This window comes from Loxodonta africana, chromosome 11, assembly GCF_030014295.1.
Source record: "Loxodonta africana isolate mLoxAfr1 chromosome 11, mLoxAfr1.hap2, whole genome shotgun sequence".
NCBI lineage: Eukaryota > Metazoa > Chordata > Mammalia > Proboscidea > Elephantidae > Loxodonta > Loxodonta africana.
In genome coordinates, this window is record NC_087352.1 from 28983241 (window position 1) to 29216507 (window position 233267).

General features: G+C 43.8%; 6 protein-coding genes and 1 pseudogene across 10 annotated transcripts; 2 read left to right on the forward strand and 5 right to left on the reverse strand.

Annotated features, from left to right (window-relative positions):
• The first annotated feature begins 9639 nt into the window (after positions 1-9639).
• Positions 9640-92809, forward strand: PARD6G (par-6 family cell polarity regulator gamma). The gene is made up of 3 exons (XM_064294359.1): positions 9640-9825; positions 36211-36433; positions 81820-92809. The coding sequence occupies exons 1-3, from the start codon at positions 9754-9756 to the stop codon at positions 82674-82676; spliced, it is 1152 nt and encodes a 383-aa protein (XP_064150429.1). The 5' UTR covers positions 9640-9753; the 3' UTR covers positions 82677-92809.
• Positions 56007-126596, reverse strand: ADNP2 (ADNP homeobox 2). 3 transcript variants are annotated; one of them, XM_064294358.1, is made up of 6 exons: positions 126471-126596; positions 109410-109531; positions 97827-97916; positions 80058-93115; positions 79791-79840; positions 56007-57086 (listed from the first exon to the last, which is right to left on the reverse strand). In XM_064294358.1, the coding sequence occupies exons 2-4, from the start codon at positions 109515-109517 to the stop codon at positions 89840-89842; spliced, it is 3474 nt and encodes a 1157-aa protein (XP_064150428.1). In that variant the 5' UTR covers positions 109518-109531; positions 126471-126596; the 3' UTR covers positions 56007-57086; positions 79791-79840; positions 80058-89839. The 3 variants fall into 3 exon arrangements, with proteins under 3 accessions (XP_064150428.1, XP_010584976.2, XP_010584977.1); XM_010586674.3 differs by lacking the exon at positions 126471-126596 and adding an exon at positions 93497-93584 and having other exon boundaries at positions 109410-109524; XM_010586675.3 differs by lacking the exons at positions 97827-97916; positions 109410-109531; positions 126471-126596 and having other exon boundaries at positions 80058-92807; positions 92887-92994.
• Positions 126597-145099: 18503 nt separating this feature from the next.
• Positions 145100-145218, reverse strand: LOC111749654 (5S ribosomal RNA; annotated as a pseudogene).
• Positions 145219-157366: 12148 nt separating this feature from the next.
• Positions 157367-174114, reverse strand: RBFA (ribosome binding factor A). 2 transcript variants are annotated; one of them, XM_003406683.4, is made up of 7 exons: positions 173930-174114; positions 170967-171009; positions 170152-170328; positions 169262-169374; positions 168527-168611; positions 165406-165479; positions 157367-163899 (listed from the first exon to the last, which is right to left on the reverse strand). In XM_003406683.4, the coding sequence occupies exons 1-7, from the start codon at positions 174097-174099 to the stop codon at positions 163518-163520; spliced, it is 1044 nt and encodes a 347-aa protein (XP_003406731.1). In that variant the 5' UTR covers positions 174100-174114; the 3' UTR covers positions 157367-163517. The 2 variants fall into 2 exon arrangements, with proteins under 2 accessions (XP_003406731.1, XP_023399477.1); XM_023543709.2 differs by having other exon boundaries at positions 170152-170331.
• Positions 174115-175761: 1647 nt separating this feature from the next.
• LOC100654487 (probable 2-ketogluconate reductase) lies at positions 175762-197130 on the reverse strand. The gene is made up of 5 exons (XM_010586676.3): positions 192038-197130; positions 190813-190984; positions 187084-187262; positions 186102-186198; positions 175762-177298 (listed from the first exon to the last, which is right to left on the reverse strand). The coding sequence occupies exons 1-5, from the start codon at positions 192417-192419 to the stop codon at positions 177142-177144; spliced, it is 987 nt and encodes a 328-aa protein (XP_010584978.2). The 5' UTR covers positions 192420-197130; the 3' UTR covers positions 175762-177141.
• Positions 197069-213600, forward strand: TXNL4A (thioredoxin like 4A). 2 transcript variants are annotated; one of them, XM_003406238.4, is made up of 4 exons: positions 197069-197181; positions 197518-197729; positions 211192-211295; positions 212921-213600. In XM_003406238.4, exons 2-4 carry the CDS (start codon positions 197577-197579, stop codon positions 213090-213092), a joined length of 429 nt encoding a protein of 142 aa, XP_003406286.1. In that variant the 5' UTR covers positions 197069-197181; positions 197518-197576; the 3' UTR covers positions 213093-213600. The 2 variants fall into 2 exon arrangements, with proteins under 2 accessions (XP_003406286.1, XP_023399479.1); XM_023543711.2 differs by lacking the exons at positions 197069-197181; positions 197518-197729 and adding exons at positions 200186-200313; positions 200733-200802.
• A 3744-nt stretch (positions 213601-217344) lies between these two features.
• Positions 217345-222093, reverse strand: HSBP1L1 (heat shock factor binding protein 1 like 1). Its single transcript, XM_010587086.3, has 4 exons — positions 222046-222093; positions 221861-221998; positions 220380-220446; positions 217345-217558 (listed from the first exon to the last, which is right to left on the reverse strand). The coding sequence occupies exons 1-4, from the start codon at positions 222091-222093 to the stop codon at positions 217446-217448; spliced, it is 366 nt and encodes a 121-aa protein (XP_010585388.2). The 3' UTR covers positions 217345-217445.
• Positions 222094-233267: the final 11174 nt, after the last annotated feature.

A 233267-nucleotide genomic window follows, 5' to 3' on the forward strand; every position in this document is an offset into this window, starting at 1 on the left:
GAAGCCTGGTCTCACAGGGCAAAAGTTTAAGATAATAACAGAGCTAAACTTTAGAGCCAATAGCTAGCTTGTTTCTTTGGATTTATGTGTAACTAACACTCTTAGATCCCCACGCGTCTCAGTTTGTCATACTGTGGGGGCTCACGTGTAGCTGTGATGCTGGAAGCTATGCCACCGATATTCAAATACCAGCAGGGCCACCCATGGTGGACAGGTTTCAGCTGACCTTCCAGACTAAGGTAGACTAGGAAGAAGGACTTGGTGGTCTACTTCTGAAAAGAATTAGCCAGTGAAAACCTTATGAATAGCAGCAGAACATTGTCTGGTATAGTGCCAGAAGACAAGCCCCTCAGGTTGGAAGGCACTTAAAAGACGACTACAGAAGGGCTGCCTCCTTAAAGTAGAGTCAACCTTAATGATGTGGATGGAGTAAAACTTTCAAGACCTTCATTTGCTGATGTGGTACAACTCAAAATGAGAAAAAACAGCTGCAAATATCCATTAGTAATTAGAATGTGGGGAACGAATGAAGTATGAATCTAGAAAAATTGGAAATCACCAAAAATGAAATGGAATGCATAAACATCGATATCCTAGGCATTAGTGAGCTGAAATGGACTGGTATTGGCCATTTTGAATCAGACAATCATAAAGTTTACTATGCTGGGAATGACAAATTGAAGAGGAATGACCTTGAATTCCTTGTCAAAAAGAACATTTCAAGATCTATCCTGAAGTGCAACACTGTCAGTGATAGGACAATATCCATACTCCTACAAGGAAGAGCAGTTATTACGACTATTATTCAAATTTACACACCAACCACGAACGCCACAGATGAAGAAATTGAAGATTTTTATCAACTTCTGCAGCCTGAAATTGACCGAATATGCAATCAGGAATCATTGATAATTACTGGTGATTGGAATGCGAAAGTTGGAAACAAAGAAGACTCGGTAGTGGAAAATACAGCCGTGGTGATAGAAATGATGCTGGAGATCACACGATAGACTTTTGCAAGACCAACAACTTCTTCATTGCAAATACCTTTTTTCACCAACATAAACAGCGACTGTACACATGAACCTCACTAGATGGAATACACAGGAATCAAATCGACTACATCTGTGGAGAGAGACGATGGAAAAGCTCAATATCACCAGTCAGAACAAGGCCAGAGGCCAACTGTGGAACAGACCATCAATTGCTCATATGCAAATTGAAGTTGAAACTGAAGAAAATTAGAATAAGTCCACAAGAGCCAGAGTACGACCTTGAGTATATCCCACCTGAATTTACAAACCATCTCAAGAATAGATTTGATGCATTGAACACTGATGACCAAAGACCAGACGAGTTGTGCAATGACATCAAGTACATCATACATGAAGAAAACAAGAGGTCATTAAAAAGACAGGAAAGAAAGAAAATACCAAAATGGATGTCAGAAGAGACTCTGAAACTTGCTCTCGAACATCGAGCACTAAAGCAAAAGGAAGAAATGATGAAGTAAAAGAAGCAAACAGAAGATTTCAAAGGGCAGCTTGAGAAGACAAAGTATTATAATGACATGTGCAAAGAGCTGCAGATAGAAAACCAAAAGGGAAGAATGTGCTCTGCATTTCTCAAGCTGAAAGAAATGAAGGGAGAATTTCAAGCTGTGAGTTGCAATATTGAAGCATTCTATAGGGAAAATATTAAATGATGAAGAAAGCATCAAAAGAAGATGGAAGGAATACAGAGTCACTATATCAAAAAGAATTGGTCAATGTTCAACCATTTCAGGAGGTAGCATATGATCAGGAATTGATGGTAATGAAGGAATAAGTCCAACCTGCACTGAAGGCATTGGCGAAAAACTAGGCTCCAGGAATTGACGGAATACCAATTGAGATGTTTCAACAAATGGATGCAGCACTGGAAGTGCTCACTCATCTATGCCAAGAAATTTGGAAGACAGAAGAGATCCATATTTATGCCTATTCCCAAGAAAGGTGATCCAACTGAATGTGGAAATTATCGAATGATCTCATTAGTATCACACTCAAGTAAAATTTTGGTGAAGATCATTCAAAAGTGGCTGTAGCAGTATATCGACAGGGAACTGCCAGAAATTCAAGCTGGATTCAGAAGAGGATGTGGAACCAGGGATATTATTGCTGATGTCAGATGGACACTGACTGAAATCAGAGAATACCAGAAAGATGTTTTTCTGTGGTTTATTGACTATGCAAAGACATTTGACGGTGTGGATCATAATAAATTATGGATAACATTGCGAAGAATGGGAATTCCAGAACACTTAATTGTGCTCATGAGAAACTTCTACATAGATCAAGACGCAGCTGTTTGAACAGAACAAGGGAATACTGTGTGGTTTAGTCAGGAAAGGTGTGTGTCAGAGTTGTATCCTTTCACTGTACCTATTCAATCTGTATGCTGAGCAAATAATCCGAGAAGCTGGACTGTATGAAGGAGAACGGGGCATCAGGATTGGAGGAAGACTCATTAACAACCTGCATTATGCAGATGACACAACTTTGTTTTTGGAAACTGAAGAGGACCTGAAGCACTCACTGATGAAGATCAATGACCACAGCCTTCAGTATGGATTACTCTTCAAAATAAAGAAAACAAAAACCCTCATAACTAAACCAATAAGCAACATCATGATAAATGGAGAAAAGATTGAAGTTATAAGGATTTCATTTTATTTGGGTCCACAATCAACACACATAGAAGCAATAGTCAAGAAATAAAACGATGCATTGCATTGGGCAAATCTACTGCAAAAGACCTCTTTAAAGTGTTGAAGAGCAAGGATGTCGCCTTGAAGACTAAGGTGCGCCTGGCCGAAGACATGGTGTTGTCAGTCACCTCACATGCACGTGAAAGCTGGACGATGAATAAGGAAAAACGAAGAATTGACAGCTTTAAATTGTGGTGTTGATGAAGAATAGTGAATACACCGCGGACTGCCAAAAGAACAAACAAATTTGTGTTGGAAGAAGTACGACCAGAATGCTCTTTTGAAGCAAGGCTGATGAGAGTACGTTTCACATACTTTGGACATGTTATCAGGAGGGATCAGTCCCTGGAGGAGGATATCGTGTTTGGTAAAGTAGAGGGCCAGCAAAAAAGAAGACCCTCGACAAGATGGATTGACACAGTGGTAAAACAATGAGCTCAAGCATAACAACAATTGTGAGGATGGCACAGGACCGGCCATTGTTTTGTTCTGTTGTACATAGGGTCACTATGAGTCGGAACAAACTCCACGGCACCTAACAACAACACTCTTAGAATAGACCCTACATTCCAGACAAACAGGGGCCTAGCCATCTGGGAACCTGTGTCAGCAAGCGCTGACCCCTGCAGACCTGTGTCATTTGTCTTCTTAGCAAAACACACTTCTGAGGTAGAAAGGACTTCAAGGACCATTTTGACGAATATCTGGAAGACTGATCAAAAACACCTCCTGGGCTTCCCTGACTTTCTTTTTTCTGCGGACCTATAAAAACCCTGATACTGCCTCATCTCTTTGAACACTCAATCTCATGCTGTGTGTTGCCCAATTCACAAATTGTATGATTGATTAATAAATCTCTAACATTGTTTTAACTTTGCTTCCATTCTAAGAAATTATTCTTCAACAGCAAATAACCAAAAAAGGTGCATGTTTACTTCCACGGGAAGGTACAAAAGCAGCTCAGGTCATCAAAGTACCTGTGAGCTGCACATACCTGGTCCTGCTCCTTGACTTGACCCAAGCAGTTGCCTCTGAGATGGTCAGGCAAAGAGAAGAAACACTTTTTTCTGCCCAAGAACTTACTATTCTTTGAGAGTTAAATATCTTACCTAACAGAAGCAGAGCCAAGCTGGAAGCAGAGGGCCATGGATACCCAAGTGCCAAAAACCTATAGGGCCAACTCCTGGTCCCAAGGCTCCAAGTGAAACATCATAAGCATCTATATTATTTTTACTGTGTGTTAGGCAATGTGACGAGTGCAATGTGACAAGTGCTCTTTGTAACCACATTTCTCTCCTAGAGTCCTCACAAAAAGCCTATTTTAGGGAGGAAGACATTGAGGGTGTAAATATTATCTAGATCCCAGCTGGGTAGGAGTAGAGCATTGATATCTTCCTGCACTGTCCAGATCCACATGTTTTTAGCTGTCATACCACACTGCCTCCTAATTCTATCTGGTTCTGGCTGGGTCCTTTATTCATGCACCCCTGATATAAACCCTACATCACAGCCTCTCTGTTTGCTCCTAGTTGTGCACATGGATGGTGCCCACCAGGGTGCTAGAAGCCCCTGCCCCATGTGTCTGGTGACGCTGGGGTTCTTTCTACTTTCTTTGCTCTAAGTTTCTTTGTTCCTTCCTCAAACAACCATCCTTTGCTCCCCACCGAAGGAGGAGCTGGTGGAGGGAAGGTGAAGCTCAAATATTATAATAGCAGCAAACACACAGGTGCTTCCTGGTGTCAGGGGCTATTCTAAGCGCTCATACACTTGCACTCATTTAACCCTCATAACAGTCTTGTGAGGCTATTATTATTCTTATTACCTCCATTTTACAGATGAGGAAACCAAGGCAGAGAGGACGAGTAATGTGTCCAAACTCACACTCGAGTGATCAGAACCAGAGGGTCTGGTGCTCCTGACCAGCAAACTCCGACCATACCTGGCCCATTCCACCAAGACGTTTTGGTTCCAGCAGTCTCTGACATTTGGCTGTGTCCCTGGCCCAGGTTCTGTCGTTGTTGTTGTTAGGTGCTGTCAAGTCGATTCTGACTCATAGCGACCCTATGTACAAAAGAATGAAACACTGTCTGGTCCTGAGCCACTCTCACAATCGTTGCTATGTTTGAGTCCATTGTTGCAGCCACTGGGTCAATCCATCTCATTGAGGGTCTTCCTCTTTTTTGCCGACTCTATCCTTTACCAAGGATGATGTAGCAGAAAGTCTCACCATCCTCATTTCTAAGGAGGATTCTGGCTGTACTTCTTCCAAGATAGATTTGTTTATTCTTTTGGCAGTCCATGGTATATTCAGTATTCTTTGCCAACACCACAATTCAAAGGCATTGATTCTTCTTCTGTCCTCCTTATTCATTATCCAACTTTCCCATGCATATAAGGCAACTGAAAATACCATGGCTTGGGTCAGGTGCACTTTAGTCCTCAAGGTGACATCTTTGCTTTTTAAGACTTTAAAGAGGTCTTTTGCAGGAGATTTGCCCAATGCAATACATTCTAGGATCAGGTTCTAGGATTCCCATAATAAATCCCCTTACAACCCAAATGGCTCTAACTAACCTACTTGGGCAAGTGCAAAGTTAGAAAACAGTCCATGAGACAATCCTCACCTCTGACACCACCTGTACATTGAAGGTCCCCAAGCCCACAGCCATCTGTGGTCTCTGTCTCCCTTGCTGGGAGAAAGGACAGTACTTGTTGACATTTTGCGCCTCGGAGGGAGCAAAATGAACATGTTAACTTTATCTGAAAAATTACTTCTAAAGCCTCTTCTAATGTAACCGGCTATGAGCCTATGACAAACTGAAGATAAAATGGGAGCATGTTGGGGAGAGGAAGCAGTAGCGGCCAAGCTGGAGAATGGGGAGAGGGTACAACTTGAAAAAGGAGATGACAGCAAGTAGGCTGGAAAAAGGAAGAACATGTAGACCTCCCCTAAGCCCCCTCCTTCACTTCAAGCACAGACTTTGACCTAGCTCTGTTGATGACCAAGCTCAAAGAGATATCAGTACTCTGCTTTTAAAACATAAAAAGTCTTGTGCACCCTGGGCAAAGCCCAAGTGCCAACTAATATCTATAGAAGGGAAGAAAAAGAATAGATTATTTCTTCTATTTATCCTTTTACTCTGAATGTGCATCTGTTCATTTTTGTGTGTTGCTAGGTGTTAGCATTTGAAAATGTTGGCTAAGCTTGCTCTCTGATTTGAAAGTCAAGAAAGTGTCATTTATTTTTGACCCAAACTAGATTGTTTATTTGACGTTTAAACAGAAGACCATTCCTGTGATGGTTAAGATTCTGTGTCAACTTGGCTGGGCCATGATTCTCAGTGTTTTTATGTGATCACTTCCATGATGGGATGTGCTGTGAGTAGCCAATCAGTTGAAAGGGAGTTTCCTTGGGTGTGTGGTCTGCATTCAAATATAAGCAGATGTTCTGGCTCTTTTGCTTGCTCTGGATCCTACAGCTGGCTCCTGTTCATCAGACCTCCTGTTCTTGGGACTTGAGCTAGCAGCTTACCTGCTGAACTTGGGATTTCTCAATCTTCACAGCCTGTGAGCAAGAGCCCTGCTTTCTGACCTGCTGATCTTGGGTTCGCCAGCCCCTGCAGCTGCGTGAATCAGGAGAAGCCTCTATCCTGATCCACAGGCTTGGGACATTCCAGCCTCTACAACCACAAGCAGTTTCTTTGATATAAATCTCTCTCTCTCTCCATATATATATTTATACACTTTACTGGTTTTGTTTCTCTAGAGAACCCAGCCTAAGACAATTCCTAACTGTACTTCGTCCCCATTGCTCAATATTAAAACTTGTTCATGTTTACAAATGAACATGTCTAGTACACAGTAAGAAGTAGTGGTCAAAAACAGGGGGTTCAGGATATAGAAAAGGCTATGTTTAAATCCTGGTTCTGTAGCTTGTTAGCTGTGTGACCTTAAGTGAATTATTTACTATCTCGAAGCTTCAAATTTTCCTTTGGTAAAATGGGGATGATAATTGTAGTATAATTGTAGTATTGTTGCAAAATATGTAGAACACTCATATGGATTAAGTTGTGTCACCCAAAAAGATGATATTAAAGTCCTAACCCCTGATACTTGCGAATGTGATTTTGTTTAGGAATAGGGTCTTTGAAGATGTTACCAGTTAAGTTAGCATGAGGTCATACTGAAATAGGGTGGACTCTAATGCAACCCGAATGGTGTCCTAGGAAAGAGAAGAGACACAGAGGCAGGATGGCCATGTGAACACACAGGCAGAGATGGAGTTATGCAGCAGCTGCAAGCCAAGGAATGCCTGGAGCTACTAGGAAGAAAGGATCTTTCCCTAGAGCCTTGAGAAAGAACATGGCCCTGTCGACACCCTGAATTTACCTTCTATTTTCTCTGCTTTGAGCTGCTGAGATTCAACTGTGTGTGGAAGACACTTGGCATCAGCCCCTTCCCAGCACATGCCCATGTGCAAAGGTGGATTGCTTAAAGGTCATTTTGGACATTTGGAGAATGTATTGACCCTATTGCTTGGCGATGTGGAATCTGTTGCTGACTGGGCTCTTTCTCCAAAGGTTTCCTCCCATTCCTAAACCCTTGAGCTTGCTGGTCCACCCCTCCCCAACCTAGAATGCTGCTCATCCCTCCTCTCAATCCCTTGTCCCTCTCTCTTTAAAATATCTGACTCCTGACCATCTCCTCCTACTCATGACAAAACAATGTTGTTCACACTAACTGGTAGCTGGCAGCCAGCAATAAATCTATGATTTTCTTTAAGACCAAAGACCCACATTCAGTTTAGGAAATTTCCCTTTGAAAGACAAGTCAGTTTGTTCTGTTTCAGCTGCTAAGTGTGTATCTCTTGGCACTTGTTGTGTGCTTACTTACTTCTTCATGTGGGCCTTATTTCAGAACTCTGTCTGGTCCCCTGGCCAGTCTCTTATTTTCTTTTAAGGGCAGGGATTGTAACTCTGTGACTTTGTAATCATAGTCGCTGGCATGTAATAGGGTAATTATTAGTGAAATGAAACGAAAATTAAATTTTGGAGACTGCATTTTGGCAATCTGCATTAAAAGCTTTAGAACTGTGTGTACTCTATGGCCTAGAAATTCCATTTTTTGCAATCAAGTCTAAAGATACAATCACAAATAAGTGTATTCAAGAAAAAAAGTACTATATAAGAGAAAAACATTGGAAACATCTTAAATATCCCATAATAAGTCATAATTAAAAATTATGCTTATATTTATCTGTGTAACTTTAAAAAAATAATGTTTTCTAAGAATTTTTAATGAAATTTTCCCTAACATTAGGTGAAAAAAGCAAGTTGTAAAACTGGATAAACACAATGATCACAATTTTGTAAATTATATAAATATGCATGTAGGAAAATCAACTGAAATAAAATGTATCAAAAGGTTAGGTGTGTTACAGAGAACCCGTGAGGGAGCAGGAGAGCAGTGGGATGCAGACCTCAAATTTTCGTAAGAAGACCAGACTTAATGGTCTGACTGAGATTAGAAGCACCCCGGCGGTCATGGTCCCCAGACCTTCTGTTAACCCAAGACAGGAACCACTCCCAAAGCCAACTCTTCAGAAAGGGATTAGACTGGACAATGGGATAGCAAATGATACTGGTGAAGAATGAGCTTCTTGGACCAAGTAGACACATGAGACTATGTTGGCATCTCCTGTCTGGAGCAGAGATGAGAGGGCGGGGGGGGGGTGGTGGTCAGAAGCTGGCCAAATGGACAGGAAAATAGAGAGTGGAGGGAAGGAGTGTGCTGTCTCATTAGGGGGAGAGCAGTTAGGAGTGTTTAGCAAGGCGTATATAAATTTTTGTATGAGAGACTGACTTAATTTGTAAACTTTCACTTAAAGCACAATAAAAATAAGGTTAGGTGCATTGATTGTTGAATGGTGTGATTCTGAGTGATTTTAACAGTTTTCTTTCATTTCTTTATATTCTCCAGATTTCTTTTACAATGAACTTATACTAAATGTATAACTTATAATAGTATATATAACTTTAAAATTATAATTTATTTTATACATTATAATTAATAATAAAAAAAACTGTTACGTCTTCTTAGTTCATCATAAAGTCCTGAAGGACAGGGACTGTATCTTTGGTTTTGTAGACAGCCCCTTTTCCAGGGGCTTCTGATTAATAAGCACCCCAACGAAGTTGCTAACAACCGGTGCCATCTTTCTCCTAAAATGTTCTTTTCTTCTAAGGGCTGCCTTTGGAAAAAAAAAAAAAACTTCTCATCAGGCCTAGAGTGCTCTGACTCTTCCTTATCTCGTTTAATTTGACCTGTGCTTGGCTGTTCCTTAGGAGTTTGCCTCCCTGCAGACCCCCCTCGAAGACTACCTACAATTGGGCAACTGGTATATACAGGTGAATACCAGTGTAATCAAGCCTCCTGTGGTTTTCATTAGCATTACTCTCTTAAATAATTACCGGAGACAATGCCAGAAACCAGTCCCCTTCCCAGGCTGTCTGTGGAGGCCAAACAGAACCTTGGCTGGGCGAGCCGGGGCACGAAGGAAGCGAGGCGGCCCGGGCGGGTCGGTGAGAGCACGGTTGGAGGATGACTAGGTTTCCTTTCCCGCCCGCGGAGAGCCCCTGACGAGGGCCGCCAAGCGGCATCTTCGGGGCGGGGCCGCGGAGGACGGGGCGTGGGGCGTGGCCTCTGGTGGGCGGGACAAGGGCGGGGCCTCGGGGCGCGGGGAGGTGGGGCAGTGCGCGCCGGCGTCCCCGTTCCTCCCGCGCGCGTTCTCCGGTGTCCCGGAGGCGCGCGGCCAGCCCCGCTCGGCCCCGCCACACAGGGAGTCCGCGGGGCGCGAGGCAGTCGGACCCGGACAGCGGCCGGGGCGCACGGCGAGGAAGCGGAGTCGTGGGGTACAGGCGTGGCGGGTAGGGTCGCGGCTCCCAGAGCCCTTCTGCAGACCCTGCGGAGCGAGGGCGACGACGAGGCAGCCCGGGGCCGAAACCATGAACCGGAGTTTCCACAAGTCTCAGACCCTGCGCTTCTACGACTGCAGCGCCGTGGAAGTCAAAAGCAAGGTTAGCGCGGAGGGGTCTGCCCGGCCGGGGGCTTTGCACCCCCTTCAAATGAATGGGGAGGACGCGGAGGGGCCTGACAAAGTGGGAGGGAGAGGCGCCGGCAACAACTTTCCGAGCTCGTGCACTGCCCGCCCCTCGGCGCGGGGCCGCGGGATGCACAGGGGTCTGGCTGTTTGCGGGCCCCGCAGACAAAGCCGGCGCCCAGGATGGTCAGCTCGGAGCCGGCGCGGCCGGAGGGCCGAGGGCCAGCGGGAGCAGCTTGCGCGGGGCCGGAGCGCTCTGCCAAAACTGCTCTTTTGTTCAGCCAGCTGAGGGGCGACCCGGGCGCTCTGCACGTTCGTAGGGAGGGCGGCGTTTCCTGGGCGAACCGGGGCCGTGGGCTGCTCGGCGTCGGGCTTCTTAGAAAGGGCCCTGGCCGCGTCGCCTCCTTCGCGTTGCGGAGGAGACTCCTTACCAGCGATGAGGCCGGCCGCGAGCGTCCTGAGTGGGACCCCCGGACTAGACTCCAGTTCCAGCACCGAGTCCGGACTGAATACCCCCGCCCCACCCTCCAGTTCCCCGGTGTCCTGGACCCTCTGATTCCCAAGTCTCCCGGGCCCTCTGGTCCCCCTGGCGCGCCCCCTGGCTCCCGAGTTCGGCCCCTAACTCACCACCTGGCTCCCAAACCCCGGGTCTGGCTCCAGGCACCCCCTGGACTGGACCCCTCAGGCCCCCAGCCCAGCCCTCCAGTCCCGCGTTTACCCCGGCCGGTCCCCAGGCCCTGCACCTCCAGACGCCCGCGCCCGGCCCGAGCGTGCCCGAACCTGCGGGTGATCGGGTGTGTGTGGGGACGATTGTCTGATAGGATCAGGCGAATGTGCCCTTTGCGGGGGCGGCTCCCCTACCGCGCCTTCGCCGCAGAGGAAGGTCTCAGTCGTGGACCCGCAGGCCAAGGAGCAGCCTCAGCCTTTAGGGTCCGGAGGAGGGGGTGCTCGGCCTTGGAATGATTGCTGCCCAAGAGGAGCTCTCTTGCACCCTTTTCTGCACCACCTTCCTTCTCTGTAAAGGGGTGGGCCGCGGAAGGTGGGCTCGAGACCTCGCTCCGCGCCCACCTGGGGCCCAGCCTCTGGGGAGATGTGTGTGGAACCCGGGAGGCGAGTCCAGCGGTACCCCTCCCCTGGCTGCCCAGACCCACCGAGGGGTCTCTAGGGGCAGAACAGGCGGGGCTGTTTTTCGACCCCTTACTTTCTCATTAGGAGACCCTGCCCTTCCCCCACGCTAACTCTAACTCTGGCCACATTCCCTCTTCTGCCCAGGAGTGCCCACCGAAATCAAATGTCCTCTTTGGGTTATGTAAGGGGGAGGAAACTGCGAGCATGAGTGGGAGGCAAAAATAACCGTCCAGTTTCCTTAATTTGGTCAAATGTAACTTTCTAGAGATGCACCGTCCAGCACAATAGCCACGCGTGGTATCTACTTTTTTAAAAGTTTTTATTTTGATATAATTGTAGATTGACAAGAAGTTTTAAGAAATAATAAGGATCCCCTAATGGTAACACCGCGCACAGCTACCGCGCAGCATCGGACCCAAGAAGTTGGTGTGGATGCACTCCCCTGACCTCGTTCTTCTCACCAGCTGGATGCACACATATGTGTGAGAGTGAATGTGTATGGTGTGTGTGACTGTGTGATAGTGTATATGTGTGAATGTGTGTGTGAGTATAAGCATGTGAGTGTGTATATGAGTATGTGTGACAGTGTGAGTGTGTGGTGTGTGTGAGTGTGTGCTTGTGTGTGTGCAAAGTGTGAATGCATGGAAATTGTGTGATTAAGTGCCTGTGGTATATGTGAGTATGTATATATGTAAGAATGTGTGTGAGAGCATGTGAGCGTATGTATGAGTGTGTTCCACAGTGTGTGAGCGTGTGGTATGTGAGAGTGTGTATATGTGTAAGCATGGATGAGTGTGTCGTGTGAGGGTATGTGTGTGAGAGCATGTGTGTGTATGAGTAGAACAGTGTGAGGGAGCATTGTGATTGTGTGTATAAGTGTATGTATGTGAGAGAATATGTATGTGGGAGTGTGTGTCCGTGTGTGTGGTGTGAGAGTGTGTGTGACTGTGGGGCTCTGAGTGTGTGTGTATTTAGTCCTATGCAGTATTTTTTATCATATGTGTAGTCTTGTGTGACTACCAGTGCGGTCTTTTTACAGTGGCTTCTTAATTTCATTAAAATTAAAAACTCAGTCCCTGTGTAGCACTGGCCACAGACAGCATGGCTGAAGAGGACCAGAGGCACAAATCAGGCCTGGATCCCCTGGGGGAAGTCCGCCTGGGAGAGGGTTAGGGCTGCTGCCTTTGCTCCAGGCAGCGAGGAGCCTGCCTCAGGCCACTGTGTCTCGGGGAGCAGCTGCCTGACTCCCTCTGCTCTGCCCAGGTGAGGGCACTCTGCAAGGCCCACATGGCCTGGGCCTGTGGCCAGCTGGCTCGCTGGACACTGCCCCCCGCCCCCCCAGCAGGCTTTCAGATGATGGCCGGAACTTATTGTTTGTTCAGAGAGGCCCAGGCTCTTCCCTCTGGACACCCTCCCACAGACCGACTTTGTAGTTGGTAGTCGTTAGCACAAGAGATGTTTGAACCTATTTTGAAGAATAATAAGAAAAATTGCTTGCACCAGGCTTGGGCATTGGCGCAGCTCAGCAGGAGCCTGTTTCTACTCCATGCATTTGTGTCAAAATAGAGCAAAACTTGATGGAAAACCTGTCTTTACTCAGCCTCCTGCAGCACCATACAACTTGGGCTTTTACATGGGGAGAATGGTGGTGAGGAGCTGGGCCCAGGCAGGGCCCGCCCTGCTCTCTTCTCGAACTTCCGGGCTCTTCCGAGTCTCAGTTGTTTAGTCTGTAAAACAGCGCTATACCTGTTCTGCGTGCCTCCCAGAGCCAAACAAGCTGATGAATGTGAAGACGTTCCCCACGTTGTAAGAGAGTTAAGAGCTGTGGGTCAGGATCCTGTGATGTTTCGGGGTGTTGGGTCTGCAGACCTCCTCCAACCCTCTCAGAATTCTTGACATTGGCCATACCCTACAGCTGGTCAGCTCCCAATGGCCTGGGGACAGGGTCCAGGTGTGCAGCAGGGGCGGGGCATGAACTTGACTTGGTGACTCCCTCCCCTTCCCCAGAGACCTCAGCTTTTGCACCAGTAGTTCTCTGTGCCCCAGGCCAGCTGTTTGTACTTTTGGTTGTGGTAATTAGGCCGAATTTTGCCACTTACCTTTGGCTTGTGCCTCTCTTCACAGAAGACCTGAAGGTGGGAAGGGAGGCAGATACAAAGACATCTGGGTGGGGCGGGGGGGAGGGAGACACATTTCAGACCAGGGAGATAGAGAGCGACACGATGCCCTTAGGAATTGAGTAGTGCCTTTAACTGCATCTGTATTTGTCAGCCCCACTGGCATCTGCGCATCCTGCAAGACTGAAGGGAAGCATTCATCTCATCTGCGTGCGATGCTCTGTGCGATGGTTGCTGTGTCTCCACCCCACCCACTCACCCTGGCTGGAGGCCCCTGTATTACCTGTCTGAGTTATATATTCCCAGGCTCCTTCCAACTCAGACATTGATTACCAGCTACTCATGTTCTCCATCCCTGAGCTAATGGCTGAAGCCCATGTTTTTTCTGACCTGCGTGCCTCTGGTTTTGTTGCTTCCCCGTCTGCTTTGTCTAAAAATCTACCCTACTTTGATGACCTCTTAAAGTGCTGCCTCTTCTACAGAGATTCCTGATTCCACCACCAGTGCCCCCCCCCTTCATCTGACCCTTTCTCATATTTCTGTATCTCTTGTGGCACAGGATAGAACTCTGGCTTAGACGTTATTTTTCCTAAGCAACTATTATATAACTATACACTGTAAGCCCTTTTTAAGGAAGGGATGGTGTTTACACCTCATAAGTCTACAGTAGCCACTGTATTTGGGAGAGAACAACTCCATTGAAGTTTTTAATCCAGTTTTTGCTTCTTTGTTTAAATAACATTGGGGGCTTTTTTGGATTATATAAAGCGCGTTGTTGCTGTAGAAAATTTAGAACCTATAGCCAAGCACAGAGAGGAGTAAAAGCCATTGGTTAATGGTCCCATCCAAGGTGAACCACTGTTTGCATGTTGCTCAATGTCCTTCTGGTATTTTTTGTACCCATGTGTACATACATACATTTTCGTCTTCTAGCATTAACATTTCTAGCATTTCGTCTTCTACTCTGTCCTATAGGGTCGCTATGAGTCGGAATGGACTTGACGGGAGTGGGGTTTCTTTTTAGCATTAGGATAATATTTTATAGGCACAGTATTTTGTAGACTGCCACCCCTCCAGTTTAAGAATGTTTTGCACATGTTTCTCATGTCATTAATATTTTTAGAAATGTTTTTTAAATGACTACATCTTACGTCTACACCATAATTTAACTGATATCCTGTTTGAGTTATTTCCATTTTTTGCTGTAATAAACAATGCTGCGAATAACATCTTTATAGTTAAATCTTTATGTAAAAATGATATATACAACATATGTAATATAGACTACATGTATAAAGTATATGAAGTTTAAATCAGTACAGAACTCTGATTATTTCTTCAGAATATAATCCTTGAAGTGAAATTACTGGGTAAAAGGGTACGCACTTTTTTTTTTAAATAATTTTTGTTGTGCTTTAAGTGAAAGTTTACAAATCAAGTCAGTCTCTCACACAAAAACCCATATACACCTTGCTACACACTCCAATTACTCTCCCCCTAATGAGACAGCCTGCTCTCTCCCTCCACTCTTTCTTTTCATGTCCATTTCGCCAGCTTCTAACCCCCTCCACCCTCTCATCTCGCCTCCAGGCAGGAGATGCCAACATAGTCTCAAGTGTCCACCTGATCCAAGAAGCTCACTCCTCACCAGAATCCCTCTCCAACCCACTGTGCAGTCCAATCCATCTCTGAAGTGTTGGCTTTGGGAATGGTTCCTGTCCTGGGCCAACAGAAGGTCTGGGGGCCATGACCACCAGGTTCCTTCTAGTCTCAGTCAGACCATTAAGTCTGGTCTTTTTACAAGAATTTGGGGTCTGCATCCCACTGCTCTCCTGCTCCCTCAGGGGTTCTCTGTTGTGTTCCCCGTCAGGGCAGTCATCAGTTGTAGCCGGGCACCATCTAGTTCTTCTAGTCTCAGGATGATGTAGTCTCTGGTTCACATGGCCCTTTCTGTCTCTTGAGCTCGTAATTGCCTTGTGTCCTCTGTGTTCTTCATTCTCCTTTGATCCAGGTGGGTTGAGACCAATTGATGCATCTTAGATGGCTGCTTGCTAGCGTTTAAGACCTCAGACACCACTCTTCAGAGAGGGAAGCAGAATGTTTTCTTAATAGATTTTATTATGCCAGTTGACTTAGATGTCCCCTGAAACCATGGTCCCCAGCACCCAGCCCCTGCTACACTGGCCTTTGAAGCATTCAGTTTATTCAGGAAACTTCGTTGCTTTTGGTTTAGTCCAGTTGTGCTGACCTCCCCTGTATTGTGGGTATGCACATTTTTAAGGCTTCGAATACACATTGGTAAATTTTCTCAAGAAAGACTCTTGTACTATTTTACCTTCTCAGTTTCACATCTACCCATCCATCCATTGCTGTCTCTGTCCCCACCTTCCAGCCCGAGCACTGGGTATTCTCTCATTCCTTGCCAATTTAATAAGTGAATTGGTATCGCAGTCTTATAATTTGCATTTCTTGAATTGCTATTGAATGGAAATTTTTCATATTTGTTGGCTATTTATATATCTTTTTTAATTGTCTGTTTGTGTCTTGCATCCCCTTTCTGTATTAGCTAGTGTGTTCTTTATTGATTTATGGGAACTGCTTGTCCACAAAGGTTTTGCCACTCAATCCAGATGGTGTCGAGGGGAGCTCTGGGCTCAGGAGTGGCCTTGTGTCCCAGGGAGCGGCCTGGCCCCCAGGCATTAAGCCAGGGCTCCCAGAGGTGGGTGTAGGAGGAGCCGTGCCACCAGCTGGGCTCTGTGCCTGCATGTAGCATCTATGTCAGCATGTTTCTTCTGGTCCCCGAGATCTTATCTTTGGCTGAGATGATTGGTGGCCAGACCTGGCACTGTAGATGCATACCCTTCCACCTGGGGTGACGTGAGATAGCTGGGGAAATGGAGCCTGAGCCGGGCAGGCTTCTCCTGTTGGGTGCTTGCCTCCCGTGGCCCGTTGGGAGCTGCCTAGACAGGTGTGACTCACCTGCGTGTGTCAGCTCCACCCTTTTCAGATCCGGTTTTGTTGTATCTGTGGATGGCTGTGTTTAAACAGGTCCGACGACTTGGTTCAGGAGACTCTTATCAGGGACCCAAGTGGGGAGCATCAGTTTGGTGGGTGCTGATGGCATTGATGCCTCCCTAGACCACTGCCCAACTACTGGCTCGGCCTCAGCCTTTCCAGGAGGCACCCTGGCTAGGACCCCTGCATTCAGCTGGAGGGTCATCGTTCTCCCAAGTTCAGCTGAAGGGAAGGAGTGTCTGGGATTGGAGGATGCAGTCGTTCATGAAGTGCCAACATTTACAACTCCCGTCCTTTCCGGTAGAAGGACCTGCTAGCCTTTGAGAGTTAAGTAGGGTGGAGCACCTGGAGAGGCAGAGCAGGAGCCTCCCAAGCAGCCACCTCATGGGCTCAAAGGCTGCTGACGTGTTACATCCACATGCTCACCAGTTCCCCACTTCCTCTCATGAACCTGGGGAGTGGCAGGTGTTACGTTTCCTTGAGCACGCTGGGGATGTGACCGCGGTTGGGGCCTGCTCTGGGCTATTAAGGTTTATTTAGCCACCCCCTGGGCCAGACACTGCTCTCAGTGCATCACAGCTGCAAATGGCAGCTCATGACTGTCAACCCTGAAAATGGGTTCTGCTGTCACCCCATTCTACAGAGAGAAAACTGAGTCACAGGGGCTAACTAGCCTGCCCAGGGTCATAAAGCTCACACGAGTCTCCAAAGTCAGAGGCTGCTGGAGGAGAAGGCTCCTGGCTCATCGTAGTAGCCTACAAACTTCAGACTTGAGGTTGGATGCAGATGAAGGCATGCCCACCTCACCTTCCGTAGAGTAACAGGTCTCCATGGTCTGTCTGGATTCAGACCTTGTACGAAACAGCTGGAATGGTGAGGTCATATGCTTTCTGAGGAAGAAATTCTATCTTCTTGTATCACTATAGGATATTCTGGCTGCATGGCCTGAAGGGAAGTCCTCTATTCAGTGACTGTTGTTAAAAGTCTGGTTGCATCTATCCAGTTATTCATTTACTGAGCAACTACTTTATTCCAGGTGGTGCTCATGCTGGGCACACCAGGGTGACCAAGACAGGGAGCATCCTGGCCTTAGAATCTGTTGAAGGTTCAGTTGAATAAACAGCAATTTTGGGGGAAGTTTTTTGTGTGAAGGAGGGGGTTCTTCATCCTGAGATCAAAGGTGTCACAAAATCAACAACTTCACATCCCCTTGGGGCCAGAGGTTTACAAGTGTTAGCCTGCCCCGCCTTGGCCAGACCAGCTATCACACTCAGGCTCCCATAATTGCTCCTGTCTGCTCTCTGGCATCAGCAGCCTGCTTGGGCTGGTTGAAAACAAGTCAGAGGATCTTCCGATCCAGCTGGGTCTCCACTGCTTTCAGAAGAGCTGGCCTCCTGTCTCCATCCTCCATGTGTGCTCAGAGGGCGTAGCCACTGGAAGACCAACTTAGAAAGCTGCTCGAAGGGAAAACTTAGCATCTGGGATGTGAAGGCCGGTGCTTTGCAGGTAGGAGATGCCCAATAGATGTTGGCTTAGTTGAGCTCAGATGAGGATCAACTAGAATTCCCAGGCAATTGCTAGTTTAGAAATGGTCCGTTGGGTACTTTAGAAGGGGAACAGCTTTTCGAAGGTGACAGTTGGCTTGCTCCCCATGCAACTCTGAGAGAGGTCAGCAGTCTTGCCACTTCCCTGCCTGTGAAGGTCACCAAACACATTGATGTTAGTGCCTGCGGGGGGGAAGGGTGGGGAGGGAGAAATAAGCTAAACCAAACAGAGAAACTCTGAACATTAAAAGGAAATTGGTTTGACTCAGCAACAAAAAGACAAACAACCCAATTAAAAAATAGACAAAAGGACTTGAATAGACATTTCTCCAAAGAGCATATACAAATGACCATTAAGCACATGAAAAGGTGCTCAGCATCATTAGTCAACAGATAGATAAATGCCGTCAAGTCGACCCCATCTCATAGTGACCTTTTGTACAACAGAATTAAACATTGTCCAGTCCTGCGTCATCCTCATAATCACCGGCATATTCAAGTCCATTGTTGCAGCTATTGTGCCGGTCCATCTCACTGAGGGTCTCCCTCGCCCTCAGTGGCTCTCTACTTCACCAAATATGATGTCCTCTTCTAGCAATTGATCCATCCTGATGATGGGTCCAAAGCAAGTGAGTTGGACAGTATCCTGTTATGATCCATAAGGTTTTCATTGGCTAACTTTTGGAAGTACATCACCAGGCCTTTCGTCCTAGTCTGTTTTAGTCTGGAAGTTCTGCTGAAAGCTGTTCACCATGAATGAACCTGCTAGTATTTGAAATACTGGTGGCATAGCTTCCAGCATCACATCAATCCCATGGACAAACTTCCAGCATCACATAAAGCCACCACAGTATGACAAACTGATAGGTGGATCATGGCCCATGGCATTAGTCATTAAAAAAAAAAAAAAAATTTTTTTTTTTTTTGTCATTAGGAAGGTACAAATCAAAACCACTTTTTAAAAAGAATTTTTGTTGTACTTTAAGTGAAAGTTTACAAATCAAGTCAGTCTCTCACACAAAAACTCATATACACCTTGGCACATACTCCCAATTGCTCTCCTCCTAATGAGACAGCCTGCTCTCTCCCTCCATTCTCTCTTTTCATGTCCATTTCGCCAGCTTCTAGCCCCTCTACCCTCTCATCTCCCCTCCAGGCAGGAGATGCCAACATAGTCTCAAGTGTCCACCTGATCCAAGAAGCTCACTCCTCACCAGCATCCCTCTCCAACCCATTGTCCAGTCCAAGCCCTGCCTGAAGAGTTGACTGTGGCAATGGTTCCTGTCCTGGGCCAACAGAAGGTCTGGGGGCCATGACCACCGGGGTCCTTCTGGTCTCAGTCAGACCATTAAGTCTGGTCTTTTTACAAGAATTTGGGGTCTGCATCCCACTGCTCTCCTGCTCCCTCAGGGGTTCTCTGTTGTGTTCCCTGTCAGGGCAGTCATCAGTTGTAGCCAGGCACCATCTAGTTCTTCTGGTCTCAGGCTGATCTAGTCTCTGGTTTATGTGGCCCTTTCTGTCTCTTGGGCTCGTAATCGCCTTGTGTCCTTTGTGTTCTTCATTCTCCTTTGATCCAGGTGGGTTGAGACCAATTGATGCATCTTAGGTGGCCACTTGCTAGCATTCAAAACCACTTTGAACCATGTCTTACCCACTAGGATGACTGTTATCAGAAAACAGAAAATAACAAGTGCTGGTGAAGATGTGGAGAAATTGAAAGCCTTTTGCATTGCTGGTGAGAACATAAAATGGTGCAGCCTCTGTGGGAAACAGCATGGTAGTCCCTTAAAAACTTGAATATAGAATTACCATATGACCTGGCAATTCCACTTCTAGATATACATCCAAAAGAATTGAAAGCAGATACTTGTGCACTAGTGTTCATTGCAGCACTGTTCACAGTAGACAGAAGATGGAAACAACCCAAGTGTCGGTCAACAGATGGATGGGTAAACAAAATGTGGTATATCCACACAATGGAATGTTACTCAGCCATAAAGAGAAATGAAGTCCTGATACATGCTATGGCATGGATGAACCTTGAAAACATGCTGAGAAAAAGAAACCTGTTATGGATTGAATTGTGTCCCCCCAAAATATGTGTTGTAAATCCTAACATCTATGCCTGTGGTTATAATCCCATTTGGGAATGGGTTATCTTTGTTATGTTAATGAGGTAGGATTAGTATAGGGCGTATCTTGCATCAGTCTCTTTTGAGATATAAAAGGGATTAAATGCAAGCTAGAAGCAGAGATGGGGTAAGATAGGTGCCTAGACACATGGAGATCTCCAAGGAACCAGGGAACAGAAGTTAAAGGCATGAGGAACTTCCCCCAGAGCCAACAGAGAGAGCGAGCCTTCCCCTAGAGCTGGTGCCCTGAATTTTGAGCTCTAGCCTCCTGAACTGTGAGAAAATAAATTTCTGTTAAAGCCATCCACTCGTGGCATTTCTGTTATGGTAACACTAGAGAACTAAGACAAAGCCAGACACAAAAGGACAAATATTGTATGATCCCACTTATATGAGACATCTAGAGTAGACAAATGCTTAGAGACAAAGGTTCAGTAGTAGTTACCAGGGGCTGGGGGAGGGTGAAGGGAAGTTATTGCTTAAGGGGTACTGAGTTTCTATTTGGGGTGATGAAAAACATTTGGAAATGGATAGTGGTGATGGTTGTACAACTTGGTGAATTGCCAGACTGTTTTCCAAACTGGCTACGCTATTTAACATCTAGTATTTATACAGTTCATTCACTCAGTATTTTTTCAAGTGCCCACTATGCGTCAAGCTCAGTGAGGGATAAAATGGGGACCGTGTTTTATCTTTTACAACTGTGAAGCTCAGCACAGGAAAATAACTGGTTCAATGAATAAATTCCTAATTGATGGTTTGGTGAAGGGAGGTCCAATAAAGAGAATTATGTGGGTCATTGGACACATGCCACCCAAAATAACACATCTGTAAAAGCGTCGTAGTACTTTCTTAAAACGGTGGTGACTCGGTGGTTCTTGGGTTGCTCTGCCGTGACAGTGATGCGCTCCTCTTTTGGGAGTCAGTTTGGTGAAGGAAAGCGTGTGGGGTGGGGAACTAGTGGGTCGTGGCTTCCCAGGCCCTCAGGACTGCCCGCCTATCTGACATGTGGGATTGGCTGTGTGGTTATTGGTGGAGATCCCCATGTGCTTCCCCCATCAGTAAGAGTGGCTTATTGTGCCCCCTCTGGGGTGAGTAATTGTTTTTCTAGAGCTGGGACTGAATGTGTAATGGTGTGAACCGGGACAGGCAAGGGTAGCTGCGGACACTGAGCATGCCGCAGATAGGAGCCTACTACAAGTGCTGAATGGGTGTTCGTCATCTGTTAGTGCGTGATGTTTGAGTGCTGGCTGTATGTTGGGTTGGTTCTGTGTTCCCTAAGGCAATCCAGTTCCTGCTCGTGTGGGGCTTGTAGCCAGGTGAGCTCTGGGGTTGGGAGGTATCTTAGACATGATTTGCTGCTAAGCAGATTTGGACACATGAGGACTCTTTGCTAACACTTGAGTGGCCAGTGGGTCAATAGTGGGTAGGCTCCCGTGGCCTGTCCTGAGCCCTCATGCCCCAGGGGCAGCTTGGAAGCCCGGGTACCAAGAGTCAGAGCCTTCGACCCCACAGGAACTTCACACACTGTGAGCCACGGTTAGGGGTGTCTATGAGTCAGAGATGCCCTCCTAGAACTGTGAGCACCCAGCAAAATATAGCAATTGAGTGAAGAAAGTATGGGCACACCGGTGGGGGCAGAGGGAACATACATGCAGTTTCCACACAGTACCTTCGTGTGTGTAAAATGTCTTCTGAGGGTACGTAAGACTGGAGGTCACGGATTGTTGGTGCGGGGTCACTGGGATCTGGGAGGCAGGGATGAAAGAAGTCTTTTCACTGAACACTGTTTGAACTTTGAGCTCTGTGGTCACAATCCTGTTCAAACTATGAAGAAAAACACACCAAACAGTGATAGTGTGATCCAGTTTTTAAGAAAATCACATGTGTTAGAAAAACCTGGAGACAATGATTTTCCTCTGTATGTGTGATATGCAGAGTGATCCCTGGAGCTGGCTCCACATAGAATCACACTGGTTGCCCTTGGAGCTGGCCTGCTTGCATACGACTCAGCCACACACAGGTCACAGCAGACACCCTTGGGGTCACACCAGACTCCAGGTCTCTGTTTTCCTTCTGATTTCTTTTCTGTTTTCTGTCCGGAGTGAGATTTGATGGTCTCTGCTGTTTTCCCTAAGGTGAACATGTCCCCAGCATATGTGGTCAGCTTCCCAGCACCCCATGCCCCATGTGCAGGAGTGGTAAGAACACCTTTTAAAGACAGCAGAGTGTTTTGAGGAAATGACGAAGAACTGTGGAGACTCAGAGTTAGAAAGCTTTACCCTTGGAGTTTGATTCCCCTTTTTGTGAGCAACTGGGACAGGGGTGGTCCTGAGTCAGACATGCTATGACAGAGACCATGCTCAAGTGATCTTCCCTCTCTGAGGGTTAACTTCCTTCTTCTATTGCTGTTGTTAGTTGCTGTCTTGTCAATTCCAACTCATGGTGACCCCATGTGTGTCAGAGTAGAGCTGTATAGGGTTTTCAAGGCTGTGACTTTTCAGAAGCAGATCTCCACGCCTTCTTCTGACGTGGCTCTGAGTGGGTTTGAACCACCAACCTTTTGGCTAGTAGTCAAGTGCCTAACCGTTTGTGCCACTCAGGGACTCCCTTTTTTTCCTCTATAAAGATTAAAAACAATGTGTTAAAAGTCAACGCCATGTGAGCCCTCAGTTCCCACCGCTTTTCTCTGGGTGGTGAGACAGTGAGGGCTGCCCCTTCCTTTCGGGTCAAAAGATGGCATTGTGGAGGCCCAAGGGGTGAAGAAAACACTTCCATTTTCATCCCGTCCCTCTGAGCCTTTATGAAAGGCGCAGACCGTGACTCTCATACCACAGAAGTCTGGTGGCTGTTTTCCCACATAGATGGTCCCTTTGTGGGGCACTAAGGTTGCACTTCCGTCAGCAGACGCAAGCTGTTTCAAGTTCTTAGGTAACTAGTAGCTGAGCGAGTTTAAGGTGAAACCTTGGGACCATCTTTTGAGTTGTAAGAAGAATGAACTTTCTAGGGACTTGGAGTGGCAGCCGCTCAGTGTAGTGGATGGAGGACTTGACCAGCGTCAGGGAGGGGGTTTATTCCAGACTGGTGCAAAGTAGCTATGGTCGAGGCAAAGCCCTGAGCCTTTCTGTGCCTCATCAGACATGAGGTCCCAGAAAGGCATCCCTGAAATCAACGTGCGCTGAGGTGGTTGACCCAGACTAGAGGTGCCCATCAAACGTGGGCCCAATGTGTGGGTGAGGAGAAAGCCTCACGCATTGAGAGGTTTGGCCTGACCTTACTGAGTCAGGACTCGGATGTCTTAGGCAACTAGAAGGACTTCGGATTTCTTCTTTTACACAGACTCAGGGATGTAGACCTGCAGACCCATTCACGCCCTGAATTAAGTGTGTTTCTACATAGAATGGGTTTGTTTACATGTACAGGTAAGCTTAGATAAAACTCGTTGCCATCAAGTCGATTCCGACTCACAGTGACCCCATAGGACAGAGTAGAACAGCCGGGTAGTGTTTCCGAGGAGCAGCTGGTGGATTCGAACTGCTGACCTTTTGGTTAGCAGCCGAGCTCTTAACCACAGCACCACCAGGGCCCTGAGCTTAGATAGGCTTCCTTATGTATTGAGAAAATTAAAGTTTTACATTTCTATGATTTTTTTAACCTGGAAAATAAGAAATAATCATGGTAATGGTAAAGGTGAAGAATTGTCCTTGGGGCATGTTTTGGGGAGCGATGCTGAATGATGAAAATAGATTTATATTGCCAGAGCCCTGTTGACTCCTAAACTGCCACTCATACTTTTATTTTCTGGTTTGGAGAAAAGGAACTGGGTGCTGCAGGTGTTGGATTTCTCCAGTGTGGGGCCAGGGTGGCGTAGGAGTGCAAGGGAATACATGTTCCACCCTGCTCAGAGGGCCTGCCCTCTGTCCACCTCACCAGTCAGCTCGCCAGACCCCTCGGAACTGGAAAAGCTTGCCCTGCCAGCTGGGCTGGTCCAAATCTCACATCCTGCGTTCTCGGCAAGGCCTAGCAATAATGGGATGCCAACCTCCCTGAGTCCTTAACTCTCATCTTCTAAATCGATTGTGGCTGATAGCAGGGGACTGGAGCCCTTTGGTCCCTTTGGATTTCCTGTTTGCAGCAAAAGCAGACCCTACACAGGTCTACCCAAGGCCAGCCTCCAGGACTTTCCACAGTTCCAAACTCAGCTTCTAATCAGCCTTCAGTTGACAGTTTAAACAAATTTCCCCTTTGAGGTTAGCTCTTTTTAAAATAACATCACTATTAAGCTAAAATTCACTCTTTTAAGGCACAAAAATTGATGGTTTTTAGTATATTAAAGAGTTGGGCAACCATCACCACTATCTAATTTTAGAACATCTTCTTCACCCTCAAAAGAAACCTTGTGCTTATTAGCTATCATTCTCGATTTCTTTCTCTCCTTAGTCCATGACACCCACTAATTCACTTTCTGTCTCTATAGATTTGCCTATTCTGGACATTTTATGTAAATAGAATCAGAGAATATTTGGTCTTTTGTGTCTTCTTTTACGTAACGTTTTCAAGATTCATCCATGTTGTGGCATGTATCAGTACTTAATTCCTTTTTTGACCCAATAGTATTTCATTGAATGGTAGACCACAGTTTGTTTATCTGTTCGTCAGTTGGTGAACATCTGGCTATTGTGAAAAATGCTGCTATGAACATTTGTATACAAGTTTTTTGTGGACAGATGTTTTCATTTCTCTTGGATATATACCTAGGAGTAAAATTGTCGGATCTTATGATATTTGAGGGTCGGCAGTTCGAATCCTCCAGGTGCTCCTTGGAAACTCTATGGGGCAGTTCCACTCTGTCCTATAGGGTCTCCATGAGTCGGAATCAACTCAACAGCACTGGGTTTGGTTTTTTTGGTTTATGATATATGATATTTGAAGGAACTGCCAAACTGTTTTCCAAAGTGGCTGTACCATTTTAAAATCCCACCAAAAATGTATGATCGTTCTGATTTCTCCATATTCTCACCGATACTTGTTAGTGTCTACCTTTTTCTTACAGTCATCCTAGTGGGTTTGAAGTGGTAACTCATTGTGGTTTTGATTTGCATTTCTCTAATGACTAATGAGGAAACGCTGGTAGTGTAGTTGTTAAGTGCTATGGCTGCTAACCAAAAGGTCAGCAGTTCGAATCCACCAGGCACTCCTTGGAAGCTCAATGGGGCAGGCCTACTCTGTCCTATAGGGTCGCTGTGAGTTGGAATTGACTCGATGGCACCAGGTTTGGTTTGGTTTTGGTAATGACTAATGATGTTGAGTATCTTTCCATGTGCTTGTTGGCCATTTGAATGTTGTCTTTGGAGAAATGTCTTTTCAAATCTTTGCTCATTTTTAACTGGGGTATTGTTTTTATTGATGAGTTTTAATAGTTCTTTATACATTCTGGATGCAAGTCCCTTATTAGATAAATACTTTGCAAATATTTTTCCCATTCTATAGTTTGTCTTTCAACTTTTTTTCTTTTTTTTTTTAAATTGCACTTTAGATAAAGGTTTACAGAGCAAATTAGTTTCTCATTAAATGTTTAATACACATGTTGTTTTATAACATTGGTTGCCAACCCCATGACATTCAACACTCCCCCCTTCTTGACCTTGGGTTCCCCATTACCAGCTTTCCTGTCCCCTCCTGCCTTTTCATCGTTGCCCCTGAGCTGGTGTGCCCATTTAGTCTCGTTTTGTTTTATGGGCCTGTCTAATCTTTGGCTACAGGGTGTACAGGTGACTCCTGTACTGAGTTAAAAGGGTGTCCAGAGGCCATACTCTCAGGGTTTCTCCAGTCTCTGTCAGACCAGTAAGTCTGGTCTTTTTTTATGAGTTAGAATTTTGTTCTATATTTTTCTCCAACTGTGTCGGGGACCCTCTGTTATGATCCCTGTCAGAGCAGTCGGTGGTGGTAGCCAGGTACCATCTAGTTTTGCTGATCTCAGTCTGGTGGAGGCTGTGGTAGCTGTGGTCCATTAGTCCTTTGGACTAATCTTTCCCCTGTGTCTTTGGTTTTCTTCATTCTCCCTTGCTCCAGATGGCGTAGGACCAGTGGAGTATCTTAGATTGCCGCTTACAAGCTTTTAAGATCCCAGACTCTACTTACTAAAGTAGGATGTAGACTATATTCTTTATAAACTATGTTATGCCAATTGAGCTAGACGTCTCCCAAGACCATGCTCCCAGTCCTCAGCCCAGTAACTTGGTCCCTCAGAGAGTTTGGATGTGTCTGTGAAACTTCCATGACCTTGCCTTGGTCAAGTTGTGCTGACTTCCCCAGTATTGTGTACTGTCTAACCCTTCACCAAAGTTACCATTTATCTATTGTGTCTTTCCACTTTTTTGATGCTGTCCTTTGTAGCACAAAAGTTTTTAATTTGATGAAGGCCAACTTATCTATTTTTTTTTTCTTTTATTGCTTATGCTTTTGACATCATCTAAGAAATCATTACCTAACCCCAGTAGTGAAAATTTAATTCTGTGTTTTCTTCTAAGAGTTCTAAATTTTATAATTTTACCTCTTACATTTAGGTCCAATTATGGTTCAATTTTAGCTCTTATATTTAGGTCTAATTATGATCTAAGTTAATTTTTGTTTAGGACTCTAAACTTCATAATTTTGCATACGGATGTCCATTTATCCCAGACCATATGTTGAAAAAATCGCTCCTTCCTGTATTGAATTGTCTTGGCAGTCTTGTCAAAAATCAATTGATCACAAGTGTAGGGATTTACTTCTTGACTCTCATTCTATCTAATTGATCTATGTGCCTATCTTTATGCTAGGACTACCATGTAAATTTTGAAATCGTAACGTGTGAGCCATCCAAATGTGTTCCTCTTTTCAAGTTTGTTTTGACTATTTCTGGATCCCTTGAATTTCCATATAAATTTTAGGATCAGCTTGCCAATTACTACAAAAAAGGCCTCCAGGGTTTTGAAAGGCATTGTGTTGAACCAGTAGATCAATTGGGAGGAGCATTGCACTCTTAGCAACATTATGTCTTCCAATTCATGAATATGTGGTATCCATTTATGTAGATCTTTTTTTTTCAACGATGTTCTTTAGTTTTCAATGTAGTATTGTACTTTTCTTGAATTTAATTCTCAGTATTTTATTCTTTTCAACACTGTTGCAAATGGAGTAGTTTTCTTAATTTCCTTTTCCGGTTTTTCATTGCTAGCGTATAGAAGGAAACCCTGGTGGCGCAGTGGTTAAGTGCTACAGCTGCTAACCAAAGGATCAGCAGTTCGAATCCACCAGGTGCTCCTTAGAAACTCTATGGGGCAGTTCTACTCTGTCCTATAGGGTCGCTATGAGTCGGAATTGACTCGACGGCAACGGGTTTGGCTATTTTTAGTGTATAGAAATAAAATTTATCTTTGTATATTGACTTTGTATCTTGCAATCTTGCTGAACTCTTTTGTTAGTTCTAATAAGTATTTTGTGGATTCCTTAGGATTTTCTGTATACAAAACCATATATGCAAATGACCCCACCCATCTGTCAGTTTGTCATACTGTGTTGGCTCGAGTGTTGCTGGAAGCTATGCCACTGTTATTTCAAATACCAACAGGGTCACCCACTATGGACAGGTTTTATCACAGCTTCCAGACTAAGACAGGCTTAGAAGAAGGACCTGGTGGTCTTCTTCTGAAAAAATTAGCCAGTGAAAATTTCATGAACAAGCAGCGGGACATTGTCTGGTATAGAGCCAGATGATGAGCCCCTCAGGTTGGAAGGAACTTAAAATATGACTGGGGAAGATCTGCCTCCTCAAAGGAGAGTCGACCTTAATGATGTGGATGGAGTATAGTTTGAGGACCTTCTGAGGTGGCACGACTCAAAATGAAAAGAAACGACTGCAAACATCCATTAATAACTGGAACATGGAATGTATGGAATACGAATCTAGAAAAATTGGAAGTCATCAAAAATGAAATGGGCTGCATAAAGATCGATATCCTAGGCATTAGTGAGTTGAAATAAACTGGGATTGGCCATTTTGAATCAGACAACTATATGGTCTACTATGCTGGGAATGGCAAGTTGAAGAGGAATAGCATTGCATTCATCATCAAAAAGAACATTTCAAGATCTATTCTGAAGTACAGTGCTATCAGTGACAGGATAATATCCATATGCCTACAAGGAAGACCAGTTACTATGACTATTCAAATACGTACATTAACTTCTAATGCCAAAGATGAAGAAATTGAAGATTTTTTACCAACTTCTGCAGTCTCAAAACATGCAATCAAGATGGTGATTAGAATGCAAAAGTTGGAAATAAAGAAGAAGAATCGGTAGTTGGAAAATATGGCCTTGATGATAGAAATGATGCTGGAGATTGCATGACAGAATTTTGCAAGACCAAGAACTTACTCATTGCAAAAAAAGTTTTTTCAACAACATAAACAACAATTATACACATGGACCTTGCCAGATGGAATACACAGGAATCAAATTTTCTACATCTGTGGAAAGAGTTGATGGAAAAGCTCAATATCATCAGTCAGAACAAGGCCAGGGGCTGACTGCAGACAATCAATTGCTTAAATGCAAGTTCAAGTTGAATCTGAAGACAATTAGAACAAATCCATGAGAATCAAAATACCGCCTTGAGTATATCCCATCTGAACTTAGAGATCATGTCAAGAATAGATTTGGTGCACTGAACACTAACAACCAAAGACCAAACGAGTTGTAGAATGACATCAAGGACATCATATATGAAGAAAGCAAGAGGTCATTAAAAAGACAGGAAAGAAAGAAAAGACCAAAATGGATGTCAGAAGATACTCTGAAACTTGCCCTTGAACATCGAGTAGCTAAAGCAAAAGGAAGAAGTAATGAAGTAAAAGAGCTGACCAGATTTCAAAGGGTGGCTCAAGAAGACAAAGTATTATGATGACATGTGCAAAGACTCAGTTAGAAACCCAAAAGGGAAGAACACGCCTGGAGTTTCTCAAGCTGAAAGAACCGAAGAAAAAATTCAAGCCTCGAATTGCAGTATTCAAGGATTCTACAGGGAAAACATTGAACAACTCAGGAAGCATCAAAAGAAGGTGGAAGGAATACACAGAGTCACTATACCAAAAAGAACTGATTAACGTTCAGCCATTTCAGCAGGAAGCATATGATCAGGAACCGATGGTACAGAAGGAAAAAGTCCAAGCTGCAATGAAGGCATTGGCAAAAAACAAGGCTCCAGGAATTGACGGAATACCAACTGAGATGTTTCAGCCATAGGATGCAGCGCTGGAGGTGCTCACTCGTCTTTGTCAAGAAATTTGGAAGACAGCTTCCTTACCGACCGACTGGAAGAGATCCGTATTTGTGCCCGTTACAAAGAAAGGTGATGCAACAGAATGTGGAAATTATCAAACAATATCATTAATATCACACACAAGTAAAATTTTGCTAAAGGTCATTCAAAAATGGTTGAAGCAGTACATAGACAGAGAACTGCCAGAAATTCAAGCTGTATTCAGAAGAGGATGTGGAACAAGGGATATCATTGCTGATGTCAGATGGATCTTGGCTGAAAGCAGAGAATACCAGAAGGATGTTTACCTGTGTTTTATTGACTGTGCAAAGGCATTCGACTCTGTGTATCTTCACAAATTATAGATAACACTACAAAGAATGAGAGTCCCAGAACACTAAATTATACTTATGAGGAACCTGTACATAGATCAACAGGCAGTCATTCATACAGAACAAGGGGATACTGTGTGGTTAAAGTCAGGAAAGGTGTGCATCAGGGTTGTATCCTTTCACTGTACTTACTTAATCTATGTGCTGAGTAAATAATCTGAGAAGCTGGACTGTATGAAGAAGAACACGGCATCAGAATTGGAGGGAGGCTTATTAACAACCTGCCATATGCAGATGACACAACCTTGCTTGCAGGAAATGAAGAGGACTTGAAGCACTTACTGATGAAGATCAAAGACTACAACCTTCAGTATGGATTGCACCTCAACATAAAACAAAAATGCTCACAACTGGATTAATAAGCAACATCATGATAAATGGAGTCACTCAATGGAGAAAAGATTGACGTTGTCAAGGATTTCACTTTACTTGGATCCACAGTCAACGCCCATGTGAGCAGTGGTCAGGAAATTAAATGACATGTTGCATTGGGCAAATCTGCTGCAAAAGACCTCTTTGAAGTGTTAAAAAGCAAAGGTGTCTCTTTTAGAACTAAGGTGTGCCTGACCCAAGCCATGGTATTTTCAGTTGCCTAATTTGCTTGCAAAAGCTGAACAATGAATAAGGAAGACCGAAGAAGAATTGATGCCTTTGAATTATGGTGTTGGTGAAGAATATTGAATATACTATGGACTACCAAGAAGAATGAACAAATCTGTCTTGGAAGAAGTACAGCCAGAATGCTCCTTAGAAACAAGGATGGTGAGACTTTGTCTTACATACTTTGGACATGTTGTCAGGAGGGACCAGGCCCTGGAGAAGGACGTTATGCTTGGTAAAGTAGAGGGTCAGTGAAAAAGAGGAAGACCCTCAATGAGATGGTTTGACACAGTGGGTGCAACAGTGGGCTCAAGAAAGCAACGATTGTGAGGATGGCAGCATTTCATTCTGTGGTACATTGGGTCACTATGAGTCAGCACCTACCGTGAGGCACCTAACAACAACAACGTTTTATGCAAATGGACCTATTTTAACTTTCCTTTTTCTAATTTGGGTGTCTTTTATTTTCCTACCTAACTTCCCTGGCTAAAACCTCTAGTACAGGGTTAAACAGAAGATGTGAGAGTGGACATTCTTGTCTTGTTCTGATCTTAAAAAAAAAAAATAGGGGGTCTTTAATCATTAAATGTGACATTAGTGTGTTTTTCATAGATGTCCTCTAAAAGCGTGTGTAAATTTCCTTCTATGCCTAGTTTGAATATTTTGTCATTAAAGGGTGTTGGATTTTGTCAAACGTTCTCTCTGTGTCTGTTGAGATGATCCTGTGGCTTTTGTCCTTTCTTCAGTTAACAGGTATATTATATTGATTGTAAAGTGGAGGGTCATCGAAAAGGAGGAAAGCCCTCAGTGAGATGGATTGATACCGTAGCTGCAACAATGGGCTCAAGAATAACAACGATTCTGAGGATGGTGCAGGATGGGGCTGTGTTTCCTTCCGTTGTACTTAGGGTTGCTAAGAGTCAGAATCAACTTGACAGCACCTAACAACATTATATTGGTTGATTTTTGGTGGTGAAAGCAACCTTGCATTCCTGCAATAAATCTCAATGGTCATGGTGTACCGTCCTTTTTATGTGTTGCTGCATATGGTTTGCTAGCATTCTTGACAGTGTCTGCATATCTATGAGGGATATTGGTCTGTAGTTTTCTTTTCCTTTGATGTCTTTTTCCGGTTATCAGGTACCCTTTTGATATCAGGGTAATACTATAATACTGGGCTCATAGAATGAACTGGAAAGTGTTTCCGCCTCTTCTATTTTTGGAAGAGTTTATGAAGGATTGGTAGACGTGAACATTTGGTAGAATTCAGTGAAACCATGTGGGCCTGGCCTTTTCTTTGGTGGAAAGTTTTTTTTTAAATTACTCAGTCAATGTCTTAACTTGTTATGGGTCTATTCAGATATTCCATTTCTTAATAATCTTACTTAGTTATCTAGTGCTGCTGTAATAGAAATATCACAAGTGAGTGGCTTTAACAAACAAATTTATTTTCTTATAGTTTAGAACTCTGGAAGTCTGAATTTAGGGTGCCGGCTCTAGGGGAAGGCAGTCTCTCTCTGTCTACTCTGGGAGAAAGTCCTTGTCTCTTTTCAGCTTCTATTCTTAGGTTCTTTGGTAATCATATATGGCTTGTATCTTCCCCTCCATTTGTGCTTGCTTGCTTATTTTTTTGCTTAATCTGCTCTTTTATATCTCAAAAGAGATTCATTTAAGACACACGCCACACTAATACTTCTTCATTAACGTAACAAAGAAAACCCGTTCCCAAATGGGATTATAACTGCAGGTATAAGTGTCAGGATTTATAACACATGTTTCTGGGGGACACAATTCAATCCATAACACTTAATTAAAAAAAAAAAAAAACTTAATTCTTTCCCTGTATTTACCAGTTTTCAAAATAATGAGTTGGTTCCCTAGCATCCTCCAGAAGGTGACAAATTTTTTTTTTTTTAACAATATAAACAGATGACTTCATTAAAAATGGATGTGTTCCAATCCATAACAGTTATCATCCTCATTGATGGTCAAACACACAAATGATCCCATCTTAGGCTGGTGGGGCATTATTCAAGCTTGCTCCCAAGCCCTTCTGTTATAACCCCAGTAGCTTTTAATGATTCCTTGTTTTCTAGAAGGATAAAATTCACAGGCTCGTGCACATCTCTTGCCCCATACCTAGAATAAGCCTTTTTGCCAAGGAGCTCTGGATCCTTTTATGGGAAATGCTAGAGACCTCAAGTGAGTATGAAGAGTGGAAAGGTGAGCTTTTTGATGCAGCATTCTGTTGGCTTGTCTTTTTATGACCTAGACTCGATGGCACGGGGTGTAGTCACAGCAAAGTAAGCATTTCTTAAAACTTTTTTTTTTTTTTAGCAAGTATTGAGCTTCATTTGAGGCTGATAACTGGTTTGGAGTGAGGAGATGACTTCCCACAACAGGACAGCTCCCTCTTAGGTAGTTTGCCACATGAGTGTATGAATGAATGATATGCAGCAGATGTAAAAGCCGTCATTCCTGCCTTAAGCCCTGCTGTATGAACATATAGACACATGAAAGTATTAAGAGACAGTGAAAATATTAGGGGAATGGTGAGTCTGTTTGTTGACCTTTTGTGGTTATTTAGGTACTTTCATGGTGATCCCTATACCCTAATGCAGTGGTCTTCAAACATCGCCTACCGCTAAAAGAATTTTGAAAAACTAACACTAGAGGGGATAATGTATTTTTAAGTTGGCATTTAAAATTTAAAAAATAAATATAAGTAGTTGCAAAGGATATAATTGCCAGCAGGTTGTAAATATTTCATTTAAAAATAAAACTTATCATATGATCTTTTAAATATAGCCAATGAAATCTAAATGCTCTAGTGATTTCATCCTACTAGTATCCATTTTAAAATAGGATGAGCAAGCTCTTTTTTAACTATCAGGAATTTTACATGGTTCATTTTTCTCTTTGATCTCTTGTTTCCATTACTTCCCTGAGAGACTTTTATCCTAATAATTTATGTTTGCTTACTGATTTATGCTTGATGTCCCTGTCTTTCTTCTCTGCAAAAAAAAAAAAAATGTATATAAATTGTAGTAAAATTTTTTTTCTTGTGGCCATATTTTTTAAAAATATTTTTAGATTGAGTCATTACGTTATTAAATCACAGTTGATCAGAACGGTTACAAAATTTGATAATTATTAGCCATCCAAAGTAAACATTTAAAAAATCCTTAATAAGAATTGTGAATTGCTAAAATGAGACAAGGCTAAGGTCAGTTCTTTGGCTCCTTTTCATTGTTATGGCCTTCACCTCTGGGAAAGCTTGTTCACCTGGATGAGAAGGTGGGAACAGAAGAGCATGCCAACACTGGGTGCTTGATTCTTTGAACACTCGCCAATTCGTGTGCCAAAAAAAGTAGTCTTATTCTTAAGAATCTATTACCTCACAACTCAGTTATGACCTCTTTCAGTTTTGCAGAAAGCAAAGAATTGGAAATTACCTAACTTGCAAGTCATTTACTTTTTCCACTTTTGAAAAGTATGCCAAAACAAGGGCTTTACCAAAAATTATATGTCCATGAATTACACCCGCTAATTCTTTCGCCTTGTTTAATCTGGTATGCAAGGAGCTCTGGTGGCACAGTGGCTAAGTGCTCGGCTGCTGACTGAGGTTGGCAGTTCAAATCCACCAGCTGCTTCTGTAAAGATTACAGCCTAGGAAACCATATGGGGCAGTTTTACTTGTCAGATGGGGTCATTGTGAGTCAGAATTGACCTGACAGCAGTCAACAACAGTCTGGTATACTGGGAAAATAAAAATATTAATTTCGTACCCCATGCCAATACATTTTTTTAAATAAGACACTTTTGTCATATCACATTTTAAATCTCATTTTGCCTAAATGTTGAAGCTCGTTCAGTGCGTGAAGCATGTTTGTCATATAGCTGAATTAGCAAAGCCAGTCTCGTCGCCAAACACAAATCAGACTCTTCCTGTCAGGAAAAAAGTCTGAATTCATTTTCTAATTAACATATTAAAACATTCTAAGGTAAATTATTAAAAGTACCGAGAAATAAATTGAGACGCATCTTAGGTTAGTTACCAAATGCAGTTACAATTCGAATGCTATAGGGCTGACATGTGTATTACTGCACGCAGCTTCTCTTGAGTTAAGTTGTAGTTGTTGTAACAGTGCCAAGCAAGGAGAGTGAGGGAGGCCTGGAGGTCCTGGGGGGAATGTGAGCACATGTTCTGAACTTGTACCCAGATTGGGGGAATATTTAAGTAAGAATTCTGTACAAAAGTCCAAAATACTCTTGTCAGTTTCTTTAGAAATTATGATTAAATTCTTCTTGTGTATTCAGTGAGAAGAAAGGTATATACTGCTGAAGACACATTGGCTTGGAAGCTAGCATATATTGGATAGAAGAGATGGAAATGACCGGGCTTGGCTGTTACTGAGTAAACACTTCATGATCTGAGTGTGTAGCCGAATGTGAAGGAATCATGGAGAACTCCTGCTGTGGTGTCTGAGAAGTTCAAGAGGCCCAGGCTGGCCCTGTGTTTTCAAGAATCTGACCTGTTCCCCAGCTGCATCCTGGGGATGAATATTGAGAAGAAAATGGCTCATCTTTAAACATGGGTGTGGCGGGGGGGAGGTTAGGGGCTGTCAGAGTCTGCTCTGCTGTGCTAGCCTAGGCCCCATCACAGGGGACGGGGGTTGAGAGTGGGGACAGACACCCTCCTATCCTCACCCAACACAACTGTGTAGGGAAAGTCAGTTCCTGGCAGGCCTTAGATGTTTTGATTAGTCATTAAAGGTGGCTTTCCCCAAGGCAGTATTTTGAATCGTCCCATTGTTTGTGCCTCGGAGATCTTTACTCCTTGGGGCCATGTGGGGTGGTGGAGATAGGTTTCCCGTGGTCTGTGGAGAATGTGTTTTCGAAAGGGAGGCAGAGAAGCAGAGCGGTGCTCAGACACATCTTTAGCAAGGAGGATCTCTGGAAGTTGATTCTCTTAAAACCAGTGTGGTCCTAGACTGATAGCCTCAGCTTCCTGGGACTTGTTCAAAATGCAAACACCTGATTTGCTTGCACTGGGTGACCTGGTGCAGCCCAGGTTCAAGACCCATGCAGAACCACATGCTTGAGTTGACAGGTCTAGATGCTATAAACATTAGACATTTAGTTTTGTGTGTTTTGGGGGCAGTACAGTTAGTGTCGGTTGTACAAAGCGTGAGTGCTGCCGCAGTCACAGGCCCCTTTCACTGGGTGAGGAGAAGCCCGAGCCAGCAGCCTGCACGCAGGGGTGGCTCTTCAGACTCTCTTCTTCGGGTGGGGGAGGCACTCAGACCCCCTTCTTCAAATGGGAATGGTGTTCAGACCTCCTTCAGGTGGGGGCGGTGCTCAGACCCCCTTCTTCAGGTGGCCTGTAGTTCTGCAGGTGTCTGAGCAGCCAGTGCTGCGGGAGGTTTGGATCCAGCGTTTCCCGAAGACTGACCACCTGGCCACAGTTCCTAGGGTCATTTGCTTTTTCAGCGAGTGCCAATCCAGCACGCAATAATTGCGACCTCCCAGTGCCCGCCGGTCACATCTCGTCTATTCCTGAGGCTCGTTTTACCAGCTTCCTTGTCTTTCCATTTTGCTTCTACTTCTGATTCTTTCAAAATGAAAATCAAATCAAGACACCTCCTTGCTTTAGATGAGAACTCTTACAGGACTCCCCTTAGCCCCTAGGAAAAGCCCAGAAGTTTTATCTGCCTTGCTTCCTCTCTAGCCTTTGAGTCACCTGGGCCCTCCCTGGGCTTGTGTCTGGACCCTGGTCACCCCTTCCTCCTTCAGACTTGTCCCTGCTGGCTCCTTCAGGCTTCAGGGCTGCTGCCTCAAGGAGGGCGCCTGTGAAGCCCTGAGTTCCTGTCTCCTAGCGCTCGCCATATTTGCAATTAATTTTGAAATTTCTCTTTTCCCTCTTGACCTGGGCTCTAAACACCACCCCCCACCCCTTGCACCTATCAGCCCATCGAACTTCAGAGCCCTTCTATCTGCCTGAGGGTGAGCACGTCCCCTCCCCTTCCCTTGGTCACACACACACACACACACACACACACGTGCCGTGTGGGCACTGCTGAAGCGCCCCCCTCCCTGCTGTCTGTTCACCCCGTCTCTTCCATTGCAGTTTGGGGCCGAATTCCGGAGGTTCTCCCTGGACCGCCACAGGCCGGGCAGGTTCGAGGACTTCTACCAGCTGGTGGTGCACACCCACCGGCTCACCAGCACTGACGTGACCATCGGCTATGCGGACGTGCACGGAGATCTGCTGCCCATCAACAATGATGACAACTTCTGCAAGGCCGTGTCCAGCGCCTGCCCCCTGCTCCGTGTCTTCGTCCAGAAGCGAGGTACCCCGCGGCGGCGGACGCAGAGCCGAGGGCCTCTGCACTTTAGCGTGGTGGGAAATGCATACAGAAGTTAAAATTTGTTTGGCCAGCATTCATTTATGAGAAATGCTGAGTGTAAACTGCATTTTCCACCTTAAATAGTGTTGACTTCTGACTTTTAGACCCTGAGGAAAAAATAACGTTGATACTTTCAGCATTTTAACTGGAAGCAAACGCATTGAGTAAGGAAAAGGCATTAGTCAGTAATCTAAGAATGCAACTAACTTAAGGTTGGTAGCGTGTCTTTCCACTGTCTTTTTAGGACTGGAAAAAAATGTTAGCTTTAAATTATAACGTTGGTCAATTTTTAGCTCCCAAGGCCTGGCTTTGCTGTCAGTAATAATGGTATCATTTTTTGTGAAAGTAAATGACTCACAGGTTGGTGGTTAAGAGGTGGGGAGGGGTCCTGGTGTTGGCTCACCTCACACAACTGTGTTTTAGAGGGTTTTTTTTCCTCCTCTCCAAGCTGGGGCGACCCTTAACATTTCAACATAATATACTGAAGGAAAGAACCATCTGCAGGTGAGGCCTTGATGTTTGGACCTGTGCCACAATTACAATTGACTTTGAAAGTCGTCTGCTTCTTCCCTGTGAAAGCTAGATCCCCATAGGGAGGAAGAGGAGGTACTCAGGGTCCCTGGAGGAGTTCAGGAGCCTTTGTGGAGGCTGAGACAAGTGGCTGCGGTGTGCTCTGGGAAGAGAGTCAGGGTGGGGCTTCAGGGATGGGACTGCCAGGCTGGGTGGGAGAGTCAGGCCCTCAGGCAAGTGACGTCACCTCTTGCACCTGGGCACTAGTGGTGGATGGCCATCAAGTTACTCTGAGGACCAAATGTCTTCATAAGTATGGAATGTGCAGAGTATGTCTGGCATGTGCCCTCTACAGTGCTGGGATGGTCACTGGGGGGCTGGTGGAGGTGATGGTCACGGTGGGGCTGGTGGAGGGGATGGTCACAGTGGGGCTGGTGGAGGTGATGGTCACTGGGGGGCTGGTGGAGGGGATGGTCACTGGGGGACTAGTAGAGGTGATTGTCACTGGGGTGCTGGAGGCGATGGTCACTGGGGTATACTGGTGTCAGTATGGTCACTAGGGGGCTAGCAGTGATGATCACTGGTGTGCTGGCAGAGGCAATGGTCACTGGGGTACTGGCATCAGGATAGTCACTAGGGGGATAGAGGCGATGGTCATTTGGAGGAGGTGGCTGAGTGCAGAGGGGCTGCTGGTGCCACCTGAGCCCCAACCCTGTCTGCCAGCATTGGGGTGGTCATTGGGGTGCTGGAGAGGAGGTGGGCACGCTCTGCCCTCACCCAGCTTCTCCCTGTGCATTGCCCTATGGACTCATCCAGGCCTCGCTGATGTGCTGCCCATCCTATCCAGATCAAAGTTTCACAAAGGCCGGGGCAGTTCCTGGGCATATCCCAGCTCTGCTAAAGGGTAAGCTGGGACACAGGAGTAGGCTGTAAACCCCAAGTGCACTCAGGGGTTGTATCATTTTGTAGACAGCTAGTCTCCTACACCGTGGGACCCGCAGAGGCCCTTTGCACCTTGAGGAGGCTGCTGAGCAGGCTTGGCTGAGGTGAGGACAGGAAACGACTGTGGGCTCACAGAAGGGACCACGCTGCCTTTCCATGCAGTGCCCGTGGCTTCGCCGGTTCTCGCTGTTGGGGTCCTGCATCCTGTTTCTTGTTGATGTTTCTCCTCCCCTGCCCTCAGGGTGACAGCTGGCTGGCTTACAGTCCTGGACCCCCTGTCCCCACAACTCGCCGTCTTTCTCCTGTTGCTGAGGCTGGGAGCTCAGGGAAGCCAGAGCCATGTCAGGATTGAGCAGGACAGCGTCCTAAAGGCCACGAGCCCTTGCACATCACAAGTGCTCCACGTGGCCCCCCAGCCTTTCATGGGGGATTGGAGCTTCTTCCCCCATCCATGAAGGCCCTCTGGTTGTAAAGATGGCATCAAAGGGGGAAACAAGGGGATGCTTGTGTTTCTTTGATTGGTCCAAGAAAGCAATAGCCATCCTAGCACCCTTAGAACCCTGTGTTCTATCTTCAAGGCAGACGGACTTGCTAATCGGTGTGAGTGGTGCGTGTTGTTATGAAGCACATGGACGCTGTGTCATCTTCTTTGCCACAGGCGGCCAGGCAGAGCTGAGGGCCCCACACAGGAGTGACACTCACAACCCCACACTCCTCTTACCACACCGGGGGCTTTGAGATTCTAGTCAGGGTCAGGCCATTTCCATGATTTTTCCTACAACCACACCCACTGTGTCATTGACTTAAATAAATCAAACTCATCGCTGTCTAGTCAATTCCAACTCATGGCAGCCCCTTAATAGCTTTCTGTAAATTGATGTATCTCTTGTTTAACTTTATTTTAAAACTTGTTGTCACAAATGAAAAGTCAGTATTCTTCTAATACATGTTGAAATATACCCTTAGCTATGTTTTAAAAATTAATCTGTTTTCACAACAAAATAAATAAAAAATTTAAAGAATGAATCTATTTTCCACTTAAAATAATTTCTTCCCCCAAACCAAAGACATCACAATAAAATTGCAGACCAACACTGGTTGTGAATATAGATGTAAAAACCCCTCAACAAGGACACTAACATATGGAAAACATGTCCACACAAACACTTGTACACCAGTGTTTATAGCAGCACTAATCGCAATAGCCAAAAAGTGGAAATAACCTGAGAGTCCGTTACCGGCTGAATGTGTAAACACAACGTGATATATCCATACGATGGAGTATTATTCCGTGGTCAAGAGAAATGAAGCTCTGAGGTACGCTACAATATGGATGAATTTTGGAAATATGCTGAGCAAAATACGTCAGTCACAAAAGGACAAATATTGTAGGGTTTCAGTTCTATGAAATGTCCAGAACAGGCGGATCCACAGACACAGGAAGGAGATCAGAGGTTGTTAGGGGCTGGGGGAGGTGCAGGTTTCTTTTCAGGGTGGTGGAAACCTTCTGGAATTAGATAGTGGAGATGGTTGTGCAATGCTGCGAATGGATTAACAACCATTGAATTGTGCACATTAAATGGGTGAACTTTAGTATGTCAATTTTATCTCAATAAATATGTTAAAAAATCAAAAGTACTCAAGGCTGGCTCCTAGCCAGCGGCTGGGCAGGATTCAAATGGGACTCCTCCCATCGGCATCAGCCCGTGATAAGGTTGCCAGGTTCGCCTCATCTGTACTTCATATTCAGCCATCCTTAACACATGTGAATACTTTGGCTTTTTAATTAATATATTTGTTCACAATTTTTAAAAATTGTCTCTTCCTCCAGTAATAGAAGCTTTCAGTACATCTCTGAGTGGTGCCTGGTATCCTGAGGGTCTTGGCATCAGGACTAGGCCTGTGGGTCATGAAGTAGGGGAGAAGCCTGGCATCTCATTACTGCCTCCTGAAGTGTGCCCTTCACATCCCCGGGAGGGTTGGCAGGCTCTTCTCCTTTGTTGCTAGACAAAAGCACAGACAGTACTGCTGTAGCTGGTATCTATGACCATCACCACTCAGCATTTGCTCCTGTGTTTCATGGCTACTGGGCCAGGCCTTGCCCGTCTTTGAAAAACCAGCAAATTGCAAAGCACCTGCCACTTCGCTGCAGTTGAGCGAGTGAGTGAGCTGCAAATGTTTCAGTGTGTCCCAACTTAGGTTTGTGTAAGAAGCTAAAATCCAGCTTTAATGCACTATTACACGCAATCAACAGTCTGCTGATGGGAGCCACTCCTCGGACTGTGGGGCAGGTGCTGTGGGGTAGGTGCTGTGGGGTTCCCCTGGCCCCCAGGGGCTGTAGTGCATCTGGTGATGGGCCATTTGTTTAGTACAGAGATTTCGGGAAGCTGACCTGGTCCTGGTCCTTCCCGAAGTCAGGTTCCTGCTTCACTTCCCTTTGACTTGGGTGTTTGTGCTTGGGTTTGGGCTCTGAGTTTGCACCATAAAGTACCTACAGCTAAGAACTCAGCTTCTGAGCTGGTGTTAGTGATGATCACCACTTATTTACTTATTCACTTGACATAGTTTATTGGTTTCACTCAACCCGGCTACTCTCTAGAGGGTCCTCGTGTGGATAGTCAGCTATAGGGCCGCTTTATTGAGCATCTGCTGAGGGCTGGGGACACTGAGGCCAGTGATGGTGCTGCCTTTGGGGACCTACAGCCCTGGGTGCATCTTGACCAGGTAACAGGTGCTGTGTGAGGGCTGAGGGCTGGGAGGCCGGGCTGCTTTCAGAAGGGGCCTGAGGCTCTCTGTGGGAGTGATGCGGGGTGGGGTGTCAGGGACTAATTGGGGGCATGAGCAGATGGGAAAGTGGTGAGCTGTCATGGAGGAAGCAAAAGGTGGGGGCTCGTTAGCTTAGAAGCGCCAGGTTGAACTGCTCGTTTGGAGCAAAAGTGGGAGGTGGGCCAAGGAGCCGAAAGCCCCTGAGAGCTGCCTTGCTGGGCCAACAATGGCGCTCACTGATGCTGGAGGGAGAGGCCGCAGGGCAGTGTGGAGGCTGAGATGGCCAAGCAGATGGGACATCCCAACACTGGGATAGAATCTGGCAAAGGGGTCATCTCCTGGAAACAGTCCTGGAATTGCTTTAAGTTGAGACGTTTATAGCATGTTTATGAAGTGACTGGCTAGCACATCATTTGAGCAGGTGAGAAACCATTAACAGGTATTGATCTTACATGTGTTCCCTAAAGCATTTTGCATTTGAGGCATCTTTGCTGGAAAAATCACCAGGTTATTTACAATCATTAAGTCTTTCCCTCTGAGCCATGGCTTCCTTAAATCTACCTCTCAGTCGTGGTCTTGGGGCTACCAAGCTCAGGAAGCTGTTTACATTCATGTTACCAGCAATTTTGAATCCAATAAAATGTTCTTCTGTTTGAAGGAAACTTCAGGAGAGAAGGAAGCTGCACTGGGAGAGGGCAGTGGCTACCCTGTGATTAGTGGGGCCTTGGCTGTTGGAGGGATACTCCCCGCACCGCTTCCTGCGTGACTAGGTCTGTGGCCTTTCTGTTCTTAAAGGGACTGCTAGTCACAGAGGCCAGCTGCCTTCTTCCCAGGGCAGTCGGTGCCAGTGGAGCCCAGCGAGCTCATTGGATGCCCACCCTTCTGCCTGTGATCAGGGGAGAGCCATGGGGTCATTCCAGACATGCCTGAGAGTGGAGGAAAAGCTGTTTTAGAAAGGTCGTCCCTGAAGCCCTTAATAAAGTGACCTCACGCTAGTCACCCAGGCCCTCAGACGTGCAGCTCCGCAGATGTGTGCTTATCTGTCTGATTTCTGCTCTTTTCTCCTTTAGGGCCCAAGCTCTACCCCGCCTTCAAGCAATGCAGACTCCATATTCTGCCTCCCCCTCCCACTGGACAGCCTGAGGGCCCACGGCTGGGCCCAGCAGGCCTCCTGCCTTTTCCCTACTTTCTGCCTGTGTTTGCCTGCTGCCAACACTCTTATTTGAGAGCAGGATACAGACTGGCCAGCTCCTGCCAGATGGTCCAGCCCATCGAGGTTGTCGACCCTCAGTCCTGCTGATTCTTCTCATCACGTTTTCCTTAAAGGGCGGCGAGGCTCTGGCCTCCTCACCCCAGCATTTCTGATTTTACTGTCTGTTTCCCTGTGTGCACTGTGCCCCAGCTCAGCGACACCTTTCTCTTCCTCTTTTTCCTTTAGCCTCCATTACTTCCTAAAATTCACCTCTCTGGTACAATCTTTAGGAATCCCTGCTGGTGCCAATGGTTAATGTGCTCAGCTGCTAATAGAAAGGTTGGTAGTTCAAGTCTGCCCACAGGCACCTTGAAAGAAAGGCCTGGCAGTCTACTTCCAAAAAATCAGCCATCAAATACCCCATGGAGAGCAGTTCAACTCTGACACACATGGGGTCACCATGAGTAGGGGTTAACTAGACAGCAACCGGTGGTTATCACCTTTACTTCAGGAACCCTCAGAAGTCATTCCTAGTGTGGTGCCTGAGGTGAGAGTCAGGGAAGACCTGCTAAATATGGGGAGTCTGGGTATCGCCCCAACCTGCAAAGCCAGTGTTTGGGGGTCCTATGGTCAAGGTGCAGCTTCTGCCATCACTCATACGCACCCTGGAGTTTGTGGAGTTTGCCCTGAAACACAGGAGTTCCTCTCTTCTCTCAAAAACAAGCACATATTTAGTATTTTACTGTTAACCAAGGATTTTTCAAATTTCCTTCTGATCTCACAGCAAAGCAAGTTGTGTAGTTGTTACTATTACTCTCATTTTGTACATGATGAAAACAAAGCTTGAAACCAAAGCTGTTTGAAATGGTTTGCAGCTCTCTGGGTTTGTTTGGCACCTTTAGATAGATGGCGCAGAGAAAGATGTCCAAGCATCTCCCTCCCAGACTTATCAGAGGTCAGAACCAAGCAACCAACTTGAGGATCGAGAATCCGTTAGTCTCCAGTATCCCCTTAGGACCTTGTCATTGTTCCCTGGGCAGGCAAATCCTTATTTAGAAATGCAGTCCGGTGAACTTTCATGGCACGTTAGTGTGAAACAGTGTAGTGTAGAAGTGATTTACCTGTACTGATCTGGTACTAATTCAGAGAGATAAAAATTTCCACAGTGAACGTTTTCTTTTCCAAAACAGATATGGGTTTCCTCTTGCAAGGCAGTTACTTTTCCTGTTTTTGCCCTGCATCTCTGTAATGTTCATCCTCTCCTGTGGGAAAATGACTCACGTGGAGTCATAACAAAATGCACGGGCATCACCCGGCATGTCCCATCCACACGGAGGCTCCGCACCCTGAACCATTTGTAGCTCTTAACAAACTCAGACAGAAAATTAAGTTTGAGAATTGCAGTTGGATTTGGAGTTCTTTGCTCCTAAGTTATTTTTGTGTGTTTCTGGTGAGTTGCAGTCAAACATTCCAAAAAGTAGCTCTGTCCCCTATATGTATAAATTCCTATAAAATAGCTATGGGCTATGTTTATGGCTGGTATGTCTACGGTCTTGTTAAAACTTTTGTATCAGAGGTGAGGAGTTACACTTTTTTCAAAAAGCAGACACCTAAGAAGTAACAGGAGCCCTGGTGGCGCAGCGGTTAAAAGCGGCTGCTAACTAAAAGGTCAGCAGTTCGAATCTACCAGCTGTTCCTTAGAAACCCTATTGGGCAGTTCTACCCTGTTCTATGGCAATGCTATGACTCAGAGTCGACTTGCCAGCAGCAGCGCCCTCCAGACATTCTCTGTCCACCTTTCAAACAGGCCTTAGGTCCTACTCCCACAGCTCCCTCCCCTCAGCTAAGTTTCCCACTGATGGGTGCTGGGGACACAGGGATGAGGTAGACATGGGAAGTGGGAATCTGGGATTGGTGGAGTGTAGTGGTCTATCTCTTCCTTCTTTCCTGCAAGCTTGTCTTTGGCTTTCCAAGACTAAGGAACATCTTAGGGACTTTGAAATGTGCAGTCTAAACACAACTCCATCTTCAGCATGTCTTGATGACCAGCCCCACGAAGGCTGGGGCCCCCAGGGACCTGCTCTCCCACCCTCGGCCTGGGCTTCCGCGGCGGGGGTGGGTACTCTGTGAGGGCTGACGGGTGGTTGAAGCCCACCTCGGGCCCCCAAACAGCAGCTAAAATTTAAGGCCCCTCAAGCTTGAGCCTGAGGCCATAGGTCCTTCCAGTCTACCCCACCCAGAACTTTAGGGGAAAGGCTGGATTCAAAGACTACTCCCCGCAAAAACCAGAGAGCAGGTAGAAGAGCCCCTGGGAGCTCAGGGAGGGAACCCCCTGCAGCTTGTCACCCTGGGCAGAAAACCCATGTTCACTTGAACGTCCCAAGAAGCAGGCAGGCCATCAGCAGTCATGCTGCTGTCACTAGGCATGTTTTGAGTAGTGATTGCTTTCCATCTTCCCACATCTCAGCCCGGGGAGGGAAAAAAAGAAAGATAAACTCCAGCAAGTTCCTGAAAGCATTGTAAAGTTTGCAGCAAATATAAGACCGTGGTGTTGGCCTTGGGAGGGCCTCTCGAAGGCCTGGGGTGCATGGGCCAGCAAAGAGGAGGGTGCTCTCATTTGAAAGCTTGTTTTGGAAAGATGTGTTGGAGGACGGGAAATGCTTTCCGCAGTGAGGCTAGGCCAAGACAACCACTTTGCTATCCAAGCCCAACGGTTTTATGGAAGGAGTTTCTGCCGTGCTCAGAAGTGAGCCCGCAGGTGCAGGGAGCCGCCTCTGCTGCTGAACGCTAGGAAGGCGTCCTTCCTTCTATCCCAACAGCCATGCCAGGCCAGGCGTTCTTAAGGTGGCTAGATAAAAAAATTTATTTAATTCTGGGTCGGCCAAAGTGCCTGTCGTGGACTTATAACCCCCTACCAAGGGAAGTCCCTTCTGTGCAGCTGGTCTGGATAGGGAGGTGGACTGGGTCGCAGGAAGGGGCCTTGTGCGTGTGATGCCTGTGTTTTTCACTCCCCCCTAAGTGCTGGTCTCTTTCTTTTCTTTTATGTTTAAAAAAATCATATTAAAATGAATAAAAAAGAAGCAGAATTTGAGCTGCCTTTAGAAAACCTTTACTCTAGAATATTTTTGCTTCCCATTTTAGTTCTAGCATGTTAATAAGGGACTTCAGTCGTATTCCCATGCGTCTGATAGACTTGTGCTCTGTAGAGTTTCTGTTTGTCAAATGGAAGAGGAAATTCTGTTTCTGTCTCTCACTCTCTCTCTGTCTCTACCTAGGGTCAGGGGAAGGAGTTATTGGGCCGTGCAGATGGTTAAAGCACTTGGCTACTGACCGAAAGGTTGGAGGTTTAAGTCCACCTAGAGGTTCCTTGGAAAAAAGGCCTGGAGATCTAATTCCGAAAAATCCGCCCTTGAAAACCCAATGGAACACAGTTCTATTCTGACACACACAGGGTCACCATGAGTCTGAGTCGACTTAATGGCAATTGTTTTTTTTTTTTGAGGGTGGGGAAGGGGTAAAGGGGATGACAGCTGGTGGATACAGGGTTTCTTTTCGAGGTGATGGGAAAGTTCTGGAATTAGGTGGGGTGACTGATGGTTGCACCACTCTGTGACTACAGTAAAGACCACTGGATTATGCACTCGCTGGTACATGAATTGTACCTCAACCCAGCTGTTGAGAACGTCTTCTTTCAGCGGTGTTTCATTTGGCTTTGAGCTGCTGTTGGTCATTTTAAGCTGACTGTTCTCTTGGTGCTTCACCTCTTCCTCTTTAGAGGGGTCTCAGCGAATGGGAGGTGAGAGAAGAGCTCAGGGGCTGAGGGATCCGGGGGACTTGCAGGGGTGCGTCCTCTGGGGTCTGTGAGGGCTGAGGCCACCCCAGCTCTGTGAGCCCCCTCGTGCTGCTCGTGGGGTGCTACCGCAGCACCTGAAGACAACCAGGTTGGTGGCCTTCTCGGTAAATACAGAGGAGAGGGAACAACCCTATAGGACAGAGTAGAACTGCCCCATAGAGTTTCCAAGGAGCACCCGGTGGATTTGAACTGCCAACCTTTTGGTTAGCAGCCATAGCACTTAACCACCGCACCACCAGGGTTTCCTTTTTGTTTTTTTTTGTTTTGTTTTGTTTTTATCATACGCTGGTCTTATGGAACTTGCTTCTGTTGTTCTTGTTTGTGTTTGTTGCATTTGACCTAGCTCACAGAAGAGGGTCAGGCTGAGTGTCAGGGAGAGTCCAGAGCTCTGGGTCAGACCGGTGGCTGTCTGACAAGGCCCTTGTCACACAGCTCCTCCAGGGGCTCCTGTGATCTGGTTTGGATGTGTTGGCAAAGCCGGACTGCTAGGCGCCAGCCACAGGAGCCACTGGAGGAGGCTGCTCTGAATGCAGGCGTTTTCTGCCAACAGTTATTTTCGGTGGTTTCAATTACAGCTGTCCTGTCTGGAAACCACTGTCGTGTCCATAAGTACAGGTTGGGTTCAGCCCTGGCTGCAGCGTATCTTGAGAGGCTCGACACGTGGACAGCCCCTTGGCCCCTCGGCCCTCCCTTCGCCTATGAGTCAGGGAGGTGTCTGGTGGCTGGAAGATGCATACTGGTGACAGGAGCCAGGCACTAAGGATGCCTCAAGGGGATGGGGCCCACTGATGCTGGCGTTGCTTGTACCCACAGAGGTGATGGGCCTGAGCTTCGTTCATCCCATACCCTCCACTCAGCAACTGGTTGTGGTCAGCCCTCCGGTCCCGGCAAAGCCCCCTCACTGGCCTCCCTGTCTGTCGCCATGTCCTAGTCGCCTTGTAGGCACATGGCAGCAAGGATGCAAATGCCCCAACAGCCCCTTCCTTTCATAGCCAGAACCCAGATCCACCTGCCTCTCCTAGAGCTCTTGGGACTGAAGCTCAGGGTCCTGCCTTGCCCTGCATTTTAGCTGGAAACCAGGAGTTCCTACTTCCTTCCTCTGGCAAACCTTTGAGAAGCAGAGGAGGGCTCAGGGCTCTACTGTCCAGTATGTGGCCTGAGGTGGGCTCACAACCACCAGGGTTCACTGGGGCTTCAGGGAGAGGAGCACCCAGGACTGCTGCTGCCATTCATTATTGGCAGCAGTTTTGCTATAAGGTCCCATCATCCCAGAGTCACCGGGGGGTGGGGTGAGGAGAGCACAGACCAGGGCTGGATGGGTGTCGTCACCTGGGACAGGCAGTGTGGTTGGAACGGACAGCAGCAGATGAATTGCTCGTCCCCTGAGCCACTGGTCATATGGACAGTGTTCTTGCTGGAAGAAACACCAGGCCCAGAACCCACATCCGCCCCACCAGAATTTTAGGACCAGAATTTTAGGGTCAGCAGTTCAATTTCTGTGAAGACGCCAGTTGAGATTTTGGTAGGAGTTGTGTATGTAGATCTTCTTTAATTTCTTTCAACAATGTTCCTTAGTTTTCTCTGCACAAGTCTTGTGTTTCTTAAGTCTTTTCTGAAGTATTCTTTTTGATGTTATTGTAAAAGGCATTGTTTTCTTTTTTGGCTTGTTCATTGCTAGTGTACAGAATACTTAATTTTTGTAGACTGGTCTTATATTCTGCCAACTTGCTGGACTTTTTTATTAATCTTAATCGTTTTTTGTGGATTCCTTAGGATATTTCATAAACAAGATCATGTCATCTGCAAACATAGTTTTACTTCTTCCTTTCCAACCTGGGTGCCTTTTATTTATTTTTCTTGCCTAATTGCCCTGGCTAGAACCTCTGGTACAATGTTGAGTAGAGGTGGTGAGAGCGGACATCCTTGTCTTATTCCTGGTCTTAGGAGGAAAGCATCCAGTCTTTCATCATTGAGTCTGATGTTAGCTGTGGATTTTCCACAGATGCCCTTTATATCAGGTTGAAGACCCAGTATTTCTTTTTCACATCAGGATTGTGAGTTGTTAATTTCATCTTGCTTGAGGAATTTAAAAGAACAAGTAAAATAGAGCTACTTGACCAGTAACGCTGTTATAAAAGGAAAGTCGATGAGCACAAGAGTTAGAGCACTTTTCGCAGTGTCAACAGTCATCTGCACACGTGACGTTGGAATTATAATTCTGGGTTGTGTCCGGACATGTGGTTTCATTGTGTGCCGTGAGCTCTAAACACAGACGAGGGGATCTCAGTTGATTTCCTCATTTAGGGAATTTAAACTTCATACCACAGTTTACTTAGAGTATTTTATTTTATTGTATTTTCTGTTCTTTTTTGTTTACAAGTTGCATACAAAATCATTAAGGCTGGTTTTGATACAAAAAGATGATTATGACTGCTTCTGCCAAACTTTGCTTCCGTGGTCTGGAGAGCAGTGGGGTGTGAGAGCCCGAGGAATGTCTGTAGAAGCAAACGATGGTCTGTCCCCGCCCAGTGGCGAAGTGTTGTTATTCATACCACAGAGACCAGGACAGCTGATGGAAAGGACTCCTAACCAGAAGGCATTTGAAGAAGAAAAAGTCCATGTATGGCACTGGTGCCTGGGGCTTGCTGTACCGAAGCAGTGAACGCTGATTTATTCTAGGCAGTAGGGGGTAGCCAGGGTCCAGGTGACCTGCCCATCTCGACTGGTGTATACCGAACTGAGTTCGCCCTTATGAAGCCTTCTGCCTTGAACCTACAGGGTAGTGTGAGTTGTCTGGCTATAAAGGAAGAAGAATGATGCTGGTAGGTTTTTACTTTTTAGAAGAGCCTTTGGGAAGATGGGTGCATTTTCCCGGCCTGCCTGAATGTGGCTTTTTTCCCTTTGCTCATTCTTGGTTAGTCTCTTTCGTCTTTCTCTCTGCCATCCTTTCCACTTCTTCCACAGCATCCTTGCAGATGCCGGAATGCAGTCAGGTGGTCCTACAGCAGAAAGTACGAGAACACTGCTCACATCCTCCTGCTCACAAATGGCTTTGTTTTTAAATGTCTGGTTCTTCCCCTCCAAACTGGCATGTGGAGCAGACGCCATGGAAGGGAGAAGGCAGGTGGGGAGGAGGGATCTGCCTGCAGCTTTTTTGGCACAAGTAGCGTCACTCAGAGGCAAGAGGGTCTGGTTTTGCTGAAGCTGATACTTTGACTAACAGAGCTAAAAAAATAGAACTGTAAAATCAGATTAGAAACATCTCCAGAAACATTTGTGCTGCCCCAGATAATAAGCTGTCATTTTCTAAGGAATAATCCAAACCAGATAGCCCAGGGAATGTGCTGTGTGAGTGTGTGTGTGTCTGTGTGTCTCTGTGTGGACGCTGATACCATGCGGTTCTGCGTGATTGAAGCAGGCATCGTGTATACTGTTCTTTCATTCTGTGAAAGCTATTTTCACACACTTCTGTGTATCTTCTCAGGACACAGTCAAAAATATTGCCTTAAAGTGTGAATTAATGTCTTGTGGGCATTTCTGATGTTATTGAAAATGAATTCAGAGCTGAGGTGTCAAAATTGGGGGAGATGGGCTCCTCAGCCCTTCACGAGGCCGGGTGGCGTGTTTGTGTCAGTCGGCGGAATCGCGTCCTAGGATTGGTTCCGAGCCCCGGGTTAGAAATGGAGCCTCTCACTGTGAAGGGGAGAACCAGGCCTGGAGGGGACTGGTGTGGGGCCGTCTGCATCTGTACCTGCTGTGCGTTGAGCTTTTACCTCCTCCACTTGCCCGCCCAGAGGTCACTGAGAGAGCGGGAGAGAGGCTGCCTGGACCTCAGTGGCCTCCAGTGCAGCCCCAGAGCTGGGTTCCATGCCCACACAGACCTCCGAGCACAGCTCAGTGCCTCCCATGCCCCCTGCATTCAGTTCCATGCCCCCATGCCCCCCAGAACGCAGTTCAGTGCCCTTACACGGACCCTTTCACCCCTTTTACCCCTCACCTCTGTGTGTTGGTGTCCGAGTGTGTCTGTGTGAGTGTGTATACAAGAATATATGTGAATGTATGTGTGTGGCCAAATATATGTTTGTGTGTACATGAGTGTGTGTGTGAATGTTTCTGTGTGTGTGTCTGTGACTGAGGGTGTCTGAATGTATGTGTCAGAGTGTCTGTGTGTGTACACACTGTGTGTGAATGTGTGTCTGAGTGTATGTGTCCAAGTGTGAGTATGTGTGAGTGCATGTATGTGTCTGTGTGTGTGTATCTGTGTGTTTCCTGTTTGTTGCTCAGGACTAGCGGAAGGTTGTTTAGATAACTAGCACTTTGCCTGTGGCCTGTGCCCGGTGTCTGTCACACTGCACTGCTCCAGCACCCGAGGGCATCTCCCCATCAGTCACATGGACGGCTGGCCATGGCCACTCCTCACTGCCATGTGAGAATGTGGTGTGCAGAGACAGGCCAGCCAGGTCTGCTCTCTTGGAGGGGTGCAGGCAGCTTCCCACTTTCCCTGCCCATCCCACATGGAAACGCTTGTCCCCACTCCCTTGTCCCACCCCAACCCCATCACCCGCTGCCGAGGTCAAGAGTGGGTGTGAGACTCCAGATCAGGTGTCTGTTTTGCTCTGTGTTTGTTTTAATTTTGAGGGGAGTAGGAGGCATGCATCCTAAATTGTCACTTACTGAGGAGTAAGGCTGCAGTTGAAATAAGATAATGCTGATTTTGAAAAACGCTTGTATACTATCAGTTTAGAATTAAAACCTGGGCTGCACCACCCCTTTCTCAGAGGTTGGATGCTTCCAGGCAGACACTTAAGGGTAAGCGTGATTTAAACAACACAGATGCACAAGTGTTGAAACTAGTCATGTTTCTGCTCTCCTTTCTGTTTCTAACCTGCCCCTGTAGCCATTATTCCCTCCTCTTTAACACACTTTTCTATGTTGCTAAAACTTCCCTGGTAAAAGGTAATTTCCATCCATTTCAAGAAGGGTCACTTGCCCACCCACGCCTCTGTTGCCCCTTCCTCCTTGCCTCCCTATGGCCTCTTCAACCTCAGTACATGCAGCCCCCCCTCACCCACCTCCCGCCCTTCCCCAGTGTGCTGCCTTCTGGCCTGAGGGATGGGGTGCAGGGGTGGGCCCAGAGGACATGTGGGGCGGTGGAGTTGAGACGCTGCTGCAGGGGCTTCCAGCCTCATAACATACGTGAACTTGTTATTATTGTATGCCGTCAAGTCAATTCCAACTCGTAGCGACCCCGTGTGACACAGTAGACCTGCCCTGTAGGGTTTCCTGGTCTATAATCTTTACGGAAGCTCAATGCCAAGTCTTTCTCCTGTGGAGCCGCTGGGTGGGTTTGAACCACCGGGCGTTTAATGGTTGTGCCGCCGGGCTTACAACACAGTAAGTAACTCTCCTTCTAGGAACAGACGGCACTGAATTCAGCAGTGCATCTCGGGGAGTGTTCGTTGCAGTGTTGTCCGTAATGGTGGACATAGCCACAGCCCGGTGCCCACCCGCCGGGGCTGAGTGAGCAAACAGAGGTAGGTCCCACGGCAGAGAAAGGTACGGCAAGTGCGCGTGGTGCACTGCGTGAAAGGAGCAGGTTGCAAAACAGTATGTGTGGTGTGTCCCCAAACAGACAGTTACTAAAGTGTCATTCTGTGTCTTATCTGTACTTAATATGCTTCCAGTTGCACCAGAGAGTCTGGGGAGTGTGCACTGAACTCTGAGGGGCAGGATTATAGGACATCTACCTTGTTTTGTTTCTTCCACCAGCCCCATCTGCCTACTGCCCCACCCCAGCACTGGTGCCCCTGGCCAGACGTCGGTCAAATGGATGAGCAAGCGACAAACGAGCACAGGAGTGAGATGCCAGTGAGGCACCCTCATCCGAAAATTCTTACTTTGGCAAAGGAGCCTTTTCAAGGGTCACCTGGAGCTTGTGGACAGTGGCGTGTGGCCTGTGGGCCTCAGTTTCCTCATCTGTCAGAGGAAGGGGATGCCTGCCAGCTGCTGGCCTGTGTCAGTCAGCCTTAGTTCCCAGGCCTGGGAGGGATGGCAGGCTTGGAGAGTGGAACTGGAAAAGCCCTGAGAGCACCCTGGCCTGGGCTTGGAGAGGAGGGGTGAAAGGTGACAGGGCAGAGGGATGAGGTGTCAGGTACCAGGCTGGTATTTTACGGTCACTGTTGCAGTTGATTCTCAGGAGCCCTGTGAGAAAGGTGGTACTGCCCCCATTTTATAGACAATGAATCTGAGGGCTCGGAGTATAAGTGACTCACCAGGGACAACAGCTTTGGAATTACTGAACCAGGACTCGAAACCTGGCTTTCCTGACTTGGGAGACTGTGTTTCCACCACACCGTGGAACCACAAGCAGAGTGTTTGGGCATCACTGGCCTACGTTTGACCCCAGGAGCTGAGCCTCTGAGAGAGCTTCTGGCCCAGCTCTCAGAGGGGCACAGTGAAGTGCCCAGCTTTTTCACCATTTGAGGAGGTCCTGACCAACTCACCTCCAGACATAGGTACGGCTTCCTTTAGGCAATGAGAGGTATTTATTTTTACTTCGAGGTGTTTTCAGGAAAGATCCATGGTTCGAAGGAACTTTCTTTTAACAGAAAAATTGACATCGGTTTGTGCTTTGTCTGCCCTTTCCTGGTGCGTGCCCCAGTATCAGCCCATTTCCAAGCAGGCTCCTTGTTTCTGTGGGTTTGGAGTCTTACTGGCAGCCCCTGCCCCCACCCCCAGTCAGTTCTGTGTCTTTCCTTCTTCTCCATGATAGGCTCTCAGCTGCCCAGAGCAGCGCTTTCCTAGTGTGCATGGTACTCATGTGAAGTTGGGGAAACTGGGGGCTGAAATGTGATGGTACTTAATCTCTTCAATTAGGACTTTCTGCATGGGGTACCCAGTTTGCTCATTTCTACATCACCCTGGTTCCAGGCAACCTCTCTTCACGCCTGGTGTTCAGGGCTGGCCCACTTCTCCAGGGCAGACAGAGAAGTGCTCATAACCTAGGCCCCCAGCACTGAGTAATGTTTTGTGTTGCTGTTGTTTTTTAGACTGGGGCAACAGCTACCGTTGTTTGCAACTTTACGTAGAAATACACAGGGACGTGACCTTGGATTAGGCAGTGGTTTCTTAAATATGACACCAAACACACAAGCAACCAACAAAAAAATAGACAAATTGGACTTCATTAAAATTAACTTCTGTGCTTCCAAGGGCACCATCCAGAAAGTGAAAAGACGTACCATGGAATGGGAGATATTTGCAAATCATATCTCTGATAAGGGACTTGTATCTAGAATATATAAAGAACTCTTACAACTCAATAATAAAAAGACAACTCACTTAAAAAACAAGCAAATGATTTGAATACATAATTCTCCAAAGAAGATAAACAAATGGGCAATGAACACATGAAAATATGCCCAACATCATTATCCATCAGGGAAATGCAAATCAAAACCACTATGAGATACCACTTCCCATTCTCTAGGATGGCTGTTATAAGAAACTCAGAAAATAAGTGTTGGCAAGAATGTGTTGCAATTGGAACCCTCATCCGTTGCTGGTAGGAATATAAAATTGTGCAACCACTGTGGAAAACTGTTTGTCAGTTCCTCAGAAATTTAAGTATAGAACTACCATTAAAAAAAAAAACCCAGTGCCATCGAGTCAATGCCATATGATCCAGCAATTCCACTCCTAGATATGTACCCCAAAATAATTGAAAAGATATGTCCTCACAGAAACGTGTACATGAGTGTTTACAGCAGCGTTACTCACAATAGCCAAAAGATGGGAACAGCTCAAATGTCCAGCAACAGACGATGGAGAAACAAGATGTGATGTATCAATACCACGAACCATTATTTGGCGATAAAAAGGAATGACATTTTGATACATGCCAGGATACGGGTGGACCTTGAAAACATCGTGCTGAGTAAAAGAAGCCAGACACAAATGACCACATACTGTCTGATTCAATTTATATGTAATGTCCAAACAGGCACATGCAAGGAGACAAACAGGGTTAGGGTTAGGAGTACAGGGTTTCTTTTTGGGGTGATGGAAATGTTCTGGAATTAGGTGGTGGTCATGGTTGCGTGGAGCCCTGGTGGAGCAATGGTTAAGAGCTTGGCTGCTCACCAAAAGGTCAGCAGTTTGAATCCACCAGCTGCACCTTGAAAACCCTATGAGGCAGTTCTGCTCTGTCCTGTAGGGTCATTATGAGTTGGAATTGACTCCATGGCAGTGGGTTTGGTTTTTGGTGATGGTTACACAACATTGTAAATATACTAAAAACTACTGAATTATGCACTTTAAAACGGTGAATTTTATGTTATTTGAATTGTATCAATAAAAATGGCAAAGACATGCACAGGGAGCGAGGGTCTCAGTGCTCTGACCTGCCCCGTTCGTCCCGTAGGTACAGGGCTGGACCATCTGTGTCTGCTTGTGTTCCCTGTGTCCTGGAGATTTTCTCGGGGAGGGTAGAGAGACCTACTAGAAAGGTGATGCTTTCAGGCCACGTCTACCTACTCCTGTCAAGTTCAGCACCCCGGGACAGCCCACCCACCAGAGGGCTCAGGAGGGGCAACAGCAAGAGGGGGCCAAGTTGGAGGAGGCTGTGGGCCTTGCAATAGTTCTTGTTCCTGAGACTATTCTAGTCTGTTGGAAGAAGATAAACCAAAATGTTGACGGTGGTAGCTTAGGTTTGTTTGTTCAATTTTTTCCTCCATTTTTTTAATACAGTGAATATGATGACTTGGCCTATGTTGTTTTTAATAAAAAAAAAAAAAAAAATAGAGGGGGTATAATAGAGAACTGGACCCAAAACAAGATGTTTTTTAAATGCTTCCAGTGAAAATTAAAAGTCTCTTCTGCTAATTCCTTTCCAGTCCTCCCCACCCCCATCAGGATTGGGACTGTTTCCTTGCCCTTGACCTTCAGTGTGGGGGGGCGGGGACCGGAAGGGAATTAGGAGAGTTTAAATTCTGCTAATTCCTTTCCAGTCCCCCCCCAGCGCGCCCCCGACCCCCATCAGGATTGGGACTGTTTCCTTGTCCTTGACCTTCTGTGGAGGTGGGGGTGGGGGTGGGGGTAAGGGGCTGGCTGGAGCACGTGTATGGTGAGCTTCGCTTCATTTGTCTCACTGTCGCCTTCTGGGTCCTAACTCAGGTTAGGAGTTACCCGCCCAAGGCTTCCTTTTTTTCCCCACAGTAGTGGAAATAAAATGTTTTTTAAAAGTTACTCCTTAGATGAAAACAAGTACTTTGTGTTTTTTCTTTTGTCAAAAGAAAACTCATGGTTAAGCACAACCTCAGTTCCCAGCCTCTCTGAAAGCTCACTTTAAAGAGAGTTTATTTTGAAGGAATGTGTTTTAAAGTGAAATGAGGAACGGGGTCAAGGACTAGTGATCTTACTAATGAGTTTGTCTCCAAAAATAAATTCTTGAGAAAGCACATGTGTTGTTGGCTCTTCCTTTCCATCCTGCCTTTCTTTAGACAGCTGAGTCAGAGCCACTTCTCTCTCCTTTCAACCTCTGCAGGTCGGGATGAGCACACTTGTGTCCTTCCTACTTTCACATTTGTGTATGTTACACATATATAATCTATATATTACATTAGAGTTTACATACATCTATATGTAATAATACAACTATAGTATGTACAGTCATATTTAGTATGGTATTTATAAACACCGAGCCCACAAATCCCCCCCGCAGCCTCCCGCACAGAGCCGTCCTTTACCTGAATTGTTGCCCCTTTGCATCTAGACCAGAAACCTGTGTTTCAGGAATGAGAGACACAGTTATATAAAATGCATACTGGACAGTGTTCAAAATCCAGTGTGAGATGGGTAGCAAGTAAATTATTACAACTCAATTAAAAAACGAGGCTTCAGGAATTGAGAGAATGCCAACTGAGATGTTTCAGCAAACAGAGGCAGCGCTGGAAATGCTCACTCGTCTATGCCAAGAAAACTGGAAGACAGCTACCTGGCCAACCGACTGGAAGAGATCCATATTTGTGCCTATTCCATAGAAAGGTGATCTAACGGAATGCGGAAGTTATCGAACAACATCATTAATATCACACACAAGTAGAATTTTCTTGAGGACCATTCAAAAGCAGTTGCAGCAGTACATCGACAGGAAACTGCCAGAAATTCAAGCTGGATTCAGAAGAGGACTTGGAAGGAGGGAAATCACTGCTGATGTCAGATGGATCTTGGCTGAAAGCAGAGAATACCAAAAAGATGTTTACCTGTGTTTTAATGACTATGCAAAGACATTTGGCTGTGTGCATCATAACAAATTATGGATAACATTGTGAAGAATGGGAATTCCAGAACACTTAGTTGTGCTCGTGAGGAACCTGTACATAGATCAAAAGACAATTGCTCAAACAGAACAAGGGGATACTTTGTTGTTTAAAGTCAGGAAAGGTGTATGTCATGGTTGTATCCTTTCACCATACTTACTTAGTCTGTCTGCTGAGCAAATAATCCGAGAAGCTGGACTATATGAAGAAGAATGGGCATCAGGATTGGAGGAAGACTCATTAGCAACCTAAAGCATACAGATGACATAACCTTGCTTGCAGAAAATGAAGAGGACTTGAAGCACTTACTGATGAAGATCGAAGACACAGCCTTCGGTATGGATTACGGAACAACATAAAGAAAACAAAAATGCTCACAACTGGACCAGTAAGCAACATCATGAAAAATGGAGAAAAGATTGAACTTGTCAAGGATTTCATTTTACTTGGATCCACAATCAATACCTGTGGAAGCAACAGTCAAGAAATCAAACGATGCATTGCATTGGGCAAATCTGCTGCAAAAGACCTCTTTGAAGTGTTAAGAAGTAAAGATGCCACCTTGAAGACTAAGGTGCACCTCACTCAAGCCATGGTGTTTTCAGTCACTTCATATGCATATGAAAGCTGGACAGTGAATAAGGAAGACCGAAGAAGAATTGATGCCTTTAAATTGTGGTGTTGGTGAAGAATATTGAATATACCATTGACTGCCGGAAGAATGAAGAAATCTGTCTGGGAAGAAATATAGCCAGAATGCTCTTTAGAAGCAACGATGATGAGACTTTGTCTCACATACTTTGGACATGTTATCAGGAGGCATCAGTCCCTGGAGAAGGACATCATGTAGAGGCTCAACAAAAAAAGAGGAAGAACCTTGATGAGATGGGTTGGTACAGTGGTTGTAGCAGTGGGCTCCAGCATAACAAAGATCGTGAGGATGATGCAGGACCAGGCAATGTTTCATTCAGTTGTACATAGTGTTGCTGTGAGTTGGAACCAACTTGATGGCACCTAACAATAAAGAACAAACATTTTTAATATAAAATTTACAAAAAAGAAGAGTGGATTCAGGAATTCCATCATTTTCACTTGCTCTCAGGCAAGCCTTCTGCCACCCCCAGAGGGTGTCACCCTGAGCTAGAAGTGGGGCAGACACAGTGATCAACAGCGAGAGTCTGCTGCAGCTGTGAGACCCCATGGTTCCCCCCAAGAAGCAGATCCTGGTCCAGGCATGGCCTGGCCGAAAGGTGCGTGCCCTTCCCACGGCCTGCCCACCCACTAAGGTCAGGAGGAAGTCATAATGAAGACAAGTCGTTTTTGGCAACTGTCAGGACATCCAAGGGATGTTCTAAAGCGCGTTATGAGAGAACCGGCCTAGAGTCCTGGGCTCAGCCCAGAGTTTATGAATTGAAGTTTCCCCAAACAGTGGCCGTCCCAGGACCTGTCCTTACTGCCCCCACCCCCCTGAAGTGCATGCCCTGCCCTGTTCTCTCTTGCTTGGTGTTCCTCTTTCCCTAGGTCTGAGTCTGGGATCTTTCCAGCAGCTCCCTGGCAAGCCTATGAGCAGACTATGCAGGGACCCTACCCCTCCCCTCTGGAAGGTGGCCTCCAGAGGCCTGGGATCTGCCTCCTGATTCCTCTTTTTTGAAGATCAAGGGCCTGATGCCCCTCCCTGGCTAAGTCTGAAGGGTCCCTCTTTCCATCCTGCCCATTTCCAGCCTACTTGCTGTTTTCTGGCAGGGAATCAGTGCCCACATTACTTCTGTGTTCCTTCCATGAATTCAGCACATACAAGATGCTCAGGTAACTGTCCTCGGCACCCAAGAACTCGAGACAGTGGGAGGTGGGTGAGTTGGCACCAGGTGTATCTTGCTGGTCATAGCCGAGTTCCTCAGAAATATTCTGCTCAGGCCTGAGCTAGCAAGTTCACACTCACATGGACGGCCAGGCTGCCTTAAACTGAGCCGGAGGAGGAGAGCCGGTCTTGGAGGGGTCAGGAGCACAGGTGTCTCTTGTGCCCCCAGTGGGTTCTGCGATGCCTCCTAATCGGCAAAAGAACTTTAACTTTCCCAGGACACATGTTGAATGTCCCTCTCACAGGTGGTGGAGGGGCTGATGCCGGTGTTGGGAGTCGATGGAGCGCCCTGGCAAACACCCCACGTGTCCTGCCATGTCCGGTGCAACGTCGCACCCCACGCAGCCACAGTCCAGCCCCTTCCCAGAAAGTCAGCTGGAGAGGGCAAGGGGGATATGCCACGCAGGCCTGAGGTCGCGCCCTCCCAGTTCTGGGTGAAGCTCTGCCCTGTGGCGCTGTGTCCGCAGGTGCAGGACTGGGTTGCGACCGGTCAGAGCGGGCTGTGGGAGAGGTTTCATGTGGAGGGGGCCTGGCTGGTGCTACCAAACATGAATCCCTAATTGTCTGAGCTTGTCACAGCCAAGAGACCCCAACAGACTTGGCACTGCGGCTTATCCTGTGTTTTCTGCCACATTTGGTCAGTTCTGAAAAGTGCTCTTTACAACCTCCCTTTTGACCCTGAAGCCCTCCTGATGGGGCCTCGGGCCACGGGGCAGACACAAGGGCCCCGACCCTTCTCGGAGCACATGGTGCCCAACATCTCGAGGCTCCGGCTTTTTGTCCCAGTCATGGAGAAGGGCCTTGTCTTGGTCAGACCCCGAGAGCCCTGAGTGCGCCCGTTGTTACTGGTAGTGGAGAGGGGATTCACACACGTCCCCCGCTGCCACCCCTGGAGAAGTGGCCCCTAGTGGGATTAGGGCTGCTCTACTGTAACACGGGGGCACGGTGACGCAGGGTGGGGGGCGATGATGCAGGGGAGGGGGGCACTGTGACACGTAGAGGGGCATTGTAACTTGGAGATGTTAGAACTTTCATTAATGTGGTTTGAGCTCTTACGGACTAGAGAGTCAGGGATAAAGCAAGGTCTTAAGCTTTCCACACTGAGTTTGGCGGGAAAGATAAAACTGCCGGTGAGTCTTTGTATTTCTTCTTAAAATGTGACAAATATTGTTTTCAACATGGGAGGGGGGTGACCTAAAAACACGTTCACGGTTCCGGTCTTTAAGAATAAAATTGTGTTCTGACTTGTTTTTTAATCAACTGGTGTAATTCTTCTGGAATATTTTTTGTCTGTGTCTGCATGTTTGTTTAATTATGGGAGGGAAGGTATTTGGTCTTAACTATTCTTGGACAAGCTGAGACTGGAAGAGGTGCTTTAACTTGACTGTGTTGATAGGGAGTTAAAGTCCCCTGTGTGGCTGTTTCTGGCCTTCCTGTATCTGTCATTCTGACTTCAGTGCAGGGAATGAGAGATATCTTCTCTCTTATCTTCCTTCCTTTTTTTTGGTTGAGGGGGGGCGGCTATTAAGCCAATAGCCATTTTGCTTTGCTTGCAAGCTCTTAAGGCCAAATGCCCCACTGACCCCACTGTTTGGCCCTGGGATTTTCCCAGATGGTCAAAGTCGTGGACCCATCTTCTGGTCCTAGAATCATTTGGCTGGTTAGTAAGTTCTCACTACTTCTCTTCAGAACACTTTGAAATTTGCTATTAAGTCCTCAGAAGCCCTGGTTGAACTGGTTAAGTGCTTGGAGACAGCTGCGAACTGAAAGTTCAGAGGTTTGAACCCATCAGTTGCACCTCGGGAGAAAGATGTGCCAGTCTGCTTCCGATGGGAAACCTATGTAAAGATTACAGCCTTAGAAACCCTCTGGGGCAGTTCTACGCTGTCCTTTAGGGTCACTATGAGTACGAACTGACTCCATGGCAATGGGTTTGGTTTTTAGACTTAGTCCTTCCCATGATCCTGGAAGGGAAAGAGGCCTTTTCTCTCACTTTACATAAAGAGGCTGGTTTAGAAAGAGGGACATGGTAAGCCAGAGTCAGAGAGCATGGATTTTGGAGGCAGGGTACAGGGGTCAAGGATGGGGTAGGCAGGAGAAGAAGGGGTAGGGCTTCTGAGGAGGGATTGATGAGGTATAGGCCTAACAGTTGATTCTCCCAGGAGAGCAGCTGATGAGGGGTCGGATGCTGCAGCCTGGTGCCCTCAAGTGGGAAGAGAAATTCTCGATCACAGAGAGGTTCCCGGACTGAGCCGTCTAGGGAACCTGGAGCGAGCGGGCGTGGGGCCCCAGCACAGTGCAGTACCCAGTCCCCCTTGGCACCTGTATCCCTGTGGCTGGCATCGTTGGAGCTGTTAGGCACAACAGGCGAGGAGGGACCCGGGTGCCCAGCGTCTGGGCAGGGGAAGGCAAGCGGGATCTCCCAGGCTGGCAGTCCTCCTGCGCCCCCCACCTCAAGTAGGCTTTGAGCCACCTGGGCCATGACCAGACCCGAGACTGGCTGTGCTAGTCACAGGCACCGCATTCCTGGTTGAGACATGGCTCCTGAGGCCGCTAAGTAGGGGACAAATGGTGCGGCGGTACACTGAGCACTCGGTCTGGCGTGGGTGGGACTCCTGACACTTGCTGTGAGTTGGAGCGCCTGCTGGCATGTGTTGGGTGAGAGTGGGCCGTGGTCACGTCCCCAAGCTCAGTGCCATCGCTGGTCCAGGTGCCCCTCCCTCATTGAGCAATCGGTGTGACCCCGCCCAGCTAGACCGCAGAGCTGAGGGAGTGAAGTACAGTGGGGCCTGCAGAGAGGGGAGAAGATAGGGGGCAGGGCATCTCAGGAGGGAAGGGGCATACAGCGTGGAGGCTGGGCTCAGTCCTCAAAAGTGGCCTAACCTTCGACCCTGGATTCCTCCTGTCTGTCCCCACCAAGATGTGTGAGCAAGCACCCCGGGTTGTCACCTCACAACTGGAGAGGGGAAGGATCTGTGTCCTCTGGGGTCCAGCTTTGCTCAGAATAATGTTTCTGGAATGTTCTGGGAGGCTTTGCTCAGGCTGAATGACGAGAGGGGGCGCCTATCCTCTGTCTCCCGTGTGGCCCAAGCCCTGTGCCTGGCATCTCCGGTCTCCCTGCCAGTCAAACCTGCTTCTGAGAGCTCGGGTAATACTGATGGCAGGTGGCACAGTCTGAGGGTGACTTTGCCAGCAGACTTTAAGTTGAAGGACTTTCTAGTAGGGAGAGAATTTAGGCTGGGTGGATGAGACAATTCAGTGTGGGAAATCTAGACTATCAGTAAAAAGGAAATAGGGTTTCAAGGAAGGGAAAGAAAGTAGGGGTCCAGGGGAGGACTTCGTGTTTCCAGAGGTGCTAAGCAGGGCGGGCTGTGGGCTCTGGAACAACGGTCCCCAGAGGAGATGGCTTAGCCAGGCTGGCAGTGTGTCGGGGGATGCATCTGTGGTTCTGCATACCCTCCTTTTGGGGCACGATGGGCCACCGAGTCTCAGAACAGGCCAGCATCTGAGCCCCTCCAGCGGGCCAGGACCACAGAGTGTTCTGGGGGCTCCTCTGAGTCTGAGCTGCTCTCTTGAAGTGTCTCAGCCTCTCGGAGCATCTAACCCGACGCCTGGAGCACTTAGACTAAGTCACTCTTGATCTGCTGCTGACACAGAGGGCAGAGCGCTGGCATTCTGACCGCTCAGCACCTCTGCTGTTGAGGACCCCAGAAAGCCTTTCTTAGGTCAGAACCCACTCAGTTCCTGCCAGTCCAGTCACGTGTGAGCATCTGCTGTGTACCTGGTACCAAGCTCGGCCTGGGACTCAAAGGTGAGCCAAGATCTCGGGTAGTTTCTTGTCCAAGTCAAGATGGGTTCTGTGATCAGAGCCCAAAGCCCCAGCCCTTTCTGTGTGTGTGGGGCAGAAACAAGGGGGTGTCCAGGAAAGTCTGACAAAGAAAGGGCATCTCCTAAGATTGGGGGGTTGGTGCTCTGGGCAGAGAAGCAGCACACGAGGGCAGAGGCCAGAGGGCTGAGACCCGAGGAGGTCTTATTCAGACTGGATCTCTATCCTGAGGGCTGAGTGAAGGGTTCTAAGCGGGGTCTCCGGTGTGGGAGAAGGAGGCAGTGGATCTGGGGGCTGCAAGCTCTGTGGCTGGTGACTGATTCAGGCAGGATGAGAGGGCGGCGTCTGGCTCCCCAGAGCAGCATGCTGTTTTTATCTCCCCTCCCGTAGACCCCCTTCCTCCCTGATTTCCCACGACTGCCAGTTATTAAAAAGGGAAAATACTTTTCCGGTTGTACCAGCTGCATGTATTGAAACACTGATATTGGGATTTTCAGTTTCTTGGCACTGCCAAGACTGGCGGATTCTTCTCCAAAGACTGCACTGCCCGTCACCCGTGGGGGCTGGAATGCCACCCTTCGTAGCACCCCCACACACCCTGAGATCCCTGTGGCACTTCCACTGGAATTTCTGCCTCCCACGCCAGATGCAGGCTCCCTGAAGCAGAAGTTTTGTTTGTTTGGTCACTACTGTGGGCGGATCTGTGGAATGAGCGAGTGACTGGCCTGGGGTCACACCTCACATGCTTGCCAAGCCCACAGTGCGCGCTCTCCCCTTCCACCCCTCCATGCCCAAGACACTGAACGTGCTGACACCCACGCCTGCACCTAGGTCTTGAGCGCCTGGGCGAGCTGACTGGGCTGACCCCATCCGGGCTGAGAAGGGCAGCCCATGAGGGAACCTACAATTAGTTAGGAGCAATATTTCTTCTTGCTGGCTCTGTTATGTTTTAACCATTAAAGAACATGTTCCGACATCCTAAGGGAATAGTTCGTTCTGTGTATGCACCATATCCACCACTCATCTGTCGGTTTGTCCTGCTGTGCTGGCTTGCATGTTACTGCGATGCTGGAAGCTATACCACCGGTATTTCAAATACCAGCAGGATCATTCATGGTGGACAGTGGAGCTTCCAGACTAGGACAGACTAGGAAGAAGGACCTGGCAATCTACTTCTAAAAGAATGGACCAGTGAAAACCTTATCAATAGCAGTGAAACGTTGTCTGATACAGTGTCAGATAAGCCACTCAGGTTGGAAGGCACTCAGAATGGGACAGAGTTACCTGCTCAAAGTAAAGTCAACCTTAATGACGTGGATGGGGTCACGCTCTTATGACCTTCATTTGCTGATGTGGCACAACTCCAAATGAGAAGAAACAGCTGCAAGCATCCATTAATAATTGGAATGTGGGATGTACAAAGTGTGTATGATACAGCCTTCACTATGGATTATACCTCAACAGAAAGAAAACAAAAATCCTCACAACTGGACCAATAAGCAACATCATGATATATGGGAAAAGATTAATGTTGTCAAGGATTTCATTTTACTTGGATCCACGATCCACGCCCATGGAAGCAGCAGTTAGGAAATCAAACGGCACGTTGCGTTGGGCAAATCTGCTGCAAGAGACTTCTTTAAAGTGTTAAAAGCAAAGATGTCACTTTGAGGACCAAGATGTACCTGACCCAAGCCATAGTATTTTCAATCGGCTCATATGCATGCGAAAGCGGAGTAATGAATAAGGAAGATCAAAGAAAGAATTGATGCCTTTGAATTAAGGTGTTATAGAAAAATATTGAATATACTGTGAACTGCCAGAAGAACGAGCAAGTCTCTCTTGGAAGAAATACAGCCAGAGTGCTCCTTGGAAGCGAGGATGGAGAGACTTCGTCTCACATACTTTGGACGTGTTATTAGGAGGGACCAGTCCTTGGAGAAGAACATGATGCTTGGTAAAGTAGAGGCTCAGTGAAAAAAAAAAAAAAGGAAGACCCTCGACGAGATGGATTGACACAGTGGCTGCAACAATGGGCTCAAGCGTAACAATGATTGTGAGGATGGCAAAAAGACCAGCGCTTTGTGTTGTTGTACATAGGGTCACTATGAGTCCGAATCGACTCAACGGCACCTAACAACAATATATACCTATTCTTACACCAGTACCACATGTTTTGATTACTGTAGCTCTGTGTTTTGAAATTGGGAAGTATGAGTCCTTCTCCTTTGTTCTTCTTTTTCGAGATTGTTTTGTCACTTTAGGGCCCCTTGCAGTTCCATGTAAATTTGAAGATCAACCTTTCCACTTTGGCCAAAAAAAAAAAAAAAGGCAGTTGGAATTTTGATAGGGATTGCACTGAATCTGTAGATGCTGTCTCTGCTCTAATCTTTATTGTTTCTTTCCTTCTGCTAGCTTTGGGTTTAGTTTACTCTCCTTTTTATAGTTCCTCAAAGTGTAAAGTTGGGCTGTTGTTTTGAGATCTTTCTTCTTTTTTAATATGGGTTTTACAGCTATAAATTTCCCTCCAAGTACTACTTTGCTATATCCAATAAATTTTGGTATGTTTTTGTTTTCATTCCTTTCAAAGCATTTTCTAATTTCCCTCGTGATTGCTTCTGTAACACATTGGTTATTTAGCAGTGTATTTCTACAGATTTGTGAATTTCCGAAATTTCCTTCTGTGATTGATTTCTAGTTTTATTTCATCGTATTTGTACAAGATGCTTTGTATGATTTCAACCTGTTTAAATGTATTACTACTTGTTTTGTGACTTATCATATTTTCTGTCCTGGAGGATGATCCATGTGCATTGGGGAAGAATGTGTATCCTGCTGTTGTTGGGTGTAGTGTTCTACATATATCTGTCAGGTCTAGTTCATTTACAGTATTGTTCAAATTCTCTGTTTCCTTCTTGATCCATTTAGATGTTCTGTCCATTACTGAAAGTGTTGTATTGAAGTCTCCAACAATTATTGTAGAGCTGTCTATTTCTCGTTACAATTCTGTCAATATTTGTTTCATGTATTTTGGGGCTCTGTTGTTAGGTCTATTTATAATTATTATATCTTCTTGATGAATCGATCCTTTTATCATTATATAATGTCCTTCTTTGTCTGCTCTAAGTTTTGACTTAAAGTATATTTTGTCTGATATTAATATAGCCACCGTTGCTCTTTTGACTACTGTTTGCATGGAATTTTTTTTTCTTTCCCATCCTTTCACCTTCAACCTACCAGTATCTTTGGATCCAAAGTGTCTTTTGTAAACGGGATACAGTTGGATCGTGTTTTCTTACCCATTCTGCCAATCTCCAACTTTTGATTGGCGAGTTCAATCTATTCACATTTAAAGCAATTACTGATAAGGAAGAACTTAAGTCTGCCATTTTGAAATTTGTTTTCTGTGTGCCCAGGTCTCCGCTGGTGTTTCAGAGACTGCCTCCGTGGGACAGAAGGATGCATTAATTGGAGAGCACCTTTTCCATTTCTTGCCCCCTCCCTCCTCTATCTTGGGGCACTTCAGTACTCCTGATGATGGCAGTTTCCACCACAGACTGGGACGGTTAGGAGCTTGTTCTGGTTGGTTCTCGGGGACAAAGGATATGAGGAATGCAGTGTTAGGTGGCATGCTTCTAAGTCAGTACATGTTTGAGACACAGTGGTGAGTAGATTGGGTCACTGCCTTAAGCAGGTTTTATTTTTATCATAATGTTCTTGTCATCACCACCAGCTGCTGTCGAGTTAATTCCGATTCACGGCAACCCCATGTGTGCCAGAGTAGAATTGTACTCCACAGAGTTCTCAGTGGATGATCTTTTAGATCAATAGGCCTTTCTTCCAAGGTGCCTCTGGGTGGACTTGAACCTCCAACTTCTTGGTTAGCAGCCAAATGCATTAACCATTTGTACCACCCATATTTTTTTTGTATCAATGCCATATTAAATACATTTTAATTTATTTTTATTGTGCTTTAGATGAAGGTTTTACAGAGCAAATTAGTTTCTCATTAGACAATTAATACACATTTTTTTTGTGACGTTGGTTGCCACACCCACGACATGTCAACACTCTCCCTTTCACGACATTGAGTTCCCCATTATCAGCTTTCTTGTACCCTCCTGCCTTCTCATCCTTGTCCCTGGATTGGTGTGCCCATTTAGTCTTGTTTTGTTTTATGGGCCTGTCTAATCTTTGGCTGAACGGTGAACCACAAGAGTGATTTCAATACTGAGCTAAAAGGGTATCCAGGGCTCCTAAAAATCGAACACTTATGCTTGTCCAAAGACTTCACCAAAAGAGTAAAAAGACTACCTACAGACTGGGAACAAGTTTTTAGCTATGACATTTCTGATCAGCGCCTGATCTCTAAAATCTACACGATACTGCAAAAACTCAACTGCAAAAAGACAAATAACGCAATTAAAAAATGGGCAAAAGATATGCATAGACACTTCACTAAAGAAGACATTCAGGTAGCTAACAGATATATGAGGAAATGTTCACGATCATTAGCCATTAGAGAAATGCAGATCAAAACTACAATGAGATTTCATCTCACTCCAGCAAGGCTGGCATTAATCCAAAAAACACAAAATAATAAATGTTGGAGAGGCTGTGGAGAGATTGGAACACTTCTACACTGCTGTTGGGAATGTCAAATGGTACAGCCACTTTGGAGATCGATTTGGCACTTCCTTAAAAAGTTAGAAATAGAGGTGGAGCCAAGCTGGCGGACTAGGCAGACGCTACCTCAGATCCCTCTTACAACAAAGACACGGAAAAACAAGTGAATCGATCACATACATAACAATCTACGAACCCTGAACAACAAACACAGATTTAGAGACGGAGAACGAACTAATACGGGGAAGCAGCGATTGTTTCCAGAGCCTGGAGCCAGCGTACCAGTCAGGTACGGCACAAGCACAGAGAGCTGCTCCACCCCCCTGAACTAACCCCGGGAGGGGGACCAGCCGGTTCCACGGGCGGCGTGGGACGCAGCCGGTAGGAGAAGTCCCCGGGAGGCAGTGACTGGTCTTGGAGCAGAAAGAGCAGCGTCCGAACCGGGGAACCGTCCCGTAGGGATTTGGACTGGACGCAGGTGGCTTCATTAACATCTGAATAGCCTGAGCCAGAGGGAGAACTCTGATAGGGATCTGACTGCATTTTTTTTTTTAGCGGATTTTCTGGAAAAACTAGTTTCCCAGTGATGGCTCGGAGACAACAATCCATATCAAACCACTTAAAGAAGCAGACCGTGACAGCTTCTCCAACCCCCCAAACAAAAGAATCAAAATCTTTCCCAAATGAAGATACAATCTTGGAATTATCAGATACAGAATATAAAAAACTAATTTACAGAATGCTTAATGATATCACAAATGAAATTAGGATAACTGCAGAAAAAGCCAAGGAACACACTGATAAAACTGTTGAAGAACTCAAAAAGATTATTCAAGAACATACTGGAAAAATTAATAAGTTGCAAGAATCCATAGAGAGACAACATGTAGAAATCCAAAAGATTAACAATAAAATAACAGACAACGCACTAGGAAGTCAGAGGGGCAGACTCGAGCAATTAGAATGCAGACTGGGACATCTGGAGGACCAGGGAATCAACACCAACATAGCTGAAAAAAAATCAGATGAAAGAATTAAAAAAAATGAAGAAACCCTAAGAATTATGTGGGACTCTATCAAGAAGGATAACCTGCGGGTGATTGGAGTCCCAGAACAGGGAGGGGGGACAGAAAACACAGAGAAAATAGTTGAAGAACTCCTGACAGAAAACTTCCCTGACATCATGAAAGACGAAAGGATATCTATCCATGATGCTCATCGAACCCCATTTAAGATTGATACAAAAAGAAAAACACCAAGACATATTATCATCAAACTCACCAAAACCAAAGATAAAGAGAAAATTTTAAAAGCAGCCAGGGAGAAAAGAAAGGTTTCCTTCAAGGGAGAATCAATAAGAATATGTTCTGACTACTCAGCAGAAACCATGCAGGCAAGAAGGGAATGGGACGACATATACAGAACACTGAAGGAGAAAAACTGCCAGCCAAGGATCATATATCCAGCAAAACTCTCTCTGAAATATGAAGGCGAAATTAAGATATTTACAAAGACAAGTTTAGAGAATTTGCAAAAGCCAAACCAAAGCTACAAGAAATACTAAAGGATATTGTTTGGTCAGAGAACCAATAATATCAAATATCAGCACAACACAAGGTCACAAAACAGAACGTCCTGATATCAACTCAAATAGGGAAATCACAAAAACAAACAATTAAGATTAATTAAAAAAAAAAATACACATAACAGGGAATCATGGAAGTCAATAGGTAAAAGATCACAATTATCAAAAAGAGGGACTAAATACAGGAGGCATTGAACTGCCATATGGAGAGTGATACAAGGCGATATAGAACAATACAAGTTAGGTTTTTACTTAGAAAAATAGGGGTAAATAATAAGGTAACCACAAAAAGGTATAACAACTCTATAACTCAAGATAAAAACCAAGAAAAACGTAACGACTCAACTAACATAAAGTCAAGCACTATGAAAATGAGGATCTCACAATTTACTAAGAAAAACGCCTCAGCACAAAAAAGTATGTGGAAAAATGAAATTGTCAACAACACACATAAAAAGGCATCAAAATGACAGCACTAAAAACTTATTTATCTATAATTACCCTGAATGTAAATGGACTAAATGCACCAATAAAGAGACAGAGTCACAGACTGGATAAAGAAACACGATCCATCTATATGCTGCCTACAAGAGACACACCTTAGACTTAGAGACACAAACAAACTAAAACTCAAAGGATGGAAAAAATTATATCAACCAAACAATAAGCAAAAAAGGAGTAGCAATATTAATTTCTGACAAAATAGACTTTAGACTTAAATCCACCACAAAGGATAAAGAAGGACACTATATAATGATAAAAGGGACAATTGATCAGGAAGACATAACCATATTAAATATTTATGCACCCAATGACAGGGCTGCAAGATACATAAATCAAATTTTAACACAATTGAAAAGCGAGATAGATACCTCCACAATTATAGTAGGAGACTTCAACACACCACTTTCGGAGAAGGACAGGACATCCAGTAAGAAGCCTAACAGAGACACGGAAGATCTAATTACAACAATCAACCAACTTGACCTCATTGACTTATACAGAACTCTCCACCCAACTGCTGCAAAATATACTTTTTTTTCTAGTGCACATGGAACATTCTCTAGAATAGACCACATATTAGGTCATAAAACAAACCTTTGCAGAGTCCAAAACATCGAAATATTACAAAGCATCTTCTCAGACCACAAGGCAATAAAACTAGAGATCAATAACAGAAAAACTAGGGAAAAGAAATCAAATACTTGGAAAATGAACAATACCCTCCTGAAAAAAGACTGGGTTATAGAAGACATCAAGGAGGGAATAAGGAAATTCATAGAAAGCAACGAGAATGAAAATACTTCCTATCAAAACCTCTGGGACACAGCAAAAGCAGTGCTCAGAGGCCAATTTATATCAATAAATGCACACATACGAAAAGAAGAAAGAGCCAAAATCAGAGAACTGTCCCTACAACTTGAACAAATAGAAACTGAGCAACAAAAGAATCCATCAGGCAGCAGAAGAAAACAAATAATAAAAATTAGAGCTGAACTAAATGAATTAGAGAACAGAAAAACAATTGAAAGAATTAACAAAGCCAAAAGCTGGTTCTTTGAAAAAATTAACAAAATTGATAAACCATTGGCTAGACTGACTAAAGAAATACAGGAAAGGAAACAAATAACCCGAATAAGAAATGAGAAGGACCACATCACAACAGAACCAAATGAAATTAAAAGAATCATTTCAGATTATTATGAAAAATTGTACTCTAACAAATTTGAAAACCTAGAAGAAATGGATGAATTCCTGGAAAAACACTACCTACCTAAACTAACACATTCAGAAGTAGAACAACTAAATAGACCCATAACAAAAAAAGAGATTGAAACGGTAATCAAAAAACTCCCAACAAAAAAAAGCCCTGGCCCGGATGGCTTCACTGTAGAGTTCTACCAAACTTTCAGAGAAGAGTTAACACCACTACTACTAAAGGTATTCCAAAGCATAGAAAATGACGGAATACTACCCAACTCATTCTATGAAGCTACCATCTCCCTGATACCAAAACCAGGTAAAGACATTACAAAAAAAGAAAATTACACACCTATATCCCTCATGAACATAGATGCAAAAATCCTCAACAAAATTCTAGCCAGTAGAATCCAACAACACATCAAAAAAATAATTCACCCTGATCAAGTGGGATTTATACCAGGTATGCAAGGCTGGTTTAATATCAGAAAAACCATTAATGTAATCCATCACATAAATAAAAGAAAAGACAAAAACCACATGATCTTATCAATTGATGCAGAAAAGGCATTTGACAAAGTCCAACACCCATTCATGATAAAAACTCTTACCAAAATAGGAATTGAAGGAAAATTCCTCAACATAATAAAGGGCATCTATGCAAAGCCAACAGCCAATATCACTCTAAATGGAGAGAACCTGAAAGCATTTCCCTTGAGAACGGGAACCAGACAAGGATGCCCTTTATCACCGCTCTTATTCAACATCGTGTTGGAAGTCTTCGCCAGAGCAATTAGGCTAGACAAAGAAATAAAAGGTATCCGGATTGGCAACGAAGAAGTAAAGTTATCACTATTTGCAGATGACATGATTATATACACAGAAAACCCTAAGGAATCCTCCAGAAAACTACTGAAACTAATAGAAGAGTTTGGCAGAGTCTCAGGTTATAAAATAAACATACAAAAATCACTTGGATTCCTCTACATCAACAAAAAGAACACCGAAGAGGAAATAACCAAATCAGTACCATTCACAGTAGCCCCCAAGAAGATAAGATACTTAGGAATAAATCTTACCAAGGATGTAAAAGACCTATACAAAGAAAACTACAAAGCTCTACTACAAGAAATTCAAAAGGACATGCTTAAGTGGAAAAACATACCCTGCTCATGGATAGGAAGACCTAACATAGTAAAAATGTCTATTCTACCAAAAGCCATCTATACATTTAACGCACTTCCGATCCAAATTCCAATGTCATATTTTAAGGGGATAGAGAAACAAATCACCAATTTCATATGGAAGGGAAAAAAGCCCCGGATAAGCAAAGCACTACTGAAAAAGAAGAAGAAAGTGGGAGGCCTCACCTTACCTGACTTCAGAACCTATTATACAGCCACAGTAGTCAAAACAGCCTGGTACTGGTACAACAACAGACACATAGACCAATGGAACAGAATTGAGAACCCAGACATAGATCCATCCACGTATGAGCAGCTGATATTTGACAAAGGACCAGTGTCAATTAACTGGGGAAAAGATAGCCTTTTTAACAAATGGTGCTGGCATAACTGGATATCCATTTGCAAAAAAATGAAACAGGACCCATACCTCACACCATGCACAAAAACTAACTCCAAGTGGATCAAAGACCTAAACATAAAGACTAAAACGATAAAGATCATGGAAGAAAAAATTGGGACAACCCTAGGAGCCCTAATACAAGGCATAAACAGAATACAAAACATTACCAAAAATGATGAAGAGAAACCCGATAACTGGGAGCTCCTAAAAATCAAACACCTATGCTCCTCTAAAGACTTCTCCAAAAGAGTAAAAAGACCACCTACAGATTGGGAAAGAATTTTCAGCTATGACATCTCTGACCAGCGCCTGATCTCTAAAATCTACATGATTCTGTCAAAACTCAACCACAAAAAGACAAACAACCCAATCAAGAACTGGGCAAAGGATATGAACACACATTTCACTAAAGAAGATATTCAGGCAGCCAACAGATACATGAGAAAATGCTCTCGATCATTAGCCATTAGAGAAATGCAAATTAAAACTACGATGAGATTCCATCTCACTCCAGCAAGGCTGGCATTAATCCAAAAAACACAAAATAATAAATGTTGGAGAGGCTGCGGAGAGATTGGAACTCTCATACACTGCTGGTGGGAATGTAAAATGGTACAACCACTTTGGAAATCTATCTGGCGTTATCTTAAACAGTTAGAAATAGAACTACCATACAACCCAGAAATCCCACTCCTAGGAATATACCCTAGAGATACAAGAGCCTTCATACAAACAGATATATGCACACCCATGTTTATTGCAGCTCTGTTTACAATAGCAAAAAGTTGGAAGCAACCAAGGTGTCCGTCAACGGAGGAATGGGTAAATAAATTGTGGTATATTCACACAATGGAATACTACGCATCGATAAAGAACAGTGACGAATCTCTGAAACATTTCATAACATGGAGGAACCTGGAAGGCATTATGCTGAGTGAAATTAGTCAGAGGCAAAAGGACAAATATTGTATAAGACCACTATTATAAGATCTTGAGAAATAGTAAACCTGAGAAGAACACATACTTTTGTGGTTACGAGGGGGGGAGGGAGGGAGGGTGGGAGAGGGTTTTTTATTGATTAATCAGTAGATAAGAACTGCTTTAGGTGAAGGGAAAGACAACACTCAATACATGGAAGGTCAGCTCAATTGGACTGGACCAAAAGCAAAGAAGTTTCCGGGATAAAATGAATGCTTCAAAGGTCAGTGGAGCAAGCGCGGGGGTCTGGGGAACATGGTTTGCGGGGACTTCTAAGTCAATTGGCAAAATAATTCTATTATGAAATCATTCTGCATCCCACTTTCAAATGTGGCGTCTGGGGTCTTAAATGCTAACAAGCGGCCATCTAAGATGCAGCAATTGGTCTCAACCCACCTGGAGCAAAGGAAAATGAAGAACACCAAGGACACACGACAACTAAGAGCCCAAGAGACAGAAAGGGCCACATGAACCAGAGACCTACATCATCCTGAGACCAGAAGAACTAGTTGGTGCCCGGCCACAATCGATGACTGCCCTGACAGGAAGCACAGCAGAGGACCCCTGAGGGAGCAGGAGATCAGTGGGATACAGACCCGAAATTCTCATAAAAAGACCAAACTTAAGGGTCTGACTGAGACTGGAGGAATCCCGGTGGCCATGCTCCCCAGACCTTCTGTTGACACAGGACAGGAACCATCCCCGAAGACAACTCATCAGAAATGAAAGGGACTGGTCAGCGGGTGGGAGAGAGACGCTGATGAAGAGTGAGCTAATTATATCAGGTGGACACTTGAGATTGTGTTGGCAACTCTTGTCTGGAGGGGGGATGGGAGGATAGAGAGAGAGGGAAGCAGGCAAAATTGTCAAGAAAGGAGAGACTGAAAGGGCTGACTCAAGAGGGGGAGAGCAAGTGGGAGTAGGGAGTGAGATGTATGTAAACTTACATGTGACAGACTGATTGGATTTGTAAACGTTCACTTGAAGCTTAATAAAAGTTATTAAAAAAAAAAAAAAGAGTAAGAGGAAAGAAAAATTAGGCATCTAAGGCATCGCTTGAGATGCAGACCAAGGGAAAAAAAATGAAAAGTAATAACACCTAAAAAAAAAAAAAAAAAAAAAAAACTTAGAAATAGAACTACCGTACGATCCAGCAATCGCACTCCTTGGAATACATTCTAGAGAAATAAGAGCCTTTACGCAAACAGATATATGGACACCCATGTTTACTGCAGCACTGTTTACAATACCAAAAACATGGAAGCAACCAAGGTGCCCATCAATGGATGAATGGATAAATAAATTATGGCATATTCACACAATGGAATACTATGCATCAATACAGAACGGTGAGGAATCTGTGAAACATTTCATAACATGGAGAAACCTGGAAGGCACTATGCTGAGTGAAATTAGTCAGTTGCAAAAGGACAAATATTGTATAAGACCACTATTATAAGAACTTGAGAAATAGTTTAAACTGAGAAGAAAACATTCTTTTGTGGTTATGAGGGGGGAAGGGAGGGGAGGTGGGCGAGGGGTATTCACTAATTAGATAGTAGATAAGAACTACTTTAGGTGAAGGGAAAGACAGCACACAATACAGGAGAGGTCAGCACAATTGGACTACACCAAAAGCAAAGAAGTTTCCTGAATAGACTGAATGCTTTGAAGGCCAGCGTAGCAGGGGTGGGGGCCTGGGGACCATGGTTTCAGGGGACATCTAAGTCAACTGGCATAATAAAATCTATTAACAAAACATTCTGCTTCCTACTTTGAAGAGTGGCGTCTGGGGTCTTAAACGCTAGCAAGCAGCCATCTAAGATGCATCAATTGGTCTCAACCTACCTGGATTAAAGGAGAATGAAGAACACCAAGGACACAAGGTGATTACAAGCCCAAGAGATAGAAAGGTCCACATGAACCAGCGACTACATCATTCTGAGACCAGAAGAACTAGATGGTGCCCGGCTACAACCGATGACTGCCCTGACAGGGAACACAACAGAGAACCCCTGTGGGAGCAGGAGAGCAGTGGGATGCAGACCCCAAATTCTCATAAGGCCAGACTTAATGGTCTGACTGAGACTGGAAGGACCCCGGTGGTCATGGCCACCAGACCTTCTGTTGGCCCAGGACAGGAACCATTCCCGAAGCCAACTCTTCAGATATGGAATGGAATGGACTGGACAATGGGTTGGAGAGGGATGCTGGGGAGGAGTGAGCTTCTTGGATCAGGTGGACACTTGAGACTATGTTGACATCTCCTGCCTGGAGGGGAGATGAGAGGGTGGAGGGGGTTAGAAGCTGGCGAAAAGGACACGAAAAGAGAGAGTGGAGGGAGAGAGCAGGCTGTCTCAGTAGGGGAAGAGTAATTGGGAGTGTGTAGCAAGGTGTATATGGGTTTTTGTGTGAGAGACTGACTTGATTTGTAAACTTTCACTTAAAGCACAATAAAAATTACTTAAAAAAAAAAAAGGGGTATCCAGGGACTCTACTCTCGGGGTTTCTGCAGACTCTCAGACCAGTAAGTCTGGTGTTTTTTTGTGAATTAGAATTTTGTTCTACACTTTTCTCCAGCTGTGTCCAGGACCCTCTATTATGATCTGTGTCAGAGCAGTCAGTGGTGGTAGTCGGGCACCATATAGTTGTGCTGGACTCAGTCTGATGGAGGCTGTAGTAGTTGTGGTCCATTAGTCCTTTGGATACCCATTGCCTGTGTCTTTGGTTTTCTTCATTCTCCCTTGCACCAGGATGGGACCAGTGGAGTATCTTAGATTGCCACTGAAAAGCTTTTAAGAACCCAGACACTACTCACCAAAGTAGGATGTAGAACATTTTCCTTATAAACTACATTATGCCAATTGAGCTAGAGGTCCCCAAGACCATGGTCCCCAGCCCTCCGTCCAGTAATTCAGTTCCTCGGGGAGTTTGGATGTGTGTATGAAGCTTCCATGACCTTGCCTTGGTCAAGTCCAAAGTATTGTATACTGTCTTATCCTTCACCAAAGTTACCACTTACCTATTGTTTATTAGTGTTTTTCCCTCCCCACCCCTCCTCTCCCTCATAACCATCAAAGATTGATCCTTTTTGTGTGTAAACCTTTTCATGAGTTTTCATAATAGTGGTCTCATACAATATTTGTTCTTTTGTGATTGACTGATTTCACTCAGCATAATGCCCTCCAGATTCATCCATGCTGTGAGATGCTTCCCAGATTCATCATTGTTCTTTTTCATTGCATAGTATCCATTGTGTGTATGTACCGTAGTTTATCCATTCATCTGTTGATGGGCATGTAGGTTGTTTCCATCTTTTTGCTATTGTGAATAATGCTGCAACAAACATGGGTGTGCATACGTCTATTGTGTGATGGCTCTTAATTCTCTAGGATATAATCCTAGGAGTGGGATTGCTGGATCTTATGGTATTTCTGGCTTTTTAAGGAAGCACCATATCGTTTTCCAAAATGGCTATACCATTTTGCAATCCCACCAGCAGTGCATAAGAGTTCCAATCTCCCCACAGCCTCTCCAACATGTGTTATTTTCTGTTTTTTTGATTCATGCCAGTAGTGTTGGGGTAAGATGGTATCTCATTGTAGTTTTGATTTGTATTTCTCTAATGGCTAGTGACTGAGAGCATTTCCTGGTGTGTCTGTTAGCTGCCTGAATGTCTTCTTTGGTGAAGTGTCCATATCCTTTGCCCATTTTTCAATTGGATTATTTGTCTTTTTGTTGTGGAGGTGTTAGATTTTCCTCTAGATTTTAGAGATTAGACTTTGGTTGGATTTATCATAGCCGAGTCTTTTTTCCCAGTCTGTAGGTTCTCTTTTTATTCTTTTGGTGAAGTCTTTTGATGAGCATAACTGTTTAATTTTTAGAAGATCCCAGTTATCTACCTTATCTTCTGGTATTTGTGTATTGTTAGTTATGGTTTGTATCCTGTTTATGCCATGTGTTAGGGCCTCTAGCGTTGATCCTATTTTTTCTTCTGTGATTTTTATATTTTTTGGTTTTATATTTAGGTCTTTGATTCATTTTGAATTAGTTTTTGTATATAGTGTGAGGTATGGGTCCTGTTTCATTTTTTTGTAGATGGACATCCAGTTTTGCCAGCACCATTTGTTAAAAAGACAGCCTTTTCCCTATTTAATGGACTTTGGGCCTTTGTCAAAGATCAGGTGACCGTAAGTGAATGGATTTACATCTGGGTTCTCAGTTCTGTTCCATTGGTCAATGCGTCTGTCACTGTACCAGTACCAGGCTGTTTTGACTACCATACCTGTATAGTAGGTTCTAATGTCAGGTAGTGTGAGTCCTCCTATTTTAATCTTCAATAGTGCTGTACTTATCCGGGGACTCTTCCCTTTCTATATAAAGTTAATGATTAGTTTTTCTACCTTGTTAAAGAATGCTACTGGTATTTGGACCAGGATTGCACTGTATTGGTAGATTGCTTTGGGAAGAATTGACATTTTCAAAATGTTTAGTCTACATGAGCATGGTACATCCATGAGCATGGTATGTTCTCCCATTTATGTAGGTCTCTTTTGGTTTCTTGCAGGAGTGTTTTGTAGTTTTCTTTTTATATGTTTTTTACATCCCTGATTAGATTTATTCCTAATTATTTTAATTTTTTTTAGGGGATATTATAAATGGTATTGCTTTCCTGATTTCCTTTTTGTAGTTCTCTTTATTGGTGTATAGGAATCCAACTGATTTGTGTATGTTTATTTTGTATTCTTCTACTCTGCTGAATCTTTCTATTAATTCCAATAGTTTTCTTGTGGAGCCTTTTGGGTTCTCTTTGTATAGTATCATAAACCAAAACAAAACCCGTTGCTGTTGAGTCAATTCTGACTCAGTATAGTATCATATCATCTGCAAACAGGGACACTTTCACTTTTTCCTTACCAATTTGGATGCCCTTTATTTCTTTTTCTTGCCTTATTGCTGTAGCTAGGATTTCCAGCACAATGTTAAATAGGAGTGGTGATAAAGGGCATCCTTGTCTTGTTCCTGTTCTCAAGGGGAATATTTTCATCCTTTTTCCATTAAGAATGATGTCGGCTGTTGGTTTTGTATATAAAAAAAAAAAACCCAGATGTCCTTTATTATGTTGAAAAATTTCCCTTCTATTCCTATTTTATTGAGTTTTTATCAGGAATGGATGTTGGGCACCACTCATGTTTTTGACAGAACATTCCTGTCACAGCTGCCTGCAAAGAAAACAATAGTCTGCTTATCTGCAGTTAGAATCAAAATATTTTTAACCTTTTCATGAGGGATTCTTAGATGACTACATAATTTCTCACCATATTGATGACTGTGGTGAAATTCTTTCCCAGAGGATCAGTGTTAGCCAATATGAATTCATTAAATGCTTCCAGTTGTTTCCACAGTAGTGACCCTGGCCACAAGACACCCCACCCTCCCTGCAGGCCCCATCACAGGCATCCTGAGCAGTAGAGCTCCCAGTTTGCTTAGAAATAGTTTGTCCATGTGGGCAGGTGGAGCAGCAGGTCTCAGGATAATATGGTCTGAAATCGCTCCGGGTTTTCTCTGCCCGACGTAGTGGGTGCGGCCCTTTGATGACGAGGCCAAGGGTATCAAGGTGTTTCCCACAGCGACACAGCTTCAAATTCATGCCAGAGTCAGCCCGGCTTTCCTGCCAAGAGGAAGCACAGTCTCAGCCACTGGAAGGGTGGGCGCTGGCCTGGAGACCTCCATGATTTCATCAGTCACTCCAGATGGCCCCAGGGGAGCTGGCCTCTCTGGACTTTCCACTTGTGACACGCAGCTATGCTGGGAGATGGAGCCTTTTTGCATGTCTGGTCCTCATCTGGATGGCTGATGGAAAATGAAAAAGGACCTTTCCCCCAAAGTGGCAATCGTCACTTGGCCTCTTCCTGGACCACATTTGGTCTGTGTGTCCTCAGGGCTCCCCCCATCCTCATGGCCCTTGTCCTCACAGCTTCCCCCATCCTCCTGGCTCTCCCCATTCTTATAGCACCCCCACCGTCCTCACAGCCACTCGTCCTCATGCACCCATCCACATGGCCCCCTGTTCTCACATGCCACCCTGTCAACTTCACATCCCCCCCACATCGTTTCCTCCCTACACACTCATACCACCCCACCCCACCCACCCTCATGGCTCCCTTCCTCATGTGGCAGGCGATTGCCCTCGTCCTTCTACCTTCACGTCTTCCTCCCCAGGGCTTCGAATGGGTTCTTCCCGGTTCATTCACAGACAATGAAGCAAAACTGGAACAGATCTGAATTTTTAAAACATAGGTGAACCAGAATGATAACCAGAATGGGAAAAATTACAGGTCGAAGCCCTGCTAGAAAATCTCCCTTTTAGAAAACAAGGGCAGTGTGTGCGTTGCATAGCAACCAGATCTCTTGACTGGCAGAGTTGGAAACAACAGTGACCCACTCAAAGATGGTGACTGACACTTTGCAGCTTTGAACGTGTGTCACTCTCCACAGTCCTGCCAACAATTCAGTCTCTTCTATCAGGCTCCTGAAAGGGCTCGTCATGCCTCTTCTGAGTCTCCCATTCCAGGGCTTCAACTCGTAGTTTTTCTTGTTCTGGTTATCGTTCTCATTCACCCAAATTTTTTTTTTAATTTGGATCTGTTCCTATTTTGCTTTGTCAGCCATGACTGAACTGGTTTGAACCAGTTTGAAGCCTTCTTCCTCCCTTTGTTCAAGTCCTGTCAGAAAGTTCTTCTGTCAAGGACAACGGCACACAGGCCATGAGAGGCAGATTCTGTGAATTCACAGCCCTACTCTTGGGTAACAAGGCTTTGTGAGAGGGTGGAAGAGCTTTAACCCATTTCAGGCACAGATGTGCTAATATTCATGTAACATTAGGAGAGTATTTTGTAAGAAAATATTTCTTAGAATCATCGTTAGTATAGAAATTTTTAATCATCACAGTTTTATAGGGACAGACTTTTATTTCTCGCCCTGTTGAAAGACAAGTGGGAAAAAAAATTTTATTTGAATTTAGCAAAAATATGAACCAGGATATAGAGAGAGGGTGGGCGGGTATTTGCCTTAACATGTAACTACCTTAACTGTTTTCTTTGTGGGAAATGTAAAATTTTAAATATTGCCTTACAAAGAAGCTGTGACAGTTTTTGTTATTATAAAAAGCTATCTTAGAAACCAGAGTTGGAATATTCGGAATGGGGCATTTGAACACTTTTTTTTAAGACACTTGGGAATTTTTGTCTGAAAAAGTCACATGCTGGGATTCATAGTTGAGAGGAGGTGCAGAGGCTTTCTCCATGTTATGCCCTGGTCTGCTACCTTACTGGGTTGCAACCTGTAAAGCATGATCGTAAAGGATTGTCTAAATTCATGAGGGATAAAAATCAGGATCAGCACAAAGCCAGCTCCTATGAGGCAGAGGTCAGATATATCGCTGCCTTCCCACGTCTCCATAATTTCTGACACCAGCTGCTCGCCCATGATACTCTCTACTTCTCTGCAGGGTTCCATAATTCATTGCAACAACCACAAAGAACAGACTATACTCACAGTTATGCAGTTTATTAAGGAACAAACTGTAACTTGAGATCAGGATCAACCTGGAAATGACAGGAAAAACTTGGGATGAATGTCAGAAGCACACAGCCCTCCAGTGATCAGCAGGCATGGCTTCTCTGCTAAGCAGCTGTTTTCTCTCCCAGATCGCTCCCTTCTCTGCTGTGCAGCCCTCTCCACCTTCGGCTTCTTGCCATTGGCCTCTCTGCCACTAACTGGCCCAGCTCATAGCCAATATAGCAGCTTACTCAGATCTCTTACCTGTGTTCTGCCATAAGGGTTCTATGCAGTCAGGCTTCTCCATCATCAGCCTCTCCACTGCTAACTGGCCCAGCTCACAGCCAGTGTAGCAGCTTCAGGACCATCCAGCTCCCACATGGCTCTGTTTCTCTGCAAGCCCTGCTCTCTGCCAGCATCTTTCTCTCAACCAGGAGGCCTCTGAAAATCTCTGCATTTCAGCCATTTATATAGCTCAGTCCTTATAAGGCAGGGTCTCCCTCACCAGACCAGAGTTCAACCAATCCTCAGTTACCTATGAGATGTCAATCAACTGCAGTCTTAATTACCAAGCAAAAGCATCAAACTATCAAGTTGTTTACATCTTACCCAGGAAATGTCAATCAACCTAGGAAATTCCCTTGGCAAAAGTAACAAACCCTCTGGGGTAGAAAACAACCTCAGAGCCTCCCCACCCAAGTTGTTTCTCCAAAGAACTGGGGCAAAGGTAACTCTTCAGGGGTTAGGGGAAAAAAACATCCGAGCTGTTTTTCCAATGAGCCAAGGTAAAAGGACACATAAAGGAACTCATTTCACCACATGTCCTTAGCAAGCAGAGGGCATACTGGGGAGGGGAGGTACATGAGCCACTCCAAGCAGGCACCCTGGTTGGGAGGCAAGTTGTTTTTGTGTCCTCACACCTTCATTATGTTGCACTGGGGTGTGGGCACTGGGTATCCCTTCCCCGTCCTGAGCGTCTGGGCTTTCCTCACTGAACCCACCCAGTGCCTGGTTCAGATAACACACCTAAACCTGAAGGTTGGCGGTGGTACTACAGGAGAAAAGGCCTGGGAATCTGTTTTCATTAACATTACAGCCAGAAAAACCCTGTGGAGCAGCTCTATTCTGTGACACATGGGGTTGCCATGAGTTGGAATCAGCTCAACAGCAACCAACAACAACCAGACATCAGCAGGAATGACTCACATTTCCATATGGAGTACTGAGAAACATCTTACCCTTACACTGAGTTACTAGTTAGCAAACACTTTACAATTCATGGTGCTTGCAGATAGGAGGAAACGAAGAAATTAGGAAAGGACTCTTGTCATTTGTGATCAACCTAGAAGAGAACCATGTCTCTTATTTGGAAGAAATATCTAGGGAAATTGCTTTTAAGAAATCAATTGTGTAAAATCTTGAGACACCCTCTGATCCAGCCTTCTGCATTCTCTTTGGGTCTCTGAGTCTGTGCTCCAGCTCCTGAGTCACATGCCACCATCAGTCGGCTATTAATCTCTTTATTGCAGTCTCTTATTCCTGCTTCTTAAGCTTTAATTAAGGAACCCTGGTGGCATTAGTGGCTAAATGCTCAGCTGCTACCTGAAAGGTTGGCCCTTCAAACCCACCCAGCAGTTCTGTGGGAGAAGGACCTGGCGATCTGCTTCCATAAAGATTACAGCCTAGAAAACCCTATGCAGATACCGAGATAGCTCATTAAGTTACTCCTATGTGTTTACACAGAATTCTGTCATACAATGTGGGTGAGAGGCTATTTGAGACTTTCCAGGAAAAGTGAGGCACAACGAAATGGGTCGATAGTTCCCCTTCTAAGTGTTTGTGTGTGACTGTGCAAGAGTCACTTGAAACACGATTTGGCTTTGGCTTCTAATTGCTGCAGCTTCCTGCTAGGGCTCCTGGTGGCTCAAGAGCTGGGGTAGGGGCTGGCAGTAGCTGGCCTTCCTTCCTGCCCCATCACTGCCTGCTTGTGACTGCGCCGCTAACTGTTGTCTCTTTGCTCTTGCAGAGGAGGCGGACGGTTGCAACTTCGGGGCAGGCGCCCTGTCCAGAAAGAGGCGGGTGCTGGCGGCCCTGCGGGAGGAGGGCCTGCGCCGCCGCGCGCCCCCAGCCATTGGCCTGCCGCGAGACTTCCGGCCTGTCTCTTCCATTATCGATGTGGACATCCTGCCCGAGACACACCGCAGGGTGAGGCTGTACAGGCACGGCTGCGAGAAGCCACTGGGATTCTACATTCGGGACGGCACCAGCGTACGAGTGACCGCCCAGGGCCTGGAGAAGGTCCCGGGTATCTTCATCTCCCGTATGGTGCCCGGCGGCCTGGCAGAGAGCACTGGGCTGCTGGCTGTCAACGACGAGGTGCTCGAGGTGAACGGTATCGAGGTGGCGGGGAAGACGCTGGACCAGGCCACGGACATGATGATCGCCAACAGCCACAACCTCATCATCACGGTCAAGCCCGCCAACCAGAGGAACAACGTGGTGCGCAGCAGCCGCACATCCGGCAGCTCCGGCCAGTCCACGGACAGCACAGCCAGCCCTTACAGCCTGCCGCCCGCGCACGTGCTGCAGAACTTCCACCCGGACGAGATGGAGAGTGACGAGGAGGCCGACATAGTCATCGAGGGCGCTCTGGTGCCCCAGCCCGCGCCCCGGACGCAGCTGGCACCTCCGGGCAGCCTCACACGCATCAATGGCGCCAGCCTCGCGTACCGGCTGAACAGAGACCTCACTCTCAGTGGCTCAGGGCGTGAGGGCAATGGCAGCATCCACAGACTGCTCAGCTCCCTCAAAGCAGATCCCCGCCACAGTCTAGCCCTTCCCCCGGGAGGTGTCGAGGAGCACGGGCCAGCTGTCACCCTCTAGCAGCTCCTGGGTGTGCCTTGCGCATCCCCTGCAGGCCATCCGTGCAGAGCTTTGCTGAGACACCGGCTGGGGAAAGTGCTGTAACAGGAGGCGGCGAGAACTGACACACGGTGATGAGATGAGTACAATTTCCACAGGGAAATATTTTTTTAATTTTTATTCCAATTGTAAAATAAGAAAAATTGTATACTTCTACCTGCTCCTTTTTTGTTTCTGAGTTTGTTTATCCTCTTCTCCCACAAATGTATTCTCTATTTCAACTTGCTGGCTAGAAAATAAAAATACTCTATTTTTATAGGATTTCTCCACAGAACTTAAAAGGTGTTATATTGAGGTCTGCGTGCAGTTCCTGGCTCCTTTGTAAATTGATAGAAAGGATCTGACCATGTGCAGAAAATATTTCCTTTAGTTCATTAAAAGTGAAGCTTTATAATTACTTCCTTCAAATGGCCAAATTATTATTTATTTTTTTGACTGCATCCTGTAAAAGTATCCTGGGATGCTGGCAGACTTCCTGGGGCTATGCTCCACAGAGGCGGCCTGGCAGGAAGGTGATGGGACTGACATGTAAAAGCGAACACATCAGAACTTGTGATAGATGTGGCCATTAAAGATGAAACAAGCCGTCGCATCATTTTAGTTGCTTTTCAAATGCTCCGATAGGTGCCGGGCTTTGCACATCACAGAAACGGTGGTTCCATGTCTCTGGGCCGTGTGGGGGCTTCCTCAGAGAGGGGCTGCCTTCAGCCTTCTAGGGATGCAAAGTTGGGAGCACCCAGCTTTCCTGGATTGGAGCTTGGTAAATTACATTTGTGGTCAAAACCAGCACTCACCAAGTGGTGATGAACCAATTCTCTGCATGTTCTTGCAGTGGCAGAGGCCTGAGGGCTGCGGTTCTGGGTGTGGGTTGTCCTGCATCTAACACAGCCACAGCTCTAATCATCATCAGTCCCATCAAGACATGCCATTTCCTTTGGAGCACAGAGGGTGAGGGTGGGTTTCTCTTGTTTCTAACAACAATCTCATGGACTTTCGTTGATTTTTAACACAGATTAAGTTTATTATTATCACTTTCCTTTGATCCTCTAGTCATTTACGTATTTAGTAACTTTCAAGGATTGTGGTGGTTATATGCCGTCAAGTTGATTCTGACTCAGCGACCCTATAAGACAGAGTAGAACCGCCCCAGAAGGTTTCCAAGACTCTTATCTTTATGGGAACCGATTGCCAGTTCTTTGTCCCGTGGAGCAGCTGGGTGGGTTTGAACTGGTAACCTTTCGATTAGCAGCCCAGTATCTTAACCATTGTGCCATGAGGCCTCCTTTTTAAAGGCTTACCTGTGTTTAATCCAGTGAAATTTTATATGAACTGTATTTTCTGTTCGGATACAATGTCAGGGAGAAAAATTTTACATTTGTACTTTGAGTACTAAACTTTGACCAAATAAAGGTTTCATACACACGGTGAAGGCACTCCCAGGTGGCCACACTGCCCTGTGGCCAAGTTGTCAAGAGCTCTCATAACAGACAGAAAACTGTCACAAAGTTTTTATTTTTCCTGAATTTATTAACAATTTTTTTCTCTCGAAAGCATCCATTGGGCAGAAATAGCTTTTATTGGGTAGTGGTGGTTCCTGCATCTTGGTTTGGTTGGTTGGTTGGTTGCTCCTCCAACATGCAGGGGGATTACGATGCTAAGGTGGGGGCCTCGGGTCTTCAGAGGATGAGGATCCAGAGTCCCCAAACTTTGGGGCGCTAGCGAGATGTAATAGCGTCGTCTGACAGCAACACATGCTTTTTACTAAGACGAGTATTATTAAAGCCCAACTAAATGCTGTTACTACCACAAATGAAATGTCCTTAGTTACTGCTGGTTATTGGACATCTTGTTGAATAACCACGTCTGCTGCCAAGAAGGAGTGTTATACTTACCATTTTAAGTTGTTACGTAAATGTGAGTAATTTTTTAAAGGAAAGAAAAGAGGCTTACTGATAACCTGTGCATTCCTGTTTGCGATTCTGGGAGTTACAAGCAGCTTGGGTATGTTTCTCTACCCTGATGTGTACTGTGCCGTTTTCTTAACAACAAAACAAAACATACTGTGTACTACAAAGTATTAAAGTTTTCCTGGTTTTATATATCAAAGAATAAAAACTTCTTGCTTCTGAGTTAACAAAGTACATTGCTACATTTTAGTGATAAACTAAACTCATCACTTCAACCATGTGCCATTTTTCACTTCATCCTCACAGGGTCCCTATGAGGCAAGGACTTGTGTCCACAGTTTACAAAGGAAAAAACAGGTGGGTGGCAGAATGGGAAATAGCTTACTTTTAGGTAAATGGTAAATAATTTAACATTATAAATTTTCCATATTATGAATTGTAAACTGTAGGAAATTAACTCCAGAGAAAATGATTTATTCCAACTAATTCTGAAATTATATTTGAAAGTATGACCTCACGATCTTAAATTTGTACACAGCGAACATGTCTATATGGTTGCCCAAATTTGGTTTGTAATTTAAATACTAGCAAAATTTTTATTGGAAAAGCCTCCCTTCTGAAAAGGACTATATATTTTCTTTTTAGTTTAAAAATAGACAGTCACTTTGCTCCTATCACTTCATGAGCGGGATAAAGGTGGCTTGGGGAGCACCTCCTTTAGAAGACTGGGAAAAACTAACCTTTGCTACAACTTACCAGCATTACGTATATTATGAGAATGGCTGCTGTTATTTCTGATCTCTCTTCTTTTTCCAGCCTGACAACACAGTGGGCATAAAGGCCGCTTTCAGATACAAAAGGCTTTGATTTTATTTTTATCTCTTACACGGTGGTCCTCCCAGACCGCAGGCCCGAATAAGCACACAACGTGCGTCATTACCATGGATATTTGAGGCTGATGATGTGGGTAAACTCGTTGTAGCTGTACAGTATGAAAAGTCTGATGTAACCTAGACCTCAACATTCATCGGCTTCTAAGTCACACATTCAGCTTTTTATTCAGGTGGTCACAAATCAAGAAACTCCTGAATTTAGAACCCAAGAGAACAGGCAACCGACTTTTAGTATCTGTCAAGTACTGGGTACTGCCATAAGTAATTGGTATGTTCTTATGGCACATTCACTGAAATGAAAATAGCTTCTCTACATAGCATCTGTATTGCCAAAATCATCTTTTTAACTTATAATGTTAAAGACCAAGTAGTAATTAGGGCAAATTATCAAAAACTAGAATAATCCTAAAGCTGAGATTTGATACCTGCATAATCAAAACCAAACCAGTTGCTGTCAATTCTGAGTCCTGGTGACCCCATGCTTGTCAGAGTAGAGCTGTGCTCCACAGGGTTCTCAATGGCTATTTTTGGGAAGTAGATTGCCAGGCCTTTCTTCCAAGGTGCCTCTGGGTGGGTGCCCACCTCCAACCTTTCAATTAGCAGCCGAGCAAGTTAACTGCTCATACCACTCAAGTCACTTCATCTGCATAACAGAGAATCTAAATTCTAGAAAGCACAAGTTAACAGGTGTGTGCTACAAACTAAAGCTTTTAAATTAGGAATGTATAGTGCTTATTTACTTTCATTGCAAATGAAAAAGAAATTGGTCGGAGAAAATTGAAATTATAATCAGATAAAAATGAAATTAGGCTTAACAGTTTTTAAAGCTAAGCAAATGAAACTTTCTGGCAGTAGCTCATGGATGGAATTTTTCTTAGTGATAAAAGTTAAGGACTTAGTAAAATGGGAGACATCGTTAAGTGCTGAACAACAAAACCCTGTGTGTTTCTTTAGTGGTTTTTTCTCACTAATGCAACCAGGAATTCCTCACTAGTAAAATGATAATGTGATTATCATTCAGTGAATTTATTACAAGCATTTAGAATGGTATCGGCACATGGTAAGTACTCTTCTAGCCAACGTTACCTTGTTATGGTTGATGTTCATCGAACCAAAACCAAACCAAACCCGCTGCCATCAATTCCAATTCATAGTGACACTATAGGAGAGAGAACGGCCCCATACAGTTTCCAAGGAGCAGCTGGTGGATTCTAACTGCCAATCTTTTGGTCAGCAGCCATAGGTCTTAACCACTGCGCCACCAGGGCTCCGATGTTCATCAGGATGCCCTATATATCTTGATACCTAGAGAGCACTGTACAAGTCTAGAGGTGGCATTAAGTGACACATCACCTTAAGCAAGTAAATTAACTGACCTCTGAGGGTGACCAGCTTGTCCATTTCCTCAGGACTTTCCCAGTTTTAGCACTCAAAGTCCCGAATAGACCAGGATGGTTGGTCACAACTGGAGCCCGTTTCTTCATCCCATAAAATGTAGCTAAAATGATGCCTACAATGAGGTTTACACTGGATAATACATGTAGAGAGGCAATATCTCATATCACCCAGGAGCACACAGCCAGGTCACCACATCCTTAGCGCAGCTGTTCCACTTTCCTACTCTAACTTAGGGGAGTTATTGACTTTCTATTCCTCAGTTTCCCTCTGTGTAAAATGGGATACTACCACTTGCTCTGCATAACTGTAGTGAGGATTAAATGTTAAAATGCATACCGTGCTTGAAACAGTGCATTGAACAACAGTAAGCACTAAGTATGATGGATTCTGATTATTATTAAAACAGCCCACTTCTGCTTTGGCAAGCAGCTGATACATGTTTATTACTTAATAGGAAGACCTGCTAAAAAGAAACTTTGTCCCCCAGTAAAAACTAGGTTAGAGTTTGAGAGCTGGGGTTGTTCTGGGTTTTTTTCCCTTTCTCAATTACTGAGAGTAAATGGTCACTAATTGTCGCCTTGCTTAGTGAACTCTAAGAAATACAGGACTGTACCATAATCCTCAGACTAAGAAGGATTTTAAAAAGGATAACAGAATTCAGAGACACTAGTGTGCCATATTTAAGTTGTTTTTATAATAATTTTAAGTTGCTCCTACATAGGGAGATTAAAGAGATTTTTAAGTATACAGCTTTTTGTAACAATCATATAAGAACTGTCTCCTGGATTTCTATCCATCTTTTCAATGACAGTCCAAAGAAGTCTTCACCACTGAACTACCAATCAGTAGTTTTTCATTTTCAAGCAATAAATTTACTTACTTACAACAGCTCCCACGCGCTTTTTTAAACTCAGCTGTTACCAAATTTTGATCTGTAAAGCCTAAAACCTTGTTTCGTAACCAGCATAGAAGACTCAGCATCAAAGTTGCCCTGCAGCTAAAAAGCACTAGAAATCAGAATCCTGTATTACAGTGGTTCCATCCGGGTGATTCTACCCCCTGGGAACACCATTAATGGCTGAAGACATTTCTGTTTGTCATAACTGGGGGTGCTACTGACATCTAGTGGGGAAAGCCAAGGGTGCTGCTCAACATCCTCCAATGCATAGGGGAGTCGTTGTCCCCCACAACAAAGCATCATCTGGCCCAAACTGTGAACAGTAGGAGGCAGGCACACAGTGAGGTGGCCTTGTTGGCGCTGCCCAGCCTGGCCCCTCCACATTGCACTGAGGACAGCCAAGAAGAAAGCGAATCTCACAGCACCAATATCCTCCTCCTCCCATACTTCCGGGAGACCACTACAGAAACTTCATGGACCTCTCGCCACACTTATCTTGGTCCTTTCTTTGGGCTTATCTTCACAATGGCAAATAAAGTATTTCAGAAAATGAAGGTGGTATCTCTTTCCATGTTCAGGTTACTCCTATATAGTCATAGTAATGTTTTAACCATTACAAGAATTTAAACAGTTCTATTTGTGGTGGTGTAACAAGTTTTAATTCAAAATAGACACTCTGAAAACAATAGGTTAAAAATAAAGTTCAACAAGCTCTCGTTCTGAATTTATAACAGGACGCCGACCGTCACAGAGGAGTTTCACAATCGCCTTAGAAATGCACAGTATAGCCGTACATGCAAATGTATATGTTTTACAATTCACACAGAACATTACTGTATTTCCCAGAGGCTCAGTCAATACTCAGACTATTTCTGCCTAGAGATCCGCTAGCAGGCTCCTCTGCTGATATTGCCATACTGAAGGCTGAGCTGGCTGGTCTCCATTACTGGCTCTGGTGCTTTAAGTAATTTTATATTTTGTGAAGGAAACTAGGTTTACCCATCCAAAGAATACAGTGGAGACCCCACCAGTTCATCGTCCCATTAACCTGGACAACCTGATACTGGAAAGCCCTAGTACTCCATTTACTTCTATGAAACTTCATCAAAAAATTGATATACCAACCATGGAATTATTACCTCTTGGCCTACTCACTTCAGGTTGTCCCCTGAAAACCTACGTTTAAATTTCAATTGGTAACCACACTCAGGGGTAAAAATTTTATTCCTGAGTAACATGGTCCTTCTCTTTTACTAGTTTACGAGCAGTTAGATTTTTTTTTTTAATGTTTATTCTAAAGGCACTAAAGATTTACTGTCTTACCTTTGAATGGAGAAATTATCACGATATCAAAAAGAGGAAAAATGTCTACACTGAAAAGTATTTCTGCATCTACAGAATTACTTTATTTGTAAAATAACTCTTTTGATATATGCACTATATACCAGACTCCAGGTTCAGGTATTTTAACAAATGAAAACATTTGGTTTTCTATGAGTTATAGTAAAACCAGCTGAAAGGGAAAATCAAAGTGATAATCTAATAAGCAGATACTTTACAGAGAAGAAAGCATACAGCGTAGTGCGTCCTGAAGGAGCAGGCACCCATCTGAGCACCCACCACCACCTGCGGCATGGGGACCCCTCGGGGAGAACAATGCCTTAATTTGCAATTAACCAACGTTCTGAAATGGGCAAAATCTCCTTGAGCAAAGAAACAAATAGCATTTTGGATTTCAGTTTTTATCAGATACTGACACTACGGGGAAAATGAGGCGTGCATGAAATATCAAAGATTCAATTTACATGACAGGGAAAGAACTAAAAAACAAAGTTACAAAATCAAACCACAGGAAACAATAAATGTGAAAAACCTATTCTTTACCTAGTAGTCTTTCTGAGCACCTGAAACAAGCTAAAGAGCAGCATAAAGACCACTGAATTCATTAGTTCAACACACTAGTCTGGAAAATAACATTTTTAAATTTCAATTGAAAAAACTGCTAATTACCTAGTTTAGATTTATTTTTTACAAGTTCTGCGGTTGATACTCAAAGTTCAATTTGTGTTTTACATTTTTAAGTTCAGACATATCAAAGCCTAAAAGTACAGAAGGTTTGTGATTTTTTATTGCTTTCATGCAAATGTATCTTCTTTTTCCAAAAAATGAAGCCACATCAATTTTCCACACCCACAACAGTGACGACAGCAGTTCTATTTCCTTTTTACTGGGATATGGTCTCTTATGGAAATAATCCCTCAGAAACTGTTTCTGCGCCTCGTAAGAACGGTCCTCATACTTTCTGGGGTTCAATGCTAAGATCTGAAGCGCGTCGTCATTAATAAGCAGTCCATCTGTCCTGCCCTCATTCTTCTGTCTCTTGAAAGGCATAGCACTCGCTGCCTTCTCTGGCGCGGGTGCGGGGTCGGCATCAATGACGAGGGGCTGCTCTTCCCCGGCCCTCGGGTCATCTACCCCAGCGTGGCTGTCGGGCAGCTTCCTCTTCACAGAGAAGCTGGACTCGTGGATCACCTCCCCATTGACCAGGAGCAGCCCGCTGTTGTCGATGAAGCTGGGCTGCAGCTGCAAGTCTGAGCTGCTGTCCTTCGGAGCGCTCCGGCACCGCAGCAGGTGGATGGCGATGGCCGCCAGGGTCATGTTTCCGGTGTAGACCCCACAGCAGTGGATGCACTTGAATGCTGGCGACTTCAAGACCGTGTGCACAGTTGGTGTGATGTGGTGCCTCTCCTTCAGGTGCACCTCGTATGCCTCCGTGGTCACAAAGGTGCCAAAGCAGAAAGGGCAGGTTAGCACCTCCCGGCCAGGGTTGCTGGTGGTGCCCTCCGTCTGGGGCCGTACCTTAATGTACACGGGTACAAGCGCCTTGGAGTGTATCCCCGCCAGCACTGCCAAGTAGACTTCCCGCTCACCTAGCTCGTCCTTCGGCAAGAGGGTAATGAAGTCAATGTGAGGAAAGAGCAGGCTGCCGCTGGCGTCGACATCCAGCTGGAAGCCTCTGTTGCTGTAATCCACAGACAGCCTCTTCTTCTCCAGGTGTGTGGCCTTGCAGTGATCCGAGAGGCCCCTGAGGTCATGGAACGTGGAGGGGCAGAACAGGCACCCCAGGCCATGTGTCAGCAAGTGGCGGATGAGCTCATCCTCTGGGATGAGGCATTTGCAGGACAGACATCGGACAGTCTTCTCCTTCATCCACTTCAGGAATGGTGCGCAGGCCGCGAGTTTCTCTGGCTTGAGCCGCTTGACAGTGACGGGCTTGGCCTCACTATGCTTGTGTGCCACCTCCACATGCACCTGGTACACGTTGGAGGGAAAAAGCTCATTACAGACAGGGCAGGTCTTCCACTGCTTGGCCTGCTTGAGGGCCTGGCTCGCCTCAGACATGGACGGCGAGGCCTGAACAAACATGCTCTGAGGGGTGCTCACCACCATGGGTGGTGGTGGCAGGCCAGCTGCCCCAGGCTGCAACAGCTGGAGTGGCATCTGGGGTGGGGCAGCGGCCGCGACACCCCCTGGTGGCATCGGGAGTGTGACCGAGACTGGAGCCAGTGTGTATGTGGGGATGCCGTTCACCTCCTTCCCAGTGGGGATGAGCTGCCTGAGGATGGAGCCTGAGGTGAGGAAGGTGGTATTCGGTGCAGTACCAGGCCTGACAGGCTGGCTCATGGGCAGGAGGCTGGTACTAACAGACTGGCCGCCAAACTGCAGGACACCAGGCCTCACAGGCTGGCCCACCGGAAGAACGCCTGATACAACAGGCTGGCTGAGTTGCAGGACGCTGGGACCCACACTCTGGCCCACAGGCAGTACCCCTGATGAGACCCCCTGGGTCGGAGGAAGCAGCCCCGATGGGACCACCTGGCCTGCAGGGAGCGTCCCAGATGTGGCCTTATGGCCTGTGGGGAGGACCTTCAATGGAACAGTCTGGCCAGGGGGGAGCACCCGGGATGGGACCGTCAGCCCAGCAGGAAGCACCCCTGACGGGGCCGTCTGGCCAATGGGGAGCACACCCGATTGGACCATTTGGCCAGTAGGAAGGACTCCTGAAGAAGCCGTCTGTCCTGGAGGAACAACCCCTGCAGGAGCCACCTGGCCTGCAGAGAGTACAGCTGGAGGGACTGTCCGCCCCACAGAGAGCACCCCTGGTGAGACAGCCTGGAGAACCCCAGGGGCAACTGCGTGCCTTACAGGAAGGACTCCAGGCCCAGTGGGCCTGTTCCCCGAGAGAGCTCCAGGCCCAGGAGGTCTGTTCAGGGGCCTCACGGGCTGACTGAGGGGTAGAATCCCTGGGCGAATAGTCTGGTTCATGGGGAGAACACCGGTCCCAGCAGAGTTGGCTACGGGCCCAACAGGTGGGCTCAGGGGCAGGACAGCAGGACTCACGGGATGGCTGAGCCGGACGCCATGAGACATGAAGACGGGCTGCGGGACTGGCGTCTGCAGAGCCAGGCCATTCTGACCCACTGGCAGCGGGCTGGAGACGAGCGCCACCTGGGACTGGGCGATGGCAGGGGGGGACTGGGGGGTGAGTCCTCCAGACGTGCCCGAGGCCACGGAGACAGGCTGAACTAGGGTTTGACTTTGGCTACTCTGCGGCAAAGCAAGGTGGAAGCAAGGAGGGGTGGCTGGAACGCCGGCAGCGCTGTTGTTAGGCGGGACCGCCAAATTTGCAGCTGGTTTTGGAGCAATGTGCATTTGCTTCAAAAGTCCAGCTTTCTTAATATGTTCTGAAATCACAGATCTAAGCTTATTCTCCAAGTCTCTGTGTATATCTGATGTCAAAATGTGATACATTAAAGCATCCTGGCTGCTGGCATTGGCACTGCATTTTTTACAGTAATACTTGTCTGGTGGTGGCGTCTTCTCAGCAGGAAGAGGGTTGCTGGCCTTCGACTGCTCGCCTACCTCCTCGGTCCGCAGGCCAAAGTAGCCATTAATTAGGTGGTGGAAATGGGCAACCAGCACATGCTTCTTCATGCTGTAGTACAGAGTGTTTGAAAAGTTACATTTCAAACATGTAAAACTTATAACATCATTCCTAGATGTTTTCGCCTCACCTAAAATATTCACTGTGTAGTTCTGGACTTTCCGAGCAGGTGTGTGAAACATCCTCAAGTGCTTCCCCACGACTTTGGGTTGAGACACAAATACACAGTTTGGGCAAGGGACCACCAGCTCTTGGTCAAGTTCATCTTCGTGGTAACGATGTAAATGGTTTCTGAATGAAGTAAGCACCTTTGTCGAGTATTTACAGAGGCTACAGCAGTATGGTTTTGTTCGGTATCTCTGTTAAAAGAAAGAAAGTCTTCAGCATAGTTTAATAAAACTATCAGAGGCCACATCTTTTCTATTCCATGAGTATGATTCCCTTTTATTTTAATTTGCTAGATAATTTAACACTATCAGTCCTCAAGGAATAACGTTCTTTCTAAGCCAGAGGTCAGCAAGCTTCTTCTGTAAAGGGCCAAACAAGCAAACAACAAAAAAGGGCCAAAGAGTAAATATTTTAGGCTTGTGGGCCATACGATAGTCTTTGTTGCAAATACTGGCTGTGTTCAGTAAAACTTTGCTTTCCGAACACCAAAAGTTAAATTTCGTATAATTTTCACAGGTCACAAAATAGTTTTAATTTTTTTTCAAGCCTTTAAAAATGTAAAACCTACTTACTCTTAGCTCACGGGTCACACGATAACAGGAGGCAGGCTGGATTTGGCCCACGGGATGTAGTTTGCTGACCCCTGTTCTCAGCTGTCCACTAAAACCACAAGTCTCATTACTTAGTCAATTAAAATAAACTCAGTTAATTCTCTGCAAAAGACAAGTTACTTTCTTAGTTCCAATGCTGTTTCAACTCTAAATTCTAAAACTTTTTGCTATAGCCATCATTATCTTTCCATTCCCCCCACTTCCGGTGCTCAGCATGTGGGAGGTGCCCAGTAAATGATGTGATAAGTAGCAGAGAAAGAGCTAATGTGCTGAACCAAGCTTACACTGTGAATGATCCTAAGGTAAATGTAAAACCACAAAATACAGCACTAACATTTTTTAGTCAAATTTGGAGGAATTCCGTAATCCTGGGGCATAACAACAGACATTTGTAGCACAGCTAGCCAAATCTGGAGTGCAATTGTTCTAAAATACATTAAAACCTGGTGGTTTGTGAGACAGCCAAACAGTCAAACATGGATATTTTAAGAGAATATTGAAGTCTTTCATCTCATTGTACAGTCTGAAAATTTTAGAGCTGGTGAACCACAAAATCCCTGGCCCTGCCCTAGTTGTACGAACGAGGAAGCTAAGACCCGGACAGATTAACTGCGTCTTCCGAGGCCCCTCAGTCAGTGTGTATGGTGCCACAGGGGCGCAGATCTTTCTACTCTGCCACCCTGCTCCTCACTATCACGGTGACCAAGACCTCATCTCCATCCTTTCCCAGACCTGTTCTCTCTTGACACTCGCACTGTTACATACACACACAGTCCCACTTTTCAAGATTCTGGAATCCTCTTTCTCCTTTCATGCAGTGCTTCCTCTTGGGTGACAGGTCGCAAAAATTATTCATGTTCAGCATCATGTTACCATCTTCTTAGCAACTGGCAAAATCCCAGGTTCTGGTATTTCTACTATGATCTATAATAAACCAGGTATATCCATTGTATATCCAACCCTAGACTACAACCTCAGACAACAGACTTCAAAAGAAAAAAAAAAACAAAACCACCATATTTTACTGATTCCAGGGTACACTTTTTTCATATTTTAACATTTCTGAAATCTGGATGCACTTTACAATTGATGGTGATATGGTGTATGTAACAAAGTTTAAAGGAAGCATTGTTTTAGTTTTTTGAGTGGTTCATTAAATAGTGTGCATTTTATACTTAATGATATACAGTATTGTACTCAAATGTAAAGTTAGCTGCCGTCAAGTCGGCCCCAGATTCCTGGCAACCCATGCACATTGGACCAAAACACTTCCTGGTCCTGCACCATCCCTATGATCAGTTGTAGACTGGACTATTGTGATCCATAGGGTTTTCACTGGCTGATTTCCAGCGGTATGTTGCCAGGCCTTTCTTCCTAGTCTCAGTCTGGAAGCTCCACTGAAACCTGTTCAGCATCGAAGCAACATGCAAGCCTCCTGCACATAAGGTGTATTAGCTGGGAATCAAACCCAGGTCTCCTGTGTGGAAGGTGAGAATCCTACCACTGAACCACCAATGCCCTCTCAATGAAAACCGCATTCAGTGGAAGAGTAGACACAACTTCCTAACAACTGCACATTAACATCTGTTAGTGCTGAACAAATCTTCAGGTTAGGCCTTTGCCTAAGGCCCTATTTCTTAAACAGAACAAAAACATTACCTATAAATAAAAAATGATAAACTGGATTTTATTAGAGTAAAAAGACTTCTGCTTTTTAAAAAACATTTAAAAAAAATCAAAGAAGTCATGGGCTAAAAAAAAGAGTATTTGCAAAGCACATATAAAGGGCATATATCCAGAATAGGTATATCCAGAATATGAAGACCCCCATGTAGCACAAATGGTTTGCATGAACCCATCCAGCAGTGCTGTGCAAGAAAGGCCTGGTGATTTGCTTCTGTAAAGATTACAGCCAATAAAACCCTATGGAGCAGTTCTATTCTGTAACACATGTGGTCACTGAGTCCCAACTGACTTGAGAGCAATGGGTTTTTTTTTTTTTAATCCAGAACATCCATAGTGAGTATATTCAAATTTGAATTATAAGAAAACAAATGACCCAATTTAAAAAATGGAAAAAGATTTGAACTTTATCAAAAAAATACCTGATGCCAAATAAACACAACGAAAGACACTAAATATCATTAGTCACTAGGGAAATAAAAACTAAAACCAAGTGAGATACCACCACACATCTATCAGAAAGGGAAACAAATACATACAACAAACCGACAATACCAAATGCTGGCAAGGATGTAGAGCAACTGGAACTCACACTGCTGCTGAGAAAGCCAAACTGCTCGAGAAAGCCAATCAGTGTGGCAGTTTCTAATAAGGATAAATATATTCTTACTTACCCTACAGCCCAGCGATCCCACTCCTAGGTATTTACCCAAGACAAGCGAAAACTTATATTCATACACATGCCTGTATGTAAAAGTTCTCAGATAATGACCAACCAGAAATAATTTGTGTGTGAGACATTTAGGTCATTGGGAACAGAGGAAGAAAAGCAGTTAAAAAAAGCAGAGAAGCAGATTCACAAGTACTGTGTGCTGCTGGAAATACTGTATCCAAAATAGTTCATCTCTCCATGAAGCCTAAATGTTGCTTCCTCAAAATTCCCATAATAATAAAGCTCCATCACCTGAGGTAACATTAGCATGTCTCTCTCTGTCCTCAAAACCTGAGAAGCTCTAACATGTTACTTATTTCTCTAAGCCCTTAAGGACCTGATTACAGTGCCCACCATATAATACAGCAAGATTATGCCCAGCTCTGCTTTGCTTCCCTAAAATGTTTTTCTTCATAAACTGTATTTCCCTAGAAAGATCAGCACACAGATTTAAATTCTCCAAAGAGAAAAGGGTCAAAATAGGAAGACTACCTTTGGAACGAAGAGAAATAAGACACTAAATTATGAACTCAAACAAGCTCTCACTGCAAACACACGTGCTCAAAACCACAGGAAAAACAAAACAAGTATAAGACGTGGGGTTTTATTGTTTGTTTTTAAATGGAACTTTTCTAAAAGCATGGAAAAGTAATTTGTATATATAAAGGAAAACTAGCAGACGACATAGTCTCTACCACTCCAGGCAAGTGTTCTTTCTTTTCTTTTTTCTGAATATGGTATCTGTTCGATACATTCGATTCTCTATTTCATATTAGTATTTAACATTTCATGCCTAGGCCCTATTTACCCAGATTAAAACACAGACTCCTTAAGGAAAAGAAGCCTAACTTTCACTTCTTTGTATCTGGCACTGAACTTTTACCTGTTTTGCAGCAGGAATTAAAAAAAAAAAGTTTCTTGATGAAAAGCACATAATTACATATTATACTGCATGTAACATTATAGGATCTTTTAATAATTTAGAAAACAAAAATCAATGAGGCCTAAAAAATGACTCAGAAAGTAAAGGTCTTAAGAGCCAGGCGTGTTTCAACAGCCTTGAGCTGTCTGAGCAAGAGAATAACAAAATCAAAGTGATTTCATGAAAATGGTCTGATGGTCAAAGAGGGTACGAAACACGCCTCATTCCAAGTTTGAAGAGGTGGACCCAAGACAGAGGCAGAGGAGTGGGAATCAAGAAAGAATGGGTTGATACTAGAAATACTTTTAAAGAAATATTTGACAAAACAATGATTGACTGGTTATAGCAAAATAAATAAAAATTCCAAATTCCCAAGCAGGCATGACTTGGAAAAGGGTGACACAACTGACAGAGGCAAGAAAGGAGCTGATTTGGACAAACAGAAATCTGGGGGAAACAGGTAAGTCAAGTTTGGGATATAATGAGTTTGATACTGACAAAGGTGCTAATGGTTGGCTGGTGGGAAAGGTTTCCTTAAAAGGAGAACTCAGCAGTACATCACATGTATTAGTTTGAACTTACTCAGGTTAAGGTCCCAAATCATTAAAAATTTTTTCAATTCAAAGATCCACATTTTTATTTTAGTTTCAGAAACCAGGATGTACCGTCAATCATTTTGTACATTTAATGTAGTGGAATTTCTTTTCACTCAAAACAGTTATCAAATCAAAGGTCCTTCTTACATCAGTGGCATCTTATAATCAAGAACATGTAATAGTGTCACGGTGTATCAGTTTATCAACTCTATATGCAGAGAACCCTCAAAGCAAAATACTGTTTTTCCACTTTCCTGAACATTACACTATAGCTCTTCCCTACCCATTCATCACCAACCCCATTACGTGTGATGTTCCTCAGAACTTAATTTCTATGTGTAACCCTAATTTTGAGAAACACGAAGGTCAAATACATACCACTTTCTTTCCAGAAGGTTCCCAGAGAGCAACATCTCCCCATGATGTGTTATAAAAGTACTTCTCTCCTGGATCAAAGGCTTTAAGGTCCTTTAAAAAAAGAGAGAGAGGGATCGTCATGCAAATCTAGAAGATAAGGAAAGGTTTAATTATAACCTGGTTACATCGCCTGGGAAACCCTGGTGGCGTAGTGGTTAAGAGCTACAGCTGCTAACCAAAAGGTTGGCAGTTCGAATCTGCCAGGTGCTCCTTGGAAACTCTGGGGCAGTTCTACTCTGTCCTATAAGATTGTTAGGAATCGGAATCAACTCGACAGCACTAGGTTTGGTTTTTACTGGGTTTACATCACTTGGAGACTCAAAAATCTACATGGGAAACGTGAAATGAAAAATTCAAGGCCGTCATCAAATTTTGAGAGTACCCGTTAAGTGAGTGCATTGGTAGCTGAGTGGCAGAATTCATGCCTTCCATGCAGGACACCAGGGTTTAATTCCTGGCCAATGCACCTTATACACAGCCACCACACGTCTGTCGCTGGAGGCTAGTGTGCTGCTATGATGCTGAACAGGTTTCAACAGAACTTCCAGACTAAGAAAGACTAGGAAGAAAGGCCTGGTGATCAACTTCTGAAAATCAGTCAATGAAAATCCTATGGACCACAATGGTTCAATCCACAACTGATCATGGGAATCACACAGGACCAGGCAGCATTTTGTTCCACTGTGCACAGGGTGGCCATAAGGTGAGGGACAACTTGAAGGCAGCTAACAAGAACCCATTAGTATAAGAACTAAGAAAAAGGTTGAAATAATCCGGGTTAAGTTATAAGAAATAAACAGATAAGACTTCCGAAAAAATGGTTTTTAGCACAACACAAATAATTATCTATACGTGCATGTCAGCAAAGCCTAGATGTAGATAAAGGTCCTAAAGTCATACAGTTTCATGAGTACGTAATGAAACAAAACAGTACTTCAAAATAAGAGAATGTTTATTCTGAACATACTTTTTAAAAATTATACCTTGACACTTTTTAAAAATCCATGTCTTAGAGAATGAAAGAAAAGTATATTTTTGTATTACTCTTTAAATATCTTTCATGACAGTCATTTATACAAAGATACAGAACATGTAGAGGGCTTCTTCTCAGATGGATAAGTCATCCAGAATACATAAAACTCCTACAACTCAAGAACTAAAAAACAAACAACCCAATTTAAAAATCAGCAAAGGATGTAACAGACCTTCTCCAAAAATAAACAAATTACCAATAAACACCTGAAAAGATGCTCAACATCATTAGTCATTAGGGAAATGCTAATTAAAATCTCAATGAGTTACTACTCCAAACCCACTGTTGTTGTTACTAGGTGCCACTGAGTTGGTTCCAACTCATAACAACCCTATGTACAACAGAATGAAACACTGCCCGGTCCCGCGCCATCCTCATAGTCCTCATAATGGGTGCTATCCTTGAGCCCATCATTACAGCTGCTCTGTCAGTCCATCTCGTTGAGGGTCTTCCTCTTTTTTGCTGATCCTCTACTTCACCATGGACTGTTCTCTCCTGATAACATGTCCAAAGTATATGAGATGAAATTTCGCCATCCTTGCTTCCAGGAAGCATTCTGGCTGTACTTCCAAGGCAGGTTTTTTCATTTCTTCTGGCAGTCCGTGGTATAGTCAATGGAAGAGATCCGTATTTGTGCCTATTCTAAAGAAAGGTGATCTAACAGAGCGCAGAAATTATCAAACAATATCATTAATATCACACACAAGTAAAATTTTGCTGAAGATAAGTAAAAAATGATTGTAGCAGTACATCAACAGGTAACTGCCAGAAATTCAAGCTGGTATCAGAGGATGTTGAATAAGGGATGTCAGATGGGTCATGGCTGAAAGCAGAGAATACCAGAAAGAGGTTTACCTGTGTTTTATTGACTATGCAAAGGCATTCGACTGTGTGGATCATAACAAATTATGAATAACACTGTGAAAAATGGGAATCCAGAACACTTAATTGTGCTTATGTGGAACCTATACATACACCAAGACGCAGTTGTTCAAACCAAACAAGGGAATACTGCCTGGTTTAAAATCAGGAAAGGTGTGCATCAGGGTTGTATGCTTTCAACATATTTATTCAATCTATATGCTGAGCAAATAGTCTGAGAAGCTGGACTGTATGAAGAAGAAACTCAGCATCAGGAATGGAGGAAGACTCATTAACAACCTGTAATATGCAGACGACACAACCTTGCTTGCTGAAAGCAGAGGACTTGAAGCACTTACTGTTGAAGACAAAAGACTACGGCCTTCAGTATGGATTACACCTCAACATAAAGAAGACAAAACTCACAACTAGACTAATAAGCAACATCATGATAAACCGAGAAGAGACTGAAGTTGCCAAGGATTTCATTTTACTTGGATCCACAATTAACACCTATGGAAGCAGCAGTCAAGAAACCAAACAATGTATTGCACTGGGCAAACCTGCCACAAAAGACCTCTTTAAAGAGATGTCACTTTGAGGACTAAGATGTGCCTGACTCAAGTCACGGTATTTTCAATTGCCTCATATGCATGTGAAAGCTGGACAATGAATAAGGAAGACCAGAGAAGAATTCATGCTTTCAAACCCACTAGGATGGCTATTATCAGAAAAATAGAAAATAGCAAGCGGTGGCCAAGATGTGAAGAAATTGGAACCTTCCTGCATTGCTGGTGGGTCCTGCGGAGGCGCACCGCCGGGGAATTTTTTTTCAAAGTCCTGCTCTGGGGGTCCCCAGCTGCCCCCGGCCCACCCCGGCCCGGCCACGGACCCGCGCGCGGTGCCTGAACTGTCGGAGGGGCCCCGCTGCCCAATTAATGGTGCAGCCACTACACAGAACAGTTTGGTGTTTCTTCAAAAAAGTTAAACACAGAACCACATGATCCAGCAATTCCACTCCTAGGTATATACCCGAAATAACTGAAATCAATGAAAAGACATGTTCACAACAGCATTATTCACAACAGCCAAAAGGTAGAAACAACCCTGTGTCGTCAACACATAAATGGATAAATGGAATGTGGTATTATCCATACAATTAACTTATTATTCAGCTATAAAAAGAAATGAAGTTCTGATACATCCTATGATATGAATGAACCTTGAAAACATTATGCTGAGTGAATTAAGTCAGTCACAAAAGGAGGAATATTGGATGATACCACTTATATGAAATATCCAGAACAGGCAAATGCACAGAGACCAAATCTTATTAGTGGTTACCAGGGGCTGGGGGGGTTCTAGCTGAAAGGATGCAGAGCTTCTGTTTGGTATGATAAAAACTTTTGGAAACACATAGTGGTGATAGTTTTGCAACACAGCAAATGTAATTAATGTCACTGAATTGTACACTTAAAACTGGTTAAAATGGCAAACTTTTTATTTATTTTTTACCACAATAAAAAATTTTCGAAAAGTCCCCAAGAGATTCTAGTGCATAGCAGGGTTTAGATCCACTTTTAGAAAAGCAGATAAGGTTGGTGGAAGAGTCTATCTTCCCTAAGCTTTACTTTTCTCCACTAGGCTTCTGACAAGAGCTGTACAGCTACTCTCTGAGGCCCCAGCTTTTGCTACAAGAGTGGAGTTATATATGCTTTGGAAATCAGATGAGGAAACAGGAGCGACATGACATTCCATGCTGGCAACAGGGTAGTTAAGCCATCGGGCAGGTGTTCCCTTGGTTCTTGTTTCCAATGCTGGCTCCCCAGTTTGCTTGGCTTCTGCAAGTCCCTAATGTCCTTCCAGTAAGTTCTCTTTTGCTTAAGTTGGTCAGACTTGATTTCTGTTGCTTCAAACCAAGGTACTTTTACTATGGAGCATTAGGAAAAAACACACTTGACATGGTAAGACGGTTCTTAATATGCCATTCAGTGAATGGGGGGAAGAAAAGCTACTACAATAGCTTATATGGGGTTTGATCACATCCTTCTAAGAAAAAAAAAATGGAAACATATCCCATTAAAAAATTCAGAAAGATACAGAACCATGTTAACAGCAGATATTTTGGTACAGTGGTTTAGAAGTCTTATCTTCTTCTTTAGGTTTCTATGTATATTTCCTAATTTTTCTACAATGAACTTTTATCCTGCTTGGATTTTTAAAAATCACAAACTATTAGGCTCAACTGCAAATTATAAAAATTAGAATTTCCACCAAAAGAATTAGTAACAACCCAATAGTTAATCTAACTAACTGAACAGTTTTAAGCCATTCAATCTCTTCTTTGTGAGGCAGGTACATATCTCCGTCAGCATAGCCTTGTAATGAAAAAGTAAACCATCCTGAACAAATTCAGATGAGTAAACACATTCTTACGCTAACTACAAAGCAAAAGGTCATAAAGGTCATGAGCAATGTTCAGATCTACTCAAGGTCACAGAAAAAGAACTAAAGGATGAGAAATTTTATTTTTGTTACTGATATTTTAACTAAAAACAAAACAAAACCAATTCCACAACTGCACGGAAGTCACATTAAAGGAGACTAAAGAGCTATGACGAATATGATACCTGATCCTACGCTGGATCTATTACCGACAGGAGAAAAAATGCTGTACATAAATGACATTATTGAATCAACTGACAAAAATGGAATATGATCAGTAAATTAGATAAAAGAATTTCTTACCAATGTTAAACTTACTTAATATGCCAACATACTGCTGTAATTTAAGAGATTATCCTTATTCTTAGAATTTTGTATATAGGTGCTAAGGGTCAGGAGGTATGCCACTAACTCTCAAATGGCTCAGGGGAAAAATTACACACACAGAGCAAGCACAAGCAAAAGAGTGAGCAAATGTTAAAGCAAATGAGACGGAACTATAAAAAATAATAAATATAGTTAAGGGTACTGAGGATTCTTGTATTATTCTTAATTCTTGTAACTTTTTATCAGTGTGATCATTAAGGTTGTGTGTCAACTTGGCTGGGCCGTGATTCTCAGGGGTTAGCAGTTATGATTTAGTTCGGCAGTCGTATGATGATGTGATCACTTCAGTGATGAAATTTAATATAATGTGATCACCTCCATGATGGGATCTGCTGTGAGCAGCCAATCAGCTGAAAGGGAGTTTCCTTGGCCATGTGGCCAGCACTGAATATAAGTGGACCCTTTGGCAAGGCTCTCCAGCTTTTGCTCACTCTAGATCCTGCAGCTGGCTCCTGTTTGTCTGACCTCCGGTTCTTGGGACTTGGGCTAGCAGTTTACCTGCCATCTTGCCCGCCAATCCTGGCAACTGTTGATCTTAGAAGCCTGTAAGCAAGAGCCCTGTTGTCTGACCTGCCAATCATGAATTCACCAGCCCCCAAGACTATGTAAATCAAAAGAGAAGCTTCCAGCCTGAGCAACTGATTTGGGACATTCCAGCCTCTACAACTGCGTGAGCCATTTCCTTGATATAAAATCTCTTTTATAGATATTTATATGCTTTACTGATTTTGCTTCTCTAGAGAACCCAGCCTAAGACACTCATTTTAAATGATTATTTCCAAATAGAACTTTTTAAAAAAAAAAATTGAATTTACTCAGTCTGGATTGATTGGGGTTAATCAACTGAGTCTTTGTTCTAAATTCTATGTTCCTGGAGTACCCTAACTCTTTCCACTGAAGGATCCTACCCTTCTTAAAAAAACAAAAATAAAAAAACAGTTCCAATGTCATCTCCTCCATAAAGACTACACTAGCCTCCCCAGCTAGAAGTGATCTTTCTGCTTATTTCACTATTACTGTTCCCAGTTTGTCGTCCAGCTCCAGCTAGATTGTAATCTCCATAATGGGGGTGAGTATCCTGACTTAATTCTCTATATCCCTTCATTGTAATGATGAGAACACCAAGGCCTAAAGGCTCACTGATCTGCCCATAGTCATCAGCTAACGGCCAGGATTAAAATAAAAAACTCCTGTTTTACCCTCTAACGATCAAAGAACATATCCAGTTTGTCTACTGAAGGATACCACTATGTCTCAACACTCATCTTTTGATCACCTACCATATGCAAGGCACCATTCCAGGAGCTTCCTGTGTATTATCATTTGACATTTCTCAGACTATACACGTACGCTTGTGTTCTTGGGTACTCATTTTTATATTCCCTGTAAATATTATTTAAATTAATATACTCATTTATTATTAATGAACAACATGTCTACCCTGAATATACTTGGCAAATATTCCATTCTCAATCTTCTCTCCAAATAATTATCCTGTTCTTTTCCCACGTGTAAAACATGACTTACACGCAAAACTGCAAAGGTTCTCTTATTTCAAGACTGTTCTTGAGTAATGAGGACTACCCAAGAGCTGCCATCTCAGCATCTCTCCTTTCCTTATACTTCCAGGTGTAGCTACAGTCACACTCTGCTATTAAAGTATTTCTCCTGCTTATGTATAACCAAACACCTCAATGGATTTGGTTCCTTGGTTTGAAGGTTTAGGGTCATGGCTTCACAGGACATCCAACTTAATTGGGCATAATAACATGTTTAGTGCTTCTGTTCTAGCTCCTAGTTTGTTGCATAGTGCCTGGGGTCTTAAAAGCTTGCAAATGGCCATCTGAGCACAACAATTAGTCTTTACTCACCTGGAGCAACAGAGGAAGAAGGAGAGCTAGGAATAGGTGGATATGGAATGTGTGGCTAACTGCCTCCATGAACGACTGCATCCTTTGCCACGAGAAAAGAAGAACTGGATGGTGTCCAGCTACCATTACTGCACATTTGATCAAAGATTCCGCAGAGGAATCCCGATCAAAAGGGGGGAAATGCAGAACAGAATTTCAAATTCTCATAGAATCCAGACTTTCTGGAGCCATGGAGACTGGATGAAACCCTCAAACTACTGCCCTGAGATAATCTTTTAAACCTTAAACCAACAATATTCCCTGAAGTCTTCTTAAAACTAAACAACAGTTTAGTTTAACTAGTAAAAAAGGTCTGCCTTGGCATTACATCTTTTAAGAGCTATCTATATGGGGTCAAACTGACAAGAGCAACGCGAAAAATTAGAAACCTTTGGAGGCAGTGAGTTTAAGTTAACTTGGGAGTAACAACTAAGAAAAGAAGGGTGAGAGTGGCTGCACAACTCAAAAAATGTGATCAATATCACTAAATTGTACATGTAGAAACTGTTGAATTAGTGTATGTTTGCTGTGTATATACTCTCAACAACAAAATAAAATTTAGGAAAAAAAATTATTTCTTCACTTGGATTTTGCTTTCTTTTATTCATTCACTCACTTAAAAGTTATCTTTAAGCAACTATGTGCCTGACACTATTCTGATCTGTTATACCCATTACAATCGAGTTGATTCCAACTCATAGCAACCCTATAAGACAGAGTAGAACTACCTCATAGGGTTTCCAAGGAGCAGCTCGTGGATTTGAACTGCCCACCTTTTAGTTAGCAGCCAACCTCTTAACCACAGTGCCACAAGGGCTCCCTTCTGATCTGTTCATAAAAAAAGTAGTTAAAAAAAACAATGAGGTCCTTGCCTCATTGGAGTCTTACACTCAAGTGGAGTGATAAATAATAAAGAAATAATTAGGTAGCAGAAGTGCTTTGGAGAAAAATGGAGACGAGTAAGAGAATAAGGGGTGTAGTGGAGAGGGCATCATCTTAGAGTGAAAATTTCCTTGAGAAGGTCATGTCTGAGTAGAGACCTCTCTGGAGCCCTTTGGAAGTCCATAATATGCGTCTACTTGAGAAAAAGGGATATGTTAATGACCATCGTGCTAATTATTAGTCTTTCACTATCAGAATGTCTTTTCAATAAATGAAAATCTCACTGAAAGCCTGGGATTTTAAAATTAAGAAACTCAACTCTTCCTAGGCTAGTAATATTTTGAATCAAATTCTTTATAAGTTTAAAAAGTCCAAAGAACACATTTTCACTATTTCTGTAGTTGTAAGATATGCACAGAATTATTTCGGAATCGATTCAAAGGCAGCGGGTTTATAAGGACACACAGCAAACCTCATTTGACATTTTTATTTTTAGACTATATATGCGAACCATATATTTTCAATGTTATAAAAAAAAAGATAAAATTATACGAAAATACAACTTATCAATAAAGTGTATGGCTGTGATTTTAGTTTTTAAATTTTTCTAAGACTGCACACAAAGAAATTCAAAATCAGAATAAAACACCTGGCACAACTGTTCTCTATTCACCTGGAGCAACACAGGAAGAAGAGTCAGGAACAGGAGGAAGATATAGAATGTGTGGCTAATTAACTCCATGAACAACTACCTCCTTTGTCATAAGACCAGAAGAACTGGATGGTGCCCAGCTACCATTACTGAACATTTTGATAATAGATTCCATAGCAGAATATTGATCAAAATGGGGAGAACAGAGAACAGAGAACAAAATTTCAAATTCTCATGGAATCCAGGCTTTCTGGAGCCACAGAGGCTAGATGAACCCCCAAAACTATTGACCTGACATAATCTTTAAACCTTAAACCAAAAATATCCCCGAAGTCTTCTTAAAACCAAACAATACTTTAGCTTAACTAGTATATTAGTTATCTATTGCTGCTATAACAGATAAATCACAAGTGGGTGGTTTTAACAAACAAATTTAATCTCTCACAATTTAGGAGGCTCTAAGTCCAAATTCAGGGCATCGGCTCTAAGGGAAGGCTTTCTTCCACTGCCAGCTCTGGGGGAAAGTTCTTGTCTCCTTTCGACATCTGCAGGCTCAGCGTTCCTTGGAGAACTCCATGTGTCCTGGCGTCAATCTTCTCCTGGGTCAAGGAGCTTCTCAGCACAGGGACCCCAGGTCCAAAGTACACACTCCGCTCCCTGTCTCTTCTTCGTTGGTGGCAGGAGGTCTCTCTCCTCTCTGCTCACTTCTCTCTTTTGTATCTCAAAAAGAGACTGACCCAAGATACAACCTAATCCTACAGATTGTGTCCTCCCTCATTAACATAACTGCTTCTAAATCCTGCCTCATTAACATCAGAGAGGTTAGAATTTACACCACACAGGAAAATTACATCAGATCACAAAATGGAGGATAACCACACAATACTGGGAATCAGGGCCTAGCCAAGTTGACACACATTTTTGGGCGGACACAATTCAATCCGTAACAATTAGTAAACATTGTCTGCCTTGAGCATTGTGCTCTTTTAAGATCTGTAAAAGGTCATTAAAATGACAGAAAAGAAAGAAAAGACCAAAATGGACGTCAGAAGCAATTCTGAAACCTGCTCTTGAACATAGAGTAGCTAAAGCAAATGAAAGAAATGATCACGTAAAAGAGATGAACAGAAGATTTCAAAGCGCAGGTCAAGAGAACAAAGTAAAATATACTGAAATGTGCAAAGACATGAAGTTAAAAAAATCAAAAGGGAAGAACATGCTCATCATATGCCAAGCTGATCTGAAAGAACTGAAGAAAAAATTCAAGTCTCAAGTTGCAATACTGAAAGAGTCTATGAGCAAAATATTGAACAATATAAGAAGCATCAAAAAAAGATGAAAAGAATACAGAATCACTGTACCAAAGAGAACTGGTGGGCGTTCAGGAAGTAGCATATGATCAGGAACCAATGGTACTGAAGAAAGAAGCCCAAGCTACAATGAAGACACTGGTGAAAAACAAGGCTCTAGGAATTGATGGAATACCAACTGAGATGGTCCAACAAACGGATGCAGCGGTGGGGGTCCTCACTTATCTATGCCAAGAAATCTGGAAGACAGCTACCTGGCCAACCGACTGGAAGAGATCCATATTTATACCCATTCCAAAGAAAGGTGATCCAACAGAATGTGGAAATCATCAAACAGTATCATTAATATCACACACATGTAAAATTTTGATGATGATAATTCAAAAACGGTTGCAGCAGTACATCGACAGGGAACTGCCAGAAATTCAAGCCAGATTCAGAAGAGAACATGGAACGAAGGATATTATTCCTGATGTCAGATGGATCTTGGCTGAAAGCAGAGGATACCAGAAAGATGTTAACCTGTGTTTTACTGACTATGCAAAGGCACTCGACTGTGTGGATCATGACAAATTACTGATAACATTGCAAAGAATGGTAATTCCAGAACACTTAATTGTGCTCACGTAGAACCTACACGTAGACCAACAGGCAGTTGTTCAAACAGAACAAGGGGATGATGAGTGGTTTAAAATCAGAAAAAGTGTGCATGAGGGTTGTATCCTTTCAACATACTTAATCTGTATACCAAGCAAGTAATCTGAGAAGCCAGGCTATATGAAGAGCGCAGCAACAGGACTAGAGTAAGACTCGTTAACAACCTGCCATACACAGATGGTACAACCTTGCCTGCTGAAAGCAAAGAGGACTTGAAGCACTTACTGATGAAGATCAAAGACTACAGCCTTCAGTATGGATTACACCTCAACCTAAAGAAAACAAAAATCTTCACAACTGGGCCAGTAAGCAACATCATGATAAATGGAGAAAAGAATGAAGCTGTCAAGGATTTCATTGACTTGAATCCACAATCAACGCCCATGGAAGCAGAAGTCAAGAAATCAAATGTTGCATTGCATTGGGCAAATCTGCTGCAAAAGAACTCTTTAAAGTGTTAAAAAGCAAAGATGTCACTTGAGGACTTAAGGTATGACTGACCCAAGTCATGTTATTTTCAATTGCCTCATATGAATGCAAAAGCTGGACAACGAATAAGGAAGACCAAAGGATTGATGCCTTTAAATATGGTATTGGCGAAGAATAATGAATATACCACAGACTGCCAGAAGGATGAACAAATCTGTCTTGGAAGTACAGTCAGAAGGCTCATCAGAAGCAAGGATGGAGAGACTTTGTCTCACATACTTTGGACATGTTATCAGGAGGGACCAATCCCTGGAGAAGGACATCCTTCTGGGTAAATAAAGGGTCAGTAAAAAAGAGGAAGACCCTCAAGGAGATGGACTGACACAGTGGCTGCAACAATGGGCTCAAACATAACAATGATTGTGAGGACAGTGCAAGACTGGGTATGTTTTGTTCTGTTGTACACAGGGTCGCTATGAGTCAGAATCAACTCAACGGCGCTTAACAACAGCAATAATATGGGATCAAACTGACAATAGCAACTCAAAAGATTAGGTGAGAAACCTATGGAGCAGTGAGTTTATGTTAACAGAGGATACCATGTATGCATTCCCATGTACGGATTACTCTAACAACACTGAAAAATTAAGTTAGGGTCTTGTTTTACTAAAACAGTAATTCTACATAGTCTCCTCAAACTTCAAAAACCAGTATTTTTTTTATAACAATGATCATGATCATAAATCCTCTCCCAAAAGTAATTTTAAACTCTTGAACAGCTTAAAATAGCTTACATCACAAAGACATAAATGAGAACAAATTATATTTTCACACGACCATTTGAAGTACTAGCGATTTCCATCTTAAGGAATCTTACTCATTCTTCTAAAACTTCCTGTTCAAATCTCACCTCCACAAGGTCTACCCTAGACTCTCCAGTTACTGTTTTCTTTTAATCTGTTACTTGTGTCCTCTTACCTTCAGTAACTCCTTGCAGCTGTCGAGCCCGATATCCAAAAGAATGCCTTTTACCTTTTTCCGCACCTTCCTGATGTTGTCAAGATTTTCCACAGGAATCTGAAACATTTTTGCAACTTTCCCTAAAAGGGAAGAAAACAAAACTGTAATAAGTATACACAAAAATATGTATTACTAACAGGGTTGGTAAAACATTGAAAATAGAGTATAATGTTTAACAAATGGTGCTGGGACAACTGGATATCCACATGCAAAGGAATGAAGTTGGACTCCTTCCTTATACTATACACAAACATTACCTCTAAATGAATCATGCATCTAACTGTAAGAGATTAAACTTCATAAATCTTAGATGAAAACAGGAGCAAATCTTTAAGGCCTTGGGTTAGGCAAAATCTTCTTAAATATGACACCAAAAGCATAAGAGAAAAAAGAAAAAATAGACAAACTGGACTTCATCAAAATTAAAAACTTTTGTAAACATACAACTACCTTATTACTCAATAATTCCAGTCCTAGGTATATACTCAAGAAGACATGAAAGCAGGGACTCGAACTGATAGGTACACCAACGTTCACTGCAGCAGTATTTACAATAGCCAAAAGGTGAAAACAACTCAAGTGTTCATAAACAGATGAACAGATAAACGAAATGTGGTACATACATCCAATGTAGTACTACCCACTGCCAAATTGACTCATAGCGACCCCGTATGGTTTCCAAGGCTGTAAATCTCTACAGAAGCAGAATGCCACATCTTTCTTCTGTGGAGCCACTGGTGGTTTCGAACCTATGACCTTTCAGTTAGCAGTCAACTGCTTTAACCACTGTGCCACCAGGGCTCCTTAATGGAGTATTATTCAGCCATAAAGAGAAATGAAATTATGATACATGCTATGACATAATTGAACCTTGAAAACATTATGCTGAGTGAAATAAGTCAGACAGAAAAGGACAAATATTGTACAATTTCATTTACACGAAATATCCAAAATAGGCAAATCTATAGACAGAAAATAGATGAATAGTTGCATAGGACTGGGAAGGTTTGGAAGGGTATTGGGAGTGAATGCTAACAGATGCTGGCTTTCTTTTAGTGGTGATGAAAGTGTTCTGAAATTGACTGTGGTGACGACGGTACAACTCTGTGAATACACTAAAATTCAGTCAATTGTATACTTTAAAAGGGTGTATTATATGATATTTGAGTTATATCTCAATAAAACTTATTTTTAAAAAACAGAATAGAGTATAAGTGTGATCTACCTAACTAACGCATGTGATTGCTAAGGGTGTTTCAGTCAATTTGACTGACTAGGTAGGGACCACTCTCAGTTCCCAACACCAGATGTTTAAGGTATGAACAGACCAATGGCAGTACAGATAGCAAAGATAGATGTGGATATTTAATAGGCAAAATTGGCACATTTTGAATAAGGAAAAGGAAGATTCAAAGTTAACCCTAGTTTCCAGGGTGAGTAATTAGGTATGTTATTACAATACCAAGTAAGAAAGGAACACAGAAGGGAGAACAGATTTGGGAGTAGGTGGGGCAATAAATTCAGTACGGAACATAGTGAGTGTGAAGTATTTATGAGCATCCAGTAGGAGATATTCAGAAAACCACTGGATATAAAAGTCACACCCTCTTCTCTTTCCAAGAAACCCTTCTGGCCCACTCTACACATTCTCTTCATAACGATTTAGTTTAGGTCCTCTTCTCTGTGCTGCCAATAGCACCTATTACAGTTATTATATTCCAGGTACTTGCCTCCCAAAGGCCTATAAACTGCTTAAGAACAGGGGCCGTGACTTACTCAATCTTGTATTCCTCATCCCCAGCACCTAGTATGTGTACATTCAGTGTGAATACTGAATTACAGTAAAAGGGGTGGCAGAATATATTAAACGGAATTCAAATTTTCAAGGAACAAGTTCTGAGTAATAAGAGAATAAAAACTGTAGACATGACAACAGTACTGAGATCACTCTAATAAACTGACAAGCAAACCATGAGGCTAGAAAGAATAACTCATCCTTCATTTGGCCATTGAAGTCACCCAAGATAATGGCAAGGGGTCCCTGGGTGGCACAAACAGTTAAGTGCTCGACTACTAGCCAAAAGATTGGTGGTTTGAACCCACCCAGAGGTGCCTCAGAAGACAGGCCTGGTGATCTGCTTCCAAAAGGTCACTGCCTGGAAAACGCTATGATGCAGTTCTACTCTGCACATGGGGTCACTATGAGTCAGAATTGACTTGATGTCAACTAATAAGATAATGGCAGGAGCTGATGAGAAGGAAAAGTGACCACTGAAAGGCTTTGCTCCTAAACCAGAAAGTTAGTTGAATCCAGATTACCCCTACCCTCTCCAGGGCACAGGTTCTCAAAAAAATTATAGCACCAGACTAGGAGCAGCACCGGCAGCACAGGAGAACTTGTGAGAAATGTAAATCATCAGGTTCCACCTCAGACTTAAAGAATCGGAAGCCCTAGGCATGGGGCCCAGCAATCAGTGTTTTCCCAGTGATCCTGATGCACACTGAAGTCTGCGAACCGTCGCTTCAGATGATTTATGTTCTAAATTCTTCTAAAGCAAACACCCACAATTTCCCTAGCTTTACCTCCTTTCCTCCATTCTTGTGGTTCTCAAACTTTAGGGCGTGTCGAATCACTCAGAGGACTTATTTAAACACAGATAGTGCCCCCACCCTTTCTGATTCAGGAAGTGTGGGCTTGGTCCTGGGGTTGGCCCCAGAATTTGCATTTCCAACAAATTCCCAGGTGATGCTGAGTATCTGTTGCAAAAGGACCCATTGTTATCTTCAGGGTTATCTCCTCCACATGTGTCCTCGACCCCTGGTCTGCACAGCTCCCCTAAATTCTGCTTCACCACATTCTGTGTCCCAAAGACAACTTCACACACTCCTCTCTACAGCTTCTTCCTGCACGCTGCCAAGAAGCTCAGATCTCACCTCGCCTTGCTCCTGTGTTCCCTTCCAGCTACCATTCTACTCTACTGCCTTTCTCATCCAAATCTTCTCCCTCCTAAGACTGCACTCCAAGGAGAGGGACTGCCACAACCTTAGGATTGAGCCCAGTGCCTGACATGCAGTAAAACCCACTGCCGTAAGTCAATTCCGACTCATACTGACTCTATAGTAAGTACTCAGTAAATACCAGATGAATTAACAATGAATGAGGTCATACCTGTCCTGAGTCTGAATAGCTTTCTGCTTTATTTCCCTCCACTCACTAAGAAACAGCAGTGCTCAGGCAATTATCTATCCTAGTGGAGATCAGCCTGCTGAGGGACAAACATACAAATAAAATGAATTATAAATTTGCATTTTCAAAGGGGGAAAGCGAAACATGCAACGGGAGACTATAACAGAGGCAGCTTCTTTGGACTTGGGATCAAGGGAAGTCTTTTCAGAGAAAGTGATATTTAAATTGAATTTCCCTGTAGGGTTACAATCAGTACATCACCTAAATAAAAAATTACTATGGTAAATAGCTTTTCTATATACAATTAGAAATCATAATGAAAAAAGTTTTTTCCATTTTTAATTGTTTTCATTGAATTGTTTGGGTGTGACATGGGCAGAACCAACCACGAAACAAATTTCCGTGTTACCGTGTTCCAGAGTTGCAGTTCATACTTTGGCTCCAGTATATAATAGGAGCCCTGGGGGTTCAGTGGTTAAGAACTTGGCTGCTAACCAAAAGGTTGGCAGTTCAAATCCACCAGCTGCTCCTTGGAAACCTATGAGGCAGTTCTACTCTGTCCTATAGGGTTGCTATGAGTCAGAATCAACTTGACGGCAACAGGTTTGGTTTTGGGGCTGCAGGCAAGAAAGGATAACAACTGCGAAAGGACAGGTTTTTGGGGGGGTGCAGGTGATGGAAATATTCTGAGATTGTGGTGATAGATGCACAACTCTGTAAATTTATTTAAAACCTTTGAATTGTGGACTTGTAAAAAAAAGATTATGGAAGGAAAACCTAAGTACCTCTTGAAAGAGACGGGCTGAAGGTGACTAAAGAGATCTAAATGCAATGTGCAATTCTAAACTAGATCCTCTTACTATAAATGCCATTACTGGAACAACTTGTGAAACTATAATATGATGGGTGGATTAGATGGTAATAACGTATTTATTCATTTTCTGATTGTGATGGCTGTGTTGTGCATATGTAGAAGGTTCCTGTTTGTAGGAAATACACAACATTTGGGGTAACATGGCATTTTGGCAATTTATTCTCAAGTAGGAAAAAAGCCTTCTTTGCAAGGCACTAGCAACTTTTTTTTAAGCCCGTAACAGATTCAAGATTCAAAAAAAAAATTTTTAAGCTAAAAAAGAAAAATCTAGTCAAATTAAAACGGCCAAAGATTTTGGTTACTTAACTCCATTACTAATTAAAGCTGCAGGTAAAATAAAGTCACTTTTTTAGTATCAAAACGAAACTTTTAAAGACTGATAGCGTCCAGTGGTAGTGAGGGTAAGGAGCAAAAACGTAATTTCTACACATTTGGAGGGCAATTTGGCAGCATCTCCCAAGATTTTAAATGGCAATTTCTGTGATTCGGCAATTCCACTTTACACCCCTCCTTTGCATCCCCCCGCTTGCCCCACTTCCCAATTCCACCTCCCACATGGGCAGGCGGCTTAGTGACCCTCCTAGGACTTCCCATAGTAACCAGTTCATATTTCTTTTATTGCACTCACCTAACTATGTTGCAATTATCTGTTTATACATCTATTTCCCCATTAGACTGAACTTCTTCAGGACAAGAATCATGTTATCTTTGTATCTCTGGGGCCTATCAGAGAGCATCTGTAAAAAAAAAATCAAACCTGTTGCCGATGACTCAATTCCAACTCATAGCAACCCTACAGGACAGAGCAAAATGGCCCTATAGGGTTTCCAAGGAGTGGCTGGTGGATTTGAACTGTCGACCTTTTGGTTAGCAGTCTGAGCTCTTAACCACTGTGCCACTAGGGTTCCATCAAAGAGCACAGTACATACCAAATGCTCATTAAATGAATAAATGGTACAATATTAAATAAAACAAGTATCATAAGACATACAGAAAGTCCTATGGAGTTCAAAAGAGGGGACAGCTATGAAGGATTGGAGTTGGAGCCCGAGACATTCCAGGTGAGTAGATCACATCAAAAAACGTGGTATGTTGCTGGGACACTGGTTCTCCACAAGCAAAAGAATGAAATTAGATTCATACCTCACAACATATACCAAAATTAACTCAAAGACCTAAATGTAACAAAACTCTTGGAAGAAAACCTAGGGGTAAAGCTTCAGAACTTAAGTTTTGACAATGGATTCTTAGATATGCCACTAAAAACATGAGCAACAAAAGACAAAATAGATAAATTTGACTTCATTAAAACTGAAATCATCTGTGCAAAAGACTTTATCAAGAAAGTGAAGAGACAACTTATGAAATGAAAATATTCGGTAACTATATATCTGATAATGATTTAATATCTAAAATATATAAAGAACCCCTACAGCTCAACAACTAAATGACAAACAATCCAATCAAAAACTAGGCAAAGAACTTGGACAGACATTTCTCTCAAAAGATATACAAATGACTGACAAGCACATGAAAAGACAGAAGCTCAACATCAATGGGAAAATGCAAATCAAAACCACAATGAGTTACCTCTTCATCCCCACTAGGATGGCTATGATAAAAAAAGGTACGGCTGCTGTGGAAAAGTTCGGCAAGTCCTCAAAAAGTTAAACATAGAACTACCATAAAAAATATGACCCAGTAATCCCAATACTAGGTATCCAATGCCCAAAAGAACTGAAAGCAGGAATGCAAACTAAAACTCATACACCAGTGTTCAGAGCAGCACTACAGCATAACTCAGAGATATCCTGAGTTCAGATCCAGACCACCGCAATAAAGCAAATACTGCAATAAAGTGAGTCACACAAATTTTTTGGTTTTCCAGTGCACATAAAAGTTATGTTTACACTGTACTGTAGTCTATTAGGAGCCCTGGTGGAGCAGTGGTTAAGAGCTCAGGCGGCTAACCAAAAGGCTGGCAGTTAGAATTCACCAGCTGCTCCTTGGAAGCACTATGGGGTAGTTCTACTGTGCCACACAGGATCGTTATGAGCTTGGTTTGGTAGTCTATTAAGTGTGCAATAGCATTATGTCTATAAAAAAAAAGGTACATACTTTAATTAAAAAACACTTTATTGCTAAAAAAATGCTAAGTGTCATCTGAGCCTTCAGTGAGTCATAATCTTTTTGTTGGTGGAGATTCTTGCCTTGATGTTGGTAGCTGCTGATCAGGGTGGTGGTGCTGAACGTTGGGGTAGCCATGGCAATTTCTTAAAAAAGACAGCAATGAGGAGCCCTAATACATGGCATGAACAGTATACAAAACATTACTAACAATGCAGAAGAGAAACCAGGTAACTGGGAGCTCTTAAAAATCAAACACCTATGCTCATCCAAAGACCTCACCAAAAGAGTAAAAAGATTACCTACAGTCTGGGAAAAAGTTTTTAGCTAGGACATTTCCAATCAGCGTCTGATCTTTAAAATCTACATGATACTGCAAAAACTCAACTACAAAAAGACAAATAACCCAATTAAAAAATGGGCAAAGGATATGAACAAACACTTCACTAAAGACATTCAGGTGGCTAACAGACACATGAGGAGATGCTCACAATCATTAGCCGTTAGAGAAATGCAAATCAAAACTACGATGAGATTCCATCTCACTCCAGCGAGGCTGGCATTAATCCAAAAAACCCAAAATAATAAATGTTGGAGAGACTGTGGAGAGATTGGAACTCTTATACACTGCTGGTGGGAATTTCCAAAGTGGCTGTACCATTTTACATTCCCACCAGTACCAATAAAATGGTACTGGTGGGAATGTAAAATGGTACAGACACTTTGGAAATCAATTTGGTGCTTCCTTAAAAAACTAGAAATAGAACTACCAATCAATCCAGCAATCCCACTCCTTGGAATATATCCTAGAGAAATAAGAGCCTTTACACGAACAGATATATGCACACCCATGTTTACTGCAGCACTGTTTACAACAGCAAAAAGTTGGAAGCAACCAAGGTGCCCATCAACGGATGAATGGATAAATAAATTAGGGTATATTCACACAATGGAATACTACGCATCCATAAAAAACAATGATGAATCTGTGAAATATTTCATAACATGGAGGAATCTGGAAAGCATTATGCTGAGTGAAATTATTCAGCTGCAGAAGGACAAATATCGTATAAGACCACCATTATAAGAACTCGAGAAATAGTTTAAACAGAGAAGAAAATATTCTTTGATGGTTACGAGAGGTGGGAGGGATGGAGGGAGGGAGGGAGAGAGGTTTTCACTAATTAGATAGTAGATAAGAACTATTTTAGGTGAAGGGAAAGACAACACACAATACAGGAGAGGTCATCAGCACAACTGGGCTAAACCAAAAGCAAAGAAGTTTCCTGAATAAACCGAATGCATTGAAGACCAGCATAGCAGGGGTGGGGGTTTGGGGACCACGGTTTCAGGGGACATCTAAGTCAACTGGTATAATAAAATCTATTAACAAAACATTCTGCATCCCACTTTGGAGAGTGGCGTCCGGGGTCTTAAATGCCAGCAAGCAGCCATCTAAAATGCATCAATTGGTCTCAACCCATCAGGAGCAAAAGAGAATGAAGAACTCCAAAGACACAGGGTAATTATGAGCCCAAGAGACAGAAAGGGACACATAAACCAGAGACTACATCAGCCTGAGAACAGAAGAACTAGATGGTGTCCGGTTACAACTAATGACTGCCCTGACAGGGAACACAACAAGGAACCCCTGAGGGAGCAGGGGAGCAGTGGGATGCAGACCCCAAGTTCTCGTAAAAAGACCAGACTTAATGGTCTGAGACTAGAATGACCCCCAGAGGTCATGGTCCCCAGGCCTTCTGTTAGCCCAAGACAGGAAACATTTCTAAAGCTAACTCTTCAGACAGGGATTGGACTAGACTATGGCACAGACAATGATATTGGTGAAGAATGAGCTTCTCAGATCAAGTAGACATATGAGACTATGTTGGCAACTCCTGTCTGAAGGGGAGATGAGAGGGTAGAGGGTCAGAAGCTGGCCGAATGGACACAAAAAGAAATAGAGGAGGGAAGGAGTGTGCTGTCTCATTAGGCGCAGAGAATTAGGAGTATATAGCAAGGTGTTTATAAATTTTTGTATGAGTCCAACTTGATTTGTAAACTTTCACTTAAAGCACAAAAAAATTAAAAAAAAAAAAAAGACAGCAATGTAGTTTGCTGCATCAATTGATTCTTCCTTTCACAATAGAATTCTCTGCAGCACACAATGATAATTAATAGCATTTTTCCCACAGTACAACTTTCAAAATTGGAGTCGACCCTCTCTAGCCCTGCTGCTGCTTTATCAACTAAGTTTATGTAATATTCTAAATCCTTTGTTGTCATTTCAACAGTGTTCACAGCATCTTCACCAGGAGTAGATTCTATCTCAAGAAACTACTTTCTTTGCTCATCCATTAGAAGCAACTCCTCATCTGTTAAAGTTTTATCATGAGATTTTAGCAATTCAGTCACACCTTCAGGCTCCACTTCTAATTCTAGTTCTCTTGCTACTTCCACCACATCTGCAGTTACTTCCTCCACTGAAGTCTTGAACCCCTCAAAGTCATCCATGAGGACTGAAAGCAGCTTCTTCCAAACTCACGTTAATGTTGCTATTTTGATCTCCTCCCATTAATCACAAATGTTCTTAAGGGCATCCAGAACGGTGAAACCCTTCCTGAAGGTTTTCAATTTATTTTGCCCAGGTCCACCAGAGGAATCACTATATATGGCAACTATAGCCTTACGAAATATATTTCTCAAATAATAAGACTTGAAAGTTGAAATTACTCCTTTAACTGTGGATTGCCATAGATGTGTTAAAAAAAAAAAAACCAAACCTATTGCAGTTGAGTCAATTCCGACTCATAGTGACCCTACAGGACAGAGTAGAACTGCCTCATAGGGTTTCCAAGGAGAGGCTGGTAAGTTTGAACTGCTGACCTTCTGGTTAGCAACCAAGCTCTTAACCACTGTGCCACTGGCATGAAAACAACATTAATCTCCTTGTACATCTCCATCAGAGCTCCTGGGTGACAAGGTGCATTGCCAGTGAGCAGTACTATTTTAAAAGGAATCTTCTTTTTCTGAGCAGTAGGTCTCAACAGTGGGCTTAAAATATTCAGTAAACCATGTTATAAACAGATGTACTGCTATCCAGGCTTTGTTGTTCCATTTATAGAGCACAAGCAGAGTAGATTTACCGTTAATTCTCCAAGACCCCAGGATTTTCAGAGTGGGAAATGAACACTGGTTTCAACTTAAAGTCACCAGCTGCCACTAGTCCCTAACGAGAGAGTCAGCCTGCCCTCTGAAGCTCTGAACCCAGGCATTGACTTCCCCTCTCTAGCGATGGAAGTCCTACATGGCATCTCCCTCCAATATAAGGCTGTTCTGCCCACACCCAAAATTGTTAAGTGTAGCTATGTACCAGTTACCTTAGCCAGACCTTCTGGGTAACTTGCTGCAGCGTCTCCATCAGCACCTGCTACTTCACCTTGCAGTTTTTCTTTAAACCTCGTGAACCAAACCCTGGAAGCTTCAAACTTTTCTTCTTCAGCTTCCTCACCTCTCTCAGCTTTTACAGAATTGACGAGAGTTTGGGCCTTGCTTTGGATTAGGCTTTGCATTAGGCTTTGGATTAAGGGAATGTTACGGCTGCTATGATCTTCTATCCAGACACTAAAACTTTCTCCATATCAGCAATAAGGCTGTTCTGCTTTCTTATCATTTGTTGTTCACTGGAGTAGCACTTCTAATTTCCTTCAAGAACTTTTCCTTTGCATTCACAATTTGGCTAACTGTTTGGCACAAGAGGCCTACCTTTTGGCCCATCTCAGCTTTCGACATGCCTTCCTCACTAAACTTAATCATTTCTAGCTTTTGATTTAAAGTGAGAGACAAGCGACTCTTCCATTAAAAGGTTATTAACTGGCCTAATTTCAATAATGTCATGTCTCAGGGAATAGGAGGCCCAAGGAGAGGGAGAGAGACGAGGGAAGGGCTGGGTCAGTGGAGCAGTTAGAACAGACACAACATTTACCGACTCCGTTTGCCGTGTTCTATGGGTGCAGTTCGTGGCAACCCAAAACAATTACAATAGTAACATCAAAGATCACTGATCACAGATGACCATAACAGATATAATAATAACGAAACAGTTTGAAATATTGAGTGAATTTCCAAAATGTGACACAAAGACACGAAGTGAGCATGTACTGTTGGAAAAACGGTGCCGATAGACTTTCTCAATGCAGGGTTGCCACAAACCTTCAATTTGTTAAAAAAAAAAAAAAAAAAAAAACAATACCTGTGAAGAGCAGTAGTAAAGCAGAGCACAATAAAATGAGGCATGCCAAAAAAAAAAAACAACCTAAATGTCTGTCGACAGATGAATGGATGAACAAAGTGTGGTATATCCATACAATGAAATATTACATAGCCAAAAAAGAAAGTTCTGATACATGCTACAACATGGATGAACCTTGAAAACATTAGACTGGGTGAAATAAGTCAGTCACAAAAGAATATTGTATGATCCCACTTGCATGAAATTTATAGAATAGGGAGATGTATAGAGATCAAAGTTTTCAGTGGTTACCAGGGGTGATAGGGAGAGGAAAACGGGGAGTCACTCCCTAGGGGGCACTAAGTTTTTGTTAATAATGGCAAAAATTAAAAACAGATAGTTATGATTGCACAACATGATGAATGTAATCAATGTCACTGACTTGTACATAGTACGGTCTGTTGAGTTGGCAAATATTTTGTTATATATGTTTTTACCACAATTTTTTTTTTCTTTTTGGTTTTTTAAATGATTGAGGTACAGAAAAGTCTGGTAACATGTTTGTAAAAGGTAAGTTGCCTAGATATGGAAATAGTAAGAGATAAAACCAAAAAGATAAAGTGGAAGGAGGGAGAGGTGGGGACAGAAAGGGTTAACATGCAAGCAGGAGCAATCTGTCAGTGGGTAATAATAAAAAGAGAAGCCCTGGTAGCGCAGTGGTCAGCTGCTAACCAAAAGATCAGTGGTTGGAACCCACCCGCTGGTCTGCAATAGAAAGATGTGGCATTCTGCTTCCGTAAAGACTTATAGCCTTGGAAACCCTATGGGGACAGTTCTACTGTGTCCTATAGGGTTGCTATGGGTCGGAATCGACTCGTCAGCAATGGACAAAACTTTTGAGAAGCTGATTTGGAGTGGGTCAGTTTCCTTTCAAACAAGTTGCTGCCATTTGATTATCTGTGTGAAGAGTGTATCTCCGGCTCATCAAAGGGAGATTTAAGGATCATCAGCATTGAAGAACAAGGGATATAAAAACCGTAAGAAATAAAATAAATTAAAAAAAAAAACCAAAATGCACTGAAGTGGATTCTAAAACAAAACTTTACAGTCTAATGGAAGTGCTGTCAAGAATCTCATGGTGGCTTTCTAAAAACTAAGCACAAGGTCACTTGCAAGCCCAGACTGGTTCCTTTGGCTAGAACAAGGCTTAACCAAAATTTCTGTTAGATGCTTTTCACTCACTTGATCAGACTTGCTTTCATTAAGGAGGAACATCTCCTCCTTAATGTTCCACTATCCTCTCTATGCTTTGAGGTTCTTCTTTCCTCAAAGCTACCTACTGAATAGGATTGTCCAAGGAAAAGACCATCATTCACGTGTATCTTAAACAAGGAATCTAAATTTATTGCTTGCAAAGAATAGTCTCACCATACAGAGCAAGAGCTGGTATTATTATAGCATGAAAATACAGGGACTGGTGGGACTTTCAGAAGCAGGAGCATTTAAGGATTGGCTGACCTTCATCAACATGGTTACTGGAGGCTGTTGTGGACTGGCTGACTCTCAAAAAGGGGGTACTGAAATGAGGCTGTCAGTGACTAGAAAATTTCAGTGGGTTCTGTGGTACTCCAGGCTGAGGACTAAGGCCAAGGAACTGTCAGTCTTTTTTCTCTTTCTTGAATGGGAGGACCTTTTTATTCTCAAATGTGAGCACACCTGTTCCCTCATTACTATGATTGTGATCCCCCCAAAAATGTACACAGATCCCTTAAAAAAGTCCACCCCCCCCCCCTTTTTTTTTTTTTAGCTATCTGCTTATGGCTTTAGAGAAACAAGATGAGGATAACAAAAAATAAAACACAGGTAAATTACAGAAATCCCATAACCTTAAAACAGTTCTCTCAAGATCCCCAGTCTACTGTTGCCAATCACTTTGGGGAAGAGAAGTAGGAAGGCTTTTACCATAATTTACCCATTCTAAAAGACACAGTATTTCCATACAAAATGCCCAGTGGACTAATCCGACTCATAGCTACTCTATAGCACAGAGCAGAACTGTCCCCAGAGTTTCCAAGGCTGTAATCTTTACAGAAGCAGACTGCCACCTTTCTCCCACAGAGTGGCTGGTGGGTTTGAACCACTGACCTTTTGGTTAGCAGCTGAGCACTTAACCACTGGACTACCAGGGATCTTCACTGGGAAATAAGTGGTCCTCCAATATTTTCATATTTATAGATCTTCTACAAATACTGTTCTCCATATATTCTTGTTATTGTTGTTAGGTGCTGTCAAGTCGGTTGCAACTCATAGATTGATTCAATCCACTGTCATGGATTGAACTGTGTCCCCAAAAACATATGTCAACTTGATTAGGCCATCATTCCCAGTACTGTGTGGTTGTCCTCCATTATGTGATTTTTCTATGTGTTGTAAATCATAATCTCTGCCTGTGGTTAAAGAGGATTAGGGTGGGATGTAACACCCTTGCTCAGATCACATCTCTGATCCAATGTAAAGGGAGTTTCCCTGGGGTGTGCCCTGCACCACCTTTTATCTTACAAGATGTAAAAGGAAAAGGAAGTAAGCGGCGGGGACTCCATACCACCAAGAAAGCAGCATCAGGAGCAGAACGCTCATCCTTTGGACCTAGGGTTCCTGAGTGGAGAAGCACCTAGCCCAGGGGAAGATTGGTGACAAGAACCTTCCCGCAGCGTCAACAGAGAAAGCCTTCCCCTGGAGCTGATGCCCTAAATTTGGACTTCTAGCCTACTAGACTGTGAGAAAATAAATTTCTCTGTTAAAGCCATCCACTATATTTCTGTTATAGCAGCACTAGATGACTAAGACAGTGACCCTATGACCCTATGTACAAGAGAACAAAACATTCCCCAGTCCTGTGCCATCCTTATAATCATTGTTATGTTTGAGCCCATCGTTGCAGCCACAGTGTCACACCATCTCGTTGAGGGTCTTCCTCTTTTCTGCTGAGCCTCTACTTTAACAAGCATGATGTCTTTCTCCAGGGACTGATCCCTCCTGATAGCGTGTCCAAAGTATGTGAGATGTAGTATGTCTCACATACTTCTTCCAAGACAGATTTGTTCGTTCCGGTTGGTCTTCTCCCAAGGCAGATTTGTTCATTCTTTTGGCAGTCCATGGTATATTCAATATCATTCACCAACACAATTCAAAGGTGTCAATTCTCCTTTTGTCTTCCTTATTCATCGTCCAGCTTTTGCATGCAGGTAAGGCGACTGAAAACCCCATGGCTTAGGTCAGGCACACTTTAGTCCTTAAAGTGACATCTTTGCTTTTCAACACTTTAAAGAGGTCTTTTGTAGGAGATGTGCCCAGTGCAACGCATCTTTTGATGTATTCTTAGTGCCCAGTGAAATCTATATTTTTCCCATTAGGAAAAGCAAGCTAATGCACCCAACACTGCTTTCATACCACACACTAACCCATCAACCTCAGTCCAAGATTAAACCTTTAATCTTAAGGTTTGTTGTAAACACAGGACTACTACAAAATTCCACTGATGTCCATGAGAAAATATTCTTTTTCAGAGGATTACTTAAAGGGTTGTGTCATGGACTGAATTATGTCCCCCCAAAATTGTGCATATCAATTCGGCTGGGCCATGATTCCCAGTATTGTATGGCTGTTCTCCATTTTGTGATTGTAATTTTATGTTAAAGAGGATTAGGGTGGGATTAGAACACCCTTACTAAGGTCACATCCCTGATCCAATGTAGAGGGAGTTTCCCTGAGGTGTGGTCTGCACCGCCTTTTACCTTCTAAGAGACAAAAGGAAAGAGAAGTAAGCAAAGAGTGAGGGACCTCATACCACCAAGAAAGCAGCACCAGGAGCAGAATGCATCCTTTGGACCCGGGGTCCCCACACCTGAGAAGCTCCTCAACCTACGGAAGATTGAGGACAAGGACCTTCCTCCAGAGCCAACAGAGAGAAAGCCTTCCACTGCAGCTCATGCCCTGAATCTGGACTTCTAGCCTACTTTACTGTGACGAAATAAACTTCTCTTTGTTAAAGCCATCCACTTGTGGTATTTCTATTACAGCAGCACTAGATGACTAAAGCAGGTTGCTTTTGTTGTTTTTGAGTATCGTGACCATTTCAAAATATTCTATTATGGAAAAAGTAAACTCCAAAAAATAAAGTCATTCGGGTAGTAAAAATATTTTTTAAGCCACAGAACTTTCTTTTTGAGTCCTGTGAAACCTAAATTCTAAAAGGATTTCACCCAAGAAGCAGCACAGCAAAATGGTTATCAGCAAGGATTCTGGTGTTATACTGCCTGGGTTCAAATGAGTTCCACCATGTGTTAGCTGTGTAATCTTGGGCAAGTTACTTAGTCTGGGCCTCAGGAAGAGTACCTGTCACCATCAAGTTGATTCTGACTCACAGCAACCCTACAGGGCTGAGTAGAACTGCCCCATAGGGTTTCCAAGGAGCAGCTGGTGAATTTGAACTGCTGACCTTCTGGTCTGCAGCCTGAGCTTTTAACCACTGTGCCACCAGGGATCCTTATGATCTACCTTATAAGACAGTTATAAGGATGAATGAGTTAATACACATTAAGCATGCAGAACATAGACACTATGAGTTTGCTATTAACTGCAAAAATCTAAATGAAATGTCCCAACTATTAGAATACAAGAGTTTTTCTTTTTTCTTTAAGTTACTTAAAGAACACATAACACATGTGCTATACATGAAAGCAGGAATCAGCTTTGGGTTCAAATCACAAGTAGATCTCTCCCTAGTCACGTGACCTTCAACAGGTCAATATTTCAGTTTCCTCACACAACACCGTGCCTTGACTAAGAGGTCTGTGATAGTCAGAGGGTGGAAAACAGGGCAGGATGCTAGGATGCTAGGGATTTAGTCCTCAAAGTGACTGCAATCTTAAATTCACCAGCAGCACACTGCAAATGAGTTCAAATTAAAAAGGTATCTCAAACATCCCAGAATCTCTTCAGCTAAAAATCTTGCCATAATATTTAATTCCACCCTCATCCCCCATAACCAATCAATTCCTATCAGACACGGCCTAAATCGAGACCGCAAACTCTTAACATTTCTCAACTATATAAATGCAATGACGACCTCTTGTTGTCATTCTTGTCCATCCTCCAAAATGGCACTGGTTCTCTTTCCCTTTCTAAGACCATTGGCTCGATGCTGTCTTCAGAACAGGGTCAACTATTCCCAAAATATAAAAGTGGATTCATAATATGGCCAGCTCTCCAGTAATATCTCTAAGTAGGTTACACACACACTGCTTGACCTCCAACCAAAGATGAACACGCACTTTTCACAAATCCCGTTTTTATTCCTCTCTCCCACAAATGCTCCCCACACCTTCAACTCCTACCCAGGCTCCAAGCTGTAATTACTTGATAAAACCTGTGTGTACCCTCTAACATTCTTAATTGTTCAATCTTCAGTGATACCCATATAGCACTTCAAAAATATTTGCTACAAAAACAAACAAACAAAAAAACTCGTTGAGGTCTGATGGATTCCGACTCATAGCGACCCTACAGGACAGACTAGAATTGCCCCATAGGGTTTCCAAGGAGCACCTGGTGGACTCGAACTGCTGACCTTCTGGTTAGCAGCCAAGCACTTAGCCACTGTGCCACCAGGGCTCCAAATATTTGCTATACCCGTAGCCATCGAATCGACTTCGACCCATAGCGACAGTATAAGACAGAGTAGAACTGCCCCATTCGGTTTCCAAGGAGTGCCTGGTGGACTCGAACTGCCAACCTTTTGGTTAGCAGCCCTAGCTATTACCACTCCGCCACTAGGGTTTCCACAGCACTTGTTAACGTGCATCGCAATTTATCTGCTTTACCAGTCAGCTTCCGTCCCCAGACGCCCCCACCCCCAAGACAGACTATCCATTCCTCCAGGCTTCAGGGCCAGTGATTATCCATTCTATTCAGTTATGAGTTCTAATAGCGTTCAGGCAAGCCTCCTGCTCAAATAAAAAGAAAATACTTAAAACATCTAATGATTTATCATTCTGAAACTATGCAATATCTGAACTGACAGTTACTGTTTCTGACGTTCCAAAGCCAACAAACTGTTCATAGAAACTTTGTAAACAGAACCTATCTCAAGTCGACCAGCAATAGTAGATGAGAAGTAAAATGGTAACGTCAACACCTGCATCTCAATCACCTATCCACGTCAGAAGCTGGATGGCGAGGACAGGAATGTGCTATCGGCTGTTCCTGACGCAGAACTCTCCTTCTGGGGGCAGACTGCTGGGGGACCCGACTCCGGCCCACCTCTGCCGCCCCCGGCCCCCTGAGCGGTTCCCCCTCGAGCGGCTCCGGGACACCGGCCACCCGGCCGCAGGTGCTGCCCCGGAGCCCCGAACGCGTCGCCGCCCCGCAGCGCGCACGCCGGGGGCCGGGGGCAAGTGACGCGGCGGGGGGACCGGGCGCGAGCCGCGGAGAACGCCCCAGGACCCGGGCGGGGAACGGGCCGGGCGTGGCCGCGCGCGGGAAGACGCCTCAGAAACTTTCCGCGTGAGAGCCTGGCCTCAGACGCTGCAACTGCCTTACCTCGCTGGCGCGAGCCTCCTTGTCCCGCCGCTCCACCGGTGCCGCCCGCGCCGCCCGATCCGCGACCCCCACCTCAGCGCGAGCCCCTCCCTGGCGGCGACCCCATCCCTCCTCCCAGCAGCCAGAAAGAGAAAATGGCGCTCGATCTGCCTCCGGAAGTGACGTGAGCCCTCATTTGCATGCCGGAGCAGCCAGCCAATGGGAGTAGAGTTTGCATTGGGACCCCTGGGCACATGCACACATAAACCTTGGGCCCCTGGTCAAAACTGGCCTGGAGGGCCTTAAGAGGGAATGGGAGGAGCCCTTCTGGGCCCCGCCCCTGGACCACCCCCAGCGCAAGGGCACTTTCCTGCAGCATCTGTTCCAACTCTCGTGAGAGTTTGAGTTGATGATGACATCATTGAGGGGGTGGGTAGATGGTGTCTTCAATCATGTGACCCATCACGTGGACTAGCCAGAGCTTTGACTTATTTGCATGGAATGGGGTGGAGCCAGTGGTAGCAGCAGGCATGGTAGCCCCGCCCACTTTTGAGAGCCAATAGGAGAAAGGCTGTGGAGCGAGCCTTCCTGCCATTGGAAGGCAGACCTTCTGATGTCAGAACTTTGACAACGTGCCCAGGACTGACTTTAGGGTGAGCTGGCCAGGTGGGTATCCTGACCTCATAATTCTCATGTCACACCTTTTCTTGAAAATTCTGTTTTTTTAAGCTAGGTGTTTTGTAGGGAGAGGGTTAACGGCATACATTCCTACAAACTCTTAAGTGACCCAAAAGTTCGGTTCTGCCAGATTTTTTTTTAATGCCAAGCAATAATAATGTATTTCTCAAAATGAGTGAAAAGATGGAGTAGGAGCTCTCAGAATGGTTTGGCCCTTCATCGTCGCGTGCTTGGACGTGAAGCTATGCAGACAGAAGCAAGGCGTGAAGACAGCACCTGCCCTCAGGTGGCTTACAGTTCCTGGGAGGTGAGGGTGCGCACAACGCCTGTCTTCAAAATGCTCTGCAGTCAGCCTTTCATTGGGTCCTCATTCCATTCATGGTCCTTGATGACTATCCCAGGCCGTTCCCACTTTATTGACGCTCCTAGGCAATGCATACCCTCCCTAATTTTCCTTTTCAGCAGAAGACCGTTGTCTTCATCAAGAAAAGCCAAGATCTTCTCCCCACATGCGTGAGGTCCTCTCCATACCTCATCCCACTTATCACATTTCTTAAACAGTCACTGTATCCTCTCCATCTCCCTTCCACTCCTCACCCCACCTCCAATTCTGCAGAAACTCTGTGGTCTCGGGTGACCCAAGAACAGATTTTAGTCCTTATCTTTCATTTGTAACCAGTGACCACCCTTTCCTGAATCTCTCCACTCCTTGAACCCCCCCCCCAACACACACATGTTCTTTAATCTCCTTCAACCTCCGTACTTGTTCTCTCTCCTACATCATCAGTTTCTCTTCCTCAGTCCACTCCCTAAATGCTGATGCTCTCCGGGAATTCCGTCCACTTTCACTCATTTATCCAACAAATGTCTATTACCCACCTCCTGTTGACCAGGCACTGTACTAGCTACAGGAAGTCCAGTGTTTTTTACTATTATATATTTTCTCTGTTGTTAATCTCTACAGCTTATTCTAATCCCATTATTTCAATAGCTGATGGATTCCAAATCAATCTCTCACCTCTTTCCTAAATTTTGGTCTTGTTTTTCTGGTTGCCAGTTGGACAGCTCCACCTGAGTGTCCCACAGATAGCTTATATTCAAAACATTCAAAACTGAGCTCATCGACTCCCCCCCCCATAGTCTCTCCTATAATGAGCTATACACTTTCCTATCCTCCGTTTTTCCCATCTCTAATTCTCTAATTTTGCAAGCTAAATATTTCTCAAATCTGTTCCCTAATCTTCAGCCCTACTACCAGTGTTCACATTCAGGTCCTCTTCATCTCTTGCCAGTAATATTGCCCCAGCCTCCTAACTTCTCTTCACTCTGGAGCATTCTCCAATCAGCCATTTTAGTGTTGCATCTAAAAGCAAATCTGACCATGTCATCCTCTTCTTAAGACCCTTCAACCGTCTGAAACTCCCTCTAGTATCAAGCCCAATCTGTCAGCATGGCACACAAGGCTCTCCAATATTGCAAAGCCCCCAGCCCCATCTCCTGCTTCCTACAAACACCATACAGGGTATGTTCATGGAATTTTTTCCCTCCTCACTACCTGAACTCATTTCTGCTCTACCACCATTTAACGTTGAGCTCTGCTGGCCTCTCTCCCAGGAAGAGCTCCCTGACCAACACACACACACAAACATGACAAGGTATGGAATGTACTTCTCCTGGGTATTCCCAGAACATTCTATGTGTGTCTCTATCACTGCACTCACCATATTGTTTTATCTTTATCTGCTAATATGTTAGAAGCCCTGGTGGTGCAGTGGTTAAGAATTCAACTGCTAACCAAAAGGTCAGCAGTTCAAATCCATAGTATACCAGCTGCTCCCTGGAAACCCTATGGGGCAGTTCTACTCTGTCCTATAGGGTCACTATGAGTCATAATCAACTCAATGGCAACAAGTTTGTTTTGGTTTGCTAATATGTCTCTCTCAGTGAATGCCTTACCAACAGAGACCCTTTCTGATTCATTGTTGTATTCCTGATGCCTAGGGTTTCTAAAAATAAATTCTTATTTTGAATAAATAGAAATAATAAAATATAAATGTAATAAAATTTTAATAAATGTTGAAAGAATGGGTTTTTTATCCAATAGCTCATGAAAAATTTTGAACATACAGAAAAGTTGAAAAATTGTACAGTGAATACCATCAAGTAGATCTTATGATTAACATTTAGTTTTATTTGGTTTATCACATACCATTCCAATTACTCATCTCTCAATACATCTTTATTTTTTTTATGCATTCAAAGAAAATTGCAGACATCAGTACACTTTATTCCTAACTATACTTCAGCATGATTATCTAATGAATGGAGTTTAGAACTACCATTAACAGCTTTAATATTGAAAGAACAATCCCTCCCCCAAAGAAGGAATGAGCAAGATGACCTAGTGGGGATCATCAAGACTATTTTCAAAGACTCAGAAAGTATGGCAGGATTGTCATCAAATCATTCAGAAACAAGTTAGACCTAGGGGTCATCTAACATGCATGTCACAATAAGTTTATTCTGCCTGTTCCCAAGTATAGAGCAAAAGTGTGCCACTGCTTGGTGGCAGTAAGAGTGCAGATGCTTTGATTTTAATTGTTCAGTTGGTTTTTAAAGTGGAGATGTCTTATGCTGAACCTTCCCTACTGGCTCATCTGGTTCCCCATAACGAGGGGCACCATCTGGAAGGTGATTGCCCAGAAGGAAGAACAAAATCCAGGTGACTATAGAACCACAGACGCCCTATAGTGGCCCCAGAGGGGACACTGTCAGCCTGCAGAGAAAACAGGGGAGGCCCTCTGGGCACTTGTTGAGATAAAAGTTCCTCTATATGTTTAAAAATAAAAAGTTTTTTTTAAAGCAGAACCCAGCATCAGGGCTCAGACAGAGGCAGGCAGGTGGGCTGGATTTCAGTGCCCATTTCCCACCTCAGCTGGTTCCCAGAAAAGTGAGCACACTATACAATTATAACTCCACAGCCCAGACTGGCCGACACACAGAGAAATGGTACACGTGGTCCCTATAATAAAGTAAGTTATTAAGTTTAATCTAAAACATGAAATTTCTCTAGAAAAGGGAGATCATTATTGTTTGTGCACAAGTTGTAATCTTGGCTTTCTTTCCTTTGTTCTACATATATTTTGTGTGTGTCCACTAGGTGCCAGGGATACAATGATGAACAGAAAGCAAAAGCAGACTCAATCCCTGCTTTTTCAGAGTTTAGAGTCTAGTAAGGGAGAAAGTCATTGGTGAAATAACTATACCAATAAAAGTATAATTATAAGCTGAGGTAACTGCTCCTGAGCAAGGTAAGTCTATATACACCTATGACATGGGAACCTGATCTAGGCTAGCAGTCCAAAAGAAGTGACCCCAGCGTGGGATCAGAAGAATAAGCAAGCATTATGGACCAAAGCAGTGAGCAATGGAGAGGCGAGATCATTCCAGTCGGAGAGAATAGCACCTACAAAGCCCTGGACCTGGAAAGAGGACAGTATAGTCAGATGCTAAAAGAAACCCATATGACTGAAATGCAAATAAGAAAAGTGTTCAGGGGTGGGGAGGTCTGAGGACCAGATCAGGAAACCATTTGGGTCTTCTCAAGATCAATGAGGAGCCACTGAGATCTTGTCAGAGGGTTGATAGGATCAGACTTGCATTTGAAAAGCACAGCCCAGGCTGTTGTTTGAAGGAAGGAATGGTGACTAGGGAAAGGGGGGGAAAAAAAAAAAACAAGCCTGTTGCCTTCCAGTATATTCCGACTCATCATGACCCTACAGAACAGGGTAGAACTGCCCCATAGAATTTCCAAGGAGCGCCTGGTGGATTTAAACTGCAGACCTTTTGGTTAGCAGCCAAAGGACTAAGAGCTAGGAGAAGGCTCAAGCAGTCCAGGTGGAAGATGATAGTAGTTCGGAACTGAGATTAGGGTAGTAGCAGTGAAGAAAAGAAGTGGATCACTTAAAGACACATTTAGAAGGTGAAATGGACAAGACTTGGTTTGGACATGGCTGACTGAGGTGTCAAGGTCAATAGTGTAAATGATGGAGGGGGGAAACACTGGAAAGAGGATGACTCTCATGCCTGGAGATCACCAGCTTGGTCTTGACCATACTGAGTATGGCCATTGAGACTTCTGCGTATTAATGTTGAATAGATCGTTAGAAATACAGGTCTCGATCAAAGAAGACAGTCTGGGACAGAAAGATAAACTTCAAAGTCACCATAACGTGGATAAGTGCAGTCATGAATGTGGATAAGAATGCACATGGAGAGAGAATACAGGTAGACTGAACACAAAGGGTTGCACTAGATGGAGGTTGCTTCTTAAGGTTGCTCCCACTATGTGATTATATTACTTTTATATCACAGTAAAGTTAAAATACAAATCATTTTGTAGACAACCACCTTCTAAGTCTTTGCCCATACTTGCAAAATTATGACAAATAAGATAAAGGAAACTTGTAAATGATACATTTAAATGGTGCTGTTATATAATTGCCAAAACATTAGATCCCATACTGATAGAAAATAATTCTAGAAATAATTTCTTCAGAAGAAAATTTTCAGATATGTTGATTAAAATAATCTAAATTAAGGTTTGGAAAACTACTGCAAGGAGTGTCGGGTTAAAGCTTGGTGTTGTATATGACCACAGTACAATTTATTTTACAATTTAATGGCAAACAAACCAAATAATAAGTGGACTAATAATTAGTGGAACCATAATCAGTGGAACACTGGTATACTATGGGAACAATAAACCAAAATACTAAACCTGTTGCCATTGAGTCGATGAACAATCGAAGGAACAATTAACTCAGGCAGACACCGGAGAAGGGCTTCCCAGGGGAAGTGATATCTAGAGGATATCTAGGGATAGCAAAATGTATCCAGGCAAAGAAAGGGAGAGAAAAGTACTCCAGGAAAAGAGATGGTCTGTCCCAAGGCCAGAAGGAAAAAGGGAACAAGGCATATTGTAGAAACTAAAGGAAAGTCAATACAGTTACCAGTGAGAGGGAGAGGAGATTGTAAAACCAATCAGTGACAGATCTTGCCCAGTTTCACAGAGTAAATTTATTCCAAGGGCAATGAGGAGCCGCTGAGGGGCTTAAAGCAAGGGGATGATCTAAGTAAGTATATGCTTTGGAAAGGTCACTCCTGCTTCCATTTTTAGTAACTGTTTAAGATAATTTCACAACCCATACAAATCCCAGTCTGTCATGTGGAAATAAATGAAGATCACCAAAATGAGAACAAAGTTGTTGTTGTTGTTAGGTGCCATCGAGTTAGTTCATAGCAACCCTATGTACAACAGAATGAAACACTGCCCGGTCCTGCGCCATTCTCACAATTGTTCTTATGCTTGAGCCCGTTGTTGCAGCCACTATATCAATCCAATTCATTGAAGGTTGTTATGGATTGAATTGTGTCCCCCCAAAATTTATGTCAACCTTGCTAGACCATGACTCCCAGTATTGTGTCATCTGATGTGATTTTCCTATGTGTTGTAAATCCCATGTTAATGAGACAGGGTTGGAGGCAGTTATATTAGTGAAGCAGGACTCAATCTACAAGATCAGGTTGTGTCTTAAGTCAATCTCTTTTAGATATAAGAGAGAGAAACAAGCAGAGAGACAGGGAGACCTCATACCACCAAGAGATAGTGCCCAGAGTGGAGTGTGTCCTTTGGACCCAGATTCCCTGCACTAAGAAGCTCCAGCCAGGGGAAGATTGATAAAGAAAAAGATCTTCCTCCAGAACCGATAGAGACAGAAAGCCTGCCCCTGGAGCTGACGCCCTGAATTCGGACTTTTAGCAGACTAGACCACGAGAGAATAAACTTCTGTTTGTTGAAGCATTCCACTTGTGGTATTTATTGTAGCACTACAGGATAACTAAGACAAGGGACTTCCTCTCTTTCCGATGACCCTCTACCAAACGTAATGTCCTTCTCCAGGAACCTGTCCCTCCTGATAACATGTCCAAAGTATGTGAGATGACGTCTTCCCATCCTTGCTTCTAAGGAGCATTCTGGCTGTACTTCTTCCAAGACAGATTGGTTCCTGCTTCTGGTAGTCCATGGTATATTCAGTATTCTTTGCCAACACCGTAATTCAAAGGCATCAATTCTTCTTCAGTCTTCTTTATTCATTGTCCAACTTTCACATGCATATGAGGCAACTGGAAAACACCATGACTTGGGTCAGGCGCATCTTAGTCCTTAAAGTGACATCTTTGCTTTTTTAACACTTTAAAGAGGTCTTTTGCAGCAGATTTGCCCAGTGCAATGTATCCTTTGCTTTCTTGACTGCTCTTTCCATGGGCATTGATTGTTGATGCAAGTAATATGAAATCTTTGACAAAGTCAATATTTTCTCCATTTATCATGATGTTGCTTATTGGTCTAGTTGTGAGGATTTTTGTTTTATGTTGAGGTGTAATCCATACTGAAGGCTATAGTCTTTGATCTTCATCAGTAAGTGCTTCAAAAGTCCTCTTCACTTTCAGCAAGCAAGGTTGTTTCATCTGCATATCGCAGGTTGTTAATGAGTCTTCCCCCAATCCTGATGCCACATTCAGCAATATTTTACTTGAATGTGATATTAATAATATTGTTCAATAATTTTCATATTCAGTTGGATCACCTTTCTTTGGAATGTGTACAAATAAGGATCTTTTCTAGTTAGTTGGCCAGGTAGCAGTTTCCAAATTTCTTGGCATAGATGAGTGAGCCCTTCCAGCATTGCATCTGTCTCTTGAAACATCTCAATGGGTATTCCATCAGTTCTTGGAACCTTGTTTTTTGCCATTGCCTTTCAGTGCAGCCTGGATTTCTTCCTGCAGTACTGCCAGTTCTTGATCATATGGTACCTCCTGAAATGGCGGAATGTCAACCACTTCTTTTCGGTAAATGTGACTCTGTGTATTCCTTCTATCTTCTTTTGATGCATCCCGCATTGTTCAAAATTTTTCCCATAGAATCCTTCAATATTGCAACTCAAGGTTTGAATTTTTTCTTCAGCTCCTTCAGCTTGAAAAATACCAAGTGTATTTCAGTTTTCTAACTCCACATCTTTGCACATTTCATTATAATACTTTACTTTGTATTCTTGAGCCACCCTTTGAAATCATCTGTTTAGCTCTTTTATTTCATCGTTTCTTCCTTTCGCTTCAGTTACTCTACATTCAAGAGCAAGTTTCAGTCTCTTCTGACATCCATTTTGGTCTTCTCTTTCTTTTCTATCTTTTTAATGACCTTTTGCTTGGAGTCCTGGTGGCGAACTGGTTAAGGGCTCAGCTGCTAACCAAGAAGTCAGCAGTTCGAACCCACCAGCCACTGCTTGGAAACCCTATGGGGCAGTTCTACTCTGCTTATAGAGTCTCTATGAGTCAGAATCGGCTCGACGGCAATAGGTTTTGCTCTCTTTTTTTTTTGAAGTCCTTGATGTCATCCCACAACTCATCCGGAGCTTTGGTCATTAGCGTTCAATGCATCAAATCTATTCTGGTTTTCCTTCCCTGGTGTTAGGGGGATCCTCTCTTTCCTGCCTCTGGGATGGCTCATTTCTGACCAGTCCTCTTGGTATGCCACAATTACCTTATTTGCACAGTCCCACTCAATCACTTGGGTAGGAGCTACAAGACGATGGCAAGAAAGTCCACACGAAAATGATCAATCATACCACAGGCCACCCCCTGGCTTTTCTAGCCGTGGTTCTTTCATACTTGGAGGATAACTTCACCCTCCCAATCATTTCACCAGTCCAAAACAGTCATTAACAATTAGTCCTGCAGTAGGACAAGAGTTCTCAGGGCAAGGTTACTCAGGTACCAGCCACTTCAGTCTGCTGCAGATGTCCATCTGATCTAGTCAGGTTCTCCAAGTCATCTTGGCTTCACTCTTTCTGGTGTCTGATAAAATTTAACTGAGAGAAAATTATTCCCTTGCTCTGAGCCTCACCAGGTATCAGCATAGCAAAACCTTTAAGGGACTTTAGGTTCAGCCCCTGTACTTGAGTCCAGCAGTGCCTCCCCCTTAGTCCATTCATTACAGCTTCTACAGTTTTTAGAATCACAATTAACCCTGTTAACAATCAACACTCACAACTGAGTCACATAATCCCATCAGCATCCCCCCACCCTCTCTTCCCCAGATGCACCAGGAAAAGAGGAATATATTTGGTGGGGATTCCCCTTATCCTCCTCGTTTAATGTAAGCACACTCATGAAAGTGTGTAAGCCAGCCACTTGATGCCTTCTTCTCCCACCCATTTTAGATAGCCAATGTTTAAATTGCCCGTCTCTGTCAAACCAGTATACTGAGGAGACAAGCATGTTCCTTGGTCTTGAAGAATCTTCTGTTCCAGTTGGAATTTTGAGCATCTGCATCCATTAGCAAAGTTCAGTTCACAGCAAGCCATCAAATCTGTAGCAATCTACACAAGTTCACGGTGTCAAACATCTTTCTTTCTCTCCATTCTGGTTCTGGTCAGCTCATCCCTAGCCATCCAAGCTGGGTCACAATGGGCCTTAGACTTGAGAGTTCACACACACCTCCTAGCACTTCAGACAGCCCCTTCACACTCCCTCATCCCTAGCCCCCTCAGGCTAGGTCAGTGGGTTCCACCCATAAACACATGAGTCCACACAATTTCCTTTGCTTCTGACCAGCCAGCCCTTCCTCTTACTCTCTCATCCCTAGCACTTATGGGCTAGGTCAATGGGTGCCAATGGAACGTGACCAAACTCTGCCAGTCTCTTCATTGATGCACTTTCTCCACTTCCGCTCATTGAGTGGTCCCAGGTGGTCACTACAAGGGAGCATACCAAGCTGCCCACTCAATGGTTACCTTTAACTTCCAGCCGAGGGGGCTTCTGCATAGATGGACACTGACTTTTCCTGCCTGGATGCATCCAAGAGGAAACTGCTTAATCAAAATTCAAAAAGCAAAATGGTCACTGTGATGGTTAAGATTTTGTGTCAGCTTGGCTGGGCCATGATTCTCAGTGTTTTGGCAGTCACATAATGTTGTTATCATTTCCCTGTTGAGATTTGATAAGTGATCATTCCCATGATGGGATCTGCTCATTGGTACCTGTGGGGGTGGGGCCCATGGCAGCTCACTGACCCCTCAGTCTTCATCTCTCTGCCTTCTGCCACCTGGCTTTTTCTGCTCGTCTTGCTGGGGCTTGCGCTTGTTCTAGATACTGCAGCTGGCTTCTGTTCATCTGACCTCCAGTTCTTGGGACTTGAGCTAACAGCTTGCCTGCCAATCTTGTGATTTGTCAATCTTCACAGCCTGCTACAGCCCTGCTCTCCCGCCTGCCGATCTTGGGTTTGCCAGCCCCTGTGGCTACGTGAATCAGGAGAATCCTCTTTCCTGTCCTACAGACTTGGGATGTTACAGCCTCCAAAGCCGGTGTGAGCCATTTCCTTGATATAAAACTCTTTTTCTCTATCTATATACAAAAAAAAAAAAATTTTTTTTTTTTATATACATACAAATGCTTTACTGGTTTTGCTTCTCTAGAGAACTCAGCCTAAGACAGTCATTTTTTTTTCTCTGCAAGTCCTTCCTTCAAATGCAAATCTTCTGTTCTCTCAGCAGATCTAAGTAGTTCTGCATGTCTTTTCAAATGCAAACTTGAAGTTCTTTTTTACCTAAGCCCTCTGTCTATACACAGGCTACTGGCTTGAAACAAAAAGCCTGTGTTTTTCCTGGGCAAATCCTAGTTCTCCTTTTAGTGTATCTAATTAAGTATTGGCTGAAGGCAGAGTTACATGTTCTCTGTAATCTGTAATACCCAATATTGATTTCTACCATACAGGGAACTGCCAGAAATTCAAGCTGGATTCAGAAGAGAATGTGGAACGAGGGATATCATTGCTGATGTCGGATGGATTGTGGACTACCAGAAGGTGTTTACCTGTGTTTTATTGACTACACAAAGGCATTCAACTGTGTGGATCATAACAAATTATGGATAACACTGTGAAGAATGGAAATTCCAGAACATTTAATTGTGCTCATGAGGAACATGTACATAGGCCAAGAGGCATTTGTTCAAATATAATAAGGGGATACTGCATGGCTTAAAATCAGGAAAGGTGTGCATCTGGGTTGTGGCCTTTCACTATACTTATTCAATCTGTCTACTGAGCAAATACTCTGAGAAGCTAGACTGTATGAAGAAGAATGTGGCATCAGGATTGCAGGAAGACTCACTAACAACCTGCGCTATGCAGGTGATGCATTTTTGCTTTCTGAAAGTGAAGTGGACTCGAAGGACTTACTAATGAAGATTAAATGCTACAACCTTCAGTATGGGTTACAACTCAACATAAAAAAAAAAAAAGAAAACAAAAATCATTACAAATGAACCAATAAGTAATATCATGATAAATGAAGAAAACATTGAAGTTGTCAAGAATTTCATTTCACTTGGATCAACAATCAATGCCCATGCAAGCAGCAATCAAAAAATCAAATGAAATATTATATGAGACCACTATGATAAGAACTCAAGAAAAGATTTAAACACAGAAGAAAACATTCTTTGATGGTTATGAGGGTGGGGAGGGAAGGAGGGGGTATTCACTAATTAGATAGTAGACAAGAATTATTTTAGGTGAAGGGAAGGACAACACACAATACAGAGGAAGTCAACAAAACTGGACTAAACCAAAAGCTAAGAAGTTTCCTGAATATAACCAAACACTTTGAGGGACAGAGTAGCAGGGGTTGGGGTCTGGGGATCATGGTTTCAGGGGACATCTAGGTCAATTGGCATAACAAAGTGTATTAAGAAAATGTTCTGCATCTCACTTTGGTGAGTGGCATTCTGGGGTCTTAAAAGCTAGTGAGCAACCATCTAAGATGCATCAAATGGTCTCAACCCACCTGGAGCAAAGGAGAATGAAAAACACCAAAGACACAGGAAAATATGACCCCAAGAAACGGAAGGGTCACATAAGCCAGAGATTCCATCAGCCTGAGATTGGAAGAACTAGATGGTACCTGGCTACCACCAACGACTGCCCTGACAGGGAACACAACAGAGAATCCCCGACAGAGCAGGAGAAAAGTGGGATGTAGACCTCAAATTCTAGTAAAAAGACCAGACTCAATGGTCTGACTGAGACTGGAGGGACCTCAGAGGTCATGGTTCCTTGACTCTCTGTTAGCCCAAAACTAAAATCACTCCTGAAGCCAACTCTTCGGACAAAGATTAGACTGGACTGTAAGACATAAAATGGTACTGGTGAGAAATGTGCTTCTTAGCTCAAGTAGACACACGAGACCATGTGGGGAGCTCCTGTCTGGAGGTGAGATGAGAAGGCAGAGGGTGACAGGAGCTGGTTGAATGAACACGGGAAATACAAGATGGAGAGTAGGAGTGTGCTGTCACATTGTAGGGAGAGCAACTAGGGTCACATAATAACGTATGTATACATTTTTGTATGAGAAACTGACTTGAATTGTAAACTTTCATTTAAAGCACAATAAAAATAAAATAAAATGGCGTATTGCATTGGACAAATCTGCTGCAAAAGACCTCTTTAAAGTGTTAAGAAGCAAAGATGTTACTTTTGAGAACTAATGTGCGCCTGACCCAAGCCATGGTGTTTTCCAATCACTTCATATATATGCAAAAGCTGGACAGTAAATTAGGAAGTCCAAAGAAGAATTGATGCCTTTGAATTATGGTGTTGTTAAAGAATATTGAACATACCATGGACTACCAAAAGAATGAACAAATTTGTATTGGAAGAAGTACAGCGAGAATGCTCCTTAGAAGCAAGGATGGCAGGACTTCATCTTACATACTTTGGACATGTTATCAGGAGGAACCAGTCTGTGGAGAAGGACGTCATCCTTAGTAAAGTAGAGGGTCAGTGAAAAAGAGGAAGATCCTCAACGAGATGGATTGACACAGTGGCTGCAACAATGGGCATAAGTATAACAATGATTGTGAGGATCAGGAAGAATCAAGCAGTGTTTTGTTCTGTTGTACATAGGGTTGCTATGAGTCAGAACCAACTCAACTTGACAGCACCTCACAAAAATCATACACTTGGATCCGTTTTACAACACTAGGTAGAAGAAACATTCAATATCCATAGTACGTTCAAATAAACACATAACCCTTTTTAAAACTTTCCAGCTTCATCTTCTCCACCCCTTGACTATCTTCCCATTCATATGCACGTGGCCTTGGGCCTCTGGTTGAGTGGAACCAGTAGAAGCTGGCCCCTACCAATCATTCTGCTTATCTGGACCGGATTTTGCCCCAGGTTTTTTTTTACTCTAGATGCAGCATAAAGTTCTTTTCAGCCATTACAGGTAACAACAACCAAAGTAACCATCTAAGAATCAAACGGTTCACTTCCTACTCTTTCATTCTTTCTCTTGCAAAGTCCTGTGCTTTCATGAGTCTGAAGCCATTGCGAAGAATCCCGCTTCTGACATCAACTATAAATATGGTGTGGGGGTGGTGTCTGAACTCCTCTAACTCCACAAGAGGGAAGGAGAATCAAGATCAACAACCCAAGGCTCATTCCTATGAGGCAGAGGTCAAACATGCCTCCTCTTTTGGCCATCTTTACCAATTCTGACACCAACATCTCTCCCACGGCACTATTTCTGTGCTGTTTGATAATTCACTGCAATGGCCATACAGAACTCACAGACAATACTCACAATTACGGGGTTTATTAGGGAAGTAACAGGTTACAATTCAGGCTCAGGAACACTCAGAATACAATTCTTCCATCAGGACAGCTTCTTTCCAGCCATGCCGCAGGCACACCTCTCTCTGGCCCTTGGCCTTTCCCAACCTCACTTAAGTGTTACAAAGCTCTTTTAGCTCTGCTGATAAGTGCCCAGAGACACCCCACTCCTCCAGTTAAGCCTTGGCCCAAAGGCATTCAGCTTTCTCACTCCGTGGGTTGGGAAGCCCACTGCACCATCTCCTGCCCATCTCCACTGCTGGTCTCTCCTGCCACTGTTTCTGCGCCACCGCTTCAGTGTTATAGCTCTCTTTCTCTCTCAGTCTCCTGGTTCCAGAAGCTTCTCAGCACAGGGGTCTCAGGCCCAAAGGACACACTCTGCTCTTGGGTCTTCCTCCCTGGTTGTAGTGGAATCCTTTCTTTCCTGCCTCTGGGATGGCTCATTTCAAGCTCAAAGAGATGGCAAAACTGACAAATTCCCAAGGTTACAATTACCTTATCTTCACAGTTCTACCCAATCACTTGGCTGGAAGTTACGAGACCATGGTAAGGAGAAAGGCCACACAAAAGCGATCCATCCCACCGCACGTACTTAAGGATGCATTTGTTGGGAGCAGGCTGTTGATCCTAGGATGTGATTAAATGCTGGATCTTTTGGGATGGAATATTCTGGCAAGAGGAAGAAAACATTTTAAATATTTGAGTTTTAATTAAGTGAATGTGTATTTAACTTAAGAATATACCTAAAGCTGAACACGAATGTCACGATCTACTTTTTATCCCTAAAATGGAACTTTTTTACATTATAAAAGCAACCCATTTGTTGAAATAGTCTATATTTAAGAATGTTAGGTAACACTTGGAAACCCCTCTACCCCACAAACCCAAACCCAACCCACTACCGTTGAGTCCATTCCAACTCATAGCAATCCCATAGTGTTTCCAAGGCTGTAAATCTCTACAGAAGAGGTTGCCACATCTTTCTTCCATGGAGCAGCTGGTGGTTTCGAACCGCCGACCTTTCAATTAACAGTTGACCCTCAATAATTTTGTCCTCCAGAGGTAGCCCAATGGTAATTTTCTAGATCTCCTTCCAGACTTCTAATGCATGTCTAGTAAGTAGGTGGTGACACTTGGGCTTGTGTGAGCAGGTCTCTGCTAGCCCTGAACAGGAATTAACTCCTTTGGTCTTCATAACAACCCTATGGAGATAGCTCTGCCATCATCCCCAATTCACAGAGGATATGCCTCTAAACATCCATATTTTATTTGTAAGTAGATCCTGATCTGCTTTAGATGAAAGGCTATTTAAATTGTGCAATAGAAGGAAATAAACAAGCTGTTCTATTTCTATTACAGGAAATCTAGGCTTTTAATTCCCAGATCTTAGACTACATAAATGCAAAATAGACTTAAAAAAAAAAATCATAAGATTAACATAAAAAGAAAAATATTTCCTATCATAAGATGATTGTGTAAAAAATTATTTTTCAAAAGTCTTGACCTTCAGAATTTCAGCCAGAGCAAAGCCAAAGGCACCCTGTGTTTCCACTAACCACCAGGCCTGCGGACAGTACCTGCAGGAAAGGCCCACAGAGACTGCTCGCATGGGGTGACTGGGCCCCTCGAGGTACACAGACAGGCCCTGGACACAGCCTTCACCACCACCACTCCCCCTGTCCTTCCAAGCTGTCCTTGTGCCCTGGCCCCATCCTCCGCCCACTCTGCACCTGCCATCTATGCCCTGTATTGGAAGCCTCCCTTGTCTGTGCCTGCTCTCCTTGGAAGAGAAACACCCTTGCACATTCAGACCAGGCAATCTACCCCCGTAATGATTAGTGCCTAGGAAACCCTATGGGGCAGTTTTGCTTTGTCACATGGTGTTACTATGAGTCAGAATTGACTCAATAGCACATAACCACCACCACCACTCCAGGGAGGTAGAAAGGTGTACCAACAAGGAAAACCAAGCCCGTTGCCATCAATTCGGTTCTGACTCTTGGTCACTTCATGTGCTATAGAATAGAACTGGGCTTCATGAGGTTTTCTTGGCTGTAATCTTCACGAAAGCAGATCACCAGGCCTTTCTTCCGCAGTGCTCCTGGTGGGTACAAACTGCCAATCTTTAGGTTTGTTGTTGACCACAAACCGTTTGAATCACCTAGGGACTTCACTGACAGGGAAGGTGCCCCGAAAGTCTTGGTGGGCCCCAGCACTGCGGGCACACTGACTGGCCACCCTTCACCCACAGGAGGAGGCTCAAAGCAGCCTGACAATGCCCACATGCACCACCCACGAGAAGCATCCTGGGCCCTGCCCCAACCAGAGGGATGACATCCTTCTACCTCTCAAGCTATAGGCCTCCATCAATAAATCCCGCTGTTCTGCCTACAAGATATACCCACAGCCTGACCCAGCTCACCATCTTCACCTCCCTACCTCCCCAACAGGTCCCCCGTCTGCCACCTCCTGACCCCACCAGTTACCCTGCTTGCCCCCCTCTGACCACTTCTCCACGGAGAAGCCAAAGTACATCCACAACGTCCCCACACCCTGCTACCACTCTGCACACAGCCACATATCTACCTCCCTTGCAATGCCACAGGTCCTCTGAGTCTATCCCTGCCAACCTCACTCTGCGGTAGCCACGCGGATTCTAGATGTTTCTTGAACATGCCAGGCCCAATCCTACCTCCAGCCTTTGCAAGTACTACTTCCTGTGCTTGGAACACTTGGACGTGCTCACTACTGCCGCTGTTCCAGCTGCCCATGCACTATCTGCACCTCATAGCCCTCGCCACGTCCCCCACCCCACTTTGTCTCCTCCTTCCCACACCTGGCACTGATTCCCACCTATTGTCCTCCTTTATGGAATGCCAGCTCCACGAGGTAGGGATTGTCCTCCTGAGCCCCAGAGCAGAGGTGGCACACGCAGGGGCTGGGTAGAACCTGGATGGGCTGTGCACAGGGGCTTAGCCACTCTGCAGGCAGGGACCACACAGACAAGCCTGTGAGTTGTGAGTCTCAGACCCCCGTTTTAACAGGCAGAGCTCTCCCTTGCGACACCACAGGGCTGTTATAAGGATCAAGTGGGAGGTGCTTAGAGGGATGCACGAATCACACACACCCAGCACACGCCATCCCCCTCCGGCTGTGCACCCAAGTACCATCAGCTTCCCCAAGATGGCCTCCTTCCCCTGGAGCTATTCTTCCCAGGGGAGGTGTAACACATCCTTCTTGGGCAGGAAAGGACACGAGGAAACAACTACTTAGTTTCCAGCAAGCTCCACAGCTACAGAAGAGCTGAGGGGGAGGACAGGAACTCTGAATGGGGCTCCGGGCACGAGTACAACCTCACAAGAAAGAAGGGCTGTGGGGTGACAGTCCCAACAACAGCTGAGTCGTGAGCCCCAGATGGAATCAGGGTGAAATCACTGCCCTTCAAAGCACAGGCATAGAGAATCCGAGCATCTGTGCCTCTCCAGCCCCCACAGGGCCTTCCTGGTGCCTCTGTGTTCTGCCTCCTCAGGTCTCTCTCTCTCTCTCACACACACACACACACACCCCTCCCTCAGGGAAATGGATCTACCTTGCTTTTTCCCAGAGGTTCTTGCAGGGGGTGCTTTGGGGTCTGGAACCCTGACTATGTGCCTGTGCACATGGGCGTGTGTGCAGTGTGCACACATGTATGTGTGTGTGCACGCGTGTTTGCACTCATGGAGTGTGCATACGTGAGTTGTCTTTGGAGAAGCAACCTGGGGCCTTGCAGAATCTTTCAGACTGTCAGAGGGGTTTGTGGCCACAGAAAGGGTCAGAATGGCTATTGAACAGAAGCTGGCACTTGGCCATCACATTCTAGAACCCTGTCCAGTGGCAACTCCACCCCTTGCATGTCCATGAATCACACACGCCCAGTAAGTCAAGGGAAGGGGTCTAATCTCTTCCAGGATCAGAATTTCTAACCCTCTGCTTCCTCCTCCTGCTCCCTTCAGCACCACAGTTACTTCCCCACAAGGCTGATGTCACCTCTCCAATCATTAGCTATGTGCTCCCTCTGGCTGCGGTGCTCCCCTCTCGCCTCTTCTATCAAGGCCCCAGGGGATCTGTGTACACATTAGTGTGTGAGAAGCTGCCATGGGCAGCCGGTGCCATCTTGGCCTCTACCTGCACAACCCCACGATATCACTAACAGCACTGCCCACTTCTAAAGCCTTGGTGTCAAAGGTCACCCTCTCCAACCACCTCGCTCCCTCCGGAACCCAGGCTGCCACTTTCCTTCCACTGGGACCTCCAGGGCCTTCCCCTGCCCACCCTGCCCCTCACCGCTATTTCCTGAGTCAGTGTCCTCGTGCCCACCCATCTCTCCTGTGACCACCTCCTGAGTTTGTTCTTGGAGATGAAGAGAGGCCTAACTTAGGGACAGGATTAGGAAGCTCTGCCCATGAAGCCAGGATTGACTTTCCAAGTATCCCTGCTTAAAATCCACAACAACATCCAGTGACTTTGAGGAAAAATCCAAACCGAGTCCTCAGTGTGGGGTGCAAGGCCCACCCCACCTTGTGGTTTCCTCTCTCCTGTTCTTCCTTCACCTCAGCACAATTCCTACTCTGCCACACAGCCTTTCTTACACTGACAGCTCCTATGAGATCACCCTTTGCTTGGCTGATTCCATTTTGGTACACCATAATGGTGGCATTTCATTGGGGAAAGGAGGAGTTATTCAATAAATGGAGTTGAGACAACTGAGCAGCCCTGGGGGAAGGGAGTTGGCCTAACTCACGGTTGGCGCCAAAATAAATTCCAGAGCAGATGAAACGTTTAAACATGAAAATTGGAACTAGAAAAATACTAGGAAGTAAATACGAGAGTCAACCCCAACTCACGGCGATCCCATGCGTGTCGGAGGAGGCTGTGCTCCACAGGGTTTTCAGTGGCTGAGTTTTTGGAAGTAGATCTCCAGGCCTTTCTTTCGTCTGAGGTGCCTCTGGGTGGATTTGAACATCCAACCTTTCTGTTAGCAGCTGAGCACATAACCATTTGCACCTCCCAGGGCCTCCTTTTCCTCTCTAACCAAAAGAAAAAACCTATTGCCATCAAGTTGATTCTGACTCATAGCGACCCTATAGGAAAAATAGAACTGCCCTCACAGGGTTCCCAAGGAGCTACTGGTGGATTCGAACTGCTGACATTTTGGTTAGCAGCCAAGCTCTTAATCACTGTGCTACCAAGGCTCCAAAGCCTACAGCACCTGGTATTCCCAGGCAGTCTCCCATCCAAGTAGTAACCAGAATCGACCCCGCTTTGCTTCCAAGATCAGATGAAATTGGGTGTGTTCGGGGTGGTATGCACATACATTTTCCTCTCTAGGATGCACAGACTATTTTCATTACACAATTAAGCCTATCTAGGGTTGTTAACACACCTGAGTGTCAACCCGCCCTCCCCAGTTATGACCTCAGAGACAGCAGATGAAGTTGCACCCAGCTGTTCCATCTGATTCACTCACATCTTCGATAATGGGAACTAGTGCATTGAGGGAAGAGGGTCTTTGAAGGCACTTTAGGAGCTGGCCGTAGTCCTGCAGCTGCATTATTGGGGTGGAGGGCAGTTTCTACATCCTCTTTATGGGGAAGAGGGTCCTGGGCTAAGGCAAAGTCTTCAATTGAAGGGAAAGGTAGTTCTTCCAGTTGGTTAAAAATTCTCGAGGAACCCTGCAAAGTGTAAGATGAAAAAATACTATTTGGCACTTTCTGCCCACCATGTCTGACCTTGTGTTTCCTACACTTGCTGTAGATAAACCCAAGACCAGGAAGACTTCAGAGCTGTGGAGAAGAAAAGCTTCATTTGGGGGATGCTCAGAAAAACCTACACGCAGGTGTCTCTGCAAAACATTAGATGCTGTTATGGACCCTGCAGAAGAAGATGGAGAAAGGAGAGAGAAACTAGTGGAGAATAATAAAGTTGCTAAATCTAAGGTCATGGTTCTCAAACTTCAGAGCACACCAGAGTCATCTGCAGGGCTGGGCCCACAGAGAACGTCCAGCTCAGCAGGTGTGAACAGTTCTCACACTTCCCCAGGTGCTGCTGGTTTTGCCGTTTGGAGACCACACTTTGAAAACCTCTGGTTGGATGGGATCTTTTTTTAAAAAAAAGAATAAAGAAATATGATAAGGCAAGCAAAGTAGAACTCTTAAGAGGGAGGTGATACCATAGTATTACCCAGACCTGGCTAGATTAGGGAGTTTTTAGAAGAACAGATTTGGGAGAAACAATTCAAGTTGGGAACTGTTTCCCTTCCTGTTTTTCATTTAACCAGGACACAGTTTCTTAAGTACTAAGGACCAGTAAATGTTAATAATAAACTTCCTGAACAAAGTAACAGGGGTCGCAAAACTCTAGCTAATGCCACGTCAGAGTTCTGGGACGACTAAGAATCCCAACAAAAGGAATAGATTGCTGGGGTGGGGGCGGGGCACAAATTTGCTTTCCTTAATCTTGTTTTCAGTACACAGGAGGCGTTTATCCAATGCATTTACCACCATGACTGGGTACAGGACACTGACATGTTAGAATTTTAAAAATCAAGTTTACCAGCATTATCCTTTAAAGGAAGTTGTTAATTAGCATACCCTTGCATCATACTTATTTCATTAGACATCTCAAATTCTGTGTTCATGAGACATGAATGCCCAGTATAGACAAGGGAATCCTATTCCCTCATCCCCTCAGAAGAATACAAAATTCAAACATACACAGATAGACAACCAATACTTATAATTTGCCCAAACTAAAAAATAAAGGGCAGGTGCCATTTAAAAAGTGTGAAGTTATCCCGCTTATAAGTATCCATCCAGTGACGTGATCAAGTTCATCACATCTACAAAAACCCAAATCAAATTTGTGATTTTTGCTGATCAATAGTGACAGAGAACACGTGAAGCACATTGTAGTTGGTACCCACATAGAGCACGCTCAACTATGCCCTGTCAGCGTTAAAGTGACAATAATAAAGATGAAAAAACTTGTCCCAATTTGCTCCCATATTGGGCTCTCAGCCATGTTTCGTTCAAGGTGTCTCAAGAAAGCAAAGACTGTTTTAAAGACTCTATGCCAATGACACAATAGGTACAGTGGCCAAGACTTCTAGAAGATGCAGGCAGATTTTAAAACAAAAAGAGAGGGAGAATTTCCCTTTTCTGCAGCACGTTAGGGAGGTGCTGCACAGTGGGTGATTGATTTTCCATGAGACCAGTTGTATATCGATTCACTTCCTGCTCTCCAAGGCCCTCAAAGCCAGAATAGCCATCCTCTACAGATGAAGACACACATACCAAGCCTATACGTAATCAACAGGAAGGTGACGTGAGCAAGAGAGGGCTGCAGAGAACAGATTCTTTAACTCTCTACTAATATTAAGCATTCAGCAGATAGATGGGAAATTAATATGAAAAGAATGGAAGTAAAAGTTCTGGAACACAGTTGACACTCTGATCTTTTTAAAGAATCAGAAATAGTGACATGAATAAAGCTCAGGCTCTGAAGCTGCTTCTTCGAAGCCAGTCTGGAAACCAGGAATGATAAGCTCAAATACCTGTGGCTCACCTGGCTTAAGGTAAAACCCACATAGCTCAGGATCCCTTAACTCTAAGTTGCGAACAGCCTAGGAAACCCGAAGCTCCTACTCAGTTGATGGCAGGACCTCACTTATGGAGAGCCCTGTGTCATCACTGTGTTCACGTATGTGGTCCTGCAGGGACAGAAGCCTGTCTGGTTACAGGTGGGCCCAGGTCTTGTGGGGGCATTATATAACATCCACATCTATACACATCACTTTTCTAAAGTTCAAACATTCTGAATGCCAAAACGCCCTGGTTCCCACGGCTTCAGATAAGGAAGTGTGGACCTATGTCCACATCTATAGGAGCACAGTCAGCCAGTAGAAGTCTACGGAAATAGCAGTGAGATCCATATAATCAATATTTCCTTCTTGTCCTAACAATCTCTATGAGTCAGAATTAGCTGAAGGGCAACGGGTTTGGTTTTTTGGTTGTAACAATCACACCAACGTGAAAGAAATCTCAGAGGTGCCTCATAATACGTTCCTGAGCACTCATGAGGAACCCATGATCCAGGTGCTGGCTCATACATAATAATAAACTGCTCTTGCTATTTAAACGATAATGCCATTTACTGCAAGGGTAGAGTTGGGCAAATGTTGTGTCAAAGGTCAAGACACTTCCTATAAAACAAATGTGGGTGATATGTGAGCCTGTCTCTTAATGCTGAGTCAAGCAAAAAAGCCAAATCCATTGCTTATCAACCCAGTCCGCTCACAGCGACCCTACAGGACAGAGTAGAACTGCCCCAAAGGGTTTCCAAGGCTGTAATCATTATAAAGGAGACAGCCACATCTTTCTCCCTCAGAGTGGTTGGTGGGTTGGAAACAACAACCTTTCAGTTTGCAGCCAATGCTTTAACCACTGAACCACCAGGGCTCCTTTAATGTCAAGTACCCAACTGTAAATTCTCCTGGTGCCTCTTAAACAGTGTGGGAGGGCTTAGAAGATGGAAAACGTTTTGTTTTCAAAGTTACTACCATTCTAGTGGACCTTTGCCTCCCCTGCAGCCCCACAGGAGGAGTGCACACATAGGGCAGTGTAGGGGTTGGAGAGAGGGTAGTGGTGGGAAGAACAGACAGGTCAGTGGCAAGAACAGGCACAGAGAGCGTCCCGCCACAGACAGATCACTTCTGCAACGTGATGAAGCCTGCCAAGCCCCCCACCCATGTAGCCCGGGCAGTGAGAACGTTGGACGCCCGGACACCCAGCCAGGGCGTACATCTACACAAAGAAGTGAGCAGGGAGCTCTCGGGAGGGAAGCACAGCTCACCTCTCTCTCTCCCACCTGGAAGTACTCCCCACGGGGACAGAACCGCACGGGCTCGGAGCTGCACACCGAGGACCTGCGACCGAGCCCACCGCTGTCTGGCCTGGGCGGCACAGAGTTGGACGGAAATACACCTGCGGCCCTGGGGACCGACACATCTGCGTTCTGTCCAAGGCTCAGGTGCGTGCTGATCCCGCGAGGTCCCCACCCTCTTGAGGAGATCGCTCCTGCCACACTCGGGCCGAAGGCCCTGGAGGGGGACGTTCGGCAGCTCGCCGCCGGGGCTCACTTTGAGACCTTGGGGCTGCGCGGGGGTGCCGGACTCGGGTCTCCGCAGCGGGCGCAGCTCCAAGGACCAAAGGGCCGGGGCGGGGGGGTCAGGCCCGCTGTGCGCAAGAGGGCTGTCACCTGCGCACTGCCCCTCCCCCCACACTCCATGTGCACACTCCGGATGCCCCCCAGAGCAGCCAGTTTATGTGCCTCGGTCTCCCCTCTCGGCCCATCCCGGAGCTCTGCTCAGGCCCCAGCTTCGAGAGCCCGGTTCGGGAGTGGTCCCCCCTCCCTCCTGGGTTCCACAGGGGGACTGGAAGGCTCCGCCTCCCGAGAGCCGTACCTGTCCGAGCCCAAAGCCAGGGTGGCCTCTGCAACTTGGGAACGAGTGGCACGCAATCCAGAAATCTCGTCCAGGCCGCTGTGTGCAGAGGAAACGTCTTGAGCTGTTGCCGCTCCTGGGTCAAGTTGGCTACCCTCGCCCAGGGCCCTTCACCTGCGGCCCGAGATGGATCTGGGGCTTGTGGCCCGGAGAGGGCAATGAGGCCGGCGGCAGGTGCGCAGCCCGGTTGCAGGTGCGCAGCCCAAGGCTCTGTGCGGGGCCAGAAGACGTGGGACTCGGGGCGGGGCCCTGGGCGGGGCTCACAGGCCGTGCAGTACCGGAGGCGACCCACCCTCCCCGGACTGTCCCCTTCCCCTTCTGGTAACCTGCCGGCTGTGGCATCTTCAAGCCTTGCTCTCCTGCTTGAGCCCCGGGCTTCACATTTAGCGTGATGAGGTTGGAGAGGAAGGTTTGCCGGGTCTAGTGAATGAGAGAAGGGATGTGTGCTGGCCTGGGTGGCCTGGGGTTAAGTGAACATGTCCAGTTAATTCATTTGCAAGTATCTCCCAGTTGTTTTGAGCCAGTGAAGAAACTTTCTGTTTAGCCGTAGATGATGGGTCGAGAACAACAGTCTTCCCAGATAAGAGTGGAGAGTGGGACAACCACAGGGATACCGCCATTCCAGAATTCCAGGCCCCTCCGCCTACTGTGCAGAATGGCCTCTAGGCTGTGAGTGTCCTCTGACCTGGTATGTAGTCCCCAGTCACTGCTCAAGATGGAGAGGAAAAACCACTACATGTTCTCCCATAGGCTTTCAAAATAGGATCCCAAGTAAGGTTGATGGAAATAACACAGCAAGTAGTCTTCTCCTGGCTTGTGAATGCCAACAGTTAAAAGGGGAGAGGAGGGAACAGAAGCTACCACAATCGCCTGCTTACAAACATCTGTCATGCCTGACACTGCTTGTCCTTAGTACTCTGATCAGATTACAGAGTGACTAAAAGGGGACCCACACTGCACTGGGTGGGAGGAGTGCCTGACCAGGCACATCTGTAATCATTAAAGTTGTGTCAGCTTTGCTGGGCCATGACTTTCAGTGGTTTGACAGTTATGATGTTGGCAGTCATATGATGATGTGATCACTTCCATGATGAGATTTGGTATAATGTGATCACCTCCATGATGGGATCTACAGTCAGTAGCTAGTCAGTTGAAAGGGCATTTCCCTGGGGGTGTGGCCTGCATCCAATATAGGTGGACTTTCTGGCAAGGCTCACTGACTTTTTGCTCACTCTGAATCCTCCAGCTGGTTCCTGTTTGTCTGACCTCCGGTTCTTGGGACTAGAGCCAGAAGCTTACCTGCCATCTTGTCTGCCGATCTTGGGATTTGTCAGTCTTTGCAGCCTGCGAGCAAGAACCCTGCTGTCTAACCTGCCAATCTTGGGTTTACAAGCCCCTGAGACTACATGAATCAAGAGAAACCTCCAGCCTGACCCATGGACTTGGGATGTAGCAGCCTCTACAATCACATGAGTCATTTCCTTGATATAAATCTCTCTTATACACGCTTTACTTGTTTTGCTTCTCTGGAGAAACCAGCCTAAGACAATACCCAAAACACCCACTGGTCCCAAGTCTTCAAAGCAAGGAGCCTTCTCTCAGCTTTCCCCCCAAATCCCCACAAATGATCAATCCCAGTATTCAGTTAAAAGTGTAAATTGTGCTTGTGAGGAAATGCCTGGCATTCATCTTTGCTGAAGCTGAGTAATATCGGTATCCCATGGGTGTCAAGGAGGTCCTCAGGAACCAAGGGGCACCTCCTCTTCTTTGATTGCAGCATCTCATCACCTGCTGGGAAGAGGCCTCATGGGGGAGGGTCTGGTCACCTTTCACCTTTGAGTGGAGTCTGAAGGGGGAGGGAGCTGTGTGAGCCCCACCCACAAACATAAAATGAAGTCTGCAATGCAATGCATTGCTTTTGTGTGGCCTTTCTTGCTATGGTTTGTAACTGCGAAAATAGGGTAATTGTGGCCCACCAAGGGTCAGTTTTGCTATCCCACTGGGCTTGAAATGAGCCATCCCAGAGGCAGGAGAAGATTCCACCATCACTAAGGAAGGAGAGTCAAGAATGTAGCGTGTCCTTTGGATCCCTGCACTGAGAAGCTCATGGAACCAGGAGACCAAGAAAGAGAAAGAGAGAGAGAGCTGTAACATGGAAGACGGCTAGAAGTGGTGGTAGAGAAACAGCAGCAAGAAAGGCTAGCAGCAGGAGACAATGTGGTGGGATCCCCCATCTACGGAGCTAGAAAGCTGAGTGTCTTCAGGCAGGAGGCTTGCGGGAGGAGTAGGGTGTCTCTGGGCACTTGGTGGGGCTAGGTTTGCTGACCCACTGAGCTAGAGCTGAGTGCCCTTGGGCCAAGGATTATTGGTGGAGTGGGTGCCTCGGGGCACTTATTGGCAAAGCTAAAATAGCTTTGTAACATTTGCCAAGCAGGGCAGAGGCCAAGGGGCCAGAGAAACCCTAGTGGCACAGTGGTTAAATGCTATGGCTGCTAACCAAAGGGTTGGCAGTTCAAATCTGCCAGGTGCTTCTTGGAAACTATGGGGTAGTTCCACTCTGCCCTATAGGGTCACTAAGAGTTGGAATTGACTGAATGGCACTAGGTTTGGTTTTTTGGTTTGGGCACTTGGTGGGGCTAGGTTTGCTGACCCACTGAGCTAGAGCTGAGTGCCCTCGGGCCAAGGATTATTGGCGGAGTGGGGTGCCTCGGGGCACTTATTGGCAAAGCTAAAATAGCTTTGTAACATTTGCCGAGCAGGGCAGAGGCCAAGCGGCCAGAGAAAGGCATGCCTGTGGGCACAGCTGGAAAGAGGCTGTCCTGATGGAAGAACCATACCCTGAGTGTTCCTGAAACTGAATTAACCTGTTACTTCCCTAATAAACCTCATAATCTTAATTATTGTCTGTGAGTTCTACATGGCCATTGTAATGAATTATCAAACCCAGCAGAGAAATACAGAGTGTAGGGAGAGATGGTTGGTGTCAGAAATGGTAAAGATGGCGGAGAGAGGAGGCATACCTGACCTCCCTCTCATAGGAATCAGCCTTGGGCTGTTGATCTTGATTCTCCTTCCGCTTTGTGAAGTTAGAGGTCAGATGCTGCCCCTAAGTCATTTTTACAAATGAAATGAAATATGAAGATGAAATGGGCTTTCATCACCACGTCTGTAAGGAAAGTGGAAACTAAATCAGCTCCCAAGACTGTTACCGATGTATACTTTTCCTTAATTCCTTGCAAGTAAAAGTATTGCTTTTCCTTCCGTACCGATGAGTGGTAAAACTCTTAAAATGAAAGGTCTGTGGGGAGAACTAGGGATGCACTACTCCCTACAATAGTCTGGACAGTACTGGGCCATGGAGGTTGGGGAAAGGCTCATGGAGAAATCACACTTATGGTCTTAAAAGGAAGATGCCACTTTCATAGGCTGTGAGGAAGTGTGTTTGAGGTACAGAGAAAGGAGGAACAAAGTCACGGAAGTGAGAACGAGCAGTTTCTGTTTAAAGAGCAGTTGGGTTCTCCTGGGCCATATGGCGTGAGTGGGAAGTATTGGCAGCTGAGACTGAAGTGGATCTCAGAGGCACTATGGCCACCATATTTTAGGCTTAGTTGGGTCATAGCTATGTCTTATCAACAAATTACAAAGCAACTATGGAACCCAGAAGTTTGGGCAAACATTCTCCCTCTGGAGGCCTAGAGCTCAGGAGTTCATTGTGTGGCTGGAGCAGGCAGGGATTGAGCCCCTGAAACTTGTTGAGAAGAGAGCAAAAGTCCACCTCCATACATGGACACATCCTTCATCTGCTCTGACGTGTCACTGGAGAGACTTGGTCTCTTAAGTTTTTGAAGTCTTAATCAGCTTCTGTGGAGTTGATTCCAATGGGCTTTCCGTCTGGGAGGACCGGCGTATGCAAAGACAACCACCTCAGGGACAGGACAGGAGGGAGTTCTGGGGGGGGATGGGCAATGGAAGAGCCCGCCCCCAGCCAAATTGTCAGGCACAAGTGACACCATTCATCAGGTGGAAGCCCAGGAAGCAGGGCTCCTGGTGGAGAAGGAGGGAAGCTGACTGGGCACAGGTAGTAGGTGTACAGGCCAGCTCCTCTCCAGAAGGGGAAATGCAGGTAAACGTCAAAGTCAAGGAACCATCGAACAGGCAGCTGCTGATTCCACAGAAGACACACCTGAAGGCAAACACAGATGCAGGCCTGCCTTCCAGCCTCTGCCCTCCGGTGTCTAGGGCTGGGGGCTCTATTTGGTCATCCCTCCGTAGCCAGGGGTCCTGAGTCCGTCTTCTCCTGGTTCCTTCCCCACCCCTCCACCCTGGGCCTCACGCCTTCTAGTAGAACAGCCACATGGGTCCCTGACTCCTTCAGGGTGAAACCCATCTGCTCAACTAAGACAGGGCCACCAGACCCTCCCGGGAATAAGCCTTCTGCTGCCAAAGTCTAGTTTAAAACGTGGGTCCACAAAGTGAATGTCACATTCCAGGTACAGAGGGACCATGACTTTGTGACTGGCCACCACCATCACTGCACCCAAGACAACGTTAGCATTTCAGAGGCCATCCTACCACTGGCTTGCGTTACAATCACACACAGTTAAAATCTTTAGGCCTTTTTTTTTTTTTCACTTTCAAAAATTTATACACAAATTGTTTTGTGACATTGGTTGCAATCCTGCAATATGTCAGCCCTCTCCCCCTTTCCCTTTCCACCTTGGGTTCTCCACATCCATTTGATCTGTTTTCCTGTCCTTCCTGCCTTCTCATCTTTGCTTTTGGGCAGGTGTTGCCCATTTGGTTTTATATACTTGATTGAATTAAGAAGCACGTTCCTCACATGTGTTGTTGTTTGTTTTATAGGCCTGTTTAATCTTTGACTGAAAAGTGGACTTCAGGAGGGCTTCAGTTCTGAGTTAGCAGGGTGTCTGGAGGCCATGGTATCAGGGGTTCCACCAGGCCTTTTTTACAGGAGCCTCTACCAAGCCAGCCCTCCTCAACCCTTTGTTTTTTTTTATCAGTATTTAAAATTCCAAACCCAGGAATCTAATGGTATACTGTTAAACTCCACCTGGCTGACTTGAATTCTTCATTTCAACCTGCTAGGAGGCGATTTTGATTTTTGACCTTGTCATCTACTATGCATCATTCTTTCCAATGTTACATTTTATATAATTTTGATTTGCTTCAATGAAGTATAGGGCAAATTCTTGAATAGTACATCTTCCGGAACAGATGGGTCCTACACTCCTCAACAGGCTAGCAATCAATATAGGCAAGTGAGGTAGGCTTTACTCCACCCTACAAAATAGATGCATTCTTCGTGTTTCATCCAGTGTTTTGTTTTCTCTGTTCCTTTTCATGTCGAAGGTATAATTGAGCCTTAAAACGTGCAGAGCACCACATTCCAGTTGCTAATTAGAATACTACTAATGTTATTTCACCCACATAAAATTGGTCCAGGAAGTAAGTGTTGTAATACCTTCTTTCACCACTTGTCTTAAAGTGCTTGGCAGGAAACAGAAACCAATCAGTATGACCAAATTTTCTGCTCCTGTCAGACAGAATTCCATGTCAGCAGAGTTTGAGTGTTTATCCATGAAACACGCTATTGAGGATACATTTCAGGATCCCTCTTTTGACACTTAAATTAATATTCTTCCTTCTACTGCTAGTCCAAATATCAACTCCGTTGCAACTACTCAGATTTGCTATTGTAGCACAAAAGCAGCCATAGCCAATATGTAAATGAATTTACATAACAACGTTCTAATAGGAGCCCCTGGGTGCTGCAAATGGTTAATGTACTTGGCTTCTAACAGAAAGTTTGGATGGTTGAGTCCACCCAGAGGCACCTCAGAAGAAATGCTTGGTGATCTACCTCCAAAAAATCAGCTACTGAAAACCCTGTGCAGCATAGTTCTACTCTGACACACGTGGGATCGCCATGAGTTGGAATCAATGGCAACTGGTTTTGGTTTTTGTGTTCCAATAAAACTTTACACAAACAGGTGGCCAGCCCAAGAGCTGTAGCTTGCTTGACTCTAGGCTAGATCCCTGAGGGATAAGAAGAAGAAAACTACGAACCTGTGTTGTTTTAAGTCAGTGAGATTTGGGTGTTGATTGTTATTGCATCATCACTTAGTCTATCCTGACTGACATAGTAATAACCTATATCCCTCCTGTCATGGATCGAATTGTGTCCCCCAAAAATATGTGCCAACTTGGTTAGGCCATGATTCCCAGTATTGTGTGGTTGTCCTTCATGTTGTGATTTTCCTATATGTTATAAATCATAATCTCTGCCTATGGTTATAGAGGATTAGGGTGGGATGTAACACCCTTGGTCAGGTCACATCCCTGATCCAATGTAAAGTGAGTTTCCCTGGGGTGTGGCCTGCACCACCTTTTATCTTACAAGAGATAAAACGAAAGAAAAGCAAGCAGGGGTGGGGGTGGGGTACACCGCATACCACCAAAAAAGCATTACTGGGAGCAGAGCACGTCCTTTGGACTCAGGGTCTCTGTGCAGAGAAGCTCCAAGTTTAGGGAAAGATTGATGAGAAGGCCAACTGAGAAAGGCTTCCCCTGAAGCTGACACCCTGAACTTGGACTTGTAGCCTACTTTACCGTGAAGAAATAAACTTCTTTTTGTTAAAGCCACCCATTTGTGGTATTTCAGTTATGGCGGCACTAGGTGACTAAGACACCCCCCTTTTTATTACCCACCTAAATATTTCACTCATAGTATAATAAAGGTATATCCATACCTCTATGCATGTTATACATTTCTGGGCCTAATTCCTGGCCCCTTTTCTTCACCCCCTATTTATGCTAGCATTTGGGGTTTTATCTACCTTACAAATTACTGTAAATCCTTCCTGGAACGATATGGAGTATGATAAAATTTCCTGGGTCTTGGGGAAAAAAAATCTTGTTTTTGCCATGTGACAAGTTACACAGAGCTTACTTGAGTATGAATGAAAGGGAAGCAGCCCACAGCCCCACATCTTGACAAAATGGGAGGCGGATTGGCCCGTCTGCACTGCTCTGTTTATCGGCATAGCAACCCCAGAGCCTAATCACCACTCTCCCATTCCTCTATGCTTTACATCTGAATGCTTTCAGCAGTGTGTGAACCCTGGAGTGAATGATGAGTACCCATGTTGCTTAGTGCTGCCAGCTCCTCAGCTCCTCCTTGTTCTGGGTAGTTCATTTTTGGAAGGGAGAGGAGCCATGTCGCCCTGGCAGTGTTAAGTAACCTGTATTTCTACAAGAAATGCATCATGCCACAAGGCTATGGCAGGCAGGATCCCAGGGACACTCCAAGGATTATCATGCAGAGTGGCACCTGCAGAGCCTGGGGGCCCATGACACACCCCTTCACTCGGAGGCCACAGCAGAGCTCTCTGGCTGCCTGTGTCACATCCTCTCGGACTATACCAGTTCTACAGGGGCCCATCAGCACTACAGAGGGTAGAGCTTTCTCCCGTTTAGGGACTCCAGATCTGTCATCAGAAGTAATTCCTTTCTTCCCTGATTCAGCCCACACAGCCCCAGGGTTCATTCCACATAGATCCCACAAAATTTGGCTTGACTCCCAACGGCACAAGCTGGGCCCTCTGGGCCACAGTTGTAGACATGCAGCAGTGTTGGGATTGGCCAGGTGGAGTCAGGGGCTGTTGGGCTTTGGAGGGGCATGTTAGCCTCAGGCGTAGTGGGGAGATGGTTCTCCATGGGAAGGATGAACAGGGTTGGGCAGGCAGAGAGTGTGCTCCCTACTGCATGAGTTCTGCGTCTAGGAAACAGCCTCCCTCAGCCTCGTCTCTAAATATAGCACAGAGATTTTTAGTAAGTCGATGATTCTCTAACATTTGTAAGATGTGGAAATCACTCCTCAAAAATGCTTATGTGGGAATCAGGAAAACAGAAAATAACGGATGTTGGAGAGGCTGTGGGGAGATTGGAACTCTTACGCACTGCTACTGGGAATGCAAAATGGTACAACCATTTTGGAAAACGATATGGTGCTTCCTTAAAAGGCTAGAAATAGAAATACCATATGATCCAGCAATCCTGCTCCTAGGAATATATCCTAGAGAAATAACAGCTGTCACATGAATAGACACATGCACACCCATGTTCACTGCAGCATTGTTCATGATAGCAAAAGTTTGGAAACAACCTAAGTGTCCATCAACAGATGAATATATACACAAATTATGGTACATACACACCATGGAATACTATACAACGATAAAGAACAATGATGAATCTGTGAAGCTACTCACAATATGGATGAATCTGGAGGGTATTATGCTGAGTGAAATAAGCCAATCACAACAGGACAAATATTGTATGAGAGCACTATTATAAAAACTCATGATAAGGTTTACACACAAAAAGAAACAATCTTTGATGGTTACAAGGGAGGGATGAGGTGGGAGGGAAAAACACTAAATAGACAATAGATAGGTGGTAACTTTGGTGAAGGGTAAGACAGTACACAGTACTGGGGAACCCAGCACAACTTGTCCAAGGCAAGGTCATGGAAGCTCCATAGACACCTCCAAATTCCATGAGGGACCACATTACTTGGCTGAGGAATCTGGCGGCCATGGTCTCAGGGGAACATCTAGCTCAATTGGCATAACATAGTTTATAAAGAAATTGTTCTACGTTCTACTTTGGTGAGTAGCATCTGGGGTCTTAAAAGCTTGTGAGTGGCCATCTAAGATACTCCGCGGGTCTCACCCCATCTGGAGCAAGCAAGAATGAAGAAAACCAAAGACACAAGGGAAAGATTAATCAAAAGGACTAATGGAACACAGCTATTGCGGCCTCGACCAGACAGAGTCCAACACATCCAAATGGTGCCTGGCTACCACCACCAACTGCTTTGACAGGGATCACAATAGAGGATCCTGGACAGAGCTGGGGAAAAACGTAGGACAAAAGTCAAACTTACAGAAAAAAAAAAAAACAGATTTACTGGTCTGAGACTGGAGAAACCCCAAAAGTAGGGCCCCTCAACACTCATACAGCTCAGTAGTGAAGTCACTCCTGAGGTTCACCCTTCAGCCAAAGATTAGACAGGCGCATAAAACAAAACAAGACTGAATGGGCACACCAGCCCTGAAGAAAGGATGAGAAGGCAGGAGAGGACAGGAAAGATGGTAACGGAGAATGCAAGGTAGAAAAGGGGAGAGTGTTGACATGTGGGGCTGGTAACCAATGACACAAAACAGTATATGTATTGTTTAATGAGAAATTAATTTGCTCTGTAAACCTTCATCTGAAGTACAATAATTATTAAAAAAAAAAAAAAAAGACAAAAAAATTGCTTATGTGGGTGCCTAGCATAAGGGCAGGAGGAAACCTGTTCTGTGTTGGGAGGGTCTGTAGCCTGAGCACCAGGTTGCTCTGAGGAACCTGCTCCCGCCAACTGACCAATCAGCATCCTGTGGTCAGCACACACCTCGCCACTGACAGAGAGGTCAGCGCCAGTTTAGGTTGATCTCCCAGCCTATCATTTCATGTTCTGGGTAATAACTATGGCCATAGGGCGGCCATGTAGAGATGTGGCCGTGAGGCAGTGGTCCCTTCATTTCCAGGTCTCTCCCTCCTGCACCTGTAACAGATACAATAACTTCTGACATTCACAGAGCACTCACTACACACTTGGCACAACAGTAAACGCCAAACGCATGCTAAGCACTGCAGCTACCAGAGCAGCAGCGCACTGTGAAACGTTTACAGCCAGAGAAGGAAGACACCTAAAACTTGTCATTGAACGGACTAGCACTTAAAAATAAGTTTAAAGTCCTCTCCAGGAATAAGAACAAACAGCATTCTATAAAAGAAAAGCTTATTTCGGGAATACTGTTTGCAGGAAATACAGGGGATGGAAGAACACATTATACAACACTAAAAAACAAAAAAACAAACCTGTTGCCATCAAATTGATTCTGACGCATAGCAACCCAATAAGACAGAGTAGAAATGCCGCATAGGATTTTCAAAGAGCAGCTGGTGGATTCGAACTGCTGACCTTTTAGTTAACAGCCATTGCTCTTAACCACTGTGCCACCAGGACTTTATACAATACTAAGGGGATGCAAAACTCAGACTGTGGGAAACTCTACAGGGCTTCATTTCAACAATAAAAATTATTTAAAAAAATAAAATAAAGGGGAGAACTCAAAGACTAAACGGATTTGAGAGAGTCACCAACGAATTGTGATGTGGGCCTTATTGGATTCAGATTGAGACTGGTCAGTTGGGGGATGCAACACTCTCTGGATATAATAGTGGTGCTGTGGTTCTGCTTTAAAACTAACCGTCCCTGTCTTCTACTAGAGATACCACATACATACTGAAATACATACAGTCAAAATGATACAACACCTGGGACTTGTTTGAAAATAACGGGTGTAAGGGGCAGTTACGGATTAAACCAGATTAGCCATAAATTGTCCTCTGTTGAAAGTAGGTGATGGGTATGCAGGGAATCATTGTTATTCTCCATACTTTCGTATGTTTACCTGTTTGGAGGAAGACTCATTAGCAACCTGCATTATGCAGATGACACAACCTTCCTTGCTGAAAGTGAAGAGGACTTGAAGAACTTACTGATGAAAATCAGGCTATAGCCTTCAGTATGGATTACACTTCAATATAAAGAAAACAAAAATCGTTACAACTGGACCAATAAGCAACTTTATGATAAACAGAGGAAAAATTGAAGTTGTCAAGGATTTCATCTTACTTGGATCCACAATCAATGCCCATGGAAGCAGCAGTCAAGAAACCAAAAGATGCATTGCATTGGCCAAATCTGCTGCAAGACCTCTTTAGAGTGTTGAAGAGCAAAGATGTCACTTTGAGGACTAAGGTGTGCCTGACCCAAGCCATGGTGTTTTAAATAGCCTCATATGCATGCAAAAGCTGGACAATAAATATGGAAGATCAAAGAATTGATGTTTTTGAACTACGGTGTTGGTGAAGAATATTGAATATACCACGGACTCCCAAAAGAACGAACAAATCTGTCTTGGAAGAAGTACAGCCAGAATGCTCCTTAAAAGCAAGGATGGTGAGATTATGTCTCACATACTTTGGACATGTTATCAGGAGGCATCAGTCCCTGGAGATGGACATCATGCTTGGCAAAGAAGAGGGCCAGTGAAAAAGAGGAAGACCCTCAATGAAATGCACTGACACAGGAGCTGCAACAACAGCCTCAAGCGTAATGACGATTATGAGGATGGCACAGGGCCAGGCTGTGTTTTGTTCTGTTGTACATAAGGTCACTATGAGTCAGAGCCAACTCAATGGCACCTGTCTTAGCCATCTAGTGCTGCTATAACAGAAATACCACAAATGGATGGCTTTAACAAACAGAAGTTTATTCTCTCACAGTCTAGTAGGCTGAAGTCCAAATTCAGGGTGTCAGGCTATAGTGGAAGGCTTTTTCCATCTGCTCTGGAGGAAGGTCTTTGTCTTCAATCTTCCCCTGGACTAGGAGCATCTCTGTGCAAGAACCCCAGGTCCAAAGGATGCACTCTGCTACCAGCACTGCTTTCTTGGTGGTATGAGGTCTCCGTCTCTCTGCTTGCTTCTGTCTTTTATGTATCAAAAGACACAATCCAATCCTGTAGATTGAGTCCTGTCTCATTAACATAACTGCCTCCTATTCCACTCCATTAACATCATAGAGGTAGGATTTACAACACACAGGAAAATTACATTAGATGATAAAATGGTGAACAATCACACAATACTGGGAATCATGGCCTAGCTGAAGAAACACTAATTTTGGGGCACACTATTCAATCTACGACAGCACCTAACAAGCTATACATTGTCAACTGTTGAAGGTGGGTGATGGGTATGCTGGGGATCACTGTTTTCTCCAGATTGGAAGAGATCTGTATTTACGCCTATTCCCAAGAAAGGTGATCCAACTGAATGAGGAAATCATCAAACAATATCACATTCAAGTAAAATTCTACTGAAGATCACTCAAAAGTGGCTGCAGCAGTGTATCAACAGGGAACTGCGATTGAAAATATGCCTTTTGTCAGGTGCGTCTTAGTCTCCAAGGTGGTATCTTTGCTTTTAACACTTTTAAGAGGTCTTTTGCAGCAGATTGGCCCAAATGCAAGAGGTTGTTTGATTTCTTGACTGCTGCTTCCACGGATGCTGGTTGTGGACCCAAGTAAAATGAAATCCTTGATAACGTCAATCTTTTCTCAGATTATCATGACATTGCTTATTGGTCCAGTTGTGAGGATTTTTGTTGTATTTATGTTGAGGTGCAATTCATACCGAAGACTATAGTCTTTGATCTTCATCAGTAAGTGCTTCAAGTCCTCTTGGTTTCACTAAGCAAGGTTGTGTGTCATTTGCCTATCACAGGTTGTTAGTCTAGTAGTCAGGCGCTTAACTGTTCCCACCACTGAGGGACTCCATACCAGTCCAAAACCCAAACCCACTGCCATGGAGTCGACTCCGACTCATAGCGACCCTGTAAGACAGAGTAGAACTGCCCCATAGTTTCCAAGGATCGCCTGGCGGATTTGAACTGCCGACCTCTTCATTAGCAGCTGTAGCACTTAATCACTATGCCACCAGGGTTTCCACAATACCAGTAAAAAAAAAACCAACCAAACCCAGTGCCATCGAGTTGATTCCGACTCATAGAGACCCTATAGGACAGAGTAGATCTGCCCCATAGAGTTTCCAAGGAGCGCCTGGCGGATTCGAACTGCCGACCTTTTGGTCAGCAACCATAGCACTTAACCACTACGCCACCAGAGTTTCTACAATACTAGTAGCTGACACTAATTGAGCCATTAGTGTCTCAAACGCTCTTGTAAGAGCTTTAAAAATTATGTGTTCTTTCAACACCCCTGTGAGGTAAGGGCTGTTGCTGTTCCCATTTTACTGATGAAGATACCAAGTCCAGTGAGTTGGTAATTTGTCATAGTGACAGCCAAAGCCAGGACCTGAAACCACTGCAATCATCTGCTCTGGAATGGATGACTGCAGGTCCTGTCCAAAGTAAGGGAGCCCAGCCTGCTGTGGTCTCAGACCCCTGTTGATCTACCGCCACAGGGCCTGCTAGTTATGTGAAATTTCTTTAGAGCTTCCACCTGCCTGTGCCACCTATCGGTAATGACACCTCAGGCTGGACATGAGTTGCAGGGGGTACAAGGGTACAGCAGTTTGGTCTGCTCCTCAGATGACCTGTGGGGGTGGCCTACTCCTGGGACTAGAGGGGTCTGCTTCTCAGACAGGTGACCTGTGGCGGGGGGGGTCTGCTCCTCAGATGACCTGGAGCGGGGGGTCTGCACCTCAGACAGGCATCCTGTTGTGGAGGATCTGCTCATCAAACAGATGACCTATGTGTGTGCCTCAGGGAGGCAACTTGTGTGTAGGGGGATCTGTTCCTTGGACAGATGACCAGATGGGGTAGTCTGCTTTTTGGACAGACAAATGGCTGGAGGGTCTATTCCACACAGGTAACTTGCCTGGAGGGGGGAGTCTGCTTCTTGGATGACCTGTGCGGAGGGGATCTGCTCCTCACAGACAACCTGCTGGGGTTGGTGGGGTCTGCTCCCAGGACAGATGACTTGCTGGCAGCTTGGCCCCAAGCCCAGACCCACATGTATCCCAGGTCCTGCCCCATGGCCCCCTCTGTGGGGATCCAGGTAAGTGACCTTTATTAGTTTGAATCTTTGTAATAAGATGGCTGTTTCTAAAAAAAAAAATGTTTCAATTGAGTCTGAGTATTGGAGAAGAAACAGTAACTCTAAGTCTTCTGTCTCTAGGACATGACACTTAAATACAGGGAAAAGCTACAGCACATTTAATTAGCAGAACGGCAGACAACTCCCCGAGAGCACTGCTTTTATAAAGTGCCTCACTTGTGCTTCACGTCCGTTGAAGAGGTGGTACAGTGCTTTCTACCTGCAACATCAACATCTGCTTTTTCATTTGTTGTCGAAGCTGAGGTCGTATGCCATAAACACAGCGTGTGCACGGACCCCAGGGGCTGCTGGCGTGCATCAGGCTGACGTGGGAGCCTGAGAGCAGGGCCGACCTCACAGACTCACTCCCCTGACCCCTGCTTGCAATTGCCTGTCTCCACCTCCAGTCCTCCACACTCTGGGGTGCCCTCCTCGAGCCACACATGATCTTCATCATCGTCCAAACTGTCCTCACTCTCTCCACCCAACAGGAAACTCTTGGGGGAGATGTCGTGGACAGGGGGCTTTGCTTTCTTCTTCCTCCTCTTTGTCTGCCTCACCAGCTCGGCCAGCTGCTCCCGCACTTGTTCCGACCGCCCCAGGCTCGCACATCCAAGCCCCTTCTCCTTCCTTCTCTTGTACTCCATGATTTGCTTGTTGAGTGCTTCGTGATCAATCCCAAACAGATGTGGGTACGCAGCCAGCCCTGCAGCACCAGACAGGGGTGGCTGGTCCGGGGGCTCCCTGTGAGGGAGAGAGGAGACATCACACCACACAGAACAAAGACACCCACGTCCCCAGACAAGTCTATCTGGGGTAAACGGAGGACAGGAACAAAGGAGAAAGTAGGTTGTTTCCACTTTTTGGCTATTATGAATAATGCTGCTATGAACATTTGTGTGTATGTTTTTGTGGACATGTATTTTCAATTCTCTTGGGTATACACCTAAGAGTGAAATTGCTGGGTCATATGGAAACTCTGTGTTTTACTTTTTGAGGAACTGCAGACTGTTTTCCATAGCCGTGGCACCATTTTACATTTCCACCAGCATGAATGAGGGTGGGATGCTGTGTTTTGTCCCCTTTGCACTTGGCCCAGGGCCAGCACCTGTGGATGTTGCAGCCTGACGTTATTTACACAGGGACTCAGGGAGGCTGGCTAGTGAGCTCCACAGCCAGGGTGCCCAGGTGGTCTGAACATGAACCCACCTGTACCCCTGTTTCCTGGAGCCCTACTCAGGGCTGTGCTCTTCAAAGCAGGGCTTCGAACTGGCTCAAACTGTTCAGTCATGGCCTACAAAGGGAAACCAGAATGACCTGAATTTTTAAAAATTTGGGTGATCCAGAACCATAACTGGAATGGGTTGGAGTCCTAGAATGGAAGTCTCAGAAGAACTGTAGCGAGCCCTTTGAGGAGCTTGTTGCATGAGATTGTTGCCAGAACTAAGAGTGACACACATTCAAAGTTGTGAAGTTGGCTGCCATTTTTGAATGGGTGCACCACTGTTTCTGATTCTGCACAAAATCCTATGGGCAAGAGATTTGGTTGCTATGCAACATGTATTCTGCCCTTGTTTTCTAAGAGGGAGATTAAACTTCTAGAAGGGCTTCAACCTTTAAATTTTCCCATTCTGGTTATGGTTCTGGTTAACCCAAATTTTAAAATTCATGTCTATTCTGATGTTGCTTCCTCAGCCATGACTGAACCGGGAAGAACTGGTTTCAAGTGCTGCTTCAAAGTGTTGCTTAACATGGGGCTACTTACGATTCAAGAACCTTGATATAACCCAAACATCAAAGTATAGGAATGGTTCAGTAGACTAGGACAGGCTATACTATTTTACAACCAGTAAAAAACCAGTAAAATGACGTTTATTAAGAATATTTAAGAATATGGAAAAGCACTCACCAGTTTAACTAGTTTGTTGTTTAAATAAAAACCCAATTAAACTCTTTCCAAAAAATTAAAAAGACCAAAGAAAATGCACTGAAATGTAAGAATGGTCACATTTGGAGGTAGAACTGCATCTTTTCCCATGTCTTAGATTTTATAATTTTTTAATAATTGTTCAGTAAGCATTTTATTATAATAATAATAAAGACGTTGACACGTCACAGACTGAAATGATGAAATTGTCTAGTTTTCCCTCTCTAATATGGTTCTTTTGGATTGCATCTTTAAATGTATAAATAAAACCAACATATTAAAAATATATTTTGAAAGTAAGAGAAAAGCACAGGGCAAATCACCTGACGTCATTTTGTATCAAGTCTTCTTTTCCATCTGGGGGTCCAAAATCAGCAATTGCCAGTAACTGATCAACCTGAAAAGGAGTAAGTTAAGACTGAAATAGAAGCCAGATTTCTCCACAGCCCTCACTTACAGTGGGGTTCCAGGTCAATCCCGCATTGTCCTCTCTGAATTGGCTCAACTGCAGATCTTCCCTCTACCTGCCCCTTCCCAGATACCGGGACGGGCTCAACCAGCCTATGCCTTCAAACACCTTACTGTTATTTGAGTACGTTACGTTTTCTCTGATGATAAACTGAAGCTTTTTAAAAACTGCATTTAAAACTTGTAAATGTAACCAAATTTATGAAGAAAGCAGTGGAATGTTAGCTGAATTGAACAGCATTTACTGGCTGGGTCTTTGGTTGAATATTAAGCTGTGCCTTTGGGGTGTGAGACCCACGAGGCAAAGAACCACTGGGGAGAAGTTGGCGCAAGAGTTCCCAGAGCACTCACAAGAAGGGACACATTCCAGCTCCAACCAGCCAGAGGGGCAACATCTGAGTAGGAAGGCTAGACCAGCCCTAGAAGAAAGGGTATTCTTGATGCATTCTAAACAAACTTAAAAACAAGACTCAAAAGGATCAAGCTGTCCTGCAAGTCACTTAACAGCCCACCAAAACAAAGCTCAACTCTCTAAAGGAAGACCACAAAATACCATCATGCAGCAATGTAAATTCACCATGTCCAGCAGCCAATAAAAAAATACAAACATAAAAAGGAGCAGGACCAAGAGAAAAATAAGTCAACAGAAGCAGACTCAGAGACTGAACTGACAATATTACCAAACAAGGATAAACTGAACTTCTCCAAAACTAAAAATGTGGAGAAAATACTTACAATACATGTATCGAACTTGTATCCAGAATATACAATGAATGTTTACAATAAAACCTAATAAAAAGTGGGCAAAAGTTTTGAACAGACCATTCACAAAAGGGGCAGTAGGCAACAGGAACATGAAAAGCTATCATTAGTCATAAAAAAAAAATATGTAAATTTAAACCACGAGAATGGCTTACATTAAAAGAACTGTAATACCAAGTGTTGCCGAACGTATGGAGCAACAGGAACTCCCATACATTACTGGTGGGAATGTAAAATGGTAAAACCACTGTGGACAACAGTTTGGCAGTTTCTTAAAAGTTAAACATATACTTACCTTTTTTTTAATTGACTTAAAAGAAATATAAGCACACTACACAGCACTACCACATACAAGGATAACTAAGTAACAATTTGACCTCAAAGGATCATCTGCCAAAATTAATGATTTTTCCCTCTCTGGTCAAGACTTTATTCATTTCTTACAATTAGTGAGACAAATTTCTGGACAGTAAGACAGAGACCACCCAAACGGACCTGACCTTCCCTCTTCTCTCCCTTTGCCTCCAATCAACAGCCAAACTTTGGGGCACACATGGGGAACCACTGCAGAGTGGGAAACGACCCGCCCCCTTGATTGCCCAGCAGAAATTAGGCAGACCGGAGGCAACATCCAGTCACTACTCCCGCCTGTCATCCACGACATCAAAGTCCCCAACATAAATATTAAGCAGCACCATCTCTGAACAAAGGGCCTCATACAAAAAACTTTTAAGCACTGCACCTATCTTCCCTTGTTCTAATATCTTTTTCTGAAAAATCACTGCAAAGCCTTCTAGTGCCTGGCCATTTACTATTCTCCCTCTCCGAGAGAAGGGGAGAAGTCATGACCAGGTGAGGTCAAGAGCTCCAGAGGTTTTCCAGAGCAGGTCGGGGGAGGGGGTCCCCCACTCAACCAAGTATGCAGAGGTAAACTCCTTGCTAAGTATCCTCAGAGCACTCTTTCATGACCTATAGTCAACTTGATTCTTTAAAGTGGAGACTGTAACTTCACCCTTTTGTTTCTTTTCCTAGCTAGGGCAATCACTTACTATCAAGGTCATTTATATGTTTTCAGTGTTATTGAATAACGAATAACAAAAGACAAAAATGTCATATTAGATTTTTTTCTTTGGTGGATCCAAATACTAAGGCCAATATTAGTTACCTAACTGTAATATTGTAAATGCTATTTACTGTTTTTTCGTAAACTTTTTTAAGCTATGTTGCTGTTAGCTGCTATCGAGTCAACCCTGACTCTGGTGATCTCACGTACAAAGAAATTGGACCATTGTGATCCATAGGGTTTTCACTGGCTCATTTTTGGAAGTCGATTACCAGGCCTTTCTTCCTAGTGTGTCTTAGTCTGTAAGTTAGTCTGTAAGTTATGCTGAAACCTGTTCAGCACCATAGCAACACACAAGCCTCCACTGATAGACAGGTGGTGGCTATGCCTGTGGTGCATTGGCCAGGACTAGAACTTGGGTCTCCCACATGGAAGGTGAGAATTCTACCACTGAGCCAACACCGCGCCCCTTTTTAAGTGCTTTGTTGTTGTTGTTAGGTACCCTCAAGTAGGCTCCGACTCACAGTGACCTTGTGTATAACAGAATGAAACACTGCCTGGTCCTGTGCCATCCTCACAATGTTTGAGCCCATTGTTGCAGCCACTGTGTCAATCCATCTCATTGAAAGTCTCCCTCTTTTTTGCTTTCAAAGTGTAACATACCTTAATAAATACCACATAACCACCACCTAGATCAAAAAAAGTATATACTTACAGGTTTTTAATTTTTATAATTAACCTATATCTAAAGCAAGGAAACAATTACAAGTACAGAGCCAAAGATCTTATAAGCCTTAGCCTTATAAAGTAACGGCATACTGCCCAGAGCCAAAGGCAGGGGATGAGGGTGGAAGTAGGAAGGAGAGACCTCGGCCACCTCATGCTTATAAGCCAAGAAATACAGACTGCATTTACTAGTCGGAGGACAGTGAGATGCGTAAAAAAATAAAAACCAGAAAAAGTGGCTACCTCTGGAGAACAAGACCGGGTACGGGGCAGGGAGCACAGAAGAGCTTCACTTTTCAGCTATACGCTTTTTTTTTTTTTTTTAAGCTATGGGCGTTATTTTTTGAGTATTTAGAAATTAGCTTTTTTGTTTTACTCATGTGAGAGTTTGGATTATAAAAAAAGTAACTATTTACAAGCCTCACCTCGGCCAGAGCCGCATCCTGTCTGTCCTGAACAAACACGATGGGTGGCACATTCCGCAGGGTCTGGTGGGACATCAGAAGATGCCTGAGGAGAGAGCGCAGACTCACTCAGATGCAACACGGCACCCAGTGGAGTGAGGGAACGGTGCTAAAAATAAAAATACATGAGGATCTCACTAAGAACCAAGGTTTGCATGGCACATTGTTCCAAGATGAAAATGTTAGCCCAGAAAAGTCTTTGTTAGCCGTTTTCCTCACCGTGCAAATGTCAGCACAAAGAAGAAGAGCAAATAAAGTCTCCACATTACTATGAAAATAGTTTTTAACCTCATGAACTCCCCAAAAGGACCTTGAGGAAGCTTAGGGGTCCAGGACCAACAGCTTGAGAACCAATGACCTAGATTACGGCTTATAGGAAAATGTAAATTATACTCTGAAATTCCAGAAAAAAACCAAAAACCCACCACTGTCGAGTCGATTCTGACTCATAGTGGCCCTTTAGGACAGAGTAGAACTGCCCCATAGAGTTTCCAAGGAGTGCCTGGAGGATTCGAACTGCCAGCCTCTTGATCACTATGCCACCAGGGTTTCCGAAATTTCAGAAAAGCATTTCAAATTTTTCCTTAGGAGCAAAAATAAAGAGAAATTAAGAACGACTACCTACGAGGGAAACATAGCTGGGAGCCTAAAGGGGCAATCAAAAGCAAATACATTTAGGAAGTAAAATGCTCTCACCTCATATAGCCAGCGCTCTTCTGTAGGATGGCATGGGTGTGCTCATTCTGTTCAGCAGAGAGAGATGCCCTCCAATATACACGGCAGGCTGAGAAGTCTGAAGTCAAAGACACCTGAGTCCCACCCACCCCAGCAGCAAGTGACTGTTTTGTTCATACAGGTTTTCCAGACAGATAATTACCAGGAGGCAGAGGATAGCCCCTCAGCTTTGGGCACATCCATCACCACTGGAGCCAGTAGCTACCACCTCCTCCTGCAGTGACATCACCACAGGCATTGGAACTTTGTCTTCCCTCCTCTCTGGGTCCTGCCAGCCAGCTGATTAAGCCCAGCTTCAAGCCCCAGGGTACTCTGTTCAGGGCCATATGCCCTGAGATGCTCACCAAAAATGCCTGGCCTGCCATTTATTGTCCTTACATGATACCAAGATACAGACAAACAGGTGGAACTACTCCTCTTATCCTTAGATCGCCTTCTAATGTCGCACGTCATCATACTCACTGAGTGTGTGACAGTGCTGTCTGGTCTGTGTGCAGTGAATCATCTACTTTGGCACCAGAACATGTGGAGCCTCCACCTGCCTTTAGTACTCAAATGGCCAGACTTCTTATCACTGCTGTCCCAAAACTAAAGGCCTGGTGGTGTAGTGGTTAAGTGCCACAGCTGCTAACCAAAAGACTGGCAGTTTGAATTCACCAGGCGCTCCTTGAAAACTCTATGGGGCAGTTCTACTCTGTCCTATAGGGTTGCTATGAGTTGGAATCAACTCGATGGCAATGGTTTTGGTTTGGGCTTTGAGAATGACATGGTGTCTGTTTTTAAACTGTGAGGTAAGTGCCACCCCTTCTGTCACCAATACACCTCTCATGGGCTTTGGATCCTCAACCTACCTTGGAGAGCTCCACGTTCAGGTCGTAGACCTCCTGGCTCACTTCAGAAGTGCTTAGCAAATCCCTCAGGGCTTTGTAGAGAAGGCCATTCAGGGCCCTTAGGCGCACGTGGTCTTCCTTCCTGGTTTTCTTTGAGATATTCTTCGTTAGTAACTCCAACTTGGATGGTTTGTAAGTCTTCTTTAAGAAAAAGAACACGCAAAGGTAACATGACAAGTGTACATTAATCCTCTACTAGTTTTTAAAAAAAGGGGGGCTTAGGAAGGACTTGAACAACTGGATAAATATAATAAACAAAAATTACTCTCAGCCATCTCAGCTTTCACTAAGAAAGTCTATTTTATACACCAGCATCCTTCTAGATCTTATTTAGTATCCTTCCAATATTAAAAGTAATGCCATATTTTTTTATATTGAGATATAACTTACATACCAAAAAATTCATCTTTTTAAAGTGTACAATTCAGTGGTTTTTCATATACATATGTAATTATTTTTTAAGGTAGTAACTGCAAAACTTCTAACAAGAGCTACTTATTGTATAAAAATTTACAGGAGTTTCATATATGTATTAACTAAAAACTGAATGCCCATGACTGTATTAGAATGTGATACCAGATATGATATTTGGGAAAACTTTAGGGTCAGTAAATTTTTTTTTTAAGTCAAAATTCCACGTTACCAATGGCAACCAGTCCCATCCATACCGATAGTTTCCTTCTCTAAATACAGAAACAGAAAAAACTTTGCCAACTTTTAAAACCTAACTCTCGTCAAGATTATGAAGTGGTTTGTCACTGCTACTTTATACTTACCAGGTGAGATCCCAAGGAAGGGCCTTCGTACCAAAACTTTTTTCTACAGAGCAAAAATAAAAATTATGTTGCATATGGACTACAAATTAAAAAAAAGTTATATAAGCTGACTCAAGAGGTTATAATACCACAACTTTGTTTCTAAAGAGCTAAACTTGGACATAGAAATTATGTTGCTGGGGATCTACAAGATTTAGATATCTAACAACATGGGTCGTAGGCAGAAAATGGTTTTAATCTAACCTAAGTTCTACCTAAAGTCTACTTCTAGGCCCAAACGTAGAGATAGAGGATCTTAAAAATATACCTAGTGAACTGCACATAAGCACTATATTCTGGTTGATAAAGTGGTTTCCCACGGATGTACAGATTAACAACCCTGACACTGCTATACATGGATACTGCAATGGGACGAGTAAGCATATGGTTGACTGGAGCCAGGTTTCTCTCTGGTGTACCGAACACCGACTCATAGCGACCCTGCAGGACAGAGTACAACTGCCCCATAGAGTTTCCAAGGAGTGCCTGGAGGATTCAAACTGCCGATCCTTTGGTTAGCAGCCATAGCACTTAAACACTAAGCCACCAGGGTTTCCCTCTCTGGCGTAGCAGGAGTTTATAGACAAGCAAGGGTAGGTGGCTAGAATGATCCATGTAGCAACAGATTAGAGTTGGAGACATCAGTACAAACTCACTTAGCTTAATACAGATACAGATGATTACACATAGAAGTATTTATAGACATACGTACATACAGTGTTAGTATGAACAAATTTTTTTCTGTCAGCTAAGAGGGCCTAAAAGAAAGACACCCCAGTAGCCATGGCACACACGTAGCACACCGAACTTTGTTCCTAACACCATTCTCCAATACGAGAGGAGAAGCATTCGGTGGAGAAATGGCTGATTCCATGGCTGAGAAAGGAGGATCTCATAGTGCAAAAAAGTTTTATTTTAAAGAAAACAAAACCAACAAAAACAAAAAAAACATTGATGGGGTTATGTTGAAGGAGCACAGAAGCCAGCTGAAAGAGCTCCCAATGGCCAAAGCTGGTACAATTTGGGCAACGAAATAAAGTAGTATTGGACTACAACCCATGTGTCTACAGTGATATAAATGGTTGAATAAATTAATAAGTGAGGGAAAGGAAACAGAACTCCCATGCAGAAGAATTCCAAATAATTTACATGGATGTTCCACCCTCAAGGAGGGGGAGCATTACACCCTACTCCTTAAGCGTGGGCCAGGCATAGTGATTTCCTTCCAAAGAGTACAATATGGAAAAGGGGAAAGAAACAGAAGAGAAACCTGACAAACCCTACTTCAGCCACATGGCCAAGGCTAACGTCAACAGTGATAAAAGTCATGTTGGTAACATGTACCCTTAATACGATGCGGTGAAAGTGTCACTTTACCTCATTGGTCTTCCTTCCAAAACCCATATCCCCTTGTTTCATCGTGAGAAAAACAACAAATTCTAGTAGAGAAACTCCTACAATAGACTTGGCCAGTATTCCTTAAAACTGTCCAAACCCGAAAACCCATTGCCAATTGAGACAGTTTTGACTCATGGTGACCCCACGGGACAGAGTAGAACTGCTCCACAGGGTTTTCTTGGCTATCTTTATGAAAGCAGATTGCCAGGCCTTTCTTCTGCAGACTGTGTCACCCAGAGACCTTCCAAAACTGTCAAGGTCGTCAAAAATAAGGAAAGTCTGAGAAACCGTCACAGCCAAGAGCAGTCTAGAGAGACATGACGACTAAATAATGTGGTATCCTGAATGGAATCCTAGAACCAGGAAATGGTCAGTAGATAAAAAATTATGGAAATCTAAATAAACCATGAACTTTAGTTAATAACGTATGGATACTGGTTCATTAATTGTAATGAATATATCATACTAATATACGAAGTTAATAGGAGGAACTGGGTGTGGGGTATATGGGAACACTGTACTATCACTGCAATTTTTCTGTAAATCTATAACTATTTTAAAAAATACGAATCCTATTAAAAAAACAACAAAACAAAAAACACATATATCTACCATTGTAAAATTACAACTGCTGTGGAAATAAATTGTGATGGTTAATATTATGTGTCAACCTGGCTAGGCTATGACTCTCAGTAGTTTGGCACAAACTATGCAATCAGGTTCCATGATGTGATCTGCCATTCAGTTGAAAGGGAAGTTTCCTTGGGGGGTGTGGCCTGCCTCCAGGATATAAACAGATGTTCTGGCAAAGCTCAAAATGGACTCCAGAAAATGGGTTTTTGATTTGGCAAAGCTCATGCTCTATTTCTCCACCCTGCACTCTTCTCCCTGCCTAACCTCTGGTTCTTGGCAACATAAGGCTGCAAAAGTCTCTGGCCTCCAGCCTCCTGACCTGCAGATTTTGGATTCAGCAACCTCCTGCACCAGCAGAGGCCTCCAGCCTGCCACCTGACCTACATATTTTGAGTTCCTCAGCTCCTGCAACCACATGAGCCAGCAGAGGTCTTTAGCCTGCTACCTGACCAAAGGATTTGGGACTTGCCAGCTGCCACAATTGCGCCTACCATTCCCTCTAAGTAAATTTTTCTCTATAGCTGCTTCACTGGTTTTGCTCCTCCAGAGAGGCCAGACATTTGGTACCGAGTGGTTCTTAAGGAACAAAATGTTAAGGGTGACTTTTCTGAATTGCTTCTCAGCTCTGGTTTGACTTAAAAGGCACTAACGACCCTACTTCCAGTAGTAAAGAGGGCACTGTTAATCCATGGGGTGATGCAGCCATAGAAATACATCCCAAGCCCATGGGGAGGACACCTGCCCTTGGGCACCATATTTCCACCCCCTCCCCCGCGCCGTGAATCTCCCACCATGTGGATACCGCCCCCCCCATATCCCTCCTCCGCCCCCTACGTACCCTCCCCCCTGCACGCATCCCTCCCCCTCCTTGATTTCAGATCCCTGGCCATTACTTGGTTTTTGAGGCGAATTTCTTGAGCAGGTTCTTGCTGCCACAGGAGACCGGGGAGCCCTGCAGGCCTCGGGGGCGGCCCGGAAGGAGGCTGCACCCCGCGCCCCGGCCACCCAGCAGCACGCCGAGCCCCGCGCGGGGGCCCCACAGGCCGCGGGCCGGGGCCCACATGACAGGCGGGCGAGGTCGAGCGCCAAGCGGTGACGCCGGGCTTCCGCGGAAATGCGCGTCAGGACTCGGGGGGTGGGGCTACCGGCGAGCGGGTCTTCCGGTGGGTGGGACGACGGGGAGCGGGCGGGACGTGAGCGAGGGACTGAGGGCTAGAGGCGGGGCTACAGGTGGGCGGGACGCGTGGGTGAAACTATGGCGACTGCCAGACGTGTGTGGGCAGAGCGCCGCATGGGCGGGGCTGGAGCGTAAGGCGGTGCAGGGCCAGAGGTCGTGTGGGAGAGCCAACGAATGAGCGAGTCAGGGGGCGGGGAGAGTCGCCGAGTGGAGAGGGCGAGTAAACGGTACGGGGGCAGAGCCTGGCGTTGCTAGACGGGGCGGGGCAGGAGGATGTGTGGGCGGGGCGCCGCGCGCGCGGGACGAGGGAGGGGCGGGGCCAGGCGCCAGGTTTCTCCGACGACGGACGGGGCGGGGCGGGGCGGGGCGGGGCGGGGCCGGGCGCCCGGCAGCATTTCTCCGACTGGCCCAGGAGGCTCGGTTGGGGTCGGCTCACCGCGTGGGAAACGCAGGAACCACCAGGCTTCTGTGGGAAGTACAGAGCTAGGGAATACCGTTGATTTAAAGCCGTAAAACTAATACGGAGGAGTGTATTGTAATTCTTCCTGTCACAAAGTAGCAAAGCCGGGAATTAAGACTTTTGTGGGGCCTCGTTCTTCACTGGGGGGAGGGGGTAAATGTAATGATGGGGTATCCTGGAATAGAGCCTCGTCCTGCATTCTACAAAGCGTTGTGTCTTTCTTCCTGTTTCCACTACCAGTTCCTCTACTCATGCCAGGATATTTTTTTCCTGTAAAATTTCCTCACCCAGTGTATCTGGAGAAAGAGATGCCGAGTTCAAAACCTGTCCAGAAAGGAGGTATTCTAATCATCACCACACCTAACAATTCCTGCAGACAGACTGCCAGGAACTCTCTTCCCTTCTTTATTTTCCCTGCACTTAGCACCAGATGACAGTGATACTGTTACTTTTTGTCTGGCTCTCGTGCACTAGAGTGTAAGGACCCTGAGAACACGGACTGGACTTTGTTTCCTAAGGTAGCTCTTGCAGGTCTTGACACACAGAAGGTTCTCAATTGTTTGTTGAATGATTGAAATGAGTGAATAATGAATAGAGTATCGGGGAAACGATTGTCCTCCTGAAGTCACTGAGCCAACACTCTTATTTGATATTTAAACAAGTAAAATTTATTGAAGGAATGAATCATAGGAGAGCATGGGTTCAGTTTGGCTCTAACGGTATGCTCTGCCTTATAGGCAAAATAGATACTTAACGAGTCAGTACAGATAACAATTTCACATCAAAGCCATGACAGGAAAGGAGGTGAGATTTACAAGGATGGCAATTAACTGTGAAACTTTCTTTACATTAGTTTCTAGACTAACACAAGTCTCTCATACTTGATACAGTTTACCTAAAGCAATATATCTAAAATGAAAACTATAAACAATTTCGACGTGGAAGTTTACTGATACATTTGCAGCTGAGCCAACTTAATTGGAATCTTTGGATCAGAACTATTAAACCAAGAAGAACCAAAGCCATTGCCATAGAGTCGATTCCAACTCATAGCGACCCTATAGGTTAAAAAAAAAAAGTTAGGAAAGTGTAAATAAACTCTGCTTATTTAGCTGAGAGAAAAGAGATAATGCCTAGGCGCTTGCTGGAGAACTTAAAGGTAGTTAAGACAACATATATATATATATATATATATATATATATAAAACCCAGTGCCCTCTAATAATTTAACAACTCAGTGCAGTGTTTTCTAAGGCCAGTTGTGGGAACACTCCTAAGATGCACAACTGAGCTTTGTTTTTCAAACAGCAAACTTTAACAGAAGCCTAATGGTTATCAGGGTTGTAGAAGTAAAACCCTCAGTTTAATTTCTAAATGGAGTGCTTAATTTTAGTTCTGAAATCTCCCCAGACCTACTGGCACCTCAAAATTCAAAGTTCCTCACACGCTATGTAACTCAAGAAGCTATCAGAATTTAACAGGATGGAAGGCAAAACAGTTCAATGGGAAATCCGCAGACCTTGGGGCACAAAGCCCTGGGTTTTAATCTAAATTCAGCTATTTGTAGGCTGTGAGACTTCAGACAAGTAGTAACTTCTCTGGGTTCTGTTTCCTCATCTGTGAGATAGGGGATGGTAGTAACAGAACTTCCCTCATAAAGCTGCCGTGTGAATGAAGTGAGATAGAGTTTGAAGCACTTAGCAAACCCTCAGTAAATGTTAACTATTGTCACTATTCTTAAAGCTTTGTAGCCAAAAATATCAAACCAGCATATAAAATGGCCACCATCCATCAGTTTGTCCTACTGTGGTGGCTTTCATGTTGCTATGATGTTGGAAGCTATGCCACCGGTGTTTCAAATACCAGCAGAGTCACCCAAGGTGAGCAGGTTTCAGCTAAGCTTCTAGATTAAGATGGACAAAAGAAAGCCCTGCGATCTACTCCTGAAGATTGGCCAATGAAAACCCTATGGATCATAATATTGTCTGTTAATAGTGCTGGAAGATGAGCCCCATAGGTTGAAAGACACCAAAAATACATTGGCTGCAACAGTGAACTCATGCATACCAACAGCCATGAAGATGGTACAGGACCAGATAATATTTCATTCTGTTGTACGTGGAGTCATAATGAGTCAGAACCAACTCAACAGCAGCTAAGAACAACTATAAAATGAGCTCTAGCATGTATAAGAGGAGCTCTGGTGCTGCAGTGGTTAAGTGCTTGGCTGCCAACTGCAAAGTTGGTAGTTCAAACTTACCCAGTGGCTCTGAAGGAGAAAGATCTGGTGATCTGATTACTGCCTAGGAAATCCTATGGGGCAGTTCTAGTCTGTCACATGGGGTCACATGACTTGAATCGACTCGACAGCATTTAACAGCAACAGCGTGTATAAAGACACAAAATAGTGACATTTTCACATTTAACCTGCCATGTTTTAATCCCACTGAATTCTTGGCCCACATAAATCATTTAAGAAGCACTTCATTAGGAATGGGAAGGCCATTGAGAGAAGCCAGGATGCTTTTAACCAAATTTTCCATCATTTGTCGTCTGGCTTGATGAGTTGCACTTCCAGCGTGTGGTGTCAGAGTGACGTTCTTCAACTTCAACAAAGGATGATCTCTGAAATACAAATTAATTGAAGAAAACTGTTCAGACTTGTCTGGTCTCTTTATCTCATATTCTGGTTTCACTTTCCCCTGGGGACAGCCTTGCGCTGAGCTAAGGAAGGCTATGAGAGGCCTTAAAGCATACTCATACATCTAGGTGGGACTACCACTCATCTGATCCTAGTATGGGGAACCAACATTTTTGGGTGCAAAACATGAATCCTAACTTCACATGAGCCATAATACACAACGGCAACAAGATGTGTAGTGGATTAAGAAACACTGGCCCACAGGACAGAAAAGGGCTTTAGGAGAGATAAGTGGTGCTAGTCTAGGTATCACAGGACAAGCTGAATTAGCTTTTAATGAGCAGCAGCATTCAGAGGAAAAAAGACTTGTTAACTAGAAAAACAGATTAGAGGAAGTTCTCTTCCAGGAAGGAGCCAAGGGAGTCAGCCTGGAGAGACAATGAGGCTTTAATGAAGTGGGTCAGAAAGACTTAACAAATAATGCTGGATAGTGCTAGAACCCAGCATCAGGAAAGAGCTTGTACCCTGACCCAACAGGACCTCTTGACTATTTTAATACAGATGAAGGCTGAAGTAGTCATGGGGCAATCGCTCTCCATCCTAGTGGCTGAGGCTCAAGGTGCATATCCATGGAAATCTTGTATATTTCCAAACCTATGAAACTTCTCTGGAGGCACCTGTAATTTACACTGGTGCACTATGACTGCCCTCACCCCAAAAATAGTTCAGAATAAGACATGTACAATTAGCAGGGGTAGGAACTATTCTGAATACCCTCATGTCCTCCCTGTAGGAGGGAGACAGACCTTGCTACACAACAGCACACACCATAAACCAGTCTCAGTACAAGCTTGTGAGCTGAGACAGGGTGACTGACTGTCTCTAGTTAATTTGGAACCCAGAAATAACCGAATCATAGCCAGTTGTAATCCGTATCCATAATACCAAACCAAACTCACTGCCATCAAGTCGATTTCAACTCACAGCGACCCATTGGGTTTCCTAGGCTGTAAATTTTTATGGAAACAGATTGCCACATCTTTCTCCTGAAGAACAGCTGATGGATTTGGATTCAAACCACTGACGTTTTAGTAAGCAGCTGAGCACTTATAACCAGTACACTACCAGGGCTCCAAAATAGTATCTAGTATATGGGAAAGGGCAAATACCTCTATAATTTTTACTGATGTGTTCTGTAAGGAAACTGAACTGAGCCATGACCACACTACGATATGGTGTAACACTGGCATTGTTGGTAAGATTCAACTACCAACGTAAGTCATGTGATAACACTGATACTGATGATCGAATGTATTGGGAGACAGTGTTAAGGCCTCCCAAGGATGTAATACCAATGGAAAATGACTGACCTGAGGAAGAACTGGATTTAGCTAACCATCAGCTAATTTTTATGCTAAATAGTTCTGTACACATTTATCATAAGGTACAGATAGCAGTAGATCGAGGGGGGAAATGAGTAATCAAATAAGTACAAAAATATGAAAATGCCTTTAATGGCCTTGTAGAACAAATTAGTTCTTTTAAATCTTTCCCTACCCCACACTGACTCCTCCAAATGTTAGGAATATTCATACTGATGTTGTCGCTATATCTGTTATACAAACGCTATAGTAAACGTACATACTCAGACAAATATGATGGCTTTGCTACAAGAAAGCATAGGCCAAGGGCCGGGGGTAGCCTGTATTCACAAAAAAAGGGTTAATGCAGCGGCTTTGGCGTGCTAAAGCTCTGTACATTCCAAAGGAAAAACTGGTCCTTGACTGGCTCTGGGGAGATAATCTCTGAGTCCTTGGGGTTTCCTGCCTGATAAGTGTCATTGGAAGCTTAAGGCCTTGATCCATGCAGACAGTTTACGCTGACAACGTGATTTATGGTGAATGCCTGTTTTTGTTTGCCTAGGGCCCTGCTCCATGCTCTATCAGTTTGACTTCTGGTGGAGGCTGGAGACAGAATAGCTAAGATCAGTCACATGGGTGCTCCACACCTCTGTGACTGTGAAAATGGCAGTGGCATGGTGGAGGCCTCTGACTTCCTCTAACTTCACAATGGAAAAGGGGAATCACAATCAAGAGCCCATGATTGCTTTGAGGCAGAGGTCAGACTGGCTCCACTCTCCAACCTTTTTACCAGTTCGGACAGCCACCATCCCTCCCATGGCACTCTCTATTTCTCTGCTGAGTTTGGTAATTCGTTGCAATGGCCACACAGAACTCACAGACAGTACTCAAGATTACGGGGTTTATTAGAGAAGCTGTTGTTGGTGTTAAACCAAAAAACCAAACCCACTACTGTCGAGTCGATTCCAACTCGAAGCGACCCTATAGGACAGAGTAGAACTGCCCCATAGAGTTAAGGAGCGTCTGGTGGATTAGAACTGCCAACCTTTTGTTTAGCAGCCATAACTCTTAACCACTATGCCACCAGGGTTTCCTTGTTAGTGTTAGGTGCCATCAAGTAGATGCCGGCTCATAGCAATCCTGTGTGCAGCAGAAGGAAACCCCGGTGGAGCAGTGGTTAACAGCTAGGGCTGCTAACCAAAAGGTCGGCAATTCAAATCCGCCAGGTGCTCCTTGGAAACTGTATGGGGCAGTTCTACTCTGTCCTATAGGGTCACTATGAGTCGGAATCAACTTGATGATGATGGGTTTGGTTTTTTTTGGTTATGTGCAACAGAACAAAACACTGACCGGTCCTGCGCCATCCTCATAATCGTTGCTATGTTTGAGCCCATTGTTGCAGCTACTTTGTCAATCCATCTCTTCAAGGGTCTTCCTCTTTTTCACTGACTCTCTGCATTACCGAGCATGATGTCGTTCTCCAGGGACTAGTCCCTCACATTAACATGTCCAAAATACGTGAGATGAAGTCTAGCCATCCTCGCTCCCAAGGAGTACTCTGGCTGTACTTCCAAGACAGACTTGTTCGTTCTTCTGGCTGTTCATGGTATATTGAATACTCTTTGCCAACACCAAACTTCAAAGGCGTCAATTCTTGGGTCTTCCTTATTCATTGTCCAGCTTTCCCATGCATATAAGGCGATTGAAAACTTTGTGGCTTGGGTCAGGCACACCTTAGTCCTTAAAGTGACATCTTTGCTTTTTAACACTTAAAGAGGTCTTTTGCAGCAGATTTGCCCAATGCAATACATTGTTTGATTTCTTTTTTTTTTTTTTTAATTGTGCTTTAGGTGAAAGTTTACAGAGCAAATTAGTTTCTCATTAAATAATTAATACACAAATTGTTTTGTGTCATTGTTTGCCAACCCTGTGATGTGTCAATACTCCCCCCTTCTCCACCCCAGATTCCCCATTTCCATTTGTCCAGTCTTCCTGTCCCTTCCTGCCTTCTTGTCTTTGCTTCTGGGCTGGTGTGCCCATTTAGTCTCATATACGTGATTGAACTATGAAGCACGTTCCTCACGTTGTGTTATTCTTTGCCCTGTAGACCTATCTAATTGTTGGCTGAAGAGTGAACCTTGGGAGTGACTTCAGCACTGAGTTAAAAGGGTGTCCGGGGGCTGTCTGATTTTGTGACTGCTGCTTCCATGGGCATTGATTGTGAATCCAAGGAAAATTAAATTTGTTACAACTTCAATATTTTCTCCATTTATCATGATGTTGCTTATTGGTCCAGTTGTGAGAATTTTGTTTTATGTTGAGTAATCCATGTGGAAGCCTGTAGTCTTTGATTTTCACCAATAAATGCTTCAAGTTCTCTTTGCTTTCAGCAAGCAATATTGTGTCATCTGCATATAGGAGGTTGATAATGAGTCTTTCACCAATCCTAATGCCAGATCCTTCTTCATGTAGTCCAGCTTCTCAGAGTATTTGCTCAGCATACAGATTGAATAAGTATGCACACCCTTCCTGATTTTAAACCATGCAGCATCCCCTTGTCTGTTTGAACGACTGCTTCTTGCTCTATGTACATGTTCCTCATGAGCACAATCAGGCATTCTGGAATTCTCATAATTTGTTATGATATACAGTTGAATGCCTTTGCATAGTCCGTAAAATACAGGTAAACATCTTTCTGGTATTCTCTGCTTTCAGCCAGGATCCATCTGACATCAGCAATTATATCCCTCATTCCACATCCTCTTCTGAATCCAGCTTGAATTTCTGGCAGTTCCCTGTCGATGTACTGCTGCAACCACTTTTGAATTATCTTCAGTAAAACTTTACTTGCATGTGATGTTAATGATATTGTTTGATAATTTCTGCATTCTGTTGGATTAGCTTTCTTTGGAATGGGCACAAATATGGATCTCTCCCAGTCGGTTGGCCAGGTAGCTGTCTTCCAAATTTCTTGGCATAGATGAGTGAGTGCTTCCAGCATTGCATCTGTTTCTTGAATTATCTCAGTTGGTATTCCATCAGTTCCTGGAGCTTTGTTTTTCACCAATGCCTTCAGTGCAGCTCAGACTTCTTCCTTCAGTCCCATCACTCCCTGATCATATGTTACCTCCTGAAATGGTTGAACGTCGACCAGTTCTTTTTGGTATAGTGACTCTGCGTACTCCTTCCATCTGCTTTTGCTGATCCCTGTGCCGTTCCGTATTGTGCCCATAGAATCTTTCAATATTGCAACTTGAGGCTTGAATTTTTTCTTCTGTTCCTTCAGCTGGAGAAATGCTGAATATGTTTTCTTTTGGTTTTCTAACTCCGAGTCTTTGCACACATCATTATAATATTTTACTTTGTCTTTTTAAGGTGTCCTTCGAAATCTTCTGTTCAGCTCTTTTACTTCATCATTCCTTCCATTTGCTTTAGCTACTCTATGTTCAAGACCAAATTTCAGAGGGAAATAACAGGTTACCATTCAGGTTCAGGAATGCTCAGGATATAGTTCTTTGATCAGAACAGCCTCTTCTCAGCTGTGCCCACATGCACACCTCTCTCTGAGCCCTCGGCCTTTGCCCTGCTTGGGCAAGCATTAGAAAGCTCTTTTAGCTCTGCTGATAAATGCCCCGAGGCACCTCACTCCACCAGTAAGCCTTGGCCCAGAAGGTACTCAGCTCTAGCTCCATGGGTTGGCAAACCTAGCTCCACTAAGTACCCAGGGGCACCCTACTCTACCAGCAAGCCTCCTGCCCAAAGGCACTCAGTTTTCTCATTCTGTGGGCCAGAAAGCCCACCTAACCGTATCTCACCAGTCTCTAGGCTCTGCTGCTGCCATTTCTCTGCAAGTGCTTCTCACCATCTCTCGTGTTACAGCTCTCTCTCTCAGTCTCCTGTCTAAGCACGGGGATCCTGGGTCTAAAGTAAAGGATGCGCTCCACTCCAGGCTCTTCTTTCTTGGTGGTGCTGAGATCTTCCCTTCCTATCTCTGCGATGGCTCATTTTAAGCCTAGCCAGATGGCAAACCTGACCAATTCCCTTGTTAGGGTTCCAGAAGCCTTATTTGCATGCTCCCACCCCCACAAGGGTGCCAGGTACCTTATTTACATTATTGGCAACCTATCCAATCCCTTTGGTGGGCCATAAGAACCTTATTTGCATAGTTCCACCCAGTCATTGATGGGAGTTACAAAGATTATGGCTAGAAGCGTCATATTAAGTAATTCATAGCATTTCAGTGACTGACTGGCCCCCAGTAAAAACCCTAGTAACCAAGGCTTGGGGGAGTTCTCCTAGCTGGCAACACTTTGCACATATTGTCACACATTGTTGTGGGGAGAAATAAGCTCCATCCTCACAACTCCAACCGGAGAGGACAAATGGAAGCTTGTGCCTGGTTTCTCCTGAGCTCCACCTTATACACTCTTTGCCATTTCTGATTTTCATCCGTATCCTTTCACTATAAAAAACTGTAAATCTGACTCTAACTGCTTTTCTGAGTTCTGTGAGTCCTTCTAAAGAATCATCGAATCTGAGAGTAATCTTGCGGACTCCCAACGCCATTGGTAAGTGAGTTTTTTCCTTTTGCTATACTCTTATAGTAAATCTTTTTGTAAAACAAACAATACTTATATAGTATGACTAAATAACCCTTGTGGTGAAATGAATTCCTTTATGTGGGCTTTTACCTTGGTTCTTCAAAAATAACTTGAGAAATTTTTCCCCTAAGCTCTGAGGAGTTACCTTTGCCCTAGTTTTCTACCCCAGAGGGTTTGTTACTTTTGTCCAGGTTGATTGTCATTTCCTGGTTAAGCTGTAAACAACTCCTAGTTTGATACTTTTTGTCTGGTCCTGTGATTGGTACGCACCTTGCAGGGATTGGTCAGTATACTATGCAAATGAAGTGTCCGTAGCTTACCATGCAAATGAAGTGTCTGTGGCCTACCAAGAAGGCATTGATCAGTTTGTGGCCATGGTGGAAGGGCCATGCCTTGAAACTGATGGGGAGTTTGTATATCTATGCAGCCAACTCCACAGAGGTTTTTGAGACAGGAAGAAGACAGAAGCAGAAGGAAGAGAGACGAAGCAGAGAGAGAAGAGGCAAGGAACCTCCTAAAAGAGCTGTAACATGGGTCAAGGGCTGTAACACTGAAGATGACAACAGGCCTAAAAGGGGCCCTGCAGCAGAGTCAGTGGGGATGGCAGGAAAGCTGAAGGCAGAAAGGCCTATCTGGAAGGTACCAAGAGGAGGCCTGTCCTCGGGGGGCTTGACCTTGGGCTGAGAAGAGCCTGTCCTTAGCGGGCCAAGAGGAGGCCTGCAGGCCAAGAGGCAGAGAGAAGAGCCTGCTTACTCGCATGGCCGAGAGGAACTGACAGACTGTCCTGCACTGAAGAAGGGGTAGACATACTCTCCTCTTTGGGGAAGCCTTCCGGACTTTGCCTACATGCTTCCTGATCTTGATTCTGAGTTGTAGTTTATTAATCCTGATCCTGAGTTGTACCCTGTTGCTTCCTTAATAAATCACTTACTTTAAGTATGGTCTGTGAGTTCTGTGTAGCCATTGCAGCAGATTAACGAACCCAGAAGAGAAGTAGAGAGTGCCTTGGGAGGGACAGCTGGTGTCAGAATTGGTAAAAAGACTGGGGAGTAGAGGTATGTCTCACCTCCACTTCACAGGAATCAGCTTTGGGCTGATGGGGATGCTGATTATCCCCAGAAGCTAGACAGGTTCTGATCCTGCTACTACCTGAATTTTATAACCTCAAATTTCCCACTTTTTAAATTATTTTTTTCACAGTACAGTACACTGTGGTAAGCAGCAATAAAATTTTCCTCCAAAAAATAAAGATGAAAACTCAAAAACTACCTGATAGGGATAAGATAGAAATTAGAAACGAATATGGTTATTTACAGATTAGGCATAATTGTTAAATCTCTTGGCCACAAGAATTATTTCACATGGGACGCTGAGTGTGCACCACTTATTAAGTTAAACTAAACATTAGGATATAGCCCTGATATGTCCTGTGACTAGACAGTGAATCTAAGAAAAAGCTAATTTTAGCAGAATAGGCAACAGGGATGACCATGTGGCTTCTAGGTTTTAGAGTAAGTTGACAGCTAACTGCCTAAAATCCTCATGCTTTCTAATTTATATTAAAATTAATTTTTGTTCTATATCAGTGGTTCTCAAACTTTTGATCACAGAACCTCTTTACACTCTTAAAAATTGAGAACTCCAGAGAACTTTTGTTTATGTGGGTTGTATCTATTGACATTTACCGTATTAGGAATTAAAATTGAAAAAAAAAATACAGTAACACAGAAGCACACATTACATTAGCCGTCAGAGTGATGGCATCATTACATCATCAGCCTCTGGAAAACTCCACTGACCACTCGTGAGAAAACATTAGTGGAAAGATGAATAAATAACATCTTAGTGTATTATAAAAATAGCTTTGGAAAAAAATAGCTTTGACCTCACAGAACCTCAGAACTTCTAGATAAATTATTGTTTTTCTCAGAAATGTCTTAAGTTCTGTGGTCAATCTTGATACACTTAGTTATAAAATTTGGTTTTAATGTAAAACATTCAGCAGACAGTAACAATCAAAGTTAAGAGCTCATTTACTGAATGACAGAATTAAGCCTCCAGTCTTAACAGGCTGGATCATTAGGCCAAAACATAAACAAATGAAATTAAATAGAAATAAATGTAAAATTCCACATATATATCTTAAAAATCAGTTGAGGAGATAACAATTTCAGTTTTCACTGACTGAAAACTTGGTGAGTAAGGGTGTGATGTGACTGCTAGAAAACATATACTACCAATATAACTTTTCTTTTATTTTCCTGCAATGGTGAGGCCACAACACAATTATTGTGCTCATATCTTAACAGCACATTTTCAAAGGAACTTAACAACTAAAAACTCTAGGGGGAAGACAATAATAATAGCAATTTGTCTGGAACTCCATCACTTAGGCTACAACTGAAGGGCATGAGGATATTTAGCCTCACAAAAGAAAACAAAGACGAAGCATACTAGGTGTCTTCAAATATATGAAGAGCTATAAGAGAGAATGATCAAACTTACCCTTGGATGCTCCAGGGCAAGCCAGGATGAATGGGTGAAGAGGAGGGCTATTTTGGCTCAATCTAAGAAGGAACAGTTTATGGAGAGTGTCTATAAGGGGGTGAAGGGGTGAAGCAGAGGCCAGGTGCGGTCTGTAGGAGCTGCGCCTCTTACCTTGAGGGAGATGTGCCACCAGAGGCCTCCTCGGGGCCTTCTAACTCCAGGATTCTCTAGTTCTATTACTCAGTAAGACTACAAAAGGCCAAGAGAAGCCATTATCTGAGGACTTTGCCTCTACTTTTTTTCAAGAAGAATTTATAGACTTTGTTTTATTTAGTCACCTTGGCAGGGGTTCAGGGTACGTCACGTCCAATGCTGCGGCTTTAATTATCCCGGTCTGAAGAGCATCCACCAGGGCATCATGATCAACTAATAGGCCTGAATCAACAAAACAATATTCTATAGTCACCACGTTTAGACAACATACGGAAGAGAAGTATCGGTCACACCAGCTACTCATTCAAATACATCTTAATTTTTTTTCCAACAACATGTTTAAAGCTATGTCAAAGGTCTGATGAAGAGCATGTGAATATCACTCTACCTAAATTGTTACTATAAACTGCCTGAATTATTATCAACCAGTAATGAGAGCCCACCAGGTACCAGGCATGGTGCCCTTCATATACATTATTACTTTACCACTGAATTCTCAAATAAACCAGCAAGGTCAATACTCATTTTACAGATGAGCCAACTGAGGCTCGTAAGTTCTGCTGCACTACTGACCCTTGCACAGGCTTCACTTGTCAGTGTCAAGAGAACCTTGTCTCCCTCCTTAGTGAATGCCATATTCAACTCACCATCACATTTGGTTCTAGCACAGGCCCAACTACTTCCTGTACTTAAACGTATAAAGCACTGTGTAAACATCAAGCTGTCAGAGTAACACTCATTAGTTTTGGAAAGCGATAGCTCAGAAAATTCATCCCCACACGTTTTGTTTAATTTCTCCCAGAGAATGAAACTGTGGCGTCCCCATACCAGATAAAAACCTAAACTTGGGTTTGAAAATCCCCACGTTGTTGCTTTTGTTACTAATTTGAGGTCTAAAACAATGTGAAGACAAAGATCAGAAGTATTTCTAAACAGAAAGTAAAGTTCATTTTAGATCACCCGTTCACAATCTTGCTGGATCTGTTGAACCAGGACGCCATTCAGAAAAGGGCGATGGGAACTGCTAAAAGTATAGCTGTGTGATTTTCTGACTGAAGAGAGCAGTACCCCATTTCGCCTAAAGCCAGACAAATGGGGTGTTGCTACCTCTGCCGACATTGATGAGAATCCCCGTGCGTTTCATCAGTCTCAGCTCCCTCTTCCCAATCATGTTATGGGTCCGGGGGGTCAGGCTGGTCGCCAACATCACGAAGTCCGACTGCCGCAGCAGGTCATCCAGGTGCTCACAGTAAGTGGCTCCAACTGCCTCCTCCTCTGCCAATATCCTACAAAGGTAGTAAGGGGACAAATCACCTTCTCTAGTTGGAAATTTGTCTAACTGCCCCACAGGAGGGCAAGCCCATCCAAGAAGGAGTCTCTGAGAGTGAGTCTTGCCAGCTGGATGGAACTGGAGCTTCCCTCAGTGCTGCCATATGGCCCTTAGCACCTAGACTCTGCTGAGAGTCAAGGCATCAGGGCCTTCCAGCCACTTGGAATCTCCAACTGACCCTTGGAAACTTTCCAAGGCACCTTTGGGTTCTCCGACAGTTTGCCTCCTTAACACACAGGCAATGGCTGTTCCACATCAGACCTGTGCTCCTTGAGGCAGGAGCTATGTCTCACTACCTTGGGCCCCCAGAGCCGAGAGCAGTCCAGAACCCAGTCACGTGGCATATATATTTTAAATAGTGTCCGAGGCTGTGCAAACACATCTAAGATTCCCATAACACCAAACAGGGAAGAGCCTGGGAGTGCTGTTTGTTGAGTAGGAAGCAAAGGGTCTGATGCAGTCAAAATTTTGTGTGTTTTCTTTTTGTTTTTGGCCCAATTTCAACTCCTGCTCTGGCCGTCCCAGTTGATTACTCACAGAAATTCTATGGCCCAGGAGTTCACAGCATTCCTGGGTAACCACCGCTAACTTACAAACATGGAATAACAAAGCTGTACACATTCTCTTCTAACATGTGTGTCTGTGGCAAGGCATGGCACAGAGGAAAACAAATGCCTGGAAAGCCGTGGTCCCTCCCGAGTGTCCCACACAGCATACGTGTTCCATGGAAAAGCCCTGCGCACCTCAGCATTTGTACCCTCATAGCACACAATTTTTTTTAATTTAAAAACTATATTTCAATATCATTGGTAATATATGAAATATATGACTTTTTTTTTTTATGACGTATTTTATTTTGTGCCTTTGAAAATATTATTCTGAGAAAGGGTCTGTCTTAGTTATCTAGTACTGCTATAACAGAAAAACCACAAATGGGTGGCTTTAACAAACAGAAATTTATGTTCCCATAGTATAGGAAGCTAGAAGTCCGAATTCAGGACACTGGCTCTAGGGGAAGGCTCTCTTTCTCTGTCCACTCCGAGGGAAGGTCCTTGTGTCTGAAAAGCTTCTATTCCTTGGTTCCTTGGTGATTATCATGGGATAACAGCATCTATCTTCCTCCATCTCTACTTGCTGCTTCTGTGCCTGATCTGTTCTTTTTATATCTCAAAAAGTGATTCGCTTAAGACATACTGTACCCTACACTAATACTGCCTCATTAACATAACAAAGAAACCCCAGTCCCAAATTATAACCACAAGTATAGGGGTTAGGATTAACAACACATATTTTACGGGGACACAATTCAATCCATAAAAGGTCAATAGACATCATAAGACCAACAAAGCGTTTATGACCCAAAAAAGATGAAAAACCTCTGGGAGATAGAGATAGAGACAGGATTATACAAGGCCTTGCAGATGTTGGTAAGGAATTAGGTTTTGTTATATATGGAATGGGAAGCCACTGATGGGTTTTAAGCAATGGCTGCTTTATAGAGGATGGATTATGTCTCAGGCTGGGTTCTCTAGAGGAGCAAAACCAGTGAAGCGTGTGTGTGTATATATGTGTGTGTATATATATATATGTATATATACACACACATAGAGAGAGAGAGAGATTTATTTCAAAGAAACGGCTCATGCAGTTGCGGAGGCTGACAGGTCCCAAATCTGTGGACCAGGCATCAGGTGGATGCTGGCGAACCCAAAATCAGCAGGTCAGATGGCAGGCTGCTGGCTCATGTACCAAGAACGGGAGGTCAGAGGATGATGAATTGGATGCAAGATTGAGAAAGAGAGAGAGAGCTTTGCCAGAACATCCATATATGTTTGATGCAGGCCACATCCCCAAGGAAACCCCTTTCAACTGATGGGCTGTTCACATGAGATCACAAAATGGAAGATGACTACACAGTATCTGCCAAGCCACTGAGAATCATGGCATAGGCAAGTTGACACATAACTGTAACCATCACAGACTGGATGGTTCAAGAGTGGGTATGAGGTCAGCCCTGAGAAAGACGTTGCTGTAGAATAGGTGAGAAATGATCGACTAAGGTAGAATCCACGAAGTTTGAGGGAAACAGGCAGGTTCAAGGTCTACTTTGGGGAAAGAATCAACAGGACTTGGTGTTGGACAGAGGAATTGGATCATGAAAGGAGAAATCAAGAATGACCCCTAGAATTTTAGGCTGAGTAACTGAGTGGGGGGTGGTGCCATTTACCAAGAAGATGAAGACTTAATTTAGAAGCACTAACACAACCATGAACCTCAAAAGTTCAGTTTTGAACATGGAAACTTAAGCTGTCTGTAAGACACTGAGTTTCAAAAGAACAGTGGGATACATGTGCAGAAAGCCCAGAGAAAAGGTCTGGGGTACAAGTGGAAGGCCAGCTAGAGAAAAATTTCAGAACTATCACAAAATAACGTACTTACCTTTTGGCAGAGTGAGACTCTCCCCTGAAACCAACTCACATCGAGTGGGGACAGCTTTTGCTGCCACTTAGCATGAGCAAATGAGGAGCAAATAAGGACACTTTGGTGGGCTCCCGGATGGGCAGCTCTTCCTGCTTGGTATGAGAAGCTGTAAAAGTTTCAAAAGCTTTGGAAAAGATGCATGAGTATATATTCCTCAGTATTAAAGGAACCAATCAAATTGTTCAATAGAGGTAGAAGACAGTATATCCTATGGTCAAAAAATAATTTTAGATATAAAGAAGAACACACAGTGTAGGTGAGTTAAAATTCTCTTTTCTTCCTGGTGAAATTTTTTCAGTGAAAAGGAGTTACAGCCACATTTCTAGGTAATCATCAAAAATACCACAGTCTCTTTCTTGATCATTGTTATGGATTGAATTGTGTCCCCCCAAAATATGTGTAAACTTGGCTAGGCCATGATTCCTGGTATTACGTGGTTGTCACCATTTTGTAACCTGATGGGATTATCCTACGTGTTATAAATCCTAACCTCTATGATGTAATGTTAAGAAGCAGGATTAGAGGCAGTTATGTTAATAAGGTAGGACTCAATCTACAGAACTACATCCTTGTATCTTGAGTCAATCTCTTTTGCAATATAAAAGAGAAATGAGCAGACAGGAAAGGGGTCTCATGCCACCAAGGAAGAAGTGCCGGGAGTGAAGCCTGTCCTATGAACCCCAGAGTCCCTGCTCTGAGAAGCTCCCAGACCAGGGGAAGATTGATGACAAGGACCTTCCCCCAGAACCAGCAAAGAAAGAAAGCCTTCCCCTAGAGCTGGTGCCCTGAATTTGGACTTCTAGCCTCCTAAAATGTGAGAGAATTCTGTTTGTTAAAGCCATCCACTTGTGGTATTTCTGTTATGGCACCATTAGATAACTAAGACAATCATCAATCCTACTTCTTAGAGAGATGAGTAGAGAGGCTTATAAAAAATGGAAGAACAATATATTCAAGCAATATTTAAGGTAGTAATGGTACAAATTCTGCTTAGTTGATACAGAAGTCCATTTTCTGAATTTTACCTGCGGGTCCTGTTATGATATAGAATCTTCATTTCGAAGGCTTTGGCCCTCTGAGCAATCTTATAGCCAATGGAGCCCATGCCAATGATTCCCAGGGTGGCCCCTGTCACTTCTTGACCCATCCAATTTATAAAAAAGTTCTTTGTATCTGGAGAAATAGTCAACTGATGACCTGAAATGTACAAGTACAGAGTGAGCAATGGAAATGGCACCAACAAAAACTCCCATAATCTTCACCTGGATCAGTTAGAGAAGGCCGGCTTGGACCACAGACCCTAATGCATTTCTACATAGCAGTCAACATGTTTCTGCAAGACATGAATAATAGGAATAAATGATAGTTTCCTCATAATGAGACCAGAGCCTCATGGTAGAATGTTTTAAAATAACTTCTTTCACATTAAGGAAGGCTTTCTGGTTGAAAGAGTTGTTGTTGTTATGTGTGTATGTTAACCAGTAGCCAGAAATAGAACCTGGTTCTTGCTTCATCTCTCAAAATTCTTCACATCAAGCCTCCATTTGGGGAGGATGGGAGAAGTTTTGAATTGCTATGTTATCTTTCCCAGGCCCACTCCCAGAGATGTTGTGTATGAATAGGTGCAATTCCACCTACTCATTTGTAGGTCATGATCCCAGGGTATTAAGCCTGACCTGCTAATGAATGACCTCCAAGGTATTTCCATACTGGTTCTGAAATTCCTTCACACACATACATATACATACGTACATTTTTCTATCTGGTATGTAAGTGAGTGAAATTTGGGAATGGGTTGGGAAACAACCGTGAGCAAATAGAGATTGTTAGAATATATTTGCTTGGGGTTGTGAGCCTTGGATACTAATGCAGGCTGTAAACTACCAAGAGAGGCTCAAATTCCCAAGTGAAACAAAGTCACAGATATGCTATGGAGAAATCAGGACAACCAGAAAAATTTGTACTTTGAAGATACCTATTTAAAACCAAAACCAAACCCAGTGCTGTCGAGTCGATTCTGACTCATAGCGACCCTATAGGACAGAGTAGAACTGCCCCATAGAGTTTCCAAGGAGCTCCTGGTGGATTCGAACTGCTGACCCTTTGGTTAGCAGCCATAGCACTTAACCACTGAGCCACCAGGGTTTCCGACACCTATTTATGTACTTTTGAATTATCTTAACAGGTATGTTAGTAAATATTCATCGGTAAATTTCTTTGGAAAACCAACAGCTTAAATGGGCATTTTACCTTCTACCAGTCTCCGGGCTGAAGCCAGCAATAAGGCCATTCCCATATCTGCTGTGGGGTTTGAGACAGCCTGTGGTGTGTTAGCCACCTTCACACCAAAGCTAGCAATGAGCTTCAGGTCTAGGTGATCTAAGCCTACTCCTCCATTGGCAATAATCTTCAAGGAGGGCAAGCTTTCTAGGAGCTCCTTGTCAATAACTGGCCAGCCTGCCCATATGTAGACAGCTTGGATCTTTTGACTGAATTGTGTTTTATTTTCCAAAAATTCCTGCATGGTAATGAGATTAAAGTGTTTCTGCAGATCTCTGACATGGTCTTCACATATACCACGTGGCCCTTCAAATCCAGATACCAAAACTCCAGGTAGTTCTTGATCTCCCATGACCTGCAAAAAGACAGAACATGATTTCTGCAAAGAGTCTTTAAGAGAACAGCCCACATGACCTTCTCCTACTCCTCAGGTTTTCTAAATTAAAAGACTGCAATTAATTTTACTTCCTGGATAAATTCCTGTAAAACCTGAAACGCAAGAGACCCAGAGCTCTGACTCTACCAAGTCCTTTTCTATCTCTCTCACTTACATCTGTTTTTATTTCTACCCTTTCGCTGCTTGTGCATGACCCCAGTGACTTGGACGCTGGTATTCATGTCTTTCTGTAATCTCCCCCAGAGAGTGGGATGAGTTGTTTGACTAGCTTCTAATGAATAGAATGTGGCAGAAGGACTGGGAAATCATTCTGAGATTCAGTCATTAAAAGGCTGGCTTCTTTCTTGGTTGCTCCCTCTCAGATCATCTGCTCTGGGGGCAGCCAGCTGCCATGCCCGGGAGGCAGCTCTGTGCAAAGGCCCGTGCGTGAGCTAGGAGGTGGATCCTCTCCCACTGGAGTCTTGAGGGGACTACGGCCCTGGCTGAAGCCCTGATTGCTGCTTTTTGAGAGACCCAGAGCCTGAAGAAAGCCTAAACCACTCTCAGATTCCTGGCCCACATAAATTGAAATAATAAACATCTGTTGTTTCAGGCCACTAAGTTTTAAGGTAATTTGTTATGTCTGCAGGAATGGTGCATACGTTATTCACTGACCATACTGTGAAGCTAAAAAGTATTTGTAGTTGTTTGTCAAATGAATTAAATACAGTTTTATGCTCCTTGTCCCTAATTAAAAATGAGATATTTTTAGCATTGTATATCTTTCCTCTAAAAGGAAAACCTGTTGCTTTTCAGGTGTTGAGGCTAGTGAATGCATTTTATCTTTGGGAATAGCAAAGCTAAAAAAATTTTTTTTCATTGTCCAAAGGTCAGAGCATAATTGGTAAAAAAAAAACAAAAACAAAAACATAATTACTCTTCAGACTTTGAGTAAAAGATTAAGATAGTGTTATTTGAGGTGTAAATGTTTTCGTTTATTTTCACAGAGAGGAGGGTTGATTCCTGACCTCTTTTAACTATTAATTGGGTTAAAAGCAATCATCATCATAATAACACAATATTATTGTTAGTGTTGTATACGGAGAGGAGCCAAGATTCTCCCTTGATTCAAGGTTGCTCCAAAGCTAAGAGAGAGTGAGATTCCCAGTCAGGGGAAAGGGGAGTTTCAGCAATCAAGAGCACAGGTAGATTCAAGGAGCTTACTCCTTTTTCAGTCCTTTTCTCTTGCTTTCTGATTCCTTTCAACAAGTAACCAGACTGTGATCCACCTCCAGTCACAGTCCAGGACCCTAAAACAGAAAGTTAGTTCCACTATCAACATCATCGGCCTTGAGAATAATTATTCAGCACTATGTACTCTGATGCCCCATGCTCACAGGGGAGTGTGCAGACTTTGGAATCACTGTATCTGCTACTTATCAACAGTCTGACTCTCGACAGTTATGTAACCTTTCTGCGGGTATCTCCTCAGTAACAACGGAGTAGTAATAACCAAAAACCCACTGCTATCGAGTTGGATCCCAACAGGTAGTGCTTAATAGTGACTGGCATGGGGCTGGCACACTAGCCTTGCACTTCGTTCTCTTCCCCTAACTCCTGCATAAATAGAGCTAAACAGGCAAGAAGCATGGTCTCTGTAGGTGCCCTGTGCTAGACAATAGGAATGTGAATCGACAGGTAGAGAACATTCTGACAAAGAAGGGACCCAGTACCAAATAGGTGCATTGTTAAGCACCTGAATTTTGTACAATTCAAAGGATAAACCATGTGTAAAATTTGGAAGAATCAAAATTTTATAGCTGTTTTCAACGAACAGAATAATAGTTCAGACATTTACATCTTCTGGTTGCTACGTGCATTCTCCTTATGCTGTTCAACTTGAGCTGCTGTCAATTCAAAATGAGTTATTTTTCTTCTACTTGTAAAATTATTGCTTAAAGTAAAAAAAGGAGAGAGAATATTACCTTTGTTGAAATTGTCTTCAACAGACTCCAGGCTCTAAATTCAGGTTTTTCTTCTACTCCAACGTTGTAAAATTGAGATCCAGAAAGAAAAACAAGCAGAATGAACTTCCAACTGCTTCTTTAAATGGAAATTAAGACTGATGTTTACCCAGAATTCTGGGCAGAGATTTTCTAGTTACAGTGCCTGTGGGAGGGGGGAGGTCCCAGAGGGGAGGAGCCTGATCCAGTCATTCCTGAACAACCAGGTGCTTTGTTGGGAGGAGACTCTAGGAACCAGAGGAGGAGCTTCTTCCTATTAGGAATCACCTAAACCACCTGTACCGGGCAGGGAGGTGGAGCATCTGTAATACAAGGACAGACAAAACTAATTTAATTCAAAGGAGAGGAGGAAGAGGCCAGGTGAGGGGGAGGGGGAAGCAAAGAACAAACTTCAATTTAAAAATTAAAAGCAAGAAATATAAAAACCAAATGCAACCAATAGAAATATTTTTTAGGTTTTGGAACAGAGAGAAATAGGGACAAGGAGGATGGGAAGGAAAGGAAAGCAGGGTTTGGGACTGATTCGGTCTGGTTCCACCACCTGCTGAGAATTTACATTTCCAACCCAGATATGCTGAATCTACAGTTTAACAAGATCCCCCAAATGAATCTCATGTACACGGTCCCATGTATACAGGTGATTCTTGTGTATATACAAGAACGTGTCCTTGGGGGCTGTGCTATTCTGTCCTATAGAGTCACTATGAGTCGGAATTGACTCCAGGGCAATGGGTTTGGATGGGTGGAGGATGGCGAGATTTTAAAAAGATAGACAATTACGAGTGTTGGCAAGGATACAGAGAAATTTAAAAAAAAAAATCCCCGTTGCCGACAAGTCAATTCCGACTTATAGTGACCCTACAGGACAGAGTAGAGCTGACCCATAGAGTTTCCAAGGAGCACCTGGTGGATTCAAACTGCCAACCTTTTGGTTAGCAGCTGTAGTACTTGACCACTATGCCACCAGGGTTTCCATAGAGAAATTAGAACTCTTATATCCCATACCCACTGCTGTCAAGTCGATTCCAATATATATTGCTGGCAGAATTGTAAAATGGTACAGCCACTGTGGAAAACAGTATGCTAGTTCCTCAAAAAGTAAAACGCACAGTTACCATAAACCAAACCAAACCCGTTGCCATCGAGTAAGATTCTGACTCAAAGCGACCCCATAGGACAGAGTAGAACTGCTCCATAGGGTTTCCAAGGAGTGGCTGGTGGATTTGAACTGTTGACCTTTTGATTACCAGCTGAGCTGTTAACCACTTTGCCACCAGGGCTCACAGAGTTACCACATAACTTAGCAATTCCACTCCTAGATGTATCTACCCAAGATAATTGAAAATATGTGTGCATATGAAAACTTGTACACAAATATTCATGGCAGTATTATTCATTATAGCCAAAAAGTAGAAACAATCTAAATGTTCATCAGCTGGTGAACAGATAAATAAAATGTGGTATATACATAAAATGAAATATTATGTGCCATAAAATGGAATGAAATACTAATACACACTATGCCGTGGGTGAAGCTTGAAATCATCATGCTAAGTGAAAGTAGTCACAAAGGACCACATATTGTGTGATTCCATGTATATGACATATCCAGAATAGGCAAATCCATAAATACAAAAATTAGTGGTGGCCTAGGACTTGGTGGGTTGGGGAGAAATGGGAAGAGACGGTTAATGGACAGCAAATTTATTTTTGGGGTGGTGGAAATGCTCTAAAATTGACCGTGGTGATGTTTGCACAACTCTGTAAATACACTTAAAAACCATTAAATCATACCCGTTGAATTATACTCTATGGATTCTCTCTACCAAGTGTAATTGTAATATTTAACTTGTCAGTCAATAATATCATTTTATAATGTCATATTCTTCTCATTTCATTCTTCTGGCCAGTGGTTTCCTCACTTTGTGATATTACAACACATCAGCAGACAAATTTTGAGCAAGCAGTCCAATATATGTATAATTATTTATTTTTACATTTAAATACATACACAAACTACTAACACATGTGCACATAAAACACAAAAATATTAATAACGATGAAAATAGCATTTTAAGTAGATTTATGTATTAGTCATACACAAATATTTCAGCTGTCATTAAAAATATTCATATATTTTTTGAAAACAACAAAATTGATTATAATGCATCATTCTTTTGACGAATTCTGGTTTAGCACTGTGATACAGCTATTGGAAGGTCTGGTTCTATGGTGGATCCACTGTGACCCTTGGCTGTCAGCGCCGTCACAGGTTTAACAATTGTCTCCCACTGATACGGAGAGTGAAACAGAACAAGTCCTCCATTAGCTCAGCTGTATTCATAATTCAATAAGATTCACCAAGATTTTTGTTGAAAAACAGCTGGGAAACTTCAGTCTTCTCCGGTATTATTTGCGCCAGTGAATTGGAAATGACAACGAAGTGCAATAAAACCCTGATTTTTCTCATAATGACCACCTTGATGCTTTTTAAACATACCATACTCTAAATACCTACTTGAGGATTCTACTGCCGAGCGGGCGGCGTTCCCCTGACAGAGGTATGACAGCGCCGCCGCAGACGCGCGCACGCACGTGACGCACGCACGCACGCATTACGTCGATGAGCGACCGCGTCAGGAGGTATTAGAAGGGCCGCGGGGCCTGGCGCTGAATTAGGCGTCCTGCCGGGGAGAGCGTAGGGCGGACAGGAGGTGCGTGCGAGCCCGGGGGGCGGGCACGGGCGGTGTGGAGGCCGGGGGATCGGGGGCAGGTTCCGGGTGGCGGCCGTGGGGGACATGGGCGGGAGGCCGGGAAGAGGGGGCGCGTTCGGGATGGTGGGCCCTCCGCACCCCGGGGTCCCCATTAGCGGGGCGGTCTGGGCACAGGGCGGTGGAGGCCGCGTTCCTGGCGCCAGGTCCATTGTGGCGGCCGGGGCTCTGCTGATTGGGGAGCTACCACAGCTGAGGGTCGGATTCTGTGTCAGCCACTCCATCGAGAAGGTGGTTGCAGCTTCCTGATGAAATCAAAATGATTTGTCCTGTCGTCAGGCGACAATGAAGACTCATGCCTACGGCTCTCTGTAGCAGATATCGGTCACGTTTTCAAGATGTCGTACATGCTTCCACATCTACACAACGGCTGGCAGGTGGACCAGGCCATCCTTTCCGAGGAGGACCGAGTTGTCGTCATTAGGTTTGGACATGATTGGGATCCTACCTGTATGAAAATGGATGAAGTTCTATATAGCATAGCTGAAAAGGTAAATTTTCTTCATATGGGTTGCAATAATCAGTTTAATAATTTCATTGTGCTTGAATTCCTTTTGCTTTGCCAGTTGGCAGTAAAATCTAAAAGTGAGGTTCAAAACTGCATTTTATACTCTGTTCTGTGTAAAGACATTTTCCACATAAAGAAAGGATTAACGTACAGACTGGTTCTTACTTTGTGATTGAGGATGGGCTCCCTGAAATTGTACAGAGTTCAGGTCTTTTTTTGGGAGACGTATCCGTAGTTTTCTTAAAATGTAAAGCGGTTCATGAGCCGCTCCATAAATAAGTAATTTCTGTTAACGTTGTTTTTCAAAATTCACATCTGCGTTGCAGTGAGAAAGCAGATTTGCAGACTTTGGCAAGAGCACTGGAACTTTAGCTGAGTTAGAAAAGTTGGTCTTTTTTGGAACCTTGTTTGTTTTATTTATAAAACAGAATATCGATGTAGTAAACCCTGTTCTTGGTGGTTTTTTTTTTTTTCTTTACCCAATCATGCTCTTTATAAGTCACTTGACATAGTTTTGAGTGAGTCAAATTCATGTCACATTAGGAGAAAAGTAGAATTGTGGTTTGTTAGAACTAATTTTCCGAATTTTTAACATTAGCGCACTGGGTAACCTGTGGCATTTGTTTGCTGAGGATAAAAGTGCAGTTATAGGACCCTATTACATAACCAGAGGTTTAATTCTTTTTCTGTAATTTCCTGATGGATGACTTTGATTCTTGCGGTTGTAGCAATAGGGCAAAAGACAAAAATATGAAGATATTAATAAAATATTAGTACTCTATAAATAATTTGAGGGGTCATTCATTTGAATCGAGAGTAGAAGTAATAGAAACATTGGAACAATCTTTTCTTTCTTGCTAATATAGGCTGAGTTAAAATAACCTCCTTTGAGTAAATAGTAGTATGTATGTAATATCAGGAAAAGGAGAGATGATTGTTAATTTTTACTATCCCCTATGTTTTTATGTAGTATGAAGGGCAGCGTGAGGTTATGGTGGTTGCTTTATGAACTTCTGGGACTATTCTTATGTTTTACTAGTGCTTATTAAAATGCTTCTCAGAGATTCCGATTCCATAGGTCTGGGGTGGGATCCAAGAAATTGTTTTTAAAGAAGTTCCCCAGGGAATTCTGAGTGGCTAGACCATAGGCCTCACTTTCAGAAACACTTCAGTTGAGGTGAGGATGAGAGTAGTGAGGGCTTTGATTATCAGCCATTTTCTAGTCTCATCCTCTTGGACCGCAGGATAACGAGGAGCTTAGTAGACACTTGGAGAATTCAGGCGAACAGTAGTTTCTCTCACCCGCTGGGAACCCTCCCAACCACCTGACCTCCTCTAACCGCACAAGCAGGGCAGAGAATTGTTATCAGCATCAAGAACCCAAGGCTGATTCCTGTGAGGCGGAGGGCAGACGTACCTCCTGTCCAACCTTTTTACCAATTTTGACGCTAACTGTCCCTCCCATGGAACTCTCTGCTTCTCTGCTGGGTTCGATAATTCATTGCAGTGGCCACACAGGACTCACAGACAATACTCATGATTCTGAGGTTTATTAGGGAAGTACCAGGTTACAATTCAGGATTAGAAATGACTCAGGATACACTTCTTAGGTCAGGATAGTTTCTCAGCCCTGCTGGTAGGCAGCCTTCTATCTGGCCCTTGGTCTGGCCTCTGTCCTGCTTAGGCAAGTGTTTCAAAGCTCTTTACCTCTGCCAGTACGTACCTGGAGGCACCCCACTCTGCCAGCAAGCCTCCTGCCTGAAGGTGCTCCGCTTTTTCAATCTGTGGGCCAGGAATCTCATCACGCCGTTTTCTGGTTCTGCTGTCTCTGCTTGCCATAGTTCCTCTGCCGCTGCTTCTCGCCATCTCTTGCTGTCTCTGGTATTATAGCGTGCTCGCTCTCTCCTGGGTCCAGGAGGTTGCCAGCACATGGATCTCTGATCGAAAGGACGTGCCCCTCTCCTAACTTTTCTTTTTAGTGGTAGTGTGGTCCCTCTTTCCACCTCTGGGATGGCTCGTTTTAAACTTAGCAGGATGGCAAAACTTACCAATCCCCTCATTAGGGTTCTGTGTACTTTATTTGCATGGTCCCACCCCCACGAGCGTGCCATGTGTCTTATTTGCATTATTAGCGATCCCCCTTGGTGGGCCACAAGCACCTTATTTGCATAGTCCCACCCAATCATTTGGTGAATGTTAAAAGACCTTGGTGATCCATTGTACAGGGTCAGAGGTAATGAGTGAGATGGTGTCAGGGAACCATTTAAACATTGCTTAATCTGGGATGGGTATGGGCAAATACATTGTAATTCAGTGAAAAATTGACTAAAAGCAATTTTTGGATCAGCAAATCATTGCTGTATTGACTGAAATCATTTGAGATATGTATTCTGGAACTTTTCACTGTTCTACCTTGCAGGTGGTGGCATAAACATCGAGTGATGCCCAGATCCCCCTGCCATCAGTGTGAGGCTAGGATGGCTAGAGATGAGGGTCGTGGCTCTCCAGATCTAAGCAGAGCTCAGCAAGATGCTGTTAGCTAGGAAACAGACTTTATGTGTATTAATGTAAGTTTTAGGGACTTTTACCAGGCTTGTTCTTTGCTTCTCTAATTCCTTTACGTCATTCTTTAGCCTGAATCAGTGTATTCCTAGTGGACACACTTTATGTGATGTTGAACCTAATGAAAAGGACGGTTTGATTCGGCTCACTTACAGCAATTTTCTCTGGTCTTTTAAATTACTTTTTTGCTTGTCCAAAATTTGGATTTATTTTTAATTGGTTTTTGCCGTTATAGTTATTCAAATTGCAAACTTGAAATACACTCAAGAACTATTAATGTTTTATTTTCTCTTTAGTGTAAGGGCAGAATATGAATTTATAGTTCTAGAAGCCCTTTATGGGGAAGCTCAATGGGAATTTTTGAAATTTAAGGTTATAGTATAAAGAACAATATAACTCTCTATTTAAAAATCTCCCTCTGCAGAAATGGCATATAGTGGGGGATCGCCCTCATCATGTAACGAGTCCTGTTTGGATATCACAGCTGTTCTAAAGTGAGTAAAAGTTCCAAATGTTGAGGCTGGACTTGATGATGCTATTTCTCCTACATGTGGTGTATTGACTTGCTGTTTATACAAGGCCCACCCCCATGTCATACCAGATTAGTTTTGAGCTGTATATGGAATAAAGGAAGTTAATCTGAAGACATAGGAGGGTTGTTAAAAGACTTTACAGATGTTTGGGGGCTTGCTGTTAATAATTATGGACAAGTTATTTGGTAGAATGATAAAAAATAAATTGTTGAGCAGCTAGTATTACACACAGCTTTGAAGAGAGACTATTTAATGTACGTTTGAGCATTCTTTCCTTTTTGAAGGGACATAGTTTGTAATAAGCAATGTTTCAGGGTTCACTGTTACCTAAATCCCATGATAAATAAGAATAAATGGGACATTTAATTTTCGTAAGTTAAAAAGTCCATACAAACCTGGGGTCCCTGTGCCCAGAAGCTTCTAGTCTGGGGAAACATTGATGAGAAGGCCGACAGAGAGAATAATTTGCCCTGGAGCTGAGGCCCTGATTTAGACTTTTAGCCTACTTTACCGTGAAGAAATAAATTTCTCTTTGTTAAAGCTAAAAAAAAAAAAAAAAGTCCATACAAGTGAATATAAAAACATGTAAAATCTTAGTGATCTCATTGACTCACAATCATACATTCTAATAAAAATATATATAAGGCAAATATGTGTAGAGCTTTTTGAGACTGATATTACGGGATTAGTCTGAAGCATTACATTAAGAATTACAGAGAATCAGTTATCAGTTGAAGTTGATGTCCAGATAAAGAGTCTCATTGGGAACAAATAGTGTGCATATTTTTTGGGTTTGCCGTGGATTTGCACCTCTGGGTGTAAGTAGCCTTGTAGTTAGATAGAGACTCGAGTTAGGCTCTGCCACTAGCTGTCTAATCTTAAATAAGTTGCCTCTGTGACTCATTTTACTTATCTATAAAAAGGAATAATAGTACCTAACTCAGGGTTGTCGTGAGGATTCAGTGAGTTAATATAAAGCTTCCAAAACGGTTCCTTGTCACATTGCAGTATATTCAGTAACTGTTAGCCACTACTATTATCATTACCAGTACCAGTTGCTGTCAGGTTGACTCTTGACTTATGGGGCCCCCATGTATGTCAGAGTAGAACTATGCTCTGTAGGGTTTTCAAAGGCTGATTTTTCAGAAGTAGACTGCCAGGCCTCTCTTCCAAGGCTCCTCTGGGTGGATTCCAATCTCCAAACTTTTGGTTAGCAGCCCAGCATTTAACAGTTTGCACCAATCAAGGACTCCGTTATTATCGTTACCTCTCTCAAATTACAAAATTTACAAGAGTTATTGTGAGTAGTGTTAATTAGGGCAAGTATTGTTATGTGCCATTAAGTTGGTTCTAACTCATAGTGACCCTGTGTTCAAGAGAATGAAACTGGCTGGTCCTGCACCATCTCAAAATCGTTGCTATGCTTAAGCCTATTGTTGCAGCCACTCTGTCAGTCCATCTCATTGAGGGTCTTCCTCTTTTTTGCTGACCCTCTACTCTACTAAACATGCTATCCTTCTCCAGGAACTGGTCCCTACAGATAACATGTACAAAGTATGTAAGACAAAGTCTCACCATTCTTCTAAGGAGCATTCTGGCTGTACTTTTTCTAAAACAGGTTTGTTCATTCTTCTGGCAGTCCGTGGTATATTCTTCTCCAACACCGTAATTCATAGGTGTCAGTTCCTCTTCCATCTTATTTACTGTCCAGATGCCACTCACCAAAGCGGGATGCAGAACATTTTCTTAATAAACTTTGTTATGCCGATTGGCCTAGATGTCCCCTGAAACCATGGTCCCTAGGCCCCAGCACCTGCTACTCTGTCCCTGGAAGTGTTTGGTTGTGTAACTTCTTAGCTTTTGGTTTAGTCCAGTTGTGCCTACTTCCCTTGTCTTGTGTGTTGTCCTTGCCTTCACCTAAGATGATTTTTTTTTTTAAGTTTTCATTATTATTGGCTTATATTATCAGTATCTTTATAAATTTGATCTTTGAACATCTGGGTATGATAACATCTGCAAATTACATGCTGCAACACTGTGTGTACAACAAATTACTAATGAGAAGATGTGGAAAAAAAAACGGTCGTAACTGTGGTTATTTGTAACTTGGATACATTGTAAGTCAGGGAGTACCTATAAAGTTATCACTCAGTTTTATAATGGCTTTGAGATGAATTATCTAAAAGTGTAAAAATACAAAAATACAGAGTGGAATTGACTGTCCAGAACTTTTTTTTTTTTTTTTAAGAAATTTTATGTGGATTGTTAGCTAGTTGAGGAGTTCTACACAAAAGGATGACATGGTCAGTTGGCATCATGTGCGGGCCTTCAGATTTGTGTTATTGTTTTGTGTGTTTTATCTCAAATCAGATTTAGTGGAATGCAGGACTGTTGGATTTAATCACTGACTTGCCTGAAGAAAAAGAAAGCATGCTTCTAAAATGTGTAGGTGGCACGACTGCCAAGGATATTTAATAGATGATCAAAAGAGCATATGTAAAGACAACTCTATAGGTTGAAATTATAGAATGCAAAGAGTGAAAAACTTATACATGTTACTGGGTTTAAAAAAAACAAAACTATACTATTTAACAACCAGTTAAGATTACTGCAAATACAGTAGGCAAAAAGTTATTTTAGATATAATAAAAACCAAAAAAAAAAAAAAAAAAAACAAACCCAAACCCAGTGCCGTTGAGTCGATTCTGACTCATAACAACCCTATAGAACAGAGTAGAACTGCCCTATAGAGTTTCCAAGGAGCGCCTGGTGGATTCGAACTGCCGACCCTTTGGTTAGCAGCTGTAGCACTTAACCACTACGCCACCAGGGTTTCCTTTGGGTATAATAGGCTTATGCAAATAAATAAATTTAAAACACCATTTAAAAAGATAAGATTCCATAGGTAAATGGGCAAAGAACTTGAAAGAGGAAATTCAGATGGCTCAGTAAACTTCAAAGAAACACACATTAAAACAGTATACTGTACTATCACTTTTTAGATGTATCAAAGTATTTTATGGTTGTGTTACTGAACCTGGAAAGGCGGGTCCTTGTCCAGTGCGCCCAGACTTGCCAGTTGTCTGGACACCAGTCTTTGAGAAAGAGAAAGTAACTTTACTACAATGCACAGAGTGAGGAGCCTGGAGGAAGTTCCTTGAGCTATGGGTAGGCAGGGCTTATATGTGATTTGGGTAGCAAGATGGCGGCTGCACAGGTGTTCTGGGGAGGAAAAACTCTAGAAGGCGGCCAGGAAACAGAAGGTGACATGGTTCTTGTCTGACCTCTTGCTTTGAAACAGAGTCTGGGTGATGATTTTCCTTTTGATTCGTTCCTCCTGTTGCTGCCTCCTCTGTTGAGGTCAATCAGTGGTCACAGCTGGCCCTTTTGTGGGTTGGGCCAAATCTGATTTGGGCTAGTTTAAGGACTAATAGAAATTTACTGGCATTAGTGCAGTCAGGTTGCAGTTGGGATGTGGTAAAAGTAAATAGGATGTTCAGGTAGGAGTAGAATTGATATAATCCTTTTGGAAAGCAGTTCGGCATGGTATTAAGGCCTTGAAAATACTCATATTTTATGACAGTAATTTTCCTGATAGCACCTCTTCAGCAGGGAAAAAGAAAACTTTGGTATGCAAATTTTACGCTCAATGAGAATTTTGCAGTAGTTTATAGTAAAATTGGAAACAACCAAAATGTTTTATGATCAGAAAATATGGCAGTACAAATAACCTCCATTCACTGAGCAGTAGTTGCCAGTCATGATGCTGGGAAGTGAATCTGATACACGTTTAGTTCTTGGGGCAACTCCCTGAGGCATTTGATGTCAGTTAATTTGTCCAAGCCAGGAAATGGCAGAACTGGGATTTAAACTGAGAGTGCCCACTGGATGGAATATTATTTGAGCATTAAAAATGATTCTCTAAGAGCTTTGTGTCAAAACATTCAGAAAACGTTTGTTAAATTGTTAGCTGGAGAAAAAGCAGAATGTATATGATTTTCCCATGAGTGTGCATGTGAGTCTGGGGAAAGGAAAGCATTTACTTTTCCCTTTTAAACACTCGTATACAACTAATGTTGTTTGAATGTCATTTTTTTTTTTAAGACTTCATTCTTTAGAGCAATTATAAGTTTACAGAAAAATTGAGCAAGAAAGTACAATGTTCCCATATTACCTGGCCCTGTCCCCTCCCTCCAGCTCACAGTTCTCTTTATTAACATCTTGCAGTCGTGTGGTCCCTAGTTTCGGGTTCATTCTTTGTTGTACAGCCCTATGGTTTTGACAAATATACAGTATCATGTGTTCTCCATTACGGTATCATGCAGAACAGTTTCCCTGCCCTAAAAATGCCTTGGGCTCCACCTGTTCATCTCTATTCCCTTCCCCGAACCCCTGGTAACCACTGATCTTTTTACTGTCTCTGTAGTTTGCCTTTTCTGGAATGTCATGTTTTTGAAATCATGCAGTGTAATTCATACAGATACAGATTCAGACTGGCTTCTTTTCGCCTAACAATATGCATGTAAGATTCTGTATGGTTTTGTGTGTGTGTAGCTTGATAGCTCATTCTTTTTTTATCGTTGAATAATACTCCACTGTGTGTATGTGTGTTCATTCATGTATTGAAGGACATCTTGGTTGCTTTCAATGTTTGATAATTATGAATAAAGCTGCTGTAAATATTCTCGTGCATACTTTTGTGTGGCTATAAGTTTCCAACTCATTTTGGTAAATACCTAGGTGTATAATTGCTGGAACATATGGTAAGCCTATGTTTTAGCTTTGTAAGAAACTGCCAAACTGTCTTCAAAATAACTGCCATTTTGCATTCCCACCAGCCATGAATGAGAGTTTCTGTTGTTCAGCAGCCTTACCAGCATTTGGTGTGGTCAGTGTTTTGGGTTTTAGCCATTCTAATGGGTGTGTATTGGAATCTCATTGTTTTAATTTGCAATTCCCTGAAGACAGATGATGTTGAGCATCTTTGTATATGCTGTTTGCCTGCTGTATATCTTCTTTGATGAGGAGTCTGTTCAGATCTTTTGTCCATTTTTTATTTGGGCTGTTTGTTTTCTTATTGCTGAGTTTTCAGAATTTTTTGCATATTTTAGATATAAAATCTAAAACTCAAGATCACCAAACCCAAGGTTACCTAAGTATTCTCTCCTTTATTATCTTTTAGAAATTTTATAGTTTTGCATTTCACTTTTAGATGTGATTCTTTTTGAGTTGATTTTTGCGAAAGACATAAGGCCTGTGTCTAAATTTTATTTTTTTGCGTGCGGGCATCCATCGTTTACACCATTTGTTGAAAATACTAGCATTTCTCTTTTGAATTGTCTTTGCCCTTTGGTCAAAGATCAGGTGACTGTATTTGTGTGGGTATACTTCTAGGCTCTCTATTCTGTTTTCTGACCTATTTGTGCATTTTTTTTTGCCAGTACCATACTGTCTTGATCATTGTAGCTTTATAGTAAGGCTTGAAGTCAGATGGTGTCAGTCTTCCAACTATGTTGTTCTTCAATATTGTGTTGGCTATTCTCTGTCTTTTGCTTTTCCATACATATAAACTTTAGGATCAACTTGTTGATGTCTACAAAATAACTTCCTGGAATTTTGGTTTGGATTGTGTTGAATGTATATATCAAATTCCATCAACAGGGAATAGCTCTCCATTTATTTAGGTCTTCTTTGATTTCTTTCATCAGAGTTTTGTAGTTTTCTCATATAGATTTTGTATATGTTTCATTAGATTTATACCTTTTTTGGTGTGTTTCTCATTTCAGATTCCAGTGGGGCATTGCTGGTATATAGAATAGCAATTGTCTTTTGTATGTTAGCCTTGTGTCTTGCAACCTTGCTATAATAACTTATTAGTTCCAGGAATTTTTTTGTTTCTTCTTTGGGATTTTCTGCATGGGCAGTCATATTATCATCTGCTAACAGAGACAGTTTTATCTCTTTCTTCCCAATCTGTGTATCTATGAACTCCTTTTTTTGTTTTACTTCATTGCATAGGATTTCTTGTCATATGTTTTTAAGTTATATAATTTGTTTAAAATAAAAAATACTGGGCTGGATAAAAGCAATGATTTTTCCAACCCATTTCTATATTTCCAAAATGAACATCTTTAAAATGGAGAAAAGATAGTAGACACCTAGCTTAATCAGAACTCATTAATAGATGGGAAACGTTCAAGAGAAATAGTTCTGCAATATCCCGTACTTCAGACCATGAGGAAAGTATTATGACAAATGCAACCTATCTTTTGAGAAGCTTTGGCAAACTGCAGCCCTTCCAGAGGAGAGAACTGGGGAAGGGCTCAAAGAGAGTCAGTGGAGTTAAAGTCATAGGAAGGCAGGTTTAGTGCAATATTAGCACTTTCTCACAAAACTGCCCCAAACTGGAATATATAACATTTAAGGTAGTGATCCCCCCTCATTACTGGCAATATTTGAGCAGTAGCTTGATAACCTCCTATCAGGATATTGCCGTTAAGTCAGACATTGAACTAGATGATCCCTTGAGGCAGGTCTGACTGAACTCAAGATTATGTAATTAAGTCCATACTGTCCAAAACCATTTTTTAATGACAATGATATGTTTTTTGAGTTTTGAACTTTGTCATTCACTAAATATTTTCCTATTGCCTTGTGTATGTTGAGTCCTGTGGCTCTGAGGACATGTCAGAAAAGTAGACACTAATCCTCCCTTTGTGAGGCTTCAAATTAATTTGAAGCGCCATATGTAATTTTTATAGAACAGAAGGAAATTAAGTAATGTGATGTCACTTGATTGTGGTTGATTTTGCCTCTGGATGAGCTGCAGGTTTTCTACTTATTGACGAGAAAGGGAATTAAGGCCTTTTTTAAAGTCTCACTGTATAAACCAGCACTTGCAATGTGAAAATGATATGAAACCATTGAGTCGGAATAGTTGAATGACCTCATTTACAATGTACATGAGATATATTTTGGTTACTTTTAAGTGGATGTTGCTTTTGATGACAGTTTCTACCTTAGCTTGGGAGATGTGAAGGCTGGATGAGTCAGTCCCTACATAATTCACATTGCATCTGAAAAGCATTTGGGGCTTTCATTGGATTGGCAGTTATGCTTTAGGAGGCAGAATTTTTTTTCTTGTGTTTAGTTACCCTAGAATGTTGTTGTCTTTCATTTTTTATTATAATATGTTAAAGTTTTCTATTAGCCATTTGTTGCATTTATGTATATGACATGATAGAAGAAAGTGTCTTTGCTTAGTGAAATTCGGATGTAGGCAGAACCTTAAACACTGACAGGAAATCCTGGAAAGTTCTGTGTGGGAGCACTTGGCTCCTTTTACCCACTCCTACCACTGTCTGAAGGCCTTGGTGACCTCATTGCCTAGCTCAAATTCCTTTAGCTTACCTCTTCTTTCCACCCCACAGGCATTGTCTGTTATTCATCAAGAAAATGGGTGGGGGGTGCTGGGAGACACCACCCCCACCCTTCTGGACCTCAGCTCTTGAGTCCTCCAGCGTCTTTCTTCTCTCTTTTCATGGCCACACCTCTTGGAAGAGTTGTCCGTACTTAATGCTTCTGTTCTTCAAGCCACCCTGTTTGGTCTTAGTTCTGGTGGGCCTCGGAATTGCTGTTGCACTGTTGGCCTTCCAGTGGCCAAACTCACAGGCCCATCAGCCCTCATCTGACATGACCTTCCTGTGGCATTTGACACAGCTCACCCTTGAGGAGTCTCTTCTTGATTTGAGTTTGCTTTTTCTGGTGGCCCTACACAGGCCATACTTTTCCTGCCCTGGGCTCTGCACTGGCCACTCTGCTCCAACTCTGTAGACCTTTGCAGAAGACAGGAAATGGCTGTCTCCCCCCCTCCCCAGACTCCTTTCTTAGCCCCCAAGCTGCGCCCTTCATCACCAATAGGAACTTTTCCCTTGATGCTCCTTAGTTGTCCCAAGCTTGGTGTGTACAAACCTGAGCTCTTCAACCCTTGCCTACTTAAAAATGAGACTCATTAGTGTGAGGGTCTTTCCTGATCTGGCCCTTGCCTACATAGCTGCCTCGTCTTCTCCCACCTGTGCTGCCTTTGTTTAGGTACATGAAGCCATCTCCAGGTGTTAGGTCTGGACTTACCGAGCTCACAATATTTTTTATCTGCACCCACGTCACTCTCAGCCTCTGGGTGGACAAATTTCTTCAAGACTCCATGTAGGAAATACCCAGGGTTTGGGCTATGGGGCCAGACTGGGGCTGAGCTTCAGCCACTTACTTCCCTGAAGGGGGCTCCTGGTCACCTGACCTTCCTGAGCCTCACTTTCATCATATGCAACACAGTAATAACATCTCTGTTTTGGGGTGCTGAAATGATTAGAATTAATGAGTCAGATGGGCCTTGTACCTGATGGGTTCTTATGTGCTTGTGAAACCAGTCTAATGAAATAAGAGTATGTTCAAGTTCTCATAGCGTTTCTGTTAGAATTCAGGTTGGGGTTAGGTACAAGGAAGGCAAAAGGAGATAGATGTTTGCATCTTTAAACAAGTTAGCATTTCTTCAGTTGCCTTCTGATTATTAAATATTTTAATATTTACATAATGAATCCATAGTTAATATTTAGTATATTCATTGTTGATACTGTATATATCACTAAGCAAACATTGAAGGGACATAAATAAGTTGAGACTTGATCTCTGCTCTCATACTGCCTATGACCATTTTATGGTCTCATCTGTGGTGGGTTTTTTTGTTCTGTTTTTAAATAAAACCAGAGTAGTAGCTTATTAGTCTACCACACTCTCACTGAGGACATCACAGGAAACTAGGGTTTCAGAATGCATTCAGCGAGAATGGCATCAGACCAAGAAGAGCTACATAACTTAAATGTATAAAGATGCTGCATTAAGGCTTTCAAACATGACTCGTATTTAAGACCATGAGGCTGGTGGTGCATGCAGGGGATTATCACATCCAGGGCATGTGCAGTGCTGGGGCTTCACGGAGGCCCCCTCTGACCAAGCCAGGGGCAGGCGGAGTCCTCACTGAGTGTAAACTTTCTTCTTTGTGGGGATGGAAGAAGAGGTAGTGGTTTAAATTTACATATTAATTTTTAAAATATTCCCAAAAGAGAGTTATAGTGAGCCCCAAATGCCTGTCACTCAACTTCAACAATTATCAGTATTTTGCTGGTTTTGTATCATCTCACTGCCTCAGATATTTTTTATGCTGCAGTATTTAAAGCAAATCCTAGATATGCTATTTTATCCATAAATTACAGTCAAGTTTCTAAAATTAATTTTGTATGAAGTAATGTTATGCATATAAATTGGTATGAACTTTCTAGAGACTATGGAGACAGTATTTATAAGGAGTCTTTAAAATGTTCATATCCTTTGTTCCAGAGATCCTATTTTAGGAAATCTATCCTTAGGAAAATAGTGGCGTACACAGATTTAAGAGTAAGTCTTAAGCTATAGCTGAATAATCGATAGGAATAAAAAAAATCTGGTTTACTAATATTCGTGAAAAATCAGAAAATAACAAAAGAATAATAGATTAGTGGCATAGCCATTTGATGAAATATTATGCAGCCATAAAACTGTTTTTGGAAAATATGGGATTTACATACTTAGAAGTAGGGTTTAAAATATTATAGTATGAACTATATTTTACTTAACATTTTGTTAAAACAGTATAAACAGGTTTTTATAGATATACTTAGGAAAAAAAGAAGGAATATATACAAATACTAACAACAGTTACCTCTGGGTGTTGGGATTGAAGATGATAGTATTTCCTTTATGTTTTTCTAAATCTTCGAAGAACTTGCAGCTAATGAAAAGAATTAAAGAAAATTATTACGTAGACAATATTATTTTGGGGCACTATCAGTATTTCCAAGCATTCAAACCCAAATAATTGGGAGGATTGTTTGGTGTTCTAGAGGCATGTTTTTAGAGCAGTTGTTTAATGCATGCAACTATCGAGTATTTGCAAAAGTACAAATTTGTAACCCTATATATAGATTGTTATGAGATCAGAATAACATATTTGTAGACATATTCTGCAGTAGTTCATAACTTGCTGCTTGAGTAGAGCTTAGCTAGTCCTATACTATTCTGAGGAATGGAAAGTGAGGTGTGAATCCGGATTGGTCAGGAGGTCCTGACGGGGCTGCATTATTTTCCTGGCTGTCACCTCTACTGGGGGAAAAGGTTGGAGAGCTAGTTTGAAAATTGTCCTGTTTTACCCAAATTTTTTGTTGTTTTTTTTAAAGTGCACTATTGCAGAATGAAAGCCAGATCAATTTGTTTTTTTAGGTTTTTTTGTTTTTTTACTTTTATCTCCTTTATTTTTAGGTTAAAAATTTTGCAGTTATTTATCTTGTGGACATTACAGAAGTACCTGACTTCAACAAAATGTATGAGTTATATGATCCTTGCACTGTCATGTTTTTCTTCAGGTATGTTGCATTATCTTCAAGTTGTTACTTAGATTCAATATTGTCTGGAACTTGAATGTAATCAAGATATCTTTAGATTCTTTTATTTAGAAGCAATTATATCACAATATCAACAGACAATGTGAATCTTTAAAAGTTTTTTTAAAGTGACAATTCCAGTTTTAGCATTTTACCCAGGAATGAATTATCCTTTTGTAGTCACTTTGCCTAGAAATTTAGGTGAGGTCTAGTTGAGTGGAAGATACGCCTACTGAAATTTAAGATACTGCAGTGGGATAGATTGCTTTTGTGTGGCCTTTCTCACCATGGTCTTGTAACTCCCACCCTAGCAATTGAGTGGGACTGTGCAAATAAGGTAATTGTGGCCCACTGAGAGAATTGGTAAGTTTTGCCATCCTGCTAGGCTTAAAAGAGAGCCAATTCCAGATCAGAGAGATCTCACTACTACCAAGAAAGAAGAGAAGAGCAGAGTGTGTCCTTTGGAGCCAGAATTCCTGTGCTGAGAAGCTCCTGGAAGCAAAAGTACGAGAGAGAGAGAGAGAGCAGTAACACTAAAGACTGTGAGAATTTGTGGCAGATTGGTGGAGCTAGGTTCACTGACCCACGGAGAGGGAGCTGAGCACCTTCAGGCTGAGACATACTGGGGGAGTGGCAAAGATCAAAGAGCTTTGTAACACTTGCCCGAGCAAGGCAGGGCACAGAGAGAGCTCTGCCTGTGGGCATGGCTGAGAAGAGGCTGTCCTGATGGAGGAACTACATTCTCAGGGTTCCTGAATCTGTTCCTGAAACTGTTACTTTTCCTGATAGACCCCATAACTGTGAGTATGGACTGTGAGTTCTGTGTGGCCATTGCAATGAATTACTGAACTCAGCAGAGAAGTAGAGAGTGCCATGGGAGGGATGGTTGGTGTCAGAATTGGTAAAGATGGTGGAGAGAGAGGCATGTCTGACCTCCACCTCATAGAAATCAGCCTTGGACTGCTGATCTTGATTTTCCTTTGCCTTGTGAAGTTAGAGGAGATGAGACCCCCACCTCCATGCCATTTTTACAAATACCTTTAAATATATTTTTTTAAATATAATCTGTTGATAAAAAGATCAGTTTTAAAATAACTCACCAATAAAATATGGTATCAATGACTTTTTTGTGGTTCAAACTCACTAAGCCACTCCTCGGAAGAAACGCCTAGGTATCTGCTCCCTTAAAGGTTACAGCCAATACCCTATGGACTATTTCTACTCTGTAACACATGGGGTTGCCATGAGTAAGAATCTATTCAATACAACATGTTTAGTCTGCCCTCTGGCTCCCATGTACAAAGTCTGTGCCCTCCCCGCAAGGTTCCTGAGGGTCTTAACCTCATTACTATATCAGTTAAAAGTCCCAGATCTCCTATATATTGACTGAATTGGGTATGAATGAGGCTACTTAGGATAAGCGAACCAGGTACAGCTCCTGGGCTCTACCTGTGGGCCTGTGAGACTGAAGAGAGCTTATAGCAACTTAGGAAGGGAAAAATAGAACAGCAGGCTTTTTTTTTTTTTTTTTTCCATGAATTCTATGTTTAAAAGATATTTATGAGAACTGAGTTCTCCCTCCTTTTGTTTTTTTTTTCACTTTGAAGAAACAAGCACATCATGATTGATTTGGGGACTGGCAACAACAATAAGATTAACTGGGCCATGGAGGACAAACAGGAGATGATTGACATCATAGAGACCGTCTACCGAGGAGCACGCAAGGGCCGGGGGCTGGTCGTGTCTCCAAAGGACTACTCTACCAAGTATAGATACTGAGTTCTCCTGGATGTCTTGTGTCCGGTGCTCTCACTGTTCTCTGTGTACGTGAGTGTTGTGGAATCACTTAAACTATTTAAAGCCTTGGAGAAATTGTTGGAAAAGTACATGCAGCTCAAGGAACTGGAGTGTTTTTTTGAAGTAAGGATTGCATAGCCTTAAATTTTCAGTCTGCCTGTCCGTTGTATTTTTATATTGGCAAATATCTGTAAATACCTAACTGAAATAAATAAAATACAAGGTTATGAACAGTTATAATTATTTGTTTTTAAGAAACTTGATGTGCGGATTACTGATTTTGGTAACTAAAATTAATTCTTGTCTTTACCATTGGGGCGAAATTATGAGGCTGACAGGTTTTGCATACTTGGCAATGGGAATCCAGAGCCCTGAATTCAGAAAGAATACACAATTAGGATAAAAATATCTTTTAATCTTATTCTCCTGACTATTAAAACAGTGAAATAAAATAATGAATCTTTGGAGCCTTCCCTTCAGATTTGAGAAAGAGAGTTGTCTTTTATTCCCGCGGAGATTGTGTCTAATGTACTTAAACATACTGCATTTTCTGTGAAGTCTATAGAAACCATGACCTTTCGGTCCCTATAGCTAAAAAGTTTCCTTAATACAATTTCAAGTTCCTCTTGCTAGATCCCCTTTATCCTGGCATATGTAGAAGGGTTGGTTGGGACCCTTTGTCCTGGAATATGAGGAATGGTTGGTTGGGATCCCCCATGGCATGGCTCAGCACACACTTAGAATGGTTGGTTGGGATCACCCATGGTGCACCTCAGCACACACTTAATACTTTGTCTGAATGCCCAGTGCAAGTGGGAGCATAGCCAGGAGCCTCTGTCTGGTTTCAGATCCTGGCTCTGTTGCCCAGCTGCTCAGTGGCTTTGGACAAGGTACTTTCCTTCTCTGTGCCCCATCCCAGCTGTGAAAGGGGAATGACAGTGTCTGCCCATAAACAGATGTGTTGCTACATGTAAACCACTTCGGACAGTGCCTGGGAGGTGTGTAGGTGGTGGAAAGTGTTTGCTGCAATTGTTCAGTCTGGTTATTGTTATTGTTAAAGCATGGGGAGCACTTACACAATAGGAAGCAGATTTTTAAACATGTCTAAATCTTGCTTTAAAGTTCAAATGCAAATCTACAATTTAATCTCTCTAGCCTTAATTTTCCCGTTTATAAAATTGGGAGTATAATACCATGTTACAATATTATGAGGTGGTACTGAAAAAAATCTGTGTGAACTCAAGTACCCAGCATATAATAGACATTCAGTACTATACTCCTGCCATTTCTCCAAAGAAGATAAATGGCCAATAAGCACATGAAGAGATGCCCAATAGGGAGATATTTAGCAAAACCACCTCACACCCACTGGGATGTCTATTACCAAATAAATGGAAGATATAACAAGTGTTGATGAGGGTGTGCAGAAATTGGAAGCCTCATGGATTGCTGGTGAGTGTATAAATTGGTGGAGCCACTGGAAAAGTTTGGTGGTTCCTCAAAAAATTAAACGTATAATTACCATGTGACCCAGCAATTCCAATCCTAGGTATATACTCACAAGAATTGAAAGCAAGAGTGCAAACAAATTTGTACTCCCGTGTTCACTGCCGCAGTATTCACAGTAGCCAAAAGGTAGAGACAAACTAAATGTCCATCAACAGATGATGGATAAGCAAAATATCGTATATCCATACAATAGGATATCACTCAGCCACAAAGAAACATGAAGTCTTGATAATGCATGCTACAACATGGATGAACCTTGAAAACATGCTGAGTAAACTAAGTCAGTCACGAAAGGACAAGTATTATATGATCCCACTTACGTGAAATATCTAGATTAGGCTAAAGTATAGAGACCAAAGTTTCTAGTGGTTACCAGGGATGGTGGGGGAGGGGTGGGGGGAAGTGGCCATTGGGAAACATTCTGTCTTTGTTCACAGAAATCTTTAAGTGGTTAGAAAAATAACGAGTCACCTGAATTCTTATTACATTGCCTTTGTTCTTTTAATCTTTTATTTTACTAATATGAATTTTAAGGTTACCGAAAATCAGAAGTCATGTAGATTATTACTCAAAAGAACAGTTTTCATTTGATCACATTTTCAAGTGGCAGGTCTAATATCTTCAGGCCTGTAAGAAAAAATTTTGAAAGAGGTAAAGGCTGATTTATGTACCAGTTAATGCACAGTTAAATACACTGAAAGCCAAAATTGTTAATAAAAGTACCTTAATTTCGTGTGATTTTTTAAAACATTTTTGTATAGGAAAATACAGAAAAATATAATGTTAAATGATTTTCATTTTAGTTAGATGGGAGTCAATGTAGATTTGAAGCTCCAAGTGGATAAATAGTATGTATTCTTCAAACAAAGCCTCACCACTGTATCAATATTCCATCTCTGTGATTAACCATTAACAATGTCCAGGAAAGCGTACCTTTTCAACATTATGCTGCCTGTCTGGATTTTAATTAAATGCAGAAAAGGTATGACGGATGTTGTTGTTTGATGAGGAAACTGATAAAATGTCAAATCCATTAGGATATAGAACAGTCATTGCCAGCATTTTGTGGTCACAAATCTCTTCCGCCATTCATACCCCTCAACAGGAACACAATTGTGGGAGATTCACAGAACTCTTGAAATCTAAGCCATAAGCCGTTTTTGTTAAGAACCCTGATGTAGCGCAACAATAAGCACAAACTTATCCAAACAGATTTAACCTCACTTAGGTCTTTCTTTTCATTTAAAGGACGTCAAATCCAAACCCGTTGCTGTTGAGTCAATTCTGACTCATAGCGACGCTATAGGACAGAGTAGAACTGCCCCATAGGGTTTCCACAGGAGCACCTGGTAGATTGAAACTGCCAACCTTTTGGTTAGCAGCCATAACTTTTAACCACTACACCACCAGGGTTTCCTTAAACAACTTCTAAATTTTTAGATAGTTCACCTTCTTTCATGCTATTTTAAATTGTTGCTTTATGTGCATCTAAAAAAGAGAAGTTTTGATACCTACTTAACCATTTAATTTGATGCCCAGTATTTGGTGGATTTCTGACCAAATGTGAGCCGCCCACTGAAGCATTGGGGGAGTGGGAAGGGACACTTCATCCTTGCGTGACCTACCCCATACCTGGCATTGCTCTCAGCTGGGGTAGGGGTGTGCCGCAGAGACAGCACAGACAAGGCACTTGCTCTCGGCGTTTTCTGCCTTCTGCTTAATCACCCTTAAGCGATTTTGGAATTTTATAGTGGGAGAGTGGAGAAGGCTAAAAGGCTTCAGGACCAGTGGGAACTGCATGATGTAACCTTAATAGGTAAAGCAATATTTTTCATCCTACAGACAGAATTTTCGAGTGCCCCCTCCCCTCATTTTGCAGCTCTTGTGTAGCAGTAAGACACAGGCTGTGGTTATCTTATTTTACCAGAATGCTGGATTTAGGTATTTATAAATCACTTATCCATGAACTATCTTTGCTATAGCAGGATAAGTATGGGTAATTTGCCAGCTGATTTAACCTAACAGTTGTCAGCAAACAGTTATTTACATTGTTCAGTTAAAATATGCTTATGTATTCAGCATATTAGAGAAATGTGCATAAGCATTTTAATAAAATTGTGTATCTCCATATGTGTCACATGGACATACATCCAGTCTGGGCCTTGAGACAGCATTTATTTTATCCTTAAGACAAAGTCTGAAATTCCATTAGAAAAGATGTTTCAGTTTTATGGGGGCTGGGGGCAGGGTCCTTGGGGCCACTCATGGAATGTATTAAGGACTTAATGGACATAGGATTTCTTTAAATGGTTACATGAATATATTATGTCAAACTACAAGTTATAATCCCAAATCTCCAATTCACTGTGATCTGTGTTTTGATGGAAGATTGACTTGAGGGGTGGGGGTAAAACATACTTTAATAAAATCCAATTTCTAAATAAATGTGTTTTTCATTTAAAATGTGTGATTTTTGAGAAATTATGATGAATTTTGATTTAGTCTATTTAGAAAATAAAACCCATTGCTGTTGAGTCAGTTCCAACTCATAGTGACTATACAGGACAGAGTAGAACTAACTACCTCATGGAATTTCCAGGGAAAGCCTGGTGGATTCAAACTGCCGACCTTATGGTTAGCAGCTGTAGCACTTAACCATTACGCCACCAGCGTTTCCATTTAGAAAAGAGTATTTGTAAACATCTTTTATTATTCCTGAAAATTTTTCATGTACAGAAGAGGTAATTTAATAGCAAACAAATAGGGGATTGTATTTTTCAAGATGAACGCAATCAAAAGACGGGCAAAAGATAAACAGATTTGGTTTCATAATAAGGATCTTACCATTTGTTCTTTAATAGGACTTTCAATCCCAGCTTGCACCATTAAGTCATTTACATTCTTCTGTAAGTCGTCAATACGATTTCCCATTTCTTCCAGTACGATGTTAAGGAGAATGCAAATTAGTTGCTTCCACTGAGGTTTTTTTTTTTTTTTTAAATGTACATATTTAAGCTTTAAACTTGAGAGCTCAATGTGAGAACCTGGCTCACTTTGTGGACCTGTTGGTGTTGTAACACTGGACATGATGTCAGGGACATGAGATTGGTATGTTTAGCCAAATTATAATGAGTATGTAACTATAATAAAAATAAATTATTTTTTTAAACTGCCTTTGCTTTGGTTTAAATTTATTGCATTTCAGAATCTTTCCCCCCATGGGAGCCCATCTCTAATATCAAAAGTTGCAAATAAATGGTCCATATGCAAATACTTTACACAGTTTTGCTTTTTAATAATGATTTTTTTTTCATTTTTATCAGTGGCCCCTTTGTCGTATAACACCATTATTTCTTGATTCTCAGCTGCACATTTTTTTCTGCAATTGGATGTTTTGAACATAGCATGCGTCTTACAATTGATGTACATTTTTAATGCCATGAGTTTCCTTGTTTTGTGGTAAGTATGTAGGTAACAAAACATTTGTCATTTCAACAGTCTTTACACGTACAGCTCAGTGACATTATGTTCTTCATGATTCTAAAAATGGTGTGGCAGGGGCGGCATCTGACCTTCTCCTGCTTCACAAGGGGGAAGGAGGATCAAGATCAACAGCCCAAGGCTGATTCCTATGAGGTGAGGGCCAGACATGCCTCCTCCGTCTCCCCTTTTTACCAATTCTAATTCCAACTGTCCCTCCCACGGCACTCTCTGCTTCTCTGCTGAGTTCAATAATTCATTGCAATGGCCACACAGAACTCATAGACTGTACAGTTATAGGGTTTATTAGGAAAGTAACAGGTTCGGGAACGTTCAGGATACAGTTCTTTGATCAGAACAGCCTCTTCTCAGCTGTGCCTGCAGGCATATCTCTCTTTGACCCCCTTGCCCGGCCTCTTCCCTGCTCAGGTAAGTGTTACAAAGCTCTTTTAGCTCTGCTGATAAGTACACAGAGGCACCCCACTCCACTAGTAAGCCTCCACACGAAGGCGCTTACCTTTCTTGCTCTGTGGCTGAGAAGCACCGCCACAACTATCTGGCTCTTGTCTCCTGATTCCTGCTCTCTTGTGCAACCATTTCTTCCTGTCTTCTGTGTTACAGCTCCTCTGTCTCCTGGATCTAGGAAGTTTCAGTGCAGGGATTCCAGGTCCAAAGAATGTGTTCCACTCCTAGCTCTTTCTTGGTGGTGTTGAGATCCTCCCTCCCCACCTCTGGGTTGGCTCATTTTAAGCCTAGCAAAACTGACCAATCCCCTCATTAGGGTTCCATACACCTTATTTGCATGGTCCCACCCCACGAAGATGCCATGCACCTTTTTATTAGCAAGCTATCCAATCCCCTTGGTGGGCCACAAGCAATTCATTTGCATAGTCCCACCCAGTCATTTGGTGGGAGTTACAAAGACTATGGCTAGAAGGAGCATATTAAGTAATTCATTGTTCAACCATAATGTTCACCTGTCACAATTAATTGTTCCCGAATTTTTCCATTACCCTTAAAAGCTAAGTGTCCCCTAAGCATTGTGTCACACACAGTTTTTAAGGAATACATTTAGTTGTGTAAAGTGAACTCAAACTGGACATTTGTGTTACAGTTGGATTTGCTCAAACCGGAAGCAAATATTCTATCTTAATTCTGTTTGATTTCATGTTTCTAAGACAAAACAGTGAGCTGCTGAAGTTAAAACAAAGGTGAAGGAGAACCATAGCTAGTATTCTGTGTTGGAGACCTTCACTGTTATGTTTGTAGATTTATGATTGTTGGAGAATGACAAGCAGAGTGTTATAGGGCAGATCAACCAGATTTAGGGCTTTTGGAAAAGCCCCATTTGGTGGTGGTATTGATTGAATTGTGTCTCCCAGAAATATGTCAACTTGGCTAAGCTATGATTCCCAGTATTGTGTGGTTGTCCACCATTTTGTGATCTGATGTGATTATCCTATGTGCTGTAAATCCTAACCTGTGTGATGTTAATGGGAGCCCTGGTGGTGCAATGGTTAAGAGCTATGACTGCAAACCAAAAGGTCAGCAGTTCAAACTCACCAGATGCACCTTGGAAACCCTATGGGGCAGTTCTACTCTCTCCTACAGGGCTGCATCGCTAGATAGCAACTTTTTCCTTTTAATGATCTTAATGAGGCAGGATTAGAGGCAGTTATGCTAATGAGGCAGGACTCAATCTATAGGATTAGGTTGTATCTTGAGTCAATCTCTTTTGAGACATAAAAGAGAGAATTGAGCAGAGAGGAGAGGGATCTCATATCACCAAGAAAGTAGTGCCAGAAGGGGAGCCCATCCTTTGGAGATGGGGCCCCTGTGCTGAGAAGCTCCTAGACCAGGGGAAGGTTGATGACAAGGACCTTCTCTCAGAGCCAACAGAGAATGTCTTCCCCAGGAGCTAGCACCCTGAATTTGGACTTCTACTAGACTGTGATAGAATACATTTCTGTTTGTTAAAGCCATCCACTTGTGGTATTTTTGTCATAGCAGTGCTAGATAAGTAAGAGAGGTGGTATCATATGTTGTGTTCCTTGCGCTTTATACTTGCCATACAGATGTATTGTCTGCCAAACAGGAAGTTAAGCCTGCTCAAGGTGAATGGTGAGTAATACATCAGGATTCCACGTTGAAATGGCAGGCCTGAGTACTGGGAAGTTCTAAGTAAACGATTGTCCACTAATAGCAGACAATGAAAAGATATTTCATTGATCATTTGAACAGTCTAAAAGCATTATGATATTTGTTATAAGAAAAGGATATTTCTGAGGTTTAATGTTGCAGTCAAAGCTTGAAAATGTTCTTGAAGTTCTTGAAATAGATTCTCTGCCTGAAAAAAATGAACCGTAAGTCTGCTGAATATAAAATTTCCTGTTGGTATAAGGCATTTACAAAGTCATGGAATAGACACATATCATAAGGTCAACTGAATTTTGACAGAGGTGCCAAGGCCCTTTGATTCAAAGGGCAAAAGAAAATCTTTTCAACACATGGTGCTGGGACAATGGAATAGCCATGTGCATGAATAAACAAATAAGCAAGCCTGACCGTTACCTCACACCATACACTAAAAATGGTCATTCACCTAAACATAAGAGATAAAACTATAAAACTTCTGGGAGATAACATAGGAGAAGGTCTTAGTAACCTTGGGTTTCTCAAAGAATTCTTAAACAGAACACAAAAAAATCACCCACGACCATATCCCTAAGTGTCTCCTTTTCTACGCTTGTGGATATTTATTAGATGATATAGGAATTGCAGAAATCGTTTACCAGGTCACATAGAAATGGCACTACTATTACTGACATTTCATATTTACATATTCCTTTGTAGTTTGCACATTGAAATCTCATACATGAATTACATCATTCAGTCCTCACAACCTTGTACTATCCCCATGTTAAAGATGAGAACAGGCAGCTTAGAAGTGCCTGCCTGGGCCCCTGAGCAGGTTGGTTTCCAGTCACAGGAGGCTTCTGGGCCAGGTTCTCCTGTGTGCCTCTAGAATTTGCCTATTTTCCCTGTCTCTATAAAAGCTTCTCGGTAGGGTTCTTTACCTTTGTGGGGTAGAGGGATGTCCTCGAAAATGCAGCAGACATCTAACAAATGACTTTCACCCACGGATTAATCAGCCTTTTAAGCTCTAGGGAACTCTTGGAAGGAGCTTTGGTGGCACAGTGGTTAAGGGCTCCTCTACTAACCAAAAACTCTGTTGTTCCAGGGAGAAGGATGTGGCAGTCTGCTTCAGTAAAAATTTACAGCCTTGGAAACCCTATGGGGCAGTTCTACTCTGTCCTACAGAGTCACCATAAGTTGGAATGCACTCCACCACAACGGGTTTGGTTTGGGACCTCTGATACTGGGGGAGGAGCCAGAAAACTAGAAAGGGTGGGGACAGAAGGGGCGCTCACACCAGCACCGAGTGCAGCCGCCCGCAGGGGGTTTCAGAGAATCGGTCAAGTGCCTGATGCAGCCGAGAGGAGCTTGCTGAGTCACCCCAAAATGTATGGACTGTTCTCTTGGTGTTGTTTCCTTTAATTCTAACACTGTCCAGTCTCCCCGGGGCAGGACGCCCCGCGGCACCCCCCACCGCTCTGAGCATCAGCCAGGAGGGAGGTTGATGGGTGGGGGGGGTTGAACCCCTGTCCCCTCCTGAGGGCGGGAGCCCAAAACTATCCCCTCCCAGGGCGGGAGCCCTCCTATGTCCCCTAGGGTGGGACCCCCTCCGTCCCGCACCCCACCGAGGGGCGCCTGGGCGGGACCTGGGTCTGTCCCAGGAAGGGACGAAGGGGACATGAGCCTGCCCGAGCCAGGTGACCCTCAGGCCCGCAGGACCCCCGGGGCCGCGCCCCCAGGACCGGTTCCGGGAAGCTGACGCACTGCAGGGAGGGCGAGGACAAGGATAGGGTGAGGGGTCCCCACTCACAGCGTCCCGGAGCGGCCCCGCCGCGGGTTCTGGCGCCCGCGAGTCCATCGCGTCCCAGGGTCACCACAGGCGCCAGGGAGACAGGCGGTGCGAATTTACGAGAGGCGGATGTCTACCGAATGGAATATTCATGAGGAGTTGATGCCTCTCCGCAATGACGTTGGAAACGTACCCAGTAATTAAAAATTTAAAGAAATGAATTCCTGGGCTTGAGGTGGTAGGTGGGCAAGGCCATTCACGCTCAGGAGACACCCCGAGGCATTCTGTGTGAGATCCCCTTTCCGGGTCCCGGACCACCAAGGAGGGTGACAGAGTGACAGGCGCATGAGGGGGACCGGCGCACATGTGGCACTGAAGGGGCAGGTGTACCTATGGGACACTGTGTGGGGGAGGGGGACAGGTGTGCCTGCAGCGGTGGGCGGGGGAGACAGTGTACAGATGGCACCAAGGTGGGGGGGTGGATGTACCTGTGGCACCTGGGGCCGGGGGGATAAGTGTACCTGCTGTATGGGGTGGGGCAGAGGGACAGGTGTGCTGACGGCCAACACCTTCTGCCTCTGTCTCGCACATCTTGGCCTTGGGAGGGGCTGGGATCCTGCACCAGGGACTGATGCCGGCAGTGGCAAACTGGCCGCCAGTCCAGTTTTGCAGCTCATCACAGATTCCTTAATTACCTTGTGGAACATCAGCTGGTTTGCTTTGCTTTTGGTTATGTCAGAGATGGTGCCCGCATCTTACACCAACAAGGGTTAATTGGGATTGGCTTCATGTAATGAAGAGATGGAAGCATCCATTACTGTTTGTCTACTCACCCCAGCAAACCACACATGCGCAGGTGCCTGTCTATTCTCAGAACTGCAATCACCAGGCAATCCTGGAGTCTGTCCTCCTTTGAATCTCTGCCATTGGTTCAAGTGTCACTTTAAAATGCAGAATAGTCATGTTTTGTGGCCAATGCTCAACACACTTCCAACACTCCTTCCATTCTGATCTCCTTGAAGATTTTGAAGAGCTTCTCACTCTGAAGTTTCTCTTTCTGGACCACCCTGTGGGTTATGGTTGATCCTTCCTGGGTAACCTCCCAGGGCCTTGCTGTATCCCCTCTGGACTGGAAACTGCAAGTGAATTTCTCCGGGCCACCCCAGGATACCCAGAGCCCAGCCCAGGACAACATGGAGGCTGGCTGGCTGAATGTGTGGATAAACAAAACACTGTGTAGGGGAAGGAAAATGCTCATGAGGAAATACAAATCAAAACCTCCACCAGATATCACCTCACACCCACTAGGATGGCTATAATCAAAAAGACAGACAATAACAAGTGTTCTGGAAGATGTGGAGAAACTGGGACCCTCATACTCTACTGGTGCAGTTGCTTTGAAAACCAGTTTGGGAGTTCATTTGACCCAGCAGTTACACTCTTAGGTATATACCCAAGAGAATTGAAAACATGCCCACACAAAACTTGTACACAAATGTCCATAACAGTATTTTTCACAATAACCAAAAAGTGAAAAAAGTCTCACTGATGAGTGGATAAACACAATGTGGTACATCCATACAATGGAATATTATTGGGTCAGAAAAAGGATTGAAGTTCTGATACATGCTACTACCTGGATGGATCTTGAAAACACTACACCAAGTTAAACAAGCCAGAAGAGTCAAATCTATACAGACAGACAGTGGATCAATAGATGTCTAGGGCTGGGGTAGGAGATGGGAAGTGACTGCTAATGGGTACAGTTTTCTAGGGAGGGGGGAATTGTTCTAAATTAGATGGTGGTAAGGATTACACAACCCTGTGAATATACTCAAAACCACTGAACTGCATATTTAAGTGGATGAGTTTTCTGATTATGTTTTAATAAAGTTGTTAATAATAATAATAAAAATATTGCCACTTTTTGCATATTTTGACATCTGCCTCCCCGCCCACCTCACCCCCCCCAAAAGGGGCAGAGTTGGGAAGGCGACCACCTGTGAACACCGTGGTGGTGAATCACAGTGACAAGAAAGTTTCAGACTTGACAGAGTGGGCCAACCGTGCTCTTTAGGGAAGATGAGCACTGGCACTGGCTGGCGCTCAGCCTGGGGTCTGATAGTTCCTCCCTAAAAGATGGCTCCACATGATGGCCGTGAAGGTGGCTTCCCTCTGCTTTCTGGGGAGGCGGCAGGGTGGTCTCCTGAGAAGGTCGGGAGGAGAGGGCAGGGCGTGAGGCGGCGGGGTCAGAAGTGAGCCCATCCGCTTTGCTCCCTAGCCAGGCTCCTGACGACACTCGACACTTCGGCCTGAGTCAGGGACAGGGTCGCGCCAGCGTGTGCAGAAAGGGCCTTGAAGGTCCCCCAGCTCTCCTGGTCCCCTGAATGGCAGAGGAGAGGCCGGCCTCGTTCCAGTACAAAGCCATGCCTGTGCCCTCCTCTTGTCCAGTGTTGGTCGCCTGTGAGGATGACCAGGATGCCCAATCCTGAAACTCGGAGGGAGCCCCAGGCCACACATCCAGGTGTCTGTGCGAGGCCCAAGGAATCTAGGCGGGGCGACGAGTTCATGAGTGAGGAATGGTTTGTCTTACAAAACAAGACTTGAGTTTCTTTGGCATAAAGTACATCTTCCCAGGCTGAAACCCCACAAACCTAGGACAGCCATGAGTCTCTTCCCCTCTCCTTTGTGTTTTTTAATGTTTTATCTTTCTCAACTGAAATCTCTCTGGCACAATAGAAACTACTTAAACTCACTAACCCTTCGCACCCAACCCCCACTGGAGAGCCAGGGCCTGTTGCTCTGTCATTGGCATCTGGGGTGGTTTTCATCTGCATGGAGTCAGGGGCCAAGCTCTTGTCCTGTCTGCCCCGGAGACGAACCGCTGCTGTGGAGGTGAGAGTCCCTCAGCATAAACTTCTGCGTTAAACATGTTAAATCCCAGGAATGAACTTCAGGGAATAAAAATCCTTTACTGCAGCTGACCGAGTTCAGTTTTGAAAGGCAACTGTTATTTTCACTGTATAGGACACAAGCTTAATAAAAACTAAAGTAAACCCTGTAAGGTTTTGTCAATATTTAGGCAGTTGTCTTATATCTAACTTTAGGGAAAGTTTCTATTTCAAAAGACTTTTTTGGAGTTTCTTCTTCTCACACCCATGATGATCATTAACAGATAATAATAAAACTACAAAGCATCAGATTCAATCTATAGCTGTTTCTCTATTTCTCTAAACCCTACAATTCTATTGATGGGATAGTCTCAACTCTTACATTTAAAAATCAATCTTAACTACACATTTATTAGTAGATAGAGACCAACTCTAACAATCAAATGGTTCCAGGGTTGCAGGAGGAACAGAGCGAGAGGGTGGGGGTATGGGTGGGGTGGGGATGGGGCGGGTCCGTGGCTGCCTTGATGGTAGCAACACCCCAGGAGCTTCCAAAGTGGCTTCCTTTTCCTTTAATAATAATTGCTGGTGGCAGGAGTTCAGCCAGGAGACAGTCACTACCATTCTTGAGTTTATAGATAGTGGAGACTAAAATTGGCAGACAAACCTAAAAGCTGTCTCTTTTTGGCTTGATATAATAATTTGTAAAATAGCTCTGCTTTCCCATTTAGGATGCATGTTTGGCTGACATTGGGGGTGGAATACAGCCTTTCCTCACTTGATCCCACTAGGTAGTGTTGAAGCCCCTGCACAGAGGGAACCACCCAGGGTGAGCCTACTCTTGGAGAATGTCAGAGTGTGCTAGAAAGCTATAGAAATTAGACGATGCTTTTTTTTAACCGGTGCAAGGATAGACAGGCTAGGGGAAGAAAACCGGGTCTAAGTAAGACTCTAGAAGCATATTTATAAAACCAAGGACTCAACACACAAAAAAGAAGCTAAGTAAGAAACAAAACTTTAACTAATAAAGTAAAGGGAAACTTTGTTTTAGACAGGTGAGAGCATCTTGACGTAGCCAAGGGTAAGGTCAAGTTCTACTCTGTGAAGCACAAGTGCCAGTGGGAGCCCCAGCACTCAGTTCGGTGTAAGGCTCACTGTCAGGGGCTCCTTATCACGAGGAAAGGGACACCTGCTGACCACAACCTGCTGCTTCCAGGTGTCACCTCTGCTTGTAAACAAACACTCCCATATAGTTATTGGAGCTGGAGACAGACACACAGGGTTTCATTGTACTAGCCTCTCCACTTTTATATGTTTCAAAATTCTCTTTAAAAAATTCTGTAAGAAAAAAGAGCTCTTTTGGGGGGGGATATATAGATTTGGGCAGGGATTTTTCTCCTGCTTTTTTATTATTCCAAAATAGTCGCAATATTTTCATAATTTTAACTTCTACTTTTTAATGAAATCTTAGAAAATTATTTTTTAATCCCACTATTTACTATGAAAATCTGGTCCCTTCATTGTAAGTGGCCTCTTCTGACACAATTAGCTTGGAGTAATGAGGACCTCCTGTGAATGTTAAAACAGTGGCTGCCAAGCCCCCAGGGAATGATGAAAAGGCTGCATCCAGACTGATTACAGCAGCACCTCCCGGCTGGGCCCAGGCATTAGTAGCTTTTAAAGCTCCCAGGGGTTTCAATGTCGACCAACCAGTTTAGAGCCTGGGAAATGACAGCAACACTGTTACAGGACTGGTTTAAATCTCCCTATAAGCAGAACCATCACCTGTCTGTCAGTTTGTCATACTATGGTAGCTTGCGTGTTGTTGTGCTGCTAGGAGCTACACCATTGGTATTTCAAATACCAGCAGGGCCACCCATGGTGGACAGGTGTCAGTAGAGCTTCCAGACTAAGACAGACGAGGAAGAAAGGCCTGGTGACCTACTTCCAAAAATGAGCTGGAGAAGACACTATGAATCACAACAGAATATTTCCGATGTAGTGCTGGAAGATGAATTCACTAGGTTGGAAGGCACTACGCAATGGCCACAACAAGGGACTCAAACATACCAGCAATCATGAAGCTGGCACAGGACCAGGTAACGTTTTTGTTATGTTATAAGGTCACCATGAGTCAGAGCTGAGTCAATGGCAACTAACAATAACAGCAACAATTTTGTCTACTATTCTATTGCCCAGTGAGTACAGTTTATATATAAGTAAAGCTTGAATTGTTTCCCTTTCTTCCTCCAAAGATGGCCAATTAAGCATTAAAAAATATATTATTATGAACTCATGGATTTAAACACATTTGATCCGTTGGAATTCTTATCCTTATTGAAGCTCAAATTGCTCTCTTTGGCCGGTAGGAACATCGAAAGTTGATACCAGATTTAAGGGTATAAACTTTTTAAAAAGCTTTTGTGGTTAAATGGATTGTTTTTGTGTGGCCTTTCTCACCGTGGTCTTGTAAATCCCACCCAAGTGACTGGGTGGGACTGTGAAAATAAGGTAACTGTGGCCCACCAAGGGGATTGTTCGGTTTTGCCACCCTGCTAGGTTTAAAAAAGAGTCAACTCCAGAACAAAGAGGGGATCTCACCACCACCAAGGAACGGAGCATGTCCTTTGGACCTGGGATCCCTATGCTGAGAAGCTCTTGGAACCAGGAGACAGAGAGAGAGAGAGAAAGAGCTATAACACTGAAGACAGAGAGAAGTGGTGGCAGATAAATGGCAGTGGCAGGAGAGACCAGCAGGAGATGGTATGGTGGGCTTCCCAGGCCATAGAGTGAGAAAGCTGAGTGTTTTGGGCAGGAGGCTTGCTGAAGGAGTAAGGTGAATCTGGACACTTGGTGGAGCTAGGTTTGCCGACCCATGAAGCTAGAGCTGAGCACCTTCGGACTGAGGCTTACTGGTGGAGTGGGGTGCCTTTGGGTACTTATTGACAGAGCTAAAAGAGCTTTGTAACGCTTGCCCAAGCAGAGCAGAGCAGAGGCTGAGGGCCAGAGAGGTGTGCCTGCAGGCACATCTGAAAAGAAGCTGTCCTGATGAAAGAATTGTACCCTGAGCATTCCTGAACCTGTTATTTCCCTAATAAGCACCATAATCATGAGTATTGTCTGTGAGTTCTGTGTGGCCATTGCAATGAATTATTGAACACAGCAGAGAAGTAGAGAGAGCCATGGGAGGGGTGGTTAGTGTCAGAATTGGTAAAGATGATGGAGAGAGGAGACATGTCTGACCTCCACCTCATAGGAATCAGCCTTGGGCTGTTGATCTTGATTCTCCTTCCCCCTTGTGAAGTTAGAGGAGGGCAGACGCTGCCCCCCGACCATTTTTTTACAGCTTTTTAAAATTTTTATTATGCCTTAAATGAAAGTTTACAAATCAAGTTAGTCCCTCATACAAAAATTTATATACACCTTGTTACATACTCTGGTGGCATAGTGGTTAAGTGCTACAGCTGCTAATCAAAGAGTCAGCAGTTTGAATCCGCCAGGTGCTCCTTGGAAACTTTATGGGGCAGTTCTACTTTGTCCTGTAGGGTCGCTATGAGTCAGAATTAACTCGACGGCACTGGGTTTGGTTTTTTTGGTTTACCTGTTGCCGTCGAGTGGAATGCGACTCCTAATTGCTCTCCCCCTAATGAGACAGCCTGCTCCTTCCCTCCACTCTCTCTTTTTGTGTGCATTCTGCCAGCCTCTAACCCCCTGTGCTCTCTCATCTCCCCTTCAAATAGGAGATGCCAACATAGTCTCAAGTGTCTACTTGATCCAAGAAGCTCATTCTTCACCAGCATCTTTTTCTATCCCATTGTCCAGTCCAATTCCTGTCTGAAGAGTTGGTTTTGGGAATAGTTTCTGTCCTGGGCTAACGGAAGGTCTGGGGGCCATGATCAACAGGGTCCTCCTAGTCTCAGTCAGACCATTAAGTCTGGTCTTTTTATGAGAATTTGGAGTCTGCATCCCACTGCTCTCCTGCTCCCTCAGGGGTTCTTTGTTGTGTTCCCTGTCAGGGCAGTCATCAGTTGTAGCCGGGCACCATCTAGTTCTTCTGGTGTCAGGCTGATGTAGTCTCTGGTTTATGAGGCCCTTTCTGTCTCTTGGGCTCATAATTACCCTTGTCTTTGGTGTTCTTCATTCTACTTTGATCCAGGTGGGTTGAAACCAATTGATGCATCTTAAATGGTTGCTTGCTAGTGTTTAAGACCCCAGACACCGCTCTCCAAAGTGGGATGCAGAAGGTTTTCTTAATAGATTTTATTATGCCAATTGACTTAGATGTCCCCTGAAACCAGGGACCCCAAACCCCCACCCCTGCTATGCTGGCCTTCGAAGCATTCGGTTTATTCAGGAAACTTCTTTGCTTTTGGATTAGTCCAGTTGTGCTGACCTTGACTGCATTTTCATAGCTTTTTAATACATACTTTTAAATGGCTGTAGATAGAGGTTGTCCCAATTCAGTTCCATGAAGATATTCCCATCGTCTCCTTCAACTCTCCCTCAAAAGACATTCCAGATAAAAAATAAACACTTTATAGCAGCCCTGGTGGTACAGTGTTTAAGAGTTCAGCTATTAACCAAGAGGTCATCAGTTCAAATCCACCAGCCTTCTTGGAAACCCAATGGGGCAGTTATATTCTGTCCTATAGGATCGCTATGAGTCAATGGAAATGGATTTATTCAACAGTGTACTGGAAGTTCTGGCCAGAGCAATTAGTTACGAAAAAGGAATAAAAGGCCTTCAAGAAGAAGTAAAACTAAAACTATTCACAGATGACATGATTCTATATAGAGAAAACCCCAAAGAATCCACAAAAAATCTACTAGAGCTAGTAGGTGAGTTCAGCTAAGTTGCAAGGTACAAGATCAACACACAAAAATCAGTTATATTTCTATATACCAGTAATGAACAATAAAAAAGAAATTAAGAAAACTTCCATTTACAATAGCATTTGAAAGAATAAAATACCTAAGAATAAATTTAACCAAGGAGGTGAAAGACTTGTACACTGAAACTACAACATTGTTGAAAGAAATTAAAGACACCCTAAATAAATGTAAAGACATCCCTTGTTCATGGATTGGAACACTTAATATTAAGATGGCAAAATTCCCAAAAGCAATCTATAGATTCAATGCAAGCCCTATCAAAATTCCAACTGCCTTTTTTGTACAAATGGAAAAGCTGATCCATAAATTCACATGGAATTGCAAGGGGCCTCAAATAAACAAAACAATCTTGAAAAAGAACAAAGCTGAAAAACTCACACTTCCTGATTTCAAAACTTACTACAAAGCAACAGTAATCAAGATAGTCTGGTACTGGTGTAAGAATAGACATACAGACCAATGGAATAGAATTGAAAGTCCAGAAATAAATCTAAGATTGTGACAGTGTCCACATCAGGTCCTTCCTGTGTATCGTCTGAGTCACACATCTGGCTACACGGACAGTACTGCCCTGAAAAGGCTGAGTTAGCATTCAAGGTGCTTAAAGGCCAAAGCAGGTGTGTTCAAAGGAGCTGGGCAGTAAAGGAGGTAACGTTCTTGACCCTCAAAGACATAGCATGGCTCTGCCTTAGTCTGGTAGGAGTTGGAGGAGAGAACCTAGGAGAATTTTCTTACTTCTACTGAACAGCCATCTCAAGGCTGGGCTGGAAAAGGATCTCTTCCAAGCTCATTCACATAGCTGTTGGCCATTGAACTGAGGCCTCGGTTCCTTGATGGTCACTTGCCAGAGCCACCCTCAGTTCCTACCGTTCCTACCCAGGGGGCTCTGCATAGGGCAGCTTACAGCTTCTTTCCGTGAGTGAGCAAGCAGAGCTTGCAAGTTACACAGCAGTCAGAGCATTTTGTGACCAAATCTCAGAGGTGGCATCCCATCACTTTTGCCATACTCTGTTAAAGGCCGTTAGTTAGGTTCAGCTCAGGAACCCTGGTGGTGCAGTGGTTAAGCACTCAGCTGTTAACTGAAAGGTTGGACATTCAAACACGCCAGTTACTCCTCAGGAGAAAGATGTGGCTTCTTCTATAACCATTGTTGTTGTTACGGGTCTTCGAGTCGGTTCCAACTTGTAGTGACCCTACGTGCAACAGAATGAAACACTGCCCAGTCCTGCGCCATCCTCACAATTGTTGCTATGCTTGAACCCATTGTCGCAGCCACTGTGTCAATTCATCTTGTTCAGGGTCTTCCTCTTTTTCGCTGACCCCTACTTCACCAAGCATGATGTCCTTCTCCAGGAACTGATCCCTCCTGATAACATGTTCAAAGTATGTGAGATGCAGTCTCACATTCCTTGCTTCTAAGGAGCATTCAGGTTGTACTTCTTTCAGGACAGATTTGTTCAATCTTTTGGCAGTCGATGGTACATTCAATATTCTTTGTCAACACCACAATTCAAAGGCACAAACTCTTCTTTGGTTTTCTTATTCCTTGTCCAGCTTTCACTTGCATATGAGGTGATTGAAAACACCATGGCTTAGGTCAGGCACACCTTAGTCCTCAAGGTGACATCTTTGCCTTCCAACACTTTAATGACATCTTTTGCAGCCGATTTGTCAATGAAATGCATCTTTTGATTTCTTGACTGCTGCTTCCATGGGTGTTGATTGTGGATCCAAGTAAAATGAAGTCCTTGACAACCTCAATCTTTTCTCCGTTTCTCATGATGCTGCTTATTGGTCCAGTTGTGAGGATTTTTGTTTTCTTTATGTTGAGGTGTAAACCATACTGAAGGCTGTGGCTTTTGATCTTCATCAGTAAGTGCTTCAAGTCCTCTTCAGTTTCAGGAAGCAAGGCGGTATTATCTGCATAATGCAGGTTGTTGATGAGTCTTCCTCCAATCCCGATGCCCTGTTCTTCTTTAGGTAGTCCAGTTTCTCAGATTATTTGCTCAGCATACAGATTGAATAGGTATGGTGAGAGGATACAACCCTGACACACACCTTTCCTGACTTTAGACCATGCAGTATCCCCTTGTTCTGTTTGAATAACTGCCTCTTAATCCATGTACAGATTCCTCATGAGCACAATTAAGCGTCCCAGAATTCCCATTCTCTGCAGTGTTATCCATAATTTGTTATGATCCACACAATCAAATGCCTTAACATAGCCAATAAAGCACAAGTAAACATCTTTCTGGTATTCTCCACTTTCAGCCAGGATCCATCTGACATCAGCAATGATATCTCTGGTCCACGTCCTCTTCTAAACTCAGCTTGAATTTCTGGCAGTTCCCTGCCAATATACTGCTGCAACTGCTTTTGAATGATCTTTGCAAAATTCTACTGGCATGTGATATTAATGATATGGTTTGATAATTTCTGCATTCTATTGGATCACCTTTCTTGGGGATAGGCATAAACGTGGATCTCTTCCCGTTGGTTGGCCAGGTAGCTGCCTTCCAAATTTCTTGGCATAGATGAGTGAGCACTTCCAGTGCTGCATCCATTGGTTGAAACATCTCTGTTGGTATTTCATCAATTATCAGAGCCTTGCTTTTCACCAACGCCTTCGGTGCAGCTTGGACTTCTTCCTTCATTACCATTGGTTCCTGATCATATGTTACCTCCTGAAATGGTTGAATGTCGACCAATTCTTTTTGGTACAACGACTCTGTGTTTTCCTTCCATCTTCTTTTGATGCTTTCTGTGTTGTTTAATATTTTCCCAGTACAATCCTTTAGGATTGCAACTCGAGGCTTGAATTTTTTCTTCAGTTCTTTCAGCCTGAGAAATGCTGAGCATGTTCTTCCGTTTTGGTTTTCTATCTCCAGCTCTTAGCACATGTCATCATAATACTTCATCTTCTCGAGTGGCCCTTTGAAATCTTCTTTTCAGCTATTTTACTTCATCATTTCTTTTGCTTTAGCTACTTGGCTTTCAAGAGCAAGTTTCAGAGTCTCTTCTGACACCCATTTAAGTCTTTTCTTTCTCTCCTGTCTTTTTAAAGACCTCTTGCTTTCTTCATGTATGATGTCCTTGATGTCATTCCACAACTTGTCTGGCTTCAGTCATTAGGGTTCAATGTGTCAAATCTTTTCTTAAGATGGTCTCTAAATTCAGGTGCAATATACTCAAGGTCCTACTTTGGCTCTCGTGAACTTGTTCTAATTTTCTTCAGTTTCAACCTAAACTTGCATATGAGCAATTGATGGTCTATTCCGCAGTCAACCCCAGCCTTGTTCTGACTGATGACATCGAGCTTTTCCATCGTCTCTTCCCATATAGATGTAGTCAATTTGATTCCTGTATATTCCATCTGGTGAGGTCCACGTGCACAGTTGCTGCCTATGTTTGTGAAAAAAGGTATTTTCAATGAATAAGTCATTGATCTTGCGATCTCCA

Coding starts and splice junctions, on each gene's coding strand:
- TXNL4A (XM_003406238.4), top strand. CDS start 197,577: ATGTCGTACATGCTTCCACATCTACACAACGGCTGGCAGGTGGACCAG. Junction 197,730..211,191: donor TATATAGCATAGCTGAAAAG/GTAAATTTTCTT, acceptor CTTTATTTTTAG/GTTAAAAATTTTGCAGTTAT. Junction 211,296..212,920: donor ACTGTCATGTTTTTCTTCAG/GTATGTTGCATT, acceptor TTCACTTTGAAG/AAACAAGCACATCATGATTG.
- HSBP1L1 (XM_010587086.3), bottom strand. CDS start 222,093: ATGGACTCGCGGGCGCCAGAACCCGCGGCGGGGCCGCTCCGGGACGCT. Junction 220,447..221,860: donor TCCCGCCCAGGCGCCCCTCG/GTGGGGTGCGGG, acceptor CATTTTTTTCAG/GCAGAGAATCTATTTCAAGA. Junction 217,559..220,379: donor TGCAACATTAAACCTCAGAA/ATATCCTTTTCT, acceptor TTAACATCGTAC/TGGAAGAAATGGGAAATCGT.
- ADNP2 (XM_064294358.1), bottom strand. CDS start 109,517: ATGTTTCAGATTCCTGTGGAAAATCTTGACAACATCAGGAAGGTGCGG. Junction 97,917..109,409: donor GCTGCAAGGAGTTACTGAAG/GTAAGAGGACAC, acceptor CTTTTTTTAAAG/GACCTTAAAGCCTTTGATCC. Junction 93,116..97,826: donor AACCTTCTGGAAAGAAAGTG/GTATGTATTTGA, acceptor TTCTTTTAACAG/AGATACCGAACAAAACCATA.
- PARD6G (XM_064294359.1), top strand. CDS start 9,754: ATGAACCGGAGTTTCCACAAGTCTCAGACCCTGCGCTTCTACGACTGC. Junction 9,826..36,210: donor CCGTGGAAGTCAAAAGCAAG/GTTAGCGCGGAG, acceptor CTTCCATTGCAG/TTTGGGGCCGAATTCCGGAG. Junction 36,434..81,819: donor TGTCTTCGTCCAGAAGCGAG/GTACCCCGCGGC, acceptor TTGCTCTTGCAG/AGGAGGCGGACGGTTGCAAC.
- RBFA (XM_023543709.2), bottom strand. CDS start 174,099: ATGTGGGCCCCGGCCCGCGGCCTGTGGGGCCCCCGCGCGGGGCTCGGC. Junction 170,332..170,966: donor CTTCCTTGGGATCTCACCTG/GTAAGTATAAAG, acceptor TTTTTCTTAAAG/AAGACTTACAAACCATCCAA. Junction 168,612..169,261: donor AAGAGCGCTGGCTATATGAG/GTGAGAGCATTT, acceptor CTCTCTCCTCAG/GCATCTTCTGATGTCCCACC.
- LOC100654487 (XM_010586676.3), bottom strand. CDS start 192,419: ATGGGAGATCAAGAACTACCTGGAGTTTTGGTATCTGGATTTGAAGGG. Junction 187,263..190,812: donor TATCATAACAGGACCCGCAG/GTAAAATTCAGA, acceptor CTACCTTTGTAG/GATATTGGCAGAGGAGGAGG. Junction 177,299..186,101: donor TACCCTGAACCCCTGCCAAG/GTGACTAAATAA, acceptor TTTGTATTTCAG/AGATCATCCTTTGTTGAAGT.